We start from the raw sequence: 280207 nt of genomic DNA on the forward strand, positions 1-280207 counted from the left end.
ACAGATTGTGATCTGCCAGTCTGCTTGCTGCGATTCCTCTCGACAGGACATCGGCTGCGTTGTTGTCCGATGACACGTGACGCCATTGTGACTGGTTTGTTAATGCCTGGATTTTGGCTATTCGATTTGCCACAAAGGTATGGTATGTTGATGACGATGCGTTTATCCAGGATAACACAACGGTGGAATCACTCTAAAACCATCCTGAAACCGTGTTAATGTCCATGTGCAGATCCTGTCGGACTCGGTTTGTGAGCTCGGCACCGAGGACTGCAGCACAAAGTTCTAACCGTGGTAGCGATTGTTTGGCTGTCGGCGCCACACGTGATTTCGAACAGAGCAGTCTTACTGACACTTGGTTGTTTTTGTATGTAGCGCGTACATATACTGCTGCGCCATATGCTCGTTCTGATGCATCTACAAATGTATGGAGTTCTTGGGTAACTGGAATTTTACCATCGTAGATATGCCGGGGAATTTGCATTTTGTTCAATGTTTGTAAGTCGTCCCGGTATTCTTTCCATTCGATTTGGTGTTGTAATGGTAATTCGTCATCCCAATCCAGTTTGAGCTCCCAAAGTTGTTGCATGAAGATTTTTGCCTTTACTACCACCGGTGCAAAGAGTCCAAGATGGGAACGCAAAGATGGGTCAAAGATTTGGGCCAGTTCGGAACATACCACCCGTTTGGTGATGCGTGTAGCCTGGCTTTTCTGTGTTCGTCCACACAATGTATCCTTCTTCGGCATCCAGATGAGACCCAGAGTTTTCACGCTGTAGTGCTCTAGTGTCTCTCCTAGTTTTACATCGGTTACAATATCCTCTTTGGGGATTCCTTGGAGAAGTTGCTCATTGTTGGAGCACCACTTGCGCAATTTGAATCCGGACGGTAGCAATATCTTATTTAGTTCTTGTCGAACATGAATTGCCTCTGGAATCGTGTTTGCTCCAGTTAGACAGTCGACAACATAGAAATCGGTTTTTAATGTTGTTGATCCTACTGGTAGTCTGTCTTTGTATTGTATTGCCAAATGATCCAGACATTTCGTTGCTAGGAACGGAGCAAATGTTGTCCCATATGTTACTGTTTTCAGGCGATAGTACCTGATCTCTTCGGATGGATTGTTTCTCCAGACTATCATCTGATGGAATTGATCCTCCTTTTCTATGTCCGCTGTGAATACGTACTTATGAATTCGAAATCGTAACAGAATGGACATAAGTTCGCTCTGAACGGTGGGTCCAGCCTGCAGAATGTCGTTCAAAGATTTCCCGCTTGTTGATTTGCATGAGGCATCGAATACTACCCGAAGCTTCGTGGTGGTGCTCTCAGGTTTGAGTACACAATGATGTGGAATGAAGTAGTGCCTTTTGGGAACTTTTGATGCTGGCACAATCTTCATATGTCCTAGTCCTTCATACTCTTCCATGAAGTCCACCAAACTCTTCCAAGTTTCTGTTGAGCTTCGCCCCTCCAACGCTAGGAATCTTTTTGTTGCGGTTTCCAACGACTCCCCCAGGGCTGAAGGGTGTTCGGAAAATGGGAGAAAATAAAACGGCCGTCTGAAGCTGTCTGAAGATTTTCTATAAAATGAGCTTCACACCGTGCTTCCACTGGAGTGCGTGGTTTGTCTTCAGTCTCTAGATTGTCCAGAGTCCAGAATCTTTCCATGAGCTCGTTTACTTCCGTTGCACAAATGGGTGAGGAATTGTGGGCAGATTTGACTTTTCCTGCCACAATCCATCCCAGTTTCGTGTTTTGTAGCAACGGGCCTCCTGTCCTTAGCTGCTGTTGATCTGGTAGCAGCAGCGAGTAGTAATGCTCGGCTCCGATTAGCATGTCGATTTTGCCTGGCTTATGGAAGTTTGGATCTGCCAGTGAGATCTTGCTTGGTATGTTTAAGCTATCTGAATCGAGTGCCTGAGCTGGTTGATCAGCTATTATCTGTGGTAATACGAAAGCTTCAATTCTTTGCGTAAAACCATTGTGAAGGGATTTCATGAGCACATTTACTCGTGCTCTGCTGCTCTTTGATTGACCTCCAATTCCTTCGATCCGTAATGTTGTGTCTTTTAGTTTGAGTGACAACATTGATGCCATTCGTTCAGAGATCAAGTTTATCTGTGATCCTGAATCTAGCAGTGCTCTAAAATTATCAACCTGCCCGTTGTTGGCTTCTACTGCCACCTTTGCTGTGGCCAGAAGATTGTAACTATTGTTACTTGCTGCACCAACCGTCGGGCCTCTTGATTCTGTAGCTGCGCCTGATGCTGTTTCCAAATGTAGCATCGTGTTGTGCTTCTTGTCACACTTGAAGCAGTTTCGACCAGGGCATGCGTTTGTTTTGTGATTTGTTCTAAAACAATTAACGCACATTTTTTGTTTTTGTACCCAATTTAGTCGTTCTGATGGAGAAAATTCTTCGCATCCGTAGAGCCAATGGCTTGCTTTTTTGCAGAATGTGCATAAGGGTGCTCGCGTTCTCCCTGTGTTTGCTGATGCACATGTCGTGCCTTTTGGCTCTCTCCTTGATGCTGGTTACTTCTTACTGGTTCCTAGAACCCGAATTCTTTGCTCCAAGAACTGAAGCATCGTATCCAGCGCCTGAATGTTCTTTGAGCTTCCCAATGATTGCTCATACAAGGCCTTATTTGTTACATCCAGTTTGTTTCTGATAATGGCAATCAATATCGGATCCCATGTAGATATATTGGTGCCCAATCCCTTTAGTGATGCAAGGGATTCTATGTTTGTTATATACAACTCTTTTAATGACTTGGGATCGTCATTAATTGTTTGGTGATTGAGGAAGCGGTTCAGTACCGTGTTCGAAACATATCTGGGATTGTTGTATGCGTCAACTAGTATTTCCCAAGCGGCTTCATAATTTTCTTCCTTTAGATCGATATGTCGAATCAATCTTTCTGCCTCGCCGGTAACGGTGGTTTTAAGATACCACATCTTTATCACCGTAGGCATGTTGGTCTCATGCACCATGCATGAGAACAGATCGAAGAACTGGGTCCATTTTAATAGATCCCCATCAAACTTTGGGATGCTGATGCGTGGAAGATGCACGTTATCCGTGTTTGGTGTGGCTGATTTTGTCAATGCTCTTTGGACCTTACTTTCCAGTGTTAGGTAGGATTCCATGTCATATCCTCCTTCCACTGGGTCCTCGAATTCCCCATGAATTGTGAAGTGGACTTCCTGCGCTTGAGTCCATAGTGATTTTATCAAATCACTTGATGTGCCTCCTTCCGCCTCTAAAAGTTGTTTCAGATTGCGTTTAACGGACTCTACTATGGCCTTTTGTCGGCGACATAGTGAAAGCAGTTTGCTGTAATCCTTCGAGGGTTGCTGGATCAGACCGCTTTCTTTGGGATCTACTGGAGGATTCTCATGCTTTTCTTTAAAGATGATTTGACGTTCCCCACGAGCACTAGACGTCTGTGATAGCTTATCCATGCATTCGGTAAAGATCGTAATGTGTTGCTTACATGTTGTACGTAAGTCTTCACGGAATTTTACGTATTCATCCGTTTTGTCTGTATCGCGAAGTTTGGAGTCGTTTTTGCTGAAGCGATTCCACGCATTTTCGAGTGCTAATATTTTGGCTTGAAAATAAGAGGCCGTTTGCTTTCGTTCTTGGGAATCTTTTTTAAAGTTCCGAATGCACCTCGATATTTCCTCACCAATCTCTTGCTGCACATCCATTGCCATTGTAGCGGCAGCTTCTGCCTCCATATGTGTATCCATTCTATCTGTTTGTACTTATTACTTTTGACCCGTTGGGAGTGTTTTATTTGCTTTGCAGCTGGATACGCTCCGAATCGCAACCGTTGTTGGTCAGAAAGGTAATAGTACAGGTGATGTGTTGGATGGAGGGATTTGTGCTGTTTCCAATTTATGGAACGCACGTAACAACAAAAATTGATTGCCTTGGTGGTAATCGAATTCTATAGCTGTTTTTCTGTTGGCTGATAACCTGAATATGTCCGATTTGCCAAAGTGATACTTATTGGTAGGAGATGCTACCGTAAGTGTATGGCCTGATGCCAAATTTTTATTGAAGATGTCCTGTTGACTGTTTCAATCTGATGTCCAGATCGAATCCTTTCACTGTAGCTTGTTAGACAGTTTGAAAGGATGACCAAGGTCGGGGTCACCAAATGTTAATGTGTGTGTGTGTGTGTGTAGGAAGCTGGATTGCATACGGTACATAAACCCTCTACAGTTTGGTCGTCGCAACTAGAACTTGAACCAGTTGGACTGCGGAGTGGGTATCCTACGGTGCGCAAGTGAGGATCTGAAGACACGGCGACAGCCTCTGATGATTGCGATGGAAGATGAGTGACAGGCAGCTATGGTACTGTTTCTAACACTGATTTTTATTGAACAAATGCATCTTCTTATATAGCTAGCAGTGGTATTCTTATTCTATGGGAAGGAACGATCAGGCTCCTTGTGAGTGTATTTTTAGATTGGGTACACTTACTCTGTGCGGGGGTTATATTTCAGTGCATTTACTTAGGTACTTGGCGGCAATAAAGTAGATAGTTTATTGCTTGATCCCTTCTGGTGGGTTCGAGTTTACAAGTGCTATTGTCTATTCTTAGTTGCTAATGTATTTTTCGTGTCGTCATATTCAGTTACATGAAATGACATAGACAATTTTATTTATGAGTATTTGTGTATGAGATTGAACTGTATATTCCTAATATTCATTAAATACATGTCTGTGGCTGAACACTCAGGATAGTCCTTTCCCCTGGGTAGCAGCCAGCTTAAGGACCGCAGCTTAGAGAGGACTCTACTCTCTACACTCCAACCGCAACATAAACAGGCTTCCAAAGTATCATGAATAAATAGGGGAAAATACTTATTCCGAAAAAAAACGAGGGGGAACGTTGTGAGTTGCTGCGGAGACCGCAACTCTACAGTTATACTCGATACTAAGTCAGTATGGCTCTCCTCCGGCAGACGCCGCTAATATTAAACGACACGACAAAGAGTGCGTGCGAGAGAGACAGAAAATCAGTCTGAGCGTGACGTCGGGCGCTGCGTAGCCACTGCAAATTGATTTGTTCCTATTGGCTATAAAAATGATCTGATCTGATCCAGATTCAGCAATCTGCTAGATATGGTCATTATCTATGATTCTGCGTTTTTAGTTTTTCGTATCTTCAATATTGTGGATGCCACAGATTTTCGTCCTTTGTGGGGGCGGAAGTGGGCGTGACATATCACAGAAGTCTGGATCCAAAACATCGTTGCTCTAGCTCTTATAGTCTTTGAGCACTAGGCGCTGAAGGGGACGGACAGACGGACAGACGGACGGACGGAGAGACAGACAGGACTCAATCGACTCGGCTATTGATGCTGATCAAGAATATATATACTTTATGGGGTCGGAAACGATTCCTTCTGGACGTTACACACATCCACTTTTACCACAAATCTAATATACCCCAATACTCATTTTGAGTATCGGGTATAAAAATCGGGAATCTGGATAGATGGAGATTAATTCAGAAAATGAAAAGAGAATTTTGGATTAAATGGAAAGAAGATTATTTGCACACACTGCAACAAAGAAATAAATGGAAAATAGGAATGCAGAATATTAAATCAGGACAGATTGTATTAATAAAAGATGAAACCTGTCACCCAGCTAGATGGCCCTTGGGAAAAATAGAAGAAATACATAAAGGTAGGGACGGTAGAGTCAGAGTAGTAACTATAAAACATCAAGACGGGTTGATAAAACGACCTATAACTAAAATTTGTCCATTAGCTGGAATTGAGTCAGAAGAGCAAGACTCAGGAATGACTCCAAAAGAGACCAGAAGTACGCGTAGTAGACCTCGAATGTCCAAGCTAGGACTGATAGCAGCATTGTTAATGCTTGTGTTATGTTGCCAAGTGTCAAATGCAAACATTGCTGCTAGAAGAACGGCGAAGTGGTCAATTGAAAAAAGAACAGTTCCACTTCGATATATTTGGACCCGATGGGGGACGTTGATATAGTCGCCTCATCCTGGGATTTAATTGTTTATTATAAAATGGACCCGTATTTCCAAATGATAAAAAAGGGGAAAGAATTGATTGGTAAAATGAGAGTTGTGTGTGGTAAACTTTATACTTTTGAAGATCAATGCTATAATGTCTTAGATAATACGGAAAGACAAATTGCAGACCTGGAGAAAAATAATAAACTTTTCATGACTCAGGATAATAAAAGAAAGAAGCGAGCACCATTTGAGTTTATGGGCTCACTTTATCATATATTATTTGGGATAATGTACGCCGAAGACAGGGAAACGTTGGAAGGAAATATGAAACATTTATTAGAAAACCAACATAACCTAGATGATTTAATTAAAAAACAAACATCGGTGGTAGAGTCAACGGTAAATATTCTCAAAAGAACTACCGAGGAAATAAATTTGAACTTTTGAAGTATGAGCGCTAGAGTAGAAAACATAACGGAAGCATTAAAGGAAGGTTTTTATGTGTACAAAGAATCTATAAATTTCTTTATGGTAACAAAGCAACTAAGCTCCTTGATTGAAGAGTGCGATAAAATTCAATCAGCAGTTATAAATCTACTGATAGATATTAATCATGGTAGACTAAATCCAAATATTTTAAAACCTATACAATTAAAGGGAGAAATAGCAAAAATAAAAGATAACTTATTAGAAACATTGGTGCTTCCAGGAAAAAGAACTGGAACAGAATTGAAGGAAATTTACAGCCTATTAACAGCGAAAGGAATTTTTGTTGATAACAAATTAATTCTGAACGTGAAGATTCCCCTGTTTGGTAGACACGCATCCCATTTGTTTAGGATAATTCCAATGCCGGTTGAGCATGAACAAGAATTAGTCAAGGTAGATTTGAGCTCTAGGTATTTAGTATATAATTTCGAAATTGATTCCTATCATTCGATGACTGAAGCTACCTTGAATAAATGCCAAAAATGGCAAACGAATAGAAGAATATGCGAAGGTAATTGGCCTTGGAGCAATGCCAATAATAATGCTTGTGAGATAGCTCCTTTCAAACCAAAGGGTAATTCAAATTGCGTTTATAGGAAGATAGCAGAGACAAGGTCATTTTTGGTCGAATTAGAAAGACAGGGTAGTTGGATCTTCAAAGTTCCAGTAAACACTAATGCTAGAATTCAATGTAGTAACTCAAATCAAGAACTAATTGATCTTCCGCAACAAGGAATTTTAACAATAATACATGGTTGTACTGTGCGAGCCGATGATAAAATACTAGTACCTCATCACAGTATTCAAACAATTTCATTCTTTTATATAAGTAATATAAGTAAAATACCAAAAATTGTTTGGAATCCATTAACAGTACCATTAATTAACCATACAGAAGAAATGGATAAGTTAAGAAACGAAATTAAATTGTTAAAAGAAGGTCATCATGACTTAAAAGGACTTTAGTTCCATCATGTATCTGGACATGCGGCCTTGATTGTCGGAATCATAATAATGATAATATTAATAATGTATTCCATAAGAAGAATTAAAGTAGCACGAAGACTGCAAACGATAGCACTTCCCTACCCACTGTTTGTAGGAGGGCGGATCACCGGAGCGGCTTTCCAGCGGCGAGTGAGAAAGTATCCAAAAGAAGAAGTCAGAGTTGTTCCAATATATATGTTCCTTGTATTTCTGTATATATGTGGACTGTAGGTGCGCGTATGTGCACGACGCCAGCTTGTAGCGGGGTGGGAAACGTAACTAAAACTAGGCCTTACGATCTATGCTCCATGATGGCTTGAGCGCCGGGTGGATCGTGGGTCGTAAAGTCTCCCGAGCGCCCCTCCGAGCGCGTGAGAGCGAGTTGAGACCGGAGCGCACGAAGTTGGCACAGTGCGCGGCAATCATCTGCTGCTGGCCTGAACATCCTCCCCCCCCCTGCAGGATGCAAGGCCCAATCGGTGTCTATGGCTGTGTGCATGCACCGGATACGATCCATCCGAACACCGTGCTCTGGGCCACAGGAAGGCCGTCCTCGCGTGCCAGGAACCCGGGTTGGATCACTTTCGGGTAGACGTCGGCGCCTAAGACCAGAGAGATGGTGGCTGGTCGATGGAATTGCGCATCTGCGAGCTTCAGATCGTCAAATCGAGCCCGGATCGTATCGCTCAAAGGTCGGATCGGCGTGCGGATGCGCAAACGGGGCTCGACCTTCAGGATGGCTTCCAGTCGGAAGTCGCCCGTCTTGGTACGAATGACCGCGGTGCACACCTTCTCGTTGCCGACGCGCGTAGTAGGTATCTTGAAGGCGGAGGCCAATGAGTCGTCAATGCAGCTCATCGGCGTGCATGGGTCGATAAGCGCGACCGTTTCGAAATCCTTCGAGCCCGTATCCAGGACCACCAGCGCCGTCGGGGGGATATTGAGGCTCCTATGTTGTAAAAGGGAGCTTACGGAGGGCGCCGGGGTTCCTACGACGGGGCGGTTCACGGGGTGACGGGGTCGGCACTCAGCTTGAGCCGCTGGACTCGAAAACGATGAGGTCGCGGTTCCTACGACCGGTCGGCTGACGGGCCGACGAGGACGGCGCTCGGCGTGAGCCGGCGTAGATGGCGGCGGTGCAGCCGGGTCTGGACGGGCTGGGCGACGAGGGCGGCGTCCGGCGTGGGCCGATGTAGCTGTCGACTGTATTCGCGAGGCTGAGCGGGCTGGACAGCGAGGCGCGGATATGTGGAGTAGCGTGTGGTGGTTATTGCCACACACCCTGCACAGCCCGCCACTGAGGCAGTCCTTCCCGGAGTGCTGGTGCGCCAGGCAGTTGGCGCAGTATTTGTTTCTCAGGACGGCTCGGAGCCTCTTCTCAGGGCTTAGGCGCAGAAACACATGGCAGGTCCGTAGCGGGTGTATTCCTGAGCAGACTCGGCAACGGTAGGTGCCTCTACCCCGTGGATGCCGGCTCTCCCCGGTGCGGTTGGCGCGTGAGCGTGGGGCCATGTCTGGATACGATGAACTAGGAGGAAGGAAAGTGGTCGAAGAAGTATTAGTAATGAAACTTGGAGCTTTGGAAGGTTATTGCGTTATTGTTGGACGGAACTAGGGCGTTCTACTGGGAGGAGAACGACCTTTACAACAGGCCTTTTAAGGACCCCGCGGGCAGTAAGGATATCTACCACACGGACTCTATCGTCAGCGCCGGGATACACGGACTAGACTCTCCCGAGCCGCCATTCATTGGAGGGCAGGTTGTCTTCTTTGACGACAACCATATCCCCAACCTGGAGGTTTGGCGTCGGCGTCTGCCACTTAGTGCGCTTGTGGAGCTCTTTGAGGTATTCCTCTTTCCACCGCTGGCAAAACTGTTGGGTGAGCGCCTTTAAATGCTGCCATCGATTGATTATTGATTTAAGGTCACCCTTTATTTCGGGTTCGGCCGTGGACATCAAGGGTCCCCCGGTAAGGAAGTGCCCGGGATTAAGGGCCAGCAACTCAGTTGGATCTTCGGACATCGGCGAGAGCGGCCTGGAATTAAGGCATGCTTCGATCTTTGCGAGAAGCGTGGAAAGCTCTTCGAAAGTGTACTTCCGAGTGGACGTGGCTTTGTAAAAGAGAGTTTTGAAACTCTTCACCCCGGCTTCCCACAGACCTCCCATGTGTGGAGCTCCTGGTGGGATAAAACGCCACGAAACCCGGTGATGGCTGTACGCATCAGTTATCGAGCCCTTGAATGCTTCTAGGAAGTCACGAGAAAGCACCTTGGCGGCACCAACGAAAGTTTTGCCATTGTCGGAGTGAATGCGCTGCGGACACCCTCGTCGTGCGACGAAACGAGCGAAGGCTGCAAGAAATTTCTCGGTCGTGAGATCCGACGTGGGGTCCAAATGGATCGCCTTCGTGGAAAAACACACGAACACAAACACATACCCCTTGGTTATCAGGCACGCTCTGCCTGTGTAATTCCGTATTTCGCACCCGTGTGCGTGAACGGTCTGGAAAAGGACGTTCGTTCCGTAGGAAGATCACCCATCATTTGGGCTTGCAACTTCTGTCTGTGGATGACGCATACCTTGCAGGAGTTTACCACCCCCTTAATGAGTTTCTGAACCTTGGGAATCCAGAACTTGGATCGGATAAGTCGCACCATTAGTTGGTTCAGAAAGGTAGAAGTTGCGATACGGCCACATGCTCTTATGAGCCCATGTTGGTCTAGGAACGGGTTCAAATTCAGGATAGAACTTGACCTTGGCACTGGCCGCTTCTCGCTTAGGCAGTGATGCTCTTGGGAGTATTCCCTGCGCTGAGTCTCTAGGATAAGAGTGCGCTCAGCTTCGGTAATGTCTTCGCTTGCAAGGTGGTCCTCTTGTCCGGTGACCAGCTTCCGGCAGCGTTTTGTAAAGCGAAGGACATAAGCACGGACTCGCAGGGCTCTCTCCAGATTGGAGAACCGATCGAGGAAGTCTTCGGATGGGCTCGGTGCAAAATGAACCTTCAGAGCACGTTGCTCGAGGGTTATCACGGGATCGTCCCCGCCTTGGACTGGCCATTGATGCCGGGGCCCTTGCAACCACGCTGGTCCGTGCCACCAGAGTTGGTTCTCGACGAGCTCCTGTAAGGATACGCCCCTGCTGGCGAGGTCGGCGAGATTTTGTGCGGACGGAACGTGACCCCAATTCTCGACCCCGGTGGCTTGCGAAATTCTGGTCACTCGGTTGGCCACGATGGTGGTCCAGTGGCAAGCAGGCTTCTTCAGCCAGGACAGGACTATAGCGGAATCTGTCCAGAAGTAACAGGTTGTAGGTGCGCTTGGCATATTTGGCAGGATAGCCGTCGCCATTTCGGACAGCAGCACGGCGCCGCACAGCTCTAAACGGGGGAGCGATACAGTCTTAACGGGTGCGACTTGTGTTTTCGCGGTAAGCAACTGCACCTTGACCAGGTGGTCAGTCTCGATGCGTACGTAGATCGCCGCACCGTACGCCTTTTCGGACGCATCGCAAAATCCGTGATGCTCGACCCTTACAGATGGTTCGGAGCCAATCCACCTTGGAATGCGGATCTGGTCGAGAGCGGAGTAGCTCCGCAGAAAACTCTGCCAGCGCTGACGCATCTCGGTCGGAAGATCTTCGTCCCATCCTACTTCTTGCAACCAGATCTCTTGCATGAAGATCTTTGACCTGGGCTCCTTGAAAGGAGCTAACCAGCCCGCAGGGTCGAACAACCTTGCTATCTGGGAAAGCACCGCTCGCTTGGTATATGATGCCGTAGATGCCAGCTCTGGCGGAACGAAGAAGAAATCGTCTGTTGTCGCCTTCCAGCGAATTCCGAGAGTCTTGGCTGTGCTTTCTGCCTCGAGTTCAAGGAAGTCGGTGTGAAGGAGATGGTCATTCGGAATGGTAGTCAGGATATCCTTGTGGTTGGACGTCCATTTTCTCAGTGGAAACCCGGCAGAACTCAGGGCGGCCTGTAACTCGCGGATAGCTAGTTGAGCCTCAGTGGGAGAGTCTGCTCCCGCTAGGACGTCGTCGACATACATACAGGACCGAATGATGTCACTGGCTCTTGGGAATCGGGACTGGACATCGTCTGCAAGCCGTTGCAACACCCGGATGGCGAGAAAGGGAGCACAATTGACTCCAAAGGTGACAGTTTGCAACTCATAGTCGCGTATCTCGCCCTCCTTGTTGCGAAACAAAATTCGCTGGAAGGGGGTGTGCTTCGGATCTACCCAAATCTGCCGAAACATCTTGGTGATGTCAGCATTGAAGACGTACCGGTAGTAGCGCCACTTCAGGATCTGAAGGGTTAAGTCGGACTGGAGAACAGGGCCGTGGTGCAGAAGGTCATTCAAGCTGATACCGTTAGTCGACGGGCTGGATGCGTTAAATACAACGCGGACTTTCGTGGTGGTGCTATCAGGCTTGAAGACAGCGTGGTGCGGCAGGTAGTAGGTTGAGGACCCATGAGTCGGAAGAACTTCTGTCATGTGTCCAAGCTCTAGGTATTCTTGGATCACGGTGTCGTACTGCTCTTGTAGGGGACTGTTTCTTTTCAAGCGATTTTCGTTTCTTAGGAACTGGGCCAGCGCGGTTGCCCTTGAATACCCCAGATCTGACCCGAGATGATCTGGGTCGCGAAACGGTAACGTGACGACGTATTTCCCGCTTGGCGTTCTTGACGTAGTTCGGAGGAAATTTCTTTCGCAGTAAGAATCCGACTCGCTTTCTATTTTAGTAGGAATGTCCTCCACCTCCCAAAACTTTGTGAGGAGTTTGTCTAACGGAGTCTCTAGCTCGGTGGAAATTTGCGTGGAGAAGGATGCGACCCTGCCTTGTACCGTGTTTGGCACGGGGCCTGTAAGAACCCATCCGAAAATAATCTCCTGTCCGAGGAGAGATCCACAGATGTTCGTCTGTGAGCCGCTGAAAAGGATGGATGGAAGGATGTCGGCACCAATCAGGACATCTATTTGTGAGCTTGCGTAAAATGTCGGGTCGGCCCATGGCAGGTTCGGCAAGTCTCGCAACGAGTGTTGCGGGATCGGATGGGAGGGAAGGCTGCCTGATAGTTCCGGCAGGACATAGGCTGTGGCGTCCAAGTGTAAGCCCGGCTTAGTCGGGGAGCGGAGGGAAAAATTGCAGAGCTTCTTGGACTGAGCGGATATGGTCTGATTGAGGCCCGAGACCTGTGCCTGGGCGAGTCGGAATGGCAACTTAATGATCTGGAAGAGACGTTCCGTAATGAACGTCGCCTCGGAGCCCGGGTCGATTAGAGCGCGGGCGCGAAAGTTTGTCCCCAAGTGGCAAATATTAATAATAGCTGTGCCCAGGAGTACCGCCCTCTTGCCGGAGGCGAAATAGTTCTGAACGCTAGGCTGAGCTTCGGCAGGAGTCGGAAGGGGTACGGAGTTGGGCACGGATTGGCTGGAAACTGGAGTGCCACGGTGCAGCAGCGTATGATGCCGGTCTCCACACGTGTTGCAGTTGTGGGCTCTTTGGCATTCACGAATCTGGTGACCTCTTGCGAAACAGTTTTAGCAAAGCTTTTTTGCTCGCTCCAGCTAGAGCATCAGGTCTCATCTGAAGGAATTGAGGGCATACCCGGATCGGATGGTTCTCTTTGGAGCAAAGATCACACGTTCTCCGCTTCGGATCCACAGTTGTTCCGAACGAGTGAACCCGCCTTGCAACAGGGCTTTCTTGGGAACGTTATGGGTTGGGATTGCCCTTTGAACTCTCTGACATGGGTAGACTCGCCCTGGAGTGGGCCTGAGTCTCCATGCCTGGATGGCCATCCTCGGTCACCTCGAGAGACAGGTACCGCTCCGCCAGGAACTTGTCCATAGCGTGCCAGGTGGGAATTTCGGACTTGTGTGTCACGGACTGCTGCCAAAGCTCCAAAGTCGCTTTCGGCAACTTCGCGGGTATGAGGTACACTAACACTCCGTCAGCGAAAATGCTGTCTGTGGAGACCTCGGAGTGGTTGAGTGTCGTAAGGCACTTGTGGACGGCTCTCTGAAGCTCTTTTAGCGCTGCAGCTGACTCGGTGCGGATTTGGGGCAGACTGAAAAGGATCTTCAGCTGGGCTTTGAGTATCAGCCTCTTGTTTTGGAAACGCTCACGGAGGGCGCTCCATGCGGACGCGAACCCTTCGTTCGTGAGTGGAGCCTGTGCCACTATGTCGTGGGCCTCACCGCTTGTTTTTTTGTTGAGGTGGAACAGTTTTTCTACTGGAGCCAACCTCGGGTTCTCTATATATATGGCGGTGAACAGGTCTCGGAACGTGGGCCACTGCTGGTAGTCCCCACTGAAAACTTCAGTGTCACATGGAGGAAAACGGCAACCGCCGGAAGTCGGCACTTGAATGGCCAGTTGAGGCGTGTGAGGGACAGTCGGGGGTTCGAGCTGATCGTTCAGTTCGGCAAGGCATTGCGCGTAGACCGCGTAGCAGTCATCGCACATCCCTTGGACGTCAGCTGCCCCCTCTGGATCTACTTCCGTTATCGCCTCCACACAGGCCTCGAACTCCGCGTCCACCTTCGCCCACAGGCTTCGGAGTTGATCTCGATGGACTTGGGAGAGCGAGCGGGTTGGTGTGCTAGCATCTGGAGCGCTGAGCTTCTGGTTGAAGCGTGTCAGTCTGCTTGCAGCCAAGGCAAACTTAGACCGTGCGGAACTGGCGACCGATTGCCATAGTGCTCGGAACCGTGCGAGGGACGACCGAGGGGAGCAACAAGGCCTCAAAGGCATGTGGTGTGTGAGCCCTGGACGTGGTCGAACCTCGCTCAGCTGGGGCCGGACGGGAAGCTGTGGGCGTAGTGATTGAGCCGTTGGAGCTTGGTGGATGGGTCAAACTCAGCGAACTCACCCGCTTAAACTTCTTGCGAGATTTCTTCTCACCAGTGGGCATGGTTGGCTGATGGATTTGCGATAGCGCGTATCAGAGTCGCAAAGCAGGTGAGCGGAAATGGAGAAGTGGAAGTTGTGAACGACGAACCGTGGTTATGTGGCCTTGGCGGGATTTATCGCGAGTATTTATATAGTAGAAGTCGGCCACCGTGGCCGGAATATATAAATATAAAATACTACGATCAAATAAAAAACAAAGTGCCAACCAAGAGCGACTAATAAGGATGAGCAATGATATGGATGCACAAGGTACCCCTATATAGAGCCGGTTGCAAACGAATGTTGAAAACAATATACCCTCGAAGTGCTGGGTAGCGCTACACTTGGTGTTCCGTTACGGTCAAGCGCGGCACCGAAAAATATTCTCCCACCAACAACAGCGCTAGCAAACGGTGGAGAAGCGAAAGCGAAAGGAAAAACGAAACGAATGCACCGCTGCTGCTGCTTGTATTTGTGTGCGTATGGATGTAAGTGCTATGTACCGTGGCTTGGGTTGACGACCCAACCCTCTAGTACCAGGCAACTAGTTCCGCACTGGTGCCGCACTAGCTACCATTCTCACCACCCTGGTTCCAGATCGATTACCCGCAATGTATTTCAGCGGAGAATTTAACACATGCATGTCCTAGGGCGGAACCACCCCTGGTTCCCGCTCGATTACCCTTCGATTACCCGTAGCTAGGAGGTAGTTCCGAACTAGTTACCAGTAGAAAGTCAGCAACTAGTTCCCCACTCGACTACCCTTCGATTACCTGTAGCTAGCTCTGACCTAGTTACCAGTAACTAGTTCCGAACTGACTATTGGTAGTAGTCAATCTGGCAGTCTGGAATAATACAAAAATAAAAACACAATGTCTTTCATTATAACGAATAATTTTTAATTATATGATGCTTAGCCTACTCCTGGTTTTTGGCAAGACACTTCTTCTTAAACACCCTTTTCTTCATCCTTTGCATTGCCTTCCGCACAGTGTTTTCGGGGGGCTCATCGCCAGGCGGAATACATTCTGTAATTAATATTTGTTTTAATTTATATGAAAAATTTTTAAATCTCTAGAAGTGTAAATGGTATTTTACCTAGCAAAGCTGGAAAAAATTCTTTGTGGGTCCTAAGGGCCTTCTTCCCTTGGACGCCATCGACGTTATAGGCTAGAACAATTTCCTCACTCAAAATAAAGTTTAAGCCGCTCAAAACGCCAGCTGGCTGGAGAATCGATTTCATTGCTGTTATCTGTTATCTTTCCTGCACAACGCTAACTTTGCAATGTTAGCTTCCCTTTCACTCTTACGGAGTCTACGCAAATGCCTTTTGCTCATAATTTTATTTGAAATATATAATATATATTTGCACGTACCTGTTTATATTAATTTGATTTATTTATTAATTCTTTTCCACTTTTTTAATAAATGTTTACACAAAAGACTCTTCCAGCGATTAGATGTTGTACAGAAGTGAACAAAATCAACGCATAAAGCAAACGAGGAAAACATTCGCAGTTTGTTTGTGTAAATTCTTGTCTCTTTCATTCCACGAGCGCAACTACAGTAAAATATCACGATTAACTTACCATTTCGGTGCTTATTGCATGTCGTGGCTCGGTAAAAACTAGCTGAGTGGGCACTGTAACTCCACGGAATTGCGGTTATTTGCCGCCTTCAAAAACAAACCGAAGGCGGCTTCGTTTTTCGGTTCTTTTTCGTCTGGTCCGCGTTCGCTTCCCGCGTAACTAGTTGCAGAACTAGTACATTGTAGTCGACGAAGACCTGGTCCGCGTTCGCATCCCGCGTAACTAGTTGCGTAGCTAGTTGCGCGGTAAACAGCGCAGAACTAGTTCGAGAGGGGTCAATTGACCCCTTTGGTTCTACAGGGAATATATACACTTTATCGGAGGTTGACCGCAGGAGCTTGCTCGGATCAAATTAAACCTTTGGAGAAGTAGGAGGCCACAACCGTTGGCAGAACGAAGTATGGTTTAATTTGGAGCTAGAGCGAGAAATGAATACATATGTATGTACATATGTATGCCACGGGAACTCGGACTGGGATGGAAAACTCGCACAAAATCACTGCACTGGTGTTGGGCTTACTTATCTTGAACTTAGAGCGATCCGCCGATGCTGGCTGGGGTAAGCTTCTCCTTATGGGGAAGGCGAAGATCCGGCTCGAAGGACCAATGTTTGTAGGAGGGCGGATCACCGGAGCGGCTTTCCAGCGACGAGTGGGAAAATATCCAAAAGAAGAGGTCAGAGTTGTTCCAATAAATATGTTCCTTGTATTTCTGTATATATGTGGACTGTAGGTGCGCGTATGTGCACGACGACAGCTTGTAGCGGGGTGGGAAACGTAACTAAAACTAGGCCTTACGATCTATGCTCCATGATGGCTTGAGCGCCGGGTGGATCGTGGGTCGTAAAGTCTCCCGAGCGCCCCTCCGAGCGCGCGAGAGCGAGTTGAGACCGGAGCGCACGAAGTTGGCACAGTGCGCGGCAATCATCTGCTGCTGGCCTGAACACCCACTGTAATTGACTGTAAATGATTATCTGTACTTGTAATTATAGCTATAAAGAAAATGTACACAAAAAGGTTCACAAGAATCAAAATACAAAACGACGGGGAACGTTGTGACTTGCTGCGGACACCGCAACTCTACGGTTATACCCGATACTAAGTCAGTATGGCTCTCCTCCGGCAGACGCCGCTAATATTAAACGACACGACAAAGAGTACGTGCGAGAGAGACAGAAAATCAGTCTGAGCGTGACGTCGGGCGCTGCGTAGCCACTGCAAATTGATTTGTTCCTATTGGCTATAAAAATGATCTGATCTGATCCAGATTCAGCAATCTGATAGATATGGTCATTATCTATGATTCTGCGTTTTTAGTTTTCTCGAATGTGCAATATTGTGGACGCAACAGATTTTCGTCCTTTGTGTGGGCGGAAGGGGGTGGGGCGAAATTTTGAGATACACGTTTTATACTTTATACCCAATACTCATTTTGAGTATCGGGTATAAAAAAAAAAAAAACCCGTGCAGTCATAGCTTGTCTACTTTATGTGATTTCTTTAGAAATCGGTGTTGTTACATGAGTGAATGTGTACAATAATCTATTTATGTTTAAACATTCTGCAAGGGGCCGAAAGTGGCATTGTATTGACGATAATATGTTCATGTTTGAACATTCTGCAAAGGGCCGAAAGTGGCATTGTTATACCCGATACTCAAAATGAGTATTGGGGTATATTAGATTTGTGGTAAAAGTGGATGTGTGTAACGTCCAGAAGGAATCGTTTCCGACCCCATAAAGTATATATATTCTTGATCAGCATCAATAGCCGAGTCGATTGAGCCCTGTCTGTCTGTCCGGCCGTCCGTCTGTCCGTCCCCTTCAGCGCCTAGTGGTCAAAGACTATAAGAGCTAGAGCAACGATGTTTTGGATCCAGACTTCTGTGATATGTCACTGCTACAAAAATATTTCAAAACTTCGCCCCGCCCACTTCCGCCCCCCCAAAGGACGAAAATCTGTGGCATCCACAATTTTAAAGATGTGAGAAAACCAAAAACGTAGAATCGTAGAAGATGTAGTCATCTTCTATATCTTCTAGAGTGCAAAATCTGAACCAGATCGTATAATTATTAAAGCCAGAATCAAGAAAACAATTTCATTCTTTCTCGCTCTGTCTCTCTCTAACACACAGGTTTCATGGTCGGTTTTGCCAATTGCAAAATATGAGTTCAAGGATCTCAGAACCTATAAGAGCCAGAGCAACCAAATTTGGTATCCACACTCCTGTGATATCGGACCTTGACCATTTTGTGTCAAAATTTCGCCACACCCCCTTCCGCCCCCGCAAAGGACGAAAATCTGAGGCATCCACAAATCTCAGAGACTATTAAGGCTAGAGTAAACAAATTTGGTACACACACTCCTTTAAGATGTCACTATAAAACGTTTATCTCAAAATTTCGCCCCACCCCCTTCTGCCCACACAAAGGACGAAAATCTGTTGCTTCCACAATATTGCAGATTCGAGAAAACTAAAAACGCAGAATCATAGATAATGACCATATCTATCAGATTGCTGAATCTGGATCAGATCAGATCATTTTTATAGCCAAAAGGCACAAATCAATTTGCACTGGCTACGCAGCGCCCAACGTCACGATCAGACTGATTTTCTGTCTCTCTCGCACGCACTCTTTGTCGTGTCGTTTAATATTAGCGGCGTCTGCCGGAGGAGAGCCATACTGACTTAGTATCGGGTATAACTGTAGAGTTGCGGTCTCCGCAGCAACTCACAACGTTCCCCCTCGTTTTTAGTTGTACAGTTGCACATTCGTTTTAAATGAATATTAATTGCGATTCCGATTGCGTTTGCCTTCGCTCCACGGGCGACCATTGAAATTGGGCCTCCATTTTTCCTCAGACTGCTATGCAAAGCGGCATTCAACGCGGCTGGGCCAGGAACTCCATTAAGCCCTAAACCGTAACAGGCAGAGCGAGTACACTGAGAGACAAGCAAACCAAGTAGGTTGAAGCGGGATAGAGCTCAAGAAAACGATAAGCACGTAGGAGAGGGATGCAGCTAGGCTACTGACACCCACACTCGAATCTCACTCAGTCAGCAATGAGCACTTTTGCGGTAAACATAACATTGAGGTTAAAAACGAATTTAAAATTAGAAAATCCTACAACAAAAATTAATTAAGAAGCATGTTAGCAATTTTCTTGAGTGCAGGCTCATCATGCTGTTCCTGGATTTGAGTTGATTGTGTGCGGTGGCCTGCCCTGATGTCTACACCGCAGAGAAAACTAGGTCTCTGAATAATGAAAATTTAATTATATGCTTAATAAAACATCTCCGGAAAGTTCCAGCCCGCCCACACCCGCAGGAGCTAAACGAGTAGAGATTTGCTCAATTTGCATTTGCCTGGGCACAATATTCCCTTGTACTTTTGCTTACATTTTCAATTAGCCATTGATTGGTGCTGCTGTGCGTGAGGGGGGAGAGGATAGAATATGTCTTCACGGTCGAATGCAATACCAAAGTACTATGCATACTCCAACTTAGAATTGACTTATTTGTTGGCCAGCTCTGCAATGTGGCCAATGGAAAGATCATATTCTGTGCTTATTAACTCTTACCTGGGCACCTGGGCACGGAAGGCGGCAATCCAAGATGGCCGGCGCGCCGGCGTCCTCTCAAAAATATTCCTTTGCAAGGCAGCGAAAAGTGTACAATACATATGTAATCTTCTATGTAATTAGATTTTTATATTAATCACTTTAGAACTTAATCAATCAAGAAGCTACACATCAGTAATTGCATTGCAATGTGATCAGTTTTTGGCAAAATTTGGAACAAAACAATAATCACAGCGTCTGAACTTATTTCAATCTTTCCCTAACACGTCCTCAACAACTGATCAAGACCAGTGTTGGAAAATTAGCATGTCCTTCGACTTGCGATACATATTATCGATATTCAATAACAAAGAAATTAAACAATATTCTGAAGAAAATAGTTGCTTTAATAGCTATAATCATCACTAAGCTCAGGAAAACCAGCAGAATCAATGTCTCTCACTGACTCTGAATAATATTCATTACCATTGTAATCGCCGTTGAAATCACCATTTGGGTCACCATTGTAATCATCATCGCCAATAGCATTACCATCGGCAAAATTGTTACCATCGCCAATTTCAAGGTTATATTCCGACGGCATCTGACGCACAAAATTATTTTTAGCTTTCTTTGGCTCGGGTGGCAATCCCGCCTCTGAGAGCATGGGCGGCTCGACTTTCTTCCTACGTTTTCTGACATGAGCGTCCCCGGGTCCGCATCATCGTCGCCGACTTGGCACACCTCCACCTTCCAGCACGCGCCATTATTCCTCACAATGAATGCCTCCTCGCAGCCACAGCCGCTTTGACAGCGATGGAAGCACTCGAGGCCGCGGCAGCTGCCGTAGCAGTAATGGTAACAGTCGAAGTAGGTAGTGCCATGACAGGGAACAGCTGGATGCGCGCTCGCCAGCTTTATCGAGAGCAAGCAGAGGGCCACAAGGATGAAAGACTTCATTGCGGCAGCACCGAAAAGCGACAATAACTGAATCGAAAGCCCATTCCAGAGCGTGACTCTCGGCCGCTGCCAATTGGAAATGCAATTCGAAACCGGTACGTATCAAATCGATTGGATTCTGCCCTTAATTGCTATCCACTAACGTAACAGATTACTTCTAAACAAATCCATGTATATTCATCACTAATTGAATCATCTTTCATTGATCTCGCCAATGAAGACCATCCATAATAGTGGGCTTAGGAATTAGAAGAACTGTCGTATGAACCTGAATCCGAATACTGGTGTCAATCCATCACACGTCATAGATTGGTGCCCAGCTAGATCGAGTGCAAGCAGAAGGCCGCGAGGACGCAACACTTGATTGCGGCTCAGAGAGAAGCGACAATAACTGAATCGAATGCCGCCATTCCAGAGCGTGGCAATTGAAAATGCCATCTGAGAGCGTGCACTTAAGTAACAGCTTGATCCTCGACAGGACGTCGACAATGTTCCTTTGCGGACACTCTTTGAAGTCCGGGATTAAGCCCTTGCGCGGCACTCCTGCTGCTCTCGGGAAGATGCAGCTGGCTGCCACGCTGAGGTAGACAACGTGTGAGTGATGAATCCTGTGGATCCCAAAGCACTGCAGCGGATACAGCGCTGCCTGCGTATTGAAATTTCACATTTTAGCCAGCTCATTGTAGGTCGCCGCACATCTAGTCCCTTGGTGGCGGGCCACGTGGTCGGAGGACACTCTCGAGCAGACTCGGACCGGGCTGGTTCTTGGGCCGGGGCGTCGGCGTCAGCGAGCGGGTGTGCGGTGGAGCGTCCTCCTTCTTGTGGACGGCAGATGTGGCCGCACGGCGCAGGCGAATCTTCTCCTCCATTTTGCTGGGCACCATGAAGCAGTTGGACTCCTTGTAGACCGGCTTGCGGCGATCGTTCCAGGGGAAGGTCCACTGAATGGGCGTAAAGTCGCGCCTCCATGGCTTCCTGGGCTTGAACCAGCAGTCGCAGGTCCAGTCCTCTTCGCCGGGAGCATCGTCATCGCTGAAAGAGGTACAAGGTTACCTACCAAAGGAGGAAACGCTTGCGGATCGGCTACTTACCCACGCACATATACGCGAACGTACCGCGAGGACTTTCGGAAGAGCTCGAGGGCCTCGTTAAAGGTCAAATCCAGCGCGGGGACATCGTTGATCTGAGTGATTTCATCACCGAGGCGCATTCCGCCGCGCTTGGCCAGGCCCGTGGGCGACACATTGATGATGGTCAGCGGCTCGAACTGGTCGTAGCCGCCCGACACCTCCATGCCCACATGGCGTCGTAGAAGCTCATGATGCGGCAATCCGTCTCCAAAGTGTACGTCATCTGGAGCTCGTACTCCACATTGTGTCGAACGCCTCCGAATCGTACTTATTCTTTGAGTCGAACATTCTGATCTCTACAATGGGTGATCTCACCCTGGCAATGGAAACTACTCGTACAACTGAAGCTGCTGCAAGTTGCAAGTGGACGTGGCACTGTCTCGCCCAGCGTCTAAGTTTTCTGGCGTTGGTGGTGTGTATCGGTCGCTTTTATAGCCGCTAATTGGGAGATTTGGTAGCCTCTAACGTGATCTCCTGAAGGCCAATGTCATTGTTGTTTAATCGTTTTGCCAAGTGCAGTGGAAAACATGTACGGAAGAACACCTCCGATGAGTGTACTCCCCGACCAAAGGTTCCTCTTCTTTCGGTTTGATTGAAGAAATTGCCTGCTTTTATTTGTGGTTCCCACTGTGCCTTGAGGGGAAATCAATTCAATTGATTTGCATTTAATTGTTGTCTGTTTTTAGTGGCGTGGCTGTAATTTTGGCTGACGGAAACAACGGCGGCTAACCCCAAAAGCAGTCCGAAGAGGAAGAACCCGTGGCCGCATTTGGCCATTGAAAGTGGAGCCGCTGCGAGAGCCAAGGGAAACGAAAGCCAACCAAGTCCAAGTCCAGTTCCAGCTCTTCTCCACTCTGCTAAGCAGCTTCAGCAAGTGCTAACAACCTGTCCGTCCAATGCTGCCGCTTCGCGTCCAAGCGATTTGATTTCACTGACCTCAACTACAGCCGCCACTGGCCAACAATGCAACTGCGATGGACTGCAGAGCTGCAGACCTGCACCTTCTGACTCCGCTCGCCTGCCGACTATTGAATTATTCATTTGCTCAGACCAAAATCCAACAAAAGAAGAAGGAAGAACAGCGACAAAAGTCCATAAAATGCTCTTGTGGCCAGCGACGAGGGAGAGCAGTATCGGAATGGCAAATGGCAAACGGCAAACAGTGACAACTCGCCTAATTACAACGAATCTTTGGCTCTGCAAAGCACTCAAAGAGTGCTTGAACTAACACAAAACCCTGGCCCCGAGAGTGGTACTGGCCCCTGGTACTGGGGCTTATGCAACGACACTCTGCAGTCTCCAGCCGGGGATTTGCATCAGCCAGCGTGGCGAGCTTTTGTTTCCATGGAATTTCTAAGCAACAATAGAAAGGATTTGGAGCGGAGTGAGCGAAGCGACCATGGAATTGAAGCAATTACTTAGCAGGTGCCAGACAACATTTGGGATTACGAATAGATTGTCTCATAAATTTCAGAACATGTGCAAACATAAACCCTTACTTTTTCAGTGCTCTGCGGCGCCCTGCTGATGATGATGATGCCACTCTCCTGGGGCATAGATCCAGGATTTCTGGAGTATATAAGAAAGTGTGACAACCTAAAATATCCCTTAAGTGTATCATATTGAATGGACTACCAGCAGAAGCCTTTCTTAATCGATTCTTAAGTTTTGTTTTGATGTAAAATATACCGAATGGCCTGATTCTTAGCGCAAGTTTCTAGTCTTCCTTGCAGTTTCACATTATTTGACATTCTGCGAAAGATTCCGTTTGATAATCTAATTGTGGCTTGCTTTGGGGAATCAAACACTTGTGACGATGATATTCAGTTTGCTGAGCCTCCCAAACTCCGGGTATGCTCTGAATTTTTATTGAAAATGTATAATTTATTGTAGACCTTAGTCCTCAAAGCAGTTCAGGGAGTCTAACTTTCGTTCCTGGGGCTTCAGCAAAGTGACAGCCGCCGAGAACATCTGGTTAAGGCAATCGGGCTTATGGTAGATCGCCTTCTTGGCAAATTGGTGCACGATTCGAATGTACTTGAGGAAGCTATTGCCCTTTTCCAACTGTGGTTGATAGTCAAGGCACAAAACCAGGATCTTTATTGCAGGTATGGTGTTTTCGATCAGCAAGGACACCCCGTCGTTAATCACCTCGATGCACTGCAGGTACTTGTCAAAATCTTTTGAAAATGCCTGGACCTGACTCTTGTGGCACAGCTAAATAACGAATGGGATCGGTATGGATCGGCTCGAAGCAAGTAGGGCTAGTAAGATATATACTCACAGCCAATAAGCTCAGCCACAAGGTAACCTTGATCAAATGCATTTGGGCTTTCTCTGTCTTCGTAGGTGTGTGAGGCTTGACGGCTCCAGTCCCAACGTTTGAGCCATCAGAAGAATGTGCCCTCTTTATAGGCCACAGGATAATCCCATTCGCCATGCTCGCGGCCATCACAAATGATCAATTTCACGCTCTGGGAGCGCATTTCTGCAGGCTTAGCCATTATCCGTAACGAATTCTACGCGAGCATAGCGAATTTTGTCCGACCTTGAATCTAAAACCTTTTCTGATTGAGTTTTTTGCGAGCTCTCTTGAAATGCTTCGGTTGAAAAATTTAATCAATTAGCTTGCTTAGGAAACAAGAGTTGTTATTCGTACTATTAGAAAATCTTTGAGATCTGATTGATATTTTTGCATGCAAATGCTTTCGATATATTGCAATTTGGTATATATTTATACATTTATACATATACATATATGTCCACATGTGTATATCCTTTCTACAAGATATAGTCTTTCTCCTGCAGGCATTCCAATTCCTCGATTTGTTCGGAATATGGTTTGATCAGTTCCGTTGCCTGGGTCACCAAGAGCTTGAGGCACTTTGGATTATTTAAGACCAGCTTCTTAAAGAACCGATAAATGTTCTTTAGGTACCATATCGATGATTTTGGCTTGCCATCCTTCGGTGGAAGCGCCGTATAGAAGGAGCATATCTGCATCTCGTAGACCGCTGGAATGACGTTGGTGACGACCTTGGCCACCGCCTCGACGCCCACTTGGGCGCACTTGCTCAGCTTGCTCCATTGGGGGTTAATTATGGCCTGTGCATCGGTTTGCTTCGGGGCCAGGCAAATCTGTGGGTCGTGACAGTCGTTACTGGTTAAGATTACTATAAGGAAATCGAGCTGAAGGTACTCACAGCCAAGAAACTCAGCAGTAAAATCGACCTAAGCACGTTCATTGTGATCGGACCCAGCTATGGAGTGTCTGATCAATCATCTGTTCTATTTATAGAGCTTGAGAAAACTGTATTCGTCATGCTTCTGGCCATGGCTAAATGCTTAATGCGTTAAAAGCCTCCCATATGACATTGAAACCCATTCATAATAATTATATAATAGCCTTATCCGGGGATAAACGATGGGTTCTGCTTTTGATCTCCCCAGAGGTGACAGAAATGTCAAATCTCTCCGAATATTGATGTATGTATCTATGTTAACGTAAGTATAAAGGCAATGATAATGATAGTAAAGTAGTAATGTTCAAATGTTTTACGTTTAGGAACCAAGGATTTTCTTATAAAAACGACAGATATTCGAACCATAATATATATGATTTCTAGGATCCGCAAGTTATTGGTTTGCCATATCCCTAAATTAAATCAAAAACATTTTGTCAGTTTTGGCTTGCTTCAATTAGAACAGGCGGCAGGCGCTCGGAATGCTCTGTATTTTATTTCAATATTGAAAAACGTATTGAATATTTAGGAGTCCAAGCAGTGCATGCTATTAATCCTCTCAACGTATGGCTCGAGGGTGTTGACAACTCCCTTGAGGGGGTCTAGCAGACAGCTCTGTTTGTCGTAAACAGATAGCTTCAGGAACTTGTAGATGTTTTTGAGAAGTCTGAGTTGGCTAAATTCGGGGTCGCGGAGAGGCTCGAAGTCGATACACTGATATAATACACGCATCGCGGGGATGGTGCGTCGCAGTATTTGCGCCGAAGCTCTGGCGCCAATATGGGTGCACTCCAGCCATTTTTCCCAGTCTATGGACCCTGACTCCTCCCCGGCCTCAGACAAGACCTAATATAGATGGGGGATTGCTCAAAGATTAGAGAGAAAGATCCACTGATGGACTTCCCGTGCTCTACTTACAACCAACGCGCTCAGCAATAGCTCGGCTTTAAGCAGATTCATTTTCGGGCTTTCTCTGTCTTGATGCTTTCGGCTTAACGGCTCCAGACTCAACGTTGCAGCCAGCCACAGATCGTACCCTATTTATAGGCCACAGGTAAATTCAATTTGCAGTGTTCGCTGCCTTCTGTAAAAATAAATTTCACGCCTCCAATGGGTCACGTTTACGGCGATTTATTGGGGTATATTAGATTTGTGGTAAAAGTGGATGTGTGTAACGTCCAGAAGGAATCGTTTCCGACCCCATAAAGTTTATATATTCTTGATCAGCATCAATAGCCGAGTCGATTGAGCCCTGTCTGTCTGTCCGTCCGTCCGTCTGTCCGTCTGTCCGTCCCCTTCAGCGCCTAGTGCTCAAAGACTTTAAGAGCGAGAGCAACGATGTTTTGGATCCAGACTTCTGTGATATGTCACTGCAACAAGAATATTTCAAAACTTTGCCCCGCCCACTTCCGCCCCCACAAAGGGCGAAAATCTGTGGCATCCACAATTTCGACGATACGAGAAAACTAAAAATGAAGATGACTATATCTTCTAGAGTGCAAAATCTGAACCAGATCGTATAATTATTATAGCCAGAATCAAGAAAACAACTTCATTCTTTCTCGCCCTGTCTCTCTCTAACACACACGTAGCATAGCCGGCTTTGCTTAGAGTAAAACATTAGCGCCTAGATCTCAGAGACTATAAAAGCTAGAGCAACCAAATTTGGTATCCACACTCCTGTGATATCGGACCTTGAACGTTTCGTGTCCAAATTTCGCCACACCCCCTTCCGCCCCCGCAAAGGATGAAAATCTGGGGATATTCAAAAATTTCAGAGACTATTAAGGCTAGAGTAACCAAATTTAGTATCCGCACTCCTGTCAGATCTCACTATAAAACGTATATCTCAAAATTTCGCCCCACCCCCTTCCGCCCCCACAAAGGACGAAAATCTGTTGCATCCACAATATTGAGAATACGAGAAAACTAAAAACGCAGAACCATAGATAATGATCATATCTATCAGATTACTGAATCTGGATCAGATCAGATAATTTTTATAGCCAAAAGGAACAAATCAATTTGCACTGGCTACGCAGCGCCCGACGTCACGCTCAGACTGATTTTCTGTCTCTCTCGCACGCACTCTTTGTCGTGTGGTTCAATATTAGCAGCGTCTGCCGGAGGAGAGCCATACTGACTTAGTATCGGGTATAACTGTAGAGTTGCGGTGTCCGCAGCAACTCACAACGTTCCCCCTCGTTTATTCTGAATTTCTCAACATAAAGGTGGCTTCACAAACAAATAGGCACATTGCAAGGAGTTCATCTTCTTCAAGTGAGGACCCACGACGCTCGATAGCGTCATGTAGGCATTCATCAGGCAGGGCAGACGCTCGCCCATCAACATTTTATGGACGAACTGGTAGATGATCACCAGCAGCACCCTATTCACTCTGGCAGTGCTGATCTTGGGCAAATAGCCCACGCACAGCAGCAGATCTTTCATCATGGGCATGATCTGGATGGCGAGGCTCGCCGTCAGCTCCAGGCCCGCTTCAACGCAATTCCCTACCTTGATCAGGTTGATCTTCTGCCCTGCGGTTGGTCTGAACTTAAACAGCTAAGAGACGATCCGTCTCTGCTTAATCACATACATATAACAGTATGAATCCCGTAGTCACAACACTTACAAGCAGACAGCCGAGGAGCAGTGAAACCTTCACTCTTTGCATGCCGAGGGTAGTATGAGAGAACTGTGCGGCATTGTCATGGTTTGAGCTGCTTTTATATGATCCTAAGTACTTTTTATATGCTTCACAGTTTCCCCAATGTACACGTAACACGTTGCGAGATACAGGCTGCTCTTTCATTTGTTGTTTATAAATCTTTGGGCATACAGGACGGCGCCACACTCCGGTAAATGCATCTATAGGTCTTCAGTCGCACGAAATGCTGTCCCAAGATTTTTTTTATCGAGGTGGCCAAATCGAGAAGGCACGAGGCATTCTGGACAAGCTCTCCCAGGAACTTGGAGGCCACATCCTTGAATGTTCCGAAGTCTTGAAGCTGATGCACTCGAACATGGTTTTCACTATGGGCATAGCCTTGCTGGTGAGGTCTGAAGTTGCCTCGAGGAAGATCTGGGAGCAGACGCCAATCTGCTTGAGGCTGTACGACTGGGCATTCGCCAATATCTACAAAAGGAGTCGAGGACTTAAACAGCTCACTATATAAGTATTTATTACCCAGAAACAGCTCAGGATTAATGCGGGTTTTAAGCACTGCATGCTGGAAATTCATTTAAAGAACTGACTTTTTTTAACTCTACGGAGTATATGAGACATGCATGAAAACCCATTTTATATGCTGCCATAACAGTCCGCTTCAGCCCGCTAAGGGCAGGCAGCTTTGCGGAACACCAACGTAACTGCACTGATAGCTGGAATACCTGCTCCAATGGGGCTCTAGAATCTGGGCCACCGCATCGGTCATGTTCCACAGGCAGTCGGTGGCCATGGCCACGTGTTGCAGGAATTTGAATCCCGTTATCATGAGCATCGGTACGTCCATGCTCTCCAGATCAACGCTGTTCGTGAAGTTGGTACACTTTACCAGGTCTTTGATGAGGGGCATGCCACGGTTCGCAATGGCGGAGGCTGCTTCCAGGAAAATCCTCCAGCATATGCCTATTACGCCCAGGTTGTGTTCCTGACCCCCCAGAAAGGGTACCATAAGCTACCGACACAAAGTGTATCCATCATTACGAGTATCTGTGGATAGTATAGCTTCTCTCACCAACAGACAGCCAAGGAGCAGAATGTTCTTCATGCTTGCAATTACCCCAAGGCACTGTTCTAAAGCGAATGTTGTTTTCTTCATTTATAAAGCTGACTACCCGAATCGATTTCATACGGTTGTTCATTTCATACGCTTTTTTATAGATTTTACGTTATAGATATAACGATAGACGACCCTTCAAGGCCCCTGTCATATGACAAAACGAGGGGGAACGTTGTGAGTTGCTGCGGAGACCGCAACTCTACATTTATACCCGATACTTAGTCAGTATGGCTCTCCTCCGGCAGACGCCGCTAATATTGAACGACACGACAAAGAGTGCGTGCGAGAGAGACAGAAAATCAGTCTGAGCGTGACGTCGGGCGCTGCTTAGCCACTGCAAATTGATTTGTTCCTTTTGGCTATAAAAATTATCTGATCTGATCCAGATTCAGCAATCTGATAGATATGGTCATTATCTATGATTCTGCGTTTTTAGTTTTCTCGAATGTGCAATATTGTGAATGCAACAGATTTTCGTCCTTTGTGGGGGCGGAAGGGGGTGGGGCGAAATTCTGAGATATACGTTTTATAGTGAGATCTAACAGAAGTGCGGAGACCAAATTTGGTTACTTTAGCCTTAATAGCCTCTGAGATTTGTGGATGCCCCAGATTTTCGTCCTTTGCGGGGGCGGAAGGGGGTGTTGCGAAATTTGGACACGAAACGGTCAAGGTCCGATATCACAGGAGTGTGGATACCAAATTTGGTTGCTCTGGCTCTTATAGGTTCTGAGATCCTTGAACTCATATTTTGCAATTGGCAAAACCGACCATGAAACCTGTGTGTTAGAGAGAGACAGAGCGAGAAAGAATGAAATTGTTTTCTTGATTCTGGCCATAAAAAAGCTATGCACAAAAACCCAAAAAACAATCCTAGCCAGTGAGGCACTTTAATGTAAAGAACGTTGTGCAAACGGAGCGAGCAGATCTCTTGTTTCCTGGATGGTGTTCAACAGGCAAATCTGGTTGCCGACGATCTTCTGAATGAACTGATAGGCCAGCATCAGCACCGCCGTAGGATCCAGATCCTTTGTCTTCATGGGCTTAAATTTTGCGCATTTCGCCAGGGATTTGATGGTGGGCACAATCTTCTGGCCCACGACTGAGGCTACCTCGACACACAAGTCAAAGCACTTGGCCATCTTATCGATATCCAGTCCTTCAGCAGACACGGTTTTAGTAACGGATCCCAGCAGCTGTAATTTCACATATTTTGAGTTGAAATTCGAAATATTTAGCCTTTATCTTTTACGATCACGGAGCAGACGAGGCAAATGGCCTGGATGGCCAGGATATCTTTAAACTCGAAATGAATGCTAAGATTAAGCCTTTCTCAGATCTCATATCCCATTCCCTGCACCGCCAGTAAGCAAACTATTGGGCGAATGGTTAGACGAATACAATGTTTCCTTGACAACTTGCATTATGCATGGCTGGTTGCATAAGACTTTCTGAAACTGTAGAAAGTCTACCACGATGGCGTTCTATATAGAATGTCTCGTGAACTGGCCTAGTCGATCAGGCAGTACCATGTGAATAAATACAGAAATATGTGTGTCAGACTCGATTCGGCTTGTATAACTGTAATCCCCTACAAGTCAAGCATATAGTAGAGGCCTCGCAGTACGATAACCAGTTGATAATTTACAGATTTTATTTAAAGCAGTTTTATTTTATATTTCTTTAATAGTGATACGCCCTGGCATATATCGATTGGTTTGATTATACATACATAGCATAGGTTTGTTTTCTGGTTTAATTCCAAGTTGGCGGACACTTTGCCTGAGCATACCCTTAGCCTTTGCTCCGCTTAGGTTACGCTTTGAACTGTTAACTTGCATTCGTTAAGGTGGCCGGCATTCATCTCATCTCCTGTCGCGTCTTTCTCCAAATATGTGTATCCGATGTACATATAGAGGGGTATATATTTAGATAGATTTTAAAATGTATTTTATGTACTATATATATGTAAGAAGGAGTGGTTCAGCTGGCCTATTGAGGGGGCAGCGGAGATAAGCAACAGCAGTAATAACAGCAGCAGAGGAACATCTGATTAGCAGCAACAGCAGTAGTAACAGCAGCAGCAACAGCAGTAGTAACAGCAGCAGATCAACAGCGGACAGAGAAGAAGAGGAACCGAGCGAAGCAGTGAAAAGGAGAGAACAGCAGCATACGGACGCGACTCAAGCAGCAGCAGAAAATCAGCAGAAATAAGCCGTAACATTAAGAACTTTTGTAAGCACACATACCAGGCCACCGCGATAATAATACGAATAAACAATACTCTAAATAATATCTTACATTTGGGAGAAGAAGCCGCAAGCAGAGGAAGCGAGACAGCGAGTGGGTGAAAAGAAGAACCGAGAAAAAAGGATTGTTTCAAGCCGGCTGCCCACAAGAGTATTGCGCAGTAGAAGTATAATGGAGAATACAAGTGAACCACCAGCCGGGAATATGCAGCAAAACGAAGGCCCAAGTGGATCAGAAGAAAACAGGATCAATCGCCAGCAAAACGCGAACGAGGTCAACACTCCTAGAAGAAAACACACAGACGCTCCAACAGCTGGTTCAACTGCTCTCAATGAAAATAAATGCTGATGAAATAGACAAGAAAAATGATGCAAAGCTGGTAGTGGAAAATTTTGCCAAAATTATTCCAGAATTCAACGGAGAAAATATGTCGGTACAGCAGTGGTTTATTAACTTCGTGCTAAACGCTAAAGCATACGGACTAAATGACAAACAAAAATACGTGCAAGCCCGAGCAAAAATGACAGGTACAGCCGCTCTTTTTCTCGAGTCCACAGCAGTGTATGAGTACGGCCAATTGCGTCACCAACTTTTACAGGAGTTTGAGTGTGAGCGTTTATGCAGTGCGCAAATTCACAATCAATTGTCTATGCGAGTGAAGATGGCCGGCGAAAGTTTTCACGAATATATACTACAGATGAAACGCATTGCTGCACGTGGGACAACAGCCACGGAGTCGGTGATTCGATACATCGTCGACGGACTGAATTTAAAAACGGATTATAAGTACACCTTGTATGGATGCAGCTCATACAAGAAGCTGCGAGAGAAGTACGAAATCTACGAAAGAACGCTCGCGGTTGATGGGGGTTTGGCCCCGAAACAAAAAGACTCACAGCCGTTCGGAAAGAAGACCAATTTCACCAAATATGAAAGGAAGCAACACTGCTACAATTGTGGATCCCAGGAGCATCTACGCAAGGATTGCCGAGCTGCATTAAAGTGTTTCCGCTGCAATCAGACTGGACACATGTCTAAGGATTGCCCGAGTGCTGCTGCCGTAAACGTTGCATACGAGGAAAAACGCCTGAAGTCTCTTAAAATTAACGAAGTGCAAGTCAAGGGGCTCATAGACACCGGTGCAGATGTTTCCCTATTAAAGATTAAAGTGTTCGGCAAAATGAGTGGTATCCATCTGCAAGCCAGTTCGTCAACTTTGAGGGGACTTGGAAACAACATCACACGCTCCGCTGGGCAGTATACGGCAGAAGTGGAGATCGACGGAATGCGACTGGCACACAAATTCCTTGTGGTGGCCGATCATGCCGTCGGATGCGAATTGTTGCTTGGATACGACTTTATATCCAAGTTCACAATGACATCAACGCCAGGAGGATATAAGTTTTCTCCCCTGCCAGGGGAGGAAATTGAGGACACCAAACAGATATGTATTTACAACGTGGTCGAAGCAAATACTGACATAAACATTCCATCGCAGTTCAGAGATGCCTTCCAATCAATGATTCAGGACTTTACTGAAAAGAAGCAGACTGCAGTGTGCCCGATCATGCTGAAGATCGTACCGAACGAGAAAATACCGCCGTTTCGACATTCGCCAAGTCGAGTGGACATCAGCGAAGCCGACGTTGTCAAGCAGCAGATCGATGGGCCAACGCTGGGATAATACGACGCTCATCATCAAATTTCGCCAGTCGGACTGTAATTGTCAAGAAAAAGGATGGGGGCAGCAGGGTCTGCGTGGACTATCGTCAGTTGAACAAGATGGTCTTGAAAGATTGCTTTCCCGTTCCAATCGTTGAAGAGGTGCTGGAAAAACTGGAAAATGCTAAGGTGTTCACCATCATCGACTTAGAAAATGGGTTTTTCCACGTTCCTGTGGAAGAAAGCAGCAAAAAATATACGGCGTTCATAACGAAGGAAGGCCTCTTTGAGTTCAACCGTGCGCCTTTCGGTTTTTGCAATTCGCCAGCAGTTTTCATCCGTTTTATAAGTTTTGTATTTCAAAACCTTATAAATGAAAACATTCTTGACCTGTACATGGACGATATCGTTATACACGCTGAAACCGCCGACGAATGCCTGGGAAAGCTGAAGAAGGCTTTTGATGCAGCAGCTGAATACGGGCTGAAGATAAAGTGGAAGAAGTGCCGATTTCTGCAGTCGACCATTAAATTTTTGGGTCATCAAGTTGGAGGAGTGGAAATCAAGCCTGGATTGGAGAAAACCAAAGCCGTCAGCAAGTTCCCGATGCCGAAAAACATAAAGGCTGTGCAGTCGTTTTTAGGATTAACTGGGTTTTTCCGTAAATTCATAAGAAACTATTCGCTAATCGCCAAACCACTGACCAATCTGCTGCGAAAAGATGTCCCATTTAAAATGAGTCTGGAGGAGCAGCAGGCGTTCGCTACATTAAAGGAAGCATTGGTGAAAGAGCCGGTCTTGAAACTTTATCGCAGGAATGCAAAAACCGAGATACACACTGATGCGTCAAAGGACGGGTTTGCAGCGGCGTTGTTACAATGGCACGAAGGACAATTGCATCCGATCTTATTCTGGAGTAAGAAAACCTCGGAGTCTGAAGCACGACAGCATAGCTATATACAGGAAGACAAAGCAATTTTCCTAGCGTGCAAAAAATTTCGTCAGTACATACTTGGAACCAACTTTAAGCTCGTAACGGATTGCGCTGCTTTCAAGCAAACGTTAAGCAAGAAGGACGTTCCGCGGGAGGTAGCCCAATGGGTCCTGTACTTGCAGGACTACGACTTTGAAGTGGAACACAGACCAGGAGAACGGCTGAAGCATGTGGATTGCCTGAGTAGGTACCCAATTGATGTCATGATGGTATCTTCGGAAGTCACAGCAAGAATTAAGAAAGCCCAGCAGGAGGATACGATGATCAAAGCAGTTTCCGAAATTTTGAAAAGTAAACCATATGACAACTTTAAGTTGAAAGCTGGTCTCGTATACAAAGTGGTGCAAGGCACGGACTTGCTGGCAATACCGAAATCATTAGAAAAAGAAATAATAACCGACGCTCACAACGCAGGACACTTTGCCGCTCAAAAAACAATGCATACCGTACAGCAGAGCTATTGGATTCCACATCTGGAAGGAAAAGTAATGCAGATCATAGGAAACTGTATGAAATGTATAATCTACAACAAAAAGCTTGGTAAAAAAGAGGGATTTCTGCATCAAATTGACATAGGAGCCGCTGTATACTATACACGTGGATCACCTTGGGCCTATGGATGCTACTTCAAAGCAGTACAATTACATCTTCGCAATGGTTGATAGCTTCAGTAAGTTCGTATGGATGTATCCCACAAAAACAACAGGAGCAGACGAAGTTCTCAAGAAGTTAAGGGAGTGGTCTGATGTATTTGGTAATCCGGCACGCATAGTAAGCGATCGTGGAGCAGCATTTACATCTTCAAGCTTTGAGGAGTTTGTCAAGGAAAAGAACATCGAACACATATGGAGCACCACAGGGGTACCAAGAGGAAACGGACAAATTGAACGCGTAAACCGATCTATTCTGAGCATCATTTCCAAATTGTCGTCGGAGGAACCTGGAAGATGGTATAAGTTCGTACCGCGAGTTCAGAGGGCTATTAACAGCACTGTTCATGTGTCTACAAAGCGTTGTCCATTTGAGCTGATGATCGGTTTAAAAATGCGTTGTGGACCGGATAGCGACATACTTCAGCTAATAGAAAAAGAGATGGTTGATAATTTTGAAGACGAGAGGCAAAAGATGCGACAAGAGGCAAAAGAAAATATTCAGCAGGCCCAGGACAGATACAAGGAACAATTCGATAAAAAGCGGAAATGCGAATACGGATACAAGGTCGGAGATCTCGTAGCCATACGTAGAACACAATTTGTAACCGGAAGAAAGATGGCCAGCGAATTCTTAGGACCATACGAAATAACCAACGTGAAACGAGGCGGACGCTATAATGTTCGGAAGGCAGCAGACGTCGAAGGACCAAGCAATACGACCACAAGCAATGATAACATGAAACTATGGAGGTTCTCTGTAGAAAACGAGGACGCATGGTTATCAGGGACTGATGACTAATCAGGATGACCGAGTGTAAGAAGGAGTGGGCCAGCTGGCCTATTGAGGGGGCAGCGGAGATAAGCAACAGCAGTAATAACAGCAGCAGAGGAACAGCTGATTAGCAGCAACAGCAGTAGTAACAGCAGCAGCAATAGCAGTAGTAACAGAAGCAGATCAACAGCGGACAGAGAAGAAGAGGAACCGAGCGAAGCAGTGAAAATGAGAGAACAGCAGCATACGGACGTGACTCAAGCAGCAGCAGAAAATCAGCAGAAATAAGCCGTAACATTAAGAACTTTTGTAAGCACATATACCAGGCCACCGCGATAATAATACGAATAAACAATACTCTAAATAATATCTTGCATATATTCTTGATCAGCATCAATAGCCGAGTCGATTGAGCCCTGTCTGTCGGTCCGTCTGTCCGTCCGTCCGTCTGTCCGTCTGTCCGTCCCCTTCAGCGCCTAGTGCTCAAAGACTATAAGAGCTAGAGCAACAATGTTTTGGATCCAGACTTCTGTGATATGTCACTGCTACAAAAATATTTCAAAACTTCGCCCCGCCCACTTTCGCCCCACAAAGGACGAAAATCTGTGGCATCCACAATTTTAAAGATATGAGAAAACCAAAAACGTAGAATTGTAGAGAATGACCATATCTTTAAGACTGCGGAACCTGAATTGGATCGTATCATTATTATAGCCAGCATCAAGAAAACAATTTCATTTTTTCTCGCCCTGTCTCTCTCTAACACACACATAGCATAGCCGGCTTTGCTTAGAGTAAAACATTAGCGCCTAAATCTCAGAGACTATAAAAGCTAGAGCAACCAAATTTGGTATCCACACTCCTAATATATCGGACCGAGACGAGTTTGTTTCAAAATTTCGCCACACCCCCTTCCGCCCCGCAAAGGATGAAAATCTGGGGATATTCACAAATCTCAGAGACTATTAAGGCTAGAGTAACCAAATTTGGTATCCGCACTCCTGTTAGATCTCACTATAAAACGTATATCTCAAAATTTCGCCCCACCCCCTTCCGCCCCCACAAAGGACGAAAATCTGTTGCATCCACAATATTGCACATTCGAGAAAACTAAAAACGCAGAATCATAGATAATGACCATATCTATCAGATTGCTGAATCTGGATCAGATCAGATCATTTTTATAGCCAAAAGGAACAAATCAATTTGCACTGGCTACGCAGCACCCGACGTCACGCTCAGACTGATTTTCTGTCTCTCTCGCACGCACTCCTTGTCGTGTCGTTTAATATTAGCGGCGTCTGCCGGAGGAGAGCCATACTGACTTAGTATCGGGTATAACTGTAGAGTTGCGGTGTCCGCAGCAACTCACAACGTTCCCCCTCGTTCGTTTTGATTCTTTTTCATATACCTCGTTTTCTAGAACGTAATAATTGTTTTGCGTTAGGTCAGTGAGGATGTTATTATCTTCATCTGGATATGGGACAATTTTAAGTATAGGAATATTTCTGATCTCTCGTGGGATGTTGGAAATTATTAGTATTTCGTTAGTGTCTGTTTTCAACCAGGTAGATGTTTTGATATTTAATAATTTCTCTGCATCGATGTGTTTCAGGTAATCCTGCCTCAATAATTTTGGATTAAAGATCCCTAATCTTGTTAGCTGCATGCCTAATTCAATATCCTCTATGAACTCTGTAAAATGTTGAAGGTTAAATATTAATATCTCTAGTTGCTTATTTCTTTCATTATCCTTGTTTAATTTATTGACAACTTCTATGCCAGAATTTACTGCTTGAATTACTAAGTTTAATTTGTTAGCTTGAACACTGTGGCTAGCCAGATTGTTTATTTTCCCTTCTAATTCGACTTTATCATCTTGATCTAATGTTCCAAATAGATATTTATATACTGTGCCTACTGCATTTATAAGGCCTCTTTTGTTTCTTTTGGCTATTTTGATGCCGTTGAATTCACGTTGCAATTTCTCGATTAAATATTGAACTTGGATTACGTTATTAAATTGGGTTGCCTGTTCTAGTAAACTCTGATATGTTTCATCTGTTCTTGTTATATTAATTGTTAGATAATGGTATTCATAATTAATGGGTATGTTAATGGTATTTGTTTTGAATATGAGATATCCATTCCTTGAGTTGATGGGATCTATCTCTATATTCTGTCCGGAAGACTGTAGGACGGTGAACATTAGTAAGATTATAATATTCATCAGTTTGTAGCTCCGGATTCCCAGTACTCTCTTCGGGTACTCTGCAATTATCGTATTTACTTTTATTAGATTTTTTCTTTCTTTTGAATTTCGTTTTATAGTGGGTGATTTTCCTCCCTCTATTTTTCTCTTCAAAGTGCTTTTCGTCTATCTGCCTAATTTCCCCTGTTCTTTTGAACGGGTTGGTTGTTTTTATTTTAACTAGGGGTGCGTTCTTGTAGTCTACTTCAAAGTCGATTCTATCGGTTTTCAAATGATTGATCTTCCTAACTTTATTCAGTTGGGTGTTATAATCTGGTAGTCCGGCGTACAGGAAGATATCAGCTGGGGATCTTTTTGTAGTATTATGAACCGTTTAATGGTTATAAGTGTATAGAATTAACTCGAATTTTGTGAGCTTGTTTTCTATGTTATCCTCGCTTGAAATAATTCTTAATTTTTCATTGATTGTTTTATGTAGTCGTTATACATCAGAAACTCCGTTTTTACTGGTAGTGATTTCGCTTTTCACATTTTCCGCATTCAACCATGCTTGCAATGCTGCGCACATAAAGGCTGAATCTTTGTCGGCTTTAATTCCCTGTGGCTTGCCCATTTCGTTAAAGACTTTTATGATGGCTCTCTTGGTTTCTAACCAGTCACGACTCTTAACTTCTATAAGGGTAGCGAATTTAGAATAAACATCAATGCATGATAGGAATTGTTGATTGCCTACCAAATAGAAATCCATGACATACTTTTCTCTGATATTTTGTATTTCAGGGGTGATTTCGAAGGTTAGATTGGTGTTACGATGCTCTGTTTTAGCAACGTTGCACGTAGGACATTCATTGATAATATTTTGAATTAACTTTTGATAATCGGGGTAGTAGAATTTTCCTTTAAACCAATTAGTGGTCTTTTCGATACCTGGGTGAAGTAGCTCTTTATGATTCTTCAATATTTGTTCTTTGAATTCGGAGTAGTTCGGAATATTTATGAGTTTGGTACTGGATTTAATCAGCTTAGTGAAGTGATTTGGACTGATTATCTCCAGGAATGCCCTTTGGAACAGTGGGAAGTCCGCTTCGTTATGGAAATATAGTGCACTCTTTTTGGTACACACATATTCCTTTATTATATCTTTTGCTAATGATTCTGTCATTTCGGTATATGTGATTTTTATCAGTATCTTGTGGAAATAGTGGGATGTTTCTACCTTATCCTCATTACCTTTAATCAGTTCTATTTGCCTATTATAGTAATTGATTGGTCTCTCTGTAAGTGGAATATAATTTGTATTATCTTCTTGCGCGCTATGGACCGTTGCACAATCACTATTAATGGTTTCCCCGAGTAGGTTTTCGTTAATCTTTACTCTTGATAGCGCATCGGCTACATGGTTCTCCTTTCCGGGTAATTATTTTACTTTGAAGTCAAATTCATTTAATTTGATCTTCCATCGTTGTAGCTTCATATTTGGTTTCTTGAGGTTATTCAACCAAATCAAGGGTTTGTGATCACTCAATATCTCAAACGTTCTTCCAAACAGGTATGATCTGAAATACTTAGTTGCCCAAACTATAGCTAGTAATTCCTTTTCTATTGCTGAATAATTGATTTCGTGTTCGTTTAAGGTTCTACTTGCATAGCAGATTGGTTTGTGGTCTTGCGACAACACTGCTCCTAATGCAATGTTACTTGCATCGGTTGTTACCGTGAACATTCTGTTGAAATCTGGGAATGCGAGGATGGGGTCTGAGGTGATAAGTACTTTCAATTTTTCGAAGGCCTCGACGTATTTTTCCTCCGTTGGGTCTATGACTGCTCGTTTCTTTAATTTGAGTGTCATAGGTTTCGCTATATTAGCGAAGTTGGGAATGAAGAAGGTTTTTGATGCTGCAGCTGAATACGGGCTGAAGATGAAGTGGAAGAAGTGCCGATTTCTGCAGTCGACCATTACATTTTTGGGTCATCAAGTTGGAGGAGGGGAAATCAAGCCTGGATTGGAGAAAACCAAAGCCGTCAGCAAGTTCCCGATGCCGAAAAACATAAAGGCTGTGCAGTCGTTTTTAGGATTAACTGGGTTTTTCCGTAAATTCATAAGAAACTATTCGCTAATCGCCAAACCACTGACCAATCTGCTGCGAAAAGATGTCCCATTTAAAATGAGTCTGGAGGAGCAGCAGGCGTTCGCTACATTAAAGGAAGCATTGGTGAAAGAGCCGGTCTTGAAACTTTATCGCAGGAATGCAAAAACCGAGATACACACTGATGCGTCAAAGGACGGGTTTGCAGCGGCGTTGTTACAATGGCACGAAGGACAATTGCATCCGATCTTATTCTGGAGTAAGAAAACCTCGGAGTCTGAAGCACGACAGCATAGCTATATACAGGAAGACAAAGCAATTTTCCTAGCGTGCAAAAAATTTCGTCAGTACATACTTGGAACCAACTTTAAGCTCGTAACGGATTGCGCTGCTTTCAAGCAAACGTTAAGCAAGAAGGACGTTCCGCGGGAGGTAGCCCAATGGGTCCTGTACTTGCAGGACTACGACTTTGAAGTGGAACACAGACCAGGAGAACGGCTGAAGCATGTGGATTGCCTGAGTAGGTACCCAATTGATTTCATGATGGTATCTTCGGAAGTCACAGCAAGAATTAAGAAAGCCCAGCAGGAGGATACGATGATCAAAGCAGTTTCCGAAATTTTGAAAAGTAAACCATATGACAACTTTAAGTTGAAGGCTGGTCTCGTATACAAAGTGGTGCAAGGCACGGACTTGCTGGCAATACCGAAGTCATTAGAAAAAGAAATAATAACCGACGCTCACAACGCAGGACACTTTGCCGCTCAAAAAACAATGCATACCGTACAGCAGAGCTATTGGATTCCACATCTGGAAGGAAAAGTAATGCAGATCATAGGTAAGCCCAGTCCCGTCCAGGGGTCAAACCAAAAAAATTTTTTACAAATGTGATGGAACCTTAACGGCGGCGTTAGGGGGCGGCCTGTCGTAGAGAGGTGGATCGGGGCTAGGATGGGCGTCGCTCGTCGTGTATACGAAACGGCGGCGTGCACTCGGGGTGGGGTGGTGTCGGTGCCTCGGCTAATTGGGGTGTAATTATTGTAATTCTTAGCGGTTAAAATGAACTTATTTTAATTGGGCGCCGATGTCTTCTGGTGAGTTCCGGGTACCGCGTCTGTACTCCGGACCGGGTCTCTGCGTAAGTTTTGGTACCACGACCGTACTGTGAGCCGGGTTTCTGCGTAAGTCCTGGTACCACGACCGTTCTGTGAGCCGGATCACTGCGTAAGTCTTTCTTTGGTTCTCGTCGCCGTCTTTTTATAGGCCCGTATTGCTGGGTCGGCGGGTTTGACAAATGCACTTCCGCGTCGGTGTGCACTTTGCCGTTCTTGGTGATCGTTGCAGATTTTGGCGCCGCCGACTTTCCTCCGTCGACGAACCCGGAAAACCGCACTCGGCCGATGGCTTGGCTTGGAGTGGGGGGAAAGCTCGTGTGACCTGATGTCTTTGGTCATCGTTCTAGAGTTGGCGCGTGTTGATCGTTGGTTGCTTGCGGAGGGGGCGCTGGTTGTGGGGTGCGGTGCGATGCGCTCATTATAGGTCTGGGGACGGATTGTATCGAAACCTTTTAGGTTCGTTACAACCTGCGTGCGGCGAAAGGGGATTAGTAGCTAGTATGACCTCTGGTCTGGTCTGCTCTGGTTGTTCCTCAACTCACCGAAGGCACATACTCTCCGTTGGGTGCCAGCTCGCAAATCTCGAACCACACCAGCACATCGTGCTTGGCCAGCACCGTGGATGAGGGTGGACAGGGCAGGGGTCCAAACTTGGGGCTGCGCACCGGCTGACTGATGGGTATGCTCGGGGCAGCATTCGCCTAGGCGGTGGCCGCGACACGAAGTCCTGCTTGGCATCCTTGTGCAGGGGATGCGTCTGGTAGTGGCCAAAGATCTTGAACATGATCGGTTGGGTCTTCAAGTACTCGATGAACGACTTGGTCACAGGCACAGTTATCTACGAAAAGCAACTCAAACTAAGAAAAAGCTCTGATATAGGGAAATCATGGATTTGGCTTACATTCTGAACATGGTAGAAGCCCAGAGGGGCGCCCGATGCCGAGTTCTCGACCGGCTCGGTGGAAAAAGCTTCCTCATGGCGATGCAAGAAGCTGCGGCGTAAGGGGATACAAAGATTCTATAAAAGCAATATCAAAAGGAGAGGATCTTTGTACCCACTTGAACTGGCAGAAGATGTCTGCGTACTCGGCCCCAATGCCAGTGGCCTGGAGCACCGTCACGCGGAAGGTGAACTCCATGCCCACCTGCAGATGCTCGCCCGGCTCTTCGGCGTTCTCGGGGCAGTCAGAGGCAGAGTTCGAGTCAATGCCGCGTCCCGAGTCCACATCCTCGAGCTCTGCTAATGGGAAGGGATTGATTTTTAGGCTTAAATAAGGGCCTAGCCGCTTGTAGAGATAGAGACTTACCCTCCAGCTTGCTGTCGTGTCCTCCATTATCGATGTAACGCTGCACGTCGTCCTTGTCGTAAGGGCTCGATACTTGGGCTTGGCATCGTCCTCGTTGAAAAGACAGAAAATCAGTCTGAGCGTGACGTCGGGCGCTGCGTAGCCACTGCAAATTGATTTCTTGCTTTTGGCTACAAAAATGATCCGATCTTATCCAGATTCAGCAATCTGATAGATATGGTCATTATCATTGGCAAAACCGACCATGAAACCTGTGTGTTAGAGAGAGACAGAGCGAGAAAGAATGAAATTGTTTTCTTGATTCTGGCTATAATAATTATACGATCTGATGGAGATTTTACGTTCTAGAACATATAGTCATCCTTTACGATTCTGCGTTTTTAGTTTTATCTTATCTTTAAAAATGTGGATTTCACAGATTTTCGTCCTTTGTGAGGGCGGAAGTGGGCGGGCCGAAGTTTTGAAATATTTTTGTAGCAGTGACATATCACAGAAGTCTGGATCCAAAACATGGTTGCTCTAGCTCTTATAGTCTTTGAGCACTAGGAGCTGAAGGAGACGGACAGACGGACGGACGGACAGACGGACAGACAGACAGGGCTCAATCGACTCGGCTATTGATGCTGATCAAGAATATATATACTTTATGGGGTCGGAAACGATTCCTTCTTCCACTTTTACCACAAATCTAATATACCCCAATACTCATTTTGAGTATCGGGTAGAATAATCCGTCGGTTTGCTGCTTTCTCTACTTAATAATTACGTACGCTTTGCATTTGGTTTGCTCTTTGCTTTTGCTTTTGCTCTACAATCTCTACATAAATCTACTGCTATCCCGATGGAATCCTTTCAGCTTTTAATCGGTGGACAGCTGCTGCCGCCGCCGCCCGATCAATCGGCTGGCCAAGCTCAAGCGCTGTAGCCAGCCATAGCCTGCGTCTCAGTAAACCAAAACGGACTCCATCGTGATCGTATCTCATTTGTTCGCACTGTTCGCGTTCGCGGCACTGCTGGCCTGGATCTGGGAAGCCGTCTGGCTGGCCGGCTCCAAGGTGCGTCGCGCCAGGCGGGATCTGTTCGAGAGATGATAACATTAGAAATGGTTCTTTATTGGGTAACATGGAGCTTACTTGATCTGACCAGCCAGAAGAGGATTGATGGCATAGAGCCAGTCGTGCACTTCCTTGTCGCCGAGTGTCTGCAGCAGATAACCCCGATGCTTGGTCACCACACTGTAAAGAGTGTTCAGTTTAGATGAAAAGTCTCCCTACTCGAATACAGATCATAGCCCACCTGAATGTGTTGGGTATCTTGACCATGGCTGCCTGATGCTCGCTGCACTCCACCTGGGCCGTGGCCAGGTTGAGGACAGCCCGCTCAACGGGGTCCTTCTCCGAGCGATAGATAAACACATAAGGACGACGCACAGTCTGTAATGAAAAGCATTTAGAAGAGACGCATATAGACGCATATACCATTGACTTACCACCCAGCGTTTCTTCCAGCCCGAGCCGACATGATCGAGGACATTTAGCAAGCCCTTGCGGGCCACCACAGGGCTGACGCGAATCTCCTCCAGCTCCGGCACGTACAGCCGCAGCGGGAGAGCCGGTTGTGTGGCCGGGGCAGGGGCCTCCCAGCCATTCGGAGCATCGGCCCGATCCGGCGAGCATAGCCTGCGGGAAAGAAGGGGAGCAAATGTGAGCCAAAGGTCGCACTGGGGGGTGGAGAGGATTAGGGGGTTGGGTTCTCTGGATAGAACGGAAAATTACCTGCGTAGAATTACAAATTTGTTGTCTCTAATTTGTGTAAAAGAAAACAAAAGGAAAAAAAAACAGATGTAAAGATTGGAGGATTGTTTTTGAGTCTCGAGTCATTGAGAAAATAAATTGTGTTATTTTGTTCGTTTTGCGCTGGAATGAATCGGATGGTTGGGGCGATTATATGGAACAACAGCTTTTCGACAGATTGGGTTTCAGTTAGTCACGAAACGCCGAATGATTCGGTTGAGTCTGTTTCTGCTGCTGCCAGTTCTCGTTGTGGTCATGGAAATGAGCGATGTGTTGGTTCATGACGCAATCCCGGACCCGGATCGCGACAAATACATATGGAACCCGGTCCCGGGCTTCTGTGGCCCCAATGCCACCATGGTACGCTGTGGCGGCGTCTGCCCCGAGACCTGCCTTTTTAAATCGTTTTCCTGCCCCACACACTGCGGAGTGCCCTGCCAATGCAAGCCCGGATATGTCTTCGAGGTGTCTCTGCTTCTGTGCATTTTACGTAGTGACTGCTCCCCGCACAACAAGCAGCAAGAAGTAGCCTCTCATCGGGTTTTTCAATAGAAAGGAGACACTGGATAGGTGTCATAAGATCTAGATAGTGACTAACAAAGTCCCAGACTAGGAAAGTATATTTCATAGACTCTGGGAAGTAAGGGATTCCCAATAAAGAGATGCACAGAGTGTTTCTGTGAGGAGGAAGTGATGGGTGGATGCTCGAAGATGGTTGGATGCTAGCTTATGGTGTGTTGTGCCAATTTTGTATGTTCTAATAAACCAAGAAAGCCAGATGGATGCAGTAGAAGCTCTCTAACTAAGATGAGTGGAGGGATTGTTTGGCGACTACTCACTCCATGGAGTTGCTGGAGATGCAGCTGACGGTCATGTCGGCGCAGCCCTCATCGCTGGGCGAGACATCCGATTGGGTCTGCGTGTCATTAGCCTCGTTCTTGGCATAGCGTCCAGCTGGAAAGGGCCAATCATTAGCCAAGGGATGATGGAAAGCCATAGAAGACCGACTCACCTTGCACCAGCTTCAAGCACTTGAGCATGAGATCCTGCTCCCGTTGGTTGTACTCGCGCTCTGGCATGATTTGCTGCGGATCTTTGACCGGCGTCTGTGGCGATTGAGGAATGACCATGTGCACGGGGGAGGTGGCCGCACGGGCAGCCAGATTGCAGACATCCTTCTCCGTTTTGGTGGTCGGATTCGGGTTGGTGTCCATGCCCAGGCGCTCGCGCAACAGCAGCAGGTGCCGCATTCGTCCCACCTCCTCGAGGCGCGTCAGCTCCTCCAGCTCCCACTGATGGTCAAAGATGAGCGAGTCGCCGCGTGGCCGCCAGCCGTGCAGATTCTCCTCCCCTCGCACATATGTGGAGCTGGTGTCCAGCACGCGACGCTGACGACGCTGCACACCTGTGTGGATGGGAAGATTGGGCGTGTCAGAGAGAAATATGTGTAGCAGCTTTAGAAAGAGCTGGCTAGCGGGATACGACGAGTACAACTACAATGAGAACTGCCACCTGGACTACCTGCTTCGGATGCTCTACGCAGCGACAGCTCGTAGACGCCGGATAGTCGGTTGGCCTCCGGATTACGGAACTGGCCCGAGAACAGGTGCTTCAAGGAGCGGGGACCGGTGCGAGCGTCGCGCCCATAGATTACCATGCTCAGATCCTTCGTGACGATGGCCGGGCGGGCGCTGTTCTCCAGCTGAAAGAAGGACGCATAAAGCATGACGTATGAGAAGTGTCGCGCTCCGACTGACCTCCAAGTAAGCGCTCAGTGTGATGTAGATGGTCTCGCCGCCCTGTGAGACGCGATTGAGCAGCGCCGAGTTGTGGAGACTTGAGTCCCAGGCGGCCTCGAAGCGGTAGAAGGAGCGATCGTCACCGGGCACGTCCAGCACTTCGCCGGGGAACAGACCCAGCGACAGCACGCACGCATCCTCATCCTGTTCGTCCGAGGACTCCGGAGTGTTGCGAATGCGTCCTACCACCAGCTCGTTGATGTCCTTCCACTTGACCTCAGGTGTGGGCTAGTGCACAATGGTGATGCGAATGCGTCGCTGGATGCCTTGATGCAGCAGGAACAACCCGCGGCAAGGAAGTTCATCGCTGTGCTCCACGACCTGCTTGCGGCGAAAGGGGATTAGTAGCTAGTATGACCTCTGGTCTGGTCTGCTCTGGTTGTTCCTCCACTCACCGAAGGCACATACTCTCCGTAGGGTGCCAGCTCGCAAATCTCGAACCACACCAGCACATCGTGCTTGGCCAGCACCGTGGATGAGGGTGGACAGGGCAGGGGTCCAAACTTGGGGCAGCGCACCGGCTGACTGATGGGTATGCTCGGGGGCAGCATTCGCCTAGGCGGTGGCCGCGACACGAAGTCCTGCTTGGCATCCTTGTGCAGGGGATGCGTCTGGTAGTGGCCAAAGATCTTGAACATGATCGGTTGGGTCTTCAAGTACTCGATGAACGACTTGGTCACAGGCACAGTTATCTACGAAAAGCAACTCCAACTAAGAAAAAGCTCTGATATAGGGAAATCATGGATTTGGCTTACATTCTGAACATGGTAGAGGCCCAGAGGGGCGCCCGATGCCGAGTTCTTGACCAGCTCGGTGGAAAAAGCTTCCTCATGGCGATGCAAGAAGCTGCGGGGTAAGGGTATACAAAGATTCTATGAAAGCAATATCAAAAGGAGAGGATCTTTGTACCCACTTGAACTGGCAGAAGATGACAGAATGACAGAAACTTCGAATCCATGAACTACAACCACCATGCACGTACCAGAAATGAAACCAAACCAAACAGAACGTAAAGGTAAACCAACAAATCAAAAGCCAGCTTCAACTTCGAACGAAAGTGCAGAGAACGAATGAGTGTGAGGAGGAGCAGGAGTGGCAGTGCCTCCTTTGGAGGGACCGGATTACCGGAGCTTCTCCAGCGACCAGTAGTGGGTGGCTCCGTTTTTGGTGTCCGTGACTTCTACGGCCACCAGGGTCTTGGACACGGGCGGGGCTCCGAACTCGTCCTCCTGCTTCAGCGGTGCCACACTCGAGGCCATCTCGGGTGGCAGGGGGGAGTACAGAGTGTCGGTCAAGAGGGTGAACTGGAATTGCACCTGAAACTACAAAGAGCAAAGGCATTAAAGATAAAATTAATCTCTAAAGACAGGTGGGGTACGAACCTTCTTCTTTAGCTCAACGGAAATGGCATTGGCCTCCTTGAGGAATATGGCATTGCCCCAGAGGTCATCGCGCAGCGAGGTGAACTGATGGTAGCGCCACTTGCGGAGGGCCCAGGCCGCCAGTCCAGCCTCGCGGGCTGTCCAGCAGGACTCGTACATGATGGTACCGGGATAAAAGCTGAAGTTTAGCCACATAATATGCGTGTGGTTCACTCACTGTAGACGTCCTCCTCTTGGTGGAAATCATCTGGAGAGTAGCTGCTGTACATGGACATGGTCATGGACTGCTCCTCGACCTGCTTCTGCAGAGCATCGATGCGGGCCTCGTAGGTCTTCCGCTGCTCCTCAAACTGCTGGTCGGCCTGCATCTTCTCGCGCTTGTACTGCTCCTCGAGATTGTCTAGCCGCTTCTTTATCTCGGCCTTCAGGTCGATGCCCTGCTTCTCGAGCAGCTCGCACTGGGCAAAGTTCCAGTCGACCTGCGGGGCGTCGGCCTTCTCCACCTCGTTCTCGGCCTCGTTTTCGGTGATCTTCTCGCGCAGCTCGCGAGCCTGCTCCGGATTGGTGAAGCGGAAAACGTGATTCTTGCCCAGGATGACACGCGAGCCGGTCTTCAGCACCTCCGGTTCAACCAGCTGGCGTCCGTTCACAAAGATGATGGCATCCTTGTGAGGCAGCAGGGTCACAGTGCTTTTGCGGTTCTCGAAGGTGCAGTGCTCCTTGAGGATGTGCGACCCCGACAGCTGGATGTCCTGCGGCACATTGGCCTCGTGGGTGCCCAGGCGGGTTAGCCCATCCTTGATGTAGTACAGCAGGCACTCGGACAGATTGGGGTCCTCGTTCAGGTTCACCAGATGCGGCGTCTTCTTGTGCGAGAACACACCCACGGTGATGCCATCCTCCTTGACGGCCACCCCCATCTCGGCAAAGACCGCCTCGCGCTGCAGGCGGATCTCCTCGGTGCGCTTCAGCTTCTCCTCCCAGGTTTCATTGAGTTCTGCAGAAGATGGCAGATGATTGGAGTGATCAGTCCTGCCGTCCTGTGGAATCGAGGTGATGACTACTCACCTGCGATGAGCTTCTCGCTGGCCTGCAGCTGATCAACGGCCATTTCCGTGGTGGAGCCATTGCGATTACGAGACTTCGAGGGCGACTTGATACCCGTCGTCGACTTGTTCAGCTCATCCTCTGCAAGAATTGGAACGGTAATTAGCTGGGAGGAACCTCTGACTCAGACTTAAGAACGCCACAAGCGCAGTGATAAGCGTACTATGATAACATTAGAGCGATTTCTTCTCATTTAGAAATCGGCACCAAAATATGGAATACATATAGAAAGAGATACATTGGATAAATATTGAAGTTAGGAAAAAAGCAATTGCCGATTAGGGGAGGATGGCCTAACACTCTGGCATGTCCACGTCTAGCCCTAAAGGACTGCCAGGACTGCAAGGAGTCTGGGCCTGTCACTCTTCTGTTTTCAGGGCAACACAAAGGAAAAGTCCATATAAAATATGATGGCGAGGAGTCCCCTCCCGACCAGCCGAGGATCCTTGCGGAGCTCTGGCCTGGACAGGAGACTCTGCCGCTCAGCAGCTGGTTATTCGTGTGTGTGTGTTTGTGTGTGTAGAATAAGGCAACTTAAGGAGGACTTGTTGGTGATTATCGTATAAGATATATGTATATGTCCTGAAGCAATTTGTTTAGAAGCTTTAGATACGATACAGCAGCACATTACAGACGTAGTACACATACACATGTTTTTACGATATCTGGCCATGCACAGTGCGTTTCGACACTGTAGTGTACTTTTTGCTGACACTTTCTTAGCTTATATTCCTTAGCTATTCTTTGGTTGTCCTTAGGCTCGGAAACGCACTGTTTCCATGTGTTTTGCATGTGAAGCCGTTTGGCTTTTGCTTTTTGTTTTTTGTTGGTGTTTTAGCGCTGAGAGATTGTAGGCTCTACTTACTATTCGAATCGCGCTTCTCGCACACCACCTTGCCATCGGGTCCTAAATTAAATAGGTTGGGTTGTTGTTTGGTTTCTAAGTTGGTTTTAGAAGGGTTTAACGACTACGGCTAACTTAGGATTGGATAGCGTTTCTTTGTACATATTCTTGTTGCATGTACTTGTATGTAGTAATTTCGGGTTACATGAGAATGTCTGTGTGTTGTGTGGGTGTGTGTGTTAGGGGTTTATGTTTAGGCCTAGTCGAAGGTATTCTAAGTTAAGGATCTGCTGGGAATGCTTACCTTCCTGCACTTCGATGCCTTCGGCCTTCAGGAGATCGCGCAGCTTCTGTATCTCCTCCTTAAGTTCGCGGATATGCTTCGCATTGGCATCCTCGTTGACCACAGCCTTGCACACGATCTGCTTGGCCCGATCCGCATACCTATGGGTTTCATTATTGACATCATCACGGGGCTCTACTTATATGGGGATGGGGGATTGCTTACCGCAGTGTGCTTATGGTTTCGTCATAGTTTATGTCCGCCGGTGAGATGGCCGCTATCATGGCCGTCTTCGAGTTTCCTCCCAGATTCTCGCGCAGCAACCAAGTCAGGGCCGAGTCGCGGTAGGATATAAAGTCGGCCTTCTTGTTGTGTTTCTTCTTGGATGCCTGCAACGGGATTCAGGTGTCAAATGGGGGCTTGGGATCTACCAAATCTGGATGACTTACAGACTGGGAAGCCACAAGGCAGCGATTAATGGAGAGAGCAAGGAATAAAGCATTCGTTTTTGTCAGGAATATATACTAGATCTTAGATCCTAGAAACTTACGACTTCCGCCAGAGCGGAGATGACTTTTCCCAGGGTGGTCAGGGATTTGTTGATGTTGGCTCCCTCCTTCAAGCGGGTGCCTTTCGCACCAGTCGAATCGGCTCGCTCGGAGCCGGCCAGATCCACCAGGGTGATCTTGAAGACCTTCTTGGTGGTCAAGTCGGTCATCGTGTCGTGGCGACGCTGTGTAAAGAAGATGGTGAAGACGGCATGGGAGCGAAAGCTCGTCTCGTTCATGTTGGTGGCGGCCACAGTTCTAAAGATGGGTAAAGAGAGGGGATATAGGGGGAAAATCAGCAGAACTCATCCACAGATACATACCGTGCCTTGTTGCCCTCATCGATGAGGTCGTGTATGTCCTAGTAGTCGGTGAATGCCAGCTTGGACAGGACCTCGACATAGGGACCCAGCAATGGATGCTCGCGCACCCGCAAATTACCGTTGTGGTAGTCCTGGTTAACTCAGCAATGCGTTCTACCATTGCCCATAATATATAGAGATTGAGATCAGGGACAGGTCTAAGCGAACAGGCAGTGCCCTGCAATAATACATAAATAAATATTTCATTCGAACAGATTGAAGATGAATCATCGATAAGCTTTGTTCGGCTTCGAGAAGTGTAATCGCGTAGGAGAGCGTGTCCATCTATAAACCAATTGTGTCAGTTAATTCTTAACAATTCGATTTGGATTATATAAAAGACTTTATGCAATGCTCAGGAAATGCACTTCTTACTGGAATTCCTTTTGGCTTCGGGATATCTTTAAACCCGAAATTAATGCTAAGATTAAGCCTTTCTTAGTGTGGACGTTGACATGCAATGACTGCATCTTTCAAGAGGCGATGCAGTTACTGCACCGTCAAGTGGCCCGTGTGACACCATCAGAAGGCTGTTACGCGCGGATCCCAGGCAAAACGCAGCCCTCCTCCCGCCCAACCGACCGAGGGGCGCTGCCGCAAGACGCGCGGTGCGTCAAACCGAACCAAACGCGAACATGCAAGAAAGATAGCTATTAGACTAACATTCGAGGAAAATTAGTACTAAACTTACTAAGAAACTAAGCATGCAATCAAAGTACAAATACCACTACAGTTACTAATTAATAGAAAGGTGTGTAAGGATTAATAATTTAATAAGAGGAAGAGAATTAGTGGTGGATATAATATGGTAGAGGGAATTATAATCCGAGCATAAGACCCTAAACGGTTCATGCAAGGAATAATTCGATCTACAAAGTGGAAGGAACAACGGTATAAAATTTCTAGTCAGTCTAATAGGAGTCGTGAAGTTTATGCGGCTCAACAGATCAGGGCTGTCTATGTCACCCCTGATCAAGTTGTGCATAAATATCACACCAAGCATTTTTCTACGGTTAACTAAGGATGGGAGGTTTACTAATAGTAGTCTACTAGAGTAAGATGGGAGTCTTACACCCGCATCCCAGTTAAGGCCCCGCAGAGCAAAGAGTAAAAAGTTTTCCTCTGTAATTCGTATACGGTCCTGGTGTACTTTGTACTGAGGGCACCATACACAGGAGCCGTATTCTAAGATCGGACGAACAAGCGAGGTAAAAGATCCCATTCCCTGCACCGCGAGTAAGCAAACTATTGGGCGAATGGTTGGACGAATACAATGTTTCCTTGACAACTTGCATTATGCATGGCTGGTTGCATAAGACTTTCTGAAACTTTAGAAAGTCTACCACGATGGCGTTCTATATAGAATGTCTCGTGAACTGGCCTAGTCGATCAGGCAGTACCATGTGAATAAATACAGAAATATGCGTGTCAGACTCGATTCGGCTTTTATAACTGTAATCCCCTACAAGTCAAGCATATAGTAGAGGCCTCGCAGTACGATAGCCAGTTGATAATTTACAGATTTTATTTAAATCCGTTTTATTTTATATTTCTTTAATAGTGATACGCCCTGGCATATATCGATTGGTTTGATTATACATACATAGCATAGGTTTGTTTTCTGGTTTTACTTCCGGTTTCTGACTATCATCAACTACCGATCCGGTCTGATCCGATCCGATCCGATTCCAAGTTGGCCGACACTTTGCCTGAGCATACCCTTAGCCTTTGCTCCGCTTAGGTTGCGCTTTGAACTGTTAACTTTCATTCGTTAAGGTGGCCGGCATTCATCTCATCTCCTGTCGCGTCTTTCTCCAAAGGGGTATATATTTAGATAGATTTTGAAATGTATTTTATGTACTATATATATGCATATATAAGTGGAGCTGTGGCTCGCCAACTCGCATAGCCAGTAGATCGCTTGTGGACCTTTGTGTGTTGCATTGTGTGCCTTTCAATTTGTGGGGCCAAAATATTGTTGGATATTACATAGATATCGTATCATAACGTATGTATGCTCGTACAATGGTTATTGTAATTACAATTCTCTAATATGTTACAATTCGAAATTTATTCAATAGGTTAACAGATGTTACATTTCGCTACAATAAACACAAACTTAAGTTCAAACTCGGCTTCAATTCCAATTCCCAATCGAATACTTGATTGATCCAATCTCCAGCTTAACGAAGGCTTAACAAAGGAAAGCGCTTCCATCGACAACATAGGGAGCTTCGGTACTTGTGATCCGGGCACTAGAGAAGCTCCTATTGTCTGCCATATTAAATATCATCCATTAACCCGACCTAAGCACGTGCTCTAAACCGAAAGCAGAATACAGAATGCAAGTGACATTTCTTGTATAGCGTGTGAAAAGCAAATTTTCAGTTTCAGTTTGAGTTTCTTACTGGGAAATGTACAGGTGGCCGTGGCGTACTACTCGTAATTTTAGATTTAAATTATGTTTTATCAAAACTACAATTGGTTTTGTTCCATAATTTGTTGCTTGAAGCTTTGCAGGTGGTTCCGAGTGGGAGCATAGAGAAGCGACAAAACTGCTTTGTGGTTGTGTGATTGTGTATTTTTTTTTTTGGGGGGAAAAGCCTTACAGCGTTTAACACTTGAAAAATGTTATATGGCAACTTTTACAGATATATATATATATATAGCAGGGCCATTCAAGTGATTCATAGCTCCTGTGTAAAATAGCTTCATATATATGAATATATCTTTCTATATCTGTGTATATATAGATCTAACAAGTAGTCGTTATGTTAATCGAGATTTCGCAATTCTGCTGAGCTTTTGCCTCGCTTATGTACGCCTATATCCTATATACTGTACGGTCTTTCGCTAACACACACATATTTTTTTGGTGTAATATTTATCTGCGGCATTCGATTGCCTTTTCTTTTTGCTTCGTTTCCTTTAAAGTTTAACCAATACGCGATACAATTATATGCTTGAAAATTTGTGTATACACAGCAAATATACAGGTTTTATACAACAAATCTTTATATATACCTACTATATATATGTATATATAGATGTGTGTCTGTATGCGTGTGTGTTTCTCCATTAAAATGCATTGTAAGCACTGCGTAATAGTCACATAATTGAATCGAAATAATCATATATGTAGTACTCTAAACGATCAACATAATATCACGTGAAAACCGAAATAAATTAAAAAATATTTATACAATCGAAACGAACTAAAGCTATGTACAAAAATCTCCAGAAAACACGAAACTCAATCGGATGTATAAGGGTTTCCAGAAGTAGGCTATCAGCCATCGTTCGGGATGGGATGGGAGCGCTCTACTGCATTCTACTACCTTCGGCCGGAGCCAACTAATTAAAAAATACAACGAGGGGGAACGTTGTGAGTTGCTGCGGAGACCGCAACTCTACATTTATACCCGATACTTAGTCAGTATGGCTCTCCTCCGACAGACGCCGCTAATATTAAACGACACGACAAAGAGTGCGTGCGAGAGAGACAGAAAATCAGTCTGAGCGTGACGTCGGGCGCTGCGTAGCCACTGCAAATTGATTTCTTGCTTTTGGCTACAAAAATGATCCGATCTTATACAGATTCAGCAATCTGATAGATATGGTCATTATCATTGGCAAAACCGACCATGAAACCTGTGTGTTAGAGAGAGACAGAGCGAGAAAGAATGAAATTGTTTTCTTGATTCTGGCTATAATAATTATACGATCTGATGGAGATTTTACGTTCTAGAACATATAGTCATCCTTTACGATTCTGCGTTTTTAGTTTTATCTTATCTTTAAAAATGTGGATTTCACAGATTTTCGTCCTTTGTGAGGGCGGAAGTGGGCGGGCCGAAGTTTTGAAATATTTTTGTAGCAGTGACATATCACAGAAGTCTGGATCCAAAACATGGTTGCTCTAGCTCTTATAGTCTTTGAGCACTAGGAGCTGAAGGAGACGGACAGACGGACGGACGGACAGACGGACAGACAGACAGGGCTCAATCGACTCGGCTATTGATGCTGATCAAGAATATATATACTTTATGGGGTCGGAAACGATTCCTTCTTCCACTTTTACCACAAATCTAATATACCCCAATACTCATTTTGAGTATCGGGTAGAATAATCCGTCGGTTTGCTGCTTTCTCTACTTAATAATTACGTACGCTTTGCATTTGGTTTGCTCTTTGCTTTTGCTTTTGCTCTACAATCTCTACATAAATCTACTGCTATCCCGATGGAATCCTTTCAGCTTTTAATCGGTGGACAGCTGCTGCCGCCGCCGCCCGATCAATCGGCTGGCCAAGCTCAAGCGCTGTAGCCAGCCATAGCCTGCGTCTCAGTAAACCAAAACGGACTCCATCGTGATCGTATCTCATTTGTTCGCACTGTTCGCGTTCGCGGCACTGCTGGCCTGGATCTGGGAAGCCGTCTGGCTGGCCGGCTCCAAGGTGCGTCGCGCCAGGCGGGGTCTGTTCGAGAGATGATAACATTAGAAATGGTTCTTTATTGGGTAACATGGAGCTTACTTGATCTGACCAGCCAGAAGAGGATTGATGGCATAGAGCCAGTCGTGCACTTCCTTGTCGCCGAGTGTCTGCAGCAGATAACCCCGATGCTTGGTCACCACACTGTAAAGAGTGTTCAGTTTAGATGAAAAGTCTCCCTACTCGAATACAGATCATAGCCCACCTGAATGTGTTGGGTATCTTGACCATGGCTGCCTGATGCTCGCTGCACTCCACCTGGGCCGTGGCCAGGTTGAGGACAGCCCGCTCAACGGGGTCCTTCTCCGAGCGATAGATAAACACATAAGGACGACGCACAGTCTGTAATGAAAAGCATTTAGAAGAGACGCATATAGACGCATATACCATTGACTTACCACCCAGCGTTTCTTCCAGCCCGAGCCGCCATGTTCCAGGACATTTAGCAAGCCCTTGCGGGCCACCACAGGGCTGACGCGAATCTCCTCCAGCTCCGGCACGTACAGCCGCAGCGGGAGAGCCGGTTGTGTGGCCGGGGCAGGGGCCTCCCAGCCATTCGGAGCATCGGCCCGATCCGGCGAGCATAGCCTGCGGGAAAGAGGTGGAGGAAATGTGAGCCAAAGGTCGCACTGGGGGGTGGAGAGGATTAGGGGGTTGGGTTCTCTGGATAGAACGGAAAATTACCTGCGTAGAATTACAAATTTGTTGTCTCTAATTTGTGTAAAAGAAAACAAAAGGAAAACAAACAGATGTAAAGATTGGAGGATTGTTTTTGAGTCTCGAGTCATTGAGAAAATAAATTGTGTTATTTTGTTCGTTTTGCGCTGGAATGAATCGGATGGTTGGGGCGATTATATGGAACAACAGCTTTTCGACAGATTGGGTTTCAGTTAGTCACGAAACGCCGAATGATTCGGTTGAGTCTGTTTCTGCTGCTGCCAGCTCTCGTTGTGGTCATGGAAATGAGCGATGTGTTGGTTCATGACGCAATCCCGGACCCGGATCGCGACAAATACATATGGAACCCGTTCCCGGGCTTCTGTGGCCCCAATGCCACCATGGTACGCTGTGGCGGCGTCTGCCCCGAGACCTGCCTTTTTAAATCGTTTTCCTGCCCCACACACTGCGGAGTGCCCTGCCAATGCAAGCCCGGATATGTCTTCGAGGTGTCTCTGCTTCTGTGCATTTTACGTAGTGACTGCTCCCCGCACAACAAGCAGCAAGAAGTAGCCTCTCATCGGGTTTTTCAATAGAAAGGAGACACTGGATAGGTGTCATAAGATCTAGATAGTGACTAACAAAGTCCCAGACTAGGAAAGTATATTTCATAGACTCTGGGAAGTAAGGGATTCCCAATAAAGAGATGCACAGAGTGTTTCTGTGAGGAGGAAGTGATGGGTGGATGCTCGAAGATGGTTGGATGCTAGCTTATGGTGTGTTGTGCCAATTTTGTATGTTCTAATAAACCAAGAAAGCCAGATGGATGCAGTAGAAGCTCTCTAACTAAGATGAGTGGAGGGATTGTTTGGCGACTACTCACTCCATGGAGTTGCTGGAGATGCAGCTGACGGTCATGTCGGCGCAGCCCTCATCGCTGGGCGAGACATCCGATTGGGTCTGCGTGTCATTAGCCTCGTTCTTGGCATAGCGTCCAGCTGGAAAGGGCCAATCATTAGCCAAGGGATGATGGAAAGCCATAGAAGACCGACTCACCTTGCACCAGCTTCAAGCACTTGAGCATGAGATCCTGCTCCCGTTGGTTGTACTCGCGCTCTGGCATGATTTGCTGCGGATCTTTGACCGGCGTCTGTGGCGATTGAGGAATGACCATGTGCACGGGGGAGGTGGCCGCACGGGCAGCCAGATTGCAGACATCCTTCTCCGTTTTGGTGGTCGGATTCGGGTTGGTGTCCATGCCCAGGCGCTCGCGCAACAGCAGCAGGTGCCGCATTCGTCCCACCTCCTCGAGGCGCGTCAGCTTCTCCAGCTCCCACTGATGGTCAAAGATGAGCGAGTCGCCGCGTGGCCGCCAGCCGTGCAGATTCTCCTCCCCTCGCACATATGTGGAGCTGGTGTCCAGCACGCGACGCTGACGACGCTGCACACCTGTGTGGATGGGAAGATTGGGCGTGTCAGAGAGAAATATGTGTAGCAGCTTTAGAAAGAGCTGGCTAGCGGGATACGACGAGTACAACTACAATGAGAACTGCTACCTGGACTACCTGCTTCGGATGCTCTACGCAGCGACAGCTCGTAGACGCCGGATAGTCGGTTGGCCTCCGGATTACGGAACTGGCCCGAGAACAGGTGCTTCAAGGAGCGGGGACCGGTGCGAGCGTCGCGCCCATAGATTACCATGCTCAGATCCTTCGTGACGATGGCCGGGCGGGCGCTGTTCTCCAGCTGAAAGAAGGACGCATAAAGCATGACGTATGAGAAGTGTCGCGCTTCGACTGACCTCCAAGTAAGCGCTCAGTGTGATGTAGATTGTCTCGCCGCCCTGTGAGACGCGATTGAGCAGCGCCGAGTTGTGGAGACTTGAGTCCCAGGCGGCCTCGAAGCGGTAGAAGGAGCGATCGTCACCGGGCACGTCCAGCACTTCGCCGGGGAACAGACCCAGCGACAGCACGCACGCATCCTCATACTGTTCGTCCGAGGACTCCGGAGTGTTGCGAATGCGTCCTACAACCAGCTGGCTGATGAACTTCCACTTGACCTCAGGTGTGGGCTCGTGCACAATGGTGATGCGAATGCGTCGCTGGATGCCTTGATGCAGCAGGAACAACCCCCACGACCTGCTTGCGGCGAAAGGGGATTAGTAGCTAGTATGACCTCTGGTCTGGTCTGCTCTGGTTGTTCCTCCACTCACCGAAGGCACATACTCTCCGTAGGGTGCCAGCTCGCAAATCTCGAACCACACCAGCACATCGTGCTTGGCCAGCACCGTGGATGAGGGTGGACAGGGCAGGGGTCCAAACTTGGGGCAGCGCACCGGCTGACTGATGGGTATGGCTTGGCATCCTTGTGCAGGGGATGCGTCTGGTAGTGGCCAAAGATCTTGAACATGATCGGTTGGGTCTTCAAGTACTCGATGAACGACTTGGTCACAGGCACAGTTATCTACGAAAAGCAACTCCAACTAAGAAAAAGCTCTGATATAGGGAAATCATGGATTTGGCTTACATTCTGAACATGGTAGAGGCCCAGAGGGGCGCCCGATGCCGAGTTCTTGACCGGCTCGGTGGAAAAAGCTTCCTCATGGCGATGCAAGAAGCTGCGGGGTAAGGGGATACAAAGATTCTATGAAAGCAATATCAAAAGGAGAGGATCTTTGTACCCACTTGAACTGGCAGAAGATGACAGAATGACAGAAACTTCGAATCCATGAACTACAACCACCATGCACGTACCAGAAATGAAACCAAACCAAACAGAACGTAAAGGTAAACCAACAAATCAAAAGCCAGCTTCAACTTCGAACGAAAGTGCAGAGAACGAATGAGTGTGAGGAGGAGCAGGAGTGGCAGTGCCTCCTTTGGAGGGACCGGATTACCGGAGCTTCTCCAGCGACCAGTAGTGGGTGGCTCCGTTTTTGGTGTCCGTGACTTCTACGGCCACCAGGGTCTTGGACACGGGCGGGGCTCCGAACTCGTCCTCCTGCTTCAGCGGTGCCACACTCGAGGCCATCTCGGGTGGCAGGGGGGAGTACAGAGTGTCGGTCAAGAGGGTGAACTGGAATTGCACCTGAAACTACAAAGAGCAAAGGCATTAAAGATAAAATTAATCTCTAAAGACAGGTGGGGTACGAACCTTCTTCTTTAGCTCAACGGAAATGGCATTGGCCTCCTTGAGGAATATGGCATTGCCCCAGAGGTCATCGCGCAGCGAGGTGAACTGATGGTAGCGCCACTTGCGGAGGGCCCAGGCCGCCAGTCCAGCCTCGCGGGCTGTCCAGCAGGACTCGTACATGATGGTACCGGGATAAAAGCTGAAGTTTAGCCACATAATATGCGTGTGGTTCACTCACTGTAGACGTCCTCCTCTTGGTGGAAATCATCTGGAGAGTAGCTGCTGTACATGGACATGGTCATGGACTGCTCCTCGACCTGCTTCTGCAGAGCATCGATGCGGGCCTCGTAGGTCTTCCGCTGCTCCTCAAACTGCTGGTCGGCCTGCATCTTCTCGCGCTTGTACTGCTCCTCGAGATTGTCTAGCCGCTTCTTTATCTCGGCCTTCAGGTCGATGCCCTGCTTCTCGAGCAGCTCGCACTGGGCAAAGTTCCAGTCGACCTGCGGGGCGTCGGCCTTCTCCACCTCGTTCTCGGCCTCGTTTTCGGTGATCTTCTCGCGCAGCTCGCGAGCCTGCTCCGGATTGGTGAAGCGGAAAACGTGATTCTTGCCCAGGATGACACGCGAGCCGGTCTTCAGCACCTCCGGTTCAACCAGCTGGCGTCCGTTCACAAAGATGATGGCATCCTTGTGAGGCAGCAGGGTCACAGTGCTTTTGCGGTTCTCGAAGGTGCAGTGCTCCTTGAGGATGTGCGACCCCGACAGCTGGATGTCCTGCGGCACATTGGCCTCGTGGGTGCCCAGGCGGGTTAGCCCATCCTTGATGTAGTACAGCAGGCACTCGGACAGATTGGGGTCCTCGTTCAGGTTCACCAGATGCGGCGTCTTCTTGTGCGAGAACACACCCACGGTGATGCCATCCTCCTTGACGGCCACCCCCATCTCGGCAAAGACCGCCTCGCGCTGCAGGCGTATCTCCTCGGTGCGCTTCAGCTTCTCCTCCCAGGTTTCATTGAGTTCTGCAGAAGATGGCAGATGATTGGAGTGATCAGTCCTGCCGTCCTGTGGAATCGAGGTGATGACTACTCACCTGCGATGAGCTTCTCGCTGGCCTGCAGCTGATCCACGGCCATTTCCGTGGTGGAGCCATTGCGATTACGAGACTTCGAGGGCGACTTGATACCCGTCGTCGACTTGTTCAGCTCATCCTCTGCAAGAATTGGAACGGTAATTAGCTGGGAGGAACCTCTGACTCAGACTTAAGAACGCCACAAGCGCAGTGATAAGCGTACTATGATAACATTAGAGCGATTTCTTCTCATTTAGAAATCGGCACCAAAATATGGAATACATATAGAAAGAGATACATTGGATAAATATTGAAGTTAGGAAAAAAAGCAATTGCCGATTAGGGGAGGATGGCCTAACACTCTGGCATGTCCACGTCTAGCCCTAAAGGACTGCCAGGACTGCAAGGAGTCTGGGCCTGTCACTCTTCTGTTTTCAGGGCAACACAAAGGAAAAGTCCATATAAAATATGATGGCGAGGAGTCCCCTCCCGACCAGCCGAGGATCCTTGCGGAGCTCTGGCCTGGACAGAAGACTCTGCCGCTCAGCAGCTGGTTATTCGTGTGTGTGTGTTTGTGTGTGTAGAATAAGGCAACTTAAGGAGGACTTGTTGGTGATTATCGTATAAGATATATGTATATGTCCTGAAGCAATTTGTTTAGAAGCTTTCGATACGATACAGCAGCACATTACAGACGTAGTACACATACACATGTTTTTACGATATCTGGCCATGCACAGTGCGTTTCGACACTGTAGGGTACTTTTTGCTGACACTTTCTTAGCTTATATTCCTTAGCTATTCTTTGGTTGTCCTTAGGCTCGGAAACGCACTGTTTCCATGTGTTTTGCATGTGAAGCCGTTTGGCTTTTGCTTTTTGTTTTTTGTTGGTGTTTTAGCGCTGAGAGATTGTAGGCTCTACTTACTATTCGAATCGCGCTTCTCGCACACCACCTTGCCATCGGGTCCTAAATTAAATAGGTTGGGTTGTTGTTTGGTTTCTAAGTTGGTTTTAGAAGGGTTTAACGACTACGGCTAACTTAGGATTGGATAGCGTTTCTTTGTACATATTCTTGTTGCATGTACTTGTATGTAGTAATTTCGGGTTACATGAGAATGTCTGTGTGTTGTGTGGGTGTGTGTGTTAGGGGTTTATGTTTAGGCCTAGTCGAAGGTATTCTAAGTTAAGGATCTGCTGGGAATGCTTACCTTCCTGCACTTCGATGCCTTCGGCCTTCAGGAGATCGCGCAGCTTCTGTATCTCCTCCTTAAGTTCGCGGATATGCTTCGCATTGGCATCCTCGTTGACCACAGCCTTGCACACGATCTGCTTGGCCCGATCCGCATTCCTATGGGTTTCATTATTGACATCATCACGGGGCTCTACTTATATGGGGATGGGGGATTGCTTACCGCAGTGTGCTTATGGTTTCGTCATAGTTTATGTCCGCCGGTGAGATGGCCGCTATCATGGCCGTCTTCGAGTTTCCTCCCAGATTCTCGCGCAGCAACCAAGTCAGGGCCGAGTCGCGGTAGGATATAAAGTCGGCCTTCTTGTTGTGTTTCTTCTTGGATGCCTGCAACGGGATTCAGGTGTCAAATGGGGGCTTGGGATCTACCAAATCTGGATGACTTACAGACTGGGAAGCCACAAGGCAGCGATTAATGGAGAGAGCAAGGAATAAAGCATTCGTTTTTGTCAGGAATATATACTAGATCTTAGATCCTAGAAACTTACGACTTCCGCCAGAGCGGAGATGACTTTTCCCAGGGTGGTCAGGGATTTGTTGATGTTGGCTCCCTCCTTCAAGCGGGTGCCTTTCGCACCAGTCGAATCGGCTCGCTCGGAGCCGGCCAGATCCACCAGGGTGATCTTGAAGACCTTCTTGGTGGTCGAGTCGGTCTTCATGTCGTGGCGACGCTGTGCAAAGAAGATGGTGAAGACGGCATGGGAGCGAAAGCTCGTCTCGTTCATGTTGGTGGCGGCCACAGTTCTAAAGATGGGTAAAGAGAGGGGATATAGGGGGAAAATCAGCAGAACTCATCCACAGATACATACCGTGCCTTGTTGCCCTCATCGATGAGGTCGTGTATGTCCTAGTAGTCGGTGAATGCCAGCTTGGACAGGTCCTCGACATAGGGACCCAGCAATGGATGCTCGCGCACCCGCAAATTACCGTTGTGGTAGTCCTGGTTAACTCAGCAATGCGTTCTACCATTGCCCATAATATATAGAGATTGAGATCAGGGACAGGTCTAAGCGAACAGGCAGTGCCCTGCAATAATACATAAATAAATATTTCATTCGAACAGATTGAAGATGAATCATCGATAAGCTTTGTTCGGCTTCGAGAAGTGTAATCGCGTAGGAGAGCGTGTCCATCTATAAACCAATTGTGTCAGTTAATTCTTAACAATTCGATTTGGATTATATAAAAGACTTTATGCAATGCTCAGGAAATGCACTTCTTACTGGAATTCCTTTTGGCTTCGGGATATCTTTAAACCCGAAATTAATGCTAAGATTAAGCCTTTCTTAGTGTGGACGCTGCCGCATGACGCGCGGTGCGTCAAACCGAACCAAACGCGAACATGCAAGAAAGATAGCTATTAGACTAACATTCGAGGAAAATTAGTACTAAACTTACTAAGAAACTAAGCATGCAATCAAAGTACAAATACCACTACAGTTACTAATTAATAGAAAGGTGTGTAAGGATTAATAATTTAATAAGAGGAAGAGAATTAGTGGTGGATATAATATGGTAGAGGGAATTATAATCCGAGCATAAGACCCTAAACGGTTCATGCAAGGAATAATTCGATCTACAAAGTGGAAGGAACAACGGTATAAAATTTCTAGTCAGTCTAATAGGAGTCGTGAAGTTTATGCGGCTCAACAGATCAGGGCTGTCTATGTCACCCCTGATCAAGTTGTGCATAAATATCACACCAAGCATTTTTCTACGGTTAACAAAGGATGGGAGGTTTACTAATAGTAGTCTACTAGAGTAAGATGGGAGTCTTACACCCGCATCCCAGTTAAGGCCCCGCAGAGCAAAGAGTAAAAAGTTTTTCTGTACTGATTCTATACGGTCCTGGTGTACTTTGTACTGAGGGCACCATACACAGGAGCCGTATTCTAAGATCGGACGAACAAGCGAGGTAAAAGATCCCATTCCCTGCACCGCGAGTAAGCAAACTATTGGGCGAATGGTTGGACGAATACAATGTTTCCTTGACAACTTGCATTATGCATGGCTGGTTGCATAAGACTTTCTGAAACTTTAGAAAGTCTACCACGATGGAGTTCTATATAGAATGTCTCGTGAACTGGCCTAGTCGATCAGGCAGTACCATGTGAATAAATACAGAAATATGCGTGTCAGACTCGATTCGGCTTGTATAACTGTAATCCCCTACAAGTCAAGCATATAGTAGAGGCCTCGCAGTACGATAGCCAGTTGATAATTTACAGATTTTATTTAAATCCGTTTTATTTTATATTTCTTTAATAGTGATACGACCTGGCATATATCGATTGGTTTGATTATACATACATAGCATAGGTTTGTTTTCTGGTTTTACTTCCGGTTTCTGACTATCATCAACTACCGATCCGGTCTGATCCGATCCGATCCGATTCCAAGTTGGCCGACACTTTGCCTGAGCATACCCTTAGCCTTTGCTCCGCTTAGGTTGCGCTTTGAACTGTTAACTTTCATTCGTTAAGGTGGCCGGCATTCATCTCATCTCCTGTCGCGTCTTTCTCCAAAGGGGTATATATTTAGATAGATTTTGAAATGTATTTTATGTACTATATATATGCATATATAAGTGGAGCTGTGGCTCGCCAACTCGCATAGCCAGTAGATCGCTTGTGGACCTTTGTGTGTTGCATTGTGTGCCTTTCAATTTGTGGGGCCAAAATATTGTTGGATATTACATAGATATCGTATCATAACGTATGTATGCTCGTACAATGGTTATTGTAATTACAATTCTCTAATATGTTACAATTCGAAATTTATTCAATAGGTTAACAGATGTTACATTTCGCTACAATAAACACAAACTCAAGTTCAAACTCGGCTTCAATTCCAATTCCCAATCGAATACTTGATTGATCCAATCTCCAGCTTAACGAAGGCTTAACAAAGGAAAGCGCTTCCATCGACAACATAGGGAGCTTCGGTACTTGTGATCCGGGCACTAGAGAAGCTCCTATTGTCTGCCATATTAAATATCATCCATTAACCCGACCTAAGCACGTGCTCTAAACCGAAAGCAGAATACAGAATGCAAGTGACATTTCTTGTATAGCGTGTGAAAAGCAAATTTTCAGTTTCAGTTTGAGTTTCTTACTGGGAAATGTACAGGTGGCCGTGGCGTACTACTCGTAATTTTAGATTTAAATTATGTTTTATCAAAACTACAATTGGTTTTGTTCCATAATTTGTTGCTTGAAGCTTTGCAGGTGGTTCCGAGTGGGAGCATAGAGAAGCGACAAAACTGCTTTGTGGTTGTGTGATTGTGTATTTTTTTTTTTGGGGGGGAAAAGCCTTACAGCGTTCAACACTTGAAAAATGTTATATGGCAACTTTTACAGATATATATATATATGTAGCAGGGCCATTCAAGTGATTCATAGCTCCTGTGTAAAATAGCTTCATATATATGAATATATCTTTCTATATCTGTGTATATATAGATCTAACAAGTAGTCGTTATGTTAATCGAGATTTCGCAATTCTGCTGAGCTTTTGCCTCGCTTATGCACGCCTATATCCTATATACTGTACGGTCTTTCGCTAACACACACATATTTTTTTGGTATAATATTTATCTGCGGCATTCGATTGCCTTGACTTTTCTTTTTGCTTCGTTTCCTTTAAAGTTTAACAAATACGCGATACAATTATATGCTTGAAAATTTGTGTATACACAGCAAATATATAGGTTTTATACAACAAATCTTTATATATACCTACTATATATATGTATATATAGATGTGTGTCTGTATGCGTGTGTGTTTCTCCATTAAAATGCATTGTAAGCACTGCGTAATAGTCACATAATTGAATCGAAATAATCATATGTGTAGTACTCTAAACGATCAACATAATATCACGTGAAAACCGAAATAAATTAACAAATATTTATACAATCGAAACGAACTAAAGCTATGTACAAAAATCTCCAGAAAACACGAAACTCAATCGGATGTATAAGGGTTTCCAGAAGTAGGCTATCAGCCATCGTTCGGGATGGGATGGGAGCGCTCTACTGCATTCTACTACCTTCGGCCGGAGCCAACTAATTAAAAAATACAACGAGGGGGAACGTTGTGAGTTGCTGCGGAGACCGCAACTCTACATTTATACCCGATACTTAGTCAGTATGGCTCTCCTCCGACAGACGCCGCTAATATTAAACGACACGACAAAGAGTGCGTGCGAGAGAGACAGAAAATCAGTCTGAGCGTGACGTCGGGCGCTGCGTAGCCACTGCAAATTGATTTCTTGCTTTTGGCTACAAAAATGATCCGATCTTATCCAGATTCAGCAATCTGATAGATATGGTCATTATCATTGGCAAAACCGACCATGAAACCTGTGTGTTAGAGAGAGACAGAGCGAGAAAGAATGAAATTGTTTTCTTGATTCTGGCTATAATAATTATACGATCTGATGGAGATTTTACGTTCTAGAACATATAGTCATCCTTTACGATTCTGCGTTTTTAGTTTTATCTTATCTTTAAAAATGTGGATTTCACAGATTTTCGTCCTTTGTGAGGGCGGAAGTGGGCGGGCCGAAGTTTTGAAATATTTTTGTAGCAGTGACATATCACAGAAGTCTGGATCCAAAACATGGTTGCTCTAGCTCTTATAGTCTTTGAGCACTAGGCGCTGAAGGAGACGGACAGACGGACGGACGGACAGACGGACAGACAGACAGGGCTCAATCGACTCGGCTATTGATGCTGATCAAGAATATATATAATTTATGGGGTCGGAAACGATTCCTTCTTCCACTTTTACCACAAATCTAATAGACCCCAATACTCATTTTGAGTATCGGGTAGAATAATCCGTCGGTTTGCTGCTTTCTCTACTTAATAATTACGTACGCTTTGCATTTGGTTTGCTCTTTGCTTTTGCTTTTGCTCTACAATCTCTACATAAATCTACTGCTATCCCGATGGAATCCTTTCAGCTTTTAATCGGTGGACAGCTGCTGCCGCCGCCGCCCGATCAATCGGCTGGCCAAGCTCAAGCGCTGTAGCCAGCCATAGCCTGCGTCTCAGTAAACCAAAACGGACTCCATCGTGATCGTATCTCATTTGTTCGCACTGTTCGCGTTCGCGGCACTGCTGGCCTGGATCTGGGAAGCCGTCTGGCTGGCCGGCTCCAAGGTGCGTCGCGCCAGGCGGGATCTGTTCGAGAGATGATAACATTAGAAATGGTTCTTTATTGGGTAACATGGAGCTTACTTGATCTGACCAGCCAGAAGAGGATTGATGGCATAGAGCCAGTCGTGCACTTCCTTGTCGCCGAGTGTCTGCAGCAGATAACCCCGATGCTTGGTCACCACACTGTAAAGAGTGTTCAGTTTAGATGAAAAGTCTCCCTACTCGAATACAGATCATAGCCCACCTGAATGTGTTGGGTATCTTGACCATGGCTGCCTGATGCTCGCTGCACTCCACCTGGGCCGTGGCCAGGTTGAGGACAGCCCGCTCAACGGGGTCCTTCTCCGAGCGATAGATAAACACATAAGGACGACGCACAGTCTGTAATGAAAAGCATTTAGAAGAGACGCATATAGACGCATATACCATTGACTTACCACCCAGCGTTTCTTCCAGCCCGAGCCGCCATGTTCCAGGACATTTAGCAAGCCCTTGCGGGCCACCACAGGGCTGACGCGAATCTCCTCCAGCTCCGGCACGTACAGCCGCAGCGGGAGAGCCGGTTGTGTGGCCGGGGCAGGGGCCTCCCAGCCATTCGGAGCATCGGCCCGATCCGGCGAGCATAGCCTGCGGGAAAGAGGTGGAGCAAATGTGAGCCGAAGGTCGCACTGGGGGGTGGAGAGGATTAGGGGGTTGGGTTCTCTGGATAGAACGGAAAATTACCTGCGTAGAATTACAAATTTGTTGTCTCTAATTTGTGTAAAAGAAAACAAAAGGAAAACAAACAGATGTAAAGATTGGAGGGAGGATTGTTTTTGAGTCTCGAGTCATTGAGAAAATAAATTGTGTTATTTTGTTCGTTTTGCGCTGGAATGAATCGGATGATTGGGGCGATTATATGGAACAACAGCTTTTCGACAGATTGGGTTTCAGTTAGTCACGAAACGCCGAATGATTCGGTTGAGTCTGTTTCTGCTGCTGCCAGCTCTCGTTGTGGTCATGGAAATGAGCGATGTGTTGGTTCATGACGCAATCCCGGACCCGGATCGCGACAAATACATATGGAACCCGTTCCCGGGCTTCTGTGGCCCCAATGCCACCATGGTACGCTGTGGCGGCGTCTGCCCCGAGACCTGCCTTTTTAAATCGTTTTCCTGCCCCACACACTGCGGAGTGCCCTGCCAATGCAAGCCCGGATATGTCTTCGAGGTGTCTCTGCTTCTGTGCATTTTACGTAGTGACTGCTCCCCGCACAACAAGCAGCAAGAAGTAGCCTCTCATCGGGTTTTTCAATAGAAAGGAGACACTGGATAGGTGTCATAAGATCTAGATAGTGACTAACAAAGTCCCAGACTAGGAAAGTATATTTCATAGACTCTGGGAAGTAAGGGATTCCCAATAAAGAGATGCACAGAGTGTTTCTGTGAGGAGGAAGTGATGGGTGGATGCTCGAAGATGGTTGGATGCTAGCTTATGGTGTGTTGTGCCAATTTTGTATGTTCTAATAAACCAAGAAAGCCAGATGGATGCAGTAGAAGCTCTCTAACTAAGATGAGTGGAGGGATTGTTTGGCGACTACTCACTCCATGGAGTTGCTGGAGATGCAGCTGACGGTCATGTCGGCGCAGCCCTCATCGCTGGGCGAGACATCCGATTGGGTCTGCGTGTCATTAGCCTCGTTCTTGGCATAGCGTCCAGCTGGAAAGGGCCAATCATTAGCCAAGGGATGATGGAAAGCCATAGAAGACCGACTCACCTTGCACCAGCTTCAAGCACTTGAGCATGAGATCCTGCTCCCGTTGGTTGTACTCGCGCTCTGGCGTGATTTGCTGCGGATCTTTGACCGGCGTCTGTGGCGATTGAGGAATGACCATGTGCACGGGGGAGGTGGCCGCACGGGCAGCCAGATTGCAGACATCCTTCTCCGTTTTGGTGGTCGGATTCGGGTTGGTGTCCATGCCCAGGCGCTCGCGCAACAGCAGCAGGTGCCGCATTCGTCCCACCTCCTCGAGGCGCGTCAGCTTCTCCAGCTCCCACTGATGGTCAAAGATGAGAGAGTCGCCGCGTGGCCGCCAGCCGTGCAGATTCTCCTCCCCTCGCACATATGTGGAGCTGGTGTCCAGCACGCGACGCTGACGACGCTGCACACCTGTGTGGATGGGAAGATTGGGCGTGTCAGAGAGAAATCTGTGTAGCAGCTTTAGAAAGAGCTGGCTAGCGGGATACGACGAGTACAACTACAATGAGAACTGCTACCTGGACTACCTGCTTCGGATGCTCTACGCAGCGACAGCTCGTAGACGCCGGATAGTCGGTTGGCCTCCGGATTACGGAACTGGCCCGAGAACAGGTGCTTCAAGGAGCGGGGACCGGTGCGAGCGTCGCGCCCATAGATTACCATGCTCAGATCCTTCGTGACGATGGCCGGGCGGGCGCTGTTCTCCAGCTGAAAGAAGGACGCATAAAGCATGACGTATGAGAAGTGTCGCGCTCCGACTGACCTCCAAGTAAGCGCTCAGTGTGATGTAGATGGTCTCGCCGCCCTGTGAGACGCGATTGAGCAGCGCCGAGTTGTGGAGACTTGAGTCCCAGGCGGCCTCGAAGCGGTAGAAGGAGCGATCGTCACCGGGCACGTCCAGCACTTCGCCGGGGAACAGACCCAGCGACAGCACGCACGCATCCTCATCCTGTTCGTCCGAGGACTCCGGAGTGTTGCGAATGCGTCCTACCACCAGCTCGTTGATGTCCTTCCACTTGACCTCAGGTGTGGGCTCGTGCACAATGGTGATGCGAATGCGTCGCTGGATGCCTTGATGCAGCAGGAACAACCCGCGGCAAGGAAGATCATCGCTGTGCTCCACGACCTGCGTGCGGCGAAAGGGGATTAGTAGCTAGTATGACCTCTGGTCTGGTCTGCTCTGGTTGTTCCTCCACTCACCGAAGGCACATACTCTCCGTAGGGTGCCAGCTCGCAAATCTCGAACCACACCAGCACATCGTGCTTGGCCAGCACCGTGGATGAGGGTGGACAAGGGAGGGGTCCAAACTTGGGGCTGCGCACCGGCTGACTGATGGGTATGCTCGGGGGCAGCATTCGCATAGGCGGTGGCCGCGACACAAAGTCCTGCTTGGCATCCTTGTGCAGGGGATGCGTCTGGTAGTGGCCAAAGATCTTGAACATGATCGGTTGGGTCTTCAAGTACTCGATGAACGACTTGGTCACAGGCACAGTTATCTACGAAAAGCAACTCCAACTAAGAAAAAGCTCTGATATAGGGAAATCATGGATTTGGCTTACATTCTGAACATGGTAGAGGCCCAGAGGGGCGCCCGATGCCGAGTTCTTGACCGGCTCGGTGGAAAAAGCTTCCTCATGGCGATGCAAGAAGCTGCGGTGTAAGGGGATACAAAGATTCTATGAAAGCAATATCAAAAGGAGAGGATCTTTGTACCCACTTGAACTGGCAGAAGATGTCTGCGTACTCGGCCCCAATGCCAGTGGCCGGGAGCACCGTCACGCGGAAGGTGAACTCCTTGCCCACCTGCAGATGCTCGCCCGGCTCTTCGGCGTTCTCGGGGCAGTCAGAGGCAGAGTTCGAGTCAATGCCGCGTCCCGAGTCCACATCCTCGAGCTCTGCTAATGGGAAGGGATTGATTTTTAGGCTTAAATAAGGGCCTAGCCGCTTGTAGAGATAGAGACTTACCCTCCAGCTTGCTGTCGTGTCCTCCATTATCGATGTACCGCTGCACGTCGTCCTTGTCGTTAAAGGCTCGATACTTGGGCTTGGCATCGTCCTCGTTGAAGACCAAGCGGGCCGACTGCTTGACCCCATTGTTGAAGTCGATCGACTCCTCATCCAGCACCGGCTGCACGGCGATCCTTAGGTAGCCTCGCACATCCCCACGCTCGTTGACAATGGCCACCTTGTGGACCAGGGGCACGGGATACAGCAGGTTGCTCAGATAGATGAACGAGCGTCCGACCATGCGGAACCAGGGAAAGCGGTCGTAGAACGGATCGCCCCCGGTAAGACTCTCCACGTTGTAGTCCGGCGAGGTGGGACTCATCTCCGCCTCGTTGTGGTACATCTCGCGCATCAGCTCCAGGCGTTGTCTGCAAAAGGGAGAAACGAATCCTTAAAATGAGAACTACTCTCGGGATGGCAAGGACATACGAGTATCAGGCTAACACTTGCATTGGAAAAGGGGGGTGCAGATAGAGAGAGAAGTAGGCGATTGGCCAAGCAATATGGAAAGCCATGCAGTGGCACTTACACAGGCACAAATCTACAACTAAGGATACAAACTGTACAGAAAACATTTAAGAAAGCTATAGACGGACGGGCAATCCTGATACTCAAAGAGATTACCATTTCGAGTACCGGGTGCAAACAGAACGAGGGGGAACGTTGTGAGTTGCAGCGGACACCGCAACTCTACAGTTATACCCGATACTAAGTCAGTATGGCTCTCCCCCGGCAGACGCCGCTAATATTGAACGACACGACAAAGAGTGCGTGCGAGAGAGACAGAAAATTAGTCTGAGCATGACGTCGGGGGCTGCGTAGCCAGAGCAAATTGATTTGTTCCTATTGGCTATAAAAATGATCTGATCTGATCCAGATTCAGCAATCTGATAGATATGGTCATTTTCTATGATTCTGCGTTTTTAGTTTTCTCGAATGTGCAATATTGTGGATGCAACAGATTTTCGTCCTTTGTGTGGGCGGAAGGGGGGCGAAATTTTGAGATACACGTTTTATAGTAAGATCTAACAGGAGTGCGGATACCAAATTTGGTTACTCTAGCCTTTACAGTCTCTGAGATTTGTGAATATCCCCAGATTTTCATCCTTTGCGGGGCCGGAAGGGAGTGTGGCGAAATTTTGAAACAAACTCGTCTCGGTCCGATATATTAGGAGTGTGGATACCAAATTTGGTTTCTCTAGCTTTTATAGTCTCTGAGATCTAGGCGCTAATGTTTTACTCTAAGCAAAGCCGGCTATGCTACGTGTGTGTTAGAGAGAGACAGGGCGAGAAAGAATGAAGTTGTTTTCTTGATTCTGGCTATAATAATTATACGATCTGGTTCAGATTTTGCACTCTAAAAGATATAGTTATCCTCTACGATTCTGCGTTTTTGGTTTTCTCGTATCTCTGAATTTGTGGGTGCCACAGATTTTCGCCCTTTGTGGGGGCGGAAGTGGGCGGGGCAAAGTTTTGAAATATTTTTGTAGCAGTGACATATCACAGAAGTCTGGATCCAAAACATCGTTGCTCTAGATCTTATAGTCTTTGCGCACTAGGCGCTGAAGGGGATGGACAGACGGACGGACGGACAGACGGACAGACGGACAGACAGACAGACAGACAGGGCTCAATCGACTCGGCTATTGATGCTGATCAAGAATATATATACTTTATGGGGTCGGAAACGATTCCTTCTGGACGTTACACACATACACTTTTACCACAAATCTAATATACCCCAATACTCATTTTGAGTATCGGGTATAAAAACGAGGGGGAACGTTGTGAGTTGCTGCGGAGACCGCAACTCTACAGTTATACCCGATACTAAGTCAGTATGGCTCTCCTCCGGCAGACGCAGCTAATATTAAACGACACGACAAAGAGTGCGTGCGAGAGAGACAGAAAATCAGTCATGAGCGTGACGTCGGGCGCTGCGTAGCCACTGCAAATTGATTTGTTCCTATTGGCTATAAAAATGATCTGATCTGATCCAGATTCAGCAATCTGATAGATATGGTCATTATCTATGATTCTGCGTTTTTAGTTTTCTCGAATGTGCAATATTGTGGATGCAACAGATTTTCGTTTTTTGTGTGGGCGGAAGGGGGTGGGGCGACATTTTGAGAAACACGTTTTATAGTAAGATCTAACAGGAGTGCGGATACCAAATTTGGTTACTCTAGCCTTAATAGTCTCTGAGATTTGTGAATATCCCCAGTCTTTCATCCTTTGCGGGGGCGGAAGGGGGTGTGGCGAAATTTTGAAACAAACTCGTCTCGGTCCGATATATTAGGAGTGTGGATACCTAATTTGGTTGCTCTAGCTTTTATAGTCTCTGAGATCTAGGTGCTAATGTTTTACTCTAAGCAAAGCCGGCTATGCTACGTGTGTGTTAGAGAGAGACAGGGCGAGAAAGAATGAAGTTGTTTTCTTGATTCTGGCTATAATAATTATACGATCTGGTTCAGATTTTGCACTCTAAAAGATATAGTTATCCTCTACGATTCTGCGTTTTTGGTTTTCTCGTATCTCTGAATTTGTGGATGCCACAGATTTTCGCCCTTTGTGGGGGCGGAAGGGGGCGGGGCAAAGTTTTGAAATATTTTTGTAGCAGTGACATATCACAGAAGTCTGGATCCAAAACATCGTTGCTCTAGATCTTATAGTCTTTGCGCACTAGGCGCTGAAGGGGACGGACAGACGGACAGACGGACGGACGGACAGACGGACAGACAGACAGACAGACAGGGCTCAATCGACTCGGCTATTGATGCTGATCAAGAATATATATACTTTATGGGGTCGGAAACGATTCCTTCTGGACGTTACACACATACACTTTTACCACAAATCTAATATACCCCAATACTCATTTTGAGTATCGGGTATAAAAACGAGGGGGAACGTTGTGAGTTGCTGCGGAGACCGCAACTCTACAGTTATACCCGATACTAAGTCAGTATGGCTCTCCTCCGGCAGACGCAGCTAATATTAAACGACACGACAAAGAGTGCGTGCGAGAGAGACAGTAAATCAGTCTGAGCGTGACGTCGGGCGCTGCGTAGCCACTGCAGATTCAGCAATCTGATAGATATGGTCATTATCTATGATTCTGCGTTTTTAGTTTTCTCGAATGTGCAATATTGTGGATGCAACAGATTTTCGTTTTTTGTGTGGGCGGAAGGGGGTGGGGCGACATTTTGAGAAACACGTTTTATAGTAAGATCTAACAGGAGTGCGGATACCAAATTTGGTTACTCTAGCCTTAATAGTCTCTGAGATTTGTGAATATCCCCAGTCTTTCATCCTTTGCGGGGGCGGAAGGGGGTGTGGCGAAATTTTGAAACAAACTCGTCTCGGTCCGATATATTAGGAGTGTGGATACCAAATTTGGTTGCTCTAGCTTTTATAGTCTCTGAGATCTAGGTGCTAATGTTTTACTCTAAGCAAAGCCGGCTATGCTACGTGTGTGTTAGAGAGAGACAGGGCGAGAAAGAATGAAGTGGTTTTCTTGATTCTGGCTATAATAATTATACGATCTGGTTCAGATTTTGCACTCTAAAAGATATAGTTATCCTCTACGATTCTGCGTTTTTGGTTTTCTCGTATCTCTGAATTTGTGGATGCCACAGATTTTCGCCCTTTGTGGGGGCGGAAGTGGGCGGGGCAAAGTTTTGAAATATTTTTGTAGCAGTGACATATCACAGAAGTCTGGATCCAAAACATCGTTGCTCTAGATCTTATAGTCTTTGCGCACTAGGCGCTGAAGGGGACGGACAGACGGACAGACGGACGGACGGACAGACGGACAGACAGACATGGCTCAATCGACTCGGCTATTGATGCTGATCAAGAATATATATACTTTATGGGGTCGGAAACGATTCCTTCTGGACGTTACACACATACACTTTTACCACAAATCTAATATACCCCAATACTCATTTTGAGTATCGGGTATAAAAACGAGGGGGAACGTTGTGAGTTGCTGCGGAGACCGCAACTCTACAGTTATACCCGATACTAAGTCAGTATGGCTCTCCTCCGGCAGACGCAGCTAATATTAAACGACACGACAAAGAGTGCGTGCGAGAGAGACAGTAAATCAGTCTGAGCGTGACGTCGGTCGCTGCGTAGCCACTGCAAATTGATTTGTTCCTATTGGCTATAAAAATGATCTGATCTGATCCAGATTCAACAATCTGATAGATATGGTCATTATCTATGATTCTGCGTTTTTAGTTTTCTCGAATGTGCAATATTGTGGATGCAACAGATTTTCGTCTTTTGTGTGGGCGGAAGGGGGTGGGGCGAAATTTTGAGATACACGTTCTATAGTAAGATCTAACAGGAGTGCGGATACCAAATTTGGTTACTCTAGCCTTAATAGTCTCTGAGATTTTTGAATATCCCCAGATTTTCGTCCTTTGCGGGAGCGGAAGGGGGTATGGCGAAATTTTAAAACAAACTCGTCTCGGTCCGATCTATTAGGAGTGTGGATACCAAATTTGGTTGCTCTAGCTTTTATAGTCTCTGAGATCTAGGCGCTAATGTTTTACTCTAAGCAAAGCCGGCTATGCTACGTGTGTGTTAGAGAGAGACAGGGCGAGAAAAAATGAAATTGTTTTCTTGATGCTGGTTATAATAATAATACGATCTTATTCAAATTCTGCAGTCTAAAAGATATGGTCGTTCTCTACGATTCTGCGTTTTTGGTTTTCTCGTATCTCTGACTTTGTGGATGCCACAGATTTTCGTTCTTTGTGGGGGCGGAAGTGGGCGGGGCAAAGTTTTGAAATATTTTTGTAGCAGTGACATATCACAGAAGTCTGGATCCAAAACATCGTTGCTCTAGATCTTATAGTCTTTGAGCACAAGGCGCTGAAGGGGACGGACAGACGGACGGACGGACAGACGGACGGACGGACAGACAGACAGACTGACAGGGCTCAATCGACTCGGCTATTGATGCTGATCAAGAATATATATACTTTATGGGGTCGGAAACGATTCCTTCTGGACGTTACACACATCCACTTTTACCACAAATCTAATATACCCCAATACTCATTTTGAGTATCGGGTATAAAAAGCAGAAAAACAGATGATCTAAGCAAACCTAGAAGGTATCAGATTGGCCAATGTCAGACGTGCTGGTGAGGCTCTTTCGCTGGCTCTTTTCACGGCTTCAAGGGGCTGCGGATTGGGCTCCATTTGCAGCAGCAGCTGAGTCTGGCCGTGGCCTTGGCAGTGGCCGTCTGGTTGTGGTCCGCTATAGGCCTCGATTCGGGACGTATCGAATAGCATGGATGATGGCGGGCTCTCGACATTGTATATCTGTCGCATCAGTTCGAGGCGATATCTTGGATAAGGTCAAAATGATCCAGGATTTTTGGTTGGGATTTAAAATGGTTCCGGGTTCGTTTTGAATTGGGTTTCGGGTTGGTACAAATCAACATTTGTTCAAGGCCTGGAGGCTTGTTATTTTGAGATGACGATGAGGGTTGAGGCGTAAATGGTGGCGGTGATCTTCGCGAGGCAATCGTTTGAAAATGTTCTAGAGCACTTTGACAGAAACTTCAAATCCATGAACTACAACCACCATGCACGTACCAGAAATGAAACCAAACCAAACGGAACGTAAAGGTAAACCAACAAATCAAAAGCCAGCTTCAACTTCGAACGAAAGTGCAGAGAACGAATGAGTGTGAGGAGGAGCAGGAGTGGCAGTGGCTCCTTTGGAGGGACCGGATTACCGGAGCTTCTCCAGCGACCAGTAGTGGGTGGCTCCGTTTTTGGTGTCCGTGACTTCTACGGCCACCAGGGTCTTGGACACGGGCGGGGCTCCGAACTCGTCCTCCTGCTGCAGCGGTGCCACACTCGAGGCCAGCTCGGGTGGCAGAGGGGAGTACAGGGTGTCGGTCAAGAGGGTGAACTGGAATTGCACCTGAAACAACAAAGAGCAAAGGCATTAAAGATAACATTAATCTCTAAAGACAGGGTACGAACCTTCTTCTTTAGCTCAACAGAAATGGCATTGGCCTCCTTGAGGAATATGGCATTGCCCCAGAGGTCATCGCGCAGCGAGGTGAACTGATGGTAGCGCCACTTGCGGAAGGCCCAGGCCGCCAGTCCAGCCTCGCGGGCTGTCCAACAGGACTCGTACATGGGATTGTCTATCGATAGAACCGGGATAAAAGCTGAAGTTTAGCCACATAATATGCGTGTGGTTCACTCACTGTAGACGTCCTCCTCTTGGTGGAAATCCTCTGGAGAGTAGCTGCTGTACATGGACATGGTCATGGACTGCTCCTCGACCTGCTTCTGCAGAGCATCGATGCGGGCCTCGTAGGTCTTCCGCTGCTCCTCAAACTGCTGGTCGGCCTGCATCTTCTCGCGCTTGTACTGCTCCTCGAGATTGTCTAGCCGCTTCTTCATCTCGGCCTTCAGGTCGATGCCCTGCTTCTCGAGCAGCTCGCACTGGCCAAACTTCCTTGAGACCTGCGGGGCGTCGGCCTTCTCCACCTCGTTCTCGGCCTCGTTTTCGGTGATCTTCTCGCGCAGCTCGCGAGCCTGCTCCGGATTGGTGAAGCGGAAAACGTGATTCTTGCCCAGGATGACACGCGAGCCGGTCTTCAGCACCTCCGGTTCAACCAGCTGGCGTCCGTTCACAAAGATGATGGCATCCTTGTGAGGCAGCAGGGTCACAGTGCTGTTGCGGTTCTCGAAGGTGCAGTGCTCCTTGAGGATGTGCGACCCCGACAGCTGGATGTCCTGCGGCACATTGGCCTCGTGGGTGCCCAGGCGGGTTAGCCCATCCTTGATGTAGTACAGCAGGCACTCGGACAGATTGGGGTCCTCGTTCAGGTTCACCAGATGCGGCGTCTTCTTGGGCGAGAACACACCCACGGTGATGCCATCCTCCTTGACGGCCACCCCCATCTCGGCAAAGACCGCCTCGCGCTGCAGGCGTATCTCCTCGGTGCGCTTCAGCTTCTCCTCCCAGGTTTCATTGAGTTCTGCAGAAGATGGCAGAGGATTGGAGTGATCAGTCCTGCCGTCCTGTGGAATCGAGGTGATGACTACTCACCTGCGATGAGCTTCTCGCTGGCCTGCAGCTGATCCACGGCCATTTCCGTGGTGGAGCCATTGCGATTACGAGACTTCGAGGGCGACTTGATACCCGTCGTCGACTTGTTCAGCTCATCCTCTGCAAGAATTGGAACGGTAATTAGCTGGGAGGAACCTCTGACTCAGACTTAAGAACGCCACAAGCGCAGTGATAAGGGTGCTATGATAACATTAGAGCGATTTCTTCTCATTTAGAAATCGGCACCAAAATATGGAATACATATAGAAACAGATACATTGGATAAATATTGAAGTTAGGAAAAAAAACAATTGCCGATTAGAGGAGGATGGCCTAACACTCTGGCATGTCCACGTCTAGCCCTAAAGGACTGCCAGGACTGCAAGGAGTCTGGGCCTGTCACTCTTCTGTTTTCAGGGCAACACAAAGGAAAAGTCCATATAAAATATGATGGCGAGGAGTCCCCTCCCGACCAGCCAAGGATCCTTGCGGAGCCCTGGCCTGGACAGGAGACTCTGCCGCTCAGCAGCTGGTTATTCGTGTGTGTTTTTTTATACCCGATACTCAAAATGAGTATTGGGGTATATTAGATTTGTGGTAAAAGTGTATGTGTGTAACGTCCAGAAGGAATCGTTTCCGACCCCATAAAGTATATATATTCTTGATCAGCATCAATAGCCGAGTCGATTGAGCCATGTCTGTCTGTCCGTCTGTCCGTCTGTCCGTCCGTCCGTCTGTCCGTCCCCTTCAGCGCCTAGTGCTCAAAGACTATAAGAGCTAGAGCAACGATGTTTTGTATCCAGACTTCTGTGATATGTCACTGCTACAAAAATATTTCAAAACTTTGCCCCACCCACTTCCGCCCCCACAAAGGACGAAAATCTGTTGCATCCACAATATTGCACATTCGAGAAAACTAAAAACGCAGAATCATAGATAATGACCATATCTATCAGATTGCTGAATCTGGATCAGATCAGATCATTTTTATAGCCAATAGGAACAAATCAATGTGCAGTGGCTACGCAGCGACCGACGTCACGCTCAGACTGATTTTCTGTCTCTCTCGCACGCACTCTTTGTCGTGTCGTTTAATATTAGCAGCGTCTGCCGGAGGAGAGCCATACTGACTTAGTATCGGGTATAACCGTAGAGTTGCGGTGTCCGCAGCAACTCACAACGTTCCCCCTCGTTTTTTTTTTTGTATTCAATTACTTTTATTCTGCTTTAATACTAGTACTTATATAAGGTTAGCAACTTGTTGTGAGGGTCTGGGACTGTGGTTTGTTGGTGGGGTAATGGGGCGTAGCTATGCGGTACGGCCGCAAAGCATTGCTTCGCACAGCCGTTCCTCCTTACTCCTCCGACGCTTTCCTTTCCCTCTCTGCTCTCCGTAGTTCCCGCATTATAGAGGCGGCGAACCTAGTGGTGGCATCCCACGCCTTGGGTTTCGCTACCATGAGCGGCACGATCCCTCCGACGCTAATGCTGGTGGCTATCTCATCCTCTAGCTGGCGCCTCTCGTACTCGAAACGGTGGCATTCAAAGAAGGCGTGGTGAGCGTCCTCCACGATACCTAGACCACATGATGGGCACCAGTCCTCCGATTCGTGTCCAAACCGCTTCAGGTACGATCTGAAGCATCCGTGACCGCTCAGCATCTGAGTGAGGTGGAAGTCTACCTGTCCGTGCTTCCTTTCCAACCACAGCTTGATATCCGGAATAAGTCGTTGGGTCCAGCGTCCTTTAGTCGAGGAATCCCACTTCATCTGCCACCTCCTGACGGTCTCGTGCCTGGGTGATTCTCTGTCGACTCCGGTGGGAGGATTGTCGGTGTCCCTGCGTCCCCGCTTCAGGTACGATCTGAAGCATCCGTGACCGCTCAGCATCTGAGTGGGGTGGAAGTCCACCTGTCCGTGCTTCCTTTCCAACCACAGCTTGATATCCCGAATAAGTCGTTGGGTCCAGCGTACTTTAGTCGAGGAATCCCACTTCATCTGCCACCTCCTGACGGTCTCGTGCCTGGGTGATTCTCTCTCGACTCCGGTGGGAGGATTGTGGGTGTCCCTGCGAGATAGCTCGTACACCTCGGCCCTTTCCCTCGCTTGCTCTGCTATTGGGATTAATCCCGCGATGACCAGTGCTGCGTCGTCGGATATGGTTCTAAACGCGCAGGAGATCCTGATGGCACATAAGCGGTGCGTTGCTTCGACTCCTCGCATATAGCTCGGCACCTTCGTCGCTTTGGACCACACTGCGGCAGCATACAGGAGCTGAGAGGAGACGACGCTGGTGATCAGCTTCCTCCTTGCTTGCTTTGGCCCCCTGGTGTTGAGCAGGATTCGCGAGAGTGCTCGGCAAGTCTGTGCGGCCTTTGTGTTGGCGTACTCCAAGTGCTCTCTAAATGAGAGCCTAGTGTCCAGCATAACTCCTAGGTATTTAAGCGCCCTTTGCGATGTAATGTCGTGTCCGCCGACCGACACTCGGGCCGTCTCCACCTTTTTCCTGCTGCTAATCAGAACAGCCTCGGTCTTGTGAGCCGCCAGCTGTAATCCCGCTATGGCGAGCCACGTCTCCACAGCACGGATTGCCCCGTTTGCAGCTGCTTCAACTGCTGCAAGGTCCTTGGCTACCACTACGATGGCGACGTCATCGGCAAACCCCATTATTCGTGTGTGTGTGTGTGTTTTTTTTTTTTTTTTTTTTTATACCCGATACTCAAAATGAGTATTGGGGTATATTAGATTTGTGGTAAAAGTGGATGTGTGTAACGTCCAGAAGGAATCGTTTCCGACCCCATAAAGTATATATATTCTTGATCAGCATCAATAGCCGAGTCGATTGAGCCATGTCTGTCTGTCCGTCTGTCCGTCCGTCCGTCTGTCCGTCCCCTTCAGCGCCTAGTGCTCAAAGACTATAAGAGCTAGAGCAACGATGTTTTGGATCCAGACATCTGTGATATGTCACTGCTACAAAAATATTTCAAAATTTTGCCCCGCCCACTTCCGCCCCCACAAAGAACGAAAATCTGTGGCATCCACATTTTTAAAGATACGATAAAACCAAAAATGCAGAATCGTAGAGGATGACATGTTCTAGAGTGTAAAATCTCAACCAGATCGTATAATTATTATAGCCAGAATCAAGAAAACAATTTCATTCTTTCTCGCTCTGTCTCTCTCTAACACACAGGTTTCATGGTCGGTTTTGCCAATTGCAAAATATGAGTTCAAGGATCTCAGAACCTATAAGAGCCAGAGCAACCAAATTTGGTATCCACACTCCTGTGATATCGGACCTTGACCGTTTCGTGTCCAAATTTCGCCACACCCCCTTCCGCCCCCGCAAAGGACGAAAATCTGGGGCATCCACAAATCTCAGAGACTATTAAGGCTAGAGTAACCAAATTTGGTATCCGCACTCTTGTTAGATCTCACTATAAAACGTATATCTCAGAATTTCGCCCCACCCCCTTCCGCCCCCACAAAGAACGAAAATCTGTTGCATCCACAATATTGCACATTCGAGAAAACTAAAAACGCAGAATCATAGATAATGATCATATATATCAGATTGCTGAATCTGGATCAGATCAGATCATTTTTATAGCCAAAAGGAACAAATCAATTTGCACTGGCTACGCAGCACCCGACGTCACGCTCAGACTGATTTTCTGTCTCTCTCGCACGCACTCCTTGTCGTGTCGTTTAATATTAGTTGCGTCTGCCGGAGGAGAGCCATACTGACTTAGTATCGGGTATAACTGTAGAGTTGCGGTGTCCGCAGCAACTCACAACGTTCCCCCTCGTTTTTATTGGGAAAACAATTTATATTTATAAAATAACAATTATGGCTGGGAAGGGGGTGTTGGGGGGTGGGGGGGTGTTGTGGGTCCGCTTCCGCGGGACTGCCGCTAGGCATTACTTCGCGGTGCGGGCTGTGGGGTCATCCTTCTGGCTTAGTTTGTCCGGATTCGCTCCAGCCTGCGCAGCTCCTTGATCACGCTTGCTGCCATGTAGGCGACCGCGTTCCAAGATTGCTCATCGGCTAGCATCTGGTCGGTGAAGGTGTCCACACTCACTTCTGCAAGCGTCTCCCCTAGCCTCGTTCGTTCTTGCGAGAAGCGGGGGCATACAAAGAAGACGTGCTCTGCATCCTCGTCGACTCCAGGCCCGCAGCAGCTGCAATACGGGTCGTCAGCATGCCTAAAGCGATGCAGGTACTGCTTGAAGCAGCCATGCCCCGTCAGCAGTTGGCCCAAATAATGGTCCATTTGGCCGTGCCTTCTTCGCAGCCATTGGCTAAGCTGGGGAAGGAGACGTCTGGTCCACCTCCCTTTTGCCGCTTGGTCCCAGCGCCGTTGCCACTGGGCTATAGTGCGCTCTCGCCGCTCGCTGGATACCTCCACTCCGCTCTGCCGCTCAGCTGCCAGGAGATCCAGTGGGACCATGCCTGCCACAATAAGTGCGGCGTCTTCAGACACCGTCCGGAAGCAGCATGTAACCCTCAGGGCACAGCGTCGATATGCGCTTCTGCAGTCTCTGCTGTATGTGGAACCCATCATTGCTGGTGCCCACACTGCTGATCCATATAAGATTATGGAGGTGACCACCCCAGCGATGAGCTGCCTGCTACGCTGCCGTGGTCCCCCTGTATTGGCCATCATCCTGCTTATGGCCGCCGTTGCTGCAGTCGCTTTTGCGCTGGCGTATTCCAGGTGGGCCTTGAAGTTCAGCCTCTGGTCCATCATTACCCCTAGGTACTTTAGCGCAGGATTGGTCCTGATGATCGTGCTACCGACTCTCACGCATGCCTGCTCGACCTTTTTTCTGCTGCTCATTAGCACAGCCTCCGTCTTCTTCTCCGCCAATGCTAGCCCGTTGGCTGCGAGCCAGGCCACTATCATGCCGACTGCTACGTTGGTTTTCTCCTCTACGTCTCTTACGTGTTTCGACACTATCACCAGTGCTATGTCGTCGGCGAAGCCCACCAGGGTGCACTATTCCGGTAATGTAAGCCGCAGGATATCGTCATACATCACGTTCCACAGTATCGGCCCTAGGACCGAGCCCTGTGGGACGCCTCCGGTGATTTGGTGATGTTCTGCTCCTTCTTCCGTGTCGTAGATCAGGACGCGGTCCGTGAAATAGCTTCGCAGAGTCCGTGTGATTTGCTCAGATATACCCCTCCTGGTCAGGGCCTCTAGGATGCTCTTCCAGCTGGCAGAGTTGAAGGCGTTTCGTACGTCTAGTGTACATACTAGGCAGTACTTTTTGTCGCCTCCAGCCCATCGCGTTCCTGCCATGGCTTCCCTGGCAAGGTTTGTCACCATCTCGATGGCGTCAGTGGTGCTCCTCTGCTTGCGGAACCCTGCCAGTACTTCTCTGGCAGTGATGATGGTGGTGGTGTCCCTCAGGCTTCAGCTCTTTTCTTTTGGCCTTGAATGCCGCGCCATTTCTGCCAAATTGGGCGGAGCCTCTTGCTCGCTGGTAGGCACGCTGAGCTGCGCAGCACTCCCTCCTGGCCTTGGCAATGTGCTCATTCCACCACGGTACTGGCCGGTGCCTGCTTCCTCCGATCTTTCTTTTTTTCATGGCTGCATCACAGGCCGCTTTGACGGTCCTGTAAACGGCAAGCGCGGATGCTTCAGCATCCCCGGCGGCGCTTAGGTTTTCTGCTGCCGAGAGGAGCGCGGCTCTGCTCAGGCTTTCCTCCTTGTACCCGGCCTGGAGCGCCCGCTGTATCCTTGTTGTGTTCCTGGGTGCAAAGGTTTCCGTCATTACGGCTAAGTGGTCGCTATGGGTGTAAGCACTCAGCACTTGCCACTTCGCGTGGCGTGCGAGCTCTGGGCTTGCAAAGGTGAGGTCTATAATAGACTCCCGCCCAGCTTTGCTGAACGTTGGTGTGGTTCCTGTGTTGAGGAGACAGACGTTCAGGCTTGCAAACTCGTCCAGGAGCGATGTCCCACGGGGTGTGTTCTTGGCGCTGCCCCAAGTCGTGGCCCAGGCGTTAAAGTCGCCCGCTATCAGGACCGGCGATTTGCCTCGTGCGTCGTTAGCGATGTTGCTGATGATCGCCTCATACTCCTGCTGCGTGAACCTTGGTGCTATGTAGCAGCTGTAGACAAAAGTGCCGCTGTGCTTAGCTCTCACATATCCCACTCTGGATGCTCTGTGGGTAAGCTGGCCTGGTTGTGGGCCACAGCTCCAGATTGCTGTTCCTCCGTCTGAGCTTTGCTGCCAGACTCTTTCGTGTTTTTTGCCGTACGGCTCGCTGAGTAGCGCTATGTCGATCTTCTGCTCCAGGACTGTTTGCGCCAACAGATCCTGAGCAGCTCGGCAGTGGTTTAGGTTGAGCTGCAGGAGCTTAACCATCAACCAGTTTTGCTAGTGCCTTCTTATACTCAGGGCAGTTGCGGCTGAGGGCCGAGTGGGCTGCTGAGCGGACGTCTCCTGGCTTGCCAGCGCATAGTATGCACATTGGCGGGTTGTTGCACTGGTTGTGCTTGTGCCCCTCCCCACCACATTTGTAGCATGCATTGCTTGACACAGGCCGCTTGGATCTGCACCTGGCTGCAGTGTGTCCATAGGCCATGCACTTGAAGCAGCGGGTTGGCGCAATCCGTTGCCGCACGCGTCAGACAACCCAGCCGATTCGAACTTTTCCGAGCTCCAGGAGCTTCTTTGCGAGTGCGGGCTGAAGGTTCAGCGTAGCTACCTGCGTTGCGCCATATGCTTTCCGCATGTACGGCACTGCTCCTTGTGTTAAGTCGCCGTCGATCGCTGCAGCTATGGCCTCACATACCTCGTCGCCTGTCGTGAGCTCGTCTATGTTGAGTACCTCAACCGCGACTGTCTCCTGCATGGCCTTCACGGCTGCCTTGTCCCCAAGCGCTGCCTGGATGGCCATCTGCAGCTCCTGGGTGGCGGGGTCTGAGGATTGTTGCATCCTTAGAAGCAGCTCGCCCGAGGCTGTCTTCCTGATGCCCTGAACCTTGTTTTTGAGGCTCTGGAGCGTTGGTGCTGCCTTCACCAGTTTGAGGATGTCGGCGTATGATGCCTCCTCGGTGCATTTGACCAGCACTGCGTCTGGTCGGCCTGTCTGCTTGAGTTTCGCACGCCTGCCTCTCACCTCACTCCACTTCTGTGTAGGGTTGGTGTCTTCCGCCTTGCCGCACTGCATCTTGGTTTCCTCTTGTCGAGTGGCGTCAGCTTGGTGTCCTTGCCTAGGCCTTCCGCGCGCGCTCTTCTTCTCAGTTCGGGGTGCTGCCTCGCTCTTGTGGGCTCCTGATGCCGTTTGCGTCGCCTTAGTCACACTGGGCTTGGTCATCCTGGGTAGGGGGCCAGTTGGGCCTGCAGTGTGATCATGGCACTGGCATCCTCCTGGCGCTGCCCTTTTATCCTCTGGCGCCTGCAGATGGGATTTGACTTCCACTTGCAACTCCTTCATGCGTGCTACCATCTTGTTGATGGCCATGTTGATCGACCTCTGGCCCTTCTCGTTCATCTGGTAGAGTAGGTCGTCCAGGATTGCGCCAATCTCGTCTATGTCCTGTAAGCAGTTCCTGCTTCGCTTGGGGGGGGTTTTTCTCCCGCAACTCGATGGTGTAGGGGGGTCCCTCGGCCTCTTCAGAGTATCAGTGCCCTTGCCGCCGTCCTGCGTGGCCCCACTGGCAAAGCTGTGCAACGAGCTCTGCTTCATTGGCGGTGCTAAAGCTGCTTGTGGCGGTGTTCGGGCCACCTTTGAGGCTTTTTGGAAAGCCATTGCTCCTTGGCTTGTAGCGAATTTTGCTTTGTCGGCCAAGTGTGCCACCGGCGAAGCAGGATTCGGGGGAACATCTCTCAGGGCCTCCAGGGTCCGCGCCCCGGCCACGGGATTCCTCCACGCGTGTGAATTTGGGATGGAACTTATGCGTAGGTGTGTGTGCGGTTTGCAAGTGATCCCGCCTAGGAGTTAGGCAGTACCTTCCCTCAGGTGCGGTCGCTGACAGAAGCTAGCTGCTGTGGGCGCAGTTATCTTCCGCAGCGGGCTCTGTCGGGGGCTGGATGCTTTGGCACCTAGTGCCCCTTCACCGCACTGCAGTCGGTCAGCTGGTTAGTGGCCAGCACTATACAGCCCTGGTACCACAGTCGATCAGCTGCGAGGCCTGGAGTGAAGAAGAAGAACGGGAGAACCGGCCGAAAGGAGAGAAAGGATGAAAAAAGGTGGGAATCTCCAAGTGACGAGTGAAAAGCGCCGTCCAAAGCACTCACGGTGGGCCCCAGCGCCCCTGCCCCCTTTGGGTGACCGTGGAAGTGCAACGTGCAGCCCGGATCAGAAGCCAGTCGGGGTGAGACTCGATCCTCCCAGGTGAGCACGCGGTGTCAGCAAGAGCTTGAGCTAATTTCGGGTATTTTTGTCCAGGTATCTTTCGCGATTTGTCTGTGTCTTGCAGAGCAGCTGTTTGGCGCGTCCGCACTCGAAAAATTCGCGGTGCCCGCAGTACCAAAAGGCGATGCAGCAAATGAAGGATAGATGAAAATCATCCAACTAAACCTCAACCACTGCGAGATGGCACAGCAGCTGCTGGACCAGACCATAAGGGAGCACCGTATTGATGTAGCAGTCATAAGCGAGCAATACCGGAATCGCAACTCGGGAGAGTGGATTGCTGACTCGAGCAAGAAGGCAGCGATATGGAGCTGTGCGAGTCCCACACAGCAACTACTGCAAACATACGTCGGAGACGGATTCGCCAGAGCCCGGATAAATGGAGTGCACATATATAGCTGCTACCTGCCCCGAGCCTCAGCCTACAGCAGGCGACGCAGGCACTGGAAAGGATTGCTGAAGATGCGCGGGAGAAACACCCTACGCTCATAGCCGGCGATTTAAACGCTTGGGCGACGGAGTGGGGATGCCCGAGAACGAACCCAAGGGGACAGGCGCTCTTAGAATGCTTTGCGACGTTGGATGCCGTACTGCTGAACACAGGCACACAGCAGACGTTCGGCAGAGCTGGAACGGGGTCTATAATAGACCTTACGTTCGTGAGCAGCAGCCTCAGCCGCAGGACAACGTGGGAAGTTAGTGGCTTATACACCGGGAGTGACCACCAAGCCCTCATATGTGAAATCCAGGAAACGGGCACACCTAACCCGTTCATTGGTAAGCAGATCGGTTATAAGACCGAAACGCTAGAGCCGGATATGGTCCGGGCCATGTTTGAGGACTACGAGACCAACGGTACGGCTGACGAGAGAGCAAGCCAACTGGCTATACATACGCTGGAAGCATGTGATGCCTCCATGCTTAGGAAAAGAAGAAGCCTGAACAACCGCAGGCCAACGTATTGGTGGAACGCTGCAATAGATAGCGCCAGGCAGGAGTGCCAGCGGAAAAGACGACTATACCAGCGTTCGAGAGGTTCCCCGGAATTCGAGAGGCTCCAAGGAGAATATAAGGAAAGCAGACGCTGCTTGAAGAGGCAGATCAAGGATGCCAAGCGCAAATGCTTCGAAAAGCTCTGCGATGACGCAGATGCGAACCCTTGGGGCTACGCATACAGGCTGGTAATGAAGAGACTGCGAGTGTTCAGTCCCCCGCCGCCAATGTGTGCAGATCTGCTGGTTAACATAGTAGAAACCCTATTTCCAGAGAAAGTGGCAGCCCAGAGGGTGATGGATAGAATACCGCCACCTGAAATAGAAGCCACCACGGGAGCAGAAGTCCTCGAAGCTCTACAACGGATCAAGAACGGCAAAGCACCAGGACCTGATGGGGTCCCAAATGCCGTTCTCCGCACGGCTATTGAGACCAATCCACAAATGTACGTGGATTTATTCAATGCGTGCATGTCCGAAGGGACCTTCCCCAGACCATGGAAGCGACAGCGGCTAGTCCTCTTACCCAAGGGGAACAAGCCGACCGAGGAGCCATCATCCTATAGACCACTCTGCATGCTCGACACAGTGGGTAAGATCCACTGCGGGTTTAACGACTACGGCTAACTTAGGATTGGATAGCGTTTCTTTGTACATATTCTTGTTGCATGTAATTGTATGTAGTAATTTCGGGTTACATGATAAAGTCTGTGTGTTGTGTGGGTGTGTGTGTTAGGGGCTTATGTTTAGGCCTAGTCGAAGGTATTCTAAGTTAAGGATCTGCTGGGAATGCTTACCTTCCTGCACTTCGATGCCTTCGGCCTTCAGGAGATCGCGCAGCTTCTGTATCTCCTCCTTAAGTTCGCGGATAAGCTTCGCATTGGCATCCTCGTTGACCACAGCCTTGCACACGATCTGCTTGGCCCGATCCGCATACCTATGGGTTTCATTATTGACATCATCACGGGGCTCTACTTATATGGGGATGGGGATTGCTTACCGCAGTGTGCTTAAGGTTTCGTCATAGTTTATGTCCGCCGGTGAGATGGCCGCTATCATGGCCGTCTTCGAGTTTCCTCCCAGATTCTCGCGCAGCAACCAAGTCAGGGCCGAGTCGCGGTAGGGTATAAAGTCGGCCTTCTTGTTGTGTTTCTTCTTGGATGCCTACAACGGGATTCAGGTGTCAAATGGGGGCTTGGGATCTACCAAATCTGGATGACTTACAGACTGGGAAGCCACAAGGCAGCGATTAATGGAGAGAGCAAGGAATAAAGCATTCGTTTTTGTCAGGAATATATACTAGATCTTAGATCTTAGAAACTTACGACTTCCGCCAGAGCGGAGATGACTTTTCCCAGGGTGGTCAGGGATTTGTTGATGTTGGCTCCCTCCTTCAAGCGGGTGCCCTTCGCACCAGTCGAATCGGCTCGCTCGGAGCCGGCCAGATCCACCAGGCTGATCTTGGAGACCTTCTCGGTGGTCAGGTCGGTCATCGTGTCGTGGCGACGCTGTGTAAAGAAGATGGTGAAGACGGCATGGGAGCGAGAGCTCGTCTCGTTCATGTTGGTGGCGGCCACAGTTCTAAAGATGGGTAAAGAGAGGGGATATAGGGGGAAATCACAGCAGAACTCATCCACAGATACATACCGTGCCTTGTTGCCCTCATCGATGAGGTCGTGTATGTCCTGGTAGTCGGTGACTGCCAGCTTGGACAGGTCCTCGACATAGGGACCCAGCAATGGATGCTCGCGCACCCGCAAATTACCCTTGTTCTTGGGATTCAGCAGATCCCGCACCCGCTCGCAGTAGATCTCCATGTAAGAGACCTCAACCTAAGATTTCGATTGTTGTATTACTGCTATTCTATCCTATGGACACTTCTCGATGGATTCTCGACTTACTGAATACTTGAGCTCATCGGTTTCGGTATCGTGTATGCGAGTGAAGAGATCCTGGCAAATAATGGGAATGATGCCCTCCTGCTGCTCCTCCTGCCTGCCCATCATGGTGTAGGACTTGCCGGCACCGGTCTGGCCGTAGGCAAAGATGCACACGTTGTAGCCATCGAAGGAGTGCTGCAGCACCTCCTCGCCAATGTCCTTGTAGACCATCGTTTGTGTGGAGAAGTCCGAATCACGTGGCTGCAAATGGAAACGAGGGAGTATTATATATGGCTCTCCTGTCCGGACATCGACTTACATCATGGGACCAATAGGAGTAGTCAAAGTTGAAGCGCTTCACCGCCTCACTAGTGTTGGGCGGCACCTTCGGATTGGTTATGGCTGCAAAAGAATCACAAGGATGAGAGTCTGTGGTGGTGTGTCTGTTGTGTGGATCTTACCCGTGGTGGCCCCGGTCATCTCGATGATGCATTTCGACTCCCTGCCTATTTCGCGCGAGTTGAAGGGGCGCACTCGCACCGCCACCTTAACCGACGACATCTTTGGCTCTGTGTCTCGCTGGAGTGTCTCGTGTCCTGGTTTCTGCGGTTAACTGGAGTGGAAGAGTACGAAATACGATATTATAAACCACATACAAGTCCCAGGAGGGCCCAAGCCCCCCCGTATGTGGAGTGCTGGCGTTTTATAATTGCCTCAACTATGTGTAGTGGATAGTAGTACGAGTATTTTCTGTGGTCGAAGCTTCAGCTATGAGTCATTTCCAGGGCAAGTCGCCAGGGAAACTCGAATTAGAGACGGTACTCGTGTGATTGTGGGTTTCTGGGTGGGCGTAGAAGTTCTTTGGGGGTGTGGAAGGGATTTCAAGCACCAAGGAAAAAAAACAAGGGGAAGACCGTAACCATAATAAAGAATACAATTTTTAGTCCGGGATACCGTTATATAAACTTTTCTATGCTTTCTATATGTATCTTTCTTTCGTATTCTTCAATTCCAAGAGATGGCAGCCTTCCTTCAAGTTATTCGTACTTTTATTGAACTTTGAATTCTTGTAAATAGTTTTACCACCCCCTTGGACTTGTAGTTTCTCTAACACACACACACTCGAAGAAGAGGGGGTGGAGAACATTCCACAATATGTACTCCGGCCACTCGAATGAGTCATCCAAGCAACAAAAAAACACACAGGCAAAAGCAAACTCAAAAGCAAACGAGGGGGAATGTGGTGAGTTGCTGCGGAGACCGCAACTCTACATTTATACCCGATACTTAGTCAGTATGGCTCTCCTCCGGCAGACGCCGCTAATATTGAACGACACGACAAAGAGTGCGTGCGAGAGAGACAGAAAATCAGTCTGAGCGTGACGTCGGGCGCTGCTTAGCCACTGCAAATTGATTTGTTCCTTTTGGCTATAAAAATGATCTGATCTGATCCAGATTCAGCAATCTGATATATATGGTCATTATCTATGATTCTGCGTTTTTAGTTTTCTCGAATGTGCAATATTGTGAATGCAACAGATTTTCGTCCTTTGTGGGGGCGGAAGGGGGTGGGGCGAAATTCTGAGATATACGTTTTATAGTGAGATCTAACAGAAGTGCGGATACCAAATTTGGTTACTCTAGCCTTAATAGTCTCTGAGATTTGTGGATGCCCCAGATTTTCGTCCTTTGCGGGGGCGGAAGGGGGTGTGGCGAAATTTGGACACGAAACGGTCAAGGTCCGATATCACAGGAGTGTGGATACCAAATTTGGTTGCTCTGACTCTTATAGGTTCTGAGATCCTTGAACTCATATTTTGCAATTGACAAAACCGACCATGAAACCTGTGTGTTAGAGAGAGACAGAGCGAGAAAGAATGAAATTGTTTTCTTGATTCTGGCTATAATAATTACACGATCTAGTTGAGATTTTACACTCTAGAACATATAGTCATTCTCTACGATTGTGCGTTTTTGGTTTTATCGTATCTTTAAAAATGTGGATGCCACAGATTTTCGTCCTTTGTGGGGCCGGAAGTGGGCGGGGCGAAGTTTTGAAATATTTTTGTAGCAGTGACATATCACAGAAGTCTGGATCCAAAACATCGTTGCTCTAGCTCTTATAGTCTTTGAGCACTAGGCGCTGAAGGGGACGGACAGACGGACGGACGGACGGACGGACGGACGGACGGACGGACGACGGACGGACGGACGGACGGACGGACAGACGGACAGACGGACAGACAGACAGGGCTCAATCGACTCGGCTATTGGTGCTGATCAAGAATATATATACTTTATGGGGTCGGAAACGATTCCTTCTCGACGTTACACACATCCACTTTTACCACAAATCTAATATACCCCAATACTCATTTTGAGTATCGGGTATAAAAAGCAAAGAACAGAAAAGACAATCAGGAATTTTCAATAGGAATCTTTAGTTCCATTTACCTTTAAGCAACAGCCAATTAGTTTCTGGTTTACTGAAGGAAGATCTCCCTTTAGTTGTACATATTACAATAATGTATTCGCTTCGCTTTTGTATTTCTCGTAAATGTTTATCAATGGAATGTTTTTATATTTTTTATATTTTTATTAATGATTTTTGGTTCACACAAAGTAGCGCACTGTATTTTTTAACAACTGTTTTATTTGTTGTTTCTCGTCGAACAATGAAATTTTTATACTTGTGCACAGTCGAGTCCTGAAATATGGAGACAGTCTGGTTGAGACCTAAGCTTTGGGGGCACTTCCAATGATTGGTTGGTTCTCTAGTGCGCAAATCTCAGTCTCTCTCTCTCTCTCTCTCTCTCTCTCTCTCTCTCTCTCTCTCTTTCTCTGTCTCAGGTTCTCTCTTGTTGTTTACCTGAGCAAAATACTTATGTTTATGTGTGTTTTGATGGATCTGTCACAGCAAACATGCAACAGTCTGCAGCAGGATTGAGGAAAAAGTCTCCAGAGAAGCCCCTGCGCAGACGCCTCAAGCAGTGCAAGAAATTGGAGAGTGTTAGGCAGAGATAGAGGCAAAGAGAGAGAGAGATGAACATGCTAAATATTTGTGTAATGTTTGAGTATAATATTTTCCATGATATGCAGACTGAGGGAAATCATAGACAATATAAAACGTGGCTAGAGGAAAAGAAAAAACTTGGTAGATGATATTTAATGATAACTATCCCCTGAATCCATTTCCACACAAGCGAAAGGGTCCTTCAACTTGAACTTGTTTCGTGCTCATGGAAGGTTCCACTCGCGAGACAAGGAAACAGCCAAGGCAAACGACAAAAAGAATCCGGAACTTCTATTGGAGTGGTTTTTTTATGGTTTCCCGGGGGGGCAAGTCAAGGCAAGGGACTTTTTGATGGACACACAGCATATCCCTTCGCTCAGCTCGTCTTGAACTTTATTAATAAATTTTCTTGTTGCCTTCGCCGCGGACATAGAGCGGACAAATCTCTACACTCTCCATCCATCCATCCACCCACGGACTCTACACAGAAGCGAGGCTAAGATGAAAAAAAAGAGAAAACTAAATCAAAATTATATAAAAAAAATTAAACTTATGAAAAATGTCTTGAGATTTTCGAATCGATGAAATTTTGCAAAGATATTTTTTGAAGCATTTACCAATTGATTTTTCCCTTTTTTTTGGTCTGCCCTAAGACTTATTTACTATTCAAAAACTCAAAAGAATTTCTGTTTCAGGAACATTTGTGTCTGTTCCAGATAGTCCTCTTGCTGTTTTTGTTGTAGTGGTTGTTGTTGTTGTTCTTGTGTGTAATTAAATACGAGGATAAAGCTGTCCAACATGGATCGCTTTGAGGTCGTGGCAAATATGATAGACAGCACCAGAATTGTTGTTAGCAATAGGGCGAAAAACAATAAGTAACCAAAAGCGCACATTCGCGTAGCTTTCTTATTTTTCCCTTCTTTACTCAGTTATAGATTGGTATATATATTCGATGGATATATATTAGGTATATATATGTACATTCGTATGTGTATACATATATACGAGAGAGGGGGGGTCTGGCTTTCTGTATAGCAGAGAAAATTTTGCACTTCGTTTGGGTCTTTGGGTTATTATTTGGATATTTCTTTTGTTTGATAATTTGATGGTGGATTTTCTTTACTTGGCTGCGGTTTGAGCTTTCTCTTGGGGGTATTTTTCGAAGCGTATCTCACTGGGGAAAGAAAAACTTTCTGCCTTTTCTTTTTATTTTCTGCACAAAATCGATGGACAGGCCAGAACTGTGGCACGCGCACGAGTCACACGAATCAAATCGAGACCAGAACGAACTGCACCCTTTGAGGGTAGACGACACAGTGAATCCGAGTCGGGTCGAGAGCTTACTGCTGCCACTACTGCTGCTGCTGCTGCTGCTGCTGCTTCGACCAGCCCTCGCATGCGTCATGAGCAGGCCCGACCCCGAGCAGTAGCTGGGGGCAAGATGTACTCGTACTCTTACTATATGGGTATGCCAATAATTTGATAAATTTTATAAAGAGACAGTCGGCCCGTCATCGTTTAGCATCAAAAATTTCATGAATAAAGCAGGTGCGCACTCTGCCTCTTCCCAACACTGTCACACACACCGCCGGCCGCCACTGTTTGTTTGATCTTATTATAAGCCATTCCGCTGTCGCTGCTGCTACTGCCACTGCCCCTTGCCACTGAAACTGCTGGCAGAGTGGCTTCTGCCTAATGACGTAAAATGAATTGTGAATTGTGTATGTGGATGTGTGGTGCTTTTCTCGCTTTTCCCACTTTTCCTATTGATTTCCCACCGCCTGGCGTCTTCTCCTCTCGAGTGGTTGCCTGACGCACAGCACAGAACAGCACAGAACGAGCGCTGGCTCTGTCTCTGACTTTTTTATGTTACTGGTAGATTCATTTGTGTGCTTCTCCACCTCCACCCCCGCCGGTAATTGCATTGGCATTGAAATCTGACGCTGACGCTGTCGCTGTCGCTGACAGGGGAGAGTTATGGAGGGAAAGGAGATTTCCAGGACAATCTTATACTGGTGGCGGCTATATGTATGTCCTGTGCAAGTCTTTTGAATAAGTATGTCCATTTAAAGAGTGCCCCCTACCAAGTTAAAGAACTCTAGGGAATTGTTAATGTGGAAAAGTCAGAGAATTCGATAGGATAAGAATTCTTTATTAATAGTTTTTTATAGTCATAACTCAATTGAGTCTTGGCTTTAAAGTCAAAAACCAGTGGAAACGCATAACCTCGGACTTTTTCGCCTTTTTTTAACTTATCCTAATATCAAAGAGGTTCCTTGTTCAATTTTTCGTATTTTCCTGTACTTACCAAGAGCATGACTTGATAAAATACTACCGGCCTATAAAGATTCCAGTCTACACAGGTAATCTGTCTGGGTAATCCTATCAGATAGTTATAGTATCTATGAGTCTAAAGACTACTGCTACGAGTGCATAGGTCTCTACTAGGTCCATTTGGTCAATATGTGTTAAGACCTTAAAAGAAAAGTCTAGACATTTGCGAGTTGAGTTGTAAATTCAAACTAAATTTTGTTCTTAAAATCAGAGCCTTATATGTGATTTGACAATGAGGTAGGAGGTACAATTTGGTAGTCTATAATTATCGTTAGACCTACGCAGAGGATACACTTTACTGAGGGTGTCTATTTGAGTACATGCTTACATTAGTTTTATTTTAGGACCGCATTTGTTAAGTGTTTTCTCGACTTGTGTTTTGCTGTCGTATTAATGGGTTACAGATCTCTGTTTACACCCGTGCAGTCATGGTGAAGTGAGAAAGTGCGGTCGCGTTTTCCTGGTGCTCCCGCGCGGAAGGCTATTTAGCCAAGTGTCTGCAGGAAAAAAAGCGAAACCGGTGAATTGACAGACCCACACGAGTGGCCGGTACATACCGAGGAGATTTGCAAGGCAGGCGAGGCCGCATGTCCAATTCCAGACGGCAGGAAGGCGAAATGCGTCCCCCCCTGGTCCACCTGGCCAAGGGGGGGGTGGTGAGTTTGCCCTCCTTTCTTGTTCTCCCTGCTCTTTCAGCACTCGATATTCTTTGTTGTTTTAATTGTAACTTTTCACTCTTTGGCCCGGCCGTCTTGCTCTTGTTCTTCACTGCAAGTGTTACTCGTCAGGCCAGCTGATCGATATATCAGCTGCCGACCAGTGCACTGCAGCGGAACCAATGAGCCACCGGCAGAGGGCGTGCTCATGCTGATCTAGGATTATCTACTCCTACATCTGCTACACCTACATATAGCATAGATTATGTTCCCCCACCAGAGGCCGCCACTGTATTAAGGTGGCTACACAGTGCCAAAATTAAGTTTTTGGACACTGTACTATTGGTGATATGGGACGTTCTAGGAGGCAGTCGTACTAAAGGTAGTGGAACCTAATAATAGTAACCACCACGGCGAGCCGCTGCCTGTCGCAGGAGGCGACAAAACACGGCATCAAGGCCGAGACCAGTACAGCCTTGATTATAAGACTGGAAACACCGGCACGGAAAGACGTTTTTGGGCTGACGGCGTCAGTATTCTAGAACTTCACTAAGCGGAGTGAAATCCTGCTGAAATAGCTTCTAGGCTAATGCTGAGGCCGCCCCCGTCCCGTTAAAAACTGGCAGTTCTCCTAGGTACGCTTCCTGATTCGTCGCCATTAAGTTGGTGGTGCAGGCTCGGTTGAGCAACGCTCCCGACTAGCGCGGATCCGGCTCTGAACTCTTGACCCCGTGAGGGCAAGAGTCAACCCTAACATGGCCGCACTGCTTGCATAGACAACCATGGGATTAATAACGCGACTGCGCAAGCGAACAGGAACAACGACCCGGGAGTTGGGACCCATTAGAATGGAAACACCACAATCACAACCAAAAACGAGGGGGAACGTTGTGAGTTGCTGCGTACACCGCAACTCTACAGTTATACCCGATACTAAGTCAGTATGGCTCCCCTGCGGCAGTCGCCGCTAATATTGAACCACACGACAAAGAGTGCGTGCGAGAGAGACAGAAAATCAGTCTGAGCGTGACGTCGGGCGCTGCGTGGCCACTGCAAATTGATTTCTTGCTTTTGGCTACAAAAATGATCCGATCTGATCCAGATTCAGCAATCTGATAGATATAGTCATTATCTATGATTCTGCGTTTTTAGTTTTCTCGAATGTGCAATATTGTGGATGCAACAGATTGATTCGTTCTTTGTGGGGGCGGAAGGGGGTGGGGCGAAATTCTGAGATATACGTTTTATAGTGAGATCTAACAGAAGTGCGGATACCAAATTTGGTTACTCTAGCCTTAATAGTCTCTGAGATTTGTGGATGCCCCAGATTTTCGTCCTTTGCGGGGGCGGAAGGGGGAGTGGCGAAAATTGGACATGAAACGGTCAAGGTCAGATATCACAGGAGTGTGGATACCAAATTTGGTTGCTCTGGCTCTTATAGGTTCTGAGATCCTTTAACTCATATTTTGCAATTGGCAAAGCCGACCATGAAACCTGTGTGTTAGAGAGAGACAGAGCGAGAAAGAATGAAATTGTTTTCTTGATTCTGGCTATAATAATTATACGATCTGGTTGAGATTTTACACTCTAGAACATATAGTCATCCTCTCCGATTCTGCATTTCTGGTTTTATCGTATCTTTAAAAATGTGGATGCCACAGATTTTCGTCCTTTGTGGGGGCGGAAGTGGGCGGGGCAAAGTTTTGAAATATTTTTGTAGCAGTGACATATCACAGATGTCTGGATCCAAAACATCGTTGCTCTAGCTCTTATAGTCTTTGAGCACTAGGCGCTGAAGGGGACGGACGGACGGACGGACGGACGGACAGACGGACAGACGGACAGACAGACAGGGCTCAATCGACTCGGCTATTGATGCTGATCAAGAATATATATACTTTATGGGGTCGGAAACGATTCCTTCTCGACGTTACACACATCCACTTTTACCACAAATCTAATATACCCCAATACTCATTTTGAGTATCGGGTATAATTACAGAGGACGAAAACGCATTCACGAGGAGTGCAAGGATGGCAAGATCACCGGTGGAGGTGAGACCTGCGGGAGAAGCAGCAGTAGCAGTCCAGGAGCGGACTCAAAAAGATCGGAACAAAAAGGAGCTACAACAGAAGGAGCAGACCCAGATGGAGCAGACCCAGATAGGGCAGACCCAAACGGAGCAGACCCAGAAGGGGCAGAGCAGCACGGCGCTACGCGATCTCGGGCAGGAAATTGCAAAGCTGGTGGAGATGCTGGAAGACGGGAAGAGGCGCTCCGTCCACCAGCCGATGAGGGACTCCATTGAAAGCATCCGAGCGCTCTACGAGCTGGTGGCCATCCAGCTTCATGACGATAGGGCAAAGGCGGTGATCCGTACCCACCAGTCCTCCCAAACTTCGCCGTTGTTTAGGACAGCGGTGGAGGCAAAAAGGAAGCAGGAAAATGGGAAAGCACCGAAAAACAAGAGGAGCAAAGGGGTGGACACCCAGACGAAAACCTGCGCGGTTGGAGTGGATGCGAAAACTCCAACTCCAGGAGATAACGACACAGGGGAGACACCGACGGCGCCTCCGAACAGGGAGTGGAGGAAAGTTGAAAGAAGGCCGAGAGTTAGGAAGCCGAAGCCTTCTAGGGTGATGACGGAGAAGGCACGCCCGGATGCCATCATCATAGCGGCGAAAGACCCGAGCAGCTACGCAGAGATTCTGCGAAAGGTAAAAGGAGACGAGAAGCTACAAGGGTTAGGAGAGGCGGTGGCAAGAATCCGCCGCACCCAAAAGGGGGAACTCCTGCTCCAGCTCAGCAAATCAGGAGAGGAAACCTCGTCCTTCCAGAGTCTGGTCGGCGAGTCGCTAGGGGACGCAGCAGAGGTCCGCGCCCTCCAACAGCGAGTCATCGTTGAATGCAGCGACTTGGACGAGGAGGAGATAAGGGACGCACTCATGTCCCAGGTCCAGTTGGCAAACGTGGCACTGGACGACATATCAATAAGGAGAGGGTACGGACAGACGCAGATTGCAACTGTCCGACTTCCGACAGAGGACGCCCGCAGGGCACTCAAAATAGGAGGACTGAAGGTCGGCTGGGTAAGAGGCAGACTTAGGGAAAGGGTCAGCGTCACCAAATGCTTCTGCTGCATGGAGTTCGGCCACATGGCCAGACAGTGTAGGAGCGATGTAGATCGTTCTAAGCTGTGCCGGAGATGCGGGAAGGAGGACCACCTTGCAAAAGACTGCGACAAGGACCCCCAGTGCATGTTCTGCAAGGGAAAGAAGGAAGATTAGAGGCATATCGCAGGAAGCGGCAGGTGCCCCCTCTTTAGACAGGCACTTGCAAAGAGGATAGGATGAGGTGCATGCAGCTGAACCTTCACCACTGCGAGGCGGCACAGGCACTACTGAGCCAAGACGCCAGGGAGAGGAAACCGGACGTGGTCATCGTATGCGAACCATACAAACCGGTGCCAGGCAGCGGTTGGGCACAACGTAAGTGCAGGAAGGCCGCGATCTGGGGCGTCGAGACCCCGCCGCTCGATGTGGATTCGTCAAAGGAGGGCTTTGTAAGAGCTAGACTCAAGGGTGTAACTTTCTACAGTTGTTACGCACCGCCGAGTTGGGACCTGTCGCGTTTCCTAACTATGTTGGAACACATTGCGGAAGACACTCGTGGGAGGACACCCTTTGTCATCGCAGGGGACTTTAATGGGTGGGCCGTCGAATGGGGCAGCAAAGAGACCAACGCAAGAGGGTACTGCCTACTGGAGAAGTTCTCGTCTCTCGACGTCGGACTGGCAAACGACGGGAAAAAGATGACCTTCTGCAGGGCGGGGAGATCCTCAATAATAGATCTGACCTTTCTGAGCAGTTCGCTATGTAGACATTCCACCTGGAGAGTGGGTGACGAATTCACATTTAGCGACCACCAGGCGATACACTTTGAGCTCGGACAGCGCAACAGAGTCCCCAGGAAGCCAAAAACAAAGGGGCCAAAGTGGAAGGATAGTCTACTGGACGTCGCAGCCTTCTCGGACTCCTTCAGGCAACACGAGTGGAACCTAGCTGGTATCTCAGCGGAGGAAGCGGCACGGGAACTGACGCAGAGGATAGCCGACGCATGCGATCAATCCATGCCAAGGAGGAAGCCGTCTCTACGAGGAAGACCTTGCTACTGGTGGACGCAGAAAATAGGCGAGCTTAGAAGGGCTTGTCTCCGAGCGCGACGGCGTGCCCAAAGATCGAGAGGCCGCTACGCCTTCGAAACCAGGCAAGAGGAATTTCGCACGGCAAAACACGGGCTGAAGGTGGCCATCAAGAAGAGTAAGAGCGACTGCTTCCGCCACATATGCGACGAAGCGGAGGTAGACCGGGGTACTGCTTATAAAGTAGTCACCAAAAGGATCAGAGGAATAAGCACCCCTACCCCGACGTGCTCGCAACTGCTGCATAGGATTGTGACAGCGCTGTTCCCCAGGCACCCGCAGAAGGAAGAAGCTAACCTGGACCAGGAGGAACCACCATACGAGCCAGTATCTACACTGGAGGTCATAGAAGCAACCAGGAGAGTTGGCGACCGGAAGGCACCAGGGCCGGATGGAATACCCAACAAGGCCCTAAAGCTCGCGGTGGCCACCCGACCGGAACCCTTTGCGGAGACTTTCAACAGGAGGGAACATTCCCAAAACGATGGAAGAGGCAGCGTCTAATTCTGCTGCCCAAAGGCAACAAGCCAGCAGACGATCCATCGGCGTACAGACCAATCTGCCTGTTGGACACGATGGGCAAGCTGCTTGAAAGAGTGCTGTACAACAGGTAAAATCGCAAGACTCCATCAAGTATTTGGGAGTGATGTTGGACAACCGCCTAACCTTCCGCTCGCATGTGGAGTATGCTAGCCAGAAGGCAGCGAGGATGCAAGGAGCTCTCTCCCGCATGCTTCCAAATGTTGGTGGACCAAAGACTGGATGCCGAAGACTGATGGCAAGCGTAGTGTCCTCCATCCTTCTCTACGCAGCGCCAATCTGGGCGGCAGCGGTCATAAACAACCAAGGCCTGCGAAGGAAGTTAGCTGCTCCATACAGGCTAGCCGCGCTGACGGTCATCTCGGCTTACAGGACTGTGTCCGAGGACGCAGCACTAGTCCTAGCGGGTATGATACCCGTGGACATACTGGCCAGGGAGATGAAAATAGTGTACGAAAAGAGTACGGCGCAGGGAACCATAGGCGGCACGGCGGCCATCCGCAATACAGCGCGACAGGCCTCCATCGAAACATGGCAGGAACGGTGGAATCAGAGCGTCAAAGGGAGGTGGACGCATAAACTGATCAGTAGCGCGAAGGAGTGGATCGGAAGGAGCAGAGGCAACGCGGACTACCACATAACGCAATTCCTAACCGCGCATGGGGGCTATCGCGGCAGCTATATAAGTACAAACACGATACCAGCCCATACTGCCCTACGTGCCCAACGGCAATCGAAGACCCGGAGCATGCCCTCTACGGCTGTAAGAGATACGCAGCATGGACGGAGAATATCGCCCCAGCAGAGTTGCTGGTTAGCTTTATGACAGCATCGGAGGATAACTATATATACGTGTACCGTCTCATCAAGCGCATCCAGGATGACCTGAGACGATGCGAGAAAGAGCGGCATGTAGCGGCCTAGAATAGGCCCCCCTCCCCGCGAAGCAATACCTAACGGTGATCCCGCGGGGGGAAGAGGTGTGTATGTGTGTGGGGTGGTTTTAGTACGTATGACTTGACTAGAGCAAGGAATTGTGCATGCCAATGGCACGGGTCATTGGTATCTCATGAAGATTTCCACTCATGGCGCATCCATGAAAAAAAACGAGGGGGAACGTTGTGAGTTGTTGCGGACACCGCAACTCTACGGTTATACCCGATACTAAGTCAGTATGGCTCTCCTCCGGCAGACGCCGCTAATATTAAACGACACGACAAAGAGTGCGTGCGAGAGAGACAGAAAATCAGTCTGAGCGTGACGTCGGGCGCTGCGTAGCCACTGCAAATTGATTTGTTCCTATTGGCTATAAAAATGATCTGATCTGATCCAGATTCAGCAATCTGATAGATATGGTCATTATCTATGATTCTGCGTTTTTAGTTTTCTCGAATGTGCAATATTGTGGATGCAACAGATTTTCGTCCTTTGTGTGGGCGGAAGGGGTGGGGCGAAATTTTGAGATACACGTTTTATACTTTATACCCAATACTCATTTTGAGTATCGGGTATAAAAAAAAAAAAACCCGTGCAGTCATAACTTGTCTACTTTATGTGATTTCTTTAGAAATCGGTGTTGTTACATGAGTGAATGTGTACAATAATCTATTTATGTTTAAACATTCTGCAAGGGGCCGAAAGTGGCATTGTATTGACGATAATATGTTCATGTTTGAACATTCTGCAAAGGGCCGAAAGTGGCATTGTTATACCCGATACTCAAAATGAGTATTGGGGTGTATTAGATTTGTGGTAAAAGTGGATGTGTGTAACGTCCAGAAGGAATCGTTTCCGACCCCATAAAGTATATATATTCTTGATCAGCATCAATAGCCGAGTCGATTGAGCCCTGTCTGTCTGTCCGTCCGTCCGTCTGTCCGTCCCCTTCAGCGCCTAGTGCTCAAAGACTATAAGAGCTAGAGCAACGATGTTTTGGATCCAGACTTCTGTGATATGTCACTGCTACAAAAATATTTCAAAACTTCGCCCCGCCCACTTCCGCCCCCACAAAGGACGAAAATCTGTGGCATCCACAATTTTAAAGATGTGAGAAAACCAAAAACGTAGAATTGTAGAGAATGACCATATCTTTAAGACTGCGGAATCTGAATTGGGTCGTATTATTAATATAGCCAGCATCAAGAAAACAATTTCATTTTTTCTCGCCCTGTCTCTCTCTAACACACACGTAGCATAGGCGGCTTTGCTTAGAGTAAAACATTAGCGCCTAGATCTCAGAGACTACAAAAGCTAGAGCAACCAAATTTGGTATCCACACTCCTAATATATCGGACCGAGACGAGTTTGTTTCAAAATTTCGCCACACCCCCTTCCGCCCCCGCAAAGGACGAAAATCTGGGGATATTCAAAAATCTCAGAGACTATTAAGGCTAGAGTAACCAAATTTGGTATCCGCACTCCTGTTAGATCTTACTATAAAACGTGTATCTCAAAATTTCTCCCCCCTTCCGCCCACACAAAGGACGAAAATCTGTTGCATCCACAATATTGCACATTCGAGAAAACTAAAAACGCAGAATCATAGATAATGACCATATCTATCAGATTGCTGAATCTGGATCAGATCAGATCATTTTTATAGCCAATAGGAACAAATCAATTTGCAGTGGCTACGCAGCGCCCGACGTCACGCTCAGACTGATTGTCTGTCTCTCTCGCACGTACTCTTTGTCGTGGCGTTTCATATTAGCGGCGTCTGCCGGAGGAGAGCCATACTGACTTAGTATCGGGTATAACCGTAGAGTTGCGGTGTCCGCAGCAACTCACAACGTTCCCCGTCGTTTTGTATTTTGATTCTTGTGAACCTTTTTGTGTACATTTTCTTTATAGCTATAATTACAAGTACAGATAATCATTTACAGTCAATTATAGTGGGTGTTCAGGCCAGCAGCAGATGATTGCCGCGCACTATGCCAACTTCGTGCGCTCCGGTCTCAACTCGCTCTCGCGCGCTCGGAGGGGCGCTCGGGAGACTTTACGACCCACGATCCACCCGGCGCTCAAGCCATCATGGAGCATAGATCGTAAGGCCTAGTTTTAGTTACGTTTCCCACCCCGCTACAAGCTGTCGTCGTGCACATACGCGCACCTACACCACCTCAACAAAAAAACAAGCGGTGAGGCCCACGACATAGTGGCACAGGCTCCACTCACGAACGAAGGGTTCGCGTCCGCATGGAGCGCCCTCCGTGAGCGTTTCCAAAACAAGAGGCTGATACTCAAAGCCCAGCTGAAGATCCTTTTCAGTCTGCCCCAAATCCGCACCGAGTCAGCTGCAGCGCTAAAAGAGCTTCAGAGAGCCGTCCACAAGTGCCTTACGACACTCAACCACTCCGAGGTCTCCACAGACAGCATTTTCGCTGACGGAGTGTTAGTGTACCTCATATCCGCGAAGTTGCCGAAAGCGACTTTGGAGCTTTGGGAGCAGTCCGTGACACACAAGTCCGAAATTCCCACCTGGCACGCTATGGACAAGTTCCTGGCGGAGCGGTACCTGTCTCTCGAGGTGACCGAGGAGGGCCATCCAGGCATGGAGACTCAGGCCCACTCCAGGGCGAGTCTACCCATGTCAGAGAGTTCAAAGGGCAATCCCAACCCATAACGTTCCCAAGGGAGCCCTGTTGCAAGGCGGGTTCACTCGTTCGGAACAACTGTGGATCCGAAGCGGAGAACGTGTGATCTTTGCTCCAAAGAGAACCATCCGATCCGGGTATGCCCTCAATTCCTTCAGATGAGACCTGATGCTCTAGCTGGAGCGAGCAAAAAAGCTTTGCTAAAACTGTTTCGCAAGAGGTCACCAGATTTGTGAATGCCAAAGAGCCCACAACTGCAACACGTGTGGAGACCGGCATCATACGCTGCTGCACCGTGGCACTCCAGTTTCCAGCCAATCCGTGCCCAACTCCGTACCCCTTCCGACTCCTGCCGAAGCTCAGCCTAGCGTTCAGAACTATTTCGCCTCCGGCAAGAGGGCGGTACTCCTGGGCACGGCTATTATTAATATTTGCCACTTGGGGACAAACTTTCGCGCCCGCGCTCTAATCGACCCGGGCTCCGAGGCGACGTTCATTACGGAACGTCTCTTCCAGATCATTAAGTTGCCATTCCGACTCGCCCAGGCACAGGTCTCGGGCCTCAATCAGACCATATCCGCTCAGTCCAAGAAGCTCTGCAATTTTTCCATCCGCTCCCCGACTAAGCCGGGCTTACACTTGGACGCCACAGCCTATGTCCTGCCGGAACTATCAGGCAGTCTTCCCTCCCATCCGATCCCGCAACACTCGTTGCGAGACTTGCCGAACCTGCCATGGGCCGACCCGACATTTTACGCAAGCTCACAAATAGATGTCCTGATTGGTGCCGACATCCTTCCATCCATCCTCTTGAGCGGCTCACAGACGAACATCTGTGGATCTCTTCTCGGACAGGAGACCATTTTCGGATGGGTTCTTACAGGCCCCGTGCCAAACACGGTACAAGGCAGGGTCGCATCCTTCTCCACGCAAATTTCCACCGAGCTAGAGACTCCGTTAGACAAACTCCTCACAAAGTTTTGGGAGGTGGAGGACATTCCTACTAAAATGGAAAGCGAGTCGGATTCTTACTGCGAAAGAAATTTCCTCCGAACTACGTCAAGAACGCCAAGCGGGAAATACGTCGTCACGTTACAGTTTCGCGACCCAGATCATCTCGGATCAGATCTGGGGTATTCAAGGGCAACCGCGCTGGCCCAGTTCCTAAGAAACGAAAATCGCTTGAAAAGAAACAGTCCCCTATAAGAGCAGTACGACACCGTGATCCAAGAATACCTAGAGCTTGGACACATGACAGAAGTTCTTCCGACTCATGGGTCCTCAACCTACTACCTGCCGCACCACGCTGTCTTCAAGCCTGATAGCACCACCACGAAAGTCCGCGTTGTATTTAACGCATCCAGCCCGTCGACTAACGGTATCAGCTTGAATGACCTTCTGCACCCCGGCCCTGTTCTCCAGTCCGACTTAACCCTTCAGATCCTGAAGTGGCGCTACTACCGGTACGTCTTCAATGCTGACATCACCAAGATGTATCGGCAGATTTGGGTAGATCCGAAGCACACCCCCTTCCAGCGAATTTTGTTTCGCAACAAGGAGGGCGAGATACGCGACTATGAGTTGCAAACTGTCACCTTTGGAGTCAATTGTGCTCCCTTTCTCGCCATCCGGGTGTTGCAACGGCTTGCAGACGATGTCCAGTCCCGATTCCCAAGAGCCAGTCACATCATTCGGTCCTGTATGTATGTCGACGACGTCCTAGCGGGAGCAGCCTCTCCCACTGAGGCTCAACTAGCTATCCGCGAGTTACAGGCCGCCCTGAGTTCTGCCGGGTTTCCACTGAGAAAATGGACGTCCAACCACAAGGATATCCTGACTACCATTCCGAATGACCATCTCCTTCACACTGACTTCCTTGAACTCGAGGCAGAAAGCACAGCCAAGACTCTCGGAATTCGCTGGAAGGCGACAACAGACGATTTCTTCTTCGTTCCGCCAGAGCTGGCATCTACGGCATCATATACCAAGCGAGCGGTGCTTTCCCAGATAGCAAGGTTGTTCGACCCTGCGGGCTGGTTAGCTCCTTTCAAGGAGCCCAGGTCAAAGATCTTCATGCAAGAGATCTGGTTGCAAGAAGTAGGATGGGACGAAGATCTTCCGACCGAGATGCGTCAGCGCTGGCAGAGTTTTCTGCGGAGCTACTCCGCTCTCGACCAGATCCGCATTCCAAGGTGGATTGGCTCCGAACCATCTGTAAGGGTCGAGCATCACGGATTTTGCGATGCGTCCGAAAAGGCGTACGGTGCGGCGATCTACGTACGCATCGAGACTGACCACCTGGTCAAGGTGCAGCTGCTTACCGCGAAAACACGAGTCGCACCCGTTAAGACTGTATCGCTCCCCCGTTTAGAGCTGTGCGGCGCCGTGCTGCTGTCCGAAATGGCGACGGCTATCCTGCCAAATATGCCAAGCGCACCTACAACCTGTTACTTCTGGACAGATTCCGCTATAGTCCTGTCCTGGCTGAAGAAGCCTGCTTGCCACTGGACCACCATCGTGGCCAACCGAGTGACCAGAATTTCGCAAGCCACCGGGGTCGAGAATTGGGGTCACGTTCCGTCCGCACAAAATCTCGCCGACCTCGCCAGCAGGGGCGTATCCTTACAGGAGCTCGTCGAGAACCAACTCTGGTGGCACGGACCAGCGTGGTTGCAAGGGCCCCGGCATCAATGGCCAGCCCAAGGCGGGGACGATCCCGTGATAACCCTCGAGCAACGTGCTCTGAAGGTTCATTTTGCACCGAGCCCATCCGAAGACTTCCTCGATCGGTTCTCCAATCTGGAGAGAGCCCTGCGAGTCCGTGCTTATGTCCTTCGCTTTACAAAACGCTGCCGGAAGCTGGTCACCGGACAAGAGGACCACCTTGCAAGCGAAGACATTACCGAAGCTGAGCGCACTCTTATCCTAGAGACTCAGCGCAGGGAATACTCCCAAGAGCATCACTGCCTAAGCGAGAAGCGGCCAGTGCCAAGGTCAAGTTCTATCCTGAATTTGAACCCGTTCCTAGACCAACATGGGCTCATAAGAGCATGTGGCCGTATCGCAACTTCTACCTTTCTGAACCAACTAATGGTGCGACTTATCCGATCCAAGTTCTGGATTCCCAAGGTTCAGAAACTCATGAAGGGGGTGGTAAACTCCTGCAAGGTATGCGTCATCCACAGACAGAAGTTGCAAGCCCAAATGATGGGTGATCTTCCTACGGAACGAACGTCCTTTTCCAGACCGTTCACGCACACGGGTGCGAAATACGGAATTACACAGGCAGAACGTGCCTGATAACCAAGGGGTATGTGTTTGTGTTCGTGTGTTTTTCCACGAAGGCGATCCATTTGGAGCCCACGTCGGATCTCACGACCGAGAAATTTCTTGCAGCCTTCGCTCGTTTCGTCGCATGACGAGGGTGTCCGCAGCGCATTCACTCCGACAATGGCAAAACTTTCGTTGGTGCCGCCAAGGTGCTTTTCCGTGACTTCCTAGAAGCATTCAAGGGCTCGATAACTGATGCGTACAGCCATCACCGGGTTTCGTGGCGTTTTATCCCACCAGGAGCTCCACACATGGGAGGTCTGTGGGAAGCCGGGGTGAAGAGTTTCAAAACTCTCTTTTACAAAGCCACGTCCACTCGGAAGTACACTTTCGAAGAGCTTTCCACGCTTCTCGCAAAGATCGAAGCATGCCTTAATTCCAGGCCGCTCTCGCCGATGTCCGAAGATCCAACTGAGTTGCTGGCCCTTACTCCCGGGCACTTCCTTACCGGGGGACCCTTGATGTCCACGGCCGAACCCGAAATAAAGGGTGACCTTAAATCAATAATCAATCGATGGCAGCATTTAAAGGCGCTCACCCAACAGTTCTGCCAGCGGTGGAAAGAGGAATACCTCAAAGAGCTCCACAAGCGCACTAAGTGGCAGACGCCGACGCCAAACCTCCAGGTTGGGGATATGGTTGTCGTCAAAGAAGACAACCTGCCCTCCAATGAATGGCGGCTCGGGAGAGTCTAGTCCGTGTATCCCGGCGCTGACGATAGAGTCCGTGTGGTAGATATCCTTACTGCCCGCGGGGTCCTTAAAAGGCCTGTTGTAAAGGTCGTTCTCCTCCCAGTAGAACGCCCTAGTTCCGTCCAACAATAACGCGAATGTACCTTCCAAAGCTCCAAGTTTCATTACTAATACTTCTTCGACCACTTTCCTTCCTCCTAGTTCATCGTATCCAGACATGGCCCCACGCTCACGCGCCAACCGCACCGGGGAGAGCCGGTATCCACGGGGTAGAGGCACCTACCGTTGCCGAGTCTGCTCAGGAATACACCCGCTACGGACCTGCCATGTGTTTCTGCGCCTAAGCCCTGAGAAGAGGCTCCGAGCCGTCCTGAGAAACAAATACTGCGCCAACTGCCTGGCGCACCAGCACTCCGGGAAGGACTGCCTCAGTGGCGGGCTGTGCAGGGTGTGTGGCAAGAACCACCACACGCAACTCCACATATCCGCGCCTCGCTGTCCAGCCCGCTCAGCCTCGCGAATACAGTCGACAATTACATCGGCCCACGCCGGACGCCGCCCTCGTCGCCCAGCCCGTCAGCCGGCTCACGCCGAGCGCCGTCCTCGTCGGCCCGTCAGCCGACCGGTCGTAGGAACCGCGACCTCATCGTTTTCGAGTCCAGCGGCTCAAGCTGAGTGCCGACCCCGTCACCCCGTGAACCGTCGTAGGAACCCCGGCGCCCTCCGTAAGCTCCCTTTTACAACATAGGAGCCTCAATATCCTCCCGACGGCGCTGGTGGTCCTGGATACGGGCTCGAAGGATTTCGAAACGGGCGCGCTCATCAACCCATGCACGCCGGTGAGCTGCATTGACAGTCGTCAATTTGACGATCTGAAGCTCGCAGATGCGCAATTCCATCGACCAGCCACCATCTCTCTGGTCTTAGGCGCCGACGTCTACCCGAAAGTGATCCAACCCTGGTTCCTGGCACGCGAGGACGGCCTTCCTGTGGCCCAGAGCACGGTGTTCGGATGGATCGTATCCGGTGCATGCACACAGCCATAGACACCGATTGAGCTTTGAATCCTGCAGGGGGGGGGAGGATGTTCAGGCCAGCAGCAGATGATGGCCGCGCACTGTGCCAACTTGGTGCGCTCCGGTCTCAACTCGCTCTCGCGCGCTCGGAGGGGCGCTCGGGAGACTTTACGACCCACGATCCACCCGGCGCTCAAGCCATCATGGAGCATAGATCGTAAGGCCTAGTTTTAGTTACGTTTCCCACCCCGCTACAAGCTGGCGTCGTGCACATACGCGCACCTACAGTCCACATATATACAGAAATACAAGGAACATATATATTGGAACAACTCTGACTTCTTCATTTGGATATTTTCCCACTCGTCGCTGGAAAGCCGCTTCGGTGATCCGCCCTCCTACAAACAGTGGGTAGGGAAGTGCTATCGTTTGCAGTCTTCGTGCTACTTTAATTCTTCTTATGGAATACATTATTAATATTATCATTATTATGATTCCGACAATCAAGGCCGCATGTCCAGATACATGATGGTACTTAAGTCCTTTTAAGTCATGATGACCTTCTTTTAACAATTTTATTTCGTTTCTTAACTTATCCATTTCTTCTGTATGGTTAATTAATGGTACTGTTAATGGATTCCAAACAATTTTTGGTATTTTACATATTTTATATAAAAGGATGAAATTGTTTGAATACTGTGATGAGGTACTAGTATTTTATCATCGATTCGCACAGTACAACCATGTATTATTGTTAAAATTCCTAGTTGCGGAAGATCAATTAGTTCTTGATTTGAGTTACTACATTGAATTCTAGCATTAGTGTTTACTGGAACTTTGAAGATCCAACTACCCTGTCTTTCTAATTCGACCAAAAATGACCTTGTCTCTGCTATCTTCCTATAAACGCAATTTGAATTACCCTTTGGTTTGAAAGGAGCTATCTCACAAGCATTATTATTGGCATTGCTCCAAGGCCAATTACCTTCGCATATTCTTCTATTCGTTTGCCATTTTTGGCATTTGTTCAAGGTAGCTTCAGTCATCGAATGATAGGAATCAATTTCGAAATTATATACTAAATACCTAGAGCTCAAATCTACCTTGACTAATTCTTGTTCATGCTCAACCGGCATTGGAATTATCCTAAACAAATGGGATGCGTGTCTACCAAACAGGGGAATCTTCACGTTCAGAATTAATTTGTTATCAACAAAAATTCCTTTCGCTGTTAATAGGCTGTAAATTTCCTTCAATTCTGTTCCTGTTCTTTTTCCTGGAAGCACCAATGTTTCTAATAAGTTATCTTTTATTTTTGCTTTTTCTCCCTTTAATTGTATAGGTTTTAAAATATTTGGATTTAGTCTACCATGATTAATATCTATCAGTAGATTTATAACTGCTGATTGAATTTTATCGCACTCTTCAATCAAGGAGCTTAGTTGCTTTGTTACCATAAAGAAATTTATAGATTCTTTGTACACATAAAAACCTTCCTTTAATGCTTCCGTTATGTTTTCTACTCTAGCGCTCATACTTCAAAAGTTCAAATTTATTTCCTCGGTAGTTCTTTTGAGAATATTTACCGTTGACTCTACCACCGATGTTTGTTTTTTAATTAAATCATCTAGGATATGTTGGTTTTCTAATAAATGTTTCATATTTCCATCCAACGTTTCCCTGTCTTCGGCGTACATTATCCCAAATAATATATGATAAAGTGAGCCCATAAACTCAAATGGTGCTCGCTTCTTTCTTTTATTATCCTGAGTCATGAAAAGTTTATTATTTTTCTCCAGGTCTGCAATTTGTCTTTCCGTATTATCTAAGACATTATTGCATTGATCTTCAAAAGTATAAAGTTTACCACACACAACTCTCATTTTACCAATCAATTCTTTCCCCTTTTTTATCATTTGGAAATACGGGTCCATGTTATAATAAACAATTAAATCCCAGGATGAGGCGACTATTTCAACGTCCCCCATCGGGTCCAAATATATCGAAGTGGAACTGTTCTTTTTTCAATTGACCACTTCGCCGTTCTTCTAGCAGCAATGTTTGCATTTGACACTTGGCAACATAACACAAGCATTAACAATGCTGCTATCAGTCCTAGCTTGGACATTCGAGGTCTACTACGCGTACTTCTGGTCTCTTTTGGAGTCATTCCTGAGTCTTGCTCTTCTGACTCAATTCCAGCTAATGGACAAATTTTAGTTATAGGTCGTTTTATCAACCCGTCTTGATGTTTTATAGTTACTACTCTGACTCTACCGTCCCTACCTTTATGTATTTCTTCTATTTTTCCCAAGGGCCATCTAGCTGGGTGACAGGTTTCATCTTTTATTAATACAATCTGTCCTGATTTAATATTCTGCATTCCTATTTTACATTTATTTCTTTGTTGCAGTGTGTGCAAATAATCTTCTTTCCATTTAATCCAAAATTCTCTTTTCATTTTCTGAATTAATCTCCATCTATCCAGATTCCCGATTTTTATACCCGGTACTCAAAATGAGCATTGGGGTATATTAGATTTGTGGTAAAAGTGGATGTGTGTAACGTCCAGAAGGAATCGTTTCAGACCCCATAAAGTATATATATTCTTGATCAGCATCAATAGCCGAGTCGATTGAGTCCTGTCTGTCTCTCCGTCCGTCCGTCTGTCCGTCTGTCCGTCCCCTTCAGCGCCTAGTGCTCAAAGACTATAAGAGCTAGAGCAACGATGTTTTGGATCCAGACCTCTGTGATATGTCACGCCCACTTCCGCCCCCACAAAGGACGAAAATCTGTGGCATCCACAATATTGAAGATACGAAAAACTAAAAACGCAGAATCATAGATAATGACCATATCTAGCAGATTGCTGAATCTGGATCAGATCAGATCATTTTTATAGCCAATAGGAACAAATCAATTTGCAGTGGCTACGCAGCGCCCGACGTCACGCTCAGACTGATTTTCTGTCTCTCTCGCACGCACTCTTTGTCGTGTCGTTTAATATTAGCGGCGTCTGCCGGAGGAGAGCCATACTGACTTAGTATCGGGTATAACTGTAGAGTTGCGGTCTCCGCAGCAACTCACAACGTTCCCCCTCGTTTTTTTTCGGAATAAGTATTTTCCCTTATTTATTCATGATACTTTGGAAGCCTGTTTATGTTGCGGTTGGAGTGTAGAGAGTAGAGTCCTACCGGGGGACCCTTGATGTCCACGGCCGAACCCGAAATAAAGGGTGACCTTAAATCAATAATCAATCGATGGCAGCATTTAAAGGCGCTCACCCAACAGTTCTGCCAGCGGTGGAAAGAGGAATACCTCAAAGAGCTCCACAAGCGCACTAAGTGGCAGACGCCGACGCCAAACCTCCAGGTTGGGGATATGGTTGTCGTCAAAGAAGACAACCTGCCCTCCAATGAATGGCGGCACGGGAGAGTCTAGTCCGTGTATCCCGGCGCTGACGATAGAGTCCGTGTGGTAGATATCCTTACTGCCCGCGGGGTCCTTAAAAGGCCTGTTGTAAAGGTCGTTCACCTCCCAGTAGAACGCCCTAGTTCCGTCCAACAATAACGCGAATGTACCTTCCAAAGCTCCAAGTTTCATTACTAATACTTCTTCGACCACTTTCCTTCCTCCTAGTTCATCGTATCCAGACATGGCCCCACGCTCACGCGCCAACCGCACCGGGGAGAGCCGGTATCCACGGGGTAGAGGCACCTACCGTTGCCGAGTCTGCTCAGGAATACACCCGCTACGGACCTGCCATGTGTTTCTGCGCCTAAGCCCTGAGAAGAGGCTCCGAGCCGTCCTGAGAAACAAATACTGCACCAACTGCCTGGCGCACCAGCACTCCGGGAAGGACTGCCTCAGTGGCGGGCTGTGCAGGGTGTGTGGCAAGAACCACCACACGCAACTCCACATATCCGCGCCTCGCTGTCCAGCCCGCTCAGCCTCGCGAATACAGTCGACAATTACATCGGCCCACGCCGGACGCCGCCCTCGTCGCCCAGCCCGTCAGCCGGCTCACGCCGAGCGCCGTCCTCGTCGGCCCGTCAGCCGACCGGTCGTAGGAACCGCGACCTCATCGTTTTCGAGTCCAGCGGCTCAAGCTGAGTGCCGACCCCGTCACCCCGTGAACCGTCGTAGGAACCCCGGCGCCCTCCGTAAGCTCCCTTTTACAACATAGGAGCCTCAATATCCTCCCGACGGCGCTGGTGGTCCTGGATACGGGCTCGAAGGATTTCGAAACGGGCGCGCTCATCGACCCATGCACGCCGGTGAGCTGCATTGACAGTCGTCAATTTGACGATCTGAAGCTCGCAGATGCGCAATTCCATCGACCAGCCACCATCTCTCTGGTCTTAGGCGCCGACGTCTACCCGAAAGTGATCCAACCCTGGTTCCTGGCACGCGAGGACGGCCTTCCTGTGGCCCAGAGCACGGTGTTCGGATGGATCGTATCCGGTGCATGCACACAGCCATAGACACCGATTGAGCTTTGAATCCTGCAGGGGGGGGAGGATGTTCAGGCCAGCAGCAGATGATTGCCGCGCACTGTGCCAATTTCGTGCGCTCCGGTCTCAACTCGCTCTCGCGCGCTCGGAGGGGCGCTCGGGAGACTTTACGACCCACGATCCACCCGGCGCTCAAGCCATCATGGAGCATAGATCGTAAGGCCTAGTTTTAGTTACGTTTCCCACCCCGCTACAAGCTGGCGTCGTGCACATACGCGCACCTACAGTCCACATATATACAGAAATACAAGGAACATATATATTGGAACAACTCTGACTTCTTCATTTGGATATTTTCCCACTCGTCGCTGGAAAGCCGCTTCGGTGATCCGCCCTCCTACAAACAGTGGGTAGGGAAGTGCTATCGTTTGCAGTCTTCGTGCTACTTTAATTCTTCTTATGGAATACATTATTAATATTATCATTATTATGATTCCGACAATCAAGGCCGCATGTCCAGATACATGATGGTACTTAAGTCCTTTTAAGTCATGATGACCTTCTTTTAACAATTTTATTTCGTTTCTTAACTTATCCATTTCTTCTGTATGGTTAATTAATGGTACTGTTAATGGATTCCAAACAATTTTTGGTATTTTACATATTTTATATAAAAGGATGAAATTGTTTGAATACTGTGATGAGGTACTAGTATTTTATCATCGGTTCGCACAGTACAACCATGTATTATTGTTAAAATTCCTTGTTGCGGAAGATCAATTAGTTCTTGATTTGAGTTACTACATTGAATTCTAGCATTAGTGTTTACTGGAACTTTGAAGATCCAACTACCCTGTCTTTCTAATTCGACCAAAAATGACCTTGTCTCTGCTATCTTCCTATAAACGCAATTTGAATTACCCTTTGGTTTGAAAGGAGCTATCTCACAAGCATTATTATTGGCATTGCTCCAAGGCCAATTACCTTCGCATATTCTTCTATTCGTTTGCCATTTTTGGCATTTGTTCAAGGTAGCTTCAGTCATCGAATGATAGGAATCAATTTCGAAATTATATACTAAATACCTAGAGCTCAAATCTACCTTGACTAATTCTTGTTCATGCTCAACCGGCATTGGAATTATCCTAAACAAATGGGATGCGTGTCTACCAAACAGGGGAATCTTCACGTTCAGAATTAATTTGTTATCAACAAAAATTCCTTTCGCTGTTAATAGGCTGTAAATTTCCTTCAATTCTGTTCCTGTTCTTTTTCCTGGAAGCACCAATGTTTCTAATAAGTTATCTTTTATTTTTGCTTTTTCTCCCTTTAATTGTATAGGTTTTAAAATATTTGGATTTAGTCTACCATGATTAATATCTATCAGTAGATTTATAACTGCTGATTGAATTTTATCGCACTCTTCAATCAAGGAGCTTAGTTGCTTTGTTACCATAAAGAAATTTATAGATTCTTTGTACACATAAAAACCTTCCTTTAATGCTTCCGTTATGTTTTCTACTCTAGCGCTCATACTTCAAAAGTTCAAATTTATTTCCTCGGTAGTTCTTTTGAGAATATTTACCGTTGACTCTACAACCGATGTTTGTTTTTTAATTAAATCATCTAGGATATGTTGGTTTTCTAATAAATGTTTCATATTTCCTTCCAACGTTTCCCTGTCTTCGGCGTACATTATCCCAAATAATATATGATAAAGTGAGCCCATAAACTCAAATGGTGCTCGCTTCTTTCTTTTATTATCCTGAGTCATGAAAAGTTTATTATTTTTCTCCAGGTCTGCAATTTGTCTTTCCGTATTATCTAAGACATTATTGCATTGATCTTCAAAAGTATAAAGTTTACCACACACAACTCTCATTTTACCAATCAATTCTTTCCCCTTTTTTATCATTTGGAAATACGGGTCCATGTTATAATAAACAATTAAATCCCAGGATGAGGCGACTATTTCAACGTCCCCCATCGGGTCCAAATATATCGAAGTGGAACTGTTCTTTTTTCAATTGACCACTTCGCCGTTCTTCTAGCAGCAATGTTTGCATTTGACACTTGGCAACATAACACAAGCATTAACAATGCTGCTATCAGTCCTAGCTTGGACATTCGAGGTCTACTACGCGTACTTCTGGTCTCTTTTGGAGTCATTCCTGAGTCTTGCTCTTCTGACTCAATTCCAGCTAATGGACAAATTTTAGTTATAGGTCGTTTTATCAACCCGTCTTGATGTTTAATAGTTACTACTCTGACTCTACCGTCCCTACCTTTATGTATTTCTTCTATTTTTCCCAAGGGCCATCTAGCTGGGTGACAGGTTTCATCTTTTATTAATACAATCTGTCCTGATTTAATATTCTGCATTCCTATTTTCCATTTATTTCTTTGTTGCAGTGTGTGCAAATAATCTTCTTTCCATTTAATCCAAAATTCTCTTTTCATTTTCTGAATTAATCTCCATCTATCCAGATTCCCGATTTTTATACCCGATACTCAAAATGAGTATTGGGGTATATTAGATTTGTGGTAAAAGTGGATGTGTGTAACGTCCAGAAGGAATCGTTTCAGACCCCATAAAGTATATATATTCTTGATCAGCATCAATAGCCGAGTCGATTGAGTCCTGTCTGTCTCTCCGTCCGTCCGTCTGTCCGTCTGTCCGTCCCCTTCAGCGCCTAGTGCTCAAAGACTATAAGAGCTAGAGCAACGATGTTTTGGATCCAGACTTCTGTGATATGTCACGCCCACTTCCGCCCCCACAAAGGACGAAAATCTGTGGCATCCACAATATTGAAGATACGAAAAACTAAAAACGCAGAATCATAGATAATGACCATATCTAGCAGATTGCTGAATCTGGATCAGATCAGATCATTTTTATAGCCAATAGGAACAAATCAATTTGCAGTGGCTACGCAGCGCCCGACGTCACGCTCAGACTGATTTTCTGTCTCTCTCGCACGCACTCTTTGTCGTGTCGTTTAATATTAGCGGCGTCTGCCGGAGGAGAGCCATACTGACTTAGTATCGGGTATAACTGTAGAGTTGCGGTCTCCGCAGCAACTCACAACGTTCCCCCTCGTTTTTTTTCGGAATAAGTATTTTCCCTTATTTATTCATGATACTTTGGAAGCCTGTTTATGTTGCGGTTGGAGTGTAGAGAGTAGAGTCCTATCTAAGCTGCGGTCCTTAAGCTGGCTGCTACCCAGGGGAAAGGACTATCCTGAGTGTTCAGCCACAGACATGTATTTAATGAATATTAGGAATATACAGTTCAATCTCATACACAAATACTCATAAATAAAATTGTCTATGTCATTTCATGTAACTGAATATGACGACACGAAAAATACATTAGCAAATAAGAATAGACAATAGCACTTGTAAGCTCGAACCCACCAAAAGGGATCAAGCAATAAACTATCTACTTTATTGCCGCCAAGTACCTAAGTAAATGCACTGAAATATAACCCCCGCACAGAGTAAGTGTACCCAATCTAAAAATACACTCACAAGGAGCCTGATCGTTCCTTCCCATAGAATAAGAATACCACTGCTAGCTATATAAGGAGATGCATTTTTTCAATAAAAATCAGTATTAGAAACAGTACCATAGCTGCCTGTCACTCATCTTCCATCGCAATCATCAGAGGCTGTCGCCGTGTCTTCAGATCCTCACTTGCGCACCGTAGGATACCCACTCCGCAGTCCAACTGGTTCAAGTTCTAGTTGCGACGACCAAACTGTAGAGGGTTTATGTACCGTATGCAATCCAGCTTCCTACACACACACACACACATTAACATTTGGTGACCCCGACCTTGGTCATCCTTTCAAACTGTCTAACAAGCTACAGTGAAAGGATTCGATTGAAGCAGTCAACAGGACATCTTCAATAAAAATTTGGCATCAGGCCATACACTTACGGTAGCATCTCCTACCAATAAGTATCACTTTGGCAAATCGGACATATTCAGGTTATCAGCCAACAGAAAAACAGCTATAGAATTCGATTACCACCAAGGTAATCAATTTTTGTTGTTACGTGCGTTCCATAAATTGGAAACAGCACAAATCCCTCCATCCAACACATCACCTGTACTATTACCTTTCTGACCAACAACGGTTGCGATTCGGAGCGTATCCAGCTGCAAAGCAAATAAAACACTCCCAACGGGTCAAAAGTAATAAGTACAAACAGATAGAATGGATACACATATGGAGGCAGAAGCTGCCGCTACAATGGCAATGGATGTGCAGCAAGAGATTGGTGAGGAAATATCGAGGTGCATTCGGAACTTTAAAAAAGATTCCCAAGAACGAAAGCAAACGGCCTCTTATTTTCAAGCCAAAATATTAGCACTCGAAAATGCGTGGAATCGCTTCAGCAAAAACGACTCCAAACTTCGCGATACAGACAAAACGGATGAATACGTAAAATTCCGTGAAGACTTACGTACAACATGTAAGCAACACATTACGATCTTTACCGAATGCATGGATAAGCTATCACAGACGTCTAGTGCTCGTGGGGAACGTCAAATCATCTTTAAAGAAAAGCATGAGAATCCTCCAGTAGATCCCAAAGAAAGCGGTCTGATCCAGCAACACTCGAAGGATTACAGCAAACTGCTTTCACTATGTCGCCGACAAAAGGCCATAGTAGAGTCCGTTAAACGCAATCTGAAACAACTTTCAGAGGCGGAAGGAGGCACATCAAGTGATTTGATAAAATCACTATGGGCTCAAGCGCAGGAAGTCCACTTCACAATTCATGGGGAATTCGAGGACCCAGTGGAAGGAGGATATGACATGGAATCCTACCTAACACTGGAAAGTAAGGTCCAAAGAGCATTGACAAAATCAGCCACACCAAACACGGATAACGTGCATCTTCCACGCATCAGCATCCCAAAGTTTGATGGGGATCTATTAAAATGGACCCAGTTCTTCGATCTGTTCTCATGCATGGTGCATGAGACCAACATGCCTACGGTGATAAAGATGTGGTATCTTAAAACCACCGTTACCGGCGAGGCAGAATGATTGATTCGACATATCGATCTAAAGGAAGAAAATTATGAAGCCGCTTGGGAAATACTAGTTGACGCATACAACAATCCCAGATATGTTTCGAACACGGTACTGAACCGCTTCCTCAATCACCAAACAATTAATGACGATCCCAAGTCATTAAAAGAGTTGTATATAACAACCATAGAATCCCTTGCATCACTAAAGGGATTGGGCATCAATATATCTACATGGGATCCGATATTGATTGCCATTATCAGAAACAAACTGGATGTAACAAATAAGGCCTTGTATGAGCAATCATTGGGAAGCTCAAAGAACATTCAGGCGCTGGATACGATGCTTCAGTTCTTGGAGCAAAGAATTCGGGTTCTAGGAACCAGTAAGAAGTAACCAGCATCAAGGAGAGAGCCAAAAGGCACGACATGTGCATCAGCAAACACAGGGAGAACGCGAGCACCCTTATGCACATTCTGCAAAAAAGCAAGCCATTGGCTCTACGGATGCGAAGAATTTTCTCCATCAGAACGACTAAATTGGGTACAAAAACAAAAAATGTGCGTTAATTGTTTTAGAACAAATCACAAAACAAACGCATGCCCTGGTCGAAACTGCTTCAAGTGTGACAAGAAGCACAACACGATGCTACATTTGGAAACAGCATCAGGCGCAGCTACAGAAGTGGAAACCGCAACAAAAAGATTCCTAGCGTTGGAGGGGCGTAGCTCAACAGAAACTTGGAAGAGTTATGTGGACTTCATGGAAGAGTATGAAGGACTAGGACATATGAAGATTGTGCCAGCATCAAAAGTTCCCAAAAGGCACTACTTCATTCCACATCATTGTGTACTCAAACCTGAGAGCACCACCACAAAGCTTCGGGTAGTATTCGATGCCTCATGCAAATCAACAAGCGGGAAATCTTTGAACGACATTCTGCAGGCTGGAACCACCGTTCAGAGCGATCTTATGTCCATTCTGTTACGATTTCGAATTCATAAGTACGTATTCACAGCGGACATAGAAAAGATGTACCGGCAAGTGTGGATGAATCCGGAGGATCAATTCCATCAGAGGATAGTCTGGAGAAACAATCCATCCGAAGAGATCAGTTACTATCGCCTGAAAACAGTAACATATGGGACAACATTTGCTCCGTTCCTAGCAACGAAATGTCTGGATCATTTGGCAATACAATACAAAGACAGACTACCACAACATTAAAAACCGATTTCTATGTTGTCGACTGTCTAACTGGAGCAAACACGATTCCAGAGGCAATTCATGTTCGACAAGAACTAAATAAGATATTGCTACCGTCCGGATTCAAATTGCGCAAGTGGTGCTCCAACAATGAGCAACTTCTCCAAGGAATTCCCAAAGAGGATATTGTAACCGATGTAAAACTAGGAGAGACACTAGAGCACTACAGCGTGAAAACTCTGGGTCTCATCTGGATGCCGAAGAAGGATACATTGTGTGGACGAACACAGAAAAGCCAGGCTACACGCATCACCAAACGGGTGGTATGTTCCGAACTGGCCCAAATCTTTGACCCATCTTTGCGTTCCCATCTTGGACTCTTTGCACCGGTGGTAGTAAAGGCAAAAATCTTCATGCAACAACTTTGGGAGCTCAAACTGGATTGGGATGACGAATTACCATTACAACACCAAATCGAATGGAAAGAATACCGGGACGACTTACAAACATTGAACAAAATGCAAATTCCCCGGCATATCTACGATGGTAAAATTCCAGTTACCCAAGAACTCCATACATTTGTAGATCCACCAGACCGAGCATATGGCGCAGCAGTATATGTACGCGCTACATACAAAAACAACCAAGTGTCAGTAAGACTCCTCTGTTCGAAATCACGTGTGGCGCCGACAGCCAAACAATCGCTAACACGGTTAGAACTTTGTGCTGCAGTCCTCGGTGCCGAGCTCACAAACCGAGTCCGACAGGATCTGCACATGGACATTAACACGGTTTCAGGATGGTTTCGGAGTGATTCCACCGTTGTGTTATCCTGGATAAACGCATCGTCATCAACATACCATACCTTTGTGGCACATCGAATAGCCAAAATCCAGGCATTAACAAACCAGTCACAATGGCGTCACGTGTCATCGGCCAACAACGCAGCCGATGTCCTGTCGAGAGGAATCGCAGCAAGCAGACTGGCAGATCACAATCTGTGGTTATATGGACCATTATTCCTGCACGGATCTCGAGACAACTGGACGAAGGCACCCAACATAGAACCCAGCAATCTTGAGAGAAAAGCTAAACATGTAAGCTTGCCAATCACACCTAGCTCACTTGGGGATGAATTATATACTTGCAGACATAGCAACTCGTTTCACAAACTGCAACGCATTGTGGCATATATGTTACGCTTCTGCTACAAAACCAACAGAGCGAACACCACGACGCTCTGCGCAGAAGAACTGACTCACGCCCGCACTATAATCCTGCGAACCATACAACAAGTCGAGTTTACAGCAGAGTTAAAACAGTTCCAACGCTATAAGACTGTGGATAGAAAGAGCTCGATCATATCGTTATCTCCCTTCCTAGGAGACGATGAGCTCATCCGAGTTGGTGGTAGACTTGAAGAAGCTCTACTTCCATACAACGCAAAACAACCAGTTTTGCTGCCTTACAATGACCCAATCGTCAAAATGATTTTGCGGGAGCTACATGAGGAGAACATGCATTGTGGTGCTCAAGCATTAAGGGCAATCGCAAGACAACAATATTGGCTTATCAATGACAAGACAATGGCTAGAAGCATCATCCACAGCTGTGTTAGATGCACCAAGGCTAGACCAAAGCTGATGCACCAGATAATATGCAATCTCCCAGCACAACGAGTCACACAAGCACGCCCGTTTCTTAATGCAGGCGTCGACTACTGTGGACCAATCTCGATCCACCATAAGATCCGAGGCAAAAGACCAGATAAGGCGTACATCGCCGTGTTCTGCTGCTTTTCCACAAAGGCAGTACCCCTGGAGCTGGTAAGCGACCTGACCACAGATGCATTCTTGGCCGCCCTGCGTCGATTCTTAAGCAGACGTGGGAGGTGCCAAACTATTCATTGCGACAATGCAACGAACTTTGTGGGTGCAAACAACCAGCTTAAAGAATTAGAAGACTCTATATTCAGCTCAAAGGAAAGTTCACTGATCACGAATCATTGCAACAAAAAACAAGTGGATTTTAAATTCATTCATCCAGGGCTCCATCGTTTGGCGGCCTCTGGGAAGCGGCGGTAAAATAAGCAAAAAAGCTGTTGATAACAACCACCAACACAGCCTCATTGACATTTGAAGAACTACACAGTGATAATCGAAATTGAAGCAATTCTTAATTCTCGACCCATCACTCCAATGTCAAATGATCCCACTGATACAAAAGCGCTCACCCCAGGACACTTCTTGATTGGTGAACCATTGACAACGCCTCCTGACGTCAATACTGATCATCAAGGAAGAACATTGGTCAAGCGCTGGGAATTGGTATCGCGCCTAAAGCATTCATTCTGGAAACAATGGTCTACAGAATACCTCCAAGAATTGCAAGCTCGGCATAAAGGGAAGACCGCTTCACCAAACGTACCTGAAGGATTATTAGTTTTGGTTAAGGAAGACAACCTTCCTGTAATGAAGTGGCCAATGGGTCGCATCATTAAGACATATCCTGGACAGGACAACCACGTACGAGTGGTTGACGTTAGGACAGCATCTGGCGTATACAAGCGCCCGATCACTCGTCTAGCGCCGCTCTTTCCAGAAGATCAAACGTTCCCACAACGTGATCAGTGACACCACGGAGATTAATGAGCCACCCACACAGCGAACAACAAAATTGTCACCTACATTAACATCAACATTAGTGGTGCTGTTGCTCATGCTTCCATTAGCATTGTCTCAGTCAATAAATGTGACACAATTCGCAAACAAGCCTGGATTATTCTATGAGAAACTTGTAACATCAAGAATAGCAACGTCTGAGTGGACCATGATCATATACTATGACTTGGACCCATATTGGAAGGATATGCAACTAATGTCTGCTGGAATTTCAGAGTTACGATACATGTGCCCTGAATTAAAAAATGTTCCGGCATGTAACTCCATAGTTCAACACTTTCAACATGTGCATAACGAGCTACAGGCAGGAAGCGTTTTAATGAAAACCTCTCGAAAACGCAGATCGCCGCTGGACATCATAGGAAATGTAGCAAGCAGTCTTTTTGGTGTTCTCGACGCAAAATACGCAGAAGAGATGACTCAAGTAATTGAGAAAGTGAAAACCAATGAAGACTTTCTACTACATCTGCTCCAAAACCAAACATCAATTGTCGACGCGACAGCTCTCTTCTTCAAACTTTAAGAACTCTGGTCAACCAAACCAGATCGACTGCACGATTTCCTCTACGTCACAACCTCTCGAAACTATGTCTGCTGGGTTCTGTTTTGTTGGCACATGCCGCCACGTAGCTTCACTTGACCACTCTTGAATCTCCGCTACTCGGTTCGCAACGAATGTTGACAACGACGAAGGGTGGGATCTGATCCAATGAAGAGTAACTTCTGAATCTGACCAGAATATCATTTTATCAATTGGAACCTTGAGCAGTGATTTGATTCGGTGACAAAGGTCTGCTAGAAGGTGATATACGGATATAGACGCAGGCTCCATAAGCTCTCATGGATGCGTCGGCAAAGGCATGTACTTGAATCGGTGACATGGGATCAGTATGCACAAATCGAGGTATGGTAATCTTCTCCAACTGACCCAAGGATTCTTTTAATAAGTTCCATGCTGTTTCCAAGTTCATTGGAATTGACTCATCCCAATCTAGCTTGTTGAGCCAAAGCTCCTGCAGTAGGATCTTTCCCTTAATTACTAAAGGACTTAACAAGCCAAGAGGGTCAAACAGCTTTGATGTCACCGATAATATGTTCCGTTTTGTCGCTCGGAGACCCATAACTGACGTATCAATTTGGAACTTAAAGACGTCTTCGTGTGGTAGCCACGATATTCCTAACGCCTTAGTTGACTCTGAGTCCGAGATCGTTATCGGTTTAACTGTGCTCTCGGATGCGGTGACCTCAGGTGAGTTCGAAAACCATTTAGTCAATTCAAACCCAGCGGTTTGAAGAACCTGAGCCACATCAGACTTAATTGTCTTTAACTCCTCTACGCAACCAGCACCAGTCAACATGTCATCGACATAGAAGTCGGAGTCAATAACTTCAGCAGCTTTAGGGAGTGAGAGTTTTGCAGACTCACTCAACCTCTTCAAACACCGAATAGCCAAAAATGGGGCTGTTCCAGTCCCATATGTTACGGTGTTGAGCTGGTATATTCTCAAGGACTCAGACGGGTCTCTTCTCCACACTATGAGCTGGAATTGTCTATCCGCATCAGCGACCAAGACTTGGCGATTCATCTTTTTGACATCGGCTGTCAAGGCGTACCTGTCTAGTCTGAATCGGAGCAATGTCGAATACAGCTCATCCTGTATCGTAGGACCGACCATCAATATGTCGTTCAAGGCCACCTGAGAGGACGTTTTACAAGACGCATCGAAAACGACGCGGAGCTTGGTCGACGTGCTTTGAGGCCTCAACACACACTGATGTGGAATGAAATAATGTGGAGATTTGGGGATTGTGTTGTCTGTGGTAGACATGTGACCCAAGGAGAGGTACTCTTCCATGAACTCCAAGTACATTTTCTTCAACTCGGGGTCACGAGACAATCTTTTTTCAAGCGATAAAAACCACCGTTTAGCCACTTCAAAGGAGTTGCCTAAGATACTGGGATCTGATTTGAACGGCAGTCTTACTTCAAACCGACCTGAAGGCACGACCTGAGTAGTCCTTCTATACATATTGGAAGGATATGCAACTAATGTCTGCTGGAATTTCAGAGTTACGATACATGTGCCCTGAATTAAAAAATGTTCCGGCATGTAACTCCATAGTTCAACACTTTCAACATGTGCATAACGAGCTACAAGCAGGAAGCGTTTTAATGAAAACCTCTCGAAAACGCAGATCGCCGCTGGACATCATAGGAAATGTAGCAAGCAGTCTTTTTGGTGTTCTCGACGCAAAATACGCAGAAGAGATGACTCAAGTAATTGAGAAAGTGAAAACCAATGAAGACTTTCTACTACATCTGCTCCAAAACCAAACATCAATTGTCGACGCGACAATAAACGTAGTCAGAAAAGACAAAATAACAACTGATAATCGCCTAAAAATTTTGGAACAGCATATGGCTACTATCAACCGAGAAAAAGGGTCATATCACAGCGATCATCTGACTCAAGCGTACTTAGGACTAATAGCACAATTAACCCTGCTCATAACAACTCTCCAACGAATGCAGTCCGACATATCTGATGTCCTAATCGGTATTCATCATCGGAGAATAAGCTCCACGCTGGTGTCTCCCGAGCAACTAATAGACCAACTAGACCAGATACGGGATCATTTGCCACAAGATCAAATGCTGCCGGTCACAACGAAGGAGGTGATTCAACTATACAGAATCATGCGAGCCGAAGGAACCCCGACTGCAAAACACGTCATCTTCAAGCTGACGCTACCGCTAGTTTCAACAGCTCAGCTCGAAGTTTTCAGCATCATCCCAATTCCGTTTTGGGATTCAACAAGCTGGAGTCTATTTGACCTCAGAACCACCATAATAACGGTGAACATCCATCGAGACCAGTTCATGGGCACTACCCAAGAGGAATTCCGACGTTGTCTTAAAGTACACAACGAGGAGATCATCTGCTTTGACCATAAGACGATCTTCAATGTGGACAATTGCTGTGAGTTTCAACTGTTTAACAATAAAACAGAAACACTGTGTCAGGTAACACACACAAAGGCTGATACGGTGTGGCTAAAAACTCAGCATCCAAATAAATGGATCTTCGCAACGCATTCTATAACTAAACTTCAAGCAGTATGCAACGGAGTTCCGTCAACCATAACACTGGAAGGAACTGGTCTACTCTCCATGTCCCCTGGTTGCACTGCTCGCAATACTGAAGTAAGCATCAGCACCTTCAGCACCACAATCAGCGAAGTAAAATCGACTTACACTCGGTTTGGTGACGTGAGCACACCGGAGACATCACCCTCGCCACCAATGTGGCAACTGAAGAACCAGACATCAGACTTTCTTCAAGAACTTGATGATCTACGCCAGCAACTATCAACCATCAATCATCACGAGCTGCCACACCATCTCACCACCGTGCAGCACCATCAACTCGCTGCTTACGCAACCCTAGCAATATTAATTTTATTGATCATTGCCTTCATTTTCCGAGAGAAGTATCAACTATGGAAACCAAGGCCATCAAATCCCGATCCAGCCATGTCATCACCCCCTATACCCCCTGCACGCCGGTTTGCCGTCGACTTGAGCGATGGTTGAACACCAGTTCAACGGCCGGGAGAATGTTTAGCCACAGACATGTATTTAATGAATATTAGGATTATACAGTTCAATCTCATACACAAATACTCATTGAAATTTTAGAATAGTTTTTCTAAATAACGATACCGAAACAACTTGGATGACTGCAATTTTGTATTTTAATACGACGAAAAAAAAGGAGTGCGTGCGTTCGATTTCATGGATTTTTCTCGACTTTTTCATATATTAAAACAATTTCTTCTTTGCCTACCTTACCTACGGTGGCAAAGCGGGGCGAATTCGCCAAGAGCGAGAGAGCGAGCTTTTATTGCGCTCCCGCTTTGCCCTAGCCTAACTTACACCAGACTTCATGAAATACTATCCTAATAACAATTATTATTATCCAAATGGCGCTACACCGGCCCCGTTGAAGGCCTGGAAGGCTTCAAACTATTGGCAGAAGCGCCAATTTGTGGATTGGCCTCCTGAACGTGGCTCCGCTGCTCGTCCTTAGGTCGACCACTCTGACCCTTCCGTCCTGCCCGGCGGTTGTTCCGACCACCCTTCCGAGGAGCCACTGTTGAGGGGGCAGGTTGTCCTCGGCGACGATTACGAGGTCGCCTTCCTTTATGTTTGGCTCCTCCTGGTGCCACTTGCATCTTATTTGCAATCCCAGCACATACTCCCGGGACGATCGCTGCCAGAACATTTGCCTGGCTGACGAGACAAGCCGCCATCGCTTTAAGCAGCTCAGACCCTCCTGGTCCGGGGTCCTGGGTGATGGGGTTGCGATGAGCGGCCCGCCTGTCAGCAGGTGCCCGGGAGTCAGCGCGTCTCCGTCGCTTGGGTCTGGGCTTAGGGGTCCTAGCGAGCGCGAGTTGAGTACCGCCTCGATCCCGACCAGCACGGTCTCCAGCTCCTCTGCGGTGAGGAGAGCGCTTCCGACTGCCCGTAGGAGTAGGCCCTTGGCAGACTTCACACCGGCCTCCCAAAGTCCGCCCATGTGCGGTGCTCGAGGCGGTATGAAGGCAAACTCGCACCCGCTTCTTGACGCAAATTCGCGTATCGCGTCCGCTTCCGCCTCTATCTTCCTCCGCAGTTCGCTGAAGTGGCGACTTGCTCCGACGAAATTTGTCGCGTTGTCGCAGTTCACGCGTTGCGGGTACCCTCGACGACCGACGAACCTTTGGAATGCCAACAAGAAGGAATTAGTCGTCAAATCGGAGACAATTTCTAAATGAACCGCCTTGGACGCAAAACAGACAAATAACGCTATGTAGGACTTATAAGGGGGCCTTCCACGAATTTTCAGAGTCGTATAGACTGGGCCACAAAAATCAACGCCACATACTGAAAATGGGCGGAGAGCACGGAGCCGGTCTGCGGGTAAGTTGCCCATCATTTGGGTCTGGAGTAGCGGCTTGCATTTAAAGCAACGAATACACGACCTAACTGTCGCCCTGCAGACCGCCTGAGCATTCACTATCCAAATGCGCTGTCTAAGGATACTCACGAGTGCTCGTGGGCCGGCATGAAAATTCGTTTGATGCAGATAGCGAACGTATGTCTGCACAAACTGCGAGCGTTTTGTCAATAACAAAGGAAACTTGGCATTATATGACATAGGAGCGTTAACTAGTCGCCCCCCAACTCGCAACAACGAAAAAGAGCACCATGTCCCAGCCTCTTCATGGATGAAGGGATTCAAGCGCTGAAGACTGGGGCCTAACTTGGTGCTTTTACGAACCCTTTCAATATCTTCTTGAGACTCATTTTTCTGTGTTATTTCGACTATTTTTAGAAACGCCTCGTCGTATTCTACGGATGACGGAATTTTTCCAAAGTTGAGACTTTTGTCTTTGCATTTTCGGATGAAGCGGAACACGAAAACGAACACTCTTAGCAGTTTGAGGTGTGACGAGTATCCCTCGATTACATCCACTAAGTAATTTGGCTTGGCCGCGACGGTCAGTCCGACCGATTTCTTCCGACTTTCCATCTGTATCTCTTCTTCGGAAAGCTCGAAGTGTGGATTTCTGGGCCAGCTCTCTTCTTCAAACTTTAAGAACTCTGGTCAACCAAAACAGATCGACTGCACGATTTCCTCTACGTCACAACCTCTCGAAACTATGTCTGCTGGGTTCTGTTTTGTTGGCACATGCCGCCACGTAGCTTCACTTGACCACTCTTGAATCTCCGCTACTCGGTTCGCAACGAATGTTGACAACGACGAAGGGTGGGATCTGATCCAATGAAGAGTAACTTCTGAATCTGACCAGAATATCATTTTATCAATTGGAACCTTGAGCAGTGATTTGATTCGGTGACAAAGGTCTGCTAGAAGGTGAGCGGCACATAACTCAAGCCTTGGGAGCGTTTTCGTCTTGAGTGGCGCTACTTTCGACTTTGCAGTCAACAAGGAGACCTTGAAACCTTCTGCAGTCTTTCTACGGATATAGACGCAGGCTCCATAAGCTCTCATGGATGCGTCGGCAAAGGCATGTACTTGAATCGGTGACATGGGATCAGTATGCACAAATCGAGGTATGGTAATCTTCTCCAACTGACCCAAGGATTCTTTTAATAAGTTCCATGCTGTTTCCAAGTTCATTGGAATTGACTCATCCCAATCTAGCTTGTTGAGCCAAAGCTCCTGCAGTAGGATCTTTCCCTTAATTACTAAAGGACTTAACAAGCCAAGAGGGTCAAACAGCTTTGATGTCACCGATAATATGTTCCGTTTTGTCGCTCGGAGACCCATAACTGACGTGTCAATTTGGAACTTAAAGACGTCTTCGTGTGGTAGCCACGATATTCCTAACGCCTTAGTTGACTCTGAGTCCGAGATCGTTATCGGTTTAACTGTGCTCTCGGATGCGGGGACCTCAGGTGAGTTCGAAAACCATTTAGTCAATTCAAACCCAGCGGTTTGAAGAACCTGAGCCACATCAGACTTAATTGTCTTTAACTCCTCTACGCAACCAGCACCAGTCAACATGTCATCGACATAGAAGTCGGAGTCAATAACTTCAGCAGCTTTAGGGAGTGAGAGTTTTGCAGACTCACTCAACCTCTTCAAACACCGAATAGCCAAAAATGGGGCTGGTCCAGTCCCATATGTTACGGTGTTGAGCTGGTATATTCTCAAGGACTCAGACGGGTCTCTTCTCCACACTATGAGCTGGAATTGTCTATCCGCATCAGCGACCAAGACTTGGCGATACATCTTTTTGACATCGGCTGTCAAGGCGTACCTGTCTAGTCTGAATCGGAGCAATGTCGAATACAGCTCATCCTGTATCGTAGGACCGACCATCAATATGTCGTTCAAGGCCACCTGAGAGGACGTTTTACAAGACGCATCGAAAACGACGCGGAGCTTGGTCGACGTGCTTTGAGGCCTCAACACGCACTGATGTGGAATGAAATAATGTGGAGTTTTGGGGATTGTGTTGTCTGTGGTAGACATGTGACCCAAGGAGAGGTACTCTTCCATGAACTCCAAGTACATTTTCTTCAACTCGGGGTCACGAGACAATCTTTTTTCAAGCGATAAAAACCGCCGTTTAGCCACTTCAAAGGAGTTGCCTAAGATACTGGGATCTGATTTGAACGGCAGTCTTACTTCAAACCGACCTGAAGGCACGACCTGAGTAGTCCTTCTATAATGCTTTTCACATAACTTGTGTTCAGGAGATAAAGACTTTTTAGAAGACGGCAATTCTTCCAGTGACCAAAACTTTTGTAATGTATTGTCGATGTGGATCACTGACTCTTCTCGACAACTCAAACAATTCCTAGCTTCTTGGGTGGCAGTCACCTTTGGAGTGTATCAGCCCGACACAATCCAGCCGAGAAGCGTTTTCTGCAGAGTTGGATAGTCAGGACCTTGTCGAATCTGACCAACAGATAAAAGTTCGAAAAATGTTTCTGCACCTATCAACATATCTATCTTCTGTGGCTTGAAGAAATATGGGTCTGCAAGTGGTAAGTTCTTCGGGATTTTCCAGTCACTCACGTTAAGTGTCTGATCAGGATGATACCCCGAAATGGACTTTAGAATCCAGAAATCAACCGAAAACTCACTACCAGTAATTCGCGACTTCACCACCGTGTGTATCTTTTTCTTGACTTGTGAATTGGATTCACCAATACCAAGCAAGTTTATACACGACTCCTCCCTACGGATCTGTAAGCGCTGTGCTAAGTCCTCAGTTATAAAATTGGTTTGAGACCCCGAGTCAAGCAGAGCTCGGGCCAAAACATGTTCACCATTAGTTGTTCGGACGCTTACGATCGACGTAGCCAGAATAACTCTATCCATAGCTGTCGCATGGAGAGCATGCGAAGTGGAAGGTTGATTCTGATTGGGAGGAGGAGAAGAATTCTCTGGGGGTGATGGTAACGCTAGACTTTGCATTACTGCCAGCCGACCAAATGGACTGCAATCTGTCAACAAATGGCCTTTCGCATTGCAGTAGCTGCATTGTTGGTTTTTGGTATTCGCGGTGGAACACGCGAATGAGCTCCGATTATGCGGCTTGCTTGGCACAGCTTTCTGCTCCTGCTTTGGTTTGTCCGAATTTTCGGCCGGAAGATGCTGATGTCTGCTATTAAGCAACTTTTCACAGTCCGTCCAAAGTGGCAGTTTGTCATAATCGAGCTGTTCTTCCCATTTCTCTTTGGTCACCTGATCGACTCTACTCAAGACGAGATGAATAATCATCGCATTCGAGATCTTTTTATCATCGCCTATCGACAACAACGAACCATATATGGATGAGGCGGTATCGATAAGGTTTCTTAAGGACGATGCTGATTGCTGGGTCATTTTGGGAAGACTAAATAGGGCATCAATGTGACTTTTAAAGATCAGACAATCATTATCGTAGACCCGTTTTAAGCTAGCCATTGCTTTCTCGTAGTTGGTCTCGGTTACTTGGAAAGCCCTAACTGTTCCCAACGCTTCACCGGAGAGACACGAAAGCAAATGGTTGAACTTTTCGATAATTGGAATGCTTTGGTAATTGTGAAGTAGAGTCTCAAATAAACCTATGAAGTTTTTAAAGTCCGAAAAGTTGCCGCTAAACTGCGGCAGAGCTAACTTCGGAAGGCGAGCACGAGTTGGGCCACCATAAGCTGGTACTGCCGGTATTGTCTCATCAGCTGTCTTTAATGCGCCAATGAGAGACATTAATTTTGCCTTTGTGACAATTGAGAGTTCTTCCAACTCGACTCCAAATTCATCGTCAATGTCTATATCTTCAATCTTCTCTTGAAGTTCGCGTGCCGTGTCAATGCTACGCATCAGGGTTTCGAGTCTGCACTCGAGCTCCGTCAATACCAGCGGAATATCCCCCGCTTCTAAGCGGTCCGCTAATAAACAAATGCCTTTGACACGGCAACTGCGCTTTTTCTTCAGCTCTTCAAGGGCAATATTGTTGGCTTTTGAGGTCATATTGATTCTCAATACAAGCAACTGAAGGCGAAAGATCGTTTCTAATAATCGTATTTAATGCCGAGGCACTCAATGAAATAATGGGTAATTGTACCCACACGAGGTGAAAAACCAATATACCCGAACAATTTAGGGTAGAGCGTCGCTTGGCTGGCGCGTACACGAAAACCACACAAGAATAGCAACGAACTGCACTGGTGACAAGCGAAAACGAAAAATTTCACCGCTGCAGTTCTGAAGAATGGATGTTGTGTATACGTATGCCCCGACAACGATCGACGCTAAATTGATTTGCGAGGCACGACTTTGTCTTAATTGATAGTTGGATCCTACTGCACCAAACGAATATACCCGACGAAAACAGGGTAGCGCGTCACTTGGTGTTTGGTTTGGATCAAGCGCGCCAAACAAAAGAACAACGATAAGCAACGGTGAAGAGCGAAAGCGAGACGAAAAAATTCACCGCTGCAGCTGCGTATTGGTATGCGTGCTTGGCCAACGACCCAACTATACATATATTTGACACAACGAAAACGAGAAAGGGGAAAGTGGTGACAGCGATTGCAGTTAAAATGAGTTATGTGTAGTTATTGCGTCCAAGAGGGTTAGATGTACATATGTATTATGTATTAATATATATATGCTCAACTCTAACTACAGCATTCAATCTAGCTCTACTATGTCATACGTATGTGCCAAGAATTGAAAGCGAGGTGCAATTGTTTCAGCACAAGACAATAATTGCGAGTTTTTTAATCTTTTCGTCTTCACTCGAGCTTTCAATTTTTTGCACAAATACCTCTTGAGAAGATTGGAAATTCCAGGTGCTGTACTCTCCTCTTCTTATACTGGATGCTCCACTTGGATCTTCTTGGGTAGATGGTATATGTGTATCTCCTTTTGTATATAGCTGCAGACAGGGTATTGCACGACCGACGCGGTGATTTTTAGTTTTGTTTGTTGAATTATTGCACACACGTCGCGGTCAATTTGGCAATTTAGCTGCAGCACATATGCATGTACATGTAGGTATAATAGATTTTGGCTATTTATCTTTTCTCCACTGTGTCACTGTCACTTTTGCCTTCCACTTGAATTAATACGTTTAAATTGCAAGTCCACCCGGGGGCGCCATGAAATTTTAGAATAGTTTTTCTAAATAACGATACCAAAACAACTTGGGTGACTGCAATTTTGTATTTTAATACGACGAAAAAAAAGGAGTGCGTGCGTTCGATTTCATGGATTTTTCTCGACTTTTTTCATATATTAAAACAATTTCTTCTGTGCCTACCTTACCTACGGTGGCAAAGCGGGGCGAATTCGCCAAGAGCGAGAGAGCGAGCTTTTATTGCGCTCCCGCTTTGCCCTAGCCTAACTTACACTAGACTTCATGAAATACTATCCTAATAACAATTATTATTATCCAAATGGCGCTACACTCATAAATAAAATTGTCCATGTAACTGAATATGACGACACGAAAAATACATTAGCAACTAAGAATAGACAATAGCACTTGTAAACTCGAACCCACCAAAAGGGATCAAGCAATAAACTATCTTCTCTATTGCCGTCAAGTACCTAAGTAAATGCACTGAAATATAACCCCCGCACAGAGTAAGTGTACCCAATCTAAAAATACACTCACAAGGAGCCTGTGCGTTCCTTCCCATAGAATAAGAATACCACTGCTAGCTATATAAGGAGATGCATTTGTTCAATAAAAATCAGTATCAGAAACAGTACCATAGCTGCCTGTCACTCATCTTCCATCGCAATCATCAGAGGCTGTCGCCGTGTCTTCAGTTCCTCACTTGCGCACCGTAGGATACCCACTCCGCAGTCCAACTGGTTCAAGTTCTAGTTGCGACGACCAAACTGTAGACGGTTTATGTACCGTATGCAACCCAGCTTCCTACACACACACACACACATTAACACTGAGGATAGTAAGACTGAAAGCCGGGGGGACCTCCTCTTCCGGCTATCATCTTTTTCAATGAAAGCAAACAATAAGCGTACTTCACACTTAATCTAGCAATCAGAGTGGGCCAGTGTGGTCCGCCTGGAGCTGGTGAGGGTCACGACTTTGGAGGAGTACGAGTCCGCGTAAGCATCCAGCCCAACCAGAACTATTGTTCTGTTCAAGTCAAGGCTCATGCAATGACTTTTTGCGTCGCATTAAGGTGAAGGTTGAGTGGCGGCTGTCTGTGCTCTCCTCTCCCTCACAAAGGTCAAAGGTTTCCCAGCGGCAGAAGCACCACCACTTGAGGACTCTGGGGAACTAAGCAAATATTTGAAGACTCTTACCCGAACGCATCAACCCCAGCCCTTGGATACAGTTAGTCCATGTCCATAGACTGTGTTGTTAACTCAATTTCCAATTCCGATTCCTGACGTCAATCGTTGTCGGTCAAATTTGCTCTACGATAAGGCAGCCGCACTCGTATCAAAGTATTCATGGGGGACGGAAGGGAGGCCATGCACCTGGCGGCAGGCAACATAAATGTTGCGCCGTTCCGCCCTGATGACTGGCTGCACTATATGCTCGCTGGGGCCAAGGAAATTGGCAAATAACAGAAAAGAGGTTTATTTTTAGCCAACGTGGAGGAGTATGGGGCGGCAGCAGCAGCAGCTGCCCGGACGCCCACGCCGGATGCGAGGACCAACAGCTGCTGGACAGCAACAGGCGGACGTCGAGCAGTGGGAGTGGCAGGTGGCAGGTCCACCCTGCGGGACATGCGTGCGCAGTTCTCGAGAAGGAAAGAAATTGGCCTATTGATTTTTCCCAGAAATACCCGAATACAGCACGGGATGTGGAGTTTTACCACAAAATCGAATTAGTTTTTGGAGATACTTACATTCAAACGGAGACTCCTTTGGCGGCTCTTCCTATGGCGCCTGGAATGTGGGAAACACTTTCTTTTGATTTCTGCTTGCTTATTTAATCACAATCACAATTAATGCCTGCTTAATTGCACTCAATTTGAACGATTTTCTTAGGTTTAATTGGGATTCAGCACCAAAACATGTAGATTTCGTTCCTTAGTTTTTGATTTAAATTCTATTTTGATTGAATTTGAGGTCGGCGATGGCCATTACGAGAACACGCAACAAACGACTCTGCCAGCGGTTGGTGGCCATTTGATGGGGCATTTTCCAGCCAAGGAAAACGGGTGAGAAGTGAATTTTCCGCCCCAATATTTGGTTTTGTTTGTTGGGTTGCTGCAGCGGGGTAACAGCTGATATTGCGCTTAGAGGTGACACCCCGAATACATTACGCACTCTGGCTGTGAAACGCATTTATGAGCAGCGCTATCGATATCGATTTTATCAACAGTCTTATCGATATTGAACCAAGAGAACTGTAAGGTTTTTCTCTCTTGCTTAATTACTTAAATAAAATAAATAATTCCCTGTTCTAAATAAATATCTATATTTTGCAGTAAGCAAGCCACAGTCATGTTTACAGCACGCAAACTCTCCCAGGCAGCGCGGTAAGTGCAGCAATTAATGCAATTAATCGATGCCGGCTCAACCGCTGTCCGGTTACATAAAAAGCAACAAAACAACAATTGCAGCAACATAATGGCGACCATGACTTTGAATATCTACTAATGCACATTGTTGTACCCCCACAGCAGCATTTCAGTGCGCGGCAAGCATTCGCTGCCCAAGCTGGCATACGACTATGCCGCATTGGAGCCCATTATCTGCCGCGAGATCATGGAGCTGCACCACCAGAAGCACCACCAGACCTACGTCAACAACCTGAACGCGGCCGAGGAGCAGCTGGCGGAAGCCTCGTCCAAGAACAACACTTCGAAGATCATTCAGCTGGCCCCGGCCCTGCGCTTCAACGGCGGTGGGCACATCAACCACAGCATCTTCTGGCAGAATCTCTCGCCCAAAAAGTCCACGCCCAGCGACGACCTCAAGAAGGCCATCGAGTCGCAGTGGAAGAGCTTCGACGAATTCAAGAAGGAGCTCAGCGCCCTCACTGTTGCCGTTCAGGGTTCTGGGTGGGGCTGGCTGGGCTATAACAAGAAGTCGGGCAAGCTGCAGCTGGCAGCCTTGCCCAACCAGGATCCTCTCGAGGCCAGCACCGGCCTTGTGCCCCTCTTCGGCATCGATGTGTGGGAGCATGCCTACTACTTGCAGTACAAGAATGTGCGTCCCTCGTATGTGGAGGCCATCTGGGACATCGCCGACTGGGACGACATCTCGTGCCGCTTCCAGGAGGCCAAGAAGCTGACTACCTAGGATGCTGCTTTACGTTCTGTGTGTTAATATTTAAGCATCGGATCATAGATCCCCACTCTGTAGTCTGAGATGTCGGCAAAAATAAATTGGTAATCATTAGAAATCAGTTGTCTGGAACTTTAACTGCCGCATAAACCACTCTACTGCTATTTTCAAACACTGACGCGCGTGTGTGGCGCCACATTTGAATGATGCTGTGTATGCTGTGAGTTTTCCGTCCAATGCTTTTGCCATTCATTCAACTTTCTATTGACAAACACAATAACCACATAACATGTCTGTGTTCCCTCTCGAATCCAGCTCGATCTGACCGACAAAAAAGCACAGAAAATTCTCCAAAAATATCTAAAGTTTCGTAAGTTCCAGGACTCCGTTGGTGAGGCGGCTATCAACAAGCGGGGAATGCTAGCCCTGAAGTATCCCATTGAGCACGGCGTGGTCACCAATTGGGACGACATGGAGAAGATCTGGAAGCACACGTATGACCTGCTGAAGGTCAAGACCGAGGAGTCTCCCCTGCTGCTCACAGAGGCCCCGCTCAACCCGCGAGCGAATCGCGAGAAGATGGCGGAGATCGTGTTCGAGAGGTTCGATGTGCCGGCCCTGTACGTGGCCATACAGGCGGTGCTTTCGCTCTACGCCACTGGACGTACCACTGGCCTGGTCCTGGACTCTGGCGACGGTGTCACCCACACGGTGCCTATCTACGAGGGGTACTCCGTATCGCATGGCTGCATGCGTCTGGATCTGGCTGGCCGGGATCTCAGCGAGTATCTGTGCAAGCTGTTGTCGGAGCGTGGCCGCAATATGGAGATAAAGGATAAATAAAGGAGAAGCTCTGCTACGTTTCCCTGGACTACGATCGGGAATTGATGGAGCAATCCGACAGACTCCAGCAGAATTCGTGCAGTTCCGACGAAGAGGTCTACCAGATCAAGGCCTGTCCCCACCGACAGTTCGCCGTCTGGATGGGTGGCTCGGTGCTGGCCTCCCTCAGCACCTTCCAAGACATGTGGATCAACCGGTCGGAGTATGAGGAGCTACCCACCTAGCATCGTGCATCCCAAGTGCTTCTAAATCTCGAAGAATATGGGATATACATATTTAAGACCCTTTTGTTCGGCTATATTTTATAATAATTGTTTTTTCAAATCCCATAGCTCTGTTCTTTCCCAATTCTCAGTTCACTTATGCACTCGTAAAAGCCTAATCATTGCCATTAGCTTTTTGATGACAATTCGCGTTGCATATTAATTGCGAATTTATTAAGTCAAATGACGCATACAAATGTCTGCGGATTGCCACATCTCGCAGCGTGGCACGCAACAGCAACCTTAACTTCCTTAGAGTGTTCGGTTTCCAGTTTGCAGTTTCCAGTTGACACACGTGCAGCGTGCAGCGGTGACAGAACTTGCAACAAAAGGCAAGCGTTTCCAAAAGCGTTTACCTTCAACATAATCCAAATCGTCAAAAGCTGCAGCTCCATCATTCTGCATTCAGCATTCAGCTGCACTTGAGGCGCTTTTGTTGTTGCAGTGCACTGCAATTCACTTGATTTTGATCACGGATCTACACGCCGCAAACGATGCAGCACCAAAAGATGGCTAGATTTGAAGGTCGCAGCTTGGATACCCTTGCAGATACTAAGGCTATCATTATCCAATCATGCATTGGTTCGAAACCATGGTACCCCTAAAGGGTACAACCAAACCAGTCAACAGCGCGTGCTCGAGGTGAAAAAGAAGTATCTGCAGCTGGTGCTGCTGCTGCCTGACATTAGCCCTTCTAAACGCATCAAAGCCCGATTCCATTCGATCAGAGCTGCGGAAATCTCGCTCGTATTTGAAACGTATTTGAAGTGTAAAGTTCAATAAGCCCCCCAACCCAGAGCCTGATGTTTGCTCCCAATTTATGGGTAAATTAGGAGCAACCAGGTGTAGGCTGAGGCTGGAGCCTCACTTTGCCAGCGGGCGGGATCGCATCGGTTGGATCTTTTTGGAGCGGTGGAGTGGCTACTGGCTGCAATTTTGTAAATTGTTTCCATTTGGTTACCTCATGTCTCTCACGTGGATTTATCCATCACTTCATTTGCCTGCTGCCTGCTTCCTTCTTAAATACACATAAATAAATTCAAATTCGTGAGGCCATAAATTAAAAAGGGACATGAGCACAACATGCCCAATGTGCGGAGAGTAGAGATCGGGAGGGTGGGCACACCATTGTGACATGCCCCGACCCCGACCCGACCAGCACGGGGAGCGTCATGAGCATCATGTATGTATGTACTAGTCTCTATCTGCAGTCTGTAGTCTGCGTTTGTCTCTGGGCCTCGAGGAGCTGTCTCTGGCATGTCTGGCACTTCGATGATGTCGCCGAAGTCGCTAATTTCATATGCATGGAATGGAGCGAAACTAAATGCTTCGGCGGTGGTTTGGTGAGGTGAGGTGGGGATGTTTATGCCAGCCATGGACCATGGATTTCCCTATCATCATCCCACTCCATTTCTCGTGCCGCTTCCAGGAGGCCAAGAAGCTGACTCCCTAAGATGCTGCTTTACGTTCTGTGTTTTAAGCATCGGATCATAGATCCCCACTCTGTAGTCTGAGATTTCGGCAAAAATAAATTGGTAATCATTAGAAATCAGTTGTCTGGAACTTTAACTGCCGCATAAACCACTCTACTGCTATTTTCAAACACTGACGCGCGTGTGTGGCGCGACATTTGAATGATGCTGTGTATGCTGTGAGTTTTCCGTCCAATGCTTTTGCCATTCATTCAACTTTCTATTGACAAACACAATAACCACATAACATGTCTGATTTCTGTGTTCCCTCTCGAATCCAGCTCGATCTGACCGACAAAAAAGCACAGAAAATTCTCCAAAAATATCTAAAGTTTCGTAAGTTGTGATGTACCTATTTCAGGCTGAGGTAAGCTCAGTCCCGTCCAGGGGTCAATCCACAAGAAATTTGTAGAAATGTGATGGAACCTTAAGGGCGACGTCAGGGGGCGTACGACAGGCCGAGAGGTGGATCGGGGCTAGAATGGGCGTCGCTCGTCGTGTATACGAAACGACCGTGTGGACTCGGGGCGGGGCGACGTCGGTGCCTCGGCTAATTGGGGTGAACTTACGCAATCGGGTGTTTTTACTTTGATAATTTCACACTTTATTGTATTTCTTAGCGGTTTCTTAGCGGTGAGTTCCTGGTACCGCGTCTGTACTCCGGGCCGGGTCTCTGCGTAAGTTTTGGTACCACGACCGTACTGTGAGCCGGGTTTCTGCGTAAGTCCCTCTTTGGTTCTCGTCGCCGTCTTTTTATAGGTCCGTATTGCTGGGTCGGCGGGTTAGACAAATGCACTTCCGCGCCGGGGCGCACTTTGCCGTTCTTGGTGATCGTTGCAGTTTTTGGCGGCGCCGACTTTCCTCCGTCGATGGACCCGGAAAACCGCGCTTGCCGATGGCTTGGCCTGGAGTGGGGGAAAGCTCGTGTAACCTGATGTCTTTGGTCATCGCTCTAGAGTTGGCGCGTGTTGATCGTTGGTTGCTTGCGGAGGGGGCGCTGGTTGTGGGGTGAGGTGCGATGCGCTCATTATAGGTCGGTGGACGGATTGTATCGAAACCTTTTAGGTTCGTTACACCCTCCCCTTTCTTCCCCGGCGAGAGTTACGAGGACTCGCGGGTCGGGCTCTTGTGGTTTCTTCTGTGGTCTGCGTTGGGGTTTCCGTGTTCTCTTCGCTTCGTCAGTGGGTTTGTGGGGCTCGCGGTCGTGAGCGTTACGTTACTTCTCTCGCTGGCGTCAACGCTGTTCGATTAATTGGTGGTCGCGCGGTTCGCTGCGCTTGCATTCTCGGCGGTATTATGCCATCGGGCTCGCTTTTTGCCGGTACTGTCTTTGGCCGTGTGTCCCTGGTTTTGCTGACTCAGTGGCGCCGTGGTTGGCGCGCCGGGTTGAGGTCTCGTTGCTTTCTTCGTGGATGTCAGCATTCTCGAGTAGGTCGGTGGGTTCTTCGGATTCGTGATCGTGGAACTCTCTCAGGTCGTTGATATTTGCGGTTTTGTGTTTCCGGCTTTCGCAGTGTTGTAATTTGGCGATGTTTGGTGATGGAAAACTCTTGACCCGGTAGGGGCCGTTGAACTTCGGGGCTAGCTTTGCCGCAAAGCCCTCGGCGGCGTTCGAGAGGTGGTGTTGGCGTAGTAGTACCAGTGATCCGACGGCGGGGCGCCATAGTCGCCGGCGGAGGTTGTAATGTCTCCCTTGTTCTAGACTGGCTCTCTGGATGTTGTTCCGGACGATGGCGAATACTTCTTTCAGCCTCGTCGCTTTGCTGGTGGCCGTCTCTGGCGTAATTCCTGTCCCGGGCGTGACTTCGTCGTAGAGGGCGCCGGGGAGTCGGGGCTCTCTTCCTTGCAGGAGGAAGGCGGGGCTGAATCCGGTCGTCTCGGAGACGCTGGAGTTGATCGCCAATGTCATCTCGGGTAGGAGCTCGTCCCATGTATTCTGGTGGTCGTCGACGAACTGGGAGATCATCGTTTTCACCGTCCGATTGGCTCTCTCCGTCGGGTTTTCTTAAGGGCAATACGGGGCTGTGTGTTGCAGCTCCACGCCTGCGCTTCGCATGAATGTTCTGAACGATCGACTGGTGAACTGGGTTCCGTTGTCGCAGACGAATAGTTTCGGCACGCCGAAGCTGCTCAGTATTCGTTCTCTGAAGGCTCGTTCGAGGTTCGCCGTTGTCGCTTTCTTGAGGGGTACCAGTTCGACCCACTTGGAGAAAGTGTCGAAGAATACCAGTAAGATGGTGTTCCCGTGCTTGGACCGTGGTAATGGTCCGACGAAGTCGGCACACAGGGTGGCGAAGGGTTCTTCGGCTTTACGTGTGAGCATCCTGCCCACGGCCTTGCGCTGCGTGGCTTTGAACTTCTGACAGCTTACGCAGCCCTGCACGTACCGTCGCACGTCTCGGTGTAGTCCCGGTCAGTAGTATCGTTGTGTTGTCCTCAGGATGGTTTTCCGGACGCCAAGGTGTCCTGCCGTTGGTTCGTCATGGCATTCGCGAACTACTCTCGTCCGACCGTTTTTGGGCACGCATAGTTTCCACGGTATGTGGTCGTCGTCGTCGGCTCCGTGTCCTAGATAGCGGTATAGCTGCCCATTTTCGTACGTGTAGTCTGGGTACTTCTGGGGTTCGTCTTGGACTTGTTGGATCCTTTGTTAAAGCCGGGAGAGGGTCTCCAGTGGTTGTCTTGACAGTGCGTCTGCGACTACGTTCTGGTTGCCGGCCCGATAGTGCACGTCGTATTGGTATTGCTGTAGTTCGAGCGCCCATCTTGCTACTCTACCGTAAGGGCTCTCGAGGGTATTCAGCCACTTTAGTGCGAGATGATCGGTTATGACGTCGAATCGGTAGCCTTCGAGATAGCATCGCAGTTTTCGGATCGCCCAGATGACGGCGAGGCATTCCTTGTCGGTGGCCGAGTAGTTTTCTTCTGCCTTGTTGAGGCGTCGACTGACTCACCCTTCGATCTCTTGAGTGAGGACCGCGCCTACTCCAAGGTTGCTTGCGTCCGTCTGCAGGGAAAATTTAACGTTAAAGTCTGGGCAGGCGAGTACCGGTGCGGTGGTGAGCAGTGTTTTCAGCTCGTCGAAGGCGTCTTGTTGTTCTTGACCCCATGTCCATGCTTTCCCTTTCTTCAGCAGTAGTGACATTGGTTGGACTACGGTGGCAAAGTTTGGGACAAATCTGCGGTACCACCCGGCCATGCCTACGCATTGTCGTAGCTCCTTCAGGTTGGTCGGCGGCCTCAGATCCTCAAGGGCTGCGATTTTGTCGGGGTCCGTGTGGATACCTTCTTCGCTGATCACGTGGCCCAGGTATTTTATCCGGCGCTGGAAGAAGGCACACTTGTCCGTGTTGACCCGTAGGTTTGCCTTCCGCAGTCGTGCGAAAACTTCTTTCACGTTGTTCAGGTGTTCCTGAAAGCTTTTCCCGACGATGACGATGTCGTCGAGATATGCGAACGCGAATGGTTCCATGTCTGCGCCGATAACGGCGGTAAACCGAAGGGCATTACTTTCCATTGGTATAATCCTCGGCCGGGTATCGTGAATGCCGTGGCTTCCCGGCTGTCGCGGGCCATTGGTATCTGCCAATACCCGTTTTTCAGGTCGAGGGTCGTGATGAAGTGGGCGTTTCGGAGTCGCTCTAGTATGTAGTTGATCCTGGGTAGCGGGTACGCGTCCGGGATGGAACGCTCGTTTAGCTGTCGATAATCTACACACATGCGCCATCTCCCGTCCTTTTTGCGGACCGGGACGATTGGCGCGCTCTGGGGGCTCCGGGATGGTTCGATTAGGTCCTCGGCTATCAGTTGGTCGACCTGTTCATCGATGATCCGCCGCATGGCTGGATTTTTCGGGTAGTACCGTTGTTTTATGGGTCGGTTGTCCCTCATGACTATGGTGTGTTCCGTTAGGCCCGTCGTCCCTCGGATGCCTGCGAGTGTTGGCAGTTCCTCGTCTAGGAATTTCCGTATTTTCGGCGCGATGTCGGGAGGCCATGGGTCGGAGATTCGTTCCGAATCGTCCTCGGGTGGGTCGTCGATTCCTGGGTCGCAAGTGTGGTCGGGGTTCTCGGGAGGATTGTTGTGTCGAATGCGCTTGGTGGTTCGACTTCGCGAGTGTATTCGCTTATGCTGGCGACGATGGCGGGTGCCTCGATCATGAGTAGGGGGCTCGTGTGTGTCCTGGGGGGTGCTTGCGCGACGTTGTACTCTGCGTGACGTACGAACGTGCGGGTCCCGATGGCGGTCGTAGCGTTTGACCGACGGCTAGTTTGGGCGGTGAGGTTCACCGACATGGCTCCAGGCGTGGTGCTGGGCCGCATGCCGGTGCCGTACGAGGTGTTGCCCGGGAGGCGTTCCATGATGTCGGGGACGATCGGTGGTGCGTCGGCTCCAGGTGCGTCGGGGTTCCGATGGGTGCCTCGTGTGGCAGTGATCGCCTTTCCCGGTTCCTGCCTGAGAGGACGCGGGAGTAGCGGGTCGGTCGGTGTCGTAGGGGTCGTTTTCGCGTCGAGAGCGGTGTCGACGCGTTCGTGGGCCAGGGTGGCGGTCGGAGGTGGTACCTCGGTCGCCTGGCTGCTGCGTGGCGGCTGTCGTTGCTGGGGCCGGGTTGTCTTCTGGAGGGGCGTCCTGGGTTCCTTTCCCTTCGTTGGTGGAACCGCGTCGGTGCCCTCGGGAGACCGGCTCGCTTTCTTCGTGGCTTTGCTTAGTTTTGGTTTTCTCGGAGTGGGCCTGGGGCTAGTGTGCTTCGTCGTGGCCGTGGGTTCTGTGTTCCTTGTTCCTTGTGCTCTTGTCTCGTGTCGTGGCGGGGAATTCATTGGCGGCGGAGGTCTCGAGTTCGTGGGTCCGGGGCGTGTACTTGGCTGGCGGTGATAATCGGCGTGTTTGGGATGGGGCGTTGGGAGCCTTTGAGATGGAGGCGTGTGGCGCCACATTGTATTGTGGATTCAATGGCGCACAGGAAATCCATCCCTATGATGGCTTGCTCTACCATATTGGGTAGTACCAAGAGTGGCATCTGTATCTCTTGTTCGTCTAGTTTGACGCGCGCTAGCAAGATCTGAGTTATCTCGCCGGCCCAGCCGTCTGCTAGGCGTATCGGGACGCATGCGGCTCGCAGGTCGTTGTCGCGGCCGAGTTTGCGGGCGAGGTCGGCGTTGATGAAGCTTCGGGACGCCCCGGTGTCGACCGTGGCTTCCGCGTGCCGTCCTCCGATGGTCACTCTCGCCCTTATCCGGCCGTCGTGTACTTGTAGCGGGTTACTTAGTTGGTTGTCTGAGGAAGCGTCGTGCCCGGCTGTTCCCGTGTCAGCTGGGGACGCGAGTCGTTTCCCGACGGGTCCCGGCGGCAACAGCCCACGGTGCGCGTTCCGCGCCTGCCGCATTCCCAACAGAAGAGGATCGATGGGTTGGTGCAGTCGCGAGAAACATGTCCAGCTTCTCAGCAGCGTCGACAGGCTGCGTGTGCGTTGGCGATGGGGGTGGCGATCATTCTATGTGCCGTTTCCTGTGCTGGAGCGCCGGCCTGGTGCGGCTTCCTTGCGGGTTCCGAGGTGTTCCAGTGAGGCTTTCGGAATTGGGCCCGATTCGTCCCGCTTTCGTTTTGTTGTGCCGTTGGCCGCGTGTTCCTGGGTGGTTGTCGAGGGGAGATGAGGGTCGCTGGTACTTTTCGTTCCTGGATACTCTCGAACTCTGTGGCCAACATTGTTAATTGCGTCAGACTTCTCAGTTCGTGCCTTCGCACGTACAGCTGGTACGCCGGGAGGGTGTTGTCATAGATCCGGCTAAGTTCCTTGGCTTCGTCGTACCCGGCGTGGTGCATGAGCAACCGGAGTTCGATGACGAAGTCCTTGAACGGTTCGCCCACCGCTTGTTTGCGGTCCCTGATCTGGTCTTCCAATTGCTCGAAGTACCGGGGAGGCAGGAAAAAGGCTAGGAATTCCTGGCGGAAATCAGCCCAAGAGGCGCTCTGGAGTCGGCTGGTGCGGAACCAACGGTTGGCTCGGTCGGTGAGGAGCTCTGCCATGACTCGCGGCACGTAGTTCATGTCTACCCCGTACGAGAGGGCACGCTCTTCCAGTAGTTCGACGAACGACAGTGGGTCGTCCTGCCCGTCGAACTGGATTCCCCACTTTCGCATCCGTTCCGCCATCTGTGCGGCGTGACTGTAGTAATGACCGTCCGTGGGGCCATTTCCTCCTGCTGTCGGCAAGATCCTTCTCATGGGCGAAGGCCTTGGCTCCGGGGGCGGAGGCTTCGGTAGATCTTCGGCGGTTATCGATGTCGGTGAGGTGCTGGCTTTGCCCTCCATGACTCCTGGAACTTGTAGGCTGAGTTTGGGGTCCGTCTTTCGCATCTCTGTTAGTGCTGAGATGTCGGGCTGGGGCGATCTGGCTCGTCCTGGTGACCTGGCGTACTGCCGCTCGAGCTCTGCCAACCTGACCCAGGCATCGTGTTCGAGGGCCCGGCGACTAGTTCGGCGAAATTTCTCCGCCATTTTTTCTTCCACGTTACCCTCGCGGCTGAATCCGAATTCCTCCGCGAAGGACTCCAGCTCCTCTCGGCGGCGTTTGTGGATCCAGCCGGTACTCACCCCAGGGTTGGCGACGAATTCTCCAGGGTAATACCCACTGGGCTGTTCCTCTGCATGGGGTTCCATCGCTTCGATTGTTACTCGAGTTGGCTGTTTCGCTGGGCTTGCGCTTTTCCTTCACTAGGGCACTGTGTAGAGCTTCGCGGCTGACGCTTCGAATTTCTTCTCGGGGTGACGGCACTGTTCCCGTTTCTCTGTCGCTGTGTCGCGCTTTCGTCTGCTCGTTGCGCAACTTTTGCCGTTGGTATTGTGCGAGGTCGGGGTTTTCTTTGAGTCGATTTCTTTTGTTCTTCTCTAGTGGCCGTGGGGTTTTATTCCACAAACCCTCGCTGACGTTCCCTTGGGTCCCTGCTCGGGCGCCACTTGTGATGTACCTATTTCAGGCTGAGGTAAGCTCAGTCCCGTCCAGGGGTCAAACCACAAGAAATTTGTAGAAATGTGATGGAACCTTAAGGGTGGCGTCAGGGGGCGGCCTGTCGTAGAGAGGTGGATCGGGGCTAGAATGGGCGTCGCTCGTCGTGTATACGAAACGACCGTGTGGACTCGGGGCGGGGCGACGCCGGTGCCTCGGCTAATTGGGGCGAACTTACGCAATCGGGTGCTTTTACTTTGATAATTTGACACTTTATTGTATTTCTTAGCGGTTTAAATGAACTTATTTTTAATTGGGCGCCGATGTCTTCTGGTGAGTTCCTGGTACCGCATCTGTACTCCGGGCCGGGTCTCAGCGTAAGTTTTGGTACCACGACCGTACTGTGAGCCGGGTTTCTGCGTAAGTCCCTCTTTGGTTCTCGTCGCCGTCTTTTTATAGGTCCGTATTGCTGGGTCGGCGGGTTTGACAAATGCACTTCCGCGTCGGGGCGCACTTTGCCGTTCTTGGTGATCGTTGCAGTTTTTGGCGGCGCCGACTTTCCTCCGTCGATGAACCCGGAAAACCGCGCTTGGCCGATGGCTTGGCTTGGAGTGGGGGAAAGCTCGTGTAACCTGATGTCTTTGGTCATCGTTCTAGAGTTGGCGCGTGTTGATCGTTGGTTGCTTGCGGAGGGGGCGCTGGTTGTGGGGTGCGGTGCGATGCGCTCATTATAGGTCGGTGGACGGATTGTATCGAAACCTTTTAGGTTCGTTACAAAGTTCATCCTCTGGCAACCCAACCTTCGTGGCCCACGCACTCACAGTGGTTCCTGTAGCTCTTGCAGAAGCAGTTCCGATGGCTCATAAGTCGGTCATCATCGACAATGGATCGGGTGTGTGCAAGGCGGGATTCTGCAGCGACAGCAAGCCAAAGGTGGTATTCCCTTCGGTCGTCGGGCGGCCACGCCACCAGAATGTGTTGGTGGACTGCCGCATCCAGGACGCCGTTGGTGAGGCGGCTATCAACAAGCGGGGCATGCTAGCCCTGAAGTATCCCATTGAGCACGGCGTGGTCACCAATTGGGACGACATGGAGAAGATCTGGAAGCACACGTATGACCTGCTGAAGGTCAAGCCCGGGGAGTCTCCCCTGCTGCTCACAGAGGCCCCGCTCAACCCGCGAGCGAATCGCGAGAAGATGGCGGAGATCGTGTTCGAGAGGTTCGATGTGCCGGCCCTGTACGTGGCCATACAGGCGGTGCTTTCGCTCTACGCCACTGGACGTACCACTGGCCTGGTCCTGGACTCTGGCGACGGTGTCACCCACACGGTGCCTATCTACGAGGGGTACTCCGTATCGCATGGCTGCATGCGTCTGAATCTGGCTGGCCGGGATCTGAGCGAGTATCTGTGCAAGCTGTTGACGGAGCGTGGCCGCAAAATGACCACCAGTGCCGAGCGGGACATTGTTCGCGAAATAAAGGAGAAGCTCTGCTACGTTTCACTGGACTACGATCGGGAATTGATGGAGCAATCCGACAGACTCCAGCAGAATTCGTGCAGTTCCGACGAAGAGGTCTACCAGCTGCCCGACGGCCATAGGATTAAGCTCGGAAGCGAGCGCTTCCGCTGTCCGGAGGCCCTGTTCCAGCCCAAGGTGCTGGGGCTGCAGATGCTGGGTGTGCACGAGGCCACCAGCAAGTCGATCCTCCTCATCTATACGACAACATTGTGCTCTCTGGCGGCACCACCATGTTTCCCAATATGGCGGAGCGCATGCACCAGCATCAAGATCAAGGCCTGTCCCCACCGACAGTTCGCCGTCTGGATGGGTGGCTCGGTGCTGGCTTCCCTCAGCACCTTCCAAGACATGTGGATCAACCGGTCGGAGTATGAGGAGCTACCCACCTAGCATCGTGCATCGCAAGTGCTTCTAAATCTCGAAGAATATGGGATATACATATTGTAGTGTATTGACACTCAGACTTAAGCACGCGTTGTCTTCAAGATTCTCCCTTATTCTATATCCCTTGGATGGTGTGACCGTATATAGATATTAATATAATACCTAACACGCCTCTCCTTAGATGTTTAATATACATGTCATTTACAAATCTATTTTCTTATAACAATTTGATTTGTGTACTTAATCTAATTAGCGTATATAAAATTTATGTGATTTCGTATTTTTCTTTCTTCTTAATCTGTTTAGTATTTGTTTCAGTGTTTAATTTGTACATAATTTGATTTCATAATTCCTTTCTTTATATTATTTTATTGTTAAATACGCTTTACTACCTTCCCTGCCTCACGTGGTCTCAACTCTCTCCTGGTGGGTGTTGGTTGAGAAACTATTTGTTCATTGTTGGTTTTGGAATTGTCATCTACTGAACAATTGCTTTCGACATCAGGTGTTTTCGCATTAGGCGATGTATGATTGTTAGTGCTTTGGTTTCTAATTTGATCCAGGTGACGTTTAATTTCTCTGTGATTGTTCGCCAAAATACAACAATACGAACGCGGGCCCAGTTGTTGTTTTACAGTTGCCTGAGTCCAGCTTGCTTTGTTAGGATTTTTGTAGTCCCTAACCATAACTTTCTGACCCTTTAAAAATTCTGTGCTTCGTCTACCTTTGTGATTTACAACACACTCAGTCTGTTTTTTATTTATTATGCTTTCGACCGTAGGTGGTTTTAACAACGAAAATCTTGTTTTTAGTGTACGACCAAAAAATAATTTAGCAGGAGATTCGCCCGTAGTACAATGAATCGTATTTCGGTAATCGATCAAAAATCTATTTAAAATTGTATTAAAATCTTGTCTTTCATTAGCCTTTATGTTTGCATATAGTGATTTCTTAACAGTCTTTACAAAATTTTCTGCTTGACCATTAGTCGCTGGATGTCCTGGAGCAGTAAAAATGTGATTAACACCATTGTTTTTCATAAACGTTTTAAAATCATCAGAAGTAAACTGTCGTCCATTGTCACTAACTAACACGTCTGGTAAACCATATCGACAAAATACTTCTCTAAGCTTGTTGATAGTAAACAATGAAGTTATTTCCTTCGTTTTGAATACTTCTGACCATTTTGTATAAGAATCTATAATAACCAATAAATGAAAACCTCTAATTGGTCCTGCAAAGTCTATGTGTACTCGACTCCAAGCCTTTCCTGTGGATTTCCACGGTATTAACAGACTCTTTTCTGGACTTGATTGTAGTTCCTGACAAGGAATACAATCTCGAATTAATTTCTCAATTTCAGAATCCATGCAAGGCCACCACACATAAGAACGTGCTAACATTTTGGTTTTTACTATTCCCAAATGCGATGCATGAAATTCTGCTAAAATAGCTTGTCTCAGTTTGGTTGGAATTACTACTCTGTGTCCCCATAAGATACAATCATATTCCACTGAAAGTTCATTTGTTTTAGAGATGTAGGCAGAAAACTCGCTGCCTTTTAATCTTGTCTTCGAACCAGTGTTAATTGCCTCACAAACTTTTGATAATATTGGGTCACGTCGTGTTTCACGAGCTATTTCTTTGAAGCTAATTTTGAACACCTTTTCGGACTGTATAAAATGTATGTAATTATAGTCTTCGTTTGGTACAGCCGTTTCCCATTGAGTCATTCTTGAGAGTCCATCTGCTATATTTAAGGTCCCCTTTATGTGTTCAACTGTATATTGAAAACCTGACAAAGTCAGTGCCCATCTTTGCATTCGTGCAGAGGCCATCAATGGAAGTCCTTTCAGGTCTCCAAATATGCTTAGTAATGGTTTGTGATCTGTTCGAAGGATGAACTTGTTTCCTAAAAGATACTGTCTTAATTTACTCACACAGAACACTATAGCCAGGGCCTCTTTCTCGATTGTACTGTAATTATGCTCGCTTTTGGATAATGCTCTTGATACAAATGCTATTGGTTTGATATCTTCATTGCATTTATGTGATAAAACACCTGAAACTGCATGACTGCTAGCATCAGTCGTTAATACTAACGGTTGATCTGGGTTGTAGTGAACTAAAACTTGTTCAGAAGTTACTTCTTTCTTTACCTCTTCATATGCACTCTGACATTCGCGTGTCCAATTAAATTTTGTATTTTTCTTTAATAATGCATATAAAGGACTCATTATCTGAGCGAAATTATTGATAAACTTTGAATAATAATTTACCATGCCTATGAAAGCTCTAAGCTGTGATACGTTTTCCGGAGCCGGTGCAAACAATACACTCGCAACTCTATCATTGTTTTTGCTCAGTCCTATCCTGTCAATTGAAAATCCTAGGTAACAAATTTTGGATTTAAAGAACTCACATTTCTTGTCATTTAATTTAAGTCCAACTGATTTCAGTTTTCTAAGTACAGCTTATAGGTTTGAAATATGTTCTTGAAGATCTCGTCCTGTAACTGTTATGTCATCTTGATAAACCACAACTCCTCGCATACCCTGAAACAACCCTTCCATTGTTTTTTGAAAAATAGCTGCTGCAGTTTTTATACCAAATGGTAAGCGTTTAACTTTCAATAGTCCAATATGTGTGCTCCAAGTACACAAATTTTGAGATTGCTCATCTAAATTTAGCTGATTGTAAGCATTTGACAGGTCAAGTTTTGAATACAGTGTACCCCCTTCAAGCGCTGCAAAAATGTCGTCTATTCGAGGTAGTGGATACTTTACGTCGACTAAAGACCGGTTTAATGTAACCTTATAGTCACCACAAATTCGTATGTCACCGTTTGGTTTTAAAATCGGTACCAAAGGTGTTGCCCATTCAGAACTAACAACTTGCTCTAAAATTCCATCATCTATGAATTTTCGTAACTGCATTTCAATCTTTTCTTTCCATGCTAATGGTACTGACCTAGGCTTGAAAAATATTGGTTTTGCATCTTCTTTTAATAGTAACGATATCGTATTCGTAGTATATGAACCTAAACGAGGCTCAAAAACTTCAGCAAACTCCGATTTAATCTGTTCTGTAATTACAGAATTTGGTTCATTTACGTACACATTGTTCACCTGCATTAACTCAAAATTAAAAGCTCTCAAAAATGTTCTACCTAGCAAAGGTGGACTCACTGCATTGGTTACAACAACAACAATTTGTTTTTTTAGACCTCGATATTCGATCGTTGCATCGTACTCACCAATAACTTTGATTGAATCTCCATTGTAATCTACATATGGAACTAGACATTTTCTAAGTGGTCTGCTGGTATTTAAACTTTCGTAAAATGTTTTTGGAACCAATGTGCACGGTGCACCAGTGTCGCAAGCAATTTTCGTTATGTTTCCATCAATTTTTACAGGTAAATAATATACTCCATTAGTTGAGGTTGTATCAACGCTATAGATAGAAAAGTTATAATTATCATTATCAAAATTATTATCAGAATAGGTGTCATGTTTTGTTTGAGATACATAATTTACGGATTTTTTTGATTTATTTTTACAAATGCTCGCCAAGTGACCTATTTTTCCACAGCTGTGACATTTGCATGCCTTATACTTGCAATTGTTTGAGTTATGATTTCGCCAGCCACAGTGTGTGCATGGCTGCTGCTTCTTTTCTCTGCCAGCGTCGCAGTCGTTTTCGCCGTCGCCGTCACCGTCGCTTCTGCCGCCTCTGTAACTCACGTTTCGGTTGCCCTTGAAATGACTTCTGCCGTTGCTCTTTGCTTGATCTCTGTTCTCGCCTCTTTGCCTCTGCCATTGACTAGTCCCGTTCTTTTGATGCATGTAGTTGACGTTGTGTTCTGTCTTCCTTGTGCTGATCTTCGTCTCCATGATCATCGCCTTCTTGAGTGCATCAGCCAGAGTTAGATTTTCGTCTTCTTCACATATTCTTTCATATATAGGGTTGGGAAGGCTCATCACAAATTGGTTTAATACAAACGCTTCCAGATTTGAGCAAAATTTGCATTCCAATGCCAATTGTTTAACTCGAGCATACCACTCCGCTACAGTCTCATCTTCACTTTTTGTGGACATGTGAAATTTTTTTCTTTCTCTGAATATGAGTGTAGGTGGTGTGTAGTGTGTTTTTAAAATTTCACATAATTCTTTGTATGCTTTTGATACGGGTGATACCGGATTGCACAAACTATGTAGTACAGTGTAAGCCGCTGTACCGATCGACTTCAACAAAACTGCCTTTTTTGTGTTTTCCTCTTTCACATTCAATTCGCACAAATGTATGTCGAATTTTTCCTTCCAAATGCAGAACGTTTCTTGGTGTGGCGAAAACTCAGCAATTGTTGCCATTTGATAGAATGTTGGTGCTTCATTTTTCGTCATGTTGCTATTCATATATTATATGCACTTTTAACATGTGTATGTATATTAATACGTTTTATTTTATGCTCGTCGCCAATTATGTAGTGTATTGACACTCAGACTTAAGCACGCGTTGTCTTCAAGATTCTCCTTTATTCTATATCCCTTGGATGGTGTGACCGTATATAGATATTAATATAATACCTAACACATATTTAAGACCCTTTTGTTCGGCTATATTTTATAATAATTGTTTTTTCAAATCCCATAGCTCTGTTCTTTCCCAGTTCTCAGTTCACTTATGCACTCGTAAAAGCCTAATCATTGCCATTAGCATTTTGATGACAATTCGCGTTGCATTGATTTTAATTAATTGCGAATTTATTAAGCCAAATGACGCATACAAATGTGTGCCGATTGCCACATCTCGCAGCGTGGCACGCAACAGCAACCTTAACTTCCTTAGAGTGTTCGGTTTCCAGTTTGCAGTTTCCAGTTGACACACGTGCAGCGTGCAGCGGTGACAGAACTTGCAACAAAAGGCAAGCGTTACCAAAAGCGTTTACCTTCAACATAATCATAATCGTCAAAAGCTGCAGCTCCATCATTCTGCATTCAGCATTCAGCTGCACTTGAGGCGCTTTTGATGTTGCAGTGCACTGTAATTCACTTGATTTTGATCACGGATCTACACGCCGCAAACGATGCAGCACCAAAAGATGGCTAGATTTGAAGGTCGCAGCTTGGATACCCTTGCAGATACTAAGGCTATCATTATTCAATCATGCATTGGTTCGAAACCATGGTACCCCTAAAGGGTACAACCAAACCAGTCAACAGCGCGTGCTCGAGGTGAAAAATAAGTATCTGCAGCTGGTGCTGCTGCTGCCTGACAGATCAGAGCTGCGGAAATCTCGCTCGTATTTGAAACGTATTTGAAGTGTAAAGTTCAATAAACCCCCCAACTCAGAGCCTGATGTTTGCTCCCAATTTATGGGTAAATTAGGAGCAACCAGGTGTAGGCTGAGGCTGGAGCCTGAGCCTCAATCGATCTGACAGCTGCTTAGAAGGGTTCTAACACACCGTAGAGTCTTCGTAGAGAGACAGTGCCCCTGCGGTGACTGTCTCTGTTGCTGCTGCTGCTGCCAAAGTTGCGTAAAATTCGTCACTTCACTTTGCCAGCGGATCGCATCGGTTGGATCTTTTTGGAGCGGTGGAGTGGCTACTGGCTGCAATTTTGTAAATTGTTTCCATTTGGTTGCCTCATGTCTCTTACGTGGATTTATCCATCACTTCATTTGCCTGCTGCCTGCGTCCTTCTTAAATACACATAAATAAATTCAAATTCGTGAGGCCATAAATTAAAAAGGGACATGAGCACAACATGCCCAATGTGCGGTGAGTAGAGATCGGGAGGGTGGGCACACCATTGTGACATGCCCGGACCCCGACCCGACCAGCACGGGGAGCGTCATGAGCATCATGTATGTACTAGTCTCTATCTGCAGTCTGTAGTCTGCGTTTGTCTCTGGGCCTCGAGGAGCTGTCTCTGGCATGTCTGGCACTTCGATAATGTCGCCGAAGTCGCTAATTATACCCGATACTCAAAATGAGTATTGGGGTATATTAGATTTGTGGTAAAAGTGGATGTGAGTAACGTCCAGAAGGAATCGTTTCCGACCCCATAAAGTATATATATTCTTGATCAGCATCAATAGCCGAGTCGATTGAGCCCTGTCTGTCTGTCCGTCTGTCCGTCCGTCCGTCCGTCCGTCTGTCCGTCTGTCCGTCCCCTTCAGCGCCTAGTGCTCAAAGACTATAAGAGCTAGAGCAACGATGTTTTGGATCCAGACTTCTGTGATATGTCACTGCTACAAAAATATTTCAAAACTTCGCCCCGCCCACTTCCGCCCCCACAAAGGACGAAAATCTGTGGCATCCACAATTTTAAAGATACGATAAAACCAAAAACGCAGAATCGTAGAGGATGACTATATGTTTTAGAATGTAAGATCTCAACCAGATCGTATAATTATTATAGCCAGAATCAAGAAAACAATTTCATTCTTTCTCGCTCTGTCTCTCTCTAACACACAGGTTTCATGGTCGGTTTTGTCAGTTGCAAAATATGAGTTCAAGGATCTCAGAACCTATAAGAGCCAGAGCAACCAAATTGGGTATCCACACTCCTGTGATATCGGACCTTGACCGTTTTGTGTCCAAATTTCGCCCCACCCCCTTCCGCCCCCACAAAGGACGAAAATCTGTTGCATCCACAATATTGCACATTCGAGAAAACTAAAAACGCAGAATCATAGATAATGACCATATCTATGAGAATGCTGAATTTGGATCAGATCAGATCATTTTTATAGCCAATAGGAACAAATCAATTTGCAGTGGCTATGCAGCCACCGACGTCACGCTCAGCCTGATTTTCTGTCTCTCTCGCACGCACTCTTTGTCGTGTCGTTTAATATTAGCGGCGTCTGCCGGAGGAGAGCCATACTGACTAAGTATCGGGTATAAATGTAGAGTTGCGGTGTCCGCAGCAACTCACAACGTTCCCGCTCGTTTCATATGCATGGAATGGAGCGAAACTAAATGCTTCGTCGGTGGTTTGGTGAGGTGAGGTGGGGATGTTTATGCCAGCCATGGACCATGGACCATCCCATTCCATTTCTCGTGCCGCTTCCAGGAGGCCAAGAAGCTGACTCCCTAAGATGCTGCTTTACGTTCTGTGTGTTAATATTTAACCATCGGATCATAGACCCCCACTCAGTAGTCTGAGATTTCGGCAAAAATAGATTGGTAATCATTAGAAATCAGTTGTCTGGAACTTTAACTGCCGCATAAACCACTCTACTGCTATTTTCAAACACTGACGCGCGTGTGTGGCGCCACATTTGAATGATGCTGTGTATGCTGTGAGTTTTCCGTCCAATGCTTTTGCCATTCATTCAACTTTCTATTGACAAACACAATAACCACATAACATGTCTGATTTCTGTGTTCCCTCTCGAATCCAGCTCGATCTGACCGACAAAAAAGCACAGAAAATGCTCCAAAAATATCTTAAGTTTCGTAAGTTCATCCTTTTGGCAACCCAACCTTCTTGGCCCACGCACTCACAGTGGTTCCTGTAGCTCTTGCAGAAGCAGTTCCGATGGCTCATAAGTCGGTCATCATCGACAATGGATCGGGTGTGTGCAAGGCGGGATTCTGCAGCGACAGCAAGCCAAAGGTGGTATTCCCTTCGGTCGTCGGGCGGCCACGCCACCAGAATGTGTTGGTGGACTGCCGCATCCAGGACGCCGTTGGTGAGGCGGCTATCAACAAGCGGGGCATGCTAGCCCTGAAGTATCCCATTGAGCACGGCGTGGTCACCAATTGGGACGACATGGAGAAGATCTGGAAGCACACGTATGACCTGCTGAAGGTCAAGCCCGGGGAGTCTCCCCTGCTGCTCACAGAGGTCCCGCTCAACCCGCGAGCGAATCGCGAGAAGATGGCGGAGATCGTGTTCGAGAGGTTCGATGTGCCGGCCCTGTACGTGGCCATACAGGCGGTGCTTTCGCTCTACGCCACTGGACGTACCACTGGCCTGGTCCTGGACTCTGGCGACGGTGTCACCCACACGGTGCCTATCTACGAGGGGTACTCCGTATCGCATGGCTGCATGCGTCTGGATCTGGCTGGCCGGGATCTGAGCGAGTATCTGTGCAAGCTGTTGACGGAGCGTGGCCGCAATATGACCACCAGTGCCGAGCGGGACATTGTTCGCGAAATAAAGGAGAAGCTCTGCTACGTTTCCCTGGACTACGATCGGGAATTGATGGAGCAATCCGACAGACTCCAGCAGAATTCGTGCAGTTCCGACGAAGAGGTCTACCAGCTGCCCGACGGCCAGAGGATTAAGCTCGGAAGCGAGCGCTTCCGCTGTCCGGAGGCCCTGTTCCAGCCCAAGCTGCTGGGCCTGCAGATGCTGGGTGTGCACGAGGCCACCAGCAAGTCGATCCTCCAGTGCGACATTGATCTGCGGCGTCATCTATACGACAACATTGTGCTCTCTGGCGGCACCACCATGTTTCCCAATATGGCGGAGCGCATGCATCGGGAGCTAATCCAGATGTCGCCGCCCGGAACCAGCATCAAGATCAAGGCCTGTCCCCACCGACAGTTCGCCGTCTGGATGGGTGGCTCGGTGCTGGCCTCCCTCAGCACCTTCCAAGACATGTGGATCAACCGGTCGGAGTATGAGGAGGTGGGTGCTAGCATCGTGCATCGCAAGTGCTTCTAAATCTCGAAGAATATGGGATATACATATTTAAGACCCTTTTGTTCGGCTATATTTTATAATAATTGTTTTTTCAAATCCCATAGCTCTGTTCTTTCCCAATTCTCAGTTCACTTATGCACTCTTAAAAGCCTAATCATTGCCATTAGCATTTTGATGACAATTCGCGTTGCATTGATTTTAATTAATTGCGAATTTATTAAGCCAAATGACGCATACAAATGTGTGCCGATTGCCACATCTCGCAGCGTGGCACGCAACAGCAACCTTAACTTCCTTAGAGTGTTCGGTTTCCAGTTTGCAGTTTCCAGTTGACACACATGCAGCGTGCAGCGGTGACAGAACTTGCAACAAAAGGCAAGCGAAACCATGGTACCCCTAAAGGGTACAACCAAACCAGTCAACAGCGCGTGCTCGAGGTGAAAAAGAAGTATCTGCAGCTGGTGCTGCTGCTGCCTGACATTAGCCCTTCTAAACGCATCAAAGCCCCATTCCATTCGATCAGAGCTGCGGAAATCTCGCTCGTATTTGAAACGTATTTGAAGTGTAAAGTTCAATAAACCCCCCAACCCAGAGCCTGATGTTTGCTCCCAATTTATGGGTAAATTAGGGATCAATCGATCTGACAGCTGCTTAGAAGGGTTCTACCACACCGTAGAGTCTTCGTAGAGAGACAGTGCCACTGCGGTGACTGTCTCTGTTGCTGCTGCTGCTGCCAAGGTTGCGTAAAATTCGTCACTTCACTTTGCCAGCGGGCGGGATCGCATCGGTTGGATCTTTTTGGAGCGGTAGAGTGGCTACTGGCTGCAATTTTGTAAATTGTTTCCATTTGGTTGCCTCATGTCTCTTACGTGGATTTATCCATCACTTCATTTGCCTGCTGCCTGCGTCCTTCTTAAAAACACATAAATAAATTCAAATTCGTGAGGCCATAAATTAAAAAGGGACATGAGCACAACATGCCCAATGTGCGGAGAGTAGAGATCGGGAGGGTGAGCACACCATTGACATGCCCCGACCCCGACCCGACCAGCACGGGGAGCGTCATGAGCATCATGTATGTACTAGTCTCTATCTGCAGTCTGTAGTCTGCGTTTGTCTCTGGGCCTCGAGGAGCTGTCTCTGGCATGTCTGGCACTTCGATGATGTCGCCGAAGTCGCTAATTTCATATGCATGGAATGGAGCGAAACTAAATGCTTCGGCGGTGGTGTGGTGAGATGAGGTGGGGATGTTTATGCCAGCCATGGACCATGGATTTCCCTATCATCATCCCATTCCATTTCTCGTGCCGCTTCCAGGAGGCCAAGAAGCTGACTACCTAGGATGCTGCTTTACGTTCTGTGTGTTAATATTTAAGCATCGGATCATAGATCCCCACTCTGTAGTCTGAGATTTCGGCAAAAATAAATTGGTAATCATTAGAAATCAGTTATCTGGAACTTTAACTGCCGCATAAACCACTCTACTGCTATTTTCAAACACTGACGCGCCTGTGTGGCGCCACATTTCAATGATGCTGTGTATGCTGTGAGTTTTCCATCCAATGCTTTTGCCATTCATTCAACTTTCTATTGACAAACACAATAACCACATAACATGTCTGATTTCTGTGTTCCCTCTCGAATCCAGCTCGATCTGACCGACAAAAAAGCACAGAAAATTCTCCAAAAATATCTAAAGTTTCGTAAGTTCATCCTCTGGCAACCCAACCTTCTTGGCCCACGCACTCACAGTGGTTCCTGTAGCTCTTGCAGAAGCAGTTCCGATGGCTCATAAGTCGGTCATCATCGACAATGGATCGGGTGTGTGCAAGGCGGGATTCTGCAGCGACAGCAAGCCAAAGGTGGTATTCCCTTCGGTCGTCGGGCGGCCACGCCACCAGAATGTGTTGGTGGACTGCCGCATCCAGGACGCCGTTGGTGAGGCGGCTATCAACAAGCGGGGCATGCTAGCCCTGAAGTATCCCATTGAGCACGGCGTGGTCCCCAATTGGGACGACATGGAGAAGATCTGGAAGCACACGTATGACCTGCTGAAGGTCAAGCCCGGGGAGTCTCCCCTGCTGCTCACAGAGGCCCCGCTCAACCCGCGAGCGAACCGCGAGAAGATGGCGGAGATCGTGCTCGAGAGGTTCGATGTGCCGGCCCTGTACGGCGCCATACAGGCGGTGCTTTCGCTCTACGCCACTGGACGTACCACTGGCCTGGTCCTGGACTCTGGCGACGGTGTCACCCACACGGTGCCTATCTACGAGGGGTACTCCGTATCGCATGGCTGCATGCGTCTGGATCTGGCTGTCCGGGATCTGAGCGAGTATCTGTGCAAGCTGTTGACGGAGCGTGGCCGCAATATGACCACCAGTGCCGAGCGGGACATTGTTCGCGAAATAAAGGAGAAGCTCTGCTACGTTTCCCTGGACTACGATCGGGAATTGATGGAGCAATCCGACAGACTCCAGCAGAATTCGTGCAGTTCCGACGAAGAGGTCTACCAGCTGCCCGACGGCCATAGGATTAAGCTCGGAAGCGAGCGCTTCCGCTGTCCGGAGGCCCTGTTCCAGCCCAAGGTGCTGGGGCTGCAGATGCTGGGTGTGCACGAGGCCACCAGCAAGTCGATCCTCCTCATCTATACGACAACATTGTGCTCTCTGGCGGCACCACCATGTTTCCCAATATGGCGGAGCGCATGCACCAGCATCAAGATCAAGGCCTGTCCCCACCGACAGTTCGCCGTCTGGATGGGTGGCTCGGTGCTGGCCTCCCTCAGCACCTTCCAAGACATGTGGATCAACCGGTCGGAGTATGAGGAGGTGGGTGCTGTTCTTTCCCAATTCTCAGTTCACTTATGCACTCGTAAAAGCCTAATCATTGCCATTAGCATTTTGATGACAATTCGCGTTGCATTGATTTTAATTAATTGCGAATTTATTAAGCCAAATGACGCATACAAATGTGTGCCGATTGCCACATCTCGCAGCGTGGCACGCAACAGCAACCTTAACTTCCTTAGAGTGTTCGGTTTCCAGTTTGCAGTTTCCAGTTGACACACGTGCAGCGTGCAGCGGTGACAGAACTTGCAACAAAAGGCAAGCGTTTCCAAAAGCGTTTACCTTCAACATAATCATAATCGTCAAAAGCTGCAGCTCCATCATTCTGCATTCAGCATTCAGCTGCACTTGAGGCGCTTTTGTTGTTGCAGTGCACTGCAATTCACTTGATTTTGATCACTGATCTACACGCCGCAAACGATGCAGCACCAAAAAGGGTACAACCAAACCAGTCAACAGCACGTGCTCGAGGTGAAAAAGAAGTATCTGCAGTATTGGTGCTGCTGCTGCCTGACATTAGCCCTTCTAAACGCATCAAAGCCCTATTCCATTCGATCAGAGCTGCGGGAATCTCGCTCGTATTTGAAACGTATTTGAAGTGTAAAGTTCAATAAACCCGCAACCCAGAGCCTGATGTTTGCTCCCAATTTATGGGTAAATTAGGAGCAACCAGGTGTAGGCTGAGGCTGGAGCCTGAGCCTCAATCGATCTGACAGCTGCTTAGAAGGGTTCTACCACACCGTAGAGTCTTCGTAGAGAGACAGTGCCACTGCGGTGACTGTCTCTGTTGCTGCTGCTGCTGCTGCCAAGGTTGCGTAAAATTCGTCACTTCACTTTGCCAGCGGGCGGGATCGCATTGGTTGGATCTTTTTGGAGCGGTGGAGTGGCTACTGGCTGCAATTTTGTAAATTGTTTCCATTTGGTTGCCTCATGTCTCTCACGTGGATTTATCCATTATCCTTTGGAAGAACCCAAAGAGAAAAACAACATAAATATACTCTTATAGAGAGTGGATGCTCTGAATACCCTTTCACACATTATAAACATCATGCAGTCTAGAAATTGTAAGTCTAGAAATTCCACCAAATGTAATCCTTGATAATAAAAATAAGAGATTTTTGTTGGATCTTTCGATTCTATCATTCCAAACAATGGATTCAAGAATAATCCAATAATAATAGTTTGGTAGATATAGATACCTTTAAAAATATAACTTTCTTTTTTGTGTCCTTTTATTTTGCTGTCCTGTAAGCTCCCAGCCCAATCCTGAAACCCCAAGCAAAGGGTATATCAAATTACGCACAATTTTCACCGCGCAGCCGCCAACAGGGTTGCCAATTCCTTCCCCGAGTCTCAGAGTTTTCCTCCAGTGAATCATAGCCCTAGCCGCCTGGCAGCCCTGGTCCCTGGTCTGCAGGAGACAACCTGTTTGCCCCTAGCCAGAGTTCATTATCCTTGTGGCCACAGAATGAGTCAGCCGGAGGAAACCACAGCCACTGGCGCCCGCCTCAGATGGATCTGCATCTGTGGCCTTGCCATCTCTTTGTACTCTCTGTACGTGAAGATGCAGCTGGACCAGGATGCAAACTACGTGGCCATGTGCGATCTGGCGGAGAAGGTTAGCTGCACAGCCGTCTTCAAGTCAGAGTGAGTGGCATACCCTACTTCCCTTAGAGCTTGAAGACACCCAATGAAACACACTGCTTTCCTCCCTGTAAGCTATGGACGTGGCTTTGGTTTGACACAGCTGCTGTTTGGATCCACCTCCAACTACTACCTGAATCCCCCGAATGGAACCATAGGTAGTGTCTTCTATGTGCTACTCTTTGCAAGCTGTAAGTGTGAAGAACTACATCAGTCTGTGCGGATATCTAAAGGATTATCTCTTTCGCAGCCTTCTTCGAGCAGCAGCAAAAATGCAAATAAATAAAGAGAATCTAGATGCGCTACTACCAAATGAGTTATGTGGGTTGACGGCAACCCGGTGGGAGGTTAAGCTGCCGACGTGATCCGACTCCGATCGTCCAATCTTAGGCAAATCGCCCGCTTCTGACCCGCACGTCTGACACGGAGCAGGATGAGCTTGAGGATGGGGATGAGCAGCTGCCTGCCATGGCCAGGCACGTACCCACTGCTTGGGGCAATTAATTCTGCACGTTCCCATTTGTCGTCGCGACGGTGTCTGAAGCTAAAGCTGAAGGCTGTGTGTGAATGGCGCTACTTCCCAAGCGGTGGGCGGCTGACTGGGAAAAGTCTATGCAATTAATTTCCCATAAGCTGGGGGAATCTCCTCATGTGGGCCGGAATCTCCTCTATCAACGGAATCAATGAATGAATCAATGGAGTGGGGGAGTAGAAGGACTTGATATGAATGAATGGGCCAGAGATTCGACTTATCTCTTGGAATCACTCTGAATGAATCAATTAAAGCACAATTGGAGTAGAAATTCATTGAGATCTATAGTATTTCCTTCATCTGATCTTTGCCGATCTACCATTCAACGATCTGTAATCTGTAAGCCATCAAAACGCATTCGGATGTGAGCACTGATCTACAACCAATTGGAGTCGCATTTGGCACGATATTCTTTAATCGCAGTCGTACTCGTACTCGTACCTTTTTCTATATTTGACAAGGCAAACAAATGCAACAACATGCAACAAATACGGAGCTTGTCACAAACGAAGACGACGACAACAACAACAACAACAGCGGCAAGCACACTGAAGATGCAGCAGACGCCGCCGACACATTCACCCAGCGACCGAGTAGACTACTTTGCGCCAACGTAACTCCAGAGTCAGAGACTCAGACTTGGAGATGGGCATGGGGGCAGGGGCCTAGGCAGAGGGAGGCAGGGCTCTGCTGTTTGCAAACACAATCACTCGTCTCGAAGATGTGCTGTACTGTGCGCCGAAAGAAGGCAAATCAGCTTGGCAACCCGCAACCCAGTTGGAAACGGAATCTCGGGGCTGCCTGCCTTCACGTGCGATCCAAGCCAGAGCAGATCAGAGTAGAGCAGAGCAGGGTCATGCCTATGCTTGAGCGTTGATTGATTTTTTGCTGGCGCTGGCGGGGCACTGCCAGCCGGAGACAGCAACAGCGACAAGCTCCAAATACAGCTGAGTTTGCGCTGTTTGTAGATGATCGTATGTGGCAGCAGCTGTTCGTGGCTGTGGTTGCCACATGTTGCCACTGGCAGCGCCATCGCCACCGCCACTGCAGCACAGATGAGTCTCGTCTCGGCTTCCCCATCAACTCATAACCGAGGGCCCCGTCGCTCTGTTCTCTGTGTGATGTGGTGTGCGGTTTGTGTGCATCCTCGACTTTCAGTTTTGGGATCGTTTCATATAAATACGCGACCCGGCTGCAGTCGGAGATCAGTCAGAATTCGGCGCTGCTTCGAGGCGCTACACAACCAGATCCGCCGATCCACATCCACATACGCATCCAGATTCAGATACAGATCATAGATCTCCTATAGCATCGTGGAATATGTTCAAGTTACTCGGCCTCACGCTGCTCTGCACGGCGGTTCTGGCGCGTCCCGAGCCTCCAGTCAACTCCTACCTCCCGCCGTCCGATAGCTATGGTGCACCGGGGCAGAGCGGCCCAGGAGCACAGGGTGGAGGCCCAGGCGGTCGTCCAACGGATTCTTACGGGCCTCCTGGATTAGGACAAGGACAAGGACAAGGACAAGGACAGGGACAAGCCCAAGGCGGTTTTGGTGGCAAGCCCTCAGACTCTTACGGTGCCCCAGGCGTTGGTGGCAATGGAAACGGCGGCGGACGTCCCTCTAGCAGCTATGGTGCTCCTGGCAACGCCAACGGCGGCGGACGTCCCTCCAGCAGCTATGGCGCTCCAGGACAAGGACAAGGCGGTCGTCCTTCCGACTCTTACGGTGCTCCAGGAGCTTCCGGCAATGGCAACGGCAACGGTGGTAGTCGTCCTTCCAGCAGTTATGGCGCTCCCGGCCAAGGACAAGGAGGTCGTCCTTCCGACTCTTATGGTGCTCCTGGAGCTTCCGGCAATGGCAACGCCAACGGTGGTGGTCGTCCTTCGAGCAGCTACGGTGCTCCAGGTGCAGGATCCGGCGGTCACCCATCGGACTCCTACGGTCCCCCTGCTTCCGGCGCAGGAGCTGGCGGCGGATCCGGCGGCCCTGGAGGCAGTGGCGCCGACTACGACAACGATGTGAGTAGACCGTAGTAGATTCGGGATGGGTTCTCATCCACACACATCCGTACGGAGCCTGACTTGCGACACTCGACACCTCTCCGCCCCTTCTGCACAGCGCCTTGATGCACGCCCTCGCCCTGATATCTTGCTGGTTCTCTTGGTAGTTCTCAATCTCTCTCTCTCTCTGTACCTCTCTCTGCACCGCTTGCTTGCGCCTTCCCCCTACTGCTCTTGATCTCTTGTCTCTATCTGTCTATTTCTCTCTCTTTCTCCACACGCCCCCCGCTCCACGGTACCGCCCCTCGCTCTGCTATGCTCTGCGCCGCAGGAGCCGGCTAAGTACGAGTTTAATTACCAGGTCGAGGACGCCCCCAGTGGGCTCTCCTTCGGGCATTCAGAGATGCGCGACGGTGACTTCACCACCGGCCAGTATAATGTCCTGTTGCCCGATGGAAGGAAGCAAGTAAGCGCCGAGCCGGACGAGACGGCGGCGGGCAACAGGCGATGATCCCTCCCTGCTCCGCTCCCGCCACTGCTATGTCACTGCTAATCTCTCTCTTCTCTCTGGCTTTCTTTACCCGCAGGTCGTCGAGTACGTGGCGGACCAGCAGGGATATCGGCCACAGATCCGCTACGAGGGCGAGGCCAACGATGGGGCGTCAGCGGTCCTGGTGTCCAGAATCTGGGCGCCGATGGCTACTCGAGCGGACGTCCTGGAGGCAATGGCAACGGTGGGCGCCCAGGAGGTCAGGAACTAGAACAAAACGGTTACTCTGGCGGACGCTCTGGTGGACAGGATCTAGGAAAGAATGGTTACTCCGGCGGACGCCCTGGTGGACAGGATCTTGGTCGTGATGGCTATTCCGGTGGGCGCACAGGAGGTCAGGATCTAGGACAGAATGGTTACTCCGGTGGACGTCCTGGTGGTCAAGACTTGGGCGCCGGTGGCTACTCTGGTGGGCGTCCTGGTGGCCAGGATCTAGGACAGAATGGTTATTCTGGTGGACGCCCAGGTGGTCAAGACTTAGGCGCCGGTGGCTACTCCGGTGGACGTCCTGGTGGCCAGGATCTGGGACAGAATGGTTACTCCAGCGGTCGACCCGGCGGCAACGGTGGAAATGCTGGCAGCGACGGCGGCCGGGTGATCATCGCTGGACGTGTCACCGGCCCGGATGGCAGCGATCAGGGACAAGGCTTCTCTGGCGGTCGTCCTGGAGGCAATAGCAACGGTGGACGCCAGAGCGGTGGTCAAGATCTAGGTCGCGATGGCTATTTCGGTGGACGTCCTGGCGGTCAAGACTTGGGCGCTGGTGGCTACTCCGGTGGGCGTCCAGGTGGTCAAGATCTCGGCCAGAATGGTTACTCCAGCGGCAAGCCACAGGGTCAGGGTCAGGGTCAGGGCCGCAATGGCTTCGGTCCCGGCGGCCAGAACGGCGACAATGACGGCAGTGGCTACAGATACTAAACGACAGGCAATACTCGTACACGTAGATCGATTCCAGGACACATTAGCTAGAACTTTCATTACCTAGTACTTAAGACTTTCTAGAACTATGACCCTCTCCTCTCCTCATTCTTAGCCCAATCTTAAGACTCCATCTCTATCTCTTACTCATCTTTGGGTGTATTATGCCTATTCCTTCGATCTACCATCGTCCCCAAGACTCCGATTAGAATAAGTTCATATTGTTGTAGATACAAGTGCAAGAAAATAACCCAACAAAAAATAATGAAATGATTAACGAATATTTGATAAATATTTAAGTAATGAAATAAACGATAAATACCTACAAATACAACACACCCTGTCGGGTTTTCATTAGGTCGGGATTCAATTACCTCTTTCTCTTTTTAACACACACACACACACACACACACACACACACACACACACACACATTGCCGCATACGATCCTCTCTCAGCGACTCGTTTTTTGCTCTAGGCACTCTCTCACTAGCCCCTACACAGCAATGGGACCGGCAGTGGACAAGAACAAACGGTAAATCTCAAAGAAGGGCAATAATCTTGTAGTGAATTCTTGGACAGCAAACAGACAGCAAAATGTCGTGTCGGCATTTGTGGTTCAATTCTTCCCAAACGGATCGACCGACTTATATGAACATCATTGATATTTTTGTATATTTTGTAAATATGATGCGAATACGTAAGTTGTAAACGAATATGCGAATTAGACGGCTTGTTCAACAAGACAATGAAAATTTTCTGACGATAACCTTATATTTCGATGCCTGACCTAAGAGGTAGGATTCAATTTCGAGAGCCTTCTTTCAGTAAGGGCTGATCTTGCGGGCGGCATGCTCAAACGGATCGCGCCCGGCTTTCGCTACCAGACTAACTCAAATCCTTAACTGGCTACAACAACAACTATCTAGATCGATGTGGTCGATCATATTTTGCATGGCTTAGATGTCACTGCTGTTTTCCAGATTGATCTTACAGGCAATTCCTGCGCCAAAACTCCTATTATGATGATTTGTCTATGCGATCCGTATTTAGTATTTATTTATGAATCTGGTGACAAGAGAGAAATATATTCTGGGCCATGCTGTTGTAATTTTGGGTTAATTTTGTAGGATGTTCGGCCAGTAAATAAATGGCAAACCCTTTAACATTCGCTTAATTGACATTCAAGAAAAGTGACTCCAGCCTGCCGCAGAGTGGCAACAAAGAGATACATCATCTAGTGAACCCGACCCACCCCTTCCATAGTATGTGTTCACGTTCGGTTTTCGCCGGACTGGAAACACCAAAGTACCCAAGTTTCCCGAGTTTTCCCAGTTTCCCCTCTTCCCGGCAAGTGCAAAGTTTGTCATTAGTTATTTGCACTAATTAAGTGCAAAGCTTGTCTTCGGCTCCATTCCCCCACCCGTCCCCGTCACCCTTGACGTGGCTTTCACTTTCGCTGCTGTCAGTACGTGTCGTGGTTACGAGCCATCCAGCCCATTCCACGGGCCACATTAATGGATTTGCCCAGCCGCACAATGCGGCTCCCAACAATTGTTGGGAAGGCGACATCGGATTGAATTGCTGCCTCAACACCCCCGCCCTCCCCTTTGAAAGTCCGATTTTCCGGAAAATTTAATAGTCACCTTTTGTGTAAACGGATTATTTTGCCAGCTAAAATTCCATTGAACAATGGGTGACATTATGAAAGTGTTGTTGCCCCCCTTTGGGATAATTTAGTTTAATTCATTAGCAACTCATTTTGTACAGGACATTCTATACGGGGCAGCATTGGGAATATATATTGTACAGAATATATCCTATCGAATTTTCCATCGCCAAAGGCTGACCGTTGTTTATTTATTTTATGGATAACCGTTGCAGGTCTTTGCCCAACGACTTCTCCCATGTGTGTGGCCAATCAGGCAGAGTAATTTCCACCCCATATACTTGTCTCGTATCCATCCTTTCAACCAATATCCATCCCTCCGTAAAGATCCAGCATCGCTACGCAGTCAGTCGGGGCTTGCTCAAAAATTACCATTTCGTCAGCAGCAATTTTCCTGCGAATCAAAAGAAACCGCTTGCCCCATCACCCCTGGTAACCAACACCCCCCAGGGAGTGGAAAGGCGATTCATTATGGTAAATGAAAATTAGATTTACAAAACACAGCTAGAGAGCTTCGGGCACAGCTTTCACTGAATTTCGAGGAGAGCAAAAGTGAAAATCAATAAATCATTCTGTGGAATGTGCCCTCCGCTCCAGAGGAGCCAGCTCCGGTTCATCCTTTGAGCGAACTTTGAGAAAACGAGACTCAATTGACTTTCGAATGAATTCGGGGGCACGAAGAGTTCAATAAAGTGCAACTTGACCCTGCAGCAGGTGCCATCACAGAATCTTTTTCGAGCATGGCTACCTTTTCATCCAAGGACAAAGGAAAACTTTTTAAGGACGAAAGGGAAAGCTAACCACAGACCGCAAATACAAGTTCAAACAAGTTCAAACGAGGGGGAACGTTGTGAGTTGCTGCGGACACCGCAACTCTACGGTTATACCCGATACTAAGTCAGTATGGCTCTCCTCCGGCAGACGCCGCTAATATTAACGACACGACAAAGAGTGCGTGCGAGAGAGACAGAAAATCAGTCTGAGCGTGACGTCGGGCGCTGCGTAGCCACTGCAAATTGATTTGTTCCTATTGGCTATAAAAATGATCTGATCTGATCCAGATTCAGCAATATGATAGATATGGTCATTATCTATGATTCTGTGTTTTTAGTTTTCTCGAATGTGCAATATTGTGGATGCAACAGATTTTCGTCCTTTGTGTGGGCGGAAGGGGGTGAGCCGAAATTTTAAGATACACGTTTTATAGTAAGATCTAACAGGAGTGCGATTACCAAATTTGGTTACTCTAGCTTTAATAGTCTCTGAGATTTTTGAATATCCCCAGGATTTCGTCCTTTGCGGGTCGAGGCGGTGTGGCGAAATTTTGAAACAAACTCGTCTCGGTCCGATATATTAGGAGTGTGGATACCAAATTTGGTTGCTCTAGCTTTTGTAGTCTCTGAGATCTAGGCGCTAATGTTTTACTCTAAGCAAAGCCGCCTATGCTACGTGTGTAATAGAGAGAGACAGGGCGAGAAAAAATGAAATTGTTTTCTTGATGCTGACTATAATAATAATACGATCCAATTCAGATTCCGCGGTCTTAAAGATATGGTCATTCTCTACAATTCTACGTTTTTGGTTTTCTCATATCTTTAAAATTGTGGATGCAACAGATTTTCGTCCTTTGTGGGGGCGGAAGTGGGCGGGGCGAAGTTTTGAAATATTTTTGTAGCAGTGACATATCACAGATGTCTGGATCCAAAACATCGTTGCTCTAGCTCTTATAGTCTTTGAGCACTAGGCGCTGAAGGGGACGGACAGACGGACAGACAGACAGGGCTCAATCGACTCGGCTATTGATGCTGATCAAGAATATATATACTTTATGGGGTCGGAAACGATTCCTTCTGGACACATCCACTCTTACCACAAATCTAATATACCCCAATACTCATTTTGAGTATCGGATATAACAAAAACGAGGGGGAACGTTGTGAGTTGCTGCGGACACCGCAACTCTACAGTTATACCCGATACTTAGTCAGTATGGCTCTCCTCCGGCAGACGCCGCTGATATTAAACGACACGACAAAGAGTGCGTGCGAGAGAGACAGAAAATCAGTCTGAGCGTGACGTCGGGCGCTGCGTAGCCAGTGCAAATTGATTTGTTCCTTTTGGGTATAAAAATGATCCGATCTGATCCAGATTCAGCAGTCTGATAGATATGGTCATTATCTATGATTCTGCGTTTTTAGTTTTCTCGAATCTGCAATATTGTGGATGCAACAGATTTTCGTCCTTTGTGGGGGCGGAAGGGGGTGGGGCGAAATTCTGAGATATACGTTTTATAGTGAGATCTAACAGAAGTGCGGATACCAAATTTGGTTACTCTAGTAATAGTCTCTGAGATTTGTGGATGCCCCAGATTTTCGTCCTTTGCGGGGGCGGAAGGGGGTGTGGCGAAATTTGGACACGAAACGGTCACGGTCCGATATCACAGGAGTGTGGATACCAAATTTGGTTGCTCTGGCTCTTATAGGTTCTGAGATCCTTGAACTCATATTTTGCAATTGGCAAAGCCGACCATGAAACCTGTGTGTTAGAGAGAGACAGAGCGAGAAAGAATGAAATTGTTTTCTTGATTCTGGCTATAATAATTATACGATCTGGTTGAGATTTTACACTCTAGAACATATCGTCATCTTCTACGATTCTGCGTTTTTGGCTTTATCGTATCTTTAAAAATGTGGATGCCACAGATATTCGTCCGTTGTGGGGGCGGAAGTGGGCGGGGCGAAGTTTTGAAATATTTTTGTAGCAGTGACATATCACAGAAGTCTGGATCCAAAACATCGTTGCTCTAGCTCTTATAGTCTTTGAGCACTAGGCGCTGAAGGGGACGGACGGACGGACGGACGGACGGACGGACGGACGGACGGACGGACGGACGTACGGACGGACGGACGGACGGACGGACGGACAGACAGACAGGGCTCAATCGACTCGGCTATTGATGCTGATCAAGAATATATATACTTTATGGGGTCGGAAACGATTCCTTCTGGACGTTACACACATCCACTTTTACCACAAATCTAATATACCCCAATACTCATTTTGAGTATCGGGTATAAAAAAAGTTTCTGTTGCCAGAACAAAACGAGGGGGAACGTTGTGAGTTGCTGAGGACACCGTAACTCTACGGTTATACCCGATACTAAGTCAGTATAACTCTCCTCCGGCAGACGCCGCTAATATTAAACGACACGACAAAGAATGCGTGCGAGAGAGACAGAAAATCAGTCTGAGCGTGACGTCGGGCGCTGCGTAGCCACTGAAAATAGATTTCTTGCTTTTGGCTACAAAAATGATCCTATCTGATCCAGATTCAGCAATCTGATAGATGTGGTCGTTATCTATGATTCTGCGTTTTTAGTTTTCTCGAATCTGCAATATTGTGGATGAAACAGATTTTCGTCCGATTTTCGGTGGATGGAGGGGGGGCGAAATTCTGAGATATACGTTTTATAGTGAGATCTAGCAGAAGTGCGGATAACAAATTTGGTTACTCTAGCCTTAATAGTCTCTGAGATTTGTGGATGCCCCAGATTTTCGTCCTTTGGGTGGGCGGAAGGGGGTGTGGCGAAATTTTGACACGAAACGGTCAAGGTCCGATATCACAGGAGTGTGGATATCAAATTTGGTTGCTCTGGCTCTTATAGGTTCTGAGATCCTTGAACTCATATTTTGCAATTGACAAAACCGACCATGAAACCTGTGTGTTAGAGAGAGACAGAGCGAGAAAGAATGAAATTGTTTTCTTGATTCTGGCTATAATCATTATTCGATCTGGTTCAGATTTTGCACTGTAGAAGATATGGTCATCCTCACCGATTCTGCGCTTTTGGTTTTATCGTATCTTTAAAAATGTGGATGCCACAGATTTTCGTCCTTTGTGGGGGCGGAAGTGGGCGGGGCGAAGTTTTGAAATATTTTTGTAGCAGTGACATATCACAGAAGTCTGGATCCAAAACATCGTTGCTCTCGCTCTTATAGTCTTTGAGCATTAGGCGCTGAAGGGGACGGACAGACGGACAGACGGACGGACGGACAGACAGACATGGCTCAATCGACTCGGCTATTGATGCTGATCTAAGATATATTAACTTTATGGGGTCGGAAACGATTCCTTTTGGACGTTACACACATCCACTTTTACCACAAATCTAATATACCCCAATACTCATTTTGAGTATCGGGTATAAAAATAGAGTTTTCGGCCAAATGTGTAACTTTTTTCTTGTTACAGAGGCATATTTTTGGAATAATCTGAATAAATTACATGGCAAGCCCTCCCGCTCCAGCCCTTCCGCTTACAATACCTCAATTTAAATACTGGCCCACGCGTGGGTCTATTATATTTTTACAGCAGACACTTGAGGAGTGACGGGCTATCACGAACTTTTGTAGATGTTTGTAACATGTGGAAGGAAACGCATCGATATTCCCCATCGATCCAATCAGCAGCAACCAGCAGAGTTCTCGTGGAACTCCCGCAAATCGCGTTAGCAATCTTCTGCTCAATAAAATTGACTTTTACAGTTTGTAAGTTTAATTTTACTCCTTTTACGACCTGTCGTACACTGATTCACGCAGGTGAGAGGATTCGACGATTGAAGACGACAATAGTAGCGGAGGAAAATCCAAGTACAATGCCAGCTCTAAGTGTCCCATGCGTGCAGCTGCGTGGCGCTCAGAGGCGCCACAATGTTGCAGGCTGTCGTCGCAGTGGCGTGTGTCAAAGTTGCCCCCAAATGACTTTCCGCTTGTCTTGTCAACCATCAGCCATGCCATCATCCGACGTGAGGGAGCCCCTGGGGCGAGGAGGTGCTGTTCCGAAAGCATGTTCGAAACCGAGTGAAGAAAAGGGCTCTGCTCTCGCCGTGACGCCCCCGCTGTGTTTGAGTTTTCTGGATTGTAATTCAAATTTACCGAGCGCAAACAGCACGGAGGTGGCAATTAATTAAATATCACTCATATTTCAGACAGTGGCGTGGGCTAACGTGACTCGTCTTCGGTCCAAACACACTCGCGTGCAACACGTGGGCTCCCAGTGCGTATACGTAATGGGGCTGTGGCGTGCCAACATTGGGACAGACTAGTGCGCGTGGGAGGGCTCTCAAGCAACACACTCTCACTCTCTTTTTCTCTCTGAGCCGAAGTACTACACTGATTCCTCTTAAACTTTTCATCTAAGCCCAATCCTCTGGGTACCTATAATCGCCGGAACTCTGTTTTCTAACTGTTTTAAAAGTTGAATGCTCTGAGCAGGAGCTTCTGTTCTTTCTCTCCTTTTCCGCTTGCGTAGATGCATTGTCTATCTCTGCAAATAAATTGCCGAACAGCTATACAAAGTTTGCTTGGTGTTTGCTGCCGTAAACTACAATTAAAACTGCATACGATTCCAGTAAAAATACTCAATGAAAAATTGGTTCTGCTTTTAAGGGAAAACTGCATTCATTTTGGCCTTTATAGATAAATAAATCCTTCGACTTACATAGTAAAAAGTGTGCTTCCAACATTAATTTTTAAATATTCATTCTCTGAATGATTACTTCTGCTGGCACCCTTTAATCGGGACTATCTCCTTTATACCAATGACTAAAATTTGTATCATGTCATTAGTATCTAGGAATTTCAATCACCAGATAAATATAAATATATATCAGTTTTCAATGCAAACTTTTTTTTGAAACTTTTATTGGTTATGGTGTGGGGACTGTGTTAGATTAGATTTCGGATCTGGACTTCACCATTTCTCAGCCGGAGGCAGTGGTGTTGTAGGGACACAGCGGAGACTGCATCAGGCAGGCCAGAAGGATGAAGCATGCCTCCGAAGAGGGCGCCATCAAAATCAGGAATGCGGCCAGCAGCACCAGGTAGAAGCACACCGTCGTAGCGATCATCTTGAGCAAACTAAGCGTTGAACTAAGTGATCCAGATCAGATCTTGTTCAGCCTTATATAGCAAGATAATTGCAGTGTGGCAGCTGTCGAAGGGCAAACACCATGTTGCATAAGGCTCGTAAATCAACAAAATACAAAATCAAATATAAATATTGGATATTTGTGAGGGAACAGACTGGTTCTTATAAAACACACCACCACACATGCATATTTGTGTATACAAAGTAGATGTACAAAGCCCTTTGCTATCTGTTTCCACGGGTTGTCCTCGCCTTTCGCTTGGCAACACCACATCGGTATACTGTCCATAAATCAGTTTGATCTGGGGATCTTTTCTTATCAAATGACACTCTATTCGCTTGGCAACACATGATAAGGTCGATGAGGCGATGTGATTTTCACAGAGTTATTTTCGTTGGCCCTCTTTTTGTCGCCCTCCCATTCCTGGGGCAACTACTGAACACATCCCCCATTATTCGAGGCCAGAAAGTCTTAACCATCAAAGCAGACCTCAAGCAGGTGAAAAATAAAAAGGATGATATATGATAACCCGACTGGTAGACACCCTTCATGTCATATCGTCATGTTATCATATCTATTTTGGATTGGTCCTATTTTTCTCTTATAATACAATGATAATGACTCTGAATACCTTTTGGTTTAAGATTTAAAAACTAACCTAAATACTACCTACCAATAAGACTACACAACCTTCTGCTCTCCCATTACAGGGTATAACAAGCACATAACAATATCAAGAAAATATTTGTATAAAAATTGTTGCCGTTGCCAAAACAGATTTCCATCGAGAACGGGGGGAAATACTCGTTTCATGAATGAAATTCACAGTCGAAGGCAGGCAACAGATGTCTGCCACGTGGGGAAGGGGCAGGGGCAGGGGAACTCCGATTGGGATCCACAGTTGACTGCGCCTGCGCTCTGCCACGCACGTGGTGGGAGTCGCAGACTTGGGCGCCGCGCCGGTTCTGACGACTTTGCCGAGTTAGTCCTGTGAACGGATTCGCCTGAAGCAGTCGTCGTATCGGTTCTTCTCCGCCGTGAAGTAAAAGTATTTGAAAACCAGAATATCAACAGAATATTTCGCATTCCTCAGTGTCTCAAGAGAATTTTCTTTTGAAGCGCCCTGGGCATTGACGAGTGTCAAACCAAATACTTTCGTTTGTTCCAAGTGCCAAGTTTTGGTCCCTGCCTTTGACTGGCAAACAATTCAATTCAATTTGAGACAAGACAAGACAAGTGTTTAAATAATACAAGCATCGTCTGGGCACCCTCCTGCTCCCTCCATTAGTCAGAGGTAAGTATTTGGCGGAAAGTTCATGGGGCACGGCACGGCACACACATCCAGAGATCCCTCGGAAGTTGCTTGAAGTTTTTCATAACAAAAATGTCCATTATATTTTAAAAGGCTTTACATTTTTGTTCTTTTTTTATTTGGCTCCAAGTGCTTTGCCACATCCTCTGGAAAAAGTTTTGTGTTTTTTTCCCGAATACCAACGCAAGGGTAAAAGTTCTGTGCAGGTTGCCCCTCTTGAAATTTTTCTGCGTTGACATGCCATTGCGGAGATTTTAATTATTTACTTGCAAGAGATTGAAACAACAACAAAATTCTTTGTCTGAAGGGGAAAAAGTTTCAACAAAAAATTAATTTAACATAAGAGAAATGCTTGCGGAATACAGAAAAATCATTTGGCAAGGCAAAGCCGTGACATCCAGTGCAACTGAGAACAATATTTTGATATAAAGTTTAAGGGCATATGAGCTCTTACCGATCAAAAATTCAAAATAAATTAAATTCCCAAGAGGAAGCACTTTAAAGAGCTTTCAAATTCCTTAAATTAGTCCCCATGCATTTTGAAAAGGAAGCCATGTCAAAACTAAAGACATTCCCTCTCCACATTTTAGTATCCAAGTATTCCATAACTTACGGAAGATACTCCTAAGACTCTCATCTCCCAAAGAAGAGACGCTCGCGGTTAGCGGGGGTCAGTATGTGAGGGAGGTCGCAGAGGCTCCTCCTTCAGACGAGCGCCTGTTTGTGCGCCACAATTTTGCTCATTAGGCCAGCGGCGGGGGGGTTGGGACCCCGGAATCTAATTAACTTGGCCCAAACTTCGCTCCGACTTGGAGACAAAGAGACCACATTGTATCCAATCTTTGTTGTTTGCCTGTTGGGTATTCCGCCCCTTGTTTGCGGCATAACTGAAAAAGGAACAGTTTTGCATATTCTGAGATAAGAGGCAGCTGGAAAATGGAACTGAAAAATGGCCCCACGATGATGCCGCTTAAACAATGCCAGGCCAAATTCGATTCCGTATCCGTGTCCGTGTTAGTGCCACATTTTGTGGCTGATCCATCAATGAGTCGGGGGCGTGGAGGGGAGGCGTGGCAGGAAACAGGAAATTAGCATAAGTCAATCAGTCATCTCTCCATCAGGAACGTGTCGGGGGCACACACATCAGCAATGATCAGATCAAATTTGTCAGCCCAGCCACATCTGGGTCGGCTACAGGTGCTGGATGATGGGTGAAGGATGAAGGATGTGTATAGGTGGATGGATGGTTAATTAGGTATCGCAATCACTGCCAGATACAGAGACACAGAAAAATATATCCCCGGGGCAGGCTACCAGCCACACGAATGTGCTCAATTAGTAAGTATTTTTGTGTTAATTTCGCTTTTGGCTTCGCAATTGTTTGTTTGTGGCGCCACAATGGAAATTATCACGCATGCGACATGTTGCTCTGTGGCGCGTAAATTAATTCAAAAAACTTTCCAGAAGAGAAACGCAATCTATTGGGGATCCGATAAGGGGAATACCCCTCAATCTTAATGGCAGATGTAGAGCAAGAGGTGCCAGTCTCCGCATCCTGATATGCTCTACCACATGTTTCGCTGGGTATCCTGGGACAAATATGCTTATTGTAATCCCTTCACCGCTGGAACACGCTCGTCCCATCCTCTGGCAGAAAAGTTTTGCGGTTAATAAAATTGGGAAAGCGCGCACAAATTGGGTATTCGTAATGTGCCCACAGGGCCACATTCGTTCATCGCCTGCACTTGACTATCATTTGATTACGACCACAACACTCTCCCCTCTCCCTCTGATGTTCGTGGGTCGAAAGGGTTTAATCCACCCGATAAATCTGTCTTTGAAGGCAGCTTAACGGAGACACGTATCAACTGTTATGCTTTACTATAATGGGAAAAGTTTCAATGTTTTCCAAAGCCCCAAGTATGCCGCAATTAATCCCAAACAGCAGCAGACTCTTACGTGGAATTCGCGGCAATAGGCACAGATTTTCCTGGAGAATTTGTTGGCTTTCAACATTCCCACTTAGGCCCTATTAATTGCCCACAAAAATGGGGATAGGGCTTCTCCCTTGAATGCCAAAAATTTTTATTTATCCCTCCATCAGGTGTACTGTATTTTCATGCCGTTTCCCAGGCTTTCCACGCTTTTCTATCTCGCGCCGCGTAAGCATTAATAAATTACATTTTATTTGCCCCCCAACACAATGTCAATGCGTGGCCCCCGAAATGGATATTTATGGGGGCTGTTCTCTAATTGGTATATACACGTCTCATACATAAATGCGTGAGCATCTTTTGTTTTCGGATCCAGACCTGATTTATTGATGGGGACATTCCGAACATCTTATTGAATTCCATGGCGATTCGGAACCGTATCTCCGGATGCTAAGCTCTTAAACTTAATGGTCTTTGATGGTGGGGTTCCAGTACCAGTTTATAATTCTGCAGAATTCTGTAGCTATGATTTCCGCTACTTTTCATCCGTTATTTGGCTCTGATTTTGCGATGTTCCAACTTTAAAGCAAATTTCTATTTGGCTCAGTTCACGCTGGTTTTCCCGGACTATGCGTAAGCCAAGGCTCTGAAATTAATTTGCCATATAAAACTGATTAATGTCCGCGCTGATTATTAATGGCCATACGGCAGGGGTGGGCACCCAGGACACCCAGGACACCCAGGACGCCCAGGACTGTAATTATGCAGTGCTGATGGGTGATGGGTGGTCCAGAGTCGAGCCTAATTATGCCTCCGTTGCGGAGGCATCTATTAACTGATGAATATGCAGTGGGCACCGTTTCCGACAGCTGCCTTATCCATTCCCCAAATGAAGGCCATAAGGTGTCCATTAGGAGGGTCCCATCTGATTACTGATTCAGCTGCGGCCATCCTTCAGGTCCTTCTTTCTTTCTGGTCTTCACTGATACCTGAAAAGTCTCTCATCTCCTGTCGGCATATAACAATCACTTGTCCATCGCTCTGTCAGGCAGCCTTCAGTGTCATTTGGCTGCAGCTGTCGGCCATGCGGGAGAATTCAATTACCGTTGCAGTCCTTCATCTGGAGAATCGAGAATCGAGAATGGTACAGGAGAATGCCTGACATAAATAGGAAATTAAATTAAATGAAAGAGATGGGCTTTGAGGCAGATCGACTTTCGAGGACGAATTCAGACGCTGACGGGCTGTCAATAGAGGCAAATGGAGTTGGCAACCTCGCGTATTTCGTTGACAGGTGCGTGGGCGCTTATTCATCTATTCAGCGACAGGATACACCTGTTTGGGGACACGTTATTGCTATTACTCAGTTCCTGGAATTCTGTTTGTCTTTGTGATTCCACCAGTGATTGATAAATGAACCTTCTCCAGCGGTGGTTCCTATGGATTGTTTGCTAATGTGGATTGTTTGCTAAGGTCCCCGATCCGACCGCAGCCCCGTCGAATGATTTATGGAGCTGACTTTCCATGAAATGTTTTTGCAAATGTTGTCACATCGGGATCAACTGGTTGAGGAACGATGATGCTGCCGCTGCTGTTGCTGATGATGATTCGATGGACAACAGGGGACTCAATTAATCAAGAAGGAAAGCTCTGCCCCTGGCACTCCCCAGGGGCGTCAGGTAGGGTCTGTTAAATATCAGTGGGAAATCAGAGTCGTCTCTCACAGACTCGCGTTGACGTCACAGCGGGAGGTGGATTAAGAGGTAATCCTTTACCCTTTCCGTGCCTCCATACCATTCCCAGGGAGGACCCGCTCTTGCCCGATGATTAAAGCGAGCCATTTATCATAAAATCGATCTGCGTGTCCTAACCACAGAGGGCCATAAATAATCTCAAGGAGCTGCTAAAGAAAGATGTTTGTATCTTGTTTCGTGTATCTTTTATTCTTTTTCGAGATCCACAATTCGGTCGTAATCGCAGTCGCAATCGCCATTGTTTGTCGCACATTTATTTCCAAGGAAATGCAGAGGGGGAGAATGCAAATGAAAAGAGAGAAAAATCAAATAAAAGAGCAACTGATTAATTTGCATAAGATTGCCATTCAATTCCGATACCATTGGTCTGGAGAACTTCTTTCATTTCCCGCTTTCCAGCTTTTCTTTGCTCATTTGGGGCCTAATTTATTTGGGGCTGACCAAAATTGGCACAAAGCTTAGCCGCAAGCCACAAGCCACAAGCCGCAACCCGCTGGGAACCCGAATGGAGTTTTCCTACGGCCAGGGGCATACCAAATGGCACGCTTCATTCAGGGGACATTCCGGAGATGCTCCCAGTGGATTGGCTTATAATTTTCGAACAATTTTAGAGGATAACCCACGACAGCACTTGATGGATTTCGACAGAGAGAGAGCAGGATAATCAATAGGCAAAGTTCTTCCTCTGTGAATGTTCTTCTTCTCCCCACAATCCTGTTCTCATATCAGTATCTTATCCCTCATTCATGTGTCCCCTGTCTGCCATTCTTTGGTTTTCCGCTCCAATCCTCTTTGTTTGTGTGCTTACATGCGTGTTCCTGTCACGGCGCCTTATCAGCATCCCTATCTCCCCATCCTTCACTCACTTACTGCTTCTATGTGTGTGCCCATCTCTCAGTGCTTTTCGTACCCTCTTTGCCATCCCATACTCCATAACCTATACCCCATTCAATTTTCCACTTTCCTATTCCTGGCAGACAAGCGAGCATCGCGAAAATTCAATTGAATCGCACTCTCTGCCCATTCCCATGCATCAAATGTGTTTGACAGGCGACGGAAAAAGGGTGGAAAGAGGAGAGCAAGGGGTCAGAGATATGTTCATTCGACAGGCACCACACCCACGCCCAAACAATCGGTGAGACATGGCCCGCTGGAGACCCACTTGTCATAGTTAAACAATTTGTAATGCATTTTCGAGTGGATGCCAGGGCAACGTAACACAGTTCCCTTTTCCAGCTAAAAAAAAAGGGTTTTGTTTGTCCCATGCAACGGCAAAAAAACGTGGAGAAGATACAATATGTGGCTTTAAGGGGTTCCCTACGATCTACAAAAATGTATGCGATTCTCATGATATGTACAACAGCATCTACTCCAAATACTATCCCAATATGCGTTCCTCTGCCCTTATCCTCTCCTTTTCTTGATGAAGTGTTTGCTGGTAGACAAAACATAAGCAGCTTTTGGAACTATTGTGTGGGAAAAGTATTACATATCCGAGACGGATCTACCATCGGATGAGATGGTAATGGACTGACGCTGACCAAACCACACTCGTAATCGCACTCGCGGTAAACATCTCACGCTGATGGACAGGAATGGCCTGTCTATCTGTCCGCCAGTAGAGCAGTGCACTAAATATTTACACAAGTTTTTGGGCAGCATTCGGGCAGAAGGGGGGCAGCTTTCTGGCTTTTCCCACATGAAATCAATTAAAATATTTGGCCAACTGCTTGCAGCACATTAAGGCAGCAGAGGGCACAGAGGGTAGGGATACTGTAGGGGGCAGGAGGGTCAGAGCATGATAATAACCATAAAAACTAATTGGAAGTGCGCCCCGAGATGTGACTATAAAAAAAATTACGTATACGTATATTCCGCGTGGCAGCGTGCAAAGCATCGGCAGCGGAGAAAAACACTGAGCAAAACGCTCAGTAAAAACAGTAACAAAGGAGAAGCATACATTTACTTTTGCGACCCACTGTGCTGGGCCTACTTACGCGGTGCGTAATCGGAAATCAAATGAAACGCAATTAGTCAGGACCGGGCACCCGGCACCTGGCACCTGGCATCTTCCTTATGCACTGTTTGCCTGCCTGTTTGCTGCTGATGGGATTTGCAGGAAGCTCGCAAGAAGCGGCGTCGCCCAGGCGGATTGTACTCCTGACCCTTCCCCGACTGGGCCTGAATGGGTGGCATATGGGACGCCATCTTGATGGGCTTTTTTATCATCCCCCCCCCCCCCCCCCCCCCCCCCCCCTGGACACTGGAGCGTAAACAGTGTAGCTTGAGGCCCGTACATCTGGCTACATTCCGCTAAATTGATTCCAAACTGGCAAAGCTCTCCCCCCTACTCACCCCATGCCACGCAAGCATGGAACTCTGGAACGCCCCACTTGGCAGGGGGGATTCATGGTCAGGGCGTGCTCGCAGATTTTAAATTTTAAGTGCCGCAAAATGGGGGCAACTACTTGTGGTACATCAATCTCCGATCAATGTAATTGCACTGCCGCAGCCGCAGCCCCATCCCCATTCCCATACCGATTCCTATCGACTATTATACGAGATGGAGCACTGATTCAGCGGCTACTGTGGTCTTTGCTGCGTCGTTACCATCGTTACCATAAACGCTGACTCGACCCGGAGTCGTCTTCCGATTCGATTTCTACCCCTTAGAGCCAGTCTGTCGGAGGCGGATGCCCGTGGCTCACATGCAGTGCACAACACTTCCGACGGGCTGTGGCCATATCCTTGTCTCCATCTTCGTCCTTTGTTTCACCCACGCCCCCGACGCTGGGCAAGTGGGTACGGTGGCAACTGGCCAAGATACAAAAGGAAACCACTTGCAGCGAATGACTGAATGGCTTGCTTCTTTACGATTATGGGGGCACTTCTCATTGTATTGTATTCGGATCATAATAAGGCTCGTTGTGGCTTTCAGCATTCGATGTGAATGCAAATACATGCGGCGCTATTTTACAACCAGAAGACAAGTGTTGTCCAAACAAAGCTTTGGGCCGGCAAACCGACAAAGACGGTTCGATTTGATTGATTTGTCCTTGCTGTTCGTGTTGGGTCTGGCTGTTGGCTTATCATTAGGGAGATGATCTAAGAGCCTTTGGAGTGCGATTGAGTGGCCCCAGGACACATTTTGTTCAACTAATGCCGATCAAACACGAGATGAGAGGAGTGATGCCCAATATCTATAATGGAATCTCTGGCTGTGGTGCTCTCCATACAGATCTAGTGCCCGAAAACCGGCCAATTTAATTCTTTCCTCAAAGTGAGAAGCAGAAGAAACTTTTTTCCGATATTAAACGCTTCCTGTGCTCCGTACCCTTGGTTATGGGGAGAGCGTGGTCGCGATAAGAACTTGTTTCAAAGTTTGTCTCCTGGTTGCGGTATCTGTTCATTTACCTAGCGGAACTTTTATTTGCTAAAACGGAATTAAAACTTTAGCTTGTCTTCACTTGACACTAGTTCTCATACTCGAAATATAATTTTCCCTTTACTTACTCGTTGAATTTTCATAGCGAACTGGAGCGCATTTTTCTTCCATTACCATGGAAAACAATTAGCTCGAGGAGGCGGGACAGGAACTGACTGGCTACTAATTAAAATTCACTCAGAGCTGCTCAAACAAGCACAACAATGAATGGAACGAAACAGCATTCGATAAAGTCAACAACTAATTCCGAACGGACCCACATTCCCTTCCCAACATTCAGCTGCAATTTACGCAAATGCCGCCCAATCCCCACCCTTGCTCTGCTCCAACTCCGTCTTCAAAGCCACGGGTCTGCTGCAGGGGGAACAAAAGTTTTGAATTTTATTGTCCCAGCTTAAAAGCTAGATGCAGAAGATTTGAACACAAAAACTTTGTGACCTGGGGCGTAGAAGGAGAACGTGCAGACAAACAGTCGAGTCGAGACAAGTCGATAGTCGCACAAGATGCTCGAATGCTCAGATGCTCGGATGCTGCATAGTTTCTCAAGTCAAGATATATGAAGGGCCAACGCAAAGTTTTGCTTCGCACGGAACGGACTGGATTTGTCCGGGCCAGAGCTTCATGTGTGACAATTTAAAGGAAACTTTGGCGGCTTGTTCGGTGTTTGTGGCACTATGTATGTGTGGCTAAAGTCGTGATTTTCAGTATAATGGCACTTAGACCAAGAACATAGTGTATCGATTTTCTCGATGGGAGTACTTTATGGAGTCAATCCTTTAAATTATCACTAATGTCGAACAAGTGGCAAACTTTCTCGGGTCGGACAAATTAACGAGTCTATCAACCCATAATTAGGACCACAATTTACTGTCATTAGGCGGAGGTTCCTAGCGTATATAAGCATGGTGGCGCTTGGGCCCCCTGAGATCAGCCATCGCCAGCACCTTCTGGGAGTACACGGAGCGGACCAAGGTGAGCGGAATGTGGCTTCTGCGACGCCAGCGCACCCACGGATTGTCCAGGTGAGTTAGAATTCCACTCCCATCCTTTCTCCCAGTGCACAGGGCAGATTTCAGATTCATTTGGTCCTCGGTGCTGCTGCAGTTGCTCCTGCTGAGTATCTACCTGACATGACCTACTCTGGCTGAAGTTATACTTGATCCCATTCTGAGCTTCGAGCCGCCGGCCCACGAGAGTTACAGGATCACCGATGCGGTGCTTCGGATGAACAACTTGAGCGTCTGGGAGGCAGCCATGGCCGTCAATCCGGGTTGCTCGTACTATGTAAAGAGATGCTTCTGGGGCCACACTGAGTTCCAATGCAACCAGAGCCACGAGTATCTCTCCTTCATACCGACGACGGCATATTTGGGACCGTGCTGCTCCTTCAACTATAATCCGCGCAACTCCAGCTATGTGCCCTTTTCGGCCAACATCTTTGGCATGGATGGGGGTCTCACCTTTGTCGGCGCTGAGGTCTCTGAGCGCAATCTCAACACGGGTCTTATAGTTCTCGTCCACCATCCCATGGACTATGTCACCGAGTCGGCCTCCTCTGTGACAATCACCGCCCGATCCGAGAGCTTTCTTGAAGTCTCGGAACGAAAGCGGGACTGCCTCATCTCGGACGACTTGAGGCTCCGAAACTACCGGCAGGCCGGCTGCCTGCTCTCCTGCCAGACGGAGGCCATCGTCGCAAAGTGCGGCTGTCATCCGTATCTCCTCCCCATCGTCGGCAATCAGTTCAAGGAGTGCAATCTAAATGCTACTCGTCCAACTATGGTGAGTTCCTCTTCCCACGGAGCATCCCATGCCTCATTCGGGCTTACTGTCACTTCTGGTTCTTCCCACGCGCATCCTTCAGGGCCTGACAAGGTTCACGTACTCCCCTTCCGACAGCCTTTATCACGTTGTCGCCTTCGCCCTTGGCTGCTGTACTTTTCATGTATTTTCCATGCTGCTGCTGTTGCTTCTACTGCTGCTGCTCCTGATGCGGTGACTGTGGCGTATTGTGTGGGTGCTCTGTTGTCGTCTCTTGTGCTCGCTCATGTTTCATAATTTATCTTAAATATTCAGGATACTCACGTGCCCGAGTGTCTGCATTATACGCCATGACTAGGATGCGCCCACAAATCGCTTGGGAGCTCATTTGCACGTTAATAAACCCCTAAAGCGCTCCCCCGATATGATATGCAAATTTAAAAAAAAAAAACGAAAGGTTCCCCCTTACCTTAACTTTACCTTTCGCAGACAACTTTAAGGGTGTGCGATGCGACCAGTGTCTGCCCAATTGCTACGATGTAACCCACTCCACGCTGTCCTACAAGACGGACCTTAATCAGCACCAGTTCTAAGTGAGCCGCTACTAGTACGTGCCTTCTTAGTAGAAACATTTTATGAAATCAGCTTAAAATTATATTAGACTCCTATTTAAGCTCTCGTGAGCTGCTCAACAGCGATAGCTTTGTGCTACGTGTCTATCTGGCCAAGCAGGTCGTTCCGGTCATTCGAAAGGTGACGGTCATGTCTTGGATCGGGCTTCTCTGTAAGTGCTCTGTAGTGTAAGATAACTAGATGTAACTAAACTCTCATCTATTTCAGCTGATCTTGGGGGCAATTTCAATCTCTGCCTGGGCCTGAGCATGATTTCCATTATTGAGTTCTTCTACTACTGCATAATTCGCTTGTACATCAACTATCAGCTTCAGAAGGCGCAGTTGCCAAGGAAGGCGTGGCAATAGACCCCACTGCATCGTCCTTACATATTAATACGTTTTAATATAAAACTTGGATCTAAAAATTAATAAGTAAATGGATAATTTAAACTTTCTTCTTTTTCGTCTTCTGCGACTGGTTCGGTCCCTTGCGCTTTTGCTTGGCCTTTTCCACCTTAACAGTCGCTTCAACTTGTTCTCCAGATTCGTCTTCGCTGTCGCTGTTGGGGAGATTAGTAGGTGACATCAAAGATATTCAAATAAAAGGACTCACCCCACAGTCGGCATCTGATCAAACATATACTCGTATTCATCGTCCACAGGGGCTGTCTTGATACTAGGCTTCTGTGGCACTATATTATCAATTTCCTCCTCCTCCTCTTCTTCAGCATCAGCCTCTGGTTTTTCCTCCTTTAGTTGACGGATGAGGATCTTGGTAGCCTTCGATTTAACATAGCATTGATAGAGCAGCACTGTAGAGTCGGCGTCGTGGATCCGCACATAACGATCTAAGCTGGCAGAGCTTAAGAACCGTCCAGTGGGATCCAAATGCAGGTCGCTTATGCCACCCGTGAATCCCTTGTACGTGTGCACATGAGTTTTCATGCGTCGAGTGTCGAAGGCCTTCAGGGCGCCCATTGTGGTACCCGTGTAGATGTAGTTTCCTTGTGCAACCAGAGTCGCGAAGCGCATTCCGTGCTCCTCGCTGGCAAAGCAGGAGACGGGACGGCGCTGCTTGCGGGTGTCGTAGAGGCGAACATATCCGTGTCGGGAGCACGTCGCCAAAACACTGGGACCGTCCACAAAGCCAATGTCACTGTCCCAAACAGGGACCTCCAGCTGCAGATAATCATTTGGCAAGTTCTTCGAAGTAAAAATCTGCTTGCCGTCGGCGCTCAGGTCGTAGACTTTCAGATTATTTTGTCGCTCCTTGCCACCAGTGGCCACAATGTTCCTGGCCTGTGTGAACTGACGTAGATGATCCATTTGGGTGCCAGTAGAGATAACAGCAGGTGCCGTTTCTTCTTCAGGGTCTAGCTCCAGGCTTTGCAGCTCCCCATTCCCAATGCCGGCAATCAGTTTTTCGTTGAACCGAGCCAGGCCAACAATGGGAGCTGCGCTGAAAGTCACATGTCGCGCGGAGAACCCTCCTTCCCCAATGGAATGCAACTCGGCGATGTTTTTACCTCGGCCAAGCAGAATTTCTGTTCGCGACTCGTTGCCAAAAGCCAAAGAAGTGACCCGCGATTCTTTGTCCAAGTCCTTAAGATCACTGATGTTTCTCTGTCCGTGTGGGGTTTTCTCCAAGGCCGGCAGAAGGTCTACAAGAATCGTTTATAATCAATTCAATCATTGTCGAAGCACCAAATTTTGTGACTTACGTTTGAAAGATCCCGTGTGTGTTCCCACGTAAATTTCATGTTGTGCTGTATAATTGGGGTGCTTAATATTGGCCGTGGTCCACTTCATCTCAATAAATAGTTGTTTTTAGCTTACTTTACCAATTAAATTACAAAATCTCAACACAACAAATGCACGTGCGGGGATAAAATATCGATGGTTTTCGAATTGTGCGATTCATCGATATTCCGTGCAATTTCGAGTCGAAATTTTCGACAGCCCTAAACACTAGTGCTGCAAAGCGATTAAGCTAATCGGTATTTACCGATGAAATTTTTAATTATTGACCGGAACGCCAAAACATTTGAATCACGGCTACCTTGCCGCATCACAATCCCTCTAGGATACGGACCGGACGATGGCAAGATTGTCGAGTAGATCCTCTGGACCAGAAGAATCTTGGCGGTGAGTATGATGTTGGTGGAACACGTCTTATCGGACCTAATCAGGGACTAAGTAAATCCGTTTTCAAAGAGCTCAAAGTGAAGTTGAGCGATTGGTAAGCAATCAATATCAATTATAGGTTTTATATCATGTGCTTGCCCCGACCCTGTCACGGAATCCGATTCAGCAGGGCCTGAATAAAAGAACGCTGAAACAGGGAACTCGTAACAGCTTCGAAGCTAAGCGAAGCAGGAAGTAACCATCTGCAGTTATTGGTCCTTTTTAGAGGTGCCTGAAATTTGAAATGAATTTTCGTAAGTGTCGCAGTGGGAGATGCAAGTAGGTCCTTAGACCCAACCGCTTCCATTTACAGCAAGCCTTCTTCTGCTGGCCCTTGTGGCAGGAATCGCAGACTCGCACAGGATTGCTCAGCCGCCTGCAGCACCCGAAGAGTCATACAGCACCACCACCCTCCAGCCACCACCTCCGACATCCACAACCTGCACTACAACAAATGCTCCCGCTATTGCAACATCAACAACCTATTCTACAACAACCTGTACCACACCAACAACAGCCTGTAACACAACACCCTGTACTACAAGAACAACAACCTGCAGCACAACACCCTATACCACAACAACAACACCCTGTACTACAACAACAACCTGCGGCACAACACCCTATACCACTACAACAACATCCTGTACTACAACAACAACCTGCGGCACAACACCCTATACCACAACAACAACACCCTGTACTACAACAACAACCTGCGGCACAACACCCTGTACCACAACAACAACACCCGGTACTACAACAACAACCTGCGGCACAACACCCTATACCACAACAAGAACACCCTGTACTACAGCTGCGAGCCTGATCGAGAAGCTCAATCCCAAGCGGATAGGATAGGTGTAACATGTATATCACCCTGTATCCTAACCAACAGTCATGCACTCTGTTTGTAGGGGGGCGGATCGAGGTTCAATTATCCAACGGCGAGGTGTATGTTCCAGTTTAAGCTCCTAGCAGTCGTCACAGAAGGGAAAGGCCAATGAGTTTCGTGGTGTATATATGTATATATATATTGTTCATGTATTTATTCGGTACTCGCGCGGTATGTCGACAGGTTGAAGCGGGGGTGAAAACGTAACTAACTAACTCTATGCCTTATGATGCTTTTGCTGCCGTGAGCGCCGAGTGGATCGTGGATTGTGGATCCGAGCGCCCCTCCGAGCGCGCGAGAGCGAGTTGGGACCGGGGCGCACGGAGTTGGAACAGTGTACAGTACAGTACAGAACAGTACAGTGCGCGGAAATTGTTTACTGCTGGCCTGAACATCCTCCCCCCCCTCTTGCAGGATTGCAAAGTATAATGGGGTGGCCTATGGCTGTGCGTACGCCCCGGACCCGATTCATCCAAAAAAAAACGCTCTGGACTTGACAAGGACGTCGACTCAGTGTCGCTCCACGGTCGGATAGGCGTGAGGATGCGCAAAACGGGGGTTGCTCTTGAGGAATCTGTGGATGGCGCCGTGGGTCCTACGACGGGGCGGCTCGCGGGGAGACGAGTGTGTCGTTCGTCGTGAGCCGATGTAGATGGCGACGGTACAGTCGCGGCTGAGCGGGCTGGACGACGAGGGCGGCGTTTGGCATGGTTCGATTTTGATGGCGACGATGCTCCCGAGGCTGAGCGGGCTGGATGACGAGACGTGGGTCCGTGGAGTAGCGTGTGGTTGTTCTTTCCGGAGTGTTGGTGAGCCAGGCAGTTCACGCAATACTGGTTGATAAGGACAGCTCGGAGTCTCTCTTCGGGGCTCAGGAGAAGAAATTGGTGGTAGGTCCGTAGCGGATGGACTCCTTGGCAAATTCGGCAACGGTAGGAGCCAATTTCCCGAGCACGTCGGTTCTCTCTGGTGCGGTTGGCGCGGGGACGTGGGGCCATATCTGGGTGCGGAGAACTATGTTGAAATAAAGGCGTCGAAGACACATTAGTAACGATCTTGGAACGGGTGAGAGGCACATTTAAGACATTGGAAATTGCCGCCCGGTTACATAGTCTGGTGAGGCTATGTTGATCTAAGGACGGATTCACCTTCGAGTTCAGGCTTGAATTCGGACCGGAGCGTAGAGCTTTCATACAGTGCATATTTTGGAAATATTTCCGTAGGTCAGGAGACCGTTCGAGAACTTCTGCGGAGGGAGCTGGAAGGAAATTGCTGTCGTAAAAAGACCCCGAGTGTTCTACCAGTGTGATAGGTCGTCTAGAAATTTGACTCGAGAACGATGAGATTTGATTCATCACCTGAGGAACTGGACCTTTGAGTACCCAGCCGAAAATGGTCTCCTGCCCGAGGAGAGAGCCACAGATGTTGGTCAGTGAGCCACTTAACTGAATGGACGGAAGCATATCCGCTCCAATCAGGACATCTATTTGTGAACTCTCATAGAAGGTCGGATCCGCCCATGAGAGGTTCGGCAGGTCTCTCAAGAACCCTTGCGAGATCGGATGCGATGGAATATTCGCGGCCAATTCCGGAATAACGTAGGCTGTGGCATTTAGTTGTAAGCCCGGCTTAGTCGGAGAACGGATGGAAAAACTGCAGAGCTTCTTGGACTGAGTGGATACGGCATTATTTAGGCCGGAGACCTGTGCCTGGATACGTTGGAATGGCAATTTGATCATGTCCACAAGACGTTCTGTAATGAACGTCGCCTGTGAGCCAGAGTCGATCAGAGTCGATACGACTGAACGTTTGGCTGGGCTTCGGACGAACTTGGATTTTGTACGCTTGGTACTCGTAGATGTAGCTCGGGCCACGCTGAGGAATTTTGTGCCGTTGTGGAAATCGCCTCGCTGGAGTTTGCTGGATTGCTACGGTGTAGAAGCGTATGGTGCCGGTCTCCACAAATTATGCAATTGTGGGCGCTTTGGCACGCTCATATCTGGTGGCCCCTTGCAAAGCAGTTCAAACAAAGCTGCTTTTGCTTAATGTAGTCGGAGCGAGCGCCAGCGGGCATTTGAAGGAACCGGATCCGGGCATAACCGGATTGGATGATACTCTTTGGAGCAGAGATCACACGTGCTCCTCGTTTGATTAACTGTGGTCTCGAACGAGTGGGCACTCCTAGGATAAGGACTTCCTTGAGACCGAAACGGATTGCTTCTCGAATTGTCTGAAGTGCGTATGCTCGCCCAGGAGTGGGCCTGAGTCTCCATGCCTGGATGGTCGTCCTCGGTCACTTCGAGAGACAGGTACCGCTCCGCCAGGAACTTGTCCATGGCGTGCAAGGTGGGAATTTCGGACTTGTGCGTCACGGATTGCTCCCAAAGCTCTAAGGTCGTCTTTGGCAGCTTAGCGGAAATGAGGTACACTAAAACTCCGTCAGCGAAAACGCTGTCTGTGGAGACCTCGGAGTGGGTGAGTGTCGTGAGGCACTTGTGGACGGCCCTCTGGAGCTCTTTTAGCGCTGCTGCTGACACGGTACGGATTTGGGGGAGACTGAAAAGGATCTTCAGCTGGGCCTTGAGTATCAGCCTCTTGTTTTGGAAACGCTCACGGAGGGCGTTCCATGCGGACGCGAAACCCTCGTTCGTAAGTGGAGCCTGTGCCACTATGACGTGGGCTTCACCGCTGGTCTTTTTGTTGAGGTGGAACAGTTTTTCCACAGGAGCCAGCCTTGGGTTTTCTATGTAGATGGCGGTGAACAGGTCTCGGAACGTGGGCCACTGCTGGTAGTCCCCACTGAAAACTTCAGTGTCACATGGAGGGCGTGTGAGGGACAGTCGGGGGCTCGAGCTGATCGTTCAGTTCGGCCAGGCATTGCGCGTAGACCGCGTAGCAGTCATCGTACATCTCTTGGACATCAGCTACACCCTCTGGATCGTCTTCCGCCATCGTCACCGAACAGGCCGCGAACTCCGCGTCCACCTTTGCCCACAGGCTTCGGAGTTGTTCTCGATGGACTTGGGAGAGCGAGCGGGTTGGTGTGCTAGCATCTGGAGCGCTGAGCTTCTGGTCGAAGCGGGTCAGTCTGCTTGCAGCCAAGGCAAACTTAGACTGTGCGGAACTGGCGGCCATAGTGCTAGGAGCCGTGCGAGGGATTCCCGAGGGGAGCAACAAATCCTCGAGGGCATGTGGTGCGTGAGCCCTGGACGTGGTCGGACCTCGCTCAGCTGGGGCCGGACGGGAAGATGTGGGCGTAGTGACTGAGCCGTTGGAGCTGGGTGGATGGGTCAAACTCAGCGAACTCACCCGCTTAAACTTCTTGCGAGATTTCTTCTCAACAGTGGGCATGCTTTGCTGATGGATCTGCGATAACGCGTATTAGAGTCGCAAAGGTAGGTGAGCGGAAATGGCGACGTGGAAGTTAAGAACTACGAACCGTGGCTATGTGGTTTTGGTGGAATTTATTGCGAGTATTTAAATTATGGAAATAGTACCCCGTGGCCGGAATATATACATAGATATAAATACTACGATCAACAAACAAATGTCCAACCAAGAACGAAAATTGAGGATGGACGATAATATTGAGGCACGAGGTACCAATATACCAATGTATAGAGTCGGATGAAAACAATATACTCTCGAAATGCAGGGTAGCGCGTCACTTGGCGTTCCGTTACGGTCAAGCGCGGCACCGAAAAATATTCTCCCAACAGCTACAACCAAATACTATACAATACCAAGGTGTCGCATGAGGAACAAATGCTTTTTCAATTTTCGTTTGACGCTTCACGGTACGGTCGCGCGGGGCTAGTACTTCAATTCTCTTTTACGCTACCTTCGCCTCCGAAGTGCTACTCGGCTTCGTCAATGCCTCGGTCAGCACGAGCTCGAGCCAACCCAGAAATATGCTTGTAGTTGTGTATATGTGTGTATGTCCTAGGTCGGCACGGCCATAAACCGGTTTCGCCCGCAGCATATACGGCTTTTAGCTTCACACACAAGCGCACTGAAAGCATGTCAGTGTCTGCGTGCCGAAACCGTAGGGCAGCGTGGTCGCTGATGTCTTTGGCGCGGCACAGTGGGGACTCAGCCGAAATAGTCAAAAAATTGTATGAGTTCTTTAGATAAATTTAATGTACGCATCTAATAGAGAATTTTCCAATCGAATTTTCAAGATAGTTTTAGTTTAGGAGATATAAGCACTCAAAGTTTAACATTTTTTCAGTGTGAAAATATTTATTGACTAACTAACTAATTTAGCAAGCTGAGACGGCCAAAGGTCCCACTGTGCCGCTCCAATGACATCGGCGATCCGCGACCACCGCTTCGACGGTGAAGGCATTGCCGAACAGACGAAACCGATGGGCAGCGGGGTCGCGGTAGAGACGAAGTACAGGCGAAAAGGGAATTGAAACCCCGCGCGCTCCCTCGTGCCTTTTGGGTCCTAATGTTAGCAACAGCTTTTTGGTCGCTCATGCGACATCTTGGTATTGTATAGTCTTTGATGTTAGCAACGAAAGCTCAGCTGGTAGCTGGGAAAGGTAAGAATATTATTTATATCGGAAGCTGAACGCAGGAGTTAGCTCGGATCAAATTAAACCTTTGGAGAAGTAGGAGGCCACAACCGTTGGCAGAACGAAGTATGGTTTAATTTGGAGCTAGAGCGAGATATAAATACATATGTATATACATATGTATGTATGTATGTACATATGCCACGGGAACTCGGACTGGGATGGAAAACTCGCACAAAATCACTGCACTGTTGTTAGGCACAATCGAAGAGTACTTATCTTGAACTTGGAGCGATCCGCCGATGCTGGCTGGGGTGAGCTTCTCCTTATGGGGAAGGCGAAGATCCGGCTCGAAGGACCAATGTTTGTAGGGGGGCGGATCGAGGTTCAATTATCCAACAGCGAGGTGTATGTTCCAGTTTATACTCCTAGCAGTCGTCACAGAAGGGAAAGGCCGATGGGTTTCGTTGTGTATATATATATTGTTCATGTATTAATTGGGTACTCGCGCGGTATGTCGACAGGTTGAAGCGGGGGTGAAAACGTAACTAACTAACTCTATGCCTTATGATGCTTTTGCTGCTGTGAGCGCCGAGTGGATCGTGGATTGTGGATCCGAGCGCCCCTCCGAGCGCGCGAGAGCGAGTTGGGACCGGGGCGCACGGAGTTGGCACAGTGCGCGGAAATTGTTTACTGCTGGCCTGAACACACTCAATATACAGCAATCTAATAAAGCTTATTTCAAAATTCCAGGATCTGCCTATAACATTTCCGCATCGAAATAGAGAACTAAACTGTACATCTAAAAACATACATATATGTATGTACATATGTACATATGTCCTGCCCAATACAGTACAACTGAAACAATAAGTCCGTATAATATATACAAAATGATACAAATTTTTGTGTTTGTCGCACAACATTATCCCTGATAACGCCGGCGGCAATCCGATTGGCCTTGGGTCCTGAGGTTCTGATGTTGATGGACCTTGTCTAATCGAACCTTGTCAGGGAAAAAGAGAAAGAGCTCAAAATGAAGTTCAGCGAGTGGCTAGCAATTTATATCAGTTATAGGTTTTATATAATGTGCTTGCCTCGACACAATTCACCTGGGTCTGTACCCCACACCACTCATTGCTTATGCATTTCGGCACGAGCGGGAATGGCGAAACTAAAATGATAATCATACATAGTAGATATGCTTCATTTCTTCGTCTCGCATTCGATTCGAAAGTGCTGATTGGTGATTGGTGTTATCGACAAAGAATATCATTAGATATCAAAGAATACACATTACAGGAGGAAGCTTGCTAGAATTCCAGACTTCCGCTGATCGCGTAGAAAGTGTCAGTCCGACTGTCAGTCAGTGCCAAATCACATAAGTGCACGGTGCTACACTGGACTGATCCGAAGTCAAAGTCCCCAAATCGCTTAAGTATCTCGCGGGCATCGAAGGGGCAATTCTTTGCGGTCATGCGATAGTGATTTTTCAGCACGACCATATGCAGCTTTTTAGCCGATGCGGAAGGTCCAGTTGGTTGGAAATGTGACAGGATCATCGTCACTGATATCCAGACCCTTGACTTTGATCTCGAATGGAGTAGTTAGATCTGCCAGGATGGAGCGACAGGATTCGCAGCAGCACATAGGCACCCAATGTTATTTGGTTATATATGAAGAGTTCATCGGAAGCTGAGCCTCCAAAATGCTTTTCTGGGGAGTAAATACACAATAAATGGCTGACCTGGTGTCCTATCTATTCGTTATTGTTAAAGTTATTTTATTTGTAAGACAGCAGAAGATCAGTATACAGAATTATATGTGCTTCCGAGTAACATACGCAAGAGACAGACGCCGAAAGAAAAATATAGATATGAGAACATCGATATGCAGCAGGGCACATGCGCAGTGTTGTTAGAGATCAATATCTAATTATCGTGGCGGTCACTTTGAACACTCCTCCTCAACACAACGCATGTTTACAAACTTTAAATATACTTAACTAATATTCAATAACATGTCAAGCACTTATAAACGATCTTTTAAACCAAATGCGAATACAAATTTATGGTGCTTAAACTTGGCTAAGTTCTTTGTGAGGACATCTGCGACTTCACCTCTCTTGAGAACCTCTCGAATATGATGTATCTTGACGTCGATGTGCTTTGTACGTGCATGAAACATGGGGTTTCTAGCAAGCTGCTGTGCTCCAATGTTGTCGCCGTACATCTGAATAGCTGACTCCTTGGACATCAGCTTCAAGTCAATCAGTAGGCTGCGAAAGTATATCGCCTCTTTTGCTGCAGATGATAAGGCTATGTACTCTGCCTCCGTGGAACTGAGGGCAACCGTCGATTGCTTTCTTGACTCCCAAGAAACCGCTCCTCCTGCCAACATGCATCCATAGCCAGTGAATGACTTTCGGTTCGTCATATCACTTGCCCAATCTGCATCAACAAAACACTCAATTGCCTTTCCTTGCTTTGTGTATCATATCTCCCAGTCGATAGTTTTTGCCAAATATCGAAGGATGTGCTTGGCTGCCGCTTCATGCTCGGAATGAGGATCCTTGTTACGTTGTGCTAATTTGTTCACCGAATGCGCAATGTCCGGACGAGTCATAACAGCAAGATAAGATAACTCTCCAATTAGCTTTTGGAACGATGTGATGTCGACCCTGCGGCAGTCCTCTTTGTTGCATGCCACCTGGTAACCAGCTTCAAGAGGCGTGGACGTCTGTCGACAATCTTTCAAATTGTACTGTTCGAGCACCTCTCTAATATACTTCCGTTGGCTGATTGAAATCGCACCCGTACTGCCTTCACGTTTCACCTCAATACCTAAAAAGTATTGCATAGACCCGATGTCAACCACATCAAATTCTGCTGCGATCTTTATCTTGATATCAGATATATCATCTAGGTCCTTACACGCCAAAATAATGTCATCTACGTAGACAGCTATTAGACACATATTTTTACCTGGCTTACAATACAGACAGGGTTCGTTGACAGTCGGTATAAAACCAATGCGTCTCAGCGTTGCATCCAACGTAGAGTTCCACACTCTTCCTGATTGTTTTAGGCCATATATACTTTTGTGAAGCCTCAAAACGTGATTTGGGTGAACTTCGCTGATGAAGCCGTCAGGTTGTCTCATAAAAACCTCATCTTCCAATTCGCCGTTGAGATACGCCGTGACAACATCCATTTGATGTAGGTGGAGACCATGTTCGACTGCAAGTGCAATTACCAACCTGATAGTTGCGTGGCGTACAACTGGTGCAAATGTTTCCTTGTAGTCGATCCCGTAGCGTTGGCTACAACCTTTCGCCACCAGACGTGATTTGAGCCTGTTCACGCTTCCATCCGGATTGGACTTAACTGCGTAATCCCATCTGCATCCAATGGACTTTTTCCCGCTAGGCAATTTAGTAAGCGACCACGTGCCGTTCTTCACGAGAGATTCGTACTCGTCCTTCATTGATACTTTCCATATCTCGCCTTCAGTAGACCGTTCAGCTTGTGCGTAGTTTTGTGAAACTTGTACGTCTGCTGCCAGTATCGCATTGAGCATATGATACTGCTTCCTTGGTCGTCCTGGTTTGCCCGTCCGTACTATGGTTTGGCGTCCTGGTCCTCTTATTGGTTCTGGAATTACAAGAATGTCATTACTAGACCTAATCTCCTCCTGATTTTCAGGCTCATTTTCTGGATCTTTAAATTGCTCGCTATCCATTTCGGGTTCAGAGTCCTGGTTTTGTTGAACCTCAATTGATGCCATGTAATTGGAACATGATGCATCTAGTTTGCCCCCTTCAGGTTCTACAAAAATGACATCCCTACTCTCTACGAGTTTCCTGGTTTCTTTACTGACCAAACGGTATGCTTTGGCCGTATCCGAGTAGCCCACCATTATATACTCTAAGCCTTTCTGTGCGAACTTTGATTTCTTTGTTTTATCTAGAGCTATCGCTACTGAGCCAAAAACTCTTAAATGCGATACCACTGGCTTTCTACCTGTCCATATTTCAAAAGGTGTCAAGCAGCTGCTTGCCACTCTATTTCGCAAATACGTGGCAGTTCGAATCGCTTCTGCCCAATAGCATTCACCTAACCCAGCATGCAGCAGCATACTTCTTGCCATTTCTACCAATGTTCTGTTGGCCCTTTCTGCAACTCCGTTTTGTTGAGTTGTATATGGCACTGTTAAGTTTCGCTTTATTCCATTTTGGTTTAGGTAATTATCAAAAACGTTTGATATGTATTCTCGGCCATTGTCGCTTCGTAAAACCTTGACTTTTCTCCCAGTTTGGCACTCAACTTGACTTTTAAATTCTTTAAAAGCCTCGAAAACCTGATCTTTGGTTTTTAGGAAACTTACTGATACATATCTTGAACAATCATCAATAAATGTGGCGAAATATCGATTGCCTCCCACTGACTGCTTTTGCATTGGACCGCATACATCAGTATATATTAAGTCTAGAACGCCCTTTGACCTGTTTGTGCTCGATTGAAATGGTTGCACGCAAATTTTACTTTTTGCGCATGTTGCACACACTTGTTTTGGCTTGTATATGCCCTTGAGACCTATTACCATCTCCTTGTTAACCATTTCCTTTAATGCGTCAAAATGTACATGGCCGAACCTATTGTGCCATTTGAATGCATATGCCTCAACATTTACAATGTTCATACACTTTTCCTGATTGTCCTGAACCATAAACAATCCATTTTCCAGATGTGCCTTTATAACTATTTTTCCGTTTTTAAAAATCATCGCTTGATTTTTCTCAAACACAACTTCTTTTCCATGTTTTAATAGTTTTGTGACCGATATAAAATTGTACTGCAAATCTGGTACCAAGATAACCTTTTCCAGCGTAACGGATCTATCACCGAACTTTACTTGAACAGTTCCATGCCCTTCAGCAATAAGTGATTTACGCAAAGCGTTCCTTGTCACAACATAGATGCGCCGTTGCGCCACTGTCTATGCACCATGCATTTAACATCTGGTCATTTGGCTTAGCTAAACTTAGGATTGGTACATATTTTTCTGGTTCCACTTTGGCATATTCGGTTACGCAAAGCATTGTACCCAATCTTTCCCCGCTTTTACTGTTTGCGCCCTTGTTGTTTGCTCCTTCCTGCTTGCTTTTAGCACGGCATTCCGATTTAAAATGCCCTTCCTTTCCGCACTTAAAACACTTTTTGCCCTTCTTAAAGTTTTTCTTAAAATTGTTGTTGTCATAACTGACGTGTAGTTCCGCGCTACTTGTAATTTCCTTGCTAATGCAAGCTCGGCAAATCATCTCGCGTCTCAATCGCAGCAACAAAACTTTCATACGACTTAGGCAAACCATTTAGCAACACAACTGATAAGATCTTTTCATCAACCTTTATGTTGACCTCTGCTAAAGCCTCGTGTACCACCTGGAATTTCCGCAAATATTCCCTTGCACTTATACCATTCGACATTTTTAACGTCAACAATTGTTTAATTAAAAGCACTACCCTTGCTGGTCCGCTTGGCCTGTGAATTTTATTTAGCTTTTGCCATGCCTGTGACGACGATACAAAATTTTTAATATTGTTTAGTTGGGTCGATTTAACACAAAGTAAAATTGACGCCAACGCCTTTTGATCCTTAAGTTCAAAAGCTTCACGTTGCTCATTTGTTGCACTTTCACTAAGCTCAATTTTACCACTGACGATTGGCCACAAATCATTTTGTATGAGAACACTTCTCATCAAAACTTCCCATGTGCTATAATTGTTTTCGTCCAGTTTCTCAATATTGAAATTCATATTTCCACTCATTTTTGATACTTATTGTCCCACAGTGCAAAATTTGTACTTGTCGATCGTCTCATGCACAAAGCAACTACGACGACAATACTGTTGTCCGTGTCTTCTTTTGGTTTTTCGTTTTCTTTTAAGTATCCCTCCGAGTTGCTATTTACACACACACACTCGCGATTTTCTATGCCTTGGTATACACATTTTTGGGTATACACACTCGCGGTTTTGTGCGGCTTGGCATACGCACTTTTTGGTATACACACTTGAGTCTCCGTTCGCTTTTGTGTTTCTTGATCCGTTGGGACTGCTTTATTTTGGACTTTAAACCACGGCAACGGTCCGATTCGCTGCAAAATTCTAATCAAAAAAACACAATGCGAATTTGTTCAACTTGTTCTTTTGCCTTTCTATTTACAAGTTAACACAATCGATCGAAAAAATATATAAAAACAAGATCAGCCGTTATACAGGGGTTGTTGCCCAGCGACACCGGAGTTTTGGGTACGCAACAATGCTGCAGAACGAGCAGTGAGCGTCGGGAGTGCTGGGAACTTACTTGTAAGAGTAGAGTAGTTCGGGGGGAGAAATTAACCGCGTCGGCCGTCGCCACGCCTATCTCAAACCGAATAAAATAAAATAAAAATTGAAAGAAATAAAATTAAAATTGGCGCCCAACTAATTCGAACCCACGGCAAAACCTGAACCAGCGGCAAAAATAAAAAACCAATACACGCAATTGAACATAAAAAAAAAAACAGATCCAGCAGCATCTGGAAGACAAAGAAGACACCATACTACCATACACCATAAATTGTATACTATACACCATAAACCGTACACCATACACCACCATACACCTACCAACAAGAAGACATCAAGAAGCAGCTATACTAACATAGTTTATGACAAAGAACATGTGAGTAGAGTGTTCATTAAAAAAAAAAAAAAAAAAAAAAAACCCCACATAAAACACAATTTAGTCTTGCAAGTTGATTGATAGTGAAATAAATAAAAACAGGTGCATTTTTTGTTTAGGTGATGAGTGATAAGGAAGTACAAGATTTGGTAAAAGAATTTCAGAAACTAAAAGGAACAAATTATCAGGAAGACGTAATAGGTTAGGTTGACCCGGACGGCCCTCAGAGGGGGCCCCACATAGGCCAGTATGGCCCTTAGTTGTCCGGATAGGGTGGGGGGGGGGGGGGGGGGGGGGGGGGGGGGGGGGGGGGGGGGGGGGGGGGGGGGGGGGGGGGGGGGGGGGGGGGTATGAACCGTCGCGGCAGTGTTTAGTGGGTTTTGAAGTCCTCGAGGATCGAGGTATTTTTCGCATAGGCCAGTAGTTGCTGTGGCGTCCTCTTGGAGGCATCTTCCAGTGATGCCAGCACTGGGGAGCCCAGGTACTTCCTCCTTGCCCTTAAGAGAGCAGGACAGTTGCAGATGAGATGTTCCAGGGTTTCGGTTGCCCCAGGTTCGTCACATTTCCTACAACTGTCTCTGTTTGTGATGCCTAGCTTTGTTGCATGCGCCGCAGCCAGGCAATGGCCCGTTAATATTCCCACTAATAATCTGCAGTCCTTCCGTGGTAGGTGCAGCAGGTAGTGGCTGAGTTTGTCATTGCGTTCCTTGCACATGATTTTCGAGGTTCTGCAGGCGGTGGTACTCCTCCACCTACATTCGGTTTGTGATCCGGCCTGCTTTTCTAGATCGCTTTGCAGCGTTCTGAGGGAGACAGGCACGTTCTCGGTTCTCGTATTCGCCAGCCCGACGCCTTCCTTAGCTAGTACGTCCGCCGTCTCGTTCCCTTCGATGCCCTGGTGGCTGGGAATCCAGTAGATCCGCACTGACTTTGTCGTGCTTAGGGTATCTAGTGCCTCCCTGCTCGCCAAGACATTTCTGGAACTGACTGCGGACGACTGCATGGATCTTATCGCCGCTTGGCTGTCGACGAATAGGTTGACCGCATCGTGTGCTCTTTCAGTGAGAAGAGCGACTTCCGCTGTTTTCCTGATGGCAAAAACCTCTGCCTGGAATATGCTACAATGGTCCGGTAGCTTATATGACAGCCTTATCTCAGGGTCTGTACAGTATAGGCCCGCTCCTACTCCTCCGTCCATCTTGGAGCCGTCCGTATATATATTGAGGTGCTCCGTTTGGTCTCTTCCGATTTTCCAGTCTTCAGGTCCCAAGGATGCAGTTGTTTTTACGTCGAGGCATGTTTGGGGGGTCATGTAATCAGTTGACCTGTTCATTTCCCTTCCAATTGAACTATGCCCGTATTCTTGTGGCGACATATTTCCTGAAGCGATGAGGCGTTGTGCTGCCTTTCCTGCAGTCAGACGGGCGTGGACGTAATAGACGTAATAGAGAACATAAATTTAGAAATGAATATATCAAACGAGCAGCTCAGACTCATGATAGAGGCCGCGGTTTCAAGCGCACTAGCCGTTCAGGAACAGAGCTTCACTTCAAAACTACAGGGTATTCAGGAGAGCTTAAATAGTGTACAAATTAACGCTCCTCAAGTGGTGGCGTACAAGGATGCAGAGATAAGAACAGACGTTGTCTGTAATGAGACTCTTGATATTATGAAATCCCTGCCCGACTTTGAGGGAAAGAATGAAACCTATGTCTCATGGAGGAAGGCTGCGCATACCGCATACAAAGTTTATGAGAAATTTGACGGTAGCTCAAAACATTATCAAGCTTTAGGAATACTGAGAAACAAAGTTAAGAGCTCAGCTGATATGGTACTCTCTTCTTTCGACACTCCCCTTAATTTTAAAGCCATTATAGATCGACTAGACTTTACGTACGCAGACAAACGACCAATATACTTAATTGAACAAGAGATGTCAACGCTCCGGCAGGGAAATTTGACATTATTACAGTACTATGACGAAGTAGAAAAGAAACTGACCCTCCTTATAAACAAAACAATTATGACTAACGAAACCACTGTAGCTTCTTCATTGAATGAGAAATACAGAGCGGACGCTCTACGAGTGTTCATCTCAGGAACCAAGAAGACTTTAAGTGATGTTCTATTCTAGGCAAGACCAAAAGATCTACCCTCTGCTTTGGCATTGGCTCAAGAAGTTGAGGCTAATCATGATCGATATATGTTCGCTTCAAACTACGCCCGTAGCATAGAAGAAAAAGCTCAGAGAACTGAACAAAGACAGCATGGCAGAGAGAATTTAATGACGGACACAAGGCAAAGACAACTAGGGAAACTCCCACAGTATAGGAAACAAGAATTTTTACCAAAATCAGAACAGGTCCAACCAATGGACGTGGACACATCCTCACGTTTTAGGCAGACTACTCAGTATCAACAAAATAGCCCGCCTCAGAGACAAAACCAGTGGCAAAGTCAGCAACAAAACAACCAATCGGACTACAACAACCAGGGACAAACAAACAAGCGACCGAACAACAGTAGCGCACGTTTTACGGGACCGAAACAACAAAGAATTAACCCCGTAGAAGCAGAAGATACCCTACTCGATCAGGAAGAACAGGATTACCAAACTATAGCAAACGCCGAAGTTGATGGCATAGAAAACGACCTTTCAGATTATGACCAGATTAATTTTTTAGACATAACTCCTTGCTTCCGTTCATAGAAAGGACAGTAGCAGGGAGAACAATCAAATTACTCATAGATACAGGAGCTTCCAAAAACTACATAATACCATTAAAAGAACTAAAACATATTACCCTAGTAAATAAACCCTTCCGAGTGAAGTCAATCCATGGCTATAGTGGCATAGACAAAAAATGTATAATGCACCTTTTCAATACCAACTCAACATTTTTTTGACGGTATAATTGGACTTGACCTATTAAAACAGAGTGACGTTCTACTGGACTTAAAGAATAAGAAATTAATAACAAACTTCGGTTCCGAAACAATCCAATTTTTAAAATGTGCAAACATAAATTTCACAAATGTCGAGGAAATACAGGTCCCTGAGACTATATCCCAAAAGTTTCAGCTGATGTTAGGAAACCGAACAGGGGTTTTCGCAGACCCAAATGAAGCACTCCCATATAATACAAATATCATTGGCACTATCCGAACAGAAAATGAAGATCCCATATATTCAAAATTGTACCCATATCCAATGGTCGTTTCAGAATTCGTAAATGCAGAAACTCAAGACTTGTTGAAAGGTGGTATAATACGACCGTCTCGGTCACCATACAACAACCCCGTTTGGGTTGTAGACAAAAAAGCTACCGATGAACAGGGAAATAAAAAAAAACGTTTGGTCATAGATTTCAGGAAACTAAATTTAAAAACAACAGATGACAAATATCCCATGCCCAATATAGTTTCTATATTATCCAACTTGGGTACAGCTAAATACTTTACAACCCTAGATCTTAAATCTGGATTCCATCAGATTTTACTTGCAGAAAAAGATAGAGAAAAAACAGCTTTCTCCGTAGCAAATGGGAAGTATGAGTTCTGTAGACTCCCCTTTGGCTTGAAAAATGCACGAAAAATTGCCGACGGTGGTAACCATGTTACAGCTATCGGAAACCGCGCTACCACTCTTACAACAACATTCTGTAAAAAACTTCCCTACACAACTTGTGCGCAGCAACTACACTCCGGTGTCATCGCGCACTGTCCAACTCGGCCCAGCCATCTCGAACCTGTAACACGCATCGATGATGGCATAATCATCATAAACGACATAGTGGAGACAATCGATAAACAGAACTACGCGAGGAAGTCTCTAGGATCAACAGTATCCACATTCCTCGACATAACAAACCATGAAGACGTACCGAGCTTGCCGTACTTATAAAGGTTAAGTATGGAAACTTACGACACATCGACCAACTGGAATCAGGACTCGTAAGAAGACCGATAATATCTGGATTGGCTCCGAGAAACAGACGCCAACGTGGCCTCCAAGTGCTAATTGACGGCTTAAAGGAATCCGAGGACGTCTTCCACTTAAGTGAAGGAGGAGTTAACACAATCGATCGAAAAAATATATAAAAACAAGATCAGCCGTTATACAGGGGTTGTTGCCCAGCGACACCGGAGTTTTGGGTACGCAACAATGTTGCAGAACGAGCAGTGAGCGTCGGGAGTGCTGGGAACTTACTTGTAAGAGTAGAGTAGTTCGGGGGGAGAAATTAACCGCGTCGGCCGTCGCCACGCCTATCTCAAACCGAATAAAATAAAATAAAAATTGAAAGAAATAAAATTAAAATTTACACACATACACTAATGAGTCTATGCCATTTTTTTAGCACTGCTTTTCACTAAGCACCAAACAATGTTTGTTTCTCACTGTTTCTGTTTTATACTGTTTCTGGGTGAATTGGTGTCTGGGCCCATAACCTGTTAAAGTTATTTTATTTGTAAGACAGCAGAAGATCAGTATACAGAATTATATATGCTTCCGAGTAACATACGCAAGAGACAGACGCCGAAAGAAGAATATCGATATGAGAACATCGATATGAGAACATCGATATGCAGCAGGGCACAAGCGCAGTGTTGTTAGAGATCAATATCTAATTATCGTGGCGGTCACTTTGAACAGTTATTACCTTAAGTTCCAAAACGCGATTCTGAACTTCGTCAAAGTTCAATGGAACAACCAGCAAATGTATTGGGATCTTCCTGCGAATGGCGCCAACAAGGGAGCGGGTCTGGCGCAACGCAGCACACACCTGATTGCGCTCCTTGGCCTTGATGGTCACATTTGAAGACTCCTCGTGCTGACGTGGAAAGTAAATTTTTGATTGTTTTTCTTCCTCGATGCGACGTTTGGTCGATCCCTTGGGGCCAATCAGCCTCCCATAGAATGTTCTGCAAGGCAATTAATTCGAATGATATATATGTATATAGATATATAAATATAAATATAAATATAAATTTATCCGGTATCTTCGTGATGGTACAGAGCAGCTCTATCTCCATATCTTTCACAGGCAACCGACCCACTTACTTGGACACATGGAATGAAAGTTTCAAGCTACCAGAAACCATTTTTTCTAACTTGTCGGCGCCCGGGTCCTCTTCGTCGGGCGCGAAGAAAAAAACCTGCCTCTTATTTATTTTTTTATTTTTTTAGGATTTAAGTTACCAAGCTACCCGTGAGTAGCGTGGGATTATTTGGCCGCCCGCCTTTTGAAGGTGGAAATTGCCAAGTCAAAGAATATAAGGAGTACTGTTTATAGCTTTACATCAATTTCGTCGATGAAGTCAATTAGTGTTTGGTACGCGCTGATGTTTTCTTTTTCAAAGAATTTGTAAATATCATTATATTTTCTTAGAGATGGGAAGTTTTGCCTTGTTGTGTACAATTGTTGTACTTTGTACAATTGAAAATTAAATGCGAGGCTGATCGATACAATCGATCGATCGCAATCGATACTATCGCATGTATCACATATGTTACTAGGAACTACATGCATTTTGGCGAGAGTGTGCCTATCGAATGCGTTACCACTAAGCAGTCTGTTGATTCTTTTAGCGTCAATGGCTTTAAGCTTAGTTTTATTTAGGAACCACGGTTTGGATGATGTTGAGGGGAAAAGCGAGCAGTAACCTCGGTGCTTGATACTAGCAAACTCGGCGTATTCTCTCTCCCATTCTGCTTTTAAGATTCTGTGTATTTCGCACATAGCGTCTTTAAGGTTCCATTTAACCACTGTGTATTTTCCTCGTCTGTGGGCTTCTTTGGCTGCTGCGTCAACTGAAGTGTTCTGAGGGATGTTAGCGTGTCCGGGAATGTAGTGAACCTCTACAGTTCTTAGATGTGGATTTTGTTGGATCTTTTCTCTGATTTTGTAGGCGATAGAGTTATACTGAATGTTCTTCGCCAGAATGAGGGCCCCGTTTCTGCTGTCTGTCAGGAGCGCGACACGAGGAAAATTGTACAAAATAGCATGGTCTAATGCCTTCTCGATAGCAAGGAGCTCGGCGGACAACGAGGAAAGGGTTTTGTGCGTGTAATAGCTATCTAAAAAACCTGTCCTATCGTGCAGGAAAGCTGCGCTGGAATGCCCATCTGCGACTGACCCATCCGTGTAATAGATTTCAAAACCACCCTTTGTCAGCTGATCCTTCTTTTCCCCGTGGAGCAGCATGATACCTGCCTGGTCTATAGCGTGCTTGTTGGGTGCAGAACCCTTGAAAAATTCTAAGTCGGAGCTAATTTTAGTGCAAAACGAAGCTATTTGCTGACACTGTTTCACTTGCTGGGAGTTTAAATGCAAACACCTTAACCAACTCTTTCGCCGCCAGGAATCTCATCCTGTAGTCCGGGGGAAGTTCTCCTGCCATGTGATATATGATAGGAACGGGAGTGCAGATTATCAGACCCAGCGACTTTCTGAGGTGATGGTTGCAGTGGGATTTGATTTTGGCCAAGGCAGATTTGGACAGGTTGCAGAATGATGAGCACGCGTACTCTAACCTACTTCTGACAAATGCCTTGGAAAATATAAGCCCTCTTTTGGGGCTTATACCATAGTGACACCCACTGAGTAATCTGAGAATCGCACAGTTTCTGTTCGATTCCGAGATGGCCAGATCAATGTGACCAGAGGCTGAGTTGTTTGCTGAGATAGTCCTGCCTAGGTATTTGATCTGCTCTACTTGTCTGATCTCAACTCCTTGATGCGAGATATTTAGTGATTTAGATATGTAGTGAAAACAGTGAATCAGACCAAAAACCAGGGTGGCAAGACCACAGATGGTATCGATGGTTGGTGAATTGTGCGATGAATCGATTTATTTTTCCACCAGTGCTGTAAAATAGATCGACTTAAAACAGCTGCTGCATTTGAAAATAGACAATGTGAATTTGTTTTATGTAATTTGAACGCTTGGCTCTCACAAAAGTCTACGACGCCACGACAGTTTTCATGCACTTTAATGGCGTTTTAAATGTGTACAAACCCGCCGGCATGAAAGTAGGACACGTGCGCAGTGCCGTTCTCAGCAACATTTGCAAGGGTTAGTGGAGCAATCTTTAAATATTCCTAACATAACATTTCCTATTGTCCTTAAGGTCTCAACGAACTGAAGCAGCGGGATCCACGCAGGCTTCCGGGAAAACAGACCGCTGCTGGGCACGGGTACCGCCGCCGACAGTGTCCTCTACAATATAGCCACGAACACGGATCTCTCTGACGATGTGCTGTCCACTGGACCTCGCTACATGCCGGAAGATATACGCTGTGCCGCAGTGGCTAGTCTGGGACAACACACCAGCGGTGTTTTGCGTAAATTATTCACTTTTATAAGAACCAAAGTAAAGCAATCTAATAATCGCCATGCTATTCATTAGTTTTTGGCATCAATAAGGGACTGCGGCAGTCGAGTCGCATTCAGAAGAACCGGCCAGTGCGAGTGTACCACATTACTGGTGGTATGGGCACTGCCACGGAGAATCACCTGCCAGACACCCACATCACAGCGCGATCCAACCATAAACGGAAAGAATCAGTGGCCTGGCTGCCTCAATGCAGGCCTCGCATCAGAGAAAGATGTACGAGCTGTGCGGCGTCGACCTCCAAACACAGGCGGCCTACGAGCTAGCTTGTAAAGGCCTCATTCGCCCGGCCGACAATAGCCTGCCTGTCATCTATGGAATCAAGCTAATTCATTTCGAACGCCCGCACATCACTCTGGAGCTGCATTCCATCAATGAGACGCAGGAGTACTTGGCCGCCCTGGTGCATGACATGGCGCTGGAGCTGCGTACAGTGGCCCATTGCAGTCAGCTACGTTGCATCCGCCACTCCCACTTTGATGTCACTGACAGCTTACTGAGGCATGGCTGGCATCTGCCGGGGATCGTGAAGAAACTGCGCCAGCACCGGGAGATTCTGCGGGAACATCCGCAGATGTTGGAGCAAGAGCGCGTAGAGTTCCATGCGTGATAGATAAGATTGCAAGCTGTAGATTAACTGTATCAGAAAGTATATTTTATTTGGAAAACTAGTCAATTTTCTGCTGCTGGTATTTGATGGTCAGCATTAGTTTCTCCCACTCAAAGATCTCCGTCTGAAGCTTGTCGTTCAGCTTCTTACCTGCCACCGAATCGAGTTCCTTTTGCAGCACCTGCTGAGCCTCTTTGAGTCGGAGCAGAGCGTCCTCAAGCAGTTTAGAAGCCTCTGCGGGATTCCTGCGCGCCTTTTCCTCCAGGGTGTGGGCAATCTCAACCAGAATAACAGTCAGATAGATGGCAAGCTTAATGCTGTAGGGATCCAGGCGACGACAGACGTACAGGTCATCACACAAGCGCAACTTGCTCTCCAGTATTCCATCACTGAGCGAGCTCAGCTCAAGACCATTTTCATTGCCTTATAGCTGAATAAGCGTGTGCTTCAGGTTGAACATGTGAAAGTGATTTGGATGCAGCATCTGCGTGAGGCGGGCCAAAGTTAGCTCAATCTCACTGGCCGATGGGCGTCCGGCCAGCATCTTATCAACCTGCTCCGTCATATGGGTCTGACGGATAGGGGGAGTTGCTTGCCCCCACAGGATTTGTTCACATCTCCCAGGCAGGTCAACGCACTCACATAGCTGCCAAGTTCCGTGGGATCCAAGCAGCGTTTGCAGCCACATTTGAAACGTTTGGTCAGACGCAGATGATGCTGGCGCAAATGAGTGCCCCACAAGATGTTTGTGTAGGTAATCCTAAAATGATCGCCCTTCTTCAGCTCGCCGCCCGCCCTAACCGCGATCTGCATGGTAGTTCCGTCAAATTGGAAATAGCAGTTGGGCTGGCAGGCGTGCTCCATCATGCACGCCTGCCGGAACAGTCCGCTCAGCTCGATGCCCGTGGGCAACTCCACAACCATGTAGTTAGTCTCAATGATGCCACACAGCCGATGGAGCAGTTCCGGTTCGCAGTGCTCAAGGAAATCCTTCATGCTCTGCTCGAGCCGCTGCAGAAAGCGTTGGCTCAAGTAGCTCACAATTCCATCTTCCGCCTCCTGGTGCAGCTCAGTGCCCTTCCGTTCCTCCTCGTGCGACTGCATCTCGAGCAGATCGGTCCACTTCTTCGGATCTTTGCGCTGCAGCAGCAGACACTTCAGCACAAGGAGTGCATCTCCCCTGTAAAAATCGTTCAGCCCCCGGGTGTCGGCTCTCGCAGACGGACCCGGTCCCAAGCTCAAAACGCTGCACTCCAGGGCCTCATGCTCGCAATATGTTGGTGAAAATAAGCTGAAAACTCTCTGGCGGTGTGTACTCACTTGCGACACAAATGTTTGCCCAGGCGACAGGGCGTGTAGCAACCCACGCATGGCACAGTCGTGGACGACTTCTTCGCCTCCGACATGTACCACTTTGGCCCGACCACCAGCGGCTCCTCCACGAAAACTATCTGATTGGCCTTGATGTTCTGTGTGGCAACCAAAAAGCGACCCAGCACGTCATCCTTCTCCTCGCGGATCGGCTTGCAGCAGCGCTTGTGTTCCGGCCAGTGTTGCTTCTGGTGCTCCTTGTTGCAATAGCGCACAATTTTACAGCGAGTGCAAGTCTGGGAGGCCGCAACTCCGCATACGGCACAGTCCATGCTCCGCATGCTCGATATATGTTGTCTGTAGACGCGGAATATGATTCCCAAACTAAACTGTCGAAATTGTTACGTTGGCAGCGATTCGGTTGATTTTGTCCGCCACCGGCTAAGATTTGTGCTTATTTTTAGCGCGCTTCCCCAAACAAGAGCAAAAGAGTTTGCCATACTCACGCAATAATTACACTCCGCTCTCTCTCTCTCTTCATAGAGGTCAAAAATCGAATTCCTCCAGTATGGGGGAATATTAGATTTGTGGGGAAAGTGGATATGTGTAACACCCAGAAGAAAACGTTTCGGACCCCATTACAAAATATATTGTTTTCTTATGATTGATATGAAATGCCAAGCGCTGCCCATTTTCATCTTCCCCTTCTGCACAATGAGCTTCCCGGCGGGCATTCAAACGTACTGGCTTACTGGACATGCACCAACTTCATCTCACTGGGATAGGTGGCCGCTGTGTGTGGAATTCGTTGGATTTCCGCCTTCAGCCCTGTTGGAGCTTTGCCAGCGCCCTGGCTTTAGTTTTTTACTACGCAAATACTACGAACCAAATATTTAATCATATTTAAGAGTCTTAATGAAAATTTCGAAGAAACCGAAATGATTTTAAAGTAAACATTAAATTTTTACATCTGATGCCAGCCTTCTTTCGCGCAGATCTTGTGGAGTGGCTGCGGTCCTTAGTGCTCGAGTGGTTTCCAGATTGGCAAAACGCTAGTCAATACGGGTGCGATACGTCCCATTCCCTCACGTTTCACTGCGACGTCGGTACTTGCAACAGTGACTCCTAGGGTACATGCACAGAATTGCATCATTATTCGAAGTCGGAGTTAAGGTCTTCTCATCCTCATCCAAGATCATTCCCCTTGAACGACCCACCGCTGCATCTTCATCAATCGGTGCAATTTTTAGACCCGACCCAATTAACGGTTGTCCTCGTAGAGAATTCTGGTTTTCTTCAACTTTATTTTGCTGTTTTATCCGTCGCTGATTACAAAATTGAACCGTACAAAACATTCGGCAATTGGAAACAGATAAAGTTACAATTACTATAGCACGTAGGTTGCATTATGAGGGGACTTGATCAATGAAGGCATAATATATAGTAAATACAATTGATTTAGATTTGATTGTACACTAGTAGCTCTATAGTCTAGTACGGCTCTTGTGGCGCGTCCAAGTCCCGGTAGTGTGATCTGTGTGATCGATAATCAAAACCACCGGGTCTGTAAGCAACGAGAATGAACGAGAAGGAATTTAGATATTGTGTTGAATATTACATGTTTATTTATTTAGTATATAGATTCGCCCTTTCGGCAACGTCATCTCTGAACGCGATTTTATTTATAGTTATAGTCGGTTTCTAAATACAATTGGCAAATCATTGTACACGAAAACAGATATCGGTATTCATATATAAATCAGCTTTATAATATATGTATATATGATTGATTGTTCTTTCTTGCTAGAATTGTTTGAGTCGAATGTTGGGTCGAAACAGGATCATTAGATCAGATCAGATTTACAGATCATTTACATTGCAGTGTAATATTTTTTCATGTGTGTACTGGTATTGGGCTAATCAACTAGTCAAATATATCGGAATTTAAGGGCGCATCCAAATCATGGTAACCGACAAGCCGGCGGTGGTGTTCCAAAGGCAATTCCCTGCAAAAAATTTGCGACACAAGAAGATTGTGACAAATTTCGTTTTAGACCAACAGAAACAACAAAATATAGGAAACAAAGACGTTAAAGAGGGCGATCTAATCATATCTGAGAGGTGACTAAGAACTGAACAGACGCTGTGTGGCGGCCGCTTCAAGCTGGCCATTCCGCAGCTCGGTTCAATTCTGTTTCATGGGTCATCTTCATGATACCACCGAGGATACAGGGATATTTTGAAAATGGAGCAAGGAGAAAGTGTAGTACGTTTAACGTTTAAATGCTGGAGAGGGCAACCTCTCAGGGATAATAGTTGAGAAAACAAATCTCCTAAGAAGCTCCGTTAGGAGAGTGAATGTGGATCGCATGAGAACCGAAGCCATTCCAAGTTATAACGCGCTTAGACTAAAAGTAGAGTTAAGGCAAGCGAGTGGCTCAAGTACTAACCTGCGAGCAGGTGGGAAGTGGCGTCCACCACGGCCACCCCCCATCATGTGGCCACCAAAGCTATACGGCATCCCAGACATTGGGGTATACATCGGCGGACGGTATCTGGAAAAAGAAATGCACATTTATTCCGCGATCGAGGAATTTGAATATGATTGCGTTGCACTCACCCTCCGGGCCCACGAACAGACTCCGTTTCAGGGCGCTTGACGCTGCCGGGGTGCTCTGGCAACTGTGGACGCTTCGGGTCGCGTAGATAGTTGTTGAAATATTGCACCTCCTTGCGGACCTCATCAACCTTTTCCTCATGCTTGTTGAAAATGTGCTTGCGGATAAATTCGGGTCCCTTGAACTTCTTTCCCGAAAGCGGACATAGCCATTTGTCCTTGGCCAGCTCCTGAGTGTTGGCCTGCACAAACTTCTCCACCTCAGTGTCGGCATTTTTTGCACCGAGATCCTTGATCTGATCTTCGCTGAGCAGCGCGGTTTTGGTCAGAAATTGCAGAAGCTTACCCTCGTAGGACTTGATGTATTCATTGAGCTCGTTGCTGGTGACACGAGAGGGAGCTGGGCCACGGGCGTGGATGATGCCACAGCGATTGGGCATCTCGTCTTCGTAGGGGTACTCGCAATGGTTGTAGTAGTCCACCGAGTGGACAATCCGTAGGTACAGCACTAGACGATCCAATACCGACAGCAACTGCTCGTCCCGTTCGATGGGCTCGCCCTCACCGTCCTTGCGTTCGCCGGAGAGGCCCAATAGCTCCTCCTCCTCGGCGGAAGCCTCTTCTATGAGGTAGTCGGTGATATTCTGAAGCACAGGATTCTTAGAATTGAAACCATAGCTAGAGCCGCTTCCATTGGCAGCCGTTGCCTCCGAATCGTTGGCAGGCGAGGGCTTGCTAAGGGGACCTTCGGACCACAGCTTAAATTTCTCATCCAGATTCATGACGATCCGAGCGCACAACTTGATATCTGATCGCACCACCTGTTTGTGGGCAGTGATGCCGTTGGCTGGACGCACTCGCCGAATCAAGTCGCGATTCACAATGGCCCCCATTTCGCAGTCGCGCAATCGCTGATTGTTCAAGCTCCAGCAAATCTCTTTGATGTTGACATCGCGTGTGAATGTAATCCAGCCGCGACGGTACCAGCGACGCTCCACCAAGGGATCTGCTATGGCCGTTCTCAAATACCCGCTGAAGCGGCTGCAAAGGGCCTCGATCTCGGCCTTGGTTATGGACGGAGCCAGGTTGCGTAGGAAAATCGATGAAGTGCGGTGCATGGCTCGCGTAGGATTCACTTTGTCTAGGTCAATGGTTACTGGTTTCACCTCACCTTGGGCATCCCCAGTCTCTGGCTCAGCAACACTTTCCGCTTTGGCCGCATCACCATCTTCCTTTTTTTTCTCATTATCAGATTTTGGCGATTTTTCTGCCTGCCTGCCGTCCTCCTTAGCTTCACCCTCGACCTCAGGATCAGCAGCGGACTTCTCTGCGGATGTTTCCTCTTTGGGACTAACAGATCCCAGCTTTGCCTTAGCTGCTTCAGCCTGATCATTCTCAGCCTCCGCTTTCTGTTCGGCCCTCAGGCCATCCTCAACATCATATTTGGCCTTAAGCTTCTCGTCGTCCTCCTCCTCCTCTTCGGAGGAGCTGGAGCTAGATTCAGATTCAGATGAGGAGCTCTCATCGTCGCTGCTGCTGTTTCGCTTGCGCTTCTTGATCTTCTTTTTCTTTTCTTTCTTCTGCTTCTGCTTGATCTCCGGAATGGGCTCGCTTTCTTTTGGCTCTTCCTCCTCTGGTTTTTTGGGAGGCGCATCTTCAACTTCAGCGTCATCCCAGTTCTCAACGTCTGAGTTAACAGGCTTTAAATCAATTCGCTGAGGCGAAACAATCAGTGGCAGATCATCTTCCTCCTTCTCTTTCTTGGGACTCTTGGGTGTATTTTCGACCACCGTGGTTGGATCAACTGACTCCGGCTTCCGGTCGAAGACTAACGCCTCCTTGGGCTTTTCATCGAGAACCTTGAGATCCTCATCGGTGCCGCCTTCCAGCTTGATAACACAGGTGTCCAAGACCTTGATCAAAGCATCGCCATGGGAGGAGTCTACCTTGACGCTGCCAATGGTGCCATTTTCTAGGAGTTCCACAAACACATCTGTGCGTCACTGAGAGTCTCTGTAGGGAGAGTGGTCTTAAAAAAAGTGGTCTCAAAATGATTCTCGTAGATAAGATAATAGTACCCGCAAAAATCCGCGCTGCTCCTCGCTGCGGTTTACACTGTCCTCGGGATGGTATTTGTTCTTGAACCTGAGGGAAGACAAAAGATTTTTCAAGTGATTATTTGGTGGTGGTAAGTAGAATCAATTCCTGACGGTAAAAAGAAAAAATTCTGCGCATCAGTCGAATTTCTACATTTCGCTTATCCTTTTCCGGCTGTTGGCAATAGGTTTAGTAAATGATTTACTGGGTTTAGATAGCGATTGTTTTTGTTTTGTTTTTGTTATTACCCAAAGTCTTACCTTTGATGGCTTTGCGCTTTCGTTATTTATAGGAATGTGATATATGGTTATTTTGGGCTTTCGCTCTACAATCGAATTGAAATAAATCGCGGTTTCAAAATATAAACACACCACGGCATTGCTCGCCGGGTAATTAAGACTTTAAGTTCAAGTTATATCAGTGATATCAGACAGCAGCTCTGCAAAAGCGGCGCAGATGCTCTCAGGACTCTGTCTCACAAACCCAATAAGCTGCAGAGAAAAACTTAATAATATACAAACAGTTATGAATTGAGTGGCGTGGCGCACAAGGAAACAGGCAAATAAGAGAAACAACGCAAGGGATTGCATAGGTGGGAGGGTATAGATGGGGATGGTAGAGATAGATCAACCAAATGAAAAGGAGAGTGCACTGCATCAGCATTGGCATTGCCGTTGGGCGATCACTCGTCGTAGGAGTCCAGGCAGTGGGCTAGCTACTAACCATTCCTCGTCCTTGTGGGCCACAAAGAACTCGTTCAGCTGCTGGCGCTTGAAGTCCGTCTTGTACTCCGTGTACTTGCGCATCACCTCGGAGTCGGAGATGTTCTCGTCCTGGGTGTCAAGGAACTGTTTCAAGTTCAGCATCGCCGGCTGAGTCAGCGTGTCTCCCCCGATTATTGGCAGCTCTCGCACTGGCGGAGGGTGGCTGGCGTGGTGGTACGCCGAGTGCATAAACTGATAGTGATCGGTCCATGCCTGCATCAGATAGGGGTCATAGCCTGCAATTATGAAACGGTAGCAAATAACAACATATGCTTTCGTTAATTTTTGCAGGCGAACCTACCACCATATCGAGGACCTGGGCGCCCATCTCCGTCACCCCAGTCAGAGCGCATACGTTTCGGTGGGGGCACGGGGCGAACGGGAGAGCCGTACCGTGCCCGTGGACCCGGGCCACGGTAATCGCTGTAATCGGGTCGATGACGCGGTGCTCCGCCTCCTCCAGCACCTCCACCCCGGAAGGGATTGCTGTAATATGGAGAAGAGCAGTTTAGTGGTGGGCCTTTGCTGGCGGACAGGCCACTTACCGCTCCGACCATTCGTCCCGGCCTCCTCCAGCACCACCTATGGGGCGACGCTCGTCTCGGCGCTCAGTCCGATAGCTCTCGCGTTCTCCACGAAACTTGTCGCGCCGCTTGCGGTCGTACTCATCATCCGAATCAGCCATTGGTGGTTGTCTGAAATCAGGAATGGATGCGGATTGTAGTAAAAGTGCTTCCGCCATAACCTCAATTTTCTTCCACTTTCATTCACTTTTACCAACAAATTAAAACAGTTCTTCAGTTTCTACACATAAAATCACTTCGTCTGGTTTTTAAGTAAGCATTTTTAGGTATTTATTTACTTGGTTTATGCATAAAAGAATACACAAGCCGCCATCTTGCCGCTTGGCAGAAAACCAAATAGCTTACGTGTTTTGTTTCGCCAAGTCCGCGATTTCTTTAGGTGGAGAACTATTGACAGATGGTTGCACTAACTTTATTCCTTAATAATTGCCCTTTTTTTGTCATCAGAGAAAATACACTAACCTTATTTAAATAATTTTAATTTTACTTTAATTTTTTGGCAGAGCCCTGCGCGTCAGTGTGACCGTAGATCAGGCTTAGCCCGCTTAGGCCCCCCGTATTTAAACAGTTCAACGACTTGAGGTATATGGCGGAAAATATTACTGAATGCACATTTTTCTTGTAGATCCATGCCATCTTTCTTCTAAACTTAAAAACACACGAATTCTTTCACCTGAACTTCGCTAAAATGATTTTTTCATTTTCGGTGATATATTAAAAAAACCCCTGGTCTACAATGGGTTAATCTATCTCCGGTAAGGCTTGGAAGCCATAATCCTCGTTTTTGATATTCCGTCGAATATTACTAGCTAGATAGAACCCTCGGCGCTGCCCGCATAATGTCATGGCATTGATAGATTAATTTTCAACAAGATATGTTAAGTTTATTTACTCCCTTTTATTTAATTTCTTCCAAAAAAGGTTTAAGCAAAATATACATAGTCAAAGCACAAAAACTTAAGAGAGTACTGAATGGAATGTAAGTTTGCCTGGAATGTTACGTTATTGTTGCTGGACTACGAGTATTGTTGCTACGAGTATGGACATATTTATACCATATTTCATTTAATTAACATTAAAATTCTGTTTTTTGATATATATATTTATATAGATATACCGATCCCGATACCTATTCTTGGTCCCTGTCAGAAAAACAACTAACTGCAAAATATATTTTAAATAGCCTTAAATTAAAAATTGATTAGTTTCTGCATATATTGACGTCTTAGATGACAAACATTTTCTCAATTTTATAATATCCTTTTTCCAAGTACTAGTACTGACTAGTATAAAAGTACGTTACATTTCAAATCGAATTTGATTTTCCACACAGCCTTAAAATTAAACAATTTCCACACTTAAATGCTCATTTGTTATTTATTATAGGTATGATAATTAATAATGTTTAAATAATTTGTTCGGTTATTTCGTTCGCTTGCAGCTCTTCAGCTCTTCTCTAAAATGTATAGGTAGGGTGCGGCCTGTTCTTCGATCCATTCAATGTGTGAAGTGATACTAGTGTACACTCCGGGAAATCCTTCCCGGCCACAGCCAACACCCCACGAAACGATGCCCACCAACACACCATCCACAGCCAATGGCCCACCGGAGTCACCATTGCAGGAGTCCTTTCCACCCTCCAAGTAGCCGGCACACAGCATTTCCTCGGTGATGGTGTAATCCTTAGTCAGATATTGATCGCCGCATGCACTTCGGTCGACAATTTCTAGCTCCACGGCACGCAAAAAGGCGGGCAACGCCTCGTCCTCCTCGCTTGCCCCATCCGCTGACAACAGCATGTGCTCCCGATGTTGGGGCCTCCAATGCCAAGGGTATGGGCTGCACGAGGCCCGAGTACTCCAGTGGCTCTCGGGTTATGATCAAGCCAATGTCGTTCACATAGGTCTTCTTGTTGTAGCTACTGTGATAGATCAGTTTGCTGACCTTCACGCCAATCTCATCCAGATCGGCAATCGAGTTCTGTCCTGACACGATGCGAATGTACGAAGCGTAACGTCCCTTTATGCAGTGGGCGGCAGTTAGCACCACATTGGGCGCGTAGATGCTGCCGCCGCAGATGTGGAGCAGCATGTACGTCTCCAGACGAACCGACACCTGGTAGGGGAAGTCCGAAATGTCCGCCAGGTCCCCACCTACGATGTGGGTGCTGACGGAGGCGGATCGGCTGAGGGCTACTAGGGACAACAGGCCCACAAGAATAAGTCCCAAGCGCACCGACATTTTGCACAGTTTAAAGCAATAAAATCGTTCGACTCGCGGGTTTTATATAGACGTCTACATTCTTCTTATCGCAGGCCAAAACCGGGAATATCGCGATCATCCTCCGATAGCAATTTTGGATTTCCATAAAATGTAGCTTCGATATAGTAAAGTTTATAGGACCCACAGCCACATGTGTGTTTTATATCCATTATAAACAGCGCTGTGCTGGTCGGTAGTCTTCTAAAGACCTTTCTACAATAAGCCAAAACAATGATATGGGAAGGAGCCTAAAGCGGATTATCAGCGAACTTTTTGCTTGAGTCACGGCCCCATTTTTTTCTTCATCGCACTTTACCCTGGCGCCTACGAAGATGTCTGGGTCTCCGCTAGCCTTGTAATCTTTGGTGGCGAAATCGGTACACTACAGCATGGAACAGATAAGAGGCGAGCGACTAGCCTAAGCAGAGATTTAAATAATATTAACTTAGTAACGTGGAAAGCAACACAAGAGGCGATAGTCCAATCACGGCGGTAATCATAATGATTCAAAGAAAACGATTGAAAAAAGGGTAGCGGAGCGGATTTCAAAAACGATTATTACGAATGTGGAATTACTGGGAATTTTTCTTTAAAGAAACGGACAAGAAGTTAGAATATGCTTTGTTTAGATACGAGTTTATAATAGAATTATTTGCCTAAAATGGTAGCACAAATTAATTGTTCAAATTGGTTTTTCGCGGAAATGATTCCCGAATATTTATCTGGTTGGGCATTTATAATGACGTTAAAAGCTCAAAGCTTAATGCTATGCAAATTCTTACGAATATGTAAATAAAATTAATTGATTTAACTGCTAGGCGGCTACAACTGGCAGGGAACCCTTACGGAGGCTGTGCTTGGGACTGTGCTTAGCGACACGCGACTCACCTTTGCCATTAGCTTGAGGGTCTACGTCTACTCCTTATATCCCACATTGTGTAATCTTGGTACGCAGTAAATTGGCAAAAACCAGCTCTGAAGAGTCGCTGAAATGTGTACCATAGGGATATGTTGGGATGTGTTTGTTCCCATAAATATGGCTATTGTATCGGGCCATATCAAGAGAAAACAAAGATTGAAAAAATGGTTAATTGATTGGCATGCCACTTGACCAACTCGCAGCCAGCATTATTTCCACTTCTAGCTACTTATCACTTCAAGAGCCGACTAGTTAGCAATTACTACCTACAATATTTTCCCCCTCCCGGCTCACGTACGCGCACGCCATTGAAGGTACGACTACGAGTATTTTGTGCGTCTTTTTTCGGCATAGTGCGGTGTGTGATGTGTACTCGAAAGCCGAGCTTGATCGAACCAAATCGGTTATAAGTAGAAGCCGTCCCGCTGGAGATCCCGCATTTGAAGCTCAACTGTCGACAGCTGTGACGGGATACATAATAAAGCCCCAAAAAAGCCAATTACCGAAATCGTATGACACGGAGTGTTGGCGGCAAGGACTCTACCAAAAGAGATCACTTCTATGTGATTCATATGATTCACGTGTTGAAGAAAATTGAGTAAAAGAACTTGAAAAGGAAGTGATTAAAATGTTTGTGGAAAAAGTGGTGAGTGAAATAAATCGAAAGTACTTCAAGAAAAGAATTCAAAAGTAGGAGACACGGAAATTGGCAAGAAATTATGGACTATCTCATCCTGATCTCCCACCTTCTGCCCTTCCCAACTTGTATCGCTAAATGGAATTCTTTTTGAGGTGTTGGACCCATAACAAGGCCTATACTTGGCTCGTATCTGAGGCTGGGTCTCGTTTCAAAGACGATTATGATAATTTATGAAATTAGTGAGAAATAATCATGATGTGCATTTATTAGTGATCAAGTGCCAAATGTTTAGACAAACAAGGGAGCTCGGTTCTGCACACAGCTTCGCCTGGATACGTCGATTCGGATCTTACCGTGTCCAAAAAAGTACCAAAAAAGCACCCAAAACGAGGGGGAACGTTGTGAGTTGCTACTAAGTCAGTATGGCTCCCCTCCGGCAGACGCCGCTAATATTAAACGACACGACAAAGAGTGCGTGCGAGAGAGACAGAAAATCAGTCTGAGCGTGACGTCGGGCGCTGCGTAGCCAGTGCAAATTGATTTGTTCCTTTTGGGTATAAAAATGATCCGATCTGATCCAGATTCAGCAGTGTGATAGATATGGTCATTATCTATTATTCTGCGTTTTTATTTTTCTCGAATCTGCAATATTGTGGATGCAACAGATTTTCGTCCTTTGTGGGGGCGGAAGGGGGTGGGGCGAAATTCTGAGATATACGTTTTATAGTGAGATCTAACAGAAGTGCGGATACCAAATTTGGTTACTCTAGCCTTAATAGTCTCTGAGATTTGTGGATGCCCCAGATTTTCATCCTTTGCGGGGGCGGAAGGGGTGTGGCGAAATTTGGACACGAAACGGTCAAGGTCCGATATCACAGGAGTGTGGATACCGAATTTGGTTGCTCTGGCTCTTATAGGTTCTGAGATCCTTGAACTCATATTTTGCAATTGGCAAAGCTGACCATGAAACCTGTGTGTTAGAGAGAGACAGAGCGAGAAAGAATGAAATTGTTTTCTTGATTCTGGCTATAATAATTATACGATCTGGTTGAGATTTTACACTCTAGAACATATAGAACATCCTCTACGATTCTGCGTTTTTGGTTTTATCGTATCTTTAAAAATGTGGATGCCACAGATTTTCGTCCTTTGTGGGGGCGGAAGTGGGCGGGGCGAAGTTTTGAAATATTTTTGTAGCAGTGACATATCACAGAAGTCTGGATCCAAAACATCGTTGCTCTAGCTCTTATAGTCTTTGAGCACTAGGCGCTGAAGGGGACGGACAGACGGACGGACGGACAGACGGACAGACAGACATGGCTCAATCGACTCGGCTATTGATGCTGATCAAGAATATATATACTTTATGGGGGCGGGATGGATTCCTTCTGGACGTTACACACATCCACTTTTACCACAAATCTAATATACCCCAATACTCATTTTGAGTATCGGGTATAAAAAGCAAAAAAAAAAAAAAAGAAGTGGCAATGCTTCATTGGGCGGGTAAATATTTTCTAAGAAGATCGAATAGAGATTTCGGTTCCGCTGGTGTGATGTGATGCGGCGTGGGAGCGCGTTAGCGGACGTTACCCTTGAAAGCTTCTAATTGTAAATCGTTTTATATCTAATTTAAATCCTGAGATGAATCCATGGCTTCCTTTTGGGTCTCATCAGTTGGCCTCGATGAAAACATCGGCGAATCCTACCATTTCAGTCTTCTATTCCTACTGGAGATATCACAAATATTTTGACTGAGAATTTTAAATGAACGAGGGGGAACGTTGTGAGTTGCTGCGGAGACCGCAACTCTACAGTTATACCCGATACTAAGTCAGTATGGCTCTCCTCCGGCAGACGCCGCTAATATTAAACGACACGACAAGGAGTGCCTGCGAGAGAGACAGAAAATCAGTCTGAGCGTGACGTCGGGGGCTGCGTAGCCAGTGCAAATTGATTTGTTCCTTTTGGCTATAAAAATGATCTGATCTGATCCAGATTCAGCAATCTGATAGATATGGTCATTATCTATGATTCTGCGCTTTTAGTTTTCTCGAATGTGCAATATTGTGGATGCAACAGATTTTCGTTCTTTGTGGGGGCGGAAGGGGGTGGGGCGAAATTCTGAGATATACGTTTTATAGTGAGATCTAACAGAAGTGCGGATACCAAATTTGGTTACTCTAGCCTTAATAGTCTCTGAGATTTGTGGATGCCCCAGGTTTTCGTCCTTTGCGGGGGCGGAAGGGGGTGTGGCGAAATTTGGACACGAAATGGTCAAGGTCCGATATCACAGGAGTGTGGATACCAAATTTGGTTGCTCTGGCTCTTATAGGTTCTGATTTCCTTGAACTCATATTTTGCAATTGGCAAAGCCGACCATGAAACCTGTGTGTTAGAGAGAGACAGAGCGAGAAAGAATGAAATTGTTTTCTTGATTCTGGCTATAATAATTATACGATCTGGTTGAGATTTTACACTTTAGAACATATAGTCATCCTCAGAAGGATAATCAAATCTCAAACGGTTGCTCGAAGGTATCATGTTTTCCTACTCTTTGGTTTCCTAAGATTTTCCTATTTCTGTGCGATACAGGACTCAAATATGTGCTAAATACCTTGATTTTTATCGTCTTTCGAATAATACAGTGCAGTATCATTTCGTGCATCTAATTGCAAACTGTTTTTTAATTGTTTTTTAAAAACAATCAATGATGTGCAGTTGGCCATGAAACCTCACCGATATGTTGTCCTAAAGCCATTAAGAGGCGGCTCCGATTACGGATATGTACGAGTATGTCCCATTGTTGAAGCCCAGAACTGAAGAAAGCTCTTGGGAGGACGGATAGGGTGACAGCAAGATGCGAGGGAGGTGTTTCCGATTGTGTAGCATGTGGGAAAAAGCCAACAATACTTGTCCCTGCCTGGTGATCATCATTAGCATCTGTCATCTTTTTGGCCAGCCACAGACTGGCCGCCACCGCTAATCGTAACCTGTTGCACCACTGACACAAATAAATCCCAAAAAACACACACAAAGCCGAACCAGACCAGATCAGACCACGTACTGCGCTGAGGGTGGATGGTGGATGAGAGAGCGAGAGTTTGAGATACAAGTGTACTCGTATCTGTAGGCTGCCCTGGAGTGATTTAATCAATCTTAAATGCTGCACGTACTTTGGGTATATGCCAGCGGTCCCACCATCCCATCACATAGTATCGCCCATACGCCATGTTGTCTTAATCAATTTACACAGTGCTTAGATACATAACATGTACTTTCGTTGCGCTCACGATTACGATTGCAAGTGCAAGTGTGTGTGTGTATTTGAAAATTACTTGCGACACGAGGCAAGGGCATCTGCCATAAGTCCAGCAGTCCACCAGTTAATTTGATTCCAAATATTCCAAATAGATTGAGCACCGCGCTGAACCGAGTTTTAAGGGCCAATTTTCAATGCTTGGGGGTTAAGCAAACACTAGAAAATGGCAGCCCGAGAGGCAAACCAAACACGATAATATTGAACGATCTATGCAATTTTACACTCGAATGACTGTGTCCACAGCTAGAACGCGCCACCAAAACGGAGCTATGCTCGATCCTGGCCCTGCTGGTCATCAGTCTGAGCATCTACTCGTTCTATGCCCATCTGGACACGTACCTGAGATCGGTCATACTGTCGCTGCGGCTGTCGGGTCCGCCAACGCTGCCCATTCTGGGAAATTGCCTGCTCATCAAGGATAAGGACTGTAAGATTCAACTATGAAATATTATAGTTATTCCCTCTGATTGATAGTCTGCTCCCTAGTGATGAGAAATCAAGCAGCCAAGGCCTTCGATTTGTATGGATCCCTTGTGCGGATCTGGGTGCTCTTTTTCCCCTTCTTTGTGGTCTTGCAGCCAGAGGATCTGCAGGTCATATTGTCCTCGCAGAAGCACACCAATAAAGTCTTCATCTACCAGCTGATGCATAATTTCCTGGGGGATGGCCTCATCACTAGCAGCGGCCTCAAGTGGAGCACCCACCGCAGGCTCATCCAACCGGCATTCCACCTCAGCCTGCTGGAGAAGTTCATTGGGACCTTTGTGGACGCCTCGCAGTCGCTGTACGAGTCGCTCGGTGCCTCCGCCGTAGGCACTGACATCAACATCGTCAGCATCGTGAACAACTGTGTGGTGGACATCTTAAATGGTGAGTCTTACATTCCAGTTCCTTTGCGTTTTGTCCACTGATTCACACAAACTTATACAGAGGCCGTTTTGGGTGTGCCCATCAAAAAGAAGGGGTTGGACCTGGTCAAAATCGATGAGTCGCCATTTCGGCAGGGCAAACTCATGATACCCACCCGGTTCTCACATCCCTGGCTTCTGTTTGATGGCATTTACCACTGGACGAAGTTGTCCAACGATGAGCTCAATCAGAAGAAGCGCCTTCACGACTTCACCCACCAGATGATCAAGATTCGTCGCGAGATTCTGGCCAACACCGGCAACAACAACGCCGAGCGGAAGTGTCTGCTGGACTACATGATCGAGATCTCGGAGAGCAATCCCGACTTCACGGAGCAGGACATCGTCAACGAGGCCTGCACTTTAATGCTGGCCGGGCAGGACTCTGTGGGCGGAGCCGTGGCCTTCACCATCTTCCTGCTGGCCCAGAATGCCGAGTGCCAGGAGCAGTGCCACGAGGAGCTGGAGCGCATCTTCGACTACAGCGATCGGGCGCCCACCATGAGTGATCTGCGGGAGATGCGCTACCTGGAGATGTGCATAAAGGAGGCCCTGCGCCTCTACCCCACAGTGCCACTAATTGCCCGCAAGCTGGGCGAGGAGGTGCGTCTGAGCGACCACACTCTGGCCGCGGCTAGCAATATTTTCATCTGCCCCTATGCCACCCACCGCCTGAACAACATCTACCCCGAGCCGGAGAAATTCAACCCGGAGCGTTTTTCTCCAGAGAACTCTAAGGACCGCCACCCGTACGCCTTCATTCCGTTCAGCGCCGGGCCGCGCTACTGCATTGGCAATCGGTTCGCCATCATGGAGATGAAGACCATTGTCTCGCGACTGCTGCGCAGCTTCCAGCTGCTGCCGGTGGCCGAGAAGACCACCTTCGATGTCTCTTACCGCATCACTCTGCGTGCCTCCGGCGGTCTGTGGGTGCGCCTGAAGCCCCGCGATCATCCCATCTCGCAGACCCGCGACAGCGATTGCTTCGGACTGTAGCCTGTAGGTTATAGACTACAAGGTGCTAACTCTTCGTTACATTAACTTTAATTAGTATGGTAAATAAGTATGTATATAAATCGATACAATAATTTAAATATTTAGCTTCCTCTAGCCTAAGTACAGTGCCTACCCCCGTTTTGGGGGAGTGCCTGATCTGATCAGAGATGTGGATGTGTATTATAATGTGTTTATGGTGTGGCTGTGTCTGTGGCTGGGGTGTGGGGTGAGGGCGAGGGTGTTCTAACCCCGTGTTCGCTATCGCAATCGCAATTGCATTCGCATTCATATTCATATTCATATTTATATTCGAGTGTTCGTAGATTTTCTGCTGGGTTTTGTCTGAACAAATGATTTCTGTAATAATAAAGTTATGTTCGTCGGCGTTTATGCGACATAAATCTAGGACGTGATATGTTTCGTTTCGTTGAATCTTTTGATGAGACGTCGCGCACGTGTCTCTCGGCTGCTCTCTGGGACGTTTCCATTACCGTTGCCATTGCTGTTGATGTTGCCGTTAGTGATCCCATTGCCATTGCCATTGCCGTTGTGCCGTTGAGCGCTGGCCACAGTGTGCTGTTGGGAAAGACGCTCGGCCGCCTCACGGACACGTTGGCTCATCAGCCGCGTCGGTGTGGCGGCACGCTGAGGCAGCGGGGAACTAGGCATGGATCGGGTTTGAGCGGATTTAGCTTTAGTAGAGTTGCTGTTACTGCTTCCGGCTTTCCCTGGCTCTTCTGCTAGCATATATGGAGAAAAAGTAATGAGTAAGTCATGGATCAAAGCTTTAAGGTTCAGATGGGAGTTACTTCGAGGGATGCGCCCCACGCTGGCGACCTTGGTGATCTTGTTGGGCTCTAGGGCAAGCTTGGGTTTGTTAGCAGCAGCGGAAGCGATTTTGGTCTGCTGGAATTTGTCCTTCAACTGGGACACCTTCAGCTTGGAGGACTCGCACAGGGGCTTGGCATGCAGCTTCGGCTTCTCGCGCATGGCACTGTCCTCCAGCGACTTTTTCCGCATCTTTATAGTGTTGGTGAAGTCGGAGCGCATTATGGCCTCGCCTTTGGGTGGCAGCCCAGGGTGATAGGACTCTCAGGACAGTCCAGGACCACTGGCAGAGGACCGCTGCTCGCCGTGGCAATCTGCTCCAGCTTGGACTTGGCCAGTGACAGGAGCAGCGTCTCCTGGGCCACGACGCCGGCCGCCCTCAGGCTGCAGTTGGAGCACTCGCTGTAGCCGGAGTCGCTGCGCTCGATGCACTGCGACTTGTCGCGCAGCTTCAGGGCTCCGTGGGCATACCGCTTGTCCACGTGCTGCATTTCAACACTGAAGTCATCCTCTTCCTCGTGCAGAGATGTCATTTGCGTGCTCACAGTACTGACCAGGGCGCTGGCGGGATTCAGCATACCCAGGCCCGAGATTGAGGGTCGCGGACTGTTCAGGGCTCCCATTGCGATGGCTGAGTTTCTTCGCGAGGCCGATAACGTGGCCATGCGTCCCAGGGCGCGAATAGCATTTCCAGTTATTTGGATAAGAAGCAGCAGAAGTAGCAGCAGCAAGGCGGCAAGCAGGTAAGTTAGGCAAGGACACAAAAAGGAGCAGCAGTTGGTTAGGATTTCTTGAAGCAGATGTAACTAACCTGCCACTTGCGTCGAATGATGAACTTCTTGAGTTTGTCCGTGCAGATCTTGTTGTTGCTGAGATTGTCATCGTGGCGCTGGCACAGCCACTTGGACTCCAGGCACTGCTTGGCAATCAGGCGCTCCTCCTTGCGGTGCACCAGCAGCTGGGAGATGAAGTCCTTGGCCTCCTGCGAACTATGGACAGGTGATCAGTAAAAGAAATACATTCCTCGATTGCTAAAATCATACACGCAGTCAAAGGCCTCGTCATCGTAGTCGTAGTCCGCTCTTGTAATATTCGAAAAGGTTTCCACATCGGTGTCGCCCATGAAGGGGGAAAGACCAGAGAGCCTGGAAAGGATACCAATTGGATAAGAGCTGAAATTTCAGAATTCCCTTACTGTAAACACTCACAGCACATAGCAAATGACGCCCACGCTCCACATGTCCGACTTGAAGTCAATGGGCTCGTGCCTTCGTTTCCAGTCGCTGTGCCTGGCCAAAGTCAATGATCTTGATCTGGTGGCTGGTACGTTTATGGCACATGATGTTCTCCGGCTTCAGGTCCAGGTGAACAACGCTCTGACTGTGCATGTAGGCGACGCCCTCGCACACCTGTCGCAAGAACAGAATGCAGTCCAGCTCCGTGAGTGTGAAATCATCTGCCACCACACGCTCGAACAGCTCTCCACCGGTGATACTAAAGATAAGCAGGGTGCGGATACAGATTGGGGAGAATTGCAGAGACAATTCAGAACCTCTTGATCTACTCACTATTCCATCACCATCACAATCTCCCGCGGACTCTCGAAGGAGGCAGCCAGCTGTAGGAGCTTGGGATGCTGCAGCGATCGCATGATGGAGATCTCCTCGAGCACCTTTTGGCGATCGCGCGATTGGATGCACTTGATCACCTTGGCGGCCAGCAGTTGCTGCGGCTGATCACGCTCCTGCACCTTTTACACGATGCCGAAGCGGCCTTTGCCCAGCTCCTCGATGACCTCGAAGCGCGCCTTGAAATCGCCGCCAGACTGCACGCTCACCGCTTGTCCATAGTCCACGGTGGTCGACTCTCCCGCTCGGGCTCCGTACTGGCTGCTGCTCATCTGTACCAGTTCGCTAGCCTGGCTGGGCGCACTGCGTCCGTGTATGTTCTCGGCTCGCACGCGAAATCTATACTGCATTTGGGGTTGAAGATTCTTGACGGTGTAGGCCAGGGTGTCCACAACACGTGCCACCTGCTGCCATTCATCGTTTTCCTTATCACAGTTCACAGGATCGCAGCTCTGCATTTCAATGCTGCAAGAAAAAGTTCAGTGTGGTCGGTCACGTTCGGTCAGTGTGGTTTCTGGGGAAAGACTTGTCAGAGATACTCACATGAAGCCCGTAATCATGCAGTCGCCATCGTAAGGCGGTCCACACCATGCCACCGCCATGCGATCTGGACCGGGGGATACACTCGGCTGTCCACTGGGGGGCTCTGGTGGTCACTCAACGGCCACCGAGGCGGCCGCTGCCTCCACGCCGTTGTCATTCATTATTTCCACCGTGTACTTGCCGCTGTCATCGGCCGAGATGTCCGTTATGTAGAGCGTCGACTGTTGAGAGCTCGTACGGATCGTCACATTGGAACCCTCGACAATGGCACGGCACTGTAAAAAAGAGATACCCATATTTTGATGTGTGAGTGTTGGGTTAAGCTCTTGCCAACCTTCGTGTGGCGCAAAAACACGTTCGTCTCGGTTCGCATTTGCGGTTTGGAACCATTACGTAGCCGGGCGGCATACTTCAATACCGCAAGCTGATCGTGACACAGTCTGGGTCTGGGCTGTGCCCATATGGGCTAAAGATAGAGCTAAATATAGAGGGGCGTCTTGTGCTGGCTTATGACAGATAAAGAATGATACGGATCATGGCCATAACAATGAGAGTACAATACTTATATCCATAATTCCCACTAACTGCGGCCAGTTGCCTGCTCTGGCCTAATTGGGTCAAGACATTGTTGCGCAACGAAACCGGACAAATTACCATACGCATAACAAACACATACTCCTTCGTCACTTGGTCACTTCTCTGAGAGCCCTATTTGCCCTATTTGGGTATGGGTATGGAATCGATGGATTGATACTTACCGCCTTGTACCAGATGACTTTGGTGCCCGGGAATGGGTCGAAGCGCACGCTCAGCCGCACATGACCGCCAATGAGGGCGGTGCAATCTTCGGGGCGTGTCAAAATGCAGCTTCTGGCAGCCAGCGACGCGGATCCGTTGCTGCTACTACTGTTGCCCCGTACAATGGGCAAGACCAGCAGACTGGTGTATGTCCGGGCAGTGGGTATGCGCCGCTCCGTCTGTGGATGCTTTACTTGCAGCCGAATCTTCCCGCTCTTGGAAGGCTGTACGTCTCGCAGGCGCAGCACCCGAATGCCGTTCTCTGGATACGACTCCAACTGCCACAGAAAGAGATGATCACTATAACTCAATGAAACTCAAAGCAGATGGGTAAACCATGTGCATACACTATGACAACTACTATGTGCCTATCTATAGTATATAGTGTGCACAAGTGTTTCCGATCGGGCGGAATGTGACACGACGCGGTGAATGGTTAGTCCAGTACTGAAAGCCTCTCTCAATGGCAAAGTACCAATTAGTCGCGGAGAATCCGGAGCACGCCAGAACCGAACCGATCGCGACGACAATGGCACTTTCACGCTCACTGTCGCTGTCGCTGGCGCTCTCGTTCCACTTCCATTTCCATTTCCATTGGAGCACAAAAACGGCAAGTGTCTGGGCCCTGTGCCCTGTGCATGGGCGGCACTCGCCACACTCGCCCTGCCTTATCTATAAGGTATTTTATCTACGCGAATGTAAACGATATTGATACACCTTAAATGTTATCCATTTGCCTCGCCTACCTTCGACATCTTGTCCCTTGAGCGGCTGCGTCTAATTATACTGCTGTTTCTATGCCTAACTAAAACCAGGTTGACATCTGGGGGAATTCTTGGACCTGATGTGAGCCGCTTGAGCGCCACTGCACAAGTGTTTCATTCCTCTTCGATCGGCCGGACGGGAGCATGGCGCATCGATTGGAAGCGCAAGCGAACGGGCAGCGACGCCTCACTAATTTCTGATTTGTAGATGTGTACATATGTAAATGAGCATGCCTATATGTATATGAACAATCATGATTATTGTTATTGTCTCCGTCATCTCCATCAAGGTGTGAACGAATCTGAGGCTGAGGTTCCAGCCTGCGGCAAGGCGACAAAAAGAAAATGAAAGGAAGTCTAGCTTCGAGAGTCGAAAGACTTAATACCCTAACAGATCTAAAATTCCAACGGCACAGATCCATGATCCATGATCAAAGGTTTCGTAACTGTAGCTTTGGATGCTGATCGGGTGTATATACACAATTCATCTGATCAAATATTCTTCCTTCTCTGCTTAACAAACATCTACTCCAATAAATAATACCCACTGCAAGGGTACAATCTGAAATGAAGACCTCTGTTTGGAGATGGCAGTTATCCAAATTCTCCGCGTTCCACACACTAATATTGGGGCCAGCGAGCGACCGAACCACTTAATGCTTATAGGCCCTGTGTGACTGCTTGTTCCCCCTGCATACGCACCGTCATGTTCAGTGAGTCATCCGCCTCGTCGGCGAGCGGCTTTCCATTGAGATACCAGACAGCTTCCGCTTCGCAGGGAAAAACACGCGCATAGAAAAGCGCCTCTTCTCCCGCTCCACAGACCACGGGCAGCGGTGTCTTTAATAGTTGTATGCACTCCTCGTCGTTTTGGGACAGATCCCGCTCTAAAACGCATAGCTCCCCGCTGCTGCTGCAGTCACAGTCGCTGTCCGGGGCTGAGGCTGAGGCTGGGTTGGAGTTCTGAAGGAGGATGCCATTGCTTTCGGGCGATGAGGAAGAGGTAAACACCTGACAGCTGTAAGTGCCCGAGTCAATGTCGAATGGATCGTTGAGGCGCAGACAGAGGCATCCATTGCCGTGATCAATGTAGCTGCAATATATAATTAAAACGTTAATAAATTCTTGCGATTATAGGTAATACCGACGAAAGAATACCCTATTCTCGGTTCACAGATCTGCTTCGTAGGCTAATCATCGGGCTACGGTGCACTACAACCATATACCCTTGCAGTCCACCGCCTTATACTCACTTAAACTCGTCACTATCTGGTAGAATTTCCCCATTACGTAGCCAAAGGTAGCTGTAAGGCTGGTCGCAGTCGATAAGGCAACACAGATCGATAGCCTCGCCCTCCACCGCTTTGGTGATCTCGGCCAGAGGTTCCGCAATGACAGCGCGACGTCGCTGTTGTTCACTGTTAGGTTCGTAGAAGGTAACGCTCGTGGATCTAATGAGCGGATCATAATCGCCGCTTATGATGCAGGTGTCCTCTCGCGTCACATTGTCCACGATGAGCATGGCCATTGAGACCTCCGGCTGCAGCAGAATGTGCACTCGATCCGTGGGCTCCAGCTCCATGTTGTTGTGGTAGAATCTCACCGACGGCACTGAGGAGCCTCGATAGCCGCTTGCCAGAGCCATGCGTCCGCCAATATCTGCAAAATTGGATTTAAGTCATGGATTTCGAGAGTAAGAGAGGAATACGCCTACCTGTCGATGGACCCATGACTTCCCCAGAGCATTTCTGCTCAACATTGAAATCTCGTATCGAGGATTTCACAACATTTTTGGTGGCCCATGAGGGGAACCGCGTTTAATTCGTACTATACGCATATGATTCTACCTCGTTCCGCGCTCAGTTAAATGTACAAATAAAATCATATTTTACCGGCTGCAACTGTAAACGGCAAACACAACGCAAACCAACGGTTTATCCAACAGCCGCTATCTCTCGCACGAAGCAGGGACAAAGAAGACCAGACGATAGCTCTGCGCCTGGACAGTAGCCTCACTGCAGCACACAACAACAACACAAGCCGACGGTTAGACAGCAGCCTCTCTCTCGTGCAAAGCAGAGACTAGTGATGTAAGAAAACATCGATGCATCGAGCATCGATGTTTTTCTGCCGATGTTTACTGATTTTTTTCGATGTTTTTGCTGATACCGGTGTTGAGTGATGCATCGATGTTTTGCAAAACATCGGTAGTTTAATTTCATATCATTGCGTATTTGTCTTCTGTAAGCAGCAACACAGCAAAGCCAAAGTAAGTAAACATATTTTAATTAAAATGAATCAAATTTACTATAGATGGTATACATTTGTTTAAATATGAAACTGCGAACGCCGTTAACATCATTTGAAGGCAACCCGTTGTGTGTTTGGGAAGGTATGAAGAGCACTGTTCTGTCACAGACATATGCCTTATTAATAATACAGTATATACAGTACAAATTCATACACAAATACTCATAAATACAATTGTCCATGTCACTTCATGTGAATGAATATGACGACACGAAAATTACATTAGCAACTAAGAATAGACAATTTCACTTGTAAATTTGAACCCACCAAAAAGGATGAAGCAATAAACTATTTACTTTGTTGCTGCCAAATACCTAAGTAAATGCACTGAAATTTAACCCCCGCACAGAGTGCACCCTATCTAAAAATACACTCACATGGAGCCTGGCGTTCCTTCCCATACAATAAGAGAAAGCGAAGTTTTGAAACATCGGTTATACATCGATGCATCGAAGAATAAATCCGATGTATCAATCCAACATCGATGTTTGATTTTGACAACATCGATGGACATCGACATCGATGTTTTCATTCAAATTTACATCACTAGCAGAGACCAAGAGACCAACGAGCGTTCTGTTGCTGCACATCATCTCTAGACACAAGGCCTCAACTCAACGCTCACAGTAGCACAGTTTCTGCTCTCCGCTCGGACAACACCAACAACAACGACTCGCAAGTTCTCTTAAGCTACTCTTTAAGCAAAGAGAAGCACTCCCGAGTACCAGAGTAAGTGTTTCGTTGTGGTTATTTTGTACAAGGTCAAAGAGAGTGCAACTAAGGGTGAGAAAGGTACATACACATATAACAGCAACATGTCAACAGCCGAGTCCCACGACCTCGAAGCCGATCCTCAGGTGGAGATCGACAATCTCAGTGTTATTCAGACAAATCTCATTGCGAGGGTTAATCAAACGGTGCGTAATTTCAGAAAGGATGGCGCAGATCGGAAAACAAAAGCTTATTTTCAAATGCGCTTACAAACTTTGCAACGGTTCTTAGGTGAATTTGAGCAAAATCATCAACGTTTACTAATACTTCGATGTCCAAGTACGCATACCGTACCGACATTTACAGGCAAGTTTGTGGATTGGCCGGCATTTCACAATGCATTTGTTCAACTCATCCATAACAACCAGAAACTGTCCGACGTCCAAAGGTTTCATTTCCTGAAGCAAGCTCTTCCCTCGGATCGCGACGAGGATATTCAGCAGATGGCGCTTGCGGGAAATAACTATGCAACAGCTTGGAGTCTCGTTCTCAAGCGATACGACAACAAACGGCTGCAGTTTATGTACCGTATGAACGGTTTGTATGACTTGCCACAGTTGACAAAGGAGCAGTCTGCTGATATAAAACATATGCTTAATGTTGCGACGGTTTGTCTCAATGCTTTCAAGAATCTAGATGTTCAGCACTGGATGGCTCATCATCTCACTTCCAGACTGTCAAGCACGACACTGCAAGCTTAGGAGCTCCATCTCGGTAGCTCTGCCGAACTTGCCACATTTTCTCAGCTACAATCATTTCTCAACGACAGTCTCGTCAGCATCGATGTGTTCGAAAATCGAGGCCACTCCACGACGCGGACACCTGTGCCGCAGCCTGTCAATCAAAGGCATCCGAAGAAGTCAGTTGGCAACGTAACATACAGGGGCAACAGTTTCCACGCTAAGACTGCGGTTACCGAACACACTCGCTGCCCTCACTGTAGCGACAGTCACAATCTTCGGCATTGCCCGGACCTTTTGTCCAAGGACTGCTTTGCAAGGAAAGCCATCGTCGATCATGCAAAGGCATGCCTCAACTGTCTGAGCCGTTCCCATGCACTTTTAAAATGTACCAGTAAAAGGAACTGCACGCAGTGTGGTCAAAGACACCATACACTGCTGCACTTCCCAACTTCTGCTCAGGTGGTAACACAGCCTCACGCAGCCTCCCATAGCGCTCGTTCCGGTAACTCCTGGCAGTATACAACGAGCGACTCATCTGGCAGGGCTACACCTACTCAACTCTACGCTAGGACCCCACTTCCTACTCAGAGCACTGCACAGCCTCTCCCAGCCCCAGCCCTTCCCAACACTAGTTCCGGTGGTCATCCACAGTCTGCAGCGACCGACTCGTCTGTGAGAACACACTCTGCGCAACTAGTCTCCGCTACGGCAACGCATCACGAACCCAGCACTGTCCTTCTGGCCACTGCCCTGGTCACAATCCACAACCCCCACACTGGCCAATCAGCTGTGGTACGTTAGTGGTGGATTCAGGCTCGGAAGGAACCCTCATTACAGAGCACACAGTGCAGGCTCTCAACCTCAAGCGGCATCCAATTTCGGCAGAAATTGCTGGAGTTGGGACCACCTCCAAGAACAGGTGTACCTACACCACAGAATTGTCATTAAGTTCTTGTACTTCGCAGTTTTGTACTACCAGTGATACTGCGTTTATACTTAAAACGCTTACATCGCAATTACCTTTAAAATCCATCAAATTGCAGCAATGTCCTCATTTGAACGGAATAGAACTCGCCGATCCCAGGTTCTACAAATCACAACGGATTGATCTTCTGCTGGGAGCGGACGAAATCCCACAGATCCTGCTTTCAGATATCCGCAGAGGAAAGGAGAACCAACCAATTGCACAGCACACCCAGCTTGGCTGGATAGTCTTTGGTCGAGCCACTTCCACACGCTCACACGCTGTCACCATTAGATGTCACCACAACAGGCTAGAGAATGTTCTGCAAAACAGCTCACACCAGAAGAGCGATGGTGCGAGGAGCATTTTAAACGAACTCACATCCGTCAACGAAACGGCAAGTATTTGGTACGGTTACCACTTAAGCGTTTGTTTGACCCTTCGCAGGTGCTAGGCAAATCATGTCAAATCGCGATTAATCGATTCCAAACGAAGATTCCAAAGGCAGCCGGAGCTGCAAGCCAAATATTCGGAAGTCATGAATGAGTACTTTCAACTAGGCCAGGTGACCAAAGTAACAACCAAGGAGCAGCAGCATTGCATCATTAGCAAGGAGAATGGAATCGAGTCCACATGTTGCCCCTTGCCTCATCACGCAGTATTCAAAGAGGAAAGTGTCACTACTAAGGTTAGAGTAGTATATGACGACTCCTGTAAAGCGTCAAACGGAAAATCGCTCAATGACGTCCTATGCACCGGACCAGCGCTCCAAAACGATCTAGCCGGCGTGGTCCTGAACTGGCGTTTCCATCGTTTTGTTTTTGCTGCCGACATTCAGAAGATGTATAGATGCATTGACATGAATGCAGAGGATTCGCAATATCAACGCATCTTTTGGCATGACGAACACAACCAAGTAGCTGAGTATTATCTCAACACAGTTACGTTTGGAACCGCTTCAGCTCCGTACACAGCCATTCGCGTCATACATCAACTGGCGCAGGATGAACGCGACCGATACCCACTCGCGGAAAGGGTCCTTCGACACGAAATATACGTTGATGGCGTACAAAGCGGAGCTTCCACGCGCGAAGGAGCATTAGAAATTCAAAATCAATTGATCGGAGCCTTACGATCAGCAGGAATGGAACTTCGAAAGTGGTCTGCGAATGACGCTTCTCTGCTACAAGACATACCTCCAGACCATTTATCTCATAAGACATTATTAGAGTTTGAGTACCAAGATCCCGTTAAAACCTTAGGCCTCTATTGGCATCCACAGCAAGACTATTTTGGGTTCAAGATAAATTTTGAAATCAGTCACGCACATACTAAACGTTCTTTACTTTCCACAGTCGCCCGACTGTACGACCCATTAGGTTTCATCACGCCCTGTGTCATGACCGCGAAGGCGATACTCAAGGACTCATGGATGGCCCGCATCAAACGCAACGATGGCAGCCTCGCACAACTGGACTGGGATGAACCGCTGCCAACCGAACTGCTTGATAGATGGCAGGGATTCATACAGAACTTGCCATATGTCGAGCAAATTCAAGTACCACGATGGCTGCGCTTCAACATCCACGAGCTTGCGTCATTACAGCTACATGTTTTCTGCGATGGATCATCACTGGCGTATGCAGCATGTGCATATATTCGTGCAGAGCTACCAAACGGAATGATTCAAACTCATTTGCTAGCTGCACGCAGTCGAGTCACACCCGCGAAACCGATCACAATTCCACGAGTCGAACTTTCGGGTGCGCTGCTGGCAGTTAAACTGGCAAAATGGATCCGGGACCAACTTCGCACTGCAGGACCACCTATGTCAACCTTCTATTGGTCAGATGCTACTATCGTTTTGTTTTGGATAAATGGAGATCCCCACCGATGGCAAACCTTTGTGTCAAATCGCGTTGGACAGATTTTGGAGCATAGTACATCAACTCAGTGGAGACATGTACCTACTGCGGTACACCCAGCGGACTGCGCAACTCGTGGCTTAACACCACAAGAGTTAGCAGTACATCCATTATGGTAGTCTGGACCATCATGGCTACAGCAGCCGGAAAGCCAATGGCCGGCAAACGGAGTTCCCAGTCAGGACATCGACAGGACTATAATCGAGGAGAAACCATCAGTTTTGTTCCAAAATGCTGTGCAAGTCTCGGAGGCTCCAGAAGCCTTCATCCAAAACTCGTCCTCATACGACAGGTTAATATCAGTCATGGCATATGTTCTACGGTTTATACATAACATTCAAGCCAAAGGGGACAAACTGTCTGGACCACTGAGTGTGCAGGAGCTCGACAACGCTTTAATTCATCTCGTTCGCAGCGTTCAACAGGAGGTCTACGCGACAGAGATATTGAGGTTGAAGGGAAACAAGGCAATATCGGGCACACACAAGCTGTGTCAATTATCCCCATTTCTAGATGACCAACAAATTCTACGAGTCAGAGGTCGACTGCGAAATGGAATGCACCTTCCGATAAGCCAGCGACAACCAATGATCATTCCCAATCATCATCATTTTACCGATCTCGTCGGGCGTAATGCCCACCGTCTCGCACTCCACGGCGGCACCGAATTAACGCTGGCCACTATGCGACACAAATTCTGGATAGTCAACGGAAAACAAACTGTCAAACGCATTCTTCGACAATGCGTCCGATGTTTTCGTCACCGACCGAAACCAGCAGCACAATTGATGGCCGATCTTCCCCTACATAGAGTCAATCCGCCAACTCGTGCATTCATCGCCACCGGAGTGGACTATACAGGCGCGTTCGAAATTCAAGCATCCAGATTCCGTGGACACACAAACTACAAGGCGTATATCGCAGTTTTCATCTGTTTGGCTACAAAGGCAATTCATCTTGAAGCGGTCACGGGCTTAACCACCGAACACTTTCTCATGGCCCTACAACGTTTCATCGCGCGTCGGGGCTACTGTCAACACATGTATAGCGACTGCGGCACGAACTTCATTGGTGCCGACCGGGCTCTTCAAACCTGGCAAATACATTTGAAACGAGAGCTACCCACAACTGTAATACCTGCTTTAGCGGCCCGAAACGTCCAATGGCATTTTAATCCACCGCATAGTCCTAATTTCGGAGGCCTTTGGGAGGCAAATGTAAAGTCTGTCAAAACACATCTCTATCGAGCCTTTTCAGGATATAAAATGATCTACGAACAACTTGCTACCGTGCTAACACAAATTGAAGCCTGTTTAAATTCCAGCCCATTATGTCCACTAAGCGCGGAGCCGGAGGAGCTAGCTGTCCTCACCCCGGCACATTTTCTTATTGGAGATTCATTATTAGCACCGCCGGATGTAACGACAAGGGATGTTCCACTCACAGTCCAATTTCTGGAAGGACAGAAAATGATCCGGCAATTTTGGAAACGTTGGAGTTCGGATTGGCTATCACATCTTCAAGCCCGTCCAAAGTGGCGACATGAAACCGACAATCTACAAGTCAGCGATCTAGTAATTGTCAAGGATGACCGACTGCCACCCAACGAGTGGAAACTGGGAAGGATAATAGAAGTTCACCCTGGAGCTGACAGTTTAGTCAGAGTCGCAACTGTTAAAACAGCATCAGGCGTATACAAACGATCGGTCTCTAAACTATGTCGGCTACCGTTGCCACAGACCTCAGAATAATCCTACCACCGTTGCTAGCTCTATTCGACCATACATGTACCATAACGAACACTTTATTTATTCACAGAGCATTCACATGTGACATCCTTTGGTTTCTAATACTGGTCCCAGTATTGGGGGCGGCATGGACGGTTTTCTAAGGGTTAAACTTCAAAGAGAGTGAGAGCGCTCTAACTGCGATTGCCCACTCGGAGAACGGCGTCGTTTCATGCTAGGGCGGCGTAACCTCGTTTCCGATCACCATGAAGAGTCTTCGTTTGCGTTTCGACGAAATCACGACAATTAGCAGTTGCAGCCGGCCGCGCTTAAACCCGTATTACCTATTACATTGTACTCTATACGCGATTAAGATTAAATGAATAAATCTCGAATTGTCTATATCGTGTAGTACATTATTAAACGCAAAGATTCCCCAGAGCATTTCTGCTCAACATTGAAATCTCGTATCGAGGATACGCTCCGCATCCGAGTTTGCCGATACGGACACACATGCCAATGTCGCCATCAAAGTTCTCGAAAACCCGCGGGCCATTGCCGAGGGCCAATGCAGTCGGTGCCCCGATTCTGGTATGAAATCCCAGTAGTTTCTTTGCCAGCGAAAAAGATTAATTAACCAATCTCTTGTTCTTAGAAATGTGTCCACATATTGTGGCCTTCACATTTTGGCTATTGCACAAGAGTACGGAGTAGTTACACGAACACCGATGCCCGTATGCAGCTGAAGCAGCACAAGCGATTCATTCTTAAGCAGACGGAAAAACTGGAAAATAAAGAGTACGTCGAATGCGGACTGATGCTGCACGAGAGCTATCCCTTTTTTGTGCGCTACACCAGATGGCATCACAGACGATCACATTGTTGAGATCAAAGCACCAAAGTCCGAGGAGGACTTTCAAAGGTATCTCGGGGCCGGCGAATCGATAGCACCCAAATAGATGGCTCAAATACAGATACAAATATTTGTGGCAAATGTCAGCAAGGCGCTCTACTGCGTCCTCAGTCCCATATTCGAGACGAACGGGGCCCTGCACTATGTCTGGGTGGAGGCCGATCCGGAATTTGTGGCCAGTCTGATCACCATGGCCGACGACTTTTGGAGGGACATTGTCTTTCCGCGCCTTCTCAACACCTATCCCCAGATAACATATTCCCATTAGGGAATACCCCTATCCAGGAGTAGGAGTAAAAGTCTGATCCCCCGACTAGTCAATAAATGAAAAATGTGTAATCTTACCTTTGGCAAATATTTGTAGTGATATTACAGCCTTGGCCTCGCCATGGCAATTGCTGGCTATGACGGAATAGGTGCCGGTAAAGTCCAACTTGGCGCTTGGTATCTGCAGTCTGTACTCTGGGCCCTCGCCAATCCTGCGAAAATGTGGCGCGTCCTTATAATACTCCGGCTACGTAAAAAAGATGCAGAATGTGAGTCAAGGTTACTCCGAGATTTGAACACAAACGGACGGTCTGGTCTGTCAATAAGGAGCATGAATCACGGTGACTATCTTTATACAAATGTCTGAGGCCTAAGGCTGAGGCTGGTTTCTATGGCTGTTGCTGACGTTCGAACTCGGTTGTTGTTGTTGTTTTTGGGTGAAGCTTATGGCCATATAAGCACAAAATTGAATTTTGAGACTGTCGAATAGGAAAACTGGTAACAGGTATACGCTGACAACTGATGCTGACGTTGACCTCCTCCTGCCTGCCTGCCTCTGCAATCATTTTTGTTTTTCCTTTTTGGCTTGTACTCGTATCGTATAATTGTTTGTATCAGTTTTCGATGGCTGAACAAGCCTGTTATTTGATATGGCCTGAACTTGAATTAGCGTTTGACAGCGAATCGGATTTATAAGATCTGTTGTGTTTGTCTCTATGGTGCTATGCCCCTCTGGTCGGGTCTGGTATGCTCTGCTCTGAGAATGACGCATTTGTCTGTAATCCGAGTACGAAGTGCAGCAGCCGCACCTGTGTGCCACTGCTGCTATTGTTCTTCATCATATCACATTCCGTTTACCTTTGCAGAAGATTCTGAATTGTTTCTACTTTTTTCGACACTTTGTTCGCGTTTACGAATTAATACGAAACTTTTGAAATCTATGCACACGAACAACTATTGCAATTCGAAAAAAAAACACAATCTACCGTCTGGCCCCCTGGGAGCTCACTTTATATAAAAAAAATATCAGGCGGAAATCACTTTGGACTTCCTGATGCCAGTAGGGCCCCCACGTTCTTGGTTCACCTGTACTTGAGCGTCTTTACGAGAATGGGCACGCGAGAAGGTAACGCGTAACGGGCGTAACGGCAGCGATAACTGAATACGACCCACATTCGCTGGTGCCGTGAATGCAACTGACTTGACTGACCGACTGGGTGGCTGTGGGGTTGAAATCTGCTGCTGCTATTGCCTCTGCTGCGCCTGCGCCTGCACTGTGACTGTGTTTCACTTGTACTCACATTCAGAAAATCACGCAGCCAAACCACCTCGGGCTTGGGATCGCCAACCACCTCGCAGAATATGATGACGTTGTCGCCCTCGTAGGCCTCGCTGGAACGAGGCTTGACCACAAACAGGGGTTCCTTGGAGTAACTTTAAAGGAGAAATGGAACCATTAAGCAGGCATCTCTAAGTTGTCTTTTGGGTAGAACTTACGGCAGATCATCCGTCTTGATGCTGGGTATTTCCAGTGAACGCTGCGGCACCATTTTGAGCTCCTCCTCCTCGATAGCCACGCGGCAAATGGTCTCCACTTTGCCGACCACATTGGAGGCCACGCACACATAGATTCCGGCATCCCGCAAAGTGGCCTCGGCAATGATCAGCTCAACGTATCCATTGCTGTCCAGGGTGGCGGTCAGACGTCGACTGGGGCTCAGGCGCATGCCATTACGATGCCAGGTGACACCTACGGCTGGGTAGGCCTCCACCTTTGTGGACAGGCGTATTTCAGAGCCCTCGGGGAACACATAGAACGGATCGAGAGGCACATAGAAGTCAGGCGAGATGTAGGCACGAATGCCTTTATCCAATTTCAGTGGCACGAAACGGAGCCCAGTTCGTTTTTGGCCAGGCAGGTGTAGATGCCGCTCATGTCCAGCGTTGTGGCAGCAATCTCTAGAGTAAAGAACTGCCCATCGGCTGTGATCAGGTGTCGCCTGTCAGCGTTGATCAGCTCCTCATCCTTGTACCATAGAATTTCTGGCACGGGATAGCCTACAATCTGGCAGGTGAGACGCACTGGATAGGTCACCTGGACGCGGCGATCCCGCAGACGCATGGTGAAGATTGGCAACGAATCCCCCACATCAGCCACATTGCGTCCATGGGTGATTTCCTTCAGGCGGGAGTCCGCCTCGTACAGCCGCGAGTCGGACACAACTTGAAGCCGTGCAAAGGTGGAGACACGGCCCTTGGAGTTGGTCGCCTCGCAGGTGTACCGGCCAGAGTCCAGATCGCTGACTGTGGCTATGGTCAGGGCGTAGGTAGAGCCAATCTGTCGTATCCTCACGCGCTCAGAACTGCTGCTCAGCTGAATACCATACTTGTACCAAGTCACTGTGGGACGTGGGGCACCTCGCATGTTGCACTGGAGAGTGAAGGAAGAGCCAAACAGGGCCTTAACCTGGCCGGGCAGGATCTTGACGAACTCGGGTAGGCATTCGACGCCACCCACCTGCAGAGCGGAGCTCGTCTGGACGGCCGGGCCCCAGCCGTAGCGATTCTTTGGCGTGACCCGGAAGTGGTACTCCACATTGGGCTTCAGATTGAAGGCGTCGAAAGAGTTGATCGGCGTCAGTCCCAGCTCTCGCCAGTAGGCGCCGCCCTCGTGGCCCAAAATCCAGGCCTCCACCTTGTAGGCAATGACCGGAGCCGAGTTGGCACTCACGGGCTTGCCCCATGACAGGGAGATGTGTGTGGGTCCGGAGTCGACGACCAGCGGTTCGGTGGATATGCAGCCAGGTGGATCTGGAGAGTGGGCAAAAACAAAAACAACAGAAAAAACAATTGAATGAGGTGCGCAGATTGTAGATGGAAGGGAGGGGTGGGTGGTAGATCCGATCCTCAAATGAAAGACAGTACGCCCCGGAGAAATATTTTTTATTTTCTTGTTTTTCACTACGTAAATGTATAAGCTGGATTGCTGTGCTTTAAATAATACATTATTTATATACGATAATAAAAGTAATTAAGTCAATCGTTCAGAAATACTAACAAAAGATAAATACACGAAATATTTTGTGTGAGTGCTGCAGGGTGTATCGATCTATCGATCTCATTGATCTCACAGGAAGATTCTTTTGTCGTTTTTGGTTTGTGGCGGTTCTTGAACCGATCTGGAAAAGATCCAACTAAAGCTTTGGCATCATATCGTATTACAAGAGATGCACACGAACAGACAGACATAGGACAAATGATGGAACGGACAACGAAGGGAGAAACACGATGATCCACACACACAAAAAGGGAGGCGTTCGAAATTTGCAAAATATTTATATGTTTAATAATTAATAAGCTTTATTCTTTCTTTTTGGGGATTTTAATCTAGATAAAAAAGAGAAGAAAAGCAGAAGCAGAGAAGAAAAGAGAAATAATAGCAGATGTTAGTTAGCGAAAGCATTTGGCGCACATACAGAGAGAGACGCAAGACATTCAGGAACAGCCACAAGCGATAGCAAACAAAAACAGATTCATATGTATACTCGTAGAGGTATGTAAGAGTATTTGTATATATATCCCAAGGAACCTTACCGTGACGGTAACAAATATCCTGTCCGTGCCAAAGTTGTTACGTGCCACAACGAAATAGGTGCCCGAGTCGGAGGTTTGGGCCTGCTGCACTATGAATCTGGTATAGTCATCGGATACCTCTTTGCTGACCCGATCCGATTGGGTGATGTCCTTGGTGCCCTTCATGAACGTGACTGAAACATGAGGCAATCGAATGATATGATTAGTAGAAATGGGGATCCCATTTCCCCAGAGCATTTCTGCTCAACATTGAAATCTTGTATCGAGGATACGCTCCGCATCCGAGTTTGCCGATACGGACACACATGCCAATGTCGCCATCAAAGTTCTCGAAAACCCGCGGGCCATTGCCGAGGGCCAATGCAGTCGGTGCCCCGATTCTGGTATGAAATCCCAGTAGTTTCTTTGCCAGCGAAAAAGATTAATTAACCAATCTCTTGTTCTTAGAAATGTGTCCACATATTGTGGCCTTCACATTTTGGCTATTGCACAAGAGTACGGAGTAGTGTTGTGTTGCTCATGAGTGAGTGAACAAAAAAGAGTTGTTCACTTAAGTGAGCAACTGAACATGTTCCTTCCAAGCTGTTCTTTTTTGTTCACTTGTTCTTTGTTGTTCACTTGTTCTTTGTTGTTCACTTGTTCTTTTTTGCTCACTTGTTCTTTGTTGTGTTTACTTGTTCATTTTTGTTCACTTGTTCTCTACTCACTTTTTGCGCAATTTTGCTCCTCAAAGGGCATTTTGCGATCTGGCAGCTGTTGCTCATATTTGCGTTTACTTCACACTTTTTGTATTACCGGCAAAGCTGTTTACTCTTTCAAATATTCAGTATGTCGCTAATTCGAAAGTATAGTGAAATTTGGAACCATCTGTGCATGAATAGTGAACAACTGAGTGAGCAAGTCAGCAACTGAGCAAGTGAGCAACAGAGCAAGTGAGCAACTGAGCAAGTGAGTAACTGAGCAATCTAAGAGAGCAAGTGAGCAATATGAGTGAGTTGACTCACTTACTAAAAAAGAACAAGTGAACATGTTCACCAAAATGAGCAATGTTTACCCAACACTAGTACGGAGCGACAACCCTCTGCTGTGGTTGAATTTTGGGCTGCTAGTGCAGCCGGAGCCCACACGGGCCATTCAAATATGTGATATGATTCCAAAGGATGAAGTCCGACTGCAGAGTGACGCGAGCTCTCAAAAAATGAACGACAGTGATGGGCAGGCCTTCCTCTCGACTGTGCTGGAGGAAATAGCTATTTGTGGACGTGGATCGGTTCTGTACCGGCAGTGTGTGGAGACCAGTGATGAGTTTGAGACACTTTTTGTGCATCATGTGCTGTTGAGGGCAAACGAGTACAACATACACGATGTCCAGGGCTTTGCACAGCACATGGAGCAGCAGGCGCAGATCGGTCTCATTGAGAGCCTCAATGATGAGCAGATATTCAACATGATGTTCTGCAAGGGTCGCGACACGAACACCGATGCCCGTATGCAGCTGAAGCAGCACAAGCGATTCATTCTTAAGCAGACGGAAAAACTGGAAAATAAAGAGTACGTCGAATGCGGACTGATGCTGCACGAGAGCTATCCCTTTTTTGTGCGCTACACCAGATGGCATCACAGACGATCACATTGTTGAGATCAAAGCACCAAAGTCCGAGGAGGACTTTCAAAGGTATCTCGGGGCCGGCGAATCGATAGCACCCAAATAGATGGCTCAAATACAGATACAAATATTTGTGGCAAATGTCAGCAAGGCGCTCTACTGCGTCCTCAGTCCCATATTCGAGACGAACGGGGCCCTGCACTATGTCTGGTGGAGGCCGATCCGGAATTTGTGGCCAGTCTGATCACCATGGCCGACGACTTTTGGAGGGACATTGTCTTTCCGCGCCTTCTCAACACCTATCCCCAGATAACATATTCCCATTAGGGAATACCCCTATCCAGGAGTAGGAGTAAAAGTCTGATCCCCCGACTAGTCAATAAATAAAAAATGTGTAATCTTAGCCATGGCAATTGCTGGCTATGACGGAATAGGTGCCGGTAAAGTCCAACTTGGCTCTTGGTATCTGCAGTCTGTACTCTGGGCCCTCGCCAATCCTGCGAAAATGTGGCGCGTCCTTATAATACTCCGGCTACGTAAAAAAGATGCAGAATGTGAGTCAAGGTTACTCCGAGATTTGAACACAAACGGACGGTCTGGTCTGTTAATAAGGAGCATGAATCACGGTGACTATCTTTATACAAATGTCTGAGGCCTAAGGCTGAGGCTGGTTTCTATGGCTGTTGCTGACGTTCGAACTCGGTTGTTGTTGTTGTTTTTGGGTGAAGCTTATGGCCATATAAGCACAAAATTGAATTTTGAGACTGTCGAATAGGAAAACTGGTAACAGGTATACGCTGACAACTGATGCTGACGTTGACCTCCTCCTGCCTGCCTGCCTCTGCTTCCTTGGTTGCATGTTGCACACGACAGCGGTTGTTAGTACTCGCAATCATTTTTTTTTTTCCTTTTTGGCTTGTACGCGTATCGTATAATTGTTTGTATCAGTTTTCAATGGCTGAACAAGCCTGTTATTTGATATGGCCTGAACTTGAATTAGCGTTTGACAGCGAATCGGATTTATAAGATCTGTTGTGTTTGTCTCTATGGTGCTATGCTCCTCTGGTCGGGTCTGGTATGCTCTGCTCTGAGAATGACGCATTTGTCTGTAATCCGAGTACGAAGTGCAGCAGCCGCACCTGTGTGCCACTGCTGCTATTGTTCTTCATCATATCACATTCCGTTTACCTTTGCAGAAGATTCTGTATTGTTTCTACTTTTTTCGACACTTTGTTCGCGTTTACGAATTAATACGAAACTTTTGAAATCTATGCGCACGAGCAACTATTGCAATTCGAAAAAAAACACAATCTACCGTCTGGCCCCCTGGGAGCTCACTTTATATAAAAAAAATATCAGGCGGAAATCACTTTGCACTTCCTGATGCCAGTAGGGCCCCCACGTTCTTGGTTCACCTGTACTTGAGCGTCTTTACGAGAATGGGCACGCGAGAAGGTAACGCGTAACGGGCGTAACGGCAGCGATAACTGAATACGACCCACATTCGCTGGTGCCGTGAATGCAACTGACTTGACTGACCGACTGGGTGGCTGTGGGGCTGAAATCTGCTGCTGCTATTGCCTCTGCTGCGCCTGCGCCTGCACTGTGACTGTGTTTCACTTGTACTCACATTCAGAAAATCACGCAGCCAAACCACCTCGGGCTTGGGATCGCCAACCACCTCGCAGAATATGATGACGTTGTCGCCCTCGTAGGCCTCGCTGGAACGAGGCTTGACCACAAACAGGGGTTCCTTGGAGTAACTTTATAGGAGAAATGGAACCATTAAGCAGGCATCTCTAAGTTGTCTTTTGGGTAGAACTTACGGCAGATCGTCCGTCTTGATGCTGGGTATTTCCAGTGAACGCTGCGGCACCATTTTGAGCTCCTCCTCCTCGATAGCCACGCGGCAAATGGTCTCCACTTTGCCGACCACATTGGAGGCCACGCACACATAGATTCCGGCATCCCGCAAAGTGGCCTCGGCAATGATCAGCTCAACGTATCCATTGCTGTCCAGGGTGGCGGTCAGACGTCGACTGGGGCTCAGGCGCATGCCATTACGATGCCAGGTGACACCTACGGCTGGGTAGGCCTCCACCTTTGTGGACAGGCGTATTTCAGAGCCCTCGGGGAACACATAGAACGGATCGAGAGGCACATAGAAGTCAGGCGAGATGTAGGCACGAATGCCTTTATCCAATTTCAGTGGCACGAAACGGAGCCCAGTTCGTTTTTGGCCAGGCAGGTGTAGATGCCGCTCATGTCCAGCGTTGTGGCAGCAAATCTCTAGAGTAAAGAACTGCCCATCGGCTGTGATCAGGTGTCGCCTGTCAGCGTTGATCAGCTCCTCATCCTTGTACCATAGAATTTCCGGCACGGGATAGCCTACAATCTGGCAGGTGAGACGCACTGGATAGGTCACCTGGACGCGGCGATCCCGCAGACGCATGGTGAAGATTGGCAACGAATCCCCCACATCAGCCACATTGCGTCCATGGGCGATTTCCTTCAGGCGGGAGTCCGCCTCGTACAGCCGCGAGTCGGACACAACTTGAAGCCGTGCAAAGGTGGAGACACGGCCCTTGGAGTTGGTCGCCTCGCAGGTGTACCGGCCAGAGTCCAGATCGCTGACTGTGGCTATGGTCAGGGCGTAGGTAGAGCCAATCTGTCGTATCCTCACGCGCTCAGAACTGCTGCTCAGCTGAATACCATCCTTGTACCAAGTCACTGTGGGACGTGGGGCACCTCGCATGTTGCACTGGAGGGTGAAGGAAGAGCCAAACAGGGCCTTAACCTGCCGGGCAGGATCTTGACGAACTCGGGTAGGCATTCGACGCCGAGCGGAGCTCGTCTGGACGGCCGGGCCCCAGCCGTAGCGATTCTTTGGCGTGACCCGGAAGTGGTACTCCACATTGGGCTTCAGATTGAAGGCGTCGAAAGAGTTGATCGGCGTCAGTCCCAGCTCTCGCCAGTAGGCGCCGCCCTCGTGGCCCAAAATCCAGGCCTCCACCTTGTAGGCAATGACCGGAGCCGAGTTGGCACTCACGGGCTTGCCCCATGACAGGGAGATGTGTGTGGGTCCGGAGTCGACGACCAGCGGTTCGGTGGATATGCAGCCAGGTGGATCTGGAGAGTGGGCAAAAACAAAAACAACAGAAAAAACAATTGAATGAGGTGCGCAGATTGTAGATGGAAGGGAGGGGTGGGTGGTAGATCCGATCCTCAAATGAAAGACAGTACGCCCCGGAGAAATATTTTTTATTTTCTTGTTTTTCACTACGTAAATGTATAAGCTGGATTGCTGTGCTTTAAATAATACATTATTTATATACGATAATAAAAGTAATTAAGTCAATCGTTCAGAAATACTAACAAAAGATAAATACACGAAATATTTTGTGTGTGTGCTGCAGGGTGTATCGATCTATCGATCTCATTGATCTCACAGGAAGATTCTTTTGTCGTTTTTGGTTTGTGGCGGTTCTTGAACCGATCTGGAAAAGATCCAACTAAAGCTTTGGCATCATATCGTATTACAAGAGATGCACACGAACAGACAGACATAGGACAAATGATGGAACGGACAACGAAGGGAGAAACACGATGATCCACACACACAAAAAGGGTACAAGCGAAGGATGTGTACATAGAACGCATAGATGACAAGCAGGCTGCCACTCGTATACTTAGTAGCTTACTCCTTCCACATCTATATGTTCTTTAATACAGGTCGCAGAGATATAGAGATGCAGTAAACTCTGGAACTCACCTCTGAAATACGATGAGTCGCTGTAACTGTCCAGGGGTAGGTCCCAGCGAGGTTGCGTTGGCGTTGCGGAGCGAGCGCGCGGGTTTACCTATAAGTTTTGTAGTCAGAACGATATTATATTGCTTTGAATGAACACATAGAGAGAGTTAGGAAAGTTGACTGTAATTAACTATAATTGTATTTGGTGTTGGTATTTTGTTGGTGCGGAGGCGTTCGAAATTTGAAAATATTTATATGTTTAATAATTAATAAGCTTTATTCTTTCTTTTTGGGGATTTTAATCTAGATAAAAAAGAGAAGAAAAGCAGAAGCAGAGAAGAAAAGAGAAATAATAGCAGATGTTAGTTAGCGAAAGCATTTGGCGCACATACAGAGAGAGACGCAAGACATTCAGGAACAGCCACAAGCAAACAAAAACAGATTCATATGTATACTCATAGAGGTATGTACGAGTATTTGTATATATATCCCAAGGAACCTTACCGTGACGGTAACAAATATCCTGTCCGTGCCAAAGTTGTTACGTGCCACAACGAAATAGGTGCCCGAGTCGGAGATTTGGGCCTGCTGCACTGTGAATCTGGTATAGTCATCGGATACCTCTTTGCTGACCCGATCCGATTGGGTGATGTCCTTGGTGCCCTTCATGAACGTGACTGAAACATGAGGCAATCGAATGATATGATTAGTAGAAATGGGGATCCCAAACACACGCAATGAGCAATCGCTTACGCTTTGGTTTCGGTTCGCCGGCAATACGGAAGGCAAACGAGAAGGGATCACCCACAGCGATCTTCATTTCGGTATCTGGGCGAGATAGGAACAGCGGTGGCCGTTCGTCCTTTTCGGCACCAACAGCCACATCGACATTGGCATGCGACTCGGTCCGTCCGTAGGCGTTCGAGGCGCGGCAGGTGTAGGTGCCCTCAACCTCTGACGTGGCTTTCATGATGGTCAGCGTGTAGACACCGCGATCGGCCAGGGCCTGGACATTGGGACCTTCGACGACCTGGCGGTCTCGCAACCATTTCACCTCGAGGGGCGTGGTTGTCTGCATGAACTCGGCCGAAATGGCTACAGTACCGCCATCGCAGACTGTCTGATTGCCGAGCGGCGTGAGGAAGTGCGGCTTATTGGGGTCACGATGGTAGAAGCCGGAAGTCTTCTCCTGTGTGTACCGTTCACGTCCCTTAAAGTCCACTTGATGAGACATCTTGTTCTCGGCACCCTCGTTGCGGGCCACGCACGAGGAGACGCCAGAGTCCTTCTCGGTGGGGCTGACAATGACCAGCTTGGCATCCCCATCGGCCTGATCGGTTAACTGGTACTTCTCATCGCTGCTAAGGATCTCGTTCCCCTTCATCCACGTAATATCGGGGCGGGGCTGGCCACGTACGCGACAATCCAGAACTAACTCATTCTCGTTGAGAGAATATGTGTCTATAAGAAGGACGAGAAAAAGTATTAGCAAAGGGTCTAGAAATCAACGGGTGTACAGAAGCGGTTAGCGGAACAGCAAACAGCAAAGATGAGCAGCAAAGGCGCGGGCGAAATCCTCGTTTGACGGGGATGGAAGGAGCAATACCTCGAATCGGCTGCGTAAAAGTACTTGGCTGTGAAGCCAAAGTGCTTGTAGACACGCAGCTTGGCATGAGTAAGGCTCTCGCCAAAGTCGTTGCTGGCAGCGCAGGTGTAGTTGCCGCTGTCGTCGGCCACTGCAGCGTAGATTTCCAGCGAGGCCTCTCCGTTCTGGTAGAGGGTCTGGTAGCGCGTGTCTCTGGGCAGTGGTTTGTGGTTCTTTAGCCACTCGATGTGCGTGTTCTCATCGCCGGAAACGGCGCACACCATCCGGAGATGAACTCCCTTTGAAACGGTGCGATCGTGCAGCAGAGCGTGGAAGAGCGGCTTGGCTTTGCCCACGCTCCGCATGACGTGATCTCCGGCTCGATGAAGCTCTCCATTTCCATTTACGTGACCAGCTCCTGTGTTTATATGCGATGTACTACGCGACCAACTGGACGCATTCTGATCCGCAATCGCATACACTTCGTCTGGACTGACAGTGATGAGACGCTTGAGGTCGGCGGCTCTGATGGAGGTGCTAATCGAATCGATTCGATCCTCGTGCTCCGCATAGCAGGCAAAGATGCCGCAGTCGGAGGATATGGGATTGCGTATGATCAGCTTGCGAACGCCACTGGGCTCCTCCACCGTCTTGTAGCGATTGTTGCAGATCGTGTGATCGTCGCGCATCCAACTGACACTGGGGCGTCCATGCACCTGACAGCTGAGCACAATCTCATTCCGCTGTGCGTCGTACGACTCTGCGAAGGACAATTACAAATAGGTATAATCAGTAAACGAAAAAGGATGATAGATGGGTCGGTCTACCTGTTATTGCACTGGAGAAGCTCTCCGGCAGCTGTCCGTGGGTCTGATCCAATACACTGAGCTGTCCGGCACTCTCCACAGTCTGCTTGCTGTTCTTCATGACGCATCTGTAGTGGCCACTGTCCTCGACCCGGGCATCGTATATCTCCAGACTGATGGCCCCGTTTATGCTCTAGATCTTGTGCCGGGAATCCTTCGTCACGCGCTCCTCGTTCCGCAGCCAGTGCACATCCTCGATGAAACCGGTCACATAGCAAATCATCTGGGCCTTGTTGCCGCTGCCAATAGTCATGGTTTTCAAGCTGGTCTCCAGGCTGAGCCGCAGCTTGTCCTCGCAGACCTTGGCCTTGGCCTTGGCTGCGGCATTGTCGCTAGCAGCAGCAGAAGCGGAGGATTCATCATCCCGCTTGATCTCCTGAATGACCATATCAATGGGTTTCTTTTCAGCCGCTCGCTCGCGCACATAGTTGGAGGCCTGCACGAACTTGCTGATCTTCATCTGACCGTTCTCGCTCTCCGCATAGCAGGTGTACAGTCCAGAGTCGTCGCTGCCAAAGTTCGCTATGGTCAGGAGCTTTACGCCGTCACTCTGCTCGGCCTACTGGTACTTTTTGCTCTCCAGTGGCAGCAAGGTGTTGTCCCGCTGCCAGTAGATGTGTGGCTTTGGGCTTCCCGATACCTTGCACTCCAGCGTGAGGCTATTGCCCTGTGAATGGTATACATCTGCAAGGGATGATGGGGAAGAGACAAGGCACAATACACATAAGACAAGGTACAGAATATGGGAAAATCAAAGGATCTATCTAGGGATTAGTGTTAGTTCTCTAAAGCTACATCTATAGTAGGAGTACAGTAGGACTACACTTAGCTCAAAGCAAGGTGGGACATTCACCTGGACGCACTGGCGCGACTTTCGCAACGTAACCACATACGAGTAGAGCGTCCTACCTTTGATGCCCACCACAAAGGTGGGTGGGATTATCTCTTCTTTTCCCGTGCTGTAAACGAACAGGTTGCAAGTGCTCACGATTTCGTTGTCAGATCCCCTCACCCTCAGCGTATACTCGCCGGCATCCTCCTCGGTCACACCCACCAGATTCAGCCAGGCAATGCCGTCCTGCATGGACAACTTGCTCTTGGGGCCGAAGGCAATCGGCTGGTCGCCGTGGAACCACTTGGCACTTGGCTCCGGTCCGTCGATGTTCACCATCCACTTGACGTTACTGCCCGACTTGACGGTGCGATTCGAGAGGTAGTTGCGGAAGTAGAGACGCTTCCTTAGATCTGGTGGCATGGGTACCTCGCGCCTCGAGCTTGTCACCTCCTCTTCGTCGGGCTTGGGCTTCCTGCGTCTCGGCTCACCGTCGGCTCCAACTTCTCCCTCCTCGCCGGCGGCTGGCTCGTCGCCCTCGCCAGCAGGACGGGGCGGCCTGCCCTCCCTGGGCGGCGAGATGCGTGGAGCCCTCACACGCTTCTCCACGGTGACCATGTGAACGATTTCCGTCTTGCCCTCGCGGTTCTCGGCCTGGCAAACGTACTTGCCGCTGTCCGAGGGCTTCGGGCTACTGATGAAGAGCTCGCAGGTGCCATCATCGTGGTCCACCTGCTGGTACTTGTCGCTGTTCTCGATCTTCACGCCATCCTTCACCCATGTGACCGAGGGCGTGGGCAGACCGCGCACATGCACGTCAAGCTGCAGTTCGTTGATCTTGCCGTGCAGCGTGTCCTTGATGTTGCGCGTGAATGTGGGCGGAACGTCGCCGGTGCCCGCATCCTCGAAGACCTCCAGGCGGCACGAGGTGGACGCTTCGCCGGTTTCATCGCGTCCCCAGCACTTGAACTCGCCATTGTCCTCCGCCGTGGCGCTCGTGATTTCCAGAAGGCACAGTCCCTCGCTATAGCGGCCCCTGATCTTGGGTCCATTCACCAATTGCTCTCCGTCTTTGAACCACTTGACTTGTGGCTCCTTGGCGTCCAGGAAACAGGATATCTTCACCTTGGATCCCTCGGCCACAACGCGATCCCTCATGGAGGTGCTGAAGTGGATTACGATGTTCTTCTCGCGCCGCTTGCTCGAAATACTGCCCGAGTCCGAGGCATAGTCGGAGGCATAGGCCGATGAAACTCCCTCATCATCGTCCGCCTTGTGGCCACGTCGCTTGCCCTTGCCCTCCTCGGTCTCAGCCTCAGACTCGGCTTCGGGTGCGGCCGCCGCTGGAGCTGGCTTCCTGCAGTCCTCCGAGGGCTTCTCCTTCTCCTCCTTGGCACGCAGAAGATTCTTGTCAGCATGGAACACGCCATGGATGTTGTCCGCAATATGATGAGCCATGCTCTCGAACAAAACGTAATGCGAGATCTCCATTTTGCCGGCCCGACTTTCGGCCTTAACGACATATTTGCCCGAGTCCTTGTTGTCCGGACGATCGATGTGGAGCTCGCAGGAGCCATCCTGATGCTCGATAAGCTGGAAGCGACCGCCGCTCTGGATCTCAATGCTGTCCTTAAACCACTGCACCTCCGGTGTGGGCTGTCCTCGCACCGCCGTCTCCAGAATCAGCTCATTGGTGTTCAGATGATAGGTGTCTTTAAGTGGCGAAGGGAAGAGGATGGAAGAGATTTGTATTATGCAACGAATGCGGAATTCAGCATGCTGCAGAGAGAAGACATATCACATCACATCACCACAAACAACATAATGGTTTGCATAACGATCAATGGCATTGCACAACCACGAATAATGTCGGATGCTTCTAAGTATAGATCGATCTCTCACTGATCTGATCTGATCTCTCATCCGATGAGGAGACGATTGTGATGCCTGCTCGATGCGATCCCTTACCTTTTAGCGAACGTATGAACACGGGCTGGACATCGGTGTTGACCTTCGCCTCGTAGACATGCAGCACGGCCGAGGTTGTGATCTTGCAGTGCTCGTTTTGGGCAGTGATCGTGTAGGTGCCAGAGTCCTCTGTTGAGGCGTTGACAAACTCCAGGACCGCCAGGCCATTACGATTCATGTTGCGAATGCGCGGTCCGTAGGAGACATTCTGGTCGTCCTTCTGCCATTTAAGTGTCGGCTCCGGACCTCCAATTACAGCCTGCAACTTGACCTTGGAGCCCTCGGCTACATACCGATTGGACAGATTGACCGTGAAGTAGAGCATTTGCTTGGGCGAAGGGTCCGGCATGCGGCTGCGTCGCTCGTAGCCACCATCCCCGCCGCCACCGCCGCCGGCCTCCTCCTCATCGTCCTTCTTCTTCTTCGGCCTGCTCTTGGCCTTGCCACCACCCTCCGCGGCTTCGCCCTCCTTTGCACCGTCCTGCATGGCCAAAGTGGAGAGAATACTCGATCGACGCGATGAGTGTGTGTCGACGACGACCGTGTGGGTGGTCGACTGACTGCCCAACTTGTTCTGGGCACTGCAGACATAGATTCCGTTGTCATTGACGGTCGGCTTGTTGATGATCAGCTCACAGATGCCGTCCAAGTGCTCGATCTGCACCACCCGATCGTCGAGCACCACGGGTATCTGGTCTTTGGTCCACGTAATGACGGGTCGGGGATTGCAGCGCACCTTCGTATCGATAATTAAATCGTTCTGCGAGGCATGATATACATCTAAGGAGAATGCAAATGCAATCCAATCAATCAATTCATCTATTTTCGTACACGGACGACCTCAATCGCGATCGTCGGACAACACAATACACACACGTCACACACACATATAGCACATATAGCAGTCGTGTAACCAGAACACTTAGGGACATAGTATATCCACAGAGTAGAGACATCCACGATATAGAGTGCAACATTGAGAGAAGAGCAAATACCTCGCAGGGGCAGGGCGAATATGGGCTCCGACTCGTCGCCATCGGTCTGTGCCGCATACACTTTAAAGTAGCAAGAGGTTTCGATTTCGCTGAGTTCGTTCTTGGCCACGCACTTGTAGACGCCCGAGTCGGCAGTGGTGGCATTCTCGATCGCTAGAATTGCTTTGCCCTCCTCCGACAGGTTCTTGATGTTGCCACCAACCACCACCCACTTGTCGTCCTTCATCCAGCGGGTGCTGGGCGAGGGTCCAATGACAGTGGCCACAAACTTAATGGTGGACCCCTCAAGAGCCATGCGATCACGAAGCTGAGTGGCAAACGAGAGCTTCTGCTTAGCAGGGACCAGTGGCTCTGGGGAGGGACGCACTGGTCGGAGGCGCGCCTGTTCGGCCTCGGCACGCCTCTGATCCGACTCGGCCATGGACTTGAGGGCCGTATCCATTTGCCTCTTGGCATGCTTCAAGCTGTCCAGCTGGATCCTGTCGCGGGCATGGAAGATGCCCGGGACATGGTAGTGCAGATTCTTGGCCACCTCCACAGTGTGATTGATCTGAACCTCGCCGATGGAATTGATAGCCTTCAGAGTGTAGATACCGCCGTCCTTGTTGCCGGGCTTATAGATCAGCAGCTTGCAGACACCGTGCGCCTCCTCCAGCATGGTGAACTTGTAGCTAGGCTTCACCTGGAAGGCACCGCGCCACCATGTGATGACCGGTCGGGGCACACCATGGACGTGGCACTCGATGGTCAGCTCATCGTCGCGCAAATGATAGTACTCTGGAAGAGGCAAAGAAAAGCTACAGCACAGAACTTAGGGATGCACCAAAGGCGAACGCGAACGCGAACCAAAAACCGAGCACGCTCACTCGCCGACATATACCTTTGATATACTGAATGGTGGGTGGTTTCGGTTCATCCTTAAACACCTCGTAGACGGTGACAATGCACGAGGAGATCACCTCGTCGTTCTGGTTCGAAATCACGCACGAATACTCGCCAGAGTCCAGGATGTTTGTGTTGAGCACCTCCAGGACAAGGATATTGTTGTTGTTCGAGATGCGATGGCAACCATCGCGCTCAAGCTGCCGGCGGTCCTTGAACCACTTGGCTGATAGCTCGGGGCCATCAACGGCACAGGCCAGGCGCACACTCTGGCCGCACTCGACCGTGCGATCAGAGAGGAAATTTATAAACTTGGGCCGGCGACCCTGCTCCCGGCGATTCTGCCAGTCGGCGTCGCGCTCCTTTTCGCTGATGCGCTTGGCCATGCTGTACTTGCGCATCTGCTGCATGAACTCCTCGCCCTCGATGGCGGCGATGCGCTGCCAGCGCTCCTCCTCGTGGGGATCGGGACGAACGAAGTCATCGGAGGAGTCGCTGCCACGACGTTTCTCTTTCTTCAAGTCGACCACTACGTCCTCCTCTTCTTCGGCGAGATCTTCGGGATTTTCTTCACCATTCTCGTCGAGGTATTCGTTTTCCTCGTCTCCGTAGCCAGCCTCGGTGCCATCTTCGCCCTCCTCTGGTGGCTCCTCTTCCTCCTCGGCCTCCTCCAGTGCCCGCTGCTCGGCCTCCAGGCGTTCCTGCTCCTCCTTCTCGGCCTGCAGACGTTTCTGCCGCTCCTCGAAGGTCTCGCCCTTAGGCTTCGCCCGGTTGGCCTCCTCTTCGGCGGCCTTGGCAGCCGCCTTGGCCTGCTCCTCCATTTGGAGCACCATTTTGCTCTTCTTTGGCGGTGGCTTGGGTCCCGCCTGCTGCTGCTGCTCGAACATCTTCTTGCTAGCCTTCTGGGCGCCGCCAATCTCTAGTTTCAAGCTCAATTTTGGACTGGGTGACTTCTCCTTCTTCTTGGGAGGAGCCTTCTTCTTGCCCTTCTTGACGGGCTCGTCATCGTCGAGATCCAAACTGTCCTCCCGATCATCGAGGCCGTCAACAATATCTTCGCTGTCCGATGTCATGTCGACGGACTTGCGCGCGACACGGGGCTTCCTGGCCTTCTTCTCCTTCTTCTTGGGCTTCACCTCCTCGAGGATCTCCTCCTCATCGAACTCTTCGTACTCTTCCACGACGTAGATAACCTCAACGTTCGACACATCCATTACGGCAGCGCGATCGATTACCGACAAGTCAGATGTTATGTAACGCACGGGCTTCTGCACATCCAACGGCTCGGAGATATCCATGCCGAGGGCGCGATCGAAAACGGCAATGTTGCACGTGGTCTGGCTCTTTATGTCCCGCCCCAATTCAAAAGGAGTCTTCTCCTTCTTCTCGCGATTCAGGAACGGTGTAATGCTGCGCCACGTCGAGGGCGTGGCACTGCGTCGGGTCATATAGAGGGTGAACGGTGTCTGACTCCGGCCGTGTATCGGCGTGGAGCTGCGTCCGCGTAAGCTTCCCGGAGTTGGTGATTTGAGTTTTCGCTTTTTTTGCGTTGGCACCTGCAAGGTGTCCTGGGCTGCTGGCGCATCTGGTTCGGCAGATGCCCGTGGCTCGATATCTCCATCCGTTTCTCCCATTTCTATTGGTCTCGGACCTTTTTTGAAAGGTGTTTTATGGAAGGATAACGAGGGAATGGAGTTTGTTATGGTAAACCGATAAAAATTATATACGTCCGACTTTATATACTATATAGCCCGCAACGGTTCGATCGATAGTTTTTTAGGACGTGAGACGTCCGCTCGAAGCAAAAGAAGATTCACGACTGTCACCGAACGTGGTGAAATATTCGAAAATACATTCCTTCTCGAATCGCATCGAACCGAACCAATCTGTTCCGATCTGAGCCTCATTCCCAATCAATTGTTATGCTAGAAACTATTTTACGAATTCTGTTTTGTTTCGCCGAGAAGTATTCGCACAATCACACGAGCACACACATGCAACATTCAGTGCCAAAATGCATTTCTATTTAAATACTTTTCCACTTTTAATGAATGCAGGCAGTAAATACAAATTCAATTATATAAATGAGGCGGCGCGCGGCTGCCATTCGAATTAAACGATCTACTTATTTAAATAGGTTTATATTTAAATGCTATGATAATGATGGACCTCCGATGCCTTATTTACCTTCAAATCTCAACACATGCCATATTTGCGAACCGAAAGTGTAGAACGATTTGTTTAGTTTTTTATTAGTCAATGCCCAAGGAATACACGCAAATTTAAGTTATTATTATTATTAGTTGTTCTGGGTTGTTACTATTTGACATGAGGCGTTGCCTATTTAGGCGCCACACCCTTTGTCGTGCGATTATCATTGGAGTGGAAGCCAGAAACACTATGTATTCCTTTTCTCAGGAGATTTTTGTACTCTCAATTGACAAAATATTTCTCAAGCCAAATATATACCTGCATAGTATGTATTATATAAATATAATATAATATAATTAGTACTTAGTCAAGAGCCGTTTTGCACACACTTGCTTCCCATATACTATGCCTATTTACTTTATACCTTATACAATAAATGTGTACGTGTATGCCAAGTCAAGATGCATAAATGCAAAGAATTGAAATATTTCACTTAAATTGAGTTTTAAATTCGGGCATTAGATCACTAGGTAGAATAGGTAGAACAGGGCATGATTGCCGCCACTTACCTCGAATGTTGCGTGTAAATATTGGCGGGGTGCCAAATTTGCTCGAAGGTGATTTGTATATAGTCACAAGACAGCTAGTTTCGACTTCTCCATTTTGGTTGGACGCTTTGCAGCGGTAGATGCCAGAATCATTTAGTTCGGCCGATTTAATTTCAAGGCACGAGAGGCCGTCGTTCAATGTTTTCCTGTACTTGGCCCCATTCTCGATCGGAGTGTTCTGCTTAAACCACTCCACCCTCATACCGTGTCCAGATAGCCCGCAGGTCAACTTAAGATCACTGCCCGACGCCGTATTTCGATTGGTAGCACTGCGTGATTCCTTTCTATCCTTGTACTCCGAGTCCATTGATTTATAGGATCGCGTACTGATGGCGTCAGCAGGTTCATCCACTCATTGATTTCTCTCGACATCACGTTGGGAGGTAGACTTTCTTTCGTCAATAATATTGTCTTCAGAAACAATTTTTCTTAATTCTGATCTCTGAGCTGTCTCTATTGAGACTTTCTCGGATGTCTTCACCTCAACGGCCTCGATTACTTTCACTTTCTTAGAGTCGTCTTCGGCTTCCTTCTCAGATTGCTTTTGTTTCTTGTTATCCACTTTCTACGGGGCATCCGTCTTCGTGACTTCTTTTAACTTTTCTTCGAACATCTTTTCAGTAAAAACCTCAGATTCTTCTGCCTTCTGGACAGTTTTTTTGTCATCCTTCTCAGTTTGCTTCTGTTTCTTCTCAACCAGGTGTTTTTCCTCGAGTTCTTGCTTCTCCAAAGAATTTGCTTTCTGTGCCTTAGCCTCAGAATCCTTGCCATCCGCCTTTTTGCTTTCTGCAAGCTTCTCTTTGGATATCTTTTTAGCAACAACCTCAGATTCTTCTGCCTTCTGGGCTTTCTTTTCGGCATCTTTCTCAGCTTGCTTCTGTTTTTCATCCAGTTGTTTCTCCTCGAGTTTGTGCTTCTCCAACGCTTTTGCTTTCTGTACCTTAGCCTCGGAATCCTTAACATCCGCTTTCTTGCTTTCTTCAACCCGTTCTTTGGATATCTTTTTAGCAGCAACCTCAATTTCTTTTGCCTGTTGAGACTTAATTTCGGAATCCTTCTCAGTTTGCTTCTGTTTCTTCTCATCCAGTTGTTTCTCCTCGAGTTGTTGCTTCTCCAAAAACTTTGCTTTCTGTGCCTTAGCCTCGGAATCCTTGACCTCGGCCTTCTTTCTTTCTGCAACAACCTCAGATTCTTCTCCCTTCGGGGCCTTCTTTCCGGCATCTTTCTCAGCTTGCTTCGGTTTTTTCTCATCGAGATGTTTCTCCTCGAGCTCTTGCTTCTCCAGAGCCTTTGCTTTCTGTGCCTTAGCCTCGGCATCCTTGACATCGGCCTTCTTGCTTTCTTCAAGTTTTTCTTCAGATATTTTTTCAGCAACAACCTCAGATTCTTCTGCCTTCTGGGCCATCTTTTCGGCATCCTTCTCAGTTTGCTTCTGTTTCTTCTCATCCAGTTGTTTCTCCTCAAGTTGTTGCTTCTCCAGAGCCTTTGCTTTCTGTGCCCTAGCCTCGGAATCCTTGACATCCGACTTCTGGCTTTTTTCAACATACTCTTTGGATATCTTTTCAGCAACAACCTCAGTTTGCTTCTGTTTCTTGTCATCCAGTTGTTTCTCCTCGAGCTCTTGCTTCTCCAGAGCCTTTGCTTTCTGTGCCTTAGCCTCAGAATCCTTGACATCCGCTTTTTTGCTTTCTGCAAGCTTCTCTTTGGATATCCTTTTAGCAGCAACCTCAGATCCTTCTGCCTTCTGGGCCATCTTTTCGGCATCCTTCTCAGTTTGCTTCTGTTTCTTGTCATCCAGTTGTTTCTCCTCGAGTTGTTGCTTCTCCAGAGCCCTTGCTTTCTGTGCCTTAGCCTTGAAATCCTTGACATCGGCCTTCTTGCTTTCTTCTACCTGTTCTTCAGATATCTTTTCAGCAACAACCTCAGATTCTTCTGCCTTCTGGACCATCTTTTCGGCATCCTTCTCAGTTTGCTTCTGTTTCTTGTCATCCAGTTGTTTCTCCTCGAGTTGTTGCATCTCCAAGGACTTTGCTTTCTGTGCCTTAGCCTCGGAATCCTTGACATCGGCCTTCTTGCTTTCTTTAACCTTTTCTTCGGGTATCTTTTCAGCAACAACCTCAGAATCTTCTGCCAGTTGGGTCATTTTTTTGGCATAGTCCTCAGCTTTCTCATCCAGTTGTTTCTCTTCGAGTTCAGACATCTTTTCAGAAAGAACGTCAGAGAGTTTAGCTTTCTTGGCCGTCTCTGCATCCTCTTCAGCCCGCGTCTGCATCTTATCATCCAGTTGCTGTTCTTGGATGGATTGTTTCTCCAAAGTCTTAGCCTCTGAAAGTTTGGATTCTTCATCAAGTTTCTTGATTGTAAGAAGTTCAGGCTCTGTAATTTCATCTGCTTCCTTATGTTGAGTTTTTTTGCCAATCAGGTCTTTCAGATCTTCACAAATGTTCAACATCTTCTGCGTAACATTGTGAATCTTTCCATGGACAATAGCAGTATGAAGATCTCCTTTTTTCCTATCAATATAGTCATACTCGCCGAGCAAAATCGTCTTAATTTCATCAATCTTTGGCTTTAAGATTTCTGTCTTTTCGTCTAGTAGGTCATCAAGTATTATAAAAATGTCCATTAGATTCTGTTGCAAGCTGATCCTCTTTTCAGATGACTTATCTAAATGTTTCGTAGACTGCATTTTCTCAGAAATCCTTTCCAGATTAACTAGTTTCGGCACCAACAGGGATGGTTTGGTTAACATGTTGCTCTCGTCGATAAGCTGAATGGAAGCTTTAGTTAAAATTACATTTGTCTTAATTTCCTTAAGATAGTTGTGAATTAGTTGCTCAGCTGCGTCTGGGCAGGCCGCAAGAAGGTCTTCGATAAACTCTTCCGCGAGTTGCTTATCATATTGTTCATTTTCTGGCTTTCTGTCATAGGTGTGAACGATATGTTCTCGTAATTTTAAAATGGACTTGGCTACCTTGTCAACATCACTGAGATTTTCGATAATATCTTGGCTTTCTGTTACAAATGATTGGAATACATAACGAGTTATGTATGCCGAGAGCAACCGCCTGGGATATAATCAATAACTTTTGCTTCAAAGTATCTACATTTTGGGCCTTCTTATCAGCTTCTGTCTCAACCTGCTTTAGCCTTTTTTCAACCACTTCTTGTTCCTCGTTAAATTGCCTCTCCAAAACCGATTGTTCTTGGGGTTCTTCAGAAACGTCTGCTTTCTTGGCTTTTTCTACGTCCTTCTCATCCTGCTTTTGCTTGTTCTCATTCAGTTTTTTTTACTGAGACAGACTGTTTTTCCAAAGCCTTTGCTCCTTGAGGCTTGGATGCCGGATCCGTAAAAATAGTTTTGATTATTTCTTCTTTCGGTTCGTCAGATACCTTTTCAGTCAGAGCTTCGGATACCTCTCCTTTCTGGGCCATCTTTTCGGCATCCTTCTCAGTTTGCTTCTGTTTCTTCTCATCCAGTTGTTTATCCTCGAGATCTTCCTTCTCCAAAGACTTTGCTTTCTGTGCGTTAACCTCGGAATCCTTGACATCGGCCTTCTTGCTTTCTTCTACCTGTTCTTCAGATATTTTTTCAGCAATAACCTCAGATTCTTCTGCCTTCTGGACCATCTTTTCGACATCCGTCTCAGTTTGCTTCTGTTTCTTCTCATCCAGTTGTTTCTTCTCGAGTGGTTGCTTCTCCAGAGCCCTTGCTTTCTGAGCCTTAGCCTCGGAATCCTTGACATCGGCCTTCTTGCTTTCTTCTACCTGTTCTTCAGATATTTTTTCAGCAGCAACCTTAGATTCTTCTGCCTTCTGGGCCATCTCAGTTTGCTTCTGTTTCTTATCATCCAGTTGTTTCTCCTCGAGTTCTTGCTTCTCCAGAGCCTTTGCCTTCTGTGCCTTAACCTCGGAATCCTTGACATCGGCCTTCTTGCTTTCTTCCACCTGTTCTTCAGATATTTTTTCAGCAATAACCTCAGATTCTTCTGCCTTCTGGGCAGAATCGACATCCTTCTCAGATTGCTTCTGTTTCTTCTCTTCCAGTTGTTTCTCCTCGAGTGGTTGCATCTCCAGAGTCCTTGCTTTCTGTGCCTTAGCCTCGGAATCCTTGACATCGGCCTTCTTGCTTTCTTCTACCTGTTCTTCAGATATCTTTTCAGCAACAACCTCAGATCCTTCTGCCTTCTGGGCCATCTTTGCGGCATCCTTCTCAGTTTGCTTCTGTTTCTTGTCATCCAGTTGTTTCTCCTCGAGTTGTTGCTTCTCCAAAGACTTTGCTTTCTGTGCCTTAGCCTCGGAATCCTTGACATCGGCCTTCTTGCTTTCTTCAACCTTTTCTTCGGGTATCTTTTCAGCAACAACCTCAGAATCTTCTGCCTGTTGGGTCATTTTTTTGGCATAGTCCTCAGCTTTCTCATCCAGTTGTTTCTCTTCGAGTTCAGACATCTTTTCAGAAAGAACGTCAGAGAGTTTAGCTTTCTTGGCCGTCTCTGCATCCTCTTCAGCCCGCGTCTGCATCTTATCATCCAGTTGCTGTTCTTGGATGGATTGTTTTTCAAAGTCTTAGCCTTTGAAAGTTTAGATTCTTCATCAAGTTTCTTGATGGTAAGAAGTTCAGGCTCTGTAATTTCATCTTCCTTATGTTGAGTTTGTTTGCCAATCAGGTCTTTCAGATCTTCACAAATGTTTAACATCTTCTGAGTAACATCGTGAATCTTTCCATGGACAATAGCAGTATGAAGATCTCCTTGTTTCTTTTCAATATAGTCATACTCGCCGAGCAAAATCGTCTTAATTTCATCAATCTTTGGCTTTAAGATTTCCGTCTTTTCGTCTAGTAGGTCATCAAGTATTATAAAAATGTCCATTAGATTCTGTTGCAAGCTGATCATCTTTTCAGATGACTTACCTAATGTTGCGTAGACTGAATTTTCTCAGAAATCCTTTCCAGATTAAATAGTTTCGGCACCAACAGGGATGGTTTGGTTAACATGTTGCTCTCGTCTATAAGCTGAATGGAAGCTTTAGTTAAAATTACATTTGTCTTAATTTCCTTAAGATAGTTGTGAATTAGTTGCTCAGCTGCGTCTGGGCAGGCCGCAAGAAGGTCTTCGATAAACTCTTCCGCGAGTTGCTTATCATATTGTTCATTTTCTGGCTTTCCGTCATAGGTGTGAACGATATGTTCTCGTAATTTTAAAATGGACTTGGCTACCTTGTCAACATCACTGAGATTTTCGATAATATCTTGGCTTTCTGTTACAATTGATTGGAGGATAACGAGGCATTTATGTATGCCGAGAGCAACCGCCTGGGATATAATCAATAACTTTTGCTTCAAAGTATCTACATTTTGGGCCTTCTTATCAGCTTCTGTCTCAACCTGCTTTAGCCTTTTTTCAACCACTTCTTGTTCCTCGTTAAATTGCCTCTCCAAAACCGATTGTTCTTGGGGTTCTTCAGAAACGTCTGCTTTCTTGGCTTTTTCTACGTCCTTTTCATCCTGCTTTTGCTTGTTCTCATTCAGTTGTTTTACTGAGACAGACTGTTTTTCCAAAGCCTTTGCCCCTTGAGGCTTGGATGCCGGATCCGTAACAATAGTTTTGATTATTTCTTCTTTCGGTTCTTCAGATACCTTTTCAGTCAGAGCTTCGGATACCTCTCCTTTCTGGGCCATCTTTTCGGCATCCTTCTCAGTTTGCTTCTGTTTCTTCTCATCCAGTTGTTTATCCTCGAGATCTTCCTTCTCCAAAGACTTTGCTTTCTGTGCGGAATCCTTGACATCGGCCTTCTTGCTTTCTTCTACCTGTTCTTCAGATATTTTTTCAGCAATAACCTCAGATTCTTCTGCCTTCTGGACCATCTTTTCGACATCCGTCTCAGTTTGCTTCTGTTTCTTCTCATCCAGTTGTTTCTTCTCGAGTGGTTGCTTCTCCAGAGCCCTTGCTTTCTGAGCCTCGAGATCTTCCTTCTCAAAAGACTTTGCTTTCTGTGCGTTAACCTCGGAATCCTTGACATCGGCCTTCTTGCTTTCTTCTACCTGTTCTTCAGATATTTTTTCAGCAATAACCTCAGATTCTTCTGCCTTCTGGAATGGAAGCTTTAGTTAAAATTACATTTGTCTTAATTTCCTTAAGATAGTTGTGAATTAGTTGCTCAGCTGCGTCTGGGCAGGCCGCAAGAAGGTCTTCGATAAACTCTTCCGCGAGTTGCTTATCATATTGTTCATTTTCTGGCTTTCCGTCATAGGTGTGAACGATATGTTCTCGTAATTTTAAAATGGACTTGGCTACCTTGTCAACATCACTGAGATATCTTGGCTTTCTGTTACAATTACAATTGGAATGCCTCGTTATGTATGCCGAGAGCAACCGCCTGGGATATAATCAATAACTTTTGCTTCAAAGTATCTACATTTTGGGCCTTCTTATCAGCTTCTGTCTCAACCTGATTTAGCCTTTTTTCAACCACTTCTTGTTCCTCGTTAAATTGCCTCTCCAAAACCGATTGTTCTTGGGGTTCTTCAGAAACGTCTGCATTCTTGGCGTTTCTACGTCCTTTTCATCCTGCTTTTGCTTGTTCTCATTCAGTTGTTTTACTGAGACAGACTGTTTTTCCAAAGCCTTTGCCCCTTGAGGCTTGGATGCCGGATCCGTAACAATAGTTTTGATTATTTCTTCTTTCGGTTCGTCAGATACCTTTTCAGTCAGAGCTTCGGATACCTCTCCTTTCTGGGCCATCTTTTCGGCATCCTTCTCAGTTTGCTTCTGTTTCTTCTCATCCAGTTGTTTATCCTCGAGATCTTCCTTCTCCAAAGACTTTGCTTTCTGTGCGTTAACCTCGGAATCCTTGACATCGGCCTTCTTGCTTTTTTCTACCTGTTCTTCAGATATTTTTTCAGCAATAACCTCAGATTCTTCTGCCTTCTGGACCATCTTTTCGACATCCGTCTCAGTTTGCTTCTGTTTCTTCTCATCCAGTTGTTTCTTCTCGAGTGGTTGCTTCTCCAGAGCCCTTGCTTTCTGAGCCTTAGCCTCGGAATCCTTGACATCGGCCTTCTTGCTTTCTTCTACCTGTTCTTCAGATATTTTTTCAGCAACAACCTTAGATTCTTCTGCCTTCTGGGCCATCTCAGTTTGCTTCTGTTTCTTATCATCCAGTTGTTTCTCCTCGAGTTCTTGCTTCTCCAGAGCCTTTGCTTTCTGTGCCTTAAACTCGGAATCCTTGACATCGGCCTTCTTGCTTTCTTCTACCTGTTCTTCAGATATTTTTTCAGCAATAACCTCAGATTCTTCTGCCTTCTGGGCCATCTGTTCGACATCCTTCTCAGTTTGCTTCTGTTTCTTCTCTTCCAGTTGTTTCTCCTCGAGTGGTTGCTTCTCCAGAGCCCTTGCTTTCTGTGCCTTAACCTCGGAATCCTTGACATCGGCCTTGTTGCTTTCCTCTACATGTTCTTCAGATATTTTTTCTTTAATAACCTCAGATTCTTCAGCCTTCTTGACCATCTTTTCGGCATCCTTCTCAGTTTGCATCTGTTTCTTGTCATCCAGTTGTTTCTCCTCGAGTTGTTGCTTCTCCAAAGACTTTGCTTTCTGTGCCTTAGCCTCGGAATCCTTGACATCGGCCTTCTTGCTTTCTTCTACCTGTTCATCAGATATTTTTTCAGCAATAACCTCAGATTCTTCTGCCTTCTGGACCATCTTTTCGGCATTCTTCTCAGTTTGCTTCTGTTTCTTCTCATCCAGTTGTTTCTCCTCGAGTTCTTGCTTCTCCAGAACCTTTGCTTTCTGTGCCTTAGCCTCGGCATCTTTGACATCGGCCTTCTTGCTTTCTTCTACCAGTTCGTCAGATATTTTTTCAGCAACAACCTCAGATTCTTCTGCCTTCTGGACCAGCTTTTCGGCATCCTTCTCAGTTTGCTTCTGTTTCTTGTCATCCAGTTGTTTCTCCTCGAGTTGTTGCTTCTCCAGAGCCTTTGCTTTCTGTGCCTTAGCCTCGGAATCCTTGACAGGGGCCTTCTTGATTTTTTCTACCTGTTCGTCAGATATTTTTTCAGCAACAACCTCAGATTCTTCTGCCTTCCGGACCATCTTTTCGGCATCCTTCTCAGTTTGCTTCTGTTTCTTGTCATCTAGTTGTTTCTCCTCGAGTTGTTGCTTCTCCAAAGACTTTGCTTTCTGTGCCTTAGCCTCGGAATCCTTGACATCGGCCTTCTTGCTTTTTTCTACCTGTTCGTCAGATATTTTTTCAGCAACAACCTCAGATTCTTCTGCCTTCTGGACCATCTTTTCGGCATCCTTCTCAGTTTGCATCTGTTTCTTGTCATCCAGTTGTTTCTCCTCGAGGTGTTGCTTCTCCAAAGACTTTGCTTTCTGTGCCTTATCCTCGGAATCCTTGACATCGGCCTTCTTGCTTTCTTCTACCTGTTTTTCACATATTTTTTCAGCAATAACCTCAGATTCTTCTGCCTTCTGGACCATCTTTTCGGAATCCTTCTCAGTTTGTTTCTGTTTCCTCTCATCCAGTTGATTCTCATCGAGTTGTTGCTTCTCCAGAGCCTTTGCTTTCTGTGCCTTAGCCTCGGAATCCTTGACATCGGCCTTCTTGCTTTCTTCTACCTGTTCATCAGATATTTTTTTAGCAATAACCTCAGATTCTTCTGCCTTCTGGACCATCTTTTCGGCATTCTTCTCAGTTTGCTTCTGTTTCTTTTCATCCAGTTGTTTCTCCTCGAGTTGTTGCTTCTCCAAGGACTTTGCTTTCTGTGCCTTAGCCTCGGAATCCTTGACATCGGCCTTCTTGCTTTCTTCTACCTGTTCGTCAGATATTTTTTCAGCAACAACCTCAGATTCTTCTGCCTTCTGGACCATCTTTTCGGCATCCTTCTCAGTTTGCATCTGTTTCTTGTCATCCAGTTGTTTCTCCTCGAGGTGTTGCTTCTTCTTGCTTTCTTCAACCTTTTCTTCGGGTATCTTTTCAGCAACAACCTTAGAATCTTCTGCCTGTTGGGTCATTTTTTTGGCCTAGTCCTCAGCTTTCTTTTGTTTTTTCTCATCCAGTTGTTTCTCTTTGAGTTCAGACATCTTTTCAGAAAGAACGTCAGAGAGTTCAGCTTTCTTGGCCGTCTGTGCATCCTCTTCAGCCCGCGTCTGCATCTTATCATCCAGTTGCTGTTCTTGGATGGATTGTTTCTCCAAAGTCTTAGCCTCTGAAAGTTTGGATTCTTCATCAAGTTTCTTGATATCTTCCACATTTTCTACGGATATCTGTTTGGTAATAAGTTCAGGCTCTGTAATTTTTTCTGCTTCCTTATGTTAAGTTTGTTTGCCAATCAAGTCTTTCAGATCTTCACAAATGTTCAACATCTTCTGAGTAACATTGTGAATCTTTCCATTGACAATAGCAGTATGAAGATCTCCTTGTGTCTTTTCAATATAGTCATACTCGCCGAGCAAAATCGTCTTAATTTCATCAATCTTTGGCTTTAAGATTTCCGTCTTTTCGTCTAGTAGGTCATCAAGTATTATAAAAATGTCCATTAGATTCTGTTGCAAGCTGATCATCTTTTCAGATGACTTATCTAAATGTTGCGTAGACTGAATTTTCTCAGAAATCCTTTCCAGATTAACTAGTTTCGGCACCAACAGGGATGGTTTGGTTAACATGTTGCTCTCGTCGATAAGCTGAATGGAAGCTTTAGTTAAAATTACGTTTGTCTTAATTTCCTTAAGATAGTTGTGTATTAGTTGCTCAGCTGCGTCTGGACAGGACGCTAGAAGGGATTCGATAAACTCTTCCGCGAGTTGCTTATCATATTTTTCATTTCCTGGCTTTCCGTCATAGGTGTTCTCGTAATTTAAAAATGGACTTGGCTACCTTGTCAACATCACTGAGATTTTCGATAATATCTTGGCTTTCTGTCACAATTGATTGCAATGCCTCGTTATCTGTGTTGAGAACAAGTGCCTTGAATAGATCCAACAACTTTTCCTTCAAAGTTTCTGACTTTTGTGTCTTCTTGTCAGCATCCTCCCCAGTGTGAATTTCTTTTTTAGCATCGGCCTGCAGTTCCTCAACTGGCATCCCACTTTCTTTGACCTGTTCTTCTGATATCTGTCCAGGAGTCTTAGATATATATCTATATCTATCTACATTTTGATCATCTTGCTAGCTGAATAGGTTCATCGATTACCTTTGGCTGACAAAGAATTTCTTTCTCTATTTGAATTAGTGTTGATTCCAACTGAGAAATATCCTCCGTGTTTTCGTCGAGCAAAATAATGCTTTGGGGATTGTTGGCTTGCAGTCCCTCCTCGATTTCAGTTAGGAAGGCTTTACCTGACGATACGTTTTCGATTATCATTCCAATGTCAAGGGGCACTGTCTGTTCAAATGGAATCAGGTTCAGGGCGTTCAAGTCACCAGTAATGGAATCGATTTCCTGCAACAGTTCTATGATTCGAATCGAGTTCTCGTTGTTCTCAATGAAATCAAATACGGTCACCAGGCTGCTCTGGGTTTTTAGCAGGCCACCCATTAGTTCATTGCTGGCCGCATCGCTAACCTCATTGAGACTTCTGAATGGAGCCATCAGACTAGTCTGAAGCTGAACCACTACCGCAGATGATTTTTCAATATCAACGTTGGGTTGAGCGGCTACAGCTTCTATGACATGCAAAAGATTCCCAATGGGTGCCTTCAGGGTGATAAGGTCCTGTGCTTCTGCACTCTGGCAATAGACAACGAAGTTCTTGAAGACTTGCTCGATTTTGCCAAACATCTCCTCTGCCAATTGGGTCTCTAGAACTGGCAAAGAAAGTAGTATGTCCTCGAAAGCACTCTCCACATTCTCCAAAGAGTCAACCAGTCCCGATTCATAGGTGTGCACTAGACACTCCTTCAATTTGAACATGGTCCGATCTATTTTCGCCTGAGCCAAGACAGTTTCCTGCTGATCGTTGTCCGAGACAAGGGCGGCGTGAATGCTCTTTAGATCGGACTTTAGCTGCTCCATTATTTCACCCACTTGCTGGATTTCTTTGCTGGCATCGGTCTGGGTGACCTCCAGGCAGGCCTCGAGCTGTTTGATGCCACTCGCCACACCTTGCTTTATATCAAATAATTCGACCCTTGGCTCTTCCTCCACGGCAGCTACCCCTTGGATGTTATCCGAAACGGTTTGCTTATGCACACTGGTCTTAAGGTCCGAGATATCGTCCTGCGTGGATAAATCGATGGCATGCTCCAACACATGACTATCGATCTGTTCACAGTATTCCCATACATTGCGCAGCGGTGTGGCCAATGTTTTAAGTTTTGAAAGTTCCAGTTCACTTATATTCTCGACTCCACTGTGGGCAATACACTCCTCCACATGCAGGACACAGCATTCCAGGCTGCAGAGGGCCTCGGCAAAAGTGCCCTGATGACTGGACTCCGACAAAGAATGAGCAGCCTCCACGAAGTTTGTCTCCTGCACCAGAGCGATGCTGTTCTGTAGTTCCTGCATCTTGACTTTGATTGCATGGACCTGCTGGCGAGCATTGCTGGCTAAAGAAGTCACATCAACGTCTTCACAATGAGATAAAACCGAAGCTATTCCATGGTTTAGGTCTGCAAGCAAGGCACCTACATTTGGTGAAGGTTTCTCGCCGCTTAAGGGCTCTGCTTCGGGGTCCGTGGGCAATGACTCAGCAATCGACCTTAGCACTGAGACATCGTCCAATGTTTCCGATAGATCTTCCACAGATGCCCTCAAAGGGTGAACTCTTTCGAGCACTTGAATCAGGCTAGTGAGCGGACCGGCTATGCTGAGTTTCTCGTCTGATCTCTGATTCTGCCAACAAGTTCGCTAAAATGATGAAGGGAATTTAGGAAATCACCTTTCGACTGAGCTGCTGGATTATCAAGGGCTCTGGCCAGGTCAGCAAAGCTTTTACCACACTCGAACAAGAGTCTGGATGTGTTGCCTCGTTCACGTCGAGAGTAGTCTCCGCCTCGGTGAAGGTTGCCAGCCCCTTGGCAATCTGCAGGATACGCAAAAGCGACACTTGAGCTTCGTTTGCGGATGGCTTGAGAATTTCTTTGTCTCTGGGGCTTTCACTCATTTTGTTTAATGCCACCTGCAATGTTTCAATGTTACTAATGGCCTCATCAAGGGAGACTTTTGTCTCGAGCACTCGCCGTAGTGCGCTAAATGATTTGTCCTGCTGCTGCTGCGAGGCCTGCTGTTCATCCTCCTGGATCTCTTGCTGAAGAATCTTAAACTCGTGCTCTTCAATATCGATAATACTTCTAATGTTGTCGAGCGTTTGCAGTGCCTGCTGATCGGGCTCTCGTGCAATGAGTAGCAGGCCATGGCCCTTCTGGGTGTTATCCTGCAATATGCTCAGTGGCTCAATTAGATCTGCTAACGAGCCGGAAATAGTCTTGACCTCTGTCTGGCGAATACAGTAATTGAGTTCATCCACCGGCCGCCTGAGCCTGTCGAGCAGCTCCACGTGATGCCTGGTTATATCTCTGTCTAGGATGGTGCCAATCAATGCCGATAGCTCATCCTTCAGATTTAGCAAGCGGACTTTCACATTCGACGAGAGGCGAGGCGAAATCCTCTCAATGTTAGTTTCAAAATGCAAAACAGCCTGGGCAAACGACTGCAGGAGTTTCTGCGTATCGGCCACATCCAGTGCGGGTTCGGATCGGAGCTCTTGCTCTGCCACCTCAGTCAGCGCGGCCTGGCCACTTTCCAGATCTTGTCCTAGCTGCGCCAGGCCATTCTGTATCTCCTGCAGGGGCGGCACCATCGATTCCACGGTGCTAACTGTAAGCATGCTTCCCTCCACACTGTCAGATTTCTCGTTAAGAATAACCTCGAGTCCCTTATTGAGCTCGAACAGCGGCGGCGTCACAATATCAAGGATGGCCATATTGATTTTCTGCTCCATCGACTCGGATCCTGCCAGGGATTCGGTCTTGTCTTCAAAGGACTGCAAGGTACTCTGCAGCTGTTTAATGGGCTCCACAATGCTTTCGAGCACTTTCTGATGCACTTTCTATCTCCACACGTTCCAGTGCCTCTTGTATCCTTGCCACTGGATGGCAAATCTCCTTGAGGGCGCTCGCTTCGCTGGGAAAATTGGCTTCCGATATGGTGGCAAAGGATACAGAGTCGGGCACATCCTGCATCTTCTCGACGGTTTCAGTAAAATGCTTAGCTGAGTCCAGTTCCTGTGCTTCCTGAAGCAGTGCCTGCGACTTAATGGTGCCCTGTGTAATATCCAGCCCCTGCTGGATGTCATCGGCGGTGAGCTCTATTTGTGCCCTTAGGCACTCCGACTCAAATCGTCGGCTGACGATTTTCAGCTCTTCCAGGGCCCGCTTCATTTGATCTGCCACGCTGTCAATGATGCAGACACTGGTGCGCTGTATGAGCGTTGCCCCAGTCTTATCTTTCTCCACACACTTTTCAATTACCTGCAAGCCCATGTGGAGTTTGCGTATGTCCTCGTCCATGGACTGGATGAGGCCATCGATCTGTGTCTCGCCAGAGTAGACGCGTAGCTTCGATTCGATTTGCTTGATAGGATCAATAATGTTACGGATGATTGCAATGCTCTGATCTGCGGCAGCCGCCGTCAACATCATGGTGGACTGCTCCACCACCTCGTTCTCTACTACCGTGAGATATTTCTCAATTACCTTGAGAAGCTTTGCTAGGGGCACTAGGGCCATAAGATTTCGATTGATTTCACTCTCGTCGGTGACTGCTTTTGGGTGGGATTTTGGGGTCACCAAGAGACCATCACCCACTGCACCGGAAATGTCCTGCAGCCGTGCCTCATCCTCATTGGTCTTTGATGAATCACTGTCGGCTGATGGCTTCTTGGACTTTTTCCTCTTTGGTGCCGACAATGACTCTGGGTCCTGCTCCGGACTGGCCTGAGATGCTGAATGGGTGGCAACCTTCTGGGATGTGGACATTTGGGCACTGGCAAAGATCTGCAGATCCGATGTCTCCTCCTCTCCTTCCTGGCTACCCGATGCCGGAGGCCGATGCCGAGGCCTTGGACAGGCTGAAGAACTCATCTGTCTCAGTGGGTCGCGACTTTTTCCGCTTCCGTATGGGGGCCGACAGCGACAGTTCCTCTTCCATTTTCTCAAAGGATTCTTGCACATATTGCTGCGTGGCTTTGTCGAGTTTTCCTTCCCTTCCGGACGATCCATGCACTGTGATCTCTGTAATTGATATGTCATCCATATCCGCCTCGGTGCGCATATCCTCCTCATGGCTGAAATACTCGGGCGCTATATCAATGACAACAGCCTCCATCAGTAGCTTTCCCGATTGCGAAGTCTCCTTGACAAAGCGCAACGGTGGCAGCTCAACGATATTGTGCTCCGTCACGTGCTCAGATATTTGATCTGCATACATTTCGACAATCTTGAGGGCCTCCTCCTCGGTGAGATCCGGCGTTTCGTAGAGCGAAACGGAGACCTCTTTGCCATCGAAGGAGAATGACACATCGCCCTTCTCGTCAATGGTTATGTCGCCAACGGGCGTCTCATACATCTGGGATGTGCGCTCCTCTTGAATTGTGGAGAGCGAATAGTTCTTCTGCAGCTCGTTTTCGTGCAGCGGCTCACTCTTCTGGCCTTGGCTCTGACTTCTTTGGGCGTCCTCAAAGCCCAGCAGCGATGCAGAGCTGGCGACGACACCCATGCAGTTCCTGGCCTCGCATGTGTACGTGCCCAGGCAGCAAGTGCCATCCTGGCCAGAGATGATTCGATGAATATCGCCGGGTTTCAGTTCCACACCATCCTTGTACCACTTGAGCACCGCCTGGGGCACGCCAATGACCTTGCACTCGAGATTTACGGCTCCCTCCTCGGTGAGCACCGCTCGCAGACACTCAAGGAAGCGAGGCTTCTTAAAGTGCCGGGGTATCTGAAGCTTAAGGAAGCAAGACGTTATGCTGGTGCCAAAATCATTGACGGCAACACACTTCCATTCGGCCTGATCCACAAACTCGACGGCCTTTATGTCCAGCAGCCAGCAGTCGTCGTTTTCGCCACGATAGTGATTATATCTGTCGTTCGGATCGATGGGCAGCTCATCCCGAAACCAGGACAGTATGGGATCCGGGGTTGCCTTCACCGCCACCTTGAACTGGAAGGGTTCGTTGATTTTGGCATCGGTGCTCTTTAGGCCCGTCAGAAACTTGGGTGCCTGGTTCTGTTGCGTGAATACCATGCGCTCCTCATCGGTAAGCTGATTTTGTATGTCCTCCACAGTGAGCACGGCCGTACTGCTCGTCTCTTCCATGCAGTTACGGGCAATGCAGCAGTAGGTGCCCAAAGAATTGTTTCCTGTCCACTTTACACTCAAAGGAGACAAGACCCTCTTCAGTTAGAACGGCACGAAGACTCTCCATGAACCGAGGCTTGCGATAGTTTCTGGGAACTGTAAAGGAATTTATCAAAATTAATTTCGTAGTGAATCTCTCGTTAATCTTCACTCACTGTCCATGTTAACTGCACAGGTGGAGATGCCCACACAGCCCTCAAAGCTGGTGACCACACATTTCCATTCCCCGGCACCGCAGGACTCCGATGGCTTAATCTCGATCATGTAGACGCCCAGGCCATCTTCAATTAGTTTATATCGCTCGGCGGTCTCCACACGTCCATCGGTGTTGTACCAACTGACGCTCTTGGGCCAGCTCGGCACCACCACTGAAAAGAAAACAATTTTAGCATACTCAAAGATATGATACAATGGTGAGAGCGAAAGGCGCGAGAACATTGTCTGTTGTTTGTCGCTCACTGCCTCCGCATTTTTTATTTCTTTCTCTCGGTAGGCAGGCAGCAAAGCAATTATCAGTTTTGTTTTGCTCGCGCACTCACTGTGATGCGATGCTGTTGACCTGCCTCAACATTTGAGGCATTCCAACCATTTAATCGAGTTCAAGTTTCTAGAGCACGATCGCCGTGGTCTAAAAACAAACAAGCGCCGGCGAGAATTGAACTATATTCGCAGATATACGAATACGAATGCGAGTGCGAACCACAAGTGTCCGAGTGCTCGAGAGAAAGATAAACAAAAATGCTTTGGCACTGGGCCAACAGGAGATGCTCATGTCCCGCAGTTCGTTTGTGAATATCGGAGGCGGCGCATTGCTCGAAACGCTGCAGAAAGAGAAGCATCAGAATCAGCATCAACATCACTGGAGTTGCTGCACTAAAGAGTCTCGACTCACTTGTCCGCTGGCTTTAGAGAGCCCTCCCGACTGCCGCGTCCCACCACATGAACCTTGGAGCTAGAATATGTGACGCCCATACAGTTCCTCGCCTCGCAGGTGTACGTCCCGAGAGATGTGGGATCATCGGCATTGGCGGTCAGAGCAAAGATATCGCCAGCCTTGATCTCCTTGGAGTCCTTGAACCAGCGCAAGTGCGGCGTGGGCACCCCCACCACCTTGCACTCCAGCGAAACAGTTCCCTGTTCTGTCAGAACGGCCCGCAGCTCCTCCACAAACTCGGGCGTCTTGTACGCCTTGGGAACCAGCACGTTCACAGTGCCCAGACACGAGTTTCGACCGCCAAAATTTTCCGCCATCAGCATCCACTGACCGCCATCATCCAATGTCACGGGGCCCACTTCCAGGTAATGAAACGTGCCCTCGTTGATCTCTGTAATGCGATCATTCTCACACACTCTCCTGTCGTTTCTGTACCATGTAAGCTGCGAAATTGTATAATAATTAAGTGATTTGCAAATTATCTATTCTCAAAACTGTGTTGCAAAATGTCGACAATGAAGTATCGATAGTTGTATATCGGAGAGGCCATTTTCTTCGTTTTTGATTTGTTTTGGCTTTTTTGTGTACCTTAAGATCTGTTGAGCTGCGTATTTCGGTGAGGAGACGTGTTCGTGTACCCACTTTGACAGAGAGATCGACCAGGCGCCGCAGGAACACAGGCGGATCGTCTCCGGTCGATCTGTCCTCGACAATGAGTTCGACGTGCCTGCGCACCACATCGTTGCTTTTCGTTCGTGCGAACAGCGTGTAATGCCCGGCATCCTCCCGCTGCACGTGCTCCACGGCCAGCTGGATGGCATTGCTGATTTGCGTTATCCGAAAGCGATCGGAGTTCTCAATGGGTATCTCCCCACGGCTCCTGAAAGTGAAACATTAGTGCCACACCAAGAAGTGGCCATGATCCGGTGTGAGTAGACGTAAAGGGGCAGTACGGAGCGGGAGAAAGAAGAAAATCTATATATGTATGGCTAAAATGTAGGATTCACCTTTTCCTGTAGACGGACGAGGCCGAGGACAGCGTGCCGTTGATCTGTTTATGTTCGTTGCACTGACAGCATTTGGAACATCCGTTGCCCATGGCGTTCGACTGGCTAGGGCCTGCTTATAATTTCTGTTCAATTCTATTCTATTCTATTAATTCTATTCGATTCTCGCTCTCTTGTTCTCGTTCGCTATTTGCTTTTGATTGATTGATTTGTCTAATTTTAAAACATAAAAGAAGGCTAGAAGCCTTCAATACGCTTGCAGTCCCAGATCGTAAATATGACAGCTATATGATTAAGTAATCAGATTTTAAATTGAAATTTGTAGCAAAATCAATTCCAAAACATAAAGTTTGGTCTGCTTTTAGAAACAAGAAACTCTCACAAAGACTTGTTGTATGAGAACGATCAATCCTGAGCAATATATCAGATTTGTTGTCTATCAAACTAAAAGACTAGCTTACTGGACGGTTTTCTAAGGGTTAAACTACAAAGAGAGTGAGAGAGCTCTAACTGCGATTGCCCACTCGGAGAACGGCGTCGTTTCATGCTAGGGCGGCGTAACCTCGTTTCCGATCACCATGGAGAGTCTTCATTTGCGTTTCGACGAAATCACAACGACAATTAGCAGTTGCAGCCGGCCGCGCTTAAACCCGTATTACCCATTACATACATACATACTCTATACGCGATTAAGATTAAAGTTTAAGTTGATTGAAGTCCAAATGAATAAATCTCGAATTGTCTATATCGTGTAGTACATTATTAAACGCAAAGATTCCCCAGAGCATTTCTGCTCAACATTGAAATCTCGTATCGAGGATTTCACAACATTTTTGGTGGCCCATGAGGGGAACCGCGTTTAATTCGTACTATACGCATATGATTCTACCTCGTTCCGCGTTCAGTTAAATGTACAAATAAAATCATATTTTACCGGCTGCAACTGTAAACGGCAAACACAACGCAAACCAACGGTTTATCCAACAGCCGCTATCTCTCGCACGAAGCAGGGACAAAGAAGACCAGACGATAGCTCTGTGCCTGGACAGTAGCACACAACAACAACACAAGCCGACGGTTAGACAGCAGCCTCTCTCTCGTGCAAAGCAGAGACCAAGAGACCAACGAGCGTTCTGTTGCTGCACATCATCTCTAGACACAAGGCCTCAACTCAACGCTCACAGTAGCACAGTTTCTGCTCTCCGCTCGGACAACACCAACAACAACGACAAGTTCTCTTAAGCTACGCTTTAAGCAAAGAGAAGCACTCCCGAGTACCAGAGTAAGTGTTTCGTTGTGGGTATTTTGTACAAGGTCAAAGAGAGTGCAACTAAGGGTGAGAAAGGTACATACACATATAACAGCAACATGTCAACAGCCGAGTCCCACGACCTCGAAGCCGATCCTCAGGTGGAGATCGACAATCTCAGTGTTATTCAGACAAATCTCATTGCGAGGGTTAGTCAAACGGTGCGTAATTTCAGAAAGGATGGCGCAGATCGGAAAACAAAAGCTTATTTTCAAACGCGCTTACAAACTTTGCAACGGTTCTTAGGTGAATTTGAGCAAAATCATCAACGTTTGCTAATACTTCGATGTCCAAGTACGCATAGTTATGTGTCCAGCGAAGTGGCCTTTCGCTTTGATGAAGACTATACAACGGCATTCAGCATCATATCAGAGGCCTACGAAAATGTATGTCCAAGAGCACCACCGGTACAGCAGAATCCGGAGCCAGCACATCCATCTGTATCATCAGTGCAATTGCCCAAGCTACCTGTACCGACTTTTACAGGCAAGTTTGTGGATTGGCCGGCATTTCACGATGCATTTGTTCAACTCATCCATAACAACCAGAAACTGTCCGACGTCCAAAGGTTTCATTTCCTGAAGCAAGCTCTTCCCTCGGATCGCGACGAGGATATTCAGCAGATGGCGCTTGCGGGAAATAACTATGCAACAGCTTGGAGTCTCGTCCTCAAGCGATACGACAACAAACGGCTGCAGTTTATGTACCATATGAACGGTTTGTATGACTTGCCACAGTTGACAAAGGAGCAGTCTGCTGATATAAAACATATGCTTAATGTTGCGACGGTTTGTCTCAATGCTTTCAAGAATCTAGATGTTCAGCATTGGATGGCTCATCATCTCACTTCCAGACTGCCAAGCACGACACTGCAAGCTTGGGAGCTCCATCTCGGTAGCTCTGCCGAACTTGCCACCTTTTCTCAGCTACAATCATTTCTCAACGACCGTCTCGTCAGCATCGATGTGTTCGAAAACCGAGGCCACTCCACGACGCGGACACCTGTGCCGCAGCCTGTCAATCAAAGGCACCCGAAGAAGTCAGTTGGCAACGTAACATACAAGGGCAACAGTTTCCACGCCAAGACTGCGGTTGCCGAACACACTCGCTGCCCTCACTGTAGCGACAGTCACAATCTTCGGCATTGCCCGGACCTTTTGTCCAAGGACTGCTTTGCAAGGAAAGCCATCGTCGATCATGCAAAGGCATGCCTCAACTGTCTGAGCCGTTCCCATGCACTTTCAAAATGTACCAGTAAAAGGAACTGCACGCAGTGTGGTCAAAGACACCATACACTGCTGCACTTCCCAACTCCTGCTCAGGTGGCAACACAGCCTCACGCAGCCTCCCATAGCGCTCGTTCCGGTAACTCCTGGCAGTATACAACGAGCGACTCATCTGGCAGGGCTACACCTACGCAACTCTACGCTAGGACCCCACTTCCTACTCAGAGCACTGCACAGCCTCTCCCAGTTGTTCCCAACACTAGTTCCGGTGGTCATCCACAGTCTGCAGCGACCGACTCGTCTGTGAGAACACACTCTGCGCAACTAGTCTCCGCTACGGCAACGCATCACGAACCCAGCACTGTCCTTCTGGCCACTGCCCTGGTCACAATCCACAACCCCCACACTGGCCAATCAGCTGTGGTACGTGCGTTAGTGGATTCAGGCTCGGAAGGAACCCTCATTACAGAGCACACAGTGCAGGCTCTCAACCTCAAGCGGCATCCAATTTCGGCAGAAATTGCTGGAGTTGGGACCACCTCCAAGAACAGGTGTACCTACACTACAGAATTGGCATTAAGTTCTTGTACTTCGCAGTTTTGTACTACCATTGATACTGCGTTTATACTTAAAACGCTTACATCGCAATTACCTTCAAAATCCATCAAATTGCAGCAATGTCCTCATTTGAACGGAATAGAACTCGCCGATCCCAGGTTCTACAAATCACAACGGATTGATCTTCTGCTGGGAGCGGACGTAATCCCACAGATCCTGCTTTCAGATATCCGCAGAGGAACGGAGAACCAACCAATTGCACAGCACACCCAGCTGGGCTGGATAGTCTTTGGTCGAGCCACTTCCACACGCTCACACGCTGTCACCATTAGACGTCACCACAACAGGCTAGAGAATCTCGTCCAGAAATTCTTCGAAATGGAGCATCTCGGTTCTGCAAAACAGCTCACACCAGAAGAGCGATGGTGCGAGGAGCATTTTAAACGACCTCACATCCGTCAACGAAACGGCAAGTATTTGGTACGGTTAACACTTAAGCGTTTGTTTGACCCTTCGCAGGTGCTAGGCAAATCACGTCAAATCGCGATTAATCGATTCCAAATGCTTCAACGAAGATTCCAAAGGCAGCCGGAGCTGCAAGCCAAATATTCGGAAGTCATGAAGGAGTACTTTCAACTAGGCCAGGTGACCAAAGTAACAACCAAGGAGCAGCAGCATTGCATCATTAGCAAGGAGAATGGAATCGAGTCCACATGTTGCACCTTGCCTCATCACGCAGTATTTAAAGAGGAAAGTGTCACTACTAAGGTTAGAGTAGTATATGACGCCTCCTGTAAAACGTCAAACGGAAAATCGCTCAATGACGTCCTATGCACCGGACCAGCGCTCCAAAACGATCTAGCCGGCGTGGTCCTGAATTGGCGTTTCCATCGTTTTGTTTTTGCTGCCGACATTCAGAAGATGTATAGATGCATTGACATGAATGCAGAGGATTCGCAATATCAACGCATCTTTTGGCATGACGAACACAACCAAGTAGCTGAGTATTATCTCAACACAGTTACGTTTGGAACCGCTTCAGCTCCTTACACAGCCATTCGCGTCATACATCAACTGGCGCAGGATGAACGAGACCGATACCCACTCGCGGAAAGGGTCCTTCGACACGAAATATACGTGGACGACGTACAAAGCGGAGCTTCCACTCGCGAAGGAGCATTAGAAATTCAAAATCAATTGATCGGAGCCTTACGATCAGCAGGAATGGAGCTTCGAAAGTGGTCTGCGAATGACGCTTCTCTGCTACAAGACATACCTCCAGACCATTTATCTCATAAGACATTATTAGAGTTTGAGTACCAAGATCCCGTTAAAACCTTAGGCCTCTATTGGCATCCACATCAAGACTATTTTGGGTTCAAGATAAATTTTGAAATCAGTCCCGCACATACTAAACGTTCTTTACTTTCCACAGTCGCCCGACTGTACGACCCATTAGGTTTCATCACGCCCTGTGTCATGACCGCGAAGGCGATACTCAAGGACTCATGGATGGCCCGCATCAAACGCAACGATGGCAGCCTAGCACAACTGGACTGGGATGAACCGCTGCCAACCGAACTGCTTGATAGATGGCAGGGATTCATACAGAACTTGCCATATGTCGAGCAAATTCAAGTACCACGATGGCTGCGCTTCAACATCCACGAGCTTGCGTCATTACAGCTACATGTTTTCTGCGATGGATCATCACTGGCGTATGCAGCATGTGCATATATTCGTGCAGAGCTACCAAACGGAATGATTCAAACTCATTTGCTAGCTGCACGCAGTCGAGTCACACCCACGAAACCGATCACAATTCCACGAGTCGAACTTTCGGGTGCGCTGCTGGCAGTTAAACTGGCAAAATGGATCCGGGACCAACTTCGCACTGCAGGACCACCTATGGCAACCTTCTATTGGTCAGATGCTATTATCGTTTTGTTTTGGATAAATGGAGATCCCCACCGATGGCAAACCTTTGTGTCAAATCGCGTTGGACAGATTTTGGAGCATAGTACATCAACTCAGTGGAGACATGTACCTACTGCGGTAAACCCAGCGGACTGCGCAACTCGTGGCTTAACACCACAAGAGTTAGCAGTACATCCATTATGGTGGTCTGGACCATCATGGCTACAGCAGCCGGAAAGCCAATGGCCGGCAAACGGAGTTCCCAGTCAGGACATCGACAGGACTATAATCGAGGAGAAACCATCAGTTTTGTTCCAAAATGCTGTGCAAGTCTCGGAGGCTCCAGAAGCCTTCATCCAAAGCTCGTCCTCATACGACAGGTTAATATCAGTCATGGCATATGTTCTACGGTTTATACATAACATTCAAGCCAAAGGGGACAAACTGTCTGGACCACTGAGTGTGCAGGAGCTCGACAACGCTTTAATTCATCTCGTTCGCAGCATTCAACAGGAGGTCTACGCGACAGAGATATTGAGGTTGAAGGGAAACAAGGCACTATCGGGCACACACAAGCTGTGTCAATTATCCCCATTTCTAGATGACCAACAAATTCTACGAGTCAGAGGTCGACTGCGAAATGCAATGCACCTTCCGATAAGCCAGCGACAACCAATGATCATTCCCAATCATCATCATTTTACCGATCTCGTCGTGCGAAATGCCCACCGTCTCGCACTCCACGGCGGCACCGAATTAACGCTGGCCACTACTCGACACAAATTCTGGATAGTCAACGGAAAACAAACTGTCAAACGCATTCTTCGACAATGCGTCCGATGTTTTCGTCACCGACCGAAACCAGCAGCACAATTGATGGCCGATCTTCCCCTACATAGAGTCAATCCGCCAACTCGTGCATTCATCGCCACCGGAGTGGACTATACAGGTGCGTTCGAAATTCAAGCATCCAGATTCCGTGGACACACAAACTACAAGGCGTATATCGCAGTTTTCATCTGTTTGGCTACAAAGGCAATTCATCTTGAAGCGGTCACGGGCTTAACCACCGAACACTTTCTCATGGCACTACAACGTTTCATCGCGCGTCGGGGCTACTGTCAACACATGTATAGCGACTGCGGCACGAACTTCATTGGTGCCGACCGGGCTCTTCAAACCTGGCAAATACATTTGAAACGAGAGCTACCCACAACTGTAATACCTGCTTTAGCGGCCCGAAACGTCCAATGGCATTTTAATCCCCCGCATAGTCCTAATTTCGGAGGCCTTTGGGAGGCAAATGTAAAGTCTGTCAAAACACATCTCTATCGAGCCTTTTCAGGATATAAAATGACCTACGAACAACTTGCTACCGTGCTAACACAAATTGAAGCCTGTTTAAATTCCAGGCCATTATGTCCACTAAGCGCGGAGCCGGAGGACCTAGCTGTCCTCACCCCGGCACATTTTCTTATTGGAGATTCATTATTAGCACCGCCGGATGTAACGACAAGGGATGTTCCACTCACAGTCCAATTTCTGGAAGGACAGAAAATGATCCGGCAATTTTGGAAACGTTGGAGTTCGGATTGGCTATCACATCTTCAAGCCCGTCCAAAGTGGCGACATGAAACCGACAATCTACAAGTCAGCGATCTAGTAATTGTCAAGGATGACCGACTGCCACCCAACGAGTGGAAACTGGGAAGGATAATAGAAGTTCACCCTGGAGCTGACAGTTTAGTCAGAGTCGCAACTGTTAAAACAGCATCAGGCGTATACAAACGATCGGTCTCTAAACTATGTCGGCTACGGTTGCCACAGACCTCAGAATAATCCTACCACCGTTGCTAGCTCTATTCGACCATACATGTACCATAACGAACACTTTATTTATTCACAGAGCATTCACATGTGACATCCTTTGGTTTCTAATACTGGTCCCAGTATTGGGGCGGCATGGACGGTTTTCTAAGGGTTAAACTACAAAGAGAGTGAGAGAGCTCTAACTGCGATTGCCCACTCGGAGAACGGCGTCGTTTCATGCTAGGGCGGCGTAACCTCGTTTCCGATCACCATGAAGAGTCTTCATTTGCGTTTCGACGAAATCACAACGACAATTAGCAGTTGCAGCCGGCCGCGCTTAAACCCGTATTACCCATTACATACTTGCATACTCTATACGCGATTAAGATTAAAGTTTAAGTTGATTGAAGTCCAAATGAATAAATCTCGAATTGTCTATATCGTGTAGTACATTATTAAACGCAAAGATTCCCCAGAGCATTTCTGCTCAACATTGAAATCTCGTATCGAGGATTTCACAACACTTACTTATCGACAACACATGACTTCTTTAAATGATCGGAAATACACGCTTCTCTACGTGCTTCTCACTATCCCCAAGAGTATAATGAACATATAATACACGTGCCCGCGCATCTATCGAAACGTCATTTATTTATTTTGGTAGGATTATTGACCAATAAAACAGAACCTCATAAAACAAAACAATGGAAGAGAAAGATGACTGAAAATATCTTTGAACCGAAACAAGAATGTTTATAAATAAATGCTCAAGCACTCAGACACTCGGGTCAGGGTCGTGGCGAGAGTAGGAGAGCTGGTGGGATTCCTCGAGAAGATCCGCATCCAAATCCCCCGGGTTATAGACCTTGGCCACGGTGGGGCCGAGTCGAAAAATGGGACGTGACGTTCGACGGAGACAGCAACAAAATGACAGTCGAGGATTTTGTGTTCCGAATTGAATTCCTACAAGCCCTATGCCGCTGTCCGTAGGATGAAGTTCTGAAGGGTTTCATCACCTGGTTACAGGAAACGAGCGGGAATGGTACTGGCAGTACATCCGTGATCATGGCGGTGGTGTTTGGCAGGAACTAAGGGGCGACTTAATTGCTCGTTTCCGAGGCACGGCGTCCGAGTTCGACCGCAAGAGAGAACTGCGAGAAAGAATGCAGCGGTCAAACGAGAGTGTGGAAGACTTTTTCCATGTCATGAGAAAGCTCGCGTCGAGGTTGGAGATGCCACCACCTGAAAAGGAGATGGTAAAAATCGTCAAAAATGCACTCACAGATGAGATAGCGAGTTTCGTCTACGGCTTACGGGTTTATTCCTTAGACCAACTGCGGGATGAGTGCGTGGAAATAGAGGCACATCTGAAGAGGAAGGCTCGATCTTCGTGGCGAGGAGCACCCAAAGCCACAAACTATGGTCGCGGGCCGAATGCGAACGTCAGCTAGGTCGCACAGGATCGGTCGATTGGCGATGAAGAGGCAGAGGTCATTGAGGAAGCGCAAGTGACACAGCGTGTTCCACAGAAGTTGATTTGCTGGAACTGCGGGCAGACCGATCATGGCTTTAGGGACTGTATGGCATCGGAGAGGCGAATTTTCTGCTACCGGTGTGGAAAGCCCGATGCATATTGTCCAACCTGTCCGAATTGCGCGGGAAACGTGAAGAGGGGTGCGATCCAAGCAGGCGAATCACGCTCACAGAAGGGGCCTGCGCAGAGAAAGTAGAAGAAAATAAAAATGAATTAGATAGACGTAAATTGCATGCTAGGTTAAGGAACTTATCATATGAAGAGCGCTTAAGAAATTATTTATAAACCAGGAATAGAATATTTTCTGAACTACGAGTGGATGGTATGCGAGCACTGTCGGTGCGGGTGAGAAAGGCGAGATCCCGGTTTAAGCATCGGCGAGCATGACATATCGCTGCTGGAGGGTCAGGACAAGCGACAACTCATCCAAGAGAGGATTCGCGCTAGTTTACATCAGGCATACGTGCGTAGTAGGGTAAGGTACAACCAGCGAGCTCGGGTGTTTTACGCGAGGCCGGGACAAGAGGTATTCCGCCGAAATTTTGTCCTTAACGGCCGTCCCATAGGAGTGTACCACGCCAAAGACCTGAGAATGTAGTGAGGTGTGGGTGTGGCCTACGTTGGGCGCGGCAGAAGAATGCAGGGCACGCCGGCGTGTGCTCAATAGTGGTCCGGAATCCGGTGGGCATGCCCACGCGTATGTTGTCCCTCCTGGGACTGACGACATACTCGTGGTGGTGTTCCAGTCCCACCTGAACGATAGGTGGCCAGGGCTGGGGGCGACGCGCCATCTAGCGGAAGTCCAGGGAGGCTCGATGGTGTATGGGGACATCGGGGGAGCTGGAGCCGTACTGGGGATTGGATTATGGAAATCGTGGAGCGTGGACGGAAGAGTAACGTCGAAATTTGAAATTTTGTGCTTAAAACAGAAAGTTTGAACCGGCAAGGAATATAGCCACCAGAACCGGGCCAGAAGGTTTCCTGGAGAGGAACACTGGAGTTCGAGAAAGTCGACTGCAGAGAAGAAGGCTGTCCAACGGAACCTGAGTGAGTTTGTTCCAGTTGCGCGTGTGTGAGCCAAGTAGCGCGGGACGTGTGAAGGGGGAGGGTGAAAGAGGACGATTTAGCTGCCATGGCGATTCTAGCCACACCGCACGATCGTTGCATTGCCTTCCAGTGTGTGCCACACGTTTGGTCTCATTCACCACGTAAAAACCCGAAACCCTATTCACACACACACAAGCGCACACGTATACACGGACCTATATAAATTTAGGGCTGACCGGCCACGGCCAGCGATCGCCCGCGTCGTTTGAACTTAAAGGAAAAAAAACATAATCCGCACTCCAAGCACCGTTCCACATTAAATGTTATTTTGTTCTGTGTGTTGCCCGAATGTAAGATATGAATATTAGTTTATAAGATTTGAATATTAGTTTAAGATTTACTCATCGATAGTATTATAAGAAATACCAATGTACCAATGTGGGAACCGTTTAACGTAAAATCTTGGCCATTGAAAAAAATATGTAAAAACACCAACACCTTTCGCGAACCTAAATCAGCTGTTCGGTTCCTGAAGATTAACCCTTAGTGGGTGACGCGGGGGTCCCATCAGTCCACCGTATTTGGTCGAGCGATTTGTGGAAAAATATTGTTTATTGTTTATGTCCCGGGGACCCTTAACAAGAGCTCTTGGTAGGTTAAGTCTCCGTAGGGGGTACCTATTACGTATGGGTGAGGGTATCCCTGTTGATTGAACGAAATTTCAGCAGTTATTTCCGTGTTTGCCTTTGTGTCGAACGTTTTGGTGTTTCTTTTTGGTTAGTGATAATTTGGAGTATTTATTTATGAGAAAGATGAAATTGTCAATTTATGATTTGTAAATCTTATAAACTAATATTCATATCTTACATTCGGGAAACCTGACTACAGATCGCCCACGATCTACACACTAAGGCATAAAGTTGGTTAAACATTTCTTATTCGGTATTGTCTTACTTAACATACTATTTCATCGACTAACAACATGAGACCATGGTTTTATCCTTACACTCTACCCAGGGTTTAAGCCTTGCTGGTTCTAGTATACTTCGGAATGGCATTTGCGTCA

At 47.6% G+C, this 280207-nt stretch overlaps 24 protein-coding genes, 2 long non-coding RNA genes and 15 pseudogenes across 36 annotated transcripts; 13 read left to right on the forward strand and 28 right to left on the reverse strand.

Annotated features, from left to right (window-relative positions):
- Window positions 1-15266: 15266 nt before the first annotated feature.
- On the reverse strand, window positions 15267-16104 carry LOC117193228. 3 transcript variants are annotated; one of them, XR_004474538.1, is made up of 3 exons: window positions 15766-15894; window positions 15488-15704; window positions 15267-15417 (listed from the first exon to the last, which is right to left on the reverse strand). It is a non-coding gene; the product is annotated as an uncharacterized LOC117193228 (long non-coding RNA). The 3 variants fall into 3 exon arrangements; XR_004474540.1 differs by lacking the exons at window positions 15488-15704; window positions 15766-15894 and adding an exon at window positions 15979-16104; XR_004474539.1 differs by lacking the exon at window positions 15488-15704.
- A 3819-nt stretch (window positions 16105-19923) lies between these two features.
- Window positions 19924-20522, reverse strand: LOC108159615. The gene has a single exon (XM_017293070.2). The coding sequence runs from the start codon at window positions 20495-20497 to the stop codon at window positions 19997-19999; it is 501 nt and encodes a 166-aa protein (XP_017148559.2). The 5' UTR covers window positions 20498-20522; the 3' UTR covers window positions 19924-19996.
- Window positions 20523-20944: 422 nt separating this feature from the next.
- Window positions 20945-21930, reverse strand: LOC117193741 (annotated as a pseudogene).
- Window positions 21931-21995: 65 nt separating this feature from the next.
- Window positions 21996-23340, forward strand: LOC117193743. The gene is made up of 2 exons (XR_004474678.1): window positions 21996-23052; window positions 23135-23340. It is a non-coding gene; the product is annotated as an uncharacterized LOC117193743 (long non-coding RNA).
- Window positions 23341-23449: 109 nt separating this feature from the next.
- LOC117193742 (accessory gland protein Acp53Ea-like) lies at window positions 23450-24010 on the reverse strand. The gene is made up of 2 exons (XM_033398468.1): window positions 23912-24010; window positions 23450-23844 (listed from the first exon to the last, which is right to left on the reverse strand). Exons 1-2 carry the CDS (start codon window positions 23951-23953, stop codon window positions 23524-23526), a joined length of 363 nt encoding a protein of 120 aa, XP_033254359.1. The 5' UTR covers window positions 23954-24010; the 3' UTR covers window positions 23450-23523.
- Window positions 24011-24312: 302 nt separating this feature from the next.
- Window positions 24313-24939, reverse strand: LOC108159616. Its single transcript, XM_017293071.2, has 2 exons — window positions 24831-24939; window positions 24313-24765 (listed from the first exon to the last, which is right to left on the reverse strand). The coding sequence occupies exons 1-2, from the start codon at window positions 24870-24872 to the stop codon at window positions 24409-24411; spliced, it is 399 nt and encodes a 132-aa protein (XP_017148560.2). The 5' UTR covers window positions 24873-24939; the 3' UTR covers window positions 24313-24408.
- A 371-nt stretch (window positions 24940-25310) lies between these two features.
- On the reverse strand, window positions 25311-25898 carry LOC117193521 (accessory gland protein Acp53Ea-like). The gene is made up of 2 exons (XM_033398267.1): window positions 25788-25898; window positions 25311-25715 (listed from the first exon to the last, which is right to left on the reverse strand). The coding sequence occupies exons 1-2, from the start codon at window positions 25827-25829 to the stop codon at window positions 25395-25397; spliced, it is 363 nt and encodes a 120-aa protein (XP_033254158.1). The 5' UTR covers window positions 25830-25898; the 3' UTR covers window positions 25311-25394.
- Window positions 25899-28028: 2130 nt separating this feature from the next.
- Window positions 28029-28704, reverse strand: LOC108159556. The gene is made up of 2 exons (XM_033398798.1): window positions 28610-28704; window positions 28029-28549 (listed from the first exon to the last, which is right to left on the reverse strand). Exons 1-2 carry the CDS (start codon window positions 28691-28693, stop codon window positions 28199-28201), a joined length of 435 nt encoding a protein of 144 aa, XP_033254689.1. The 5' UTR covers window positions 28694-28704; the 3' UTR covers window positions 28029-28198.
- Window positions 28705-29508: 804 nt separating this feature from the next.
- On the reverse strand, window positions 29509-30075 carry LOC117192872. The gene is made up of 3 exons (XM_033397624.1): window positions 30027-30075; window positions 29904-29947; window positions 29509-29847 (listed from the first exon to the last, which is right to left on the reverse strand). The coding sequence occupies exons 1-3, from the start codon at window positions 30073-30075 to the stop codon at window positions 29542-29544; spliced, it is 399 nt and encodes a 132-aa protein (XP_033253515.1). The 3' UTR covers window positions 29509-29541.
- A 10747-nt stretch (window positions 30076-40822) lies between these two features.
- On the reverse strand, window positions 40823-41877 carry LOC117192982 (kinesin-like protein unc-104). Its single transcript, XM_033397709.1, has 5 exons — window positions 41704-41877; window positions 41456-41633; window positions 41298-41388; window positions 40939-41234; window positions 40823-40864 (listed from the first exon to the last, which is right to left on the reverse strand). Exons 2-5 carry the CDS (start codon window positions 41533-41535, stop codon window positions 40858-40860), a joined length of 474 nt encoding a protein of 157 aa, XP_033253600.1. The 5' UTR covers window positions 41536-41633; window positions 41704-41877; the 3' UTR covers window positions 40823-40857.
- Window positions 41878-42481: 604 nt separating this feature from the next.
- On the reverse strand, window positions 42482-54000 carry LOC117192873 (annotated as a pseudogene).
- Window positions 54000-58297, reverse strand: LOC117192976 (annotated as a pseudogene).
- LOC108159558 lies at window positions 55168-55796 on the forward strand. Its single transcript, XM_017292986.2, has one exon. The coding sequence runs from the start codon at window positions 55221-55223 to the stop codon at window positions 55563-55565; it is 345 nt and encodes a 114-aa protein (XP_017148475.2). The 5' UTR covers window positions 55168-55220; the 3' UTR covers window positions 55566-55796.
- A 9-nt stretch (window positions 58298-58306) lies between the features above and the next one.
- Window positions 58307-61388, reverse strand: LOC117192874 (kinesin-like protein unc-104). Its single transcript, XM_033397625.1, has 8 exons — window positions 61347-61388; window positions 61229-61266; window positions 60908-61163; window positions 60583-60746; window positions 60379-60518; window positions 60096-60137; window positions 59191-59310; window positions 58307-59119 (listed from the first exon to the last, which is right to left on the reverse strand). The coding sequence occupies exons 1-8, from the start codon at window positions 61386-61388 to the stop codon at window positions 58332-58334; spliced, it is 1590 nt and encodes a 529-aa protein (XP_033253516.1). The 3' UTR covers window positions 58307-58331.
- Window positions 61389-65310: 3922 nt separating this feature from the next.
- LOC117192975 (kinesin-like protein unc-104) lies at window positions 65311-132713 on the reverse strand. Of its 6 annotated transcripts, XM_033397697.1 has the most exons (27): window positions 91805-92007; window positions 90123-90375; window positions 88130-88281; window positions 87988-88070; window positions 87690-87929; window positions 87436-87620; window positions 87114-87369; window positions 86789-86952; window positions 86586-86725; window positions 76427-76546; window positions 75576-76355; window positions 75346-75512; window positions 75093-75283; window positions 74456-74698; window positions 69289-69698; window positions 69041-69218; window positions 68883-68973; window positions 68523-68819; window positions 68086-68448; window positions 67841-68030; window positions 67341-67733; window positions 67168-67282; window positions 66308-66334; window positions 66022-66211; window positions 65829-65965; window positions 65666-65767; window positions 65512-65608 (listed from the first exon to the last, which is right to left on the reverse strand). In XM_033397697.1, exons 3-27 carry the CDS (start codon window positions 88227-88229, stop codon window positions 65512-65514), a joined length of 5259 nt encoding a protein of 1752 aa, XP_033253588.1. In that variant the 5' UTR covers window positions 88230-88281; window positions 90123-90375; window positions 91805-92007. The 6 variants fall into 6 exon arrangements, with proteins under 6 accessions (XP_033253589.1, XP_033253588.1, XP_033253591.1 ...); XM_033397698.1 differs by lacking the exons at window positions 90123-90375; window positions 91805-92007 and adding an exon at window positions 132334-132713 and having other exon boundaries at window positions 65311-65608; XM_033397700.1 differs by lacking the exons at window positions 74456-74698; window positions 90123-90375; window positions 91805-92007 and adding exons at window positions 87013-87015; window positions 132334-132711.
- On the reverse strand, window positions 91330-91798 carry LOC117192984. Its single transcript, XM_033397712.1, has one exon. The coding sequence runs from the start codon at window positions 91572-91574 to the stop codon at window positions 91356-91358; it is 219 nt and encodes a 72-aa protein (XP_033253603.1). The 5' UTR covers window positions 91575-91798; the 3' UTR covers window positions 91330-91355.
- A 49-nt stretch (window positions 132714-132762) lies between the features above and the next one.
- On the forward strand, window positions 132763-133841 carry LOC117192980 (superoxide dismutase [Mn], mitochondrial). 2 transcript variants are annotated; one of them, XM_033397706.1, is made up of 3 exons: window positions 132763-132839; window positions 132919-132969; window positions 133114-133841. In XM_033397706.1, the coding sequence occupies exons 1-3, from the start codon at window positions 132778-132780 to the stop codon at window positions 133733-133735; spliced, it is 735 nt and encodes a 244-aa protein (XP_033253597.1). In that variant the 5' UTR covers window positions 132763-132777; the 3' UTR covers window positions 133736-133841. The 2 variants fall into 2 exon arrangements, with proteins under 2 accessions (XP_033253597.1, XP_033253598.1); XM_033397707.1 differs by having other exon boundaries at window positions 133117-133841.
- A 127-nt stretch (window positions 133842-133968) lies between these two features.
- Window positions 133969-134934, forward strand: LOC117192981 (annotated as a pseudogene).
- Window positions 134935-136487: 1553 nt separating this feature from the next.
- On the forward strand, window positions 136488-149794 carry LOC117192978 (annotated as a pseudogene).
- A 2682-nt stretch (window positions 149795-152476) lies between these two features.
- On the forward strand, window positions 152477-153971 carry LOC117192977 (actin-like). 2 transcript variants are annotated; one of them, XM_033397704.1, is made up of 3 exons: window positions 152477-152615; window positions 152678-153795; window positions 153915-153971. In XM_033397704.1, exons 1-3 carry the CDS (start codon window positions 152528-152530, stop codon window positions 153954-153956), a joined length of 1248 nt encoding a protein of 415 aa, XP_033253595.1. In that variant the 5' UTR covers window positions 152477-152527; the 3' UTR covers window positions 153957-153971. The 2 variants fall into 2 exon arrangements, with proteins under 2 accessions (XP_033253595.1, XP_033253596.1); XM_033397705.1 differs by lacking the exon at window positions 153915-153971 and having other exon boundaries at window positions 152478-152615; window positions 152678-153906.
- A 1445-nt stretch (window positions 153972-155416) lies between these two features.
- Window positions 155417-157303, forward strand: LOC117192979 (annotated as a pseudogene).
- Window positions 157304-157749: 446 nt separating this feature from the next.
- LOC117192983 (vitamin K epoxide reductase complex subunit 1-like) lies at window positions 157750-158714 on the forward strand. The gene is made up of 2 exons (XM_033397710.1): window positions 157750-158303; window positions 158376-158714. The coding sequence occupies exons 1-2, from the start codon at window positions 158125-158127 to the stop codon at window positions 158584-158586; spliced, it is 390 nt and encodes a 129-aa protein (XP_033253601.1). The 5' UTR covers window positions 157750-158124; the 3' UTR covers window positions 158587-158714.
- Window positions 158715-160017: 1303 nt separating this feature from the next.
- Window positions 160018-162621, forward strand: LOC108160994 (pro-resilin). The gene is given in 4 exon segments (XM_017295300.2): window positions 160018-160851; window positions 161165-161299; window positions 161421-161493; window positions 161496-162621. Coding segments are annotated over 4 exon segments (1713 nt in total). The 5' UTR covers window positions 160018-160152; the 3' UTR covers window positions 162302-162621.
- Window positions 162622-169638: 7017 nt separating this feature from the next.
- Window positions 169639-169909, reverse strand: LOC117193697. Its single transcript, XM_033398423.1, has one exon. It carries the CDS (start codon window positions 169877-169879, stop codon window positions 169733-169735), a length of 147 nt encoding a protein of 48 aa, XP_033254314.1. The 5' UTR covers window positions 169880-169909; the 3' UTR covers window positions 169639-169732.
- Window positions 169910-179247: 9338 nt separating this feature from the next.
- On the forward strand, window positions 179248-181102 carry LOC117192875 (annotated as a pseudogene).
- Window position 181103: 1 nt separating this feature from the next.
- Window positions 181104-182603, reverse strand: LOC108160419 (WD repeat-containing protein 74). Its single transcript, XM_017294418.2, has 3 exons — window positions 182442-182603; window positions 181334-182381; window positions 181104-181280 (listed from the first exon to the last, which is right to left on the reverse strand). The coding sequence occupies exons 1-3, from the start codon at window positions 182527-182529 to the stop codon at window positions 181166-181168; spliced, it is 1251 nt and encodes a 416-aa protein (XP_017149907.2). The 5' UTR covers window positions 182530-182603; the 3' UTR covers window positions 181104-181165.
- A 7029-nt stretch (window positions 182604-189632) lies between these two features.
- Window positions 189633-200462, reverse strand: LOC117192876 (annotated as a pseudogene).
- Window positions 200463-201986: 1524 nt separating this feature from the next.
- LOC117192877 lies at window positions 201987-203117 on the forward strand (annotated as a pseudogene).
- Window positions 203102-204816, reverse strand: LOC117192702 (annotated as a pseudogene).
- An 830-nt stretch (window positions 204817-205646) lies between these two features.
- On the reverse strand, window positions 205647-210878 carry LOC117192701 (serrate RNA effector molecule homolog). The gene is given in 8 exon segments (XM_033397438.1): window positions 205647-205926; window positions 206813-206917; window positions 206983-208982; window positions 209058-209124; window positions 209800-210076; window positions 210142-210326; window positions 210386-210535; window positions 210770-210878. Coding segments are annotated over 7 exon segments (2847 nt in total). The 5' UTR covers window positions 210526-210535; window positions 210770-210878; the 3' UTR covers window positions 205647-205853.
- Window positions 210879-211854: 976 nt separating this feature from the next.
- Window positions 211855-212680, reverse strand: LOC117193369 (annotated as a pseudogene).
- Window positions 212681-214049: 1369 nt separating this feature from the next.
- On the forward strand, window positions 214050-219876 carry LOC108158906 (probable cytochrome P450 4aa1). The gene is made up of 4 exons (XM_017291699.2): window positions 214050-214251; window positions 217811-217994; window positions 218054-218437; window positions 218498-219876. The coding sequence occupies exons 1-4, from the start codon at window positions 214234-214236 to the stop codon at window positions 219469-219471; spliced, it is 1560 nt and encodes a 519-aa protein (XP_017147188.2). The 5' UTR covers window positions 214050-214233; the 3' UTR covers window positions 219472-219876.
- On the reverse strand, window positions 219762-240311 carry LOC117192401 (annotated as a pseudogene).
- Window positions 238226-239137, forward strand: LOC117192400 (annotated as a pseudogene).
- On the reverse strand, window positions 239157-242116 carry LOC117192878 (annotated as a pseudogene).
- LOC117192397 (muscle M-line assembly protein unc-89-like) lies at window positions 242038-251504 on the reverse strand. 2 transcript variants are annotated; one of them, XM_033397074.1, is made up of 8 exons: window positions 249670-251504; window positions 248790-249566; window positions 247795-248574; window positions 245904-247538; window positions 243297-244004; window positions 243048-243220; window positions 242565-242652; window positions 242038-242289 (listed from the first exon to the last, which is right to left on the reverse strand). In XM_033397074.1, the coding sequence occupies exons 1-8, from the start codon at window positions 251303-251305 to the stop codon at window positions 242147-242149; spliced, it is 5940 nt and encodes a 1979-aa protein (XP_033252965.1). In that variant the 5' UTR covers window positions 251306-251504; the 3' UTR covers window positions 242038-242146. The 2 variants fall into 2 exon arrangements, with proteins under 2 accessions (XP_033252965.1, XP_033252966.1); XM_033397075.1 differs by lacking the exons at window positions 242038-242289; window positions 242565-242652 and adding an exon at window positions 242801-242846 and having other exon boundaries at window positions 249670-251502.
- LOC117192399 lies at window positions 245041-252958 on the reverse strand. Its single transcript, XM_033397077.1, has 2 exons — window positions 252392-252958; window positions 245041-245678 (listed from the first exon to the last, which is right to left on the reverse strand). Exon 2 carries the CDS (start codon window positions 245452-245454, stop codon window positions 245128-245130), a length of 327 nt encoding a protein of 108 aa, XP_033252968.1. The 5' UTR covers window positions 245455-245678; window positions 252392-252958; the 3' UTR covers window positions 245041-245127.
- A 37-nt stretch (window positions 252959-252995) lies between these two features.
- Window positions 252996-255182, reverse strand: LOC117192879 (DNA ligase 1-like). The gene is made up of 2 exons (XM_033397626.1): window positions 254004-255182; window positions 252996-253850 (listed from the first exon to the last, which is right to left on the reverse strand). The coding sequence occupies exons 1-2, from the start codon at window positions 255180-255182 to the stop codon at window positions 252996-252998; spliced, it is 2034 nt and encodes a 677-aa protein (XP_033253517.1).
- On the reverse strand, window positions 255173-257323 carry LOC117192398 (vicilin-like seed storage protein At2g18540). The gene has a single exon (XM_033397076.1). It carries the CDS (start codon window positions 256949-256951, stop codon window positions 255707-255709), a length of 1245 nt encoding a protein of 414 aa, XP_033252967.1. The 5' UTR covers window positions 256952-257323; the 3' UTR covers window positions 255173-255706.
- A 19-nt stretch (window positions 257324-257342) lies between these two features.
- LOC117192880 (trichohyalin-like) lies at window positions 257343-261470 on the reverse strand. Its single transcript, XM_033397627.1, has 4 exons — window positions 261247-261470; window positions 258988-260856; window positions 257784-258521; window positions 257343-257444 (listed from the first exon to the last, which is right to left on the reverse strand). The coding sequence occupies exons 1-4, from the start codon at window positions 261445-261447 to the stop codon at window positions 257343-257345; spliced, it is 2910 nt and encodes a 969-aa protein (XP_033253518.1). The 5' UTR covers window positions 261448-261470.
- Window positions 261471-266415: 4945 nt separating this feature from the next.
- Window positions 266416-269847, reverse strand: LOC117192402 (annotated as a pseudogene).
- Between the last annotated feature and the right edge of the window lie 10360 nt (window positions 269848-280207).

Source organism: Drosophila miranda (genome assembly GCF_003369915.1).
Source record: "Drosophila miranda strain MSH22 chromosome Y unlocalized genomic scaffold, D.miranda_PacBio2.1 Contig_Y2_pilon, whole genome shotgun sequence".
NCBI lineage: Eukaryota > Metazoa > Arthropoda > Insecta > Diptera > Drosophilidae > Drosophila > Drosophila miranda.

What these genes read in the sequence shown, in the direction of transcription:
- LOC117193697 (XM_033398423.1), bottom strand. Translation starts at nt 169,879, where the DNA reads ATGATCGCTACGACGGTGTGCTTCTACCTGGTGCTGCTGGCCGCATTC.
- LOC117192984 (XM_033397712.1), bottom strand. Translation starts at nt 91,574, where the DNA reads ATGTGCGCTTTTGGTTACTTATTGTTTTTCGCCCTATTGCTAACAACA.
- LOC117192977 (XM_033397704.1), top strand. Translation starts at nt 152,528, where the DNA reads ATGTCTGATTTCTGTGTTCCCTCTCGAATCCAGCTCGATCTGACCGAC. An exon ending in CCAAAAATATCTTAAGTTTC is followed by an intron (nt 152,616 to 152,677) that starts GTAAGTTCATCC and finishes TGGTTCCTGTAG; the next exon opens with CTCTTGCAGAAGCAGTTCCG. An exon ending in ACCGGTCGGAGTATGAGGAG is followed by an intron (nt 153,796 to 153,914) that starts GTGGGTGCTAGC and finishes CAAATCCCATAG; the next exon opens with CTCTGTTCTTTCCCAATTCT.
- LOC117193521 (XM_033398267.1), bottom strand. Translation starts at nt 25,829, where the DNA reads ATGAATCTGCTTAAAGCCGAGCTATTGCTGAGCGCGTTGGTT. An exon ending in TATTGCTGAGCGCGTTGGTT is followed by an intron (nt 25,716 to 25,787) that starts GTAAGTAGAGCA and finishes CATCTATATTAG; the next exon opens with GTCTTGTCTGAGGCCGGGGA.
- LOC117192874 (XM_033397625.1), bottom strand. Translation starts at nt 61,388, where the DNA reads ATGGTAGAACGCATTGCTGAGTTAACCAGGACTACCACAACG. An exon ending in GATGAGGGCAACAAGGCACG is followed by an intron (nt 61,164 to 61,228) that starts GTATGTATCTGT and finishes ACCCATCTTTAG; the next exon opens with AACTGTGGCCGCCACCAACA. An exon ending in TCTCCGCTCTGGCGGAAGTC is followed by an intron (nt 60,747 to 60,907) that starts GTAAGTTTCTAG and finishes ATCCCGTTGCAG; the next exon opens with GCATCCAAGAAGAAACACAA.
- LOC108158906 (XM_017291699.2), top strand. An exon ending in GCTCATCAAGGATAAGGACT is followed by an intron (nt 217,995 to 218,053) that starts GTAAGATTCAAC and finishes TCTGCTCCCTAG; the next exon opens with TGATGAGAAATCAAGCAGCC. An exon ending in TGTGGTGGACATCTTAAATG is followed by an intron (nt 218,438 to 218,497) that starts GTGAGTCTTACA and finishes AAACTTATACAG; the next exon opens with AGGCCGTTTTGGGTGTGCCC.
- LOC117192872 (XM_033397624.1), bottom strand. Translation starts at nt 30,075, where the DNA reads ATGCAAGTTGTCAAGGAAACATTGTATTCGTCTAACCATTCGCCCAAT. An exon ending in GTCTAACCATTCGCCCAATA is followed by an intron (nt 29,948 to 30,026) that starts GTTTGCTTACTG and finishes TCGAGTTTAAAG; the next exon opens with ATATCCTGGCCATCCAGGCC. An exon ending in GCCTCGTCTGCTCCGTGATC is followed by an intron (nt 29,848 to 29,903) that starts GTAAAAGATAAA and finishes GTGAAATTACAG; the next exon opens with CTGCTGGGATCCGTTACTAA.
- LOC108159556 (XM_033398798.1), bottom strand. Translation starts at nt 28,693, where the DNA reads ATGAAGAAAACAACATTCGCTTTAGAACAGTGCCTTGGGGTAATTGCA. An exon ending in TGCTCCTTGGCTGTCTGTTG is followed by an intron (nt 28,550 to 28,609) that starts GTGAGAGAAGCT and finishes TTGTGTCGGTAG; the next exon opens with CTTATGGTACCCTTTCTGGG.
- LOC117192880 (XM_033397627.1), bottom strand. Translation starts at nt 261,447, where the DNA reads ATGACCCAACAGGCAGAAGATTCTAAGGTTGTTGCTGAAAAGATACCC. An exon ending in AAAAAATATCTGACGAACAG is followed by an intron (nt 260,857 to 261,246) that starts GTAGAAGAAAGC and finishes TGTGAAAAACAG; the next exon opens with GTAGAAGAAAGCAAGAAGGC. An exon ending in AAAAGCAGGATGAAAAGGAC is followed by an intron (nt 258,522 to 258,987) that starts GTAGAAACGCCA and finishes CTTCCATTCCAG; the next exon opens with AAGGCAGAAGAATCTGAGGT.
- LOC117192397 (XM_033397074.1), bottom strand. Translation starts at nt 251,305, where the DNA reads ATGGGAGAAACGGATGGAGATATCGAGCCACGGGCATCTGCCGAACCA. An exon ending in CACCATTCAGTATATCAAAG is followed by an intron (nt 249,567 to 249,669) that starts GTATATGTCGGC and finishes TGCCTCTTCCAG; the next exon opens with AGTACTATCATTTGCGCGAC. An exon ending in GTTCATACGTTCGCTAAAAG is followed by an intron (nt 247,539 to 247,794) that starts GTAAGGGATCGC and finishes CGCCACTTAAAG; the next exon opens with ACACCTATCATCTGAACACC.
- LOC108160419 (XM_017294418.2), bottom strand. Translation starts at nt 182,529, where the DNA reads ATGAAGTGGACCACGGCCAATATTAAGCACCCCAATTATACAGCACAA. An exon ending in ACACACGGGATCTTTCAAAC is followed by an intron (nt 182,382 to 182,441) that starts GTAAGTCACAAA and finishes CGATTCTTGTAG; the next exon opens with ACCTTCTGCCGGCCTTGGAG. An exon ending in GATCAGATGCCGACTGTGGG is followed by an intron (nt 181,281 to 181,333) that starts GTGAGTCCTTTT and finishes TCTCCCCAACAG; the next exon opens with CGACAGCGAAGACGAATCTG.
- LOC117192983 (XM_033397710.1), top strand. Translation starts at nt 158,125, where the DNA reads ATGAGTCAGCCGGAGGAAACCACAGCCACTGGCGCCCGCCTCAGATGG. An exon ending in ACAGCCGTCTTCAAGTCAGA is followed by an intron (nt 158,304 to 158,375) that starts GTGAGTGGCATA and finishes CCTCCCTGTAAG; the next exon opens with CTATGGACGTGGCTTTGGTT.
- LOC117192975 (XM_033397698.1), bottom strand. Translation starts at nt 88,229, where the DNA reads ATGTCGTCGGTTAAGGTGGCGGTGCGAGTGCGCCCCTTCAACTCGCGC. An exon ending in TCTCCGCTCTGGCGGAAGTC is followed by an intron (nt 86,953 to 87,113) that starts GTAAGTTTCTAA and finishes ATCCCGTTGTAG; the next exon opens with GCATCCAAGAAGAAACACAA. An exon ending in GACATCTTCTGCCAGTTCAA is followed by an intron (nt 68,974 to 69,040) that starts GTGGGTACAAAG and finishes CTTACACCGCAG; the next exon opens with CTTCTTGCATCGCCATGAGG.
- LOC117192398 (XM_033397076.1), bottom strand. Translation starts at nt 256,951, where the DNA reads ATGCAGACGCGGGCTGAAGAGGATGCAGAGACGGCCAAGAAAGCTAAA.
- LOC117193742 (XM_033398468.1), bottom strand. Translation starts at nt 23,953, where the DNA reads ATGCATTTGATCAAGGTTACCTTGTGGCTGAGCTTATTGGCT. An exon ending in TGTGGCTGAGCTTATTGGCT is followed by an intron (nt 23,845 to 23,911) that starts GTGAGTATATAT and finishes TTCGTTATTTAG; the next exon opens with CTGTGCCACAAGAGTCAGGT.
- LOC108159558 (XM_017292986.2), top strand. Translation starts at nt 55,221, where the DNA reads ATGATTCGGTTGAGTCTGTTTCTGCTGCTGCCAGCTCTCGTTGTGGTC.
- LOC117192879 (XM_033397626.1), bottom strand. Translation starts at nt 255,182, where the DNA reads ATGTTAACCAAACCATCCCTGTTGGTGCCGAAACTAGTTAATCTGGAA. An exon ending in AGAAACAGAAGCAAACTGAG is followed by an intron (nt 253,851 to 254,003) that starts GTTGTTGCTGAA and finishes AAGCAAACTGAG; the next exon opens with AAGGATGCCGAAAAGATGGC.
- LOC108159616 (XM_017293071.2), bottom strand. Translation starts at nt 24,872, where the DNA reads ATGAACGTGCTTAGGTCGATTTTACTGCTGAGTTTCTTGGCT. An exon ending in TACTGCTGAGTTTCTTGGCT is followed by an intron (nt 24,766 to 24,830) that starts GTGAGTACCTTC and finishes CACGACCCACAG; the next exon opens with ATTTGCCTGGCCCCGAAGCA.
- LOC117192982 (XM_033397709.1), bottom strand. Translation starts at nt 41,535, where the DNA reads ATGGAGTTCACCTTCCGCGTGACGGTGCTCCAGGCCACTGGCATTGGG. An exon ending in GACATCTTCTGCCAGTTCAA is followed by an intron (nt 41,389 to 41,455) that starts GTGGGTACAAAG and finishes CTTACGCCGCAG; the next exon opens with CTTCTTGCATCGCCATGAGG. An exon ending in GCTTCTACCATGTTCAGAAT is followed by an intron (nt 41,235 to 41,297) that starts GTAAGCCAAATC and finishes TGCTTTTCGTAG; the next exon opens with ATAACTGTGCCTGTGACCAA.
- LOC117192399 (XM_033397077.1), bottom strand. Translation starts at nt 245,454, where the DNA reads ATGAAGATCAGCAAGTTCGTGCAGGCCTCCAACTATGTGCGCGAGCGA.
- LOC117192980 (XM_033397706.1), top strand. Translation starts at nt 132,778, where the DNA reads ATGAGCAGCGCTATCGATATCGATTTTATCAACAGTCTTATCGATATT. An exon ending in GATATTGAACCAAGAGAACT is followed by an intron (nt 132,840 to 132,918) that starts GTAAGGTTTTTC and finishes TATATTTTGCAG; the next exon opens with TAAGCAAGCCACAGTCATGT. An exon ending in AAACTCTCCCAGGCAGCGCG is followed by an intron (nt 132,970 to 133,113) that starts GTAAGTGCAGCA and finishes GTACCCCCACAG; the next exon opens with CAGCATTTCAGTGCGCGGCA.
- LOC108159615 (XM_017293070.2), bottom strand. Translation starts at nt 20,497, where the DNA reads ATGAAGTCTTTCATCCTTGTGGCCCTCTGCTTGCTCTCGATAAAGCTG.